Source organism: Leucoraja erinacea, chromosome 6, assembly GCF_028641065.1.
Source record: "Leucoraja erinacea ecotype New England chromosome 6, Leri_hhj_1, whole genome shotgun sequence".
NCBI classification, from domain to species: domain Eukaryota; kingdom Metazoa; phylum Chordata; class Chondrichthyes; order Rajiformes; family Rajidae; genus Leucoraja; species Leucoraja erinaceus.
In genome coordinates this window covers 63,678,898-63,967,255 of record NC_073382.1, presented here as the reverse complement: position 1 = coordinate 63,967,255, position 288,358 = coordinate 63,678,898, and the positions used below count along the sequence as shown (strand labels likewise).

The 288,358-nt window shown below is 42.1% G+C and overlaps 7 protein-coding genes across 30 annotated transcripts in view; 3 read left to right on the top strand and 4 right to left on the bottom strand.

The window, feature by feature from the left end:
- The window catches only part of LOC129698240 (serine protease 23-like), a 28,619-nt gene extending 24,460 nt beyond the window's left edge, over nt 1-4,159 (bottom strand). The window contains exon 1 of one of the 3 annotated variants that reach the window (XM_055637251.1): nt 3,660-4,159. The gene's annotated coding sequence lies outside the window, so the exon portion shown is untranslated. The remainder of the gene's footprint in view (nt 1-3,659) is intronic. The other 2 variants (XM_055637250.1, XM_055637249.1) reach the window with 2 other exon arrangements.
- A 70,645-nt stretch (nt 4,160-74,804) lies between these two features.
- LOC129698238 (NADP-dependent malic enzyme-like) lies at nt 74,805-152,099 on the top strand. Its single transcript, XM_055637247.1, has 14 exons — nt 74,805-75,347; nt 103,011-103,144; nt 111,702-111,851; nt 115,411-115,486; nt 121,582-121,743; nt 123,594-123,697; nt 125,474-125,583; nt 135,467-135,564; nt 136,934-137,047; nt 140,159-140,264; nt 140,511-140,653; nt 141,747-141,920; nt 146,175-146,273; nt 150,650-152,099. Exons 1-14 carry the CDS (start codon nt 75,156-75,158, stop codon nt 150,809-150,811), a joined length of 1,824 nt encoding a protein of 607 aa, XP_055493222.1. The 5' UTR covers nt 74,805-75,155; the 3' UTR covers nt 150,812-152,099.
- Nucleotides 79,359-80,693, top strand: LOC129698239 (mRNA decay activator protein ZFP36-like). The gene has a single exon (XM_055637248.1). It carries the CDS (start codon nt 79,498-79,500, stop codon nt 80,227-80,229), a length of 732 nt encoding a protein of 243 aa, XP_055493223.1. The 5' UTR covers nt 79,359-79,497; the 3' UTR covers nt 80,230-80,693.
- A 4,666-nt stretch (nt 152,100-156,765) lies between the features above and the next one.
- On the bottom strand, nt 156,766-227,877 carry LOC129698236 (coiled-coil domain-containing protein 81-like). Of its 6 annotated transcripts, none has more exons than XM_055637240.1 (17): nt 222,619-227,877; nt 222,383-222,531; nt 217,199-217,354; nt 216,610-216,671; nt 216,052-216,205; nt 212,710-212,966; nt 198,590-198,675; nt 191,434-191,603; nt 184,197-184,314; nt 179,327-179,447; nt 175,112-175,258; nt 172,876-172,983; nt 170,061-170,230; nt 168,982-169,060; nt 167,478-167,701; nt 163,656-163,781; nt 156,769-162,699 (listed from the first exon to the last, which is right to left on the bottom strand). In XM_055637240.1, the coding sequence occupies exons 4-17, from the start codon at nt 216,622-216,624 to the stop codon at nt 162,573-162,575; spliced, it is 1,902 nt and encodes a 633-aa protein (XP_055493215.1). In that variant the 5' UTR covers nt 216,625-216,671; nt 217,199-217,354; nt 222,383-222,531; nt 222,619-227,877; the 3' UTR covers nt 156,769-162,572. The 6 variants fall into 6 exon arrangements, with proteins under 6 accessions (XP_055493219.1, XP_055493215.1, XP_055493217.1 ...); XM_055637242.1 differs by having other exon boundaries at nt 222,465-222,531; XM_055637239.1 differs by having other exon boundaries at nt 222,383-227,877.
- A 133-nt stretch (nt 227,878-228,010) lies between these two features.
- hikeshi (heat shock protein nuclear import factor hikeshi) lies at nt 228,011-244,373 on the bottom strand. 2 transcript variants are annotated; one of them, XM_055637246.1, is made up of 5 exons: nt 244,208-244,373; nt 236,658-236,895; nt 235,093-235,241; nt 233,833-233,951; nt 228,011-228,408 (listed from the first exon to the last, which is right to left on the bottom strand). In XM_055637246.1, exons 1-5 carry the CDS (start codon nt 244,235-244,237, stop codon nt 228,354-228,356), a joined length of 591 nt encoding a protein of 196 aa, XP_055493221.1. In that variant the 5' UTR covers nt 244,238-244,373; the 3' UTR covers nt 228,011-228,353. The 2 variants fall into 2 exon arrangements, with proteins under 2 accessions (XP_055493221.1, XP_055493220.1); XM_055637245.1 differs by having other exon boundaries at nt 235,093-235,244; nt 244,208-244,370.
- Nucleotides 244,374-247,896: 3,523 nt separating this feature from the next.
- eed (embryonic ectoderm development) lies at nt 247,897-266,533 on the bottom strand. Of its 2 annotated transcripts, none has more exons than XM_055637237.1 (12): nt 266,380-266,532; nt 261,474-261,626; nt 259,417-259,509; nt 258,692-258,757; nt 257,992-258,117; nt 253,745-253,826; nt 252,061-252,152; nt 250,528-250,661; nt 249,707-249,812; nt 249,175-249,333; nt 248,669-248,742; nt 247,897-248,202 (listed from the first exon to the last, which is right to left on the bottom strand). In XM_055637237.1, the coding sequence occupies exons 1-12, from the start codon at nt 266,470-266,472 to the stop codon at nt 248,076-248,078; spliced, it is 1,305 nt and encodes a 434-aa protein (XP_055493212.1). In that variant the 5' UTR covers nt 266,473-266,532; the 3' UTR covers nt 247,897-248,075. The 2 variants fall into 2 exon arrangements, 1 of the variants encoding a protein (XP_055493212.1); XR_008723651.1 differs by having other exon boundaries at nt 248,169-248,202; nt 248,669-248,756; nt 266,380-266,533.
- A 17,903-nt stretch (nt 266,534-284,436) lies between these two features.
- picalma (phosphatidylinositol binding clathrin assembly protein a) overlaps nt 284,437-288,358 on the top strand; it is a 123,295-nt gene continuing 119,373 nt past the window's right edge. For all 15 annotated transcript variants that reach the window (XM_055637231.1, XM_055637229.1, XM_055637227.1 and 12 more), the window contains exon 1: nt 284,437-284,617. In XM_055637231.1, coding sequence (XP_055493206.1) covers nt 284,485-284,617 — 133 coding nt within the window. In that variant the 5' untranslated portion in view covers nt 284,437-284,484. The remainder of the gene's footprint in view (nt 284,618-288,358) is intronic.

The window sequence follows — 288,358 nt, the reverse complement described above, 5'->3', positions numbered from 1 at the left end:
GTAATATCAAATGGTTTAGTGTCAATGGAATTGAAAAGGACAGTCAAGATCTAGAAATTACTGTTTGAAGTAAAATAGTGATGATTATTGGCTTTTGTCTTGGGGGAAGGAGTGGCAGTAAGAAAGAATAAGAAATAAAATGAACTAGAGAGTATGCTCCACAGTACAGCTGGTTAAAATTTACCTGGTTCAACTGATGGGGAAAGAGGAATTTCAGTAAACTGGAAGAAATCTCAGACAACCAGAGAAATTGTTCAAGGTGAAGATAGTCACAAAATGTTGGTGTAATTCAGCGGGACAGGCATCAGTTACTCCAGCATTTTGTGTCTATCTTCAGTTAAAACCATCATCTGCAGTTCCTTCCGACACAAATTGTTCAAGGTGCTGTGTCATGGAACTTGGTGAGGAGTTGATACAAATGAGGATAAAAAGCACTTGAAGAATCAAAAAACAATAGTATAATTTAAATATTCAAAAAACCCATTCAGTTCATCACACTTGTGCTAACTCCCATTGGAGGAGGGGTGAATGCATAAGAAACATTCCATTCTTCTTCTCCTTACTTGAATTTTGCAATTATTTCTTTTTAAAGCACCCAGCCAATTTATTTGTGAAAGTTGCCAATGAATCAATTACCATCATTTTTGTACCCAATCAATTCCAGATCATGTCAAAAAGAATTATCTGCACATTTTTTCAATTATTTGACATCTGTGCCTCCCAGTCACTTGATCTTCCAGTTGGCTAAAACAGTTTTCCCAAAACTATTCACAAGTTTGAACATCACTATGAAAATCTAATATTACGAGAACAATACTTCTGGCCACTTGCGTTAATACAATGGGAATGATGGTGGCAGCTTATGGGACTTAACTCGCTCTTGGCTAAACTCAGATCCTGATCATGGTACAGTGCTCTCCATAATGTTTGGGACAAAGACCCATCATTTATTTATTTGCCTCTGTACTCCACAATTTGAGATTTGTAATAGAAATCACATGTGCTTAAAGTGCACATTGTCAGATTTTAATAAAGGCCATATTTATACATTTTTGGTTTCACCATGTAGAATTTACAGCAGTGTCTATACATAGTCCCCCCATTTCAGGGCACCATAATGTTTGGGTCACAGCAATGTCATATAAATGAAAGTAGTCATGTTTAGTATTTTGTTGCATATCCTTTGCACGCAATGACTACTTGAAGTCTGCGATTCATGTTGCAGGGTGCTTCTCTGGTGATGCTCTGCCAGATTTCAATTGCAGCCATCTTTAGTTTATGCTTGTTTTGGCGACTAGTCCCCGTCAGTTTTCTCTTCAGCACATAAAAGGCATACTCATTGGGTTCAGATCTGGTGATTGACTTGGCCATTCAAGAATTTACCATTTTTTAGCTTTGAAAAACTCCTTTGTTGCTTTAGCAGTATATTTCGGATCATTGTCTTGCTGTAGAATGGACCGCCGGCCAATGAGTTTTGAGGCATTTGTTTGAACTTGAGCAGATAGGATATGTATATACAATTCAAAATTGATTATGCTACTACCATGTGGTTGTATCATCAATGTATCATCAGTTGTATCATCAATGTAGATAAGTGAGCCAGTACCTTCAGCAGCCATACATGCCCAGGCCATAACAACTCCACCACCATGGTTCACAGATGAGGTGGTATGCTTTGGATCTTGGGCAGTTCCTTCTCTGCTCCAAACTTTGCTCTTGCCATCAACCTGGTATGTTAATCTTCATCTCATCTGTCCACAAGTCCTTTTTACAGAACTGTGGTTGGTCTTTTATGTACTTCCTGGCAAACTATAACCTGACCATCTTATTTTTCCAGCTAACCAGTGGTTTGCATCCTGCAGTGTAGCCTCTGTATTTCTGTTCATGAAGTCTTCTGCAGACAGTGGTCATTGGCAAATCCATCCCTGACTCCTGAAGAGTGTTTCTGATAGGTCGGACAGGTGTTTGGGGATTTTTCTTTAGTATAGAGAGAATTCTTCTGTCATCAGCTGTGGATATCTTCCTTGGCCTGCCAATTCCTTTGCGATTAGTAAGCTCACCAGTGCTCTCTTTCTTCTGAATGATATTCCAAACAGTTGATTTTTGTAAGCCTAAGATTTGACTGATGTCTCTAACAGTTTTATTCTTGTTTCTCAATCTCATAATGGCTTATTTGACTTTTGTTGGCACAACGTTGGTCTTCATGTTGTTAACAGCAATAAAAGTTTCCAATGGTGATGGAAAGACTGGAAGAAAGACTAGGTGCTGAGAGCTCTCTTATACCTGCATTCAGGAGGCAATTAAACACACCTGAACAATTACAAACACCTGTGAAGCCATGTGTCCCAAACATTATGGTGCCCTGAAATGGGGGGGGGGCATGTATAAACACAGCTGTAATTTCTACATGGTGAAACCAAAATCTGACAACGTGCATGTTAACCACATGTGATTTTTTTTTCTATTACAAATCTCAAATTGAGGATTACAGAGGCAAATAAATAAATGATGGGTCTTTGTCCCAAACATTATGGAGGACGCTGTATGTTTCAATCCTGGGAAAATAACGTAACCACAACAAACCCAAAACTCTGAATCATTGTTATCTCTCAGGATTTGAAAATGGACTAGCCAGGGGTCCGAGCGACAGCCGAACCCCTACTGCGTTTAATACTTTAAACCCTGAGGGGAATACAAAACAATACAAAGAAAACTATACAATATAAAGAAAGCCAATCTAAACTTGCAATAATCACTGTGGAATGTAAAATAAATGCGGGGGTATTTCCCAGTGACATTGCATTGAATGTGCGCCCTGCTCTTGCCCGGGGAGGGACGGCACCAGGCAAACCTCGCCGTCTCAATCCACCCCAACCTCCTCAGTGGGATAAGGGAGCGCCCAATGTCTTCAATGTGGAGAGGATAAGTGTGTTTGGGGGAGGACAGGGAGGTCATGGACCAACTATTTGATAGCAACTATTTACGAGCCTTTGTAGAAGGAATAAGTACGCGCCGTCCCTTTAGTTTAAGCCGCCACACAACCTGCACTCACTCACACTAACACAAAATATTGAGCGCCCACCATGCGGCGCCACACCCAGCGCACGGAGACGGCGAGGCCGCTTTCAGCACAACGCGAAGCGCGGCTCAGTGGAGCCCTTCTGGGGGCAATTGTGGGCAAGGCCCGTCGCCAGTGAGATTATGAAAGATTTACGATCAGTTACAGAACCCAGCTCAGAGCTCCTCCTCGGCCTTTCCTTCAATGCAGTAAGTAGAAATACATTGGTATTGGATCGCGTCAGTGAAAATAGTTATTTACAGATCTGTCACCTCAGATTCATAAATAAATGAAAAGCAACAACCTGCAGGTAGTGGAAATCAGAGGGGAAAACAGAAAAAAATGCTGTTAAGTCGGGCAGCATCTGTGGACAGGTGGAAGAAAGCAGAACATATTCACCAGAGTCTGCTGAAGGGAATAAATATCAATGACAACGAGAGCTGCTCAAAATCTAAAACTTATTTAGACTGATAGCTGAAATCCGTGCTTCACCAGGGTCCGCCGGTTCACTTCCAGTCACCTCACTGCGTGCACTGCCTGCCACTCGGAACTCAAAACACCCACATTATCAACGCCGACAAAGTCGGCGAAGATTTCTTACCACGCTATTTTAAAAGGCTTTTTCGCGCGTTGCTTTTGTTTCTCGGCGACGTCGCTTATACCCTTACAGGTGCACAGTCTTTCATTCTGCGCTCAGATCCCGTAGATATGAAGTTCTCTGGCAGGATGCTCAACACTTTATAGGCAGGGAGGTGATTCTTGTTGGATTATTTTCCTATGTACACGAGTTGAAATGTTTCCTGCTCGGTTGTTTATTTTCATGAAGCTGTGAGAACCGCCCCGGACAACTGCTGATGCCTGTCCCCACTAAACCTTCAACACAAGTTCCAGGGGAAGTTTATTCCCTGGACTTTCTCCTGGGTCTCGCTGTGTTGTGTGTGTTCGGCATCACGTGGGTCCAGGCAACGCCCGGCGCTTGAAGCGGACCCTCCCCCCTTGCTCACCACCGCCAGCAGCAGCAAAGAATGATCTATCAGCCCATTGTATAACATCCTGTACTGAACCTGAATTCCACCAGATTGACTGTGTGGTCATTAAATAATCTAATCTAATTTAATCTAATATTTGAGCAGCAGTGTGCAAAGATCTTAGAGCAGGGCTGCTCTAAGATCTTTGGCAGTGTGCAAGTATAACCTACAAAGAAACCGCTTTGATAAGATCGCCACGTGTAATTTCCATGGAAATGCAAGCTAGAAAGGTTCTCATGACACATTAATCAATAGCTTTTTGATCACCACTACTTAATTGAAGAATAAATAATACAGTGCATTTAAAATATTGCACTCGGGGCACCTGCCTGATGCACAAAAGCACGCACCGTGCACGAGTCCTCGTCTGAGATTATTTCCACTATTGTTTCGTACCTAAAATGTGCATAGCAACAAGTAGAGATTCAAAGTGATGCACGGTCAACCGTGGCAGTAGATGATCTCACATGGGGACAAAATAACCAAAGGTCACACATTGCTCCTGCAAGGCAGCCTTTAACTCACGGGCGACTGATCAAAACGGACGGTTCTGATTCTGGAGCAGGAACTGCCGAACTCAATGCTCGTCAAGTTAGAGGACAGTATTGTCTGCTTGACTGGTGTTATGCTCATTATTTTTTTAGAAAAGGATGTTAGAACGAACATCAATCAGCAGCTAAGGATGCAGAAATAACCAAGACTATTCGGTTCGTTCATTATCCAGACCAGGTTTCAGACTGCACTTGGTCAGGTTTCACCATATATTGGTAAGTAGAATCAGGGCAAGACAATTTAGCCCCTGACGCCAGTTGCACCATCTACGATCAATAGCTACAGGTGCCACTTCACCTTAACATGTAGGAAAGAACTGCAGATGCTGGTTTAAATCGAAGATGGACACAAAATGCTGGAGTAACTCAGCGGGGTTAACTCGGTGGAGTAACTTCACCTTATCTCTTCATACTTTCAAATTTAAAAAATGTATCGGTCTCAGAAGTGAAATTTGTGAGAGATTGTTGCAAATTCTATCACCTTCGACATTTAGAGATATTTTCATATTTCACTCCTGAAAATGTTCCTGATTTTTAAATCAAACTCACCCAAATTGCAAACTAATGGAAAAGGTTTCTATATGATCACTATTTCAGTTCCTTAAAATATATTCAATTAAATCACCCGTTAGCTTTGTAAAATCTGGGAATTAAACATTGGTTTCAGGGCTGCCAACATTGGGTGAGAGTTGGGAGCGAGAGACCAAGCCCGAGGGAGCGTAGCAACAGAAAGGGGGGGGGAGGGGGTGCTTTTGCATTTTTCAGCGAGAAATTGTGAAATCTGGTGCATACTGTAGCGAGTCTTTTAACTTACACTTGAATGCAATATTTATGCTTTAAATTGGATTAGCTATGAATAAGGTTAGGCTAAATTACATTCCTAATTACATTCCACAGTAGAGTCAGGCTCTGATCAACAGATGCAGCACATGAATGATCATAGTGTAATCATGTATGGAAATCAGATTATAATCAAGCACTTGGCCCATGTTGAGCAACCTGGGTCTCACTGCAAACCTGGTACTACTCCTGACCCTGACCCTGACTCCAGTTGCGTACCTTCTCTCATTCCTGACCCTGAGTCCAGCCTTACAACTGCCCCCCTATTCTACTCTGATCATAGCTGCTTACCTGCTTAGGTTCCCAGTGTTGAACACTCCCCTGGTCCCAGCTTTGACTGCACACCTAGTACTATTCCAGACCTTGACTCTGGATGCGCACTTGGCCTTGCTCCTAGCCCCTCTGCACTGACAATATGTCTGGCCCACAAATAAAAGCCCCATATCTGACCCCCTGGATTTAATCTATTACGTTCAAGTCCACTAGTGCTTATCTAATGCAGTAATCTTTTATGGGGTATTTCACGGACCATATTTTGTATAACAACATTTGCTACATCCATTGGCTTCCTTGTTATCTAACATGCTAGATATTTTGTCAAAGAAGTCATCAATTGGTTGAACACAATTTCTCATCCATAAAATTATACTCACGAAGCTGTATGTATTCTGTTACCATTTCCTTCATTTTGTTAACAAACTATCCTGAAGTCATTTTCACCCCCCAATATTTTCAGTATTTTGCTGTCTTCCTCTCAGCTGGGACTTTTCCGAAATGCAGAGTCCAATAACAATATATATTTAAGCAATAATAATCTATTTAATGTGATCTTGAGAGTACATAATATTTTCTGTGGTAATCATAACATAACAATGATAAAAAGATCTTTGTTTTGATTGCACCTACCAACATGCATACATTATTATATTAGTTAATATGTATTAAGGGCAAATTTTTGTTCCATTGCTCCACATTCCCAATTACTTTTACATTGAAGTGATTGAAATCCAAGTGAAGTTTAAATGGCATCAGAAAAGTAAAACCTCCAGAATGGATGATAGTCATTATGTGGTTGGTTGGAGTCAGTAGCAGCACAATTACTATATTAAACTTTGAATCTTCAGATGTCCTGGTTCAAGCTAAAACTAGAGACAAATAATAACCTCATCACACATTCCCCTGCAAGTATCTCTGTTACTCCTTTAAAATATGCCCCTTCTTTGAACAAGCTCTTAAACATCGCATCTGAATCAGTTCCCATCTGATTACACTCCTTGAGGATGTTCATCTACGTGTTCGATTAATAAAACAACGAGATTAGGGACATTTCTATTCAACCTGTCAAAGGAATTTGGGGGGAGGGGTTAGAAATAGTCAGTGAGGTAAACAAACATAATAGTTGAGTGGCAAATGACAATAGTGCTACCTTCTCAATATTTAACTGAAGGAAATAATGGGTTATCGGGGCTGTATGTTGTGACACACAGCCTGACACCTTGCATGTCATTTTAATATGACACTTATCCCATCCCCCTGGATATTCCGGATTAATAAATTAAGGTTTTGTCAACTAATTACAAATCAGGCTAATTACAAATCAATAACATTAGCCAACTCTGAAACATGAAGCGCTGAGCATTGGGATCCAGACATCATGGACAACTGGCCTCAGTTCCCCGCTCACATCTGGCAGTGGTCTCCATTTGAACAAGGGGCCACGGAGCATTTTTGAAAGTGGGGAAGCTGAGCGATCACTGACCACTGGCCTTGGGGGTACCCAGCGATGCAGTGGAGTGACCGAGTGGGGGGATAGTGTGGGACGGGGGTGCTTTTTGAAATTTGATGTATTGAAATCATGTTTTAGTGCATTGTAGAAGTATGATTTCAATGTTTTTCATTTAAAGTATTTTTAAGGGGTAACTTTTTCCACTCAAAGGACTGTGGGTGTATGGAACAAGCTGCCAAAGGAGGTAGTTGAGGCAGGGACTATCCCAATATTTAAGAAAATGTTAGACTGATACATGGATAGGGCAGGTTTGGAGGTATGGACCAAAAGCAGGTAGCGTAGCTGGGACATGTTGGCGGGAGTGGGCAAGTTGCGCTGAAGGGCCTGTTTTCACACTGTATCACGCTATGACTACATTATACCTCCGCCATGCATGAATGCTTCAAAATCAAGTGGTCGGGTTTTATTGCCATATACTCAAGCATAGAAACATAGAAAATAGGTGCAGGAATAGGCCATTCGGCCCTTCGAGCCAGCACTGCCATTCAATATGATAATGGCTGTTCATCTAAAATCAGTACCTCTTTCCTGTTTTTTTCCCCATATCCCTTGATTTAGCTAGCCTCAAGAGCAAAATGTAACTCTCTCTTGAAAATATCCAGCGAATTGGCCTCCACTGCCTTCTGTGGCAGAGAATTCCACAGATTCACAACGCTCTGGGTTAAGAAAGTTTGTCCTCATCTCAGTCCTAACTGCCTACCCTTTATTCTTAAACTGTCACCCCTGGTTCTGGACACCCCAATTTTTTTTCCTGCAGTTACAGTAAGTGAAAATCTAGCAGGCAAGCAGGATGCTTTCTCCAACCACCCCTATTTGAAGGCTACTATCTTCCATCGCTGCTACCCAGTGCTTGGTACCTTCTTCCAGCAGCCACTGGTTGTCCTCCAGGATGCACCGAGCTGCAGCCTGATCCATGCCAGTCACCAGAGTGAATTTGGCACAGAGACTCTCACAGCAGCGGCACAATGCTTCTGACACCCCCCGACGGCCCGAGACTCTTGCACTGAGGCTGCTCCATGGCCGGAGCTGCAGCAAGCAACTCGCCAGCCCGGCAAACACTCGCCAGCCCCAGCTCCCGGTCCCCATCCCTCCCTCCGACCCGGCTCTCCAACACCCATGACCAGGTTGCTCAGTGCACAGCTGCGCCTCGTCCACAGCATATTGGAACATGTGGAGCCAAAAAAGTGGGCCCCCCCGGTTTTGCGGCCCATGTACCTCTCCTGCCGCTCGCCCGCCTCGCTCATGTCAGCCGCTTCCCGCAAATCCTTAAATTCCAACTGCCACCGGGAGCAGGACATGGCCTTACTTACTGCACTGGGTGACACTCATTCACTGCCCGGTCCTCCAGGATACACCGGGCCGCAGCCTGATCCATGCCGATCACCTGGGCGAATCCGGCCGACATCTTAACGGCAGCGACGCAACGCTTCCGACGCCTCCGACGGCCCAGGACTCTTGCACTGTGGCTGCTCCAAAGATAATAGAGGAGCTCCTCTAGTATCTTTGGGCTGCTCTATGGCCAGAGCTGCAGCGAGCGACTCACCAGCCCGGCAAACACTCGCCAGCCCCAGCTCCCCATCCGCATCTGCCCCCGACGCTGCTTACATCCCTCCTTCTGCCCTGCTCGCGAGCACCCACGGTCCATGCAGTTGATATGAGTTTTGAACTCTCTTTGATCACAGAATTTCTCATGACAGTGAAAAATGTGTGATCAGCGTGAGAGCGTGAGAATTTGGCCAAATGCGTGATTCTCACGCTCAATGCATGAGAGGTGGCAGCCCTGTTGGTTTATGCAGTTTTCTTAAATGCTTGTCCTTGTCCGGAGGTATCCGGGGTGGCCCTGGGCTGGCGGGGTGGCCCCGGACTTGCAGCAAGCGCTGCAGCAGCTGGCTCCAGCTCGGCTCTGCCTGTCCTGCCGGGTTGGCTGGCAGCCCTGGACTGGTGGGGTCGGGCCCAGCTCTCCGTCGCTGCGGGCGCTGTTGAGTTGCTGCTGGGCCGTCCCCGTCCCCTCCCCGATGTCCCGTCCCTGTCCGGAGGTGTCCGGCAGTGCATGCGGCGCCGGGCCACGGGTTCGATCCTGGCTGTGGATGCGGCATGGATCTGTGCGCTGAGAACGTCTCTCCGCCGGTTTAGTCACTCTTCATCTCCCACTAGCATCTGCCCCTGCTCTCACGCTACCTTGCACCCCCGTTCCTCAGATTAAATATATTTTTACACATAAATCATGAATAAAGATAAGAATTAACATACAGTTTATGTAGCCAGCGCTTCGTTCACTTTTTCTTTATAGCGAGTGACCTTTGACAAATCCCATGATTCCTTGCGTTTTTCGGAATACTGAACTCGCTTATTGCTCACAGTGCTCCAGATCTGGTGCTTTGCAGGGGTTGCAAACCTTCCACCTCCTCATATCAAGTCATCCAGATTTAAACCTGTTAATCTTTTTGATTAATTTTAGTTCAAAAAAGGGTCCTGACCTGAAATGTCACCTATCTTTCTCCCTTCAATTACAATCAGTCTGAAGAAGGGTCTAAACCCGAAATTTCACCTATTCCTTCGCTTCATCGATGCTGCCTCACCCGCTGAGTTTCTCCAGCATTTTTGTCTACCTTTGATTTCTCCAGCATCTTTCTTAAACGTCCTGTCTCGAAATGTCACCTCCAGCAGACCTTTGCAGATGCTGCCTGACCTACTGATTTTCTCCAGTATTGTTGATTATTTTATATGCTCGTCTATGACATTGGTATAATTAGCAGATAAGAACTGTTAAATCTTTTAGAACCTCCAATTCATGATTTAGAGAGCATAATGTTCTATCTTTAATGGTTACAAATCTAACGATCCAAAATTTGGTTATATTTAAACTCATTTGTCTCAATCCTTCTTATTTAATTATTATTCTTTGTCATTTATTGGTGCCATCTACATTACCTAAAATGGCACCTATAATTAGATTTATGGATTTCCATTCCATTACCGAAATAATTTATAGATATGGTGAATGATTGTCATCTAAAGGTGATTCCTTGGGGAACACCAGGAGTCACATCATACTGATTTGCTCACTTGGCCACTATTTCAGCAATCTGTCTCGTATCATTCTGCTGATTTCAAACTTAAATCAAGAAATCATTTTCACTCCCACGAAACCAAAAATCTCATAGTTTCATTCAACTGCAGAGCAATGCTGCATTAAATGACAGGAATGCCACCAGTCACATAAGCTACATATAAACGTTCAAGGGTCAGCCCTTGTAAAGATGATCAACATCAATGTGAACATGAAAGATCCAAGAAGAACACCGTAAATACGGAGATTGATAAAAATCATTGTAGATCGGCAATTCAAAAATGATCAGGCATGACTTACCCTTTACAACTCTAGGCTACCCGCTTATCACCTGCCAAAAATATTTAATTATCGGTAGTTGAACCACAAGGTTTGGATTCATAGCGGATATTGTGTCAGTGCTGCCTGTGTTATTCTGTATCAAAAAGTGTCCACTGTGAGAAGCATGCTGTTTAGTTCTGCTACTGCTATTCAACACAGCAGTTAATGCCATCTTTAATCACACATAGCAGCGCACATGTTCAGCAGCAAAAAAAAACTCCATCACCAATGGCATTTCGTTCCCCAACCACTCTTGGGTTAGTTGCTGATTGATTTTTGCTGACTGTTACAGTGATTGAATGTTTGTGCTCTCTAATTATTGAAATCTGTCAACATCTCTTGGGGAGTCTGCGTAAGTAATTGAAAGTCTAGGTTAGGTCCTAATTTCATAGGTTCTGCAGTTGCTTTCTAACATAGGTCAGTTTCTTGGTGCTTCTGGTAGCAAAAGAGGATAAGCTATTAGAATGAACTGCAGGAGGGAGGAGATTTTTCAGAGAGCAATTCCCCTACCTGTATCTCAACAACAAACAGTATGTGAGATGTCTACAGCTGCAGCATTCCTCGTTGGAATCTGCTACCTGCTCTACCTTTGCAGAGCAGATATTGTATTGTCAGTGATTATGTACTTTTATTTGTCTGCCTGCTTTTATACTGGAGATGGAGATACTCATAGGTTAAACATAGAAACATAGAAATTAGGTGCAGGAGTAGGCCATTCGGCCCTTCGAGCCTGCACCGCCATTCAATATGATCATGGCTGATCATCCAACTCAGTATCCCGTACCTGCCTTCTCTCCATACCCCCTGATCCCCTTAGCCACAAGGGCCACATCTAACTCCCTCTTAAATATAGCCAATGAACTGGCCTCAACTACCCTCTGTGGCAGAGAGTTCCAGAGATTCACCACTCTCTGTGTGAAAAAAGTTCTTCTCATCTCGGTTTGAAAAGGATTTCCCCCTTATCCTTAAGCTGTGACCCCTTGTCCTGGACTTCCCTAACATCGGGAACAATTGTCCTGCATCTAGCCTGTCCAACCCCTTAAGAATTTTGTAAGTTTCTATAAGATCCCCTCTCAATCTCCTAAATTCTAGAGAGTATAAACCAAGTCTATCCAGTCTTTCTTCATAAGACAGTCCTGACATCCCAGGAATAAGTCTGGTGAACCGTCTCTGCACTCCCTCTATGGCAATAATGTCCTTCCTCAGATTTGGAGACCAAGAGGTTCTCCGCTCTTTTGTTAAAGAGTTCCGTCACTCTCCACTCAAAGCAGCTAACTGCACTGTATGGTCTCTCAACGGTGATCAGTCATTGAGGAAAGCTAGTTTTTCCATTATGCATAGGAAGGAACCGCAGATGCTAGTTTAAACCGAAAATAGACACAAAAAGCCGGAGTAACTCAGCAGATCAGACAGCATCTCTGGAGAAAAGGAATACTGTAGGTGATGTTTAGGATCAAAACCCTTCTTCCCCTGACTCTCAGTCTGAAGAAACGTCTCCAGAGATGCTGCCTAGAAAAATAGAGAATTTTAATGGTTCACTATCTGCTGAATGAAGGCATTTTTTCATCATCTCCATCTTAAACAGTTTACCCCTTGTTGTCAAATTGTGCCTTCTGGTCCTGGGCTTCTCAGTCAGCAGAAATATCCTCCCGGCATGCAGCAGCCAAGCTTTTTGTATCTATTTTTAGCTTTTCCATTAGTTCAGCTTGTGAATGCTGGGTGTTAACTCTCTTATATACTATAAACAAAAGGAATTCCAATCTCTCCACATCCAACTGGTGCCAGAAAATTATACACAAAAAAATGTCTAGGGTCACGGCTGCAGTTCGAAGACTGAATTCATGAACATTGGGAACAGGAGCAGGCGTAAGTCATTCAGCCTTTGTGCCTACTCTGTCATTATCATGATTGTAGCATGATCCACCTCAGTGCTATTTTCTGACATTATTCCAACATACCTTAATTCCCTTAATGCCAGAAATCTATTGATCTCTGTTTTGGATATAATGACTTTGCTTTCACTGCCTAGAAAAATAGAACATTTTAATGGTTCACCATCTGCTGAATGAAGGCATTTCTCATCATCTCCATCTTAAACAGTTTACCCCTTATTGTCAAATGGTGCCTTCTGGCCCTGGGCTCCTCAGTCAGCAGAAATATCCTCCCTGCATGCAGCAGCCAAGCCTTTAGGTATTGTGTAGGTTTCAATGAGATCTCTGCTCATCCTTCTAAATACTATAGAATATTGTCCTAGATTACTCAATCTCTCTTCATGTAGTAAATCCTTGGAATCATTCTAGTGAATCTGCACTAGAGTGGTAAATGTATTTCCTCGTGACAAATACATCCTTTCCACATCAAGAACAAATCTATACGCAAAACTCCAGGTTTGGTCTCGCTAGGATCCTGTACAATTTTGAAATGACTTGTTTATTCTTGCAATCAAACCCTGTCATATGAAGGTAAATGTATAATTTCCCCTTCCCAATCACCTGCTGCACCTGCATGTTAGCCATCGGTGAACTGTACCACCATTTGGCAAATGCTTGACTTTAGATGTTATGGGCATCTAAATGGATGGTCCCCCATGATAATCTATCTGCCATTTTCTTATCCATTCACCCAGCTAATCCATACCCCCTTAATGTCTTCTTCTGTATTCTGTATTCACTATCCCAACTAGTTTAGAAATGTCAGCAAGCTTGGAAATTTGACATTTTGTTTCCCTTGGCAAGTAAATGCTATGAGTAGTGAATACCTGACAGAGATCATTGTGACATCCCACATCATGCCCCCCCAGCCTGAGAATAATTTATTCCCACTCTTTGTTTCTGTCTAATAATCAACTATAGAACCATGTCAATGCTCTATTTCCAATTTCATGTACCCTAATCTTATTTACCAGCCACCTGTGTCACACCTTTTCAAAAGCCTTCCAGAAATCCAAATACATCATATGCACTGATCTCCCCCAGATTTATTTTGCTGGAATATCCTCAAATATTTCCAACAGATTAGTCATGCATTGTTTTCCCCACAGTCATCCACCGAGAGCTACATTTGAGCCAAAGGATGACGAGATGTTGGTTTAGTTTAGTTTAGAGATACAGCGCAGAGATGGCCCACCGAGCTCACACCTACCAGTGATCCCCACACAAGCCTACACACGCTAGGGACAATTTACACATATACCAAGTAAACAAACCCTAGCCAGTTAACCTGCAAACCTGTACATCTTTGGAATGTGGGAGGAAACCGAAGATCTCGGAAAAAACCCACGCGGACACGGGGAGAATGTGCAAACTCCATACAGACAGCACCCGCTGTCAGAATCGAACCCGGGTCTCCAATGCTGCAAGTGCTGTAAGGCTGCAACTCTACCACTGCGTAACTGCTATTGGATTGCACAACTCCAATGTGCAATCCAATAGATGTTGTTCTACCACACAGAACATAACAGAGTAGACTACTGGCATGTTCAAATAATACTTCGACTGCCTGAATTGCTCTGAAGATATCGTTCAGTACTCAGCTGAGCAGGTGGCAAGATTCAAAGTTGTCTGCTGTACAACCTCACTACCAGGAGGCCACACCTCTTGCTAATCAGGTGCACAGCAAGCGGCTGAAGAATAGGAAGAAGAGCAGTGAAGAAGGTGGACGACAAGCAAAAAGAGGATCTGGAAAGTAAGTGGTTGTCAAGCAATCACTATCAGGCCAGGCTATACATGGAGAAAACAGAAAACTCATATTTTAATAACAATGGTATATCATTTGGACATGTACATGGATAGGACAGGTTTAGAGGGTTATACGCAAACCACAGGCAGGTGGGGACTAGTATAGATGGGACATGATGGCTGGTCTGGTCAAAGGGCCTGTTTTCACACAGTGAAACACTATGACTCTAAATCCCCAGTCCTATAGCCAACAAAAATAAAGACCGAATACAAATTAATTATTCCAAACTAATAAAAAATATATTTTCTTACAATAATTTATGCACCTAGTTTTGCCATCTCGCTTAGAAACATCAGCTGCTCACCCTTGTTCAATCCCTGGTTGCCTCTGTTCCAGGTATCTTTGCATGTCCTACTGCTTAACTACCTTCTTATTAGATGCATTTTTGCTTCTCACTTTACTGATTCCCTATCATGACAAGTTCCACATTTCAACCACCTTCTGAATTAACTGGAATTATCTTGGCTTGTATTCACTGGAATTTAGAAGGATGAGTGGGGATCTTTTAGAAACATAAAATTCTTAATAGATTGGACAGGCTAGATGCAGGAAAAATGTTCCCAATGTTGGAGGAGTCCAGAACCAGGGGTCACAGTTTATGAATAAGGTATGGGCCATTTAGGACTGAGAAGAGGAAAAACTTCACCCAGAGAGTTCATCACAGAAGGCAGTGGAGGCCAATTCACTGGATGTTCTCAAGAGAGAGTTAGATTTTGCTCCTAGGGCTAAAGGAATCAAGGGATATAGGGAAAAAGCAGGAACAGGGTACTGATTTTAGATGATCAGCCATGTTTGTATTGAATGGCAGTGACGGTGACCGAATAGTACAATTGATAGAGCAAAGGGGATGATACAGGGTATAGAATTTAGCTCTCAGCACTGTAGCACCATAGTTCAGATCCTGTGCCAGGATGGGGCATATCTGGATGCCAATTTCCTCCATGCCTAAAATTCCCAGCAAGACTGGTAAATCCTGGATTTTGAAATAAATGTACAGAAAACTGGCAGTTGCGTTAGAGTGGGAGGCTGAATGGGTGCTTTTCTCAAAGGGGTCTCCAGCCACAGTCAAAATGTTTTGGCCCAGATTCTCTCAATGTCTCCAATATTTAAAAATGTTCAGAGACGTTGAAAAACTGTTAAATTATAATCAAAACATTGAAACAACTTTAATAAAACAGGCTAGACATTTTAAAACACAGTTAAAACAATAAAGCAAATTCAAATAAATAAATAAATAGATTTCGTAATTCCTCTCCATTGAAATTAGTGGTGAATGAAGCTGTGTCAGGTCCAACCTAGCAGTGGTTCAATGGGCAGCATCCATAGTAGGTGGGAAAGTTGTTTCATATATTATTCTGAACATTTGGACTGGTGCATGCATATCCTTCCTGGTGAGGGATGTGGATGCACCTCTAATTTGTATCAGCACTGCAAGCAAACTAAATCACCCATTCTTGGTCAATCCTGGACTAACCACATTTTGATAGCACAAAGCCAGGCCAGCACCCCATCAAGGAAGATGTCATGTTTAAGAAGGAACTGCAGATGCTGGAAAATGGAAGGTATACAAAAATGCTTGAGGAACTCAGAGGGCGAGGCGGCATCTATGGAGCGATGGAAATAGGCAACGTTTCGGGTCGAAACCCTTCTTCAGATGTCATGTTTACTATCTATTCCACAACCAATCTCAGCCAAGCTGATCAATAAGACCAACAATAGTCTTTTGTTCTTATCATCCTACTCCCCAATCTTCCCAAGGCCCCATGGGAGGGTCAATAGAGTTGCTCAATCATTCCCTAATCCCTGGCCCCAGTCCTCCACTGACCCACACTAATCACCTCCACCCCACTGCATCCACAATTTTTGACGGCCTGTCCCTCCAAATAAGCCTTGTTCCTCACTTGGCCAAGCACCATCCTTCCACCAATCCTTTGTGGATCGACCCAAGCCAGAAGCCGACAAAGGTTGAACACCTGTACGAGCTGGCAGGCATCGATGAACCATCTCGAAGACGTGATCGGGCAGCTGCAGTAGAACGCTTCAATGTGGACACAGACCCCTGCGCCACCCCTTGCACAATCACCAAAATGCCAAGAAACGCCGGAACAGCTTCATGGAACTAGAGCCAACCGTGCCAGGCACCAAAACCAAACAACAGATGGCACCAGGACACCACCTGCCTTATACCACCTGGATAGCCCTAAACCGCCTCCACACTGGAGTGGGACGTTGCCGACTCAACCTGAAGAATTGGGGCCTCTCGAACTCTGACAAGTGCAACTGTGGAGCAGTGCAGACAATGGCACACCTACTGACTTGCAGTGGAGAGGCATGCACTGTGGACGGTCTCCGCAGAGGCACCGATGTGGTTGTGGCAAAGCGATGGCAGAACGTTGTCTGACACACGAGCGAAGCGAATCCTACTCCCCAATCTTCACAAGGCCCGATGGGAGGGTCTGACCCACACTAATCACCTCCATCCCACTGCATCCACAATTTTTCAAGGCACGTCCCTCAAAATAAGCCTTGGCCAAGAGCCATCCTTCCACCAATCCTTTGTGAATCGACCCGCCATATACCACACCCCACATGTTTCCGCTACCCGCACTCCAGCCCCAGTGTTGTATCTGACCAATGTCACTTAGCTTTTTCACAATATCTCACCACCACCACGTGAACCAACTTTGGTCCCAGACAGCACACTTTCTTCTGAATTCTCTGCAGTGGGCAAAGGGAAACCTGCACTGCTGGCTTCTTATTGACTGAGATACTGCAATTTCTAGGCTGTTGATTGCAGTCATTAATTTCCTATTCTTTTTTTTAAATCAACGTCTTTTTTAATTTAGTTTTCAGGACATAACAAAGTGCAAAGTTGTCTATTTGTTACAGACAAAGTGTACGAAAAGAATAAATAAAAAACAACATGCTAACATATAACAAGACAACAACAATAAAAGAAAAATTAGATACCAAAAATAATCCCTCCCCAGTCACTGCCAGTGAGCATATGCAAATATCAGCCTGTCACAACAATAATCCACAACAAATGAATGGGTAATAATAATAATAATAATACATTTTATTTATGGGCGCCTTTCAAGAGTCTCAAGGACACCTTACAAAAATTTAGCAGGTAGAGGAAAAACATGTAAGGGGAATGAAATAAATAGTAGAGACATGACTAGTACACAAAGTAAAGACAGAATTCAATTCAAAACACAATATGAGGCAATTAATGCACAGATGAAAAGGGAGGGGGACGTGGGGCTAAGGATAGGCAGAGGTGAAGAGATGGGTCTTGAGGCGGGACTGGAAGATGGTGAGGGACACAGAATTGCGGATCAGTTGGGGGAGGGAGTGCCAGAGCCTGGGAGCTGCCCTGGAGAAGGCTCTGTCCCCAAAACTGCGGAGGTTGGACTTGTGGATGGAGAGGAGACCGGCTGATGTGGATCTGAGGGACCGTGAGGGTTGGTAGGGGGAGAGGAGGTCAGTGAGATATGGGGGGGGCAGATGGTGGAGGGCTTTGTAGGTGAGGATCAGGATTTTGTAGGTGATCCGGTGGGAGATGGGAAGCCAGTGATGTTGTTTGAGGACTGGAGTGATGTGATGGCAGGATTTGGTGTGGGTGATGAGTCGGGCGGCAGCGTTCTGGACCAGTTGGAGTCGGTTGATGTAGGTGGAGCTGATGCCAAGGAGAAATGAGTTGCAATAGTCCAGTCGGGAGGAGATGAAGGCATGGATGAGTCTTTCAGCAGCGGGAGGTGTGAGGTCTGAGTTTGGCGATTTTGCGTAGATGAAAGAAGGAGGTTTTAATGACATGGCGGATTTGAGGCTCAAGGGAGAGGGTGGAATCAAAGATCACGCCAAGGTTGCGGGCCTGGGGAGATGGGGAGACAGTGGTGCCGTCGATGGTGAGAGTGGGGTTATTGATTTTGCTGAGTGTGGCTTTGGAGCCTATGAGGAGGAATTCTGTCTTATCGCTGTTGAGTTTGAGGAAGTAATGTTGCATCCAGGTTGTTATAGCTGACAAACAGGAGTCGATATGGGGGGGGGGGGGGGGGGGGGGGGGGGTTGTGGGGGGATTTGGTGCCGAGGTGGATCTGGGTGTCATCGGTGTAACAGTGGAAGTCCAAGTTGAAGTGGCGGAGTATCTGACCAAGGGGGAGGATGTAGATGATGAAGAGGAGGGGGCCGAGTACGGAGCCTTGGGGAACGCCTTGAGTGACTGTGGCTGTAGCAGAGGTGTGGTTGTGGAGAGAGATGAAGTGGGATCTGTTGGAAAGGTAGGAACGGAGCCAGCTGAGTGCAAAGCCTTCAATGCCGAGGTATTTGAGTCTGGTGAGCAGGATGTTATGGTTCACTGTATCGAAGGCTGCGCTCAGGTCGAGGAGGATGAGGATGTTGAGGGAACCAGTGTCAGCAGAGGTGAGGAGGTCGTTGAGGACTTTGAGGAGAGCAGTTTCTGTGCTATGGAGGGGACGAAAGCCAGATTAGAGGGGTTCAAGTAGGTATCGAAGGCTGCCCTCAGGTCGAGGAGGATGAGGATGTTGAGGGAACCAGTGTCAGCAGAGGTGAGGAGGTCGTTGAGGACTTTGAGGAGAGCAGTTTCTGTGCTATGGAGGGGGCGAAAGCCAGATTGGAGGGGTTCAAGTAGGTTATACGCAAGGAGGTGGGAATGAAGTTGCGACGCAACGATATGCTCCAGGGTTTTTGAAAGAAAGGGGAGGTTTGAGATTGGGCGGTAGTTAATGATAGAGGAGGGATCAAGACCAGGTTTCTTTAAGATTGGTGTGACAGCAGCAGTTTTGAAAGCGGAGGGGACAATGAGGAGTTGAAGAGATTAGTGAGGTTGGGGCAGAGAACGGGGAGGCAGGACTTCAGCAGGGGAGTGGGGAGAGGGTCGAGGGAGCAGGTAGTGGGTTTGGAAGAGCTGATGAATTTGGAGATTTCAATAGGGGTGACCAGGTCAAACTGGGAGAGGAAGCAGTGTGGAGGAGGGGTAAGGAGGTCAGTGGAGATGTTGAAAGGAGGGGCCTTGGTAGGTGGTGGAGTAGATGCTGGGGAGTCGGGTACAGGGGATAAAGATTGATAGATGGTGCTGATTTTATCAGCGAAAAAGTGGAGGAATGAGTTGCAGAGATCCGGAGTAGAGGTAGGGAGAGTGTTGGCTCGAGGCTTGAGGAGGTTGCCCACTGTGGAGAAGAGGGTTCTGTGGTTTAGGCAGGGATCGGTGAATATGGAGGGGAGGTAGGCAGATTTTGCACCAATGAGGGCATCTTTGTAGTCAGTGAGGTGGAGTTTGTAAGCTTCAAGGTGGACTGTGAGAGATGATTTCTTTGTGAGTCGTTCAAGTCGGCGACCAGTCTGTTTCAGTTTACGAAGTGCAGGTGTGTACCAGGGTGAAGATGTGTTGAAAGTTACGGTTCTTGTTTTGGGGTAGACTCAGGGCTCGAAATTAACGGTTGTCCGGGTGCTATTGACCACTCAAAGCGCAGCTGGTCAACTAAACACCGAGTCATTGTACCGAAGATAGACACAAAAAACTGGAGTAACTCCGCGGGTCTGGCAGCATCTCTGGAGAAAAGGAATGTGATGTTTTGTGTCGGCGGTGACGGATGTATTGCGTGCGTAAGATACTAGGTGCGGGGTGACGAAGGGGCGCAGTGAATGACGGCTCCCGCACAGCGACAGCAGTGGCCGCGATAGCGGCTCCATCTCCTCCTCTTCCCCCCCCCACCCCGCCCGCCCTAATAAGAGTCGCTGCCTGCAAATCCACTACCCAGCGCTTAAAAACAAAAAACTCCCGCACGCCGAGGCCGGGGGGAGGGAGAGACCTCAGCGTGCGGGAGGTTTTGTTTTGAAAGCGGTTATCCCGTTAGCGGGTTTGCAAGCAGCGGCCGCTATCAGCGAGGAGTTGGTGATGGAGCCGCCGCCACTGCGCGGAACCCGTCATTCGCTCCGACACTTCTGAAGCAGCTGCACCAAAGATACTATAGCTATAGGATCTTTGAGTTGCACCGCTCGGCACCATTGGCTGGCGGAGGAGGGAGGCGGTGGGGAGGAATTCCCAACGTCCAAGGCAGCGGGGCGATGTTGTCCGAGGAGCACTGACCTCCTTCCTTCCTCCCCACCTCGCTCCCTCTCTCTCTCTCTCTCTCTTGTACTCTCCCCCTCTTGTCCACCCCCCCCCCCCCCCTTTATTCTGGGACACCTCCTCTACATCCCGCATTGATACCCAGTCCCACCTCTATTCAGTTCTCACTGACGTCCTCATATGCTTTCCCCTCCCCCCATCAATTCATCCTGCGCTGATCACCCTATCCACCTCGCATTAATTTTCCTGCCACCACCCCCCCCCCCCCCCCCCAACGTGACCCCACCACTCGCCACATCTTCCCATCTCCCCCCATGTCTGCCTTCCGCAAAGACCGCTCCCTCCGCAACTCCCTTGTCAATTCTTCCCTTCCCTCCCGTACCACCCCCTCCCGCAACCGCAAGAAATGCAACACCTGTCCCTATACCTCCCCCCTCAACTCCATTCAAGGACCCAAGCAGTCGTTCCAGGTGCGACAAAGGTTCACCTGTATCTCCTCCAACCTCATCTACTGCATCCGCTGCTCTAGATTTCAGCTGATTTACATCGGGGAGACTAAGCGGAGGTTGGGCGATCATTTCGTCGAACACCTCCGCTCAGTCCGCAATAACCTAGCTGAACTCCCGGTGGCTCAGCACTTCAACTCCCCCTCCCATTCCCAATCCGACCTCTCTGTCCTGGGTCTCCTCCATTGCCAGAGTGAGCAACACCGGAATTGGAGGAACAGCACCTCATATTCTGGGTAGCCTGCATCCGGCGGGCATGAACATTGAATTCTCCCAATTTTGTTAGCCCTTGCTGTCTCCTCCCCTCCTCCTCCTCCCTTTTTCCTTCCTTCCTCCCCCCCCCCACCCCCTGTCAGTCTGAAGAAGGGTTTCAGCCCGAAACGTCACCTATTTCCTTCGCTCCATAGATGCTGCTGCACCCGCTGAGTTTCTCCAGCATTTTGTGTACCTTCGATCTTCCAGCAACTGCAGTTCCTTCTTGAACACCCCATCCATCCTATACTAGTTCCCCAATCACCGTGTACTTACCCCTTTCCCATCCATCCTGCACCGCCTCTATCCATCCTGTACTGATTCCGTCTGAAGAAGGGTCTCGACTAGAAACTTTGCCTATTTCCTTCGCTCCATAGATGCTGCCTCACCCACTGAGTTTCTTCAGCACTTTTGTCTACCCCCATCCATCACGTACTTAACCTCCCCCCCCCCCATTCAACACCACTGACATCCCCCGTGCTCTCCCCGTGCTCTCCCCTCACAACCTACTCCAACCAACATGTACTAATTCACCTGCCTCAATCCATCCATTCTGCACCGATTGCCTTCTAACTGCCTTCTAACCACCCCCTCCCCGCCATCTATCCGCCCCGCACTGATTCACACACACCCCCTTCACTGACCCTATTGTCCTGGAAATGTCTTCAGAGCGAATATTGACTATGTTTGATAACAGAATACAATCAAATGTGTTTTAATTCCCAATGTTATGATTTGTTTTAATCCATAAAGATGGATTAATTAAATTGTGAACACATGGAACATTAATACTGCAGTTTTCGATTGTCACTGCTGCCGTTGACACGTTATTACAGAACTCATTTTAACGGCAAATCAATGCTCTTAATATGGAGTATCAGTACTGTAGTTATTTAATGAGCAACATTCACAACTATACGTACGCATATATGTTATCATGGTCCAGGATTTATTGACACAGGTTGATCATACGCTGAATAATCCAACCACATTTTTGTTTGGAAGTGGAAAGAACTACAGGTGCACAACCTTTTATCCGACAGCCTTGGGACCAGACTCTTTTCGTAATTCGGAATTTGTCGGCCTTCGGAATGGAAATTTTTTAGCGTAGATTTTAATGGCTGGCTCAGTGGTAGAGTGCTCGGCTCATATCCACAAGGTCGCAAGTTTGCGCCTTGATCCCGGCAGTTCCTCGGTCGCGAGTTTGAGTCTTCAATGTAGTTTTTTCTTGCAGAATAAATGTCTGTATGAAATGCAGTGTGTTGAATGAATTCCTGAATTTGTAAATGTGACCGCAGCATTGAATCACCTCTCGCACTCATGTCACCCTAGCGGGGCTACATGCCCTTAGGCGGCCTAAGGCGACATTTTCACACTCTTATATCCGTGTGCAGCAGAGGCGACGTGCGTTTGGCGCCAAACATGAGCTTTGGTGTGCAGACGACATCCTGGAAAAAATGTCCGGTTTCTTCCAGGTAGGCGATATACCCTCCCGGGCAATATACCCTCCACTTCTCTTTTATGAAGGGGATTTAGTTCCCCTTTCTTGCATGACTGACCGGAGGTTTCACTGTCACCTCTGCGGGCCACCCTCGGTGAACGCTCACTCAACTTTGTCTTGGGATTCGTACTCTCCCGCGCAATGTACCCTCACCTTCTCCTTTATGAATGGGGATTTAGTTCCCCTTTCGTCGAGGACTGACCGGAGGTTCCGCTGCCACCTCTGCGGGCCGCCCTCGGTGAACGTCCTGTCTCCCTGTCCCTGGGATAGCAGGGGGCGATCAAACAGCACAATACCCCCCTCCCCCTCCAACTCCAGAGGAATCCGCTCCCCGATGGGCCGCTATGGCGACAAGTGGCAGTTCGCCCACAGCCCGAGCTGCGCGACCCCAAGAACAAGACGTTACCTTGCACACCATCAGCTTCTGCCCCTACGGGGAGCGTGTTCCTCTGGAGTTGGAGCGGGGCTGGGCTGGAGTTGCTGATCTGGGATCTCCGTGCTTGCAGTGGGCCTGGGGGTCGGTGTCCCGATGAGGGGGCACAGCTCGGGCTGTGGGCGAACTGCCACTTGTCGCCGTAGCGGCCCATCGGGGAGCGGCTTCTGGTGGTCCTGATGTCTCCGGCCAGTTTGCAGTTTCCCTCTGGAGTTGGAACGGGGCTGGGCTGCTGCTGGCTATGGGTCTCTGGGATCTCCGTGCTTGCAGTCGGTGTCCCGTTGGTCCTGACGTCTCCGGTGACTGGCATTGTATGCTGGCATCGCCGACATGAAGACAGTGCAAAGCCCCCACGCCGGTGCAATGGGCGGGGAGCTGGAGAGGGGAGGGAAGGGGTCACACACATGGCCAGGAAACAGAGGGGTGTAGGTGGGGTGAAACTGAAGGGAGGGACAATCTGCTGCTCCCTGCCTGCTGAGTTAAAAAGTTCCCACGCAAGACTCACGATACACTGTGTATCATGAGTCTACCATGGGAACTTTTTAACTCAGCGGGCAGACAGCAGCATATTGTCAATTATTAACCCTCCCGCACAATATACCCTCACCTTCTCTTTTATGAATGGGGATTTAGTTCCCCTTTCTTCGAGGACCGACCGGAGGTTCCGCTGTCACCTCTGCGGGCCGCCCTCAGTGAACAATTTCAAGGAACTTTCTTCAAGGACTGAAAAAATGTCCGCTTTTCGGAGGTTTTCGTTATTTGGATCTTCGGATAAAAGGTTGTGCACCTGTAATAGAAATTGCATTAATTGCAATATGTAAAAAGAGTTGAGATACTGTCTTATAATTTTGCTGCATGTCATTGTGGGATATATCATGTCTTGATTGGTGAATGTGTAGTTTGTGACTTTATTTGAAGCAGAAATAATATCCCACTGGTAACTACGTGCTTCGTCCGAGCACATTATTGCACGCGTCATGCAAGCCATCTTAAATGACCGCCTAAACTGTCATTTGGCAACCTAAAAAGCTGCCAAGGTTGCCCGGCTGGCAACAGGGGGAAAAAGTTAAGCGAGAACCCTGGTAGACTGTTAAGCTGTTAAACTGCGCTTGATGATCAAGCATTTATAAAGTCTGGAATGCATTTAAAAAAGGTCCCCACGCTTTCTGAAACCTTCTATTTGAATGTTGTAGTGAGTACCTGATTTTCTCGAGCTCTAGGCAAGACATAATATCTGTCAGACATTGTGTATGAGTGGGCGGGGTAGGTTCGGTCCAACTGAGCAGGATTGTTCGCCGAGCCAGAAGAGAAGCAAAAGATATAGTGCGGCGTTTATCTGCAGTTAATCTACCCTCCTCACCAGTGACCCCAAAAAGAGCGATTAGAGGCTTTGGTTACAATTTAATGTTTAACACCCGGGATAATGTATGAAAGACCCCTAGCCAGAACTTGTTAAGGCTGGGGCATGACCAATGCATATGGATAAGAGAGGCTTCAGAAATTTTACATTTAACACAGAATGGACTAACCTCAGGGTAAAAAGTAGATAACTTGGCTTTTGAGATATGAGCCCTATGTACCACTTTGAATTGAATCAGGCAGTGACGAGCACATATAGAGGTGGAATTAACCAGTTTAAGAATGGAACTCCATGTATCTTCCGAGAGAGAGGAGCCCAAGTCTTCCTCCCATGCTGCCTTGAGCTTGTCCATGCCTTAGGTCCAACATCCTGCCATATAAAGCTGAGACAAGTCTATCTGAGATGGGTTTAAAGAAAGAACTGTATCAACAAGGGTTGTGTCTGTTAGTATAGAAGAGCTAGGCCGTTAATAGAACACATAATGTCTTGTTTGCAGGTATCGTAAAAACTCAGACTTTGGAAGATTGAATTGTTGCTTAATTGTTCAAATGATGCTACAGTGTTACCCATAAGCAGGTCCTTGAAGCACACAATATCCTTCCTAATCTCGATTAGTTGCATGAGAAAATGTTTGCGTCTGCTTGGTGTACGTTTTTGGAAGTTGTACATTTTTTAAAATCAATTTAATGTTCTATGAATGCCAAGGAATTATCAGTTTTGGCAGGTGTGCCAAATTGCGTCCTAACAAAGGGGACATCGTTGATGCATTAAGTGTGGAATAAAATTAGGTTCACGGGGAAGTATTGAATCATCTTCTGCATAAGAAATTGCTCTGGTTTTTTTTTCAGATATGACAAATCATTTATCGGAACATGACAAAAGGCAACCTACAGTCAAACAATCAACAGGTGCACTGAAGTCAACTTATTTATTCCAAGTACCCCCTCCCCAATGCTAGTTGTCCCAGTTCCACTGTTTGCATCATTGTATCCCTTCATTATCACCTCTTCCCCAGCCAAATAAAAGGCCATTATGTGCTCCACTCTTCCTTGGTCATCTGTTGTCAGCCCTGATTTGGTCTGGCCTTTTCTTACCTCCAGTTGCCCCCACCCCCCACCCCCCTACTTTCAGTCTGAAGAAGGGTTCCGACCCGAAACATCACCCATCCTTTCTCTCCATAGATGCTGCCTAACCGGTGGTGTTACTCCAGCACTGTGTCTATTATCAATTCACCGGTTGTTCTCACTAGCAACATTCTTATTTAGTTTGTTCTCAAATTTTATTAGATAACATTCCATGAAGTACATTTAAAGTACACTGCATACTTTGTTCTGTTGTTGCACAAGATTCAGTATGTCAGCAATCCTTAATTTCTCCGCAGAAATTGGTTTCAGTACCACCATTTATATAACCTCTTACCTCACTTATGTGAGACATAAATAGTATAGTTATTCAAAATCGTTTAGTTAGGGAAATAAATGGCTGCAATGCAGGCTCCTGAACAACATCCAGATGTTACATTTTCACGTGTGCTTTCTGTGGTCAACAGGGTGGCTGCTCATCTGTGAGGTTGTGGGGTTGTGAAACCTACAGCCAAAGACGATAACTGACTGAGCCAATTAGGGTGGTGAGAAAGATTGTTGACTTGGTTGGAGACAACCATGCATGGAGAAAGAGAAGCTGATAATGGTAGGTGAGGTATGAACATGCAGGTGGGGAGCCCGGATGGTGGTCAGGTTACAGTGAGGTGTTGGTTTCCTGTTCAGATCGTGGGTGGGCGAGTTGGTTAGTTTAGTTTAGAGATTCAGCGCGGAAACAGTTCCTTCGGCCCATGCCAACCAGTGATCACCCCCTACACTTGCACTATCCTACACACTAGGGACAATTTAAAATGTCACTGAAGCCAATTGACCTACAAACTTGTACATCTTTGGAGTTTGCAAGGATACTGGAGCACCCAGAGAAAATCCACGCGATCATAGGGAGAACATACAAACTCCGTAAGGACAGCATCCGTAGTCAGGATCCAACCCAGGTCTCTGTCGCTGTAAAGCAGCAACTCTACCGCTGCACCATTATGCCGCCCTTGCGTGTCCAATTACTGGTGGTGAACCAGCAGACAAATCACGTTGATTTATCTGGTTCCACCTATCACCCACATGCTCTTCTCAACCCTCCCTCTCACCTCTTTAGCCTGGCTATCTTCACATCCAGGATTGGATGCGCAGTTACAACCCAAAATGTTAACTAACTATTTGCCTCCACTGCCGCTGCTGCACCTGCTGTTTCTGTTCCTCCTGTTTTTTACTCCAGATCATGTTGGGGTTAGAGATTGGTGTTGCCTATGAGCTAACTGATAGGCAGGAAAACATTTCTGTTAGTCATTGTCCACTGGCCCACGAACAATACCGCACAGACGTTTACCACAAGAGAAATCTTTTATTGGCTCCAATCTCTTGCAGAGTTCCAAAGACCAGTTAACACTTTCCAACCATGAATAAAGAGAGAAAGGCACAACTTTGTTACAATGAAGCTGTCTGGGAATCGCTGAACACCTCCGCTCAGTCCGCCTAAACCTAACTGATCTCCCGGTTGCTCAACACTTTAACTCCCCGTCCCACTCCCACATTGACCTTTCTGTCCTGGGCCTCCTCCATTGTCAGAGTGAGGCCCAGCGCAAATTGGAGGAACAGTACCTCATATTTCGCTCAGGTAGCTTACACCCCAACGGTATGAATATAAACTTCTCTAACTTCAATTTGCCCTTGCTTTCCCTCTCCATCCCCTCCCCCTTCCCAGATCTCCAACCAGTCTTGCTGTCTCCAACTACATTAGTAAGTTTTACATTGTGTGTACAGTAGTGTTTCAATGTGACAATAAGAACAAACATACACTACAACCATAACCTGTGATACATTTAATTAATATGTGCCCATAAGTCAATCACAAGGGGAGAAGCAAATTCTCCAAACTATTTGGTGGCACAGTAGCTCAGCTGGAAGAGCTGTGCCTCACAGCGCCAGGTACCTGAGTATGATTCTGAGTTAGGGATGTATTTGTGTGGAGTTTGCACATTCTCCATGTGACTATGTGGGTTTCCTCCGGGTGCTCCAGTTTTGTAGATTAATTGGCCCCATGCACAGGGAGTGTATGAGAAAGTAAGATGACATAGCATTAGTGACCAATGGTCACTACTCAGTTGGCCAAAGGACCTGGTTTCCTGCTCTATCTTTCCATCAATTAATTAATTAATATATTTATGCTTTTTGAATTGTAACTTTGTGGCAAAATGGTGTCTCTTCAGAGGCACAAACAACAGATGTTACATATTACATTCTAGTGAAGTACAGCTGTCGATATATTTGGCTTAACTTCAAACAATTAGGATAATTCCAACATTTCGATAATGTTACTGCATTTGGGGCTGATAACATAGAAATAAAAATAAGCTTAGGCTCTCAATCTTTGAATACGTTGAGTATGTGTGGTTAGATTTCAGACATAATGTACAAAATTCTGAATGTATTCTCCAAATTAAAAGAAAGAATCTGGAACAAAGCAATGTCACTAAATGCTCAGCCCTAATTTCAGAAATGGAAAATTAAATTGAATTGTAATTATGTCCGAGAAGTTCAATGATTCTTTGTTACACCCTTCTTTGTTGTATGTGCCAGCTTTCTTACAATTCATCCATTTCCACAACATATGTATAATTTAGCTTTTCCTGCCATGACTTAGAAGAAAAACTCTTCCGGAGTAAAGTGATTATTTCCAAAACATAGAGAATGTTACATATGGGACATGCCACTTGGGAACTAGGAAAATGCATATCATGCCATGAATCTTTGTACAATCAAAATGCACTTCCTTTCATTTGGCTGTCCACCTTTTTGTTTAACACTGTAGGGTTGGTATCTGAGATCTCTTCCTTACCAGTTAAGAAATGTATTCACTCACTGTTACAGTTTCAAAAAACAAATCTCTCCCTGTTTTCAAAGACCATATGAATTCAGAATCTTGGAGATCACATCACATTTTTAAAGGAATTGGTCAGACTTTAATAGCTTTGGGTGTAATTTTTGGCACACCATACACCAGCCTCCACCCACCCTAGCTTTCTGCATTGCATAGTAGTTTTTGTTATTTCCATCAGTTTTTGTTCTTGCTACCTAGGTAAGACAAAGGACACTGCAACAAAGGAGACGATTTAGTTCATTAGTCCATGCCAGATTCCAGTAGAGCAATCTCCTTTTCTAATTTCAATCTATATTATCTCATAAGCTCATCAACTCCCCTTTACCCTTTTCGCCACTTTCCTGCACTAGAGGGTAATTTACAGTAGTCAGATGAGCCACCAGCAAGTCTTTGTGATGTGGGAGGAAACAGCACTCTGCAGTCACAGGACGAGCATGCAAACTTCACATAGCACCCAAGGTCAGGTTGAACGCAGGTTCCTGGGGCTGTGAGGTTGCAGCACTTACTATTATGGCACTCTTGCAGTGAACTGTAGTATGTTACAAAACAGGATATTACTGTTGAAACAGAGTAGAAACAAAGAACTGCAGATGCTGGTTAATACACAAAAGGACACAAAGTGCTGGAGTAACTCAGCAAGTGACGCAGCAACTCTGGAAAAGAAGGATAGGTGATGTTTCAGTTCGAGATCCTTAATGGCACTTATCCGTGTCCTCCAGAGATGCTGCTTGACCTGCTGAGTTACTCCAGTGCCTTGTGTTCTTTGGCTTATTATTATTTATTGTCACATGTATCGAGGTACAGTGAAACATTTTTGTTGCGTGCTAACCAGTCAGTAGAAAGTCAATGCATGATTACAATCCCATCCACAGTGTACAGATACATGACAAAGGGAATAATGTGAATAACATTCACTGCAAGATAAAGCCAGTGAAGTCCAATTAAAAATAGTGCAGGGGTCTTCAATGAGGTATATAGGACTGCTCTCTAGTTGTACCAAGGATGGATCAGTGTAGGATAGTTTAGGATATTACTGTGCACCAGGGGCACAAGTCGTTAAAATTTAAACATGTTAAAAATATAACAATGTATATGAACATCGTTTGCATATTGCAGAGTAAAATAAGTTTGTGATGGATTATTTGGAGCCTCAGAGATTAAACCAAATTGCATTGCCAATGAAGGGAGAAAATTGCAGTATTAAATATCATTCGAGAAATGTGAAACGTAATTTTCAGAACAGCAATGAATCCAAGATCAGATGACAACAGTTTCTAAACTGCATTGTATTATTCCTCATATTTAGTGCACTTTTCCTTAAAGTATAACATTTGAGGACATTTAGCAGTGAGAGCCTTGCTAGTCATTTCAATATATTTACCACAGTTTATCTGTGTATTCCCCTTTCCTCTTAACATTTATGTCTTGAAAGTATCAACAGCCCAAACACATTACATAACAGTATATTTTCTTCGAGGAGTTCCAAAAAATGTTTTTCTCACAATGTGCAGTTAATGATGAGCTTATTGCTTTGACAAAAAATGACCGCATAACTGAAACATCATTTTTAGGCGGAAAACTAATACACATATAAAGACAAAATGATCCTACTGTGTTTCAGCATTTTGATGGCCAAAGGCCTCAGATATTTAATTTGATCCACTGGAAAAAAATGCATTTACAATCTATTAAGCCGATTTACATTTTTTTTAATATCTTGTGCTATTCAGAACAGTGGATTGACATGTCCAGGTTTCTTGGCATGATCATGTAATGCAAGGCAGAGAGTAAAGACAGCGTTGTTTTCCATTGTACTTTATGCACTGACAATAAAGGGAAGGGATTGAAGAGTCCTATTGCTTCCGGCCATTGTCCTTGCTAATTGGATTACTTATTCTCAGTTAAAACAAGCAAAAGTACAAGCTCGAGGTGGAGAATAACTATTACACTGATCAATAAAACTAGTGTATGTAGACACAAAATGCTGAAGTAACTCAGCGGGGCAGGCAGCATCTCTGAAGAGAAGGAATGGCTAAAGTTTCGGGTTGAGACCTGAAACGTCACCCATTCCTTCTCCCAAGTGATGCTGATCTGAAGAAGGGTCTCAACCCAAAACTTTACTCATTCCTTCTCTTCAGAGATGCTGCCTGTCCCACTGAGTTACTCCGGAATTTTGTTTCTATTTTTGGTGTAAACCAGCATCTACAGCTCCTTCCTACACAGTACCAACTAGTGTATGTGGTTGGTCGCACATTTGCAAAGGCACACCACGACTAAGAAGCAACCCTGGCATTTAAAGCACACCAGTCCAAGCTGAAATCATTGAAAGATGAAATGTTGTTGTGTAATTTAGCAACATCAAAAAATATGTAAACAAATCAAATTAAATAAAAATAAATAAGGAGTGGATAGAGTTTTTGTTATTTTAACATGATAAAAATGTTCTATTTTATTTAATCTTTTCACAAAAACCAGCCCACCAATTTGATTCCACACCAGATGCCTGGTCTAAGCCTACATCTCTGTCATTGTGCAGAGCATACCATCATAGATGATAGAACAAATTGGTCTTGCTTTCTCCTCACAAAGCCCAGATGAAGCTGGCCCAGCATCAACTCACGGGTCCTGTTGTATTCCAAGTCTGACCATGGATCATTGTCCAACATGCTTACTGCAAATAAGATGTCTTCTCTTAATTTTGTTAGGAGAGATATTACATAAATCTGGTATGCATTGATATGATATATGATGGGTATTTTTTTTTATGAACCAATGTCCTTTAAGGTGGCTTTTCTTAATATCATTGAATTTGTATGCCTGTAGACTACTTTGTTACCTGCATTACACTGGTGGCTACAGTTCATTTAAGTGTAAAGCTTTGTCAGATATTTTTAGATTTTGACGGCTTAACATTATAGGAAGAATTTCTACATTCAGCTGCCTATCATAATCTTAAATATCGCCGCACCCCCTCATCCAATCTTACGATTAGCATAGAAAGACAAAGTAGTGGAGAAGCTCAGCGGGTCAGGCAGCATCTCTGGAGAACATGGATAGGTGATGTTTCGGGTCGGAACCCTTCCTCAAAAGTCACATCAGAACTTTGTGACTTTTTTTGTAAAGCAGCATCTACAGTTCCTTGTGTTTCACTTTTAGCATGTCAGGCTTAAAAAATAGTTTGACACTGAGATTGACACTATCTCTATTTATTGTAATTGATGGCCGAGCTACTGTGCTACCAAATAGTTTGAAGAATTTGATTCTCCCCTTGTGACTTATGGACACATACGGATATTACTTCTTACAGAAGTCCTTTGCCCATATATTTCTAATTTATCTTCCTTCTCCAAGCACATTTTAACAATTAGAATGCTTCCCTATCTCCTGGTGCAATTCATACTAAACGTCTGACCCGGAACAGCCCCCAAACTAATACCGCCTTTCCCTTTTTGATATTACCAATGATGATCTTCACCCCCTCTCTCCTTGAAACAAACACTCCTCCTTCAAATGTATTTCAATCTCATGCCCTTGAGAGTGTTGTCAGCAGCAAAGCCTATGTTCATCTCTCCCACTACACTCAGTCTGAATTTATGCTGTCCTGTTTACAGGCATCCCATGGTATTCTCACAGCATGAAACTGGCCTGACTGACTAAAGGCAAGAATGACATTTTCTATATTTGCAAATGTGAAGCCATTTCCTCCTTGATCTATTTCAACTTCCCTGAAGATAGACACAAAATGCTGGAGCAACTCAGCAGGACAGGCAGCATCTCTAGAGAGAAAGAATTGGTGACGTTTCGGGTTGAGACCCTTCGTCAGACTTCCCTGAAGTCTTTGGCAGGGCTATTCAGAACATCTCAGATACGTCTCTTCCATAGTATAGTTTAGTGAGCTTCTTTGTTTCATGCTTCCAATGAAATGTTATAATTGAGTTCAATTTCTGACAGCGTCATTACTCCAAATATCTCCTGTGCTTCTTTGGTCACTGATCTACACTTGGTGCCTTTGTCTATAGACAATATTATCTTGCACATGTCCGTTCCTGCCACTAGCTCTGATAAACTAACCATCATTGCTCTATTGACCCTGTGTTGTTATACTGTTTATTTATTGTCACGTACACAGAGATACAGTGAAATGCTTGTCCCCTCTCCCTCAGGCAAAAGGTATAGGTGTGAAAATGCATACCTCCAGGTTCAGGGACAGTTTCTTCCCAGCTGTTATCGGGCAAACAAAACATCCCACCACAACTAGAGAGCAGTCCTGAACTACTATTTACCTCGTTGGTGATCCTTGGACTATCTTGGATCGGACTTTACTGGCTTTACCTTGCACTAAATATTATTCCCTTATCATGTATCTATATACTGTAAATGGCACGATTGTAATCATGTATTGTCTTTCCGCAGATTGGATAGCACACAACAAAAAGCTTTTCACTGTACCTGTACACTTGACTGCATGCTATCCAGTCAAACCATACTAAGCACGAGTACATTAAATCCTCTTCTGGAGTCACTATCACGCCTCTAAAACGTCCAAGCATTACAGAGATATGCAATTTCTTATTTACTCACTTTAAAGCCCGGTGTCCGACAGCATTGGACTGATGAAATAGGAGTCTGGCTAACTCCAAACCATTATATTTAGAAGAAGAATCATTAACTTGAAATAGTAGCTGTTTTCCCCACAAATGATTTTTTGAGCATTTGCAGCATTTCAGATTTCTATTAGCTGTAGATATTTTGTTTCCATCATATTCATCAATTACAATAAATAGTATCCCCTTGCAGATGACTCAATTACTTCTACACGGTTCTGGTCAGCCACCAATCTGCTATCCTCAATAAACTTGAATCAATCCAAGGCTTTGTCACCCATTTAATAACACGCATCAGAAGTTTTGTTTAGCCACCTGTTCTCCCTGACCTCACGTTGACTAAGTAACACTTCAATTTTTGAAAAGAATTTTAATTTGTTTTCAAATCCCTCTGAGACCTTGCTCATCCTTATCTGTGAGATCTTCTCTAGGTGTACAATACGTGCAATATCTGCACTCTAATTCTGGCAGCTTAACCTATTTCCAAATGTAAGCACTTTATTATTGCTGACCAAGCTTTACCTACTACAGCCCTATTTCCTTAATAGTCTTTGCCTCTCTATTTTCCCTTTAAAGATTAAACCCCAGCTGCAAGGTCATTCTGTTCTGATATCCTCTTTGTTAAATATTTGTTTGATAGCGCCTCCGTGAAAGGCTTTGAGTGTTCTGCTACATTAAACACCCATTCTAATTGCCAGTTACTGTTTTATCAGATTGAAATCTGTAAAGATAAGCATAGAAGTTCTGTCATGTGGGGCTTATTTTTAAAGTAGCAATGTTACAAAATTTTGAGATTTTAAAAATCAAGTCTGTAATCCATCACATCAGATAAAGCATAAAAAGAAGTTTAATTTGACACCCAATTCACTTTCATATCTTCAGTATTAAAAAGGTTATGGCCATTTTCATACTCTGAAATTAGCATCTTGTTCGCTATTGCTTTTCCATTGACTTAACTCAAAAGCTGTGATCAAGGACAGTCAAAAGCCCATAACTTTCTTAAAAATTAAGAGAACTGAATGTAATTTTCAGGTATTACAGATTGAAGCATTCTGAAACAAATATGAAACAATCTTACTTGGATGACCTGAAATTAAAGCGTATAATTAGTTAGTTACCCAATTGTAGCTAATTACAAAATTCAATTACTAGATCTAAACATCTATCCATTTCTTAAGAAAAAGTTAACATTTTTAAATAGCCTAAGTGTCCAAATAACATTCACACAATAATTCACAATATAACATGATTTTTAAATCTCATGGTCATGAATTTATAGGCCAAATGGAAAGAATTTAGTGTTTAATTTCCGTAAATTAATGGCCATTTTAATCATCTTGCGAGTGGGTTTTTGTTAAACGCGCTGGTTTGGAACATTGCATTTGCGGTGAATTTAAACCCCATATCGGCAGGAAAAATACTGCCGGTTCATATATTTACATAATGACATTTTCGCAACGTGAAATTTTGATTAAAAGCATCTTAGAAGCAAGTTTATATATAAAATAAACGGCTTTCCTTTACCTGTCCCGTATATTAAAGTTAAAGAGTTTTATTATGTTCCCTCTTGATCTGCAGCACAACCAGCAGCAATAGAAGTGAGTTCATTGGGAAGCCAGAAAGGCACTCGAGAAAGGAGGTGCATGTTTGGGAAGTCTAACCTAAAAAGGAATATAGGAACAAGGCACTTGCCTCAAGCTCTCCAAACTTTTCTGAGGCTAACCCCATCATTTATTGCAACAAGTGATGGCTCCCACTGATGTCGCCGGAAGCTTGCAACCTTTTCTGGATGGACGATGACAGCGGTCAACCAAAGATCTTTAGCAGAGGATGTCTTTGATGTCAACATTTGAAACATGGAAGATGGACATCAAAGAAGAAGATCCAGCATAACGATGGCAGGACTCCAAACCTGACTAGCAACTAACAGCTTTTATGGCAGCAGTGCTTCAGTCTGTGCTTCAGTTCTGACCTGTGCCTGCGATTGATTTGTGTGTTCACACATATATAATAAGAAGAAGCTGAGAGACGGGAGCAATTGAGATCGTTGCAACATATCTCATCTACGGGCCAACACTGGGAGGAAAATCAAGAAAAAATTAAGCAAAGTAAGTTGCCAGTAAAAAAAACTTGTTTTATCCAGTTTGTAAATAATTTTTCTAAAGTAGGCCTATCATCATTAAAATGAGCATCAGAACTAGAAGGCCGGGCTGCAAAATATAAATAAAATATAGTTTTTTTTTAAAATGGCGGCTATATATTATGCCATAAAGGACCAATAAATTCAGCAGCTCCTAATAATTGGGACATGAACCCACTAATCTAAACTGGCAAATCCTGGACATGCTGGACATGGAAAATAAAACCAACATTTTGAAATAGGCAGCTCTCAGGCAGCATCCCTGGAGAGAGAAAAAGTTTCATCGGACTTTCAATTCAGATCAGACTTTCAAATCCTAACATTTCAATTCTTGGCTAAACAGAGCGTTAATTTTTTTCTGAATAATCGTGTGCAGGACATTCAAATATTTTGAGGAACTTCCAGTTGCTTTCAACGAAGGCTTCCATCTCTATCACTTTGCACTATTATTGTTTTGTTGCAACATTATTGTTTTTATATATGCACTGATGTTTTTTTGGTTATTATGGTGGTTACAGAGTTCTATGTATGCATATCTGTTGTGCTGCTGCAAGTAAGAATTTATTTTTCCCGTTTCAGGACATATGACAGTAAAATCCTCTTGAGTCTAAACTTTCTCGCGTCTGTATTGTATTTTAATGCTTCACTGAATTGGCAGAGGTGGAACAAGAGGATATCGTTCATCTGCTTGAGCTTGTTCTGTGTTCAGCAAGATGATGACAAATCTTCCTCTGCAACACCCATGCCTTATGCCCATACTCCCTTGAGTTCCCACATTTACAATATCTGTTTTGACTGCTATCAATGACTTGACCTTCACCGCTGTATTCCAAATATTCACCACCCTCCAAGTGAAGACATTTCTCCTCATTTCAGTCCTAATGGATCAACCCATTTGTTTTGAGACTCTCACTGTTAGTTCCAGAATCTTTAGCCAAGAGAAAGTGGTGGCTGAGAGATCTATTTGTGTGCTGTATATCTTTATGCTCCATGAGAAGCATCCTTCCTACATCTATACTTTAATGTGTTTCACTAAATGTGTTTCACATCCTCTAAATTCAAGAGAATTGAGACCTCAGTAACCCTAATCTAATCTCCTCAATCTCTTCTTGATAAACCTGCTGTTGCACAAATCCATAATTCTTTAAGTATATAAGGCAGAATTGTGCACAACGTTACAGTGGTAACGTTTTCACCAAGGCCCTGTATAATTTCAAATACGCAATATCTACATCAAAGGCCAACATGCCATTTAGCTTTCCTAATTGCCTAGTGTACTAGCATGTTAGATTTCAATGATTTATGTACAAGGATATCCAGGTCCCTTTTAATAGCCTCTAACCACTTTAAAATATTTGACATTTTTGTTTTTTCTACTGAAATAAATAAACTCATCTTTTCCCACATTGTAATCAATCTGCCATGTTGTTGTCCACTTTCTTAATGGTCTGCATGCCAATGAAATGTGTTTGCATTCTCAACACACATTCCATTACTTTTAAGGGCCTGTCCCGCTTACGTGTCCTTGGCACGCAAATTACGCAACCTCGTGGTCGCGATGAGGCGCACGGGCATCGTATGGCTGCGTGGGACCGGTCCCACTGAGAAGCGCGGAGGGGTATGTAGTTGTGCGCGACATCGCACAGGGTTCCGAAATTTTTGTAGCGAACAAAATCTTCACGCGCCAATGGCCTGTCAAGGAGCTGACTGCCACAGTGGGACAGGTCCAAGACCCTGGCGCGACGCAATGTCTCACCTCCAACAGCAGCAGAACCAGGCAAACGATCGCCGAACTTGGCCTGGGGCTCACGGCCGTTGCGGTCCGGATCCGCTCCCACTTCTACTCCCAGAACGGGGCCAAGAAAATTGAAGATGGACACAAAATGCAGGAGTATCTCAGCGGGACCGTCAGCATCTCTGGAGAGAAGCAATGGGTGATGTTTCGGGTCAAGACCATTCTTTTCAGACTGAAGAAGAGTCTCGACACGAAACATCACCCATTGCTTCTCTCCAGAGATGCTGCCGGTCCCTCTGAGTTACTCCAGCTTTGTGTCCATGTTCAAGTGACGTCACGCGCTCCAGACGGCTGTACTACACAATAAATCGTGCGCGACCTTCGTGGGACCGTCGTGGCTCAACGCGTCGCGGGACCATCGTGGTCGCGTAATTTGCGTGCCAAGGACACATAAGTGGGACAGGCCCTTAGATTCTCTGTAGTTATGGCCTGCCAATCCAAGAAAGATCTGTTAATTACTATTTTTGTTCGCTATTAGCCAACTCCCAATCCACGCAAGTTTATTCCCCTAAATTATACGTGCTCTAACGTTATTCAGTAACTGCCGGGGTGGAACTTTTCTAAAGCTTTCAGAAAATCCAAAAATACCACATTCACTGGTCTCCCTCATCTATTCTAGTCAATACATTCTCAAAGAACTCCAAAGAATTAGTCAAATATGATTTCCAATTCATAATGAATGCGACTACCCAATCATGTCATTATTTTCAGCATATTGTGACATTGTGTTTCATTAATAAAGATTTCAACAGTTTCCAATCTACTGATGTCAAGTTGAGCCATTAGTTGATAGTTCCTTGTTTGGTCTCTCCCTTCTTAGAGGAGACAAATTTACTCTTCTCCAAACTGCAGGAACTATTCATGAAATTGGGAGTGATCTGATCAGCTGTTTTAAACAAATTGGAGTTCACTGTAGATCTTTATTTTGTAATTACATGAGCAGATTTGGGTAAAACAGAATTGATATGCCTTCTGTAGTATTTTAAGAAGTATATATTTTGATTGGTTTAGTATCTGGAGGAACTTCAAAATCTCACTTTATTTCAAAAAGACTTGGAAGATTTTCATTTATTTGTTTTTCAGCTGGTAACCTTGGTGCTTTAATCTATTTCAAAGTTTCCTTTGTAAAGAGACAGATCTCATTTTGTTGTGTTGGTGAGTCACATGTTCTTCCTTTTAGCTTTTTAACCTGCGTCACTCTACTGCAGCTGTTTCCCACGCCTGGACCTAATGGCAATCATCGTAACTTCATCAGCAATTTCAGTGTCTAAACTGGTCAGTGCAATTTCTTATCTCCTTGCCGCATTGGAATTAATAAATCAGTTATCAACTCTATATCTTTAAATTAACTTTCTAACTAAAATCTTGAGGGGAAAAAAAAGATTCTGACTATCACCCCTACTTGCTTAACTTAGACAAAAATAGGCTGAGTACAATTGGAAACTAGTGGTATGAAAATAAATTTCAGCTTCATTTCTACAGTTTGCTTCAGTGTATGACATGCTGTAATATAAAACAGGGAACCTCCAGTTGGAACAATTTTTAAAAAGTGCAACAATTAATAGCAACTAATAGATATAAAGGGGTAAAATGCAAAACTTAAGGTCAGCACCTAGTGAGGAATCTATTGAAGGCTGTTATTATAGCTAATTACTCAATTTATCATTTGTAGGAACAAAAAATTATTATCATCATAGCATTGTAGCAAAAAAATTACCTATTTTCCTGCACTAACCCGTTTGGTTTAGCTTATTAATGCAAATATGAGATACACTTCTCCGTGGATTGTCATGACGCATGGTCAGGGGAGAACCTACAAACTCCGTACAGACAGCAACCATAGTCAGGATCAAACCTGTGTCCCTGGCACGGCAAGGCAACTCTACCACTGCACCTGTGTGCTGCCCTTTCACTGGATAACAATCTTTAAAATTCCTTGAAATTATTTCCATTGATGGTGAACAAACAAACTTTTCATACTGTATATGATCCACAACTGTACTGTAGAGGCTGTTCAAGACAGGTCCTTCACTGAGTTGGCATAGTCGCTGATGCTCTGGCATGATATCTTATTAGTGGTACCAAATTTGTTCTATTTGATGAGAATTGTATTAGAAACATAGAAAATATGTGCAGGAGTAGGCCATTCGGCCCTTCAAGCCAGCACCACCATTCAATATGATCATAGCTGATTATCCAAAATCAGTACCCCATTCCTGCTTTCTCCCCATATCCCTTGATTCTGGTAGCCCTAAGAGTGAAATCTAACTCTCTCTTGAGAGAGTGAATTGCAGAAAATGCCACGTTAAAACGATCCTGAGTTTGTTGTACTACTTTACAACACAGAACATGTTTGGTTTGTTGTGGCATTGCAGGATTTGCCAACATATTGTACGTTTCTGAACTTTTGGTCAGCACGACTAGTAGATCAGCTGCCTCACGGCTCCAGTGAGCATAATTCAGTCCTAATATATTGTAAATTGCTGGGGTCCCAGTACTGAGCCTTGCGGTACCCCACTAGTACCACAAGTGTACTAGTGGGGTACTTTGGCTTTCGACAAGGTCCCACATAAGAGATTAGTATACAAGCTTAAAGCACACGGCATTGGGGGTTCAGTATTGATGTGGATAGAGAACTGGCTGGCAAACAGGAAGCAAAGAGTAGGAGTAAACGGGTCCTTTTCACAATGGCAGGCAGTGACTAGTGGGGTACCGCAAGGCTCAGTACTGGGACCCCAGCTATTTACAATATATATTAATGATCTGGATGAGGGAATTGAAGGCAATATCTCCAAGTTTGCGGATGACACTAAGCTGGGGGGCAGTGTTAGCTGTGAGGAGGATGCTAAGAGACTGCAAGGTGACTTGGATAGGCTGGGTGAGTGGGCAAATGTTTGGCAGATGCAGTATAATGTGGATAAATGTGAGGTTATCCATTTTGGTGGCAAAAACGGGAAAGCAGACTATTATCTAAATGGTGGCCGATTGGGAAAGGGGGAGATGCAGCGAGACCTGGGTGTCATGGTACACCAGTCATTGAAGGTAGGCATGCAGGTGCAGCAGGCAGTAAAGAAAGCGAATGGTTTGTTGGCTTTCATAGCAAGAGGATTTGAGTATAGGAGCAGGGAGGTTCTACTGCAGTTGTACAGGGTCTTGGTGAGACCACACCTGGAGTATTGCGTGCAGTTTTGGTCTCCAAATCTGAGGAAGGACATTATTGCCATAGAGGGAGTGCAGAGAAGGTTCACCAGACTGATTCCTGGGATGTCAGGACTGTCTTATGAAGAAAGACTGGATAGACTTGGTTTATACTCTCTTGAATTTAGGAGATTGAGAGGGGATCTTATAGAAACTTACAAAATTCTTAAGGGGTTGGACAGGCTAGATGCAGGAAGATTGTTCCCGATGTTGGGGAAGTCCAGGACAAGGGGTCACAGCTTAAGGATAAGGGGGAAATCCTTTAAAACCGAGATGAGGAGAACTTTTTTCACACAGAGAGTGGTGAATCTCTGGAACTCTCTGCCACAGAGGGTAGTTGAGGCCAGTTCATTGGCTATATTTAAGAGGGAGTTAGATGTGGCCCTTGTGGCCAAGGGGATCAGAGGGTATGGAGGGAAGGCAGGTACGGGATACTGAGTTGGATGATCAGCCATGATCATATTGAATGGCGGTGCAGGCTCGAAGGGCCGAATGGCCTACTCCTGCACCTAATTTCTATGTTTCTATGTTTCTAATCCCTAATGCTGTTTGTGTGGAGTTTACATATTCTCCCTGTGATTGCATGGGTTTCCTCTGGGTGCTCCAGTTTCCTCACGCATCCCATGTGATTTGGTAGGTTAATTGGCCACTATAAATTGCCTCTAATGTGCAGGTAAGTGTTAATGTTATTTATGAGATTGTGGGGGGAAAAAAAAGGATTTGTGTAGGATTAGTGCAAATAGTTCAGCAAGGACTCAATGGACTAAAGCACCGGTTTCCATGATGTATGACCACAACTCTTTGTTTCAGAGAGAATGTTTTTGTATGTTCCTGCCAGCTTTGTTGTGTGCATGTGCCTTCTCACTATTGCCATCATTTTCCACTGTTATTCACTCTGACTTTTTTTTTTTTCAGGTGTTCTTTTTATGAACTAAAAGGTTCATATCCCTGATTATAATATCAAGAGGCCAATGTAATTTGGTTCCATCTATGTTTCCATTTCCCTCATTCCACCCTTGCCAAAATTATGTCAAACTGGAACACACAATGTTTCCTACGATTTCAGTTTCCATGTAGTTCATTTGCTACATCCTGTGACTTTTTAAAATAATCATGATGCCTTTCCCCAAATAATTCCTGCTCCCATTGTTCCTATTGGGAGATTTCTTATCCCAATGCACATATTTTTACCTGAGGTTACTCTGCCAGATGCACTGGACCAATGTCAATTTTCTCTTCCTGTGTAGGAAGGAACAGCAGATGCTGGTTTACACCGAAGATAGACACAAAATGCTGGAGTAACTCAGTGGGATAGGCAGCATCTCTGGAGAGAAGGAATGGGTGACATTTTGGGTCGAGACTCCTACACACTCAGAGTCACACGTACGGTGCTGTGGTTCTTCCTCACACAGTTTATCAAGTATTTGGTCCCATACCCACACTTATCGGTACTGTGATAGTTACCACTGCTATACTCAGCAACATTGCTGAAGCCACTATCCGTGACTGGAGTTACTAAATCTTCTTCTTTCGTGTGGCGTGCACAGCCTAAAGTTGTAGGACAACAGCAGGTTAGATGGGCCAGGTAATAGGAGAATGTCCAATCACTGCAAATAAAGTTACTTGGCCAAAAAAGTTTCATTCAGGGTGAAGATCATGGCAACTTCAATTATAATGACATCATGTGATTACAGATATCCCAGTGAATTTTGTGTAATTTTTGTCAGGGGTACTTTTTGCAGTTTCCTCTGCTGAACTGGTTGGTCAGTCGATCAATTTATTTATTGTCCCTTTGCTACCATTTTCACAATTTCTGCCTGTTCTGCCAATAGAGGATACTCTTGACAACTTGGACAAAATACTAATGGGATGTGCGTGTAACTTCCTTCTCTGACAAGCTCTCTCTTCTATATCGGCTGTTCCCTCAATCTACTATTCTAAACTCCGCAAGTGGCTATTAAAGGCACTGTAGGGAATATGCCTTTAAAGCTTTTATTTTTTTGCAGTCAATTTTTATTTCCAAGTTGTCTTGCTACACAAATACACCATTTAAACTCTACTCATCGATCGACTTAGACTGGTCTGATTTCTGAGAAATGTGTTGCCATGTATCATGTTGTGCATTGGCATGATATACTGCAATTCAAATACAAATCTGTTCCTTGATTTACTTGCTAATGTTACTGGTTTGTGTGATCTGGTCATGACCCAGTAATACATGTCAATGAAGTGCTTGAAACAACTGGAAATAAATTACACTTTAATTGTTCAAAAATATCAGTTGAATCCTGTTAATCTACTTAATCGTTGGGAAGAAGACATGCAATTATTTCACTAACTAAAAGGTAATTGGGGACACCAATATGTTGGAAAAGAATTCAAGAAGGTACAACAATATATTTTAAAGTGTTTGGCAACAATTAAATACAATGGAAATAAGAATCCTGTTTGAGTTATTAAGGGTACTTTACAAACCAGAATTCAAAATTGATGTTAGTACATAGAAACATAGACAGAAAATATTAAAAATAATTGTGTACTTTCGTGAGAATTAGCATGGGGACACCAATATGTTATAGAAGGTACAACAATATATTTTAAAGTGTTTGGCAACAATTAAATACAATGGAAATAAGAATCCTGTTTGAGTTATTAAGGGTACTTTACAAACCAGAATTCAAAATTGATGTTAGTCCGGGTTAATTGTGTAGTTTGTGAGAAAAGCATGCAATTGTAGATGCTTTTCAAAAGTTGAATAATTGATGGTTAACCTTTGACTGTTGCTATGAAGTAGTTATATTTGATTTGCTGCACTATCACCCATAGAGTGGCTAGATCAATAACAAGGGGCACCTCTAGTGCACAGTGTTAAAAGGTTATATGAATTCCTGCAATTGTGCAGGGAATGTCTGAAGATATTTACGAGCCTGTGTGCATTGTCAAACAAAATACAACAATGTTTATGAGGAAGCACTGCAATGAGCGATGCCATTTATGGGAATAGTTAGAGTGCGCTCCAAGCTGCTTTTAAGTATGCATTTAGACTAAATTCCTGTACAGTGGCGCATAGCCATTAAAATTCATCCATAATTCAGAGATGATTCCACCTCGGTTACTTGTTGCCATTCTCTTTTCATCAATTAATTAAACATGGAAATGTTAGAAATGGTTATATTTCTGGCCAATCTTAGCTGTAGTTACTATGTCAGTAAACAAACTCCAGGCAGATAAAGTTTTCTCAGGAGTTGTTGACAGACACTCACGGCCCTGCAAGTAAACAGCAATAACTTTGGGACTTAACTGCATATGCTTCTGAACGCAGACGTCTCAAATGTGCTGATGGATCTTTCCTAGTGGACATGTTACTGTTCTCTGCCGTAGCAGTAGCAGAACTACTCGGAGGAGGAGCACAAAGTTGCTGAAGTGACAGTGCCATCTCTCAGTAGCTTCTCAGCCATTTTATGGTCAGGGCTTTTTCTGTCTTGCTCACTTGACCACAATGACAGACATTTAAGCTACAAGAGAGTTAAGGAGTATGGGAGAAGTCTGCAAAGTGGTGATGACACCGTGATTAGTTTAACTTTTATCTCATTCAACGGCAGGGCTATCTCAAGGGGCCAGTTAGTCTACTCCAGCTCCTGTTTTTAACGTGGATTTTATTAAATTACTAGACCAAGTGGTACCCGTTGGCCCCCGTCCCCCAACGCATGGGAGGGGGGGGGGCAGTGTCACACGGGAGGGTGGTCCCTGAACGCGGCACCAGCGCTCACCCCGGAGCCAATCACCCCCATCACCCGTTCCCCCAACGTAACCCGTTCACCCAACGCAATATTCCAAGATACAAGATACAAGATACAATTTATTTGTCATTTGGACCCCTTGAGGTCCAAACGAAATACGTTTCTGCAGCCATACATTACAAACAAATAGACCCAAGACACAACATAATTTACATAAGCATCCATCACATCGCTGGGATGGAAGGCCAAAAAACCTTATCTCTCCACTGCACCCCCCCCCCCCCCGATGTCAGAGTCAAAGTCAAAGCCCCCGGCTGGCGATGGCGATTGTCCCGCAGCCATTAAAGCCACGCCGGGTGATGCAAGGTCGCACACCGGGTCTTGGCGTTAGAGCCCCGGCGTGCGCTCGCAGAGTCCCACGGCCATTCCAAGCCGCGCGGGGCGGTGCTGTGAGGCCCCGCTCCAGGAGCTCTTCAACCCCGCAACTCGGGCGGGAGAAGTCGCCGTTGCGGAAGCCCCAAAAAGCGGTCTCACTCCAGGGACCCGCGGGCTCCTGCTACCGCCATCCGCCAGACCCGCTGTTGCAGCCTCCGAATCTCCGGAGGTCGGGCCACAGCAGCGCTCCACCACCGCTCCACCCGCTCTGGACTCGGCCAGCTCCACGACGGTGAGGTGAGTAGTCGGCACCAGAGCCCCCGGTCTTCCTGTTGGAGGCCGCTCCTCGTTGCAGCCCCAACGACAATGGAGACCCGACAAAAAAAAGGTTGGGTCCCCCGTGCAGGGAGAGATTTAAAAGTTACCCACTCCCTCCCACCCCACCCCCACCCCCCCACACACATACCCCAACAAAAAATAACAAAAACTACATAAAAACATAGACAAAAAATAATAAAAACGCAGACGGGCTGCAGAGGCCGCTGCTGACGAAAGTCGCCGCCGCCACCACTCACCCATAAGCCCCAACTGCGCAGGCGTGGCCCATTTCCCCTCATCCCCCCACACACTACCCCTCCTCTTCCCCTCCTCTTCACCCTCCCTCTTCTCTCCTCTCACCTCCTCCCCTCCTCCACCTCTCCCTCCCTTTCCTTTCCCCTCCCCTTCAGTCACTCCCTAGCAATGCTCTGATGGGGAAAACTTTGTTGTTGGAGTATACAAGCATTATAACAACATCAAAACATGTACAAAAAGATGTTGAAGCAGGGAACTGCAGATGCTGGTTTACAAAAGGGAGCACAGTGCTGGAGTAGCTCAGTGGGTCAGTAAAAATCTCTGGAAAAAATGGTTAGGTGACGTCTCAGATCAGGATCTTTCTTCAGACATCCGAAAAGTTATCGACCTATCTACAGTCATGGAAAATTGTTATCTACAATTTTAAGACGAAATCTGGGAGTATCCTGCTGGTACATTGTGGAAAGTTAAAGTGTGGATAAAGAAATTGCAGATGGTGGTTTACATAAAAAGACACAAAGTGCTGGAGTAACTCAGCATGTCAGGCAGCATTTCTTGAAAACAGAGGCAATGTTTCGGGTCAGGACTTCTTCAGACGAAGGGTCATGACCCAAAACATTACCTATCCATGCTCTCCAGAGATGCTGCCAGGATGGCCTAGTTATTCCAGTGATTGGTGTATATTTTATGGGAAGTTAAAGGCCTGAATTATCTCAGACCATCATCACTCATCATTTCTGATCCCCTCCACTTTGTGCATTTCATTATTTTGACCTCACAGATCCAATTGTCTTGGAGACTCTGCTTGTCGTGGTTGTCCCAAGAAACTGTGCCAGTGGCAACAAGGCTATAGGTGGCACTTCCTAAAACCCCCATCCAAATTGTACTCACCATCTTCAGACAACACTGATTTTAAATTAATGATCAAAATTTTAATTTTAAAGTGTAACAATAGTTTTATTAAATGACATTTAAAACACCATCATCTGCTAAAAATGAATTCAAAATATTAAGATATGTAAACATAACAAGCTGGTGTGATAGAGGTGGGAGATTGGAGAGGAAGGGGAGTTGCTATGACAATAGTACTTTAACTTTTTGTCACGTGTACCGAGATACAGTGAGGCTTTTTTGTTGCATGCTATTCAGTCAGCGGAAAGACATGATTACAATCAAGCCATCTACAGTGTACAAATACAGGATAAATGGAATAACATTTAGTGCAAGGTAAAGTCTGATCAAAGCTAGTCCAAGGGTCTCCAATGAGGGCAAGATTACTTTAGATAGACACCAAAAGTTGGAGTAACTCAGTGGGACAGGCAGCATCTCTGGAGAGAAGGAATGGGTGACATTTTGGGTTGAGACCCTTCTTTAGACTTTAATTTAGTTTAATTTAAAAACATAGCATTGAAACAGGTCCTTCGGCCCTCCTAGTCCACACCAAACATTGATCATCCATTCACGCTAATTCAATGTTATTCTACTTTCTCATCCATTCCCTGTATATTTGGGGGGAATGATGAAACCCATGCAGTTACAGGAAGAACATGCAAGCATCCTTGGCAAACACCATCTCTGGAGGGAATGGGGGTCAGGCAACATTTTGGGTCGGGACCCTTCTTCAGACTGAATGTAGTAGGGGTGTCTGCGTGTTTGGATGAGTGTATGAAGGAGGGGAAAGGAACATGGAGTGGATTCACTAGTTTTCTTCTGATCGGACCCAGTCACATATTCCAACAGCCTTCCCTTTCCATATCTCTGTATTATACAGTGTTACCATGGCTGCTGTGCATTGCAGGACAACATAATGGAAAAGCTTGACTGGCATGCAAAAAAACTCTTGGCCGGAAAACCTCTCTCTGGGTTAGAAGGCCGCATTTGGGGAACTGGTCTTGATACAACAGTTCTTTCATTATAAACACGAGTATGAATAAGCTAATTGCAGTGTGTGGTTCTGCATAAAGAAAATAAATCTCTACAGCTCTCCTCACTCCGGACTCATTTCTGTGTAACCTTTTTCAAGGTCATTGATTCAGGAATTAAATTAATAACCATCATATACAGAGTGGACTAAATAATTTCCAAGCCCATTACCCTTTGAATAGGTCACATATTTCCAAAGTGGAGTGATGTAATGGAACGGCACTGCCTTGGCATTGATGCCAATACTTTGTGTGCCAACTCTGCCAAAGTGCAAATTGAATAGAAAGCAGACTACCAATGAAAGGAAAACAAAGGCTCACTTGTGGAATTTATTAACACTGGTGCCTGATGTACATTTATGGCAGAATTTCATTATGAGATGAGCGGGCAGAATCATGGAACATTTTGGAAAGGTGGTACAGGTGCACAACCTTTTATCCGAAATTCCAAATAACGAAAAGCTCCGAATAGCGGCCATTTTTTCGGTCCTTGAAGAAGTTCACCGAGGGCGGCCCGCAGAGGTGACAGCGGAACCTCCGGCCAGTCCTCGAAGAAAGGAGAACTAAATCCCCATTCATAAAAGAGATGGTGAGGGTATATTGCGCGGGAGGGTTAATAATTGACAATCTGCTGCTGCCTGCCCGCTGAGTTAAAAAGTTCCCACGATAGACTCACGATACACAGTGTATCGTGAGTCTTGCGTGGGAACTTTTTAACTCAGCGGGCAGGCAACAGCAGATTGTCGCTCCCTTCAGTTTCAACCCACCTACACCCCTCTGCTTCCTGGCCCCTTCCCTCCCCTCTCCAGCTCCCCGCCCATTGCACCGGCGCGGGGGCTTTGCACTGTCTTCACGTCGGCGATGCCAGCAGGTCAGTGCCAGTCACCGGAGACGTCAGGACCAACGGGACACCGGCCCCCAGGCCCACTGCAAGCACGGAGATCCCAGAGACCCACAGTCAGCAGCAGCCCAGCCCCGTTCCAACTCCAGAAGAACACGCTCTCCGTAGGGACAGAAGCTGATGGTGTGCTAGGTACGTCTTGTTCTTGGGGTTGCTGATGAGGGGGCGCAGCTCGGGCTATGACGTCTCCGGCCACCCCCCTGTACAGGAGCTGAGACTGGGAACTGTACCGCCCTTGCAGATGAGCAGGAGAATGGGGTTGTTTGCAGTTGCAGAGGGAGGGGGCAAGGGCGGTACAGTTCTCAGTCTCAGCTCCTGTCCAGGGGGGTGGCCGGAGATGTCAGGACCAACGGGACACCGACTGCAAGCACGGAGATCCCAGAGACTCACAGCCAGCAGCAACTCTAGCCCAGCCCCGCTCCAACTCCAGAGGAACCCGGGTTGCGGATGTGGGGGCGCAGCTCGGGCTGTGGGCGAACTGCCACTTGTCGCTGTAGCGGCCCATCGGGGAGTGGGTTCCTGTTGGTCCTGACGTCTCCGGCCACCCCCCTGGACAGGAGCTGGAAGACGTCAGGACCACCAGAAGCCGCTCCTCGATGGGCCGCTATGGCGACAAGTGGCAGTTCGCCCACAGCCCGAGCTGCGCCCCCTCATCGGGACACCGACCCCCAGGCCCACTGCAAGCACGGAGATCCCAGATCAGCAACTCCAGCCCAGCTCCGTAGGGGCAGAAGCTGATGGTGTGCAAGTAACGTCTTGTTCTTGGGGTGGCGCAGCTCGGGCTGTGGGCGAACTGCCACTTGCTACCATAGTGGCCCATCGGGGAGAGGATTCCTCTGGAGTTGGAGGGACAGGGAGACAGCGGCTTTTGAGAATGGTGGGCAATCATTTCCAAAGTTCTGCCCACACAGTCAGTACACCTCCTACACTTGTCTCCCGCACTAAGATTATCTCGCAGAGAATGATGCCAGCCTAACCCTCCCTATTCTCTCCTATTCTGCAAGAAAAAACTACATTGAACTCAAACTCGCGATTGAGTAACTGCCGGGATCGAGGCGCAAACTCGCGACCTTGCGGATATGAGCCGAGCACTCTACCACTGAGCCAGCCGTTAAAATCTACCCTAAAAATCTTTCATTCCGAAAGCCGAAAAATTCCGTATTACGAAAAGTGTCTGGTCCCAAGACTTTCGGATAAAAGGTTGTGCACCTGTACTTCAAGGAGGCACTGCCTTTGTTAAATACTAGATATCTGGCAAAGGTATCTAGAGATAAGAGAATTAGATAACCCTTCATCAATTTTATTATATAGACACCTTGTACAGGCAATGTTCTTTTAGGAAGGAGATGAGGAGACATTTCTTTAGTCAGATGGTGGTGAATCTGCGGAATACTTTGCCACAGAAGTCTGTGGAGGCCAAGTCTGTGGATATTTTTAAGTCAAAGATATATAGATTCTTGATTAGTACAGGTGTCAGTTATGGGGAGAAGGCAGGAGAATGAGGTTAAGTGGAAGAGATGGATCAGCCATGATTGAATGGCGGAGTAGACAATGGGCCGAATGGCCTAATTCTACTCTTATTCCTTGTGATGACCTTAATGCATTGAGATGATTCCAGATAATAATTTTCAAGCCCTTTTAAGTTCTATCCAACCTCTATAAATAAGCAATGATCTTTACTGCTAGATTGCTTTCTGCTCATGTTAACCATTCTACAAATTGCCCTTATTTGAAGATATTCAGTTCCCTACTTTTATCTGGATAGGTATGTCCTGTTTAAAAAAACATATATATGTTTCATTCAGATGCATGTCAATTACATTGGATTTTGTCTATCGAACAGGTGCATTACAATGCTGAGAACTATATTCTGCATTCTATCTTCCCTATTACTGTACCTATTATATTTGAGTTTGCCTAGATTGTATTTATGTATGGTGTATCTGATCTGTTTGCATCATATGCAACACAAAGCTTTTCACTGTACATGTGACAATAATGGTGGTGCCATCGAGTGTGGCAGCCTCGCTGGCAGCTGTCTGTCCTTTTCATCCTTTTTGTTATTTTTAGTCTGTCGAAAAGTTTTGTTTTGGTGATCTTTTAGTCTTTGTTTGTGGGGGGTCGGGGAGTCGGGGTCAACCGTCTTCTCAGTCACTACCTGGTTGAGGATGCGTCTTTTCTCTGAGCCGCATCCTCGCCCCCCCCCCTCCCCCCAGAAACATTCTCTCCAAGTCCACTCTAGTACTTTAATTATTTTGTAGGTTTCAATGAGGTCCTCCCTCATCCTCCTATACTCCATCGAGCACAGGCCCAGTGTCATTAAACACTCCTCATACATCAACACAATCATTCCTGGATCATTTTCCTAGACCTCCTCTGGACCCTCTCCAACGCTAACACACCCATCCTCAGATATGGGGCCCCAAAGAGCTGACAATATTTGAAATGTGGCCTGACCATTGCTTTATAAAGCCTCAGCATTACATTCTTGCTCTCAAAATAAATTCTAACATTGCATTTACAAATGTTCAGGGTTTTGCATGCCAGAGAGAGGAGTAAGATAAGTATTGTAAATGCTTTAATGTAAGATAAGTATTGTTGTCACAGACCATCACTACAAGTGTCCTTCAGAGAAGAATTCTTAGCTCAACTATTTTTGGGTGTATCAGTGATGACCTTCCTATTATAAGATGAGTTGCATTGGTCCTAGCAAATGATTCCATGGTGTATGCTCCATTAACAACTTATCCACTCTTTTTGACAATCAAGGTTTGAGTTAACAACATTTGTAACATTTAAGTAACAGGTAATGACCATTTCTAAGAATGGAAAGAAAAAACTAGCTCTGTTTGAGTTTAATAGCACCATTATCTAATACTCTACCATTAACATTCGGGGGAGAAATCAGTTCCCGTGGTTACATTGGAATAATCTTCTTCCAACATTGCCCTACACAAGAGATGTATTTATTTTATAACAAAATATATTGGTTTTATAGAAGGAAAATGCAAAGCAAATAATTACTATGTTCAATATTAGTATTTTAGGGATATATTCATTTCATTGGTTGATGAATATATTGTCTTTATTGATCCAATGAGTTGTTTATGTCAATCAGTAACTTCATGGTTGGGCTATCTCAACAATTCCATTATCTACTATATTCCAAACGTCTTGATAACCAAAAATCTATTAAAGGACAACCTCAATATACTATCAATTTTGTATTCAGTTTTGTTTGGAAGAGTGAATATTATAGATTCATAATTCTGTAACTGACTTATTATTCTGAAACCCTAGTTCATTACCTTATCATGACAGGAAGCAACTATCTATCCATCTCCATCTATCCTGTGAAATTATTCAGAAATATTTACACATTTCCATGACATCTCCTTTATTTCTAAGATTCAAAAGGTACTCTCCTGGTCTACTCACAGAATAGCTCACTCATATTTGCATTAATTGGAACAAAATGGTACCAGTACCTTATATGCAAACCAACCACAACTTATGCATGTTCGCTGGTAGTGATGGCATGGTTTAGAAAGTGGAACACACGCCCTACCTAGATGAAGACAGACTTGGTGGACAATTCAAGTTTAAACTCATAAATAAGCAGCACTTCAAGCCAGTGAGATTTTGTTTCAAGGAGCATGCATTCATCACTCTCCCAAAATGGCCTCAGCCTGATAGAGCATCTAATTTACTGGTGAGTTCAAAGGACCATTTCTGCTACTTTTTAGCAGATGAGTTGCCTTTCTCTCACGGACATATGCCCTGACTCCCAAATTGGAAATCTTCTTGTGCCTAATTACTTATTTGCCAGCTATAAGCCGCACTTGTCTGCTGCATCACTTCAACTTTTTACCTGGTATATGTTTCCCTAGGCTTCCTTTACTGACTGCCTGGTTGATAAAATCAACCACAAACATCAAAACATCACATCATATATTTCCTTTTCCAGATTATTTCCTGTTGAATGGTTGAATTTCCTTGTTCATGAAAAGTTTTTTTTTTCCCCCAATTGATCAACCTGAAATGCAAACTCTTTATCACTCTCTACAGTTGTCATCTAAGTATTTCCCGTGTTTTCTCTTTTTATTTCTGATATTTTACATGTCATATTAGGTAATCTTCTGACAGTTAGCCAGAATTTACTGGCTACTTCTCAAAAGACAAAATTCTGAGCGGTCAGTGTAATTCCCAGCTCAGATGTTCATGGGAACATAAAATTGGGTCATTATATTGGTAACAGGTGAATGTTGCTCTGCACTATTCATTAACTTGTTGATAACATTGAGGTGAATGTCCAATATATGAATCATAAAATGGAATTACCCTAACTTTCAAATTATTCCAATTATTTTAATGATGATTTTTGTCCGTTTAGCAATTTAATAGCAATTGCAGCCATTTTGTTATTTTCAGCATTATATATGTTCTCCTCAAATTATTTTAAAACATTGAAATATGTGTTCTGAAGCCTTAACTATTTTACATTGGTTTTGATTTCTATTTTGTCAGTCCAATCATTCCAGTTTAGCAAATTTGCCAGAAGACAACATAAGCTTTTATTAATCATTGATTTGGTCTTAATGCATCAAACTGGAAAAGTGTTCAACTTGCTTTAACATCTTCATTGATTGACCTGATTCCAATACCTTTATGGATTTCTTTTATCTTTCCTTTTACATATATCAGTTATATTTTGCATTAACTAGCCCAGGATAAAGTGTTGATTCTTTGTTCCGTTGTTTAACAGCAAAGACAGCCCTTTGGCCCATTGAGTCCTCACCAGCCATCAAACACATATTTTATACAAATCCTACATGAATCCCATTATTAATTCTTTCCACACCCCCTTCAACTTTCCCCAGATTCTACCATTCACTACGCACTAGCCAATGTACCTACCAACCTGTTATGGGAATAGCACCTTCGGTGGTGCAGTACCGACGATGCAATACCCATGAGGCAGTAGCCAAGATGGGTCCTGAATAAAAATGGCTGAACCCAAGTGTAAAGCCTCTGTTAATTAGTTTTGAAACTGTAATGGAGCAGTTTACAGTAAGGAAACACAATATTAAAACACAACCCATACCACTTTGTGACATGGGAAGGAACCAGTCACAGGAGGAAACCGGAGGATACCCACCTAGTCTCAGGGAGAGCATACAAACTGCACACACATAGCACCCAAGATCAAGGGTCCTCGGTCACTGATGCTGTGAGGTTGAGGCACTACTAGCTGTGCCATGAAGAAAGAGGGACAACTCAAAAAAGAGCAAAAGTAGATTGAATCTTACTGGAAATTAAAACTCTCCAACCCTGATGATTTAATCAATGAGGTGAAAAGAGAATCTGCCATTTACTGTTGGCATTGTCATCTCTTGCAATGCTCTCTGTGGCTACAAAGGTATGATTGTATTCAACTTGATGAATCATTTTATTCAGTCGGGCTGGAATGGGAACATAAACTGGTTTGGCAGAATTTCCTTGCTAATTATCACATTTAGGATGTGGAGCATACTCTTCCCTGCTCGAGCTATATTTCTTCACATTGATGTGAAGTAGGTATGTAACCCATCTAATTATTATTGGAATAGTAAGCCTGCAGTTATCTAAGCATCTTAAATTGAAGAATATGCAGTGAGTCCTTAATTTCATTTATGAATGCCATATCAAAGTCGCTGTTTATTGCTAAACACATCTTGGGTTATTAGAGGTAGATCACCTCTGCAATGTAGTTCCCGTCAAACCATTATGCTTTAATCACTGCAATGACTATTAAGATGTGCTTGACATAAACTGACTTCAAAATGAATAATTATATTACCAGGGTGAATTGATTACATTCCAAATGCCAAGGTCAAAGATAGACAGATACTGAAGTACATAAAGCAGTGGCATTTTTTTAAAATACATCCTTATTTACAAGGTTAACATCACTCTAAAGTTTATAAAAATGCATTGGGCAAATCATTACATACAAAAATATGTATGTACGCATTCCAGAATCTTAATATTAGCATATTTATACTGGCTTACTGTTAACAAAATTATGTTCAATGTCCAAGGTAACAACATAATTTAGCGTGGTATGCTTATGGTTTGGAATTAGTACTTTGCTGATAAGACAATCATGTTTGAACAATAAAATGAATCTCTTCGTGATATAACAACTAATATACAACTTTGTCCCTTTGATTGTTAATGAGTCAGATAATTCTGTCTCCCTTTGAAATGCTTCAATTCATGTCTGGGTATTCTTGTGGTCAGTAGTAGTTTAATCTTCCTGATGCAACTTAGTTAATTTTGTACATATATTGAGAATGATGGTGCTTTAGGCTTTAGCATTTGTAAGCAAATGAACAGTAAAATTCTTCCAGTTTCTTGTCAATCAACATAATTAAAAAATAATTGTCAAGTCAGTCTCACGTGCTCTGCACAAATTAGCTGCTCCAATTTTTATATAACATTATATTTCAAAAATTCTTAATTGGTTAAAAAAACAGTTTGACTTTTGAAGTCATGGAAATCCAAGCAAAAACGAAACTAAATATCAACTCAAATTCTAACCGTTTAAAATTTTTTTTTTAATTTTGCAAATACTTTTCAAAAAATAAAAATAAATACACAGAGTTTTAACACAATCAAAAGTTGCCTATGTTGACAGTTTGGGGGGGGTGTGTATGGGCGTGGGTGTGTGTGTGTGGGGGCGGGAGGGAGTTGTGGGGGCGGGGAGGGGGTGTGGGGGGGGTGTGGGCGGGGGTAGGGAGTGAGCTCGGAGAGAAAAGACAGGGAAAGCCATGGGGGAGAGAGGGGCATCAGGGGGGGAAGAGCCAATGAGGGGGATCAGAGGGGTAGTGGCTGGAATTGACGGTGTGACGGGGACATAGTTGGGCGGCTGCTTGGGGCTGGGCTGGGCGGCTGCTTGGGGCGGGGGCAGTTGCTTGGGGCTGGGCTGGGGGGCTGCTTGGGGCGGGACGGCTACCTGGGGTGGCGGGGCTGCTTGGGGCTGGGCTGGCTGCTTCGGGTTCCTCCGAAAATCCAGTTGGAAATCTCCGCCGGCCATCCTCAGCTCCAGTAAAGACGCGATGGTGCAAGAAGAGGCGGACCGTCCTGGGGAGTGACAGGGGAAGAGACTAATCCGCGCTGGCTGGCAGGAGAAGAGATCGATCTGCGCACACGTGGTTTTTATGATTTTTAAACCTTGCTAACTTTTACAACATTCAACCGATCGGAATGAAACTTGGTGGACTCGCAGCACAGGAGAACGGTGAGTGAACTGTCAAAAATCGGAGCGCTATCATGAACCATTTTTGCTCAAATAAAAAGACCGCGCAACCGGAAGTTAACAAGATCAGAGTTTTAGTTATGTATAGATAGATAATGTACATTTGTTGAAATGTTTTAGCTGAAATATTGCTAATTTATGTAGCGATGTTACAAAACCTACCTTCAGCGGGCGCTGCAGTTCTGCCACTGGCCGTGCGTGCGACTCTGGCGCCTTTGAGGGGGGTGGGCGGGATTAAAATCCAGGTTTGTACTGCTTGTCGGAGGCGGATTTCCTCGGACTGCTAGCTGATGAAGAAAAATCGATTGGACATACGTTCCCCGATTCTTTTAAAAAAAAATTTGCTGTACAATTTAATATTAGATTAAAATAAAAAGCGACTTCTAACGCTCTCAAAGCCTACAACATGACGGATCGCAAGAACGGGACAAAACAAAGGGTAAGTCATGTATTTTACATATAATCTTGCTTCTTGGGATGGCTTTAATCTAATTTTACTTCGGAGTCACGTGAGTGACTTCGTGAAGAAGCCCGCTCAGGGCGCAGGCGCGGCATTACGCCCAGCAGTGCAACAGCGGCGGCAGCTGGAGTCAGGCTCTCGAGCTGCACTTTAAAACGGACCGTCAGGTAAGTGGACGGTGCGTTGGGGCTAACCGGAGGAGAGTTGGCGTTAGTGTTTTGCAGTGCAAAAAATGTCTCAACGCAGGAAGCTCTCTCAAAAAACTGCCCGTGCTCTAACTCCACCAGAGGAGCCAATTCCAGCGGGGCAGCAACCGGCGGTAGCACCGCTCGTTGAGCGGTTTGCAATCCCAGAGACCGAGCTGGACCCAGTCACGCCAGAGCCTGCACGGCGGGCTGGGAAAGCAACCCGGAAAACTAATCGGCCGGTCGACTCCGACTCGTCGGAGGGGGAAATGTCCTCCCCAAAACGGAGGAGAGACAACCGCCTGAGTTGCATTCAGCAGCTCTTGGAGGGGATGGTCTACCGGGAACAGCAGCGCTCTCGGGCAGACAGGACAGGCGCCTCCTCCATAGTGTCGAGTCCGGCACTTCCCTTTGCTACCTCAGAGCAAGAACTGGAGGCTAGCATTGGTGACCAGGGCAGGGCTGGTCTGGAAAAGGGGCAGGCGGAAGGAATCGGGAGTGTGCTGGGTGTGCAGGAACAGGAACAGCTGCTGGGTATTGTTGATCGTTTTGTAGCTACCCCACGGGCTGGAGCACCTCTGGAGCCGAGGATGGCGGCTAGTATAAACCACCTGTCTAACAAGCCTCTACAGGAGAAGGTGCTCGCCCAAGTACTGGAAGAACACACAGCGCCAGACAACTGTGAGGCTCTTAAAGTCAAGAGCCTCAACAGTCAAATCTGGGGAAATGTGGGGGGCCTAATACGGGCACAAGAAATAAAGCTCCAGCGGATACTTCGGCTCCTGACGTCGGCCATCACAGCCTTTGCTCGTTGCGTGCAGACTACGGAGATGAGTACACACCAGCAGGATGTGCTGGCGTTGATGTGTACAACTCAGTTTGAGTTAAACAACCTCCGGAGGGAAAACATAAGACCTGCCCTCAACCCAAAATTTGCTGGCTTGTGCAAAGCTCCAGCTATGGAGGCAGATTCGTTATTATTTGGGAACGACCTCAACAAACAGCTGAAGGATATGGAAGAGGCATCCAAAACCTTCAGCCTCATGAGGGCAGGCCCAGCGACGAGCAAACCAAGATCAATTCTCATACCCAAGCGGCAGCACACCACGGCATCCACCAGCCGACGTCTGGAACATGGGACTGGTGAAAGCTTGGGGCCGCAATATCCCCAAAGACCTTTTTTAGGTCAGGGCCCGCCGCGGACCCCCTGGAAAATGCGCCTCCCCCCAACATCGCCAGCACGTCGACAAGGCAAAGCTCTAAGGAAAAAGAAATCACAAAGTCGTCAATAACCATGGAGGTAGGTGGATCTGGTTCCTACCAGCATACAGAGAATAAGGGTGCCTTACTAACAGGAGGAAGGTTACACTTGTTTAAAGAAGCATGGGGATTGATCACTAATGATAAATATATACTCAATAGCATTGGAGGATATAAAATTGAATTTATTTCAAAAACACCGCCAGTTCAACACCGGCCCGAAAGGGTATTTTTTCTCTCCAAAAAAGAACAACAGGAGGGACAAGCTGAACTGGTGAGACTTATAAACAAAGGGGTCATAGAAAAGACCAAACATGAGCCCTTGGAATTTGTTTCCAACATATTTACAAAAACTAAAAAAGATGGTGGATGTCGCATCATCATTGACTTAACATCCCTGAATAATTTTGTTAAGTATATACATTTCAAAATGGAAACATTTGTGACTGCTAGACAACTGATTTCCAAAGGATACTATATGGCAAGCATTGATCTCAAAGATGCTTACTATCTGGTACCTATACATAAGGATTATAGCAGATACCTTAAATTTATCTGGATGGGGGAGCTGTGGCAGTATAAAGCACTGCCTAATGGGCTTACTTCAGCCCCAAGATTATTCACTAAAATATTAAAACCAGCCATGGCAACATTAAGGAAACATAATCATATAGTCATGGCATATTTGGACGACATCCTCATAGTTGGGAAAACTATGGAATTGGCTGTAGCAGCAGTATCAGCTACTAAACAGCTCCTAGAAGCACTAGGGTTCGTCTTACATCCAGATAAATCCAAGTTAAATCCATCCACGATAATGGACTACCTGGGTTTCACAATTAACTCAGTCCAAATGACTATTACCCTGCCAAGGGAAAAGATGATTGCATTAGTACAATCATGCAATAACTTAAAGATTAACAAAAAAACAACTATTCGACAAGTGGCAGCAGTAATTGGGAAAATGGTAGCAGCATTTCCGGCTATCCAATTTGGACCTTTGCACTATCAAAATTTACAAAGAGCAAAGGTGAAGGCACTAAAACAACATAAAGGTCATTATGACCGAGTCATGATTTTACCCCCTGAAGCAATATCAGAGCTACAGTGGTGGATACAAAACATTTGGCATAGTTGTAGTCCTATTATTATTACTAATGCTACTTTAGTACTCCAAACAGATGCCAGTGCTAAAGGCTGGGGAGCAACTAACTCCATATCCAGCACAGGTGGTAGATGGACTAACTTAGAATCATCATTACTATCTACACTGGGCATTAATTATTTGGAAATGTTGGGCGCCTTTTATGGTTTAAAAGCATATGTATCCAATATGCATCACTTGCATGTTCGATTACAAATAGACAATACTACGGTGGTGGCTTACATTAACCATATGGGCGGCATAAAATCTTTATCATGCGACAAATTGGTAAATACGATTTGGCAATGGTGTGTCGAAAGACATATTTGGCTTTCAGCTACCTATCTACCAGGTAAGCTAAACACAGTGGCGGACACCAGGTCACGCAAATTCAATGACAACATCGAATGGATGTTAAATCCTAAAGCATTTGCTAAAATTGTAAAGCAATATGGAAAGCCAGATATCGATTTATTTGCATCAAGACTAAATCACCAATTAACTACGTATGTCGCGTGGGAACCAGATCCGGAGGCAGCAGCGGTAGATGCCTTCACGCTGGATTGGGGAAAGTTCTTTTTCTATGCCTTTCCTCCCTTCTGCCTCATCAGTCGGGTACTTCGCAAAATCCAGATGGATTCAGCATCTGGAATTTTGGTGGTGCCCGACTGGCCTACACAGCCATGGTTCCCAGTACTCCATGACATGGTGGTGGAATCACCAATGGTGTTTCCCAGTCATCCAGGTTTATTGACTCACCCAGTGTCAGGCATAAGCCATCCATGCCATCAAGACATGAAACTCCTGGGTTGCAGATTCTAAACCGACCCTATCTGGACCTGGGATTATCGCAACAAACCATCACCACCATGTCAGCATCCCTGAGAACATCTACAAAGAGGCAGTACCTAACCAACATCAAGAAATGGGAGAGGTACTGCCAAGAAACAGGGACTGCTTACGAAACAGCCACAGTAGCCAATGTTCTCGAGTTCCTGGCCTACTTACATCACCATGAGGATATGAGCTACAGTGCCATCAACACGGCACGTAGTGCCCTCTCCAATTACCTCAAACCTGCAGGACATCAGCCCATGGGGTCCCATCCGCTGGTGGTCAAACTGATGAGGGGCATATATAACATCAAGCCCCCCAAGCCTAGATATACTCAAATTTGGGACATCAGTGTTGTGCTCACATACCTCCGGGACAGACCACCAGCAAGATCCCTCAGCCTTGAGCAATTAACATTAAAAACGCTCATGCTTATGGCACTAGTATCTGCACAGAGGGTCCAGTCATTACATAAACTTCGACTGGACAGCATGGAAACAACGTCAGACCAGGTAACATTCACTCTACTAGGTCTGATAAAACAAAGCAGGCCAGGAACATCCAACATGCTAGTGGTATTCCGGGCCTACCCACCAGAGCCACGATTGTGTGTGGTGACCCACCTCAAACAGTACATTGACACAACCCATAATATCCGAGGAAGTGAAAGAGCCTTATGGGTCAGCCACAAAAAACCACATGGCCGGGTAACGAGCCTGACCATTTCAAGATGGTTAAAACAGGTATTGGAAGCTGCTGGAATAGACATTAATGTTTACAAATCTCATTCCACCAGGGCAGCATCCACATCAAAGGCAGCAAGGATGGATGTGCCTATTGACCTCATCCTGAACAAAGCAGGATTGTCGAGGGAATCCACATTCCGAACATTCTATGACAAGCCTTTGGTGAAGCCTGATTTATTTGCAGCAAGAATATTAGAAACTGCAAATATTTAATTTAAAGCCCGGGGGAGCTATTTGTTTTTTGTTATTGTTAACAAATACCGTTTTGTTTTGAAAACAGATTCATTGGTTGATTACAATAACACTTCCTTCCTCAAGAGCTTTCGGCAGTGAGTGAGTAAAACTGTTACACGGTTTGAAATCACAGAGCTTTGAAATCTTCACGAAGTCACTCACGTGACTCCGAAGTAAAATAGTAAGATTAAACGAGAACTTACCAGTTTGAAGTTTGATCTGTATTTTATGAGGAGTTACGATGAGGGATTACGTGCCCTTCCGCTCCCACCCTCATTACATGGATCAAACTGATAATTGATGTCTCTTTATTCTTTACTATGTTACTTCAAATACGTGTGTCTGTCTGTGATTCCACACCGCTGCTTGGAAGCATGCCGCGCCTGCGCCCTGAGCGGGCTTCTTCACGTAATCCCTCATCGTAACTCCTCATAAAATACAGATCAAACTTCAAACTGGTAAGTTCTCATTTAATCTTACTATTTTACGTTGCGAAAATGTTATTTGCGCCCCATACGACCCGACAGTGTCTTTCCTGCTGATATGGGGTTCAAATCCTGCTTTAACTGCACGGATTGGAATGTTTTCAAGGAAGCAACTACAAGCCTCGATGAGTATACGGACACTGTATCATCATACGTCAGCTTTTGCGAGGACAGTTGCATCCAAACTAAGACCCGAACATGTTTCAACAACAACAAGCCCTGGTTCACTGCAGAACTCAGACAGGTCCGACGGTCTAAAGAGAAGGTCTACAGGAGCGGGGATGCAGACCTCTACAGGCAGGCCAAGAACAAGCTGACATGAGGAATCAGAGCTGCCAAGGAAAGTTACTCTGAGAAGTTGAGGAGCAAGTTCTCAGCTAGTGACTCTTCTTCAGTTTGGAAGGGTTTGCAAGAAATTACCAGCTACAAACATAAACATAGAAACATAGAAATTAGGTGCAGGAGTAGGCCATTCGGCCCTTCGAGCCTGCACCGCCATTCAATATGATCATGGCTGATCATCCAACTCAGTATCCCATACCTGCCTTCTCTCCATACCCCCTGATCCCCTTAGCCACAAGGGCCACATCTAACTCCCTCTTAAATATAGCCAATGAACTGGCCTCAACTACCCTCTGTGGCAGAGAGTTCCAGAGATTCACCACTCTCGTGTGTGAAAAAAGTTCTTCTCATCTCGGTTTTAAAGGATTTCCCCCTTATCCTTAAGCTGTGACCCCTTGTCCTGGACTTCCCCAACATCGGGAACAATCTTCCTGCATCTAGCCTGTCCAATCCCTTAAGAATTTTGTAAGTTTCTATAAGATCCCCTCTCAATCTCCTAAATTCTAGAGAGTATAAACCAAGTCTATCCAGTCTTACAAGGGGAAAGCCCCCCGCTCTTTGGACAATCGTCAGCTGACCAACGACCTGAATTAATTTTACTGCAGGTTTGAAAATCAGAAACGTAACCCTGGTACCCCCTCCCCCACTCCCCAACCAACACAGCCAGACCCCAGTCTACAAAGAATGGACCCTGCACCCTCTCCTTCCCATTCACCACTTTACACCTACTTGAGTCCAGTATGAAAAGACTGGACCATTTGCCACCCCAACCAACAATTCGCACCCACTCACACCCTGACAGTCTGCAAAGACTGGGCCCTACACCCACCCCCCTCCAATTACCACTTAACACCCAATCACCCACACTTTCTGTGCTGCAAAACATCACTTATCCAATATCAACAATAAAAATAGAGGAGGTGGAGAGGCTTTTCAGAGGACAAAAAAGCTGGAAATCTCCAAGACCTGACAATGTTTCCCGCGCTACTCTTAAGCTCTGTGCCAAACACCTTGCACCGGTCAATACAGACATTTTTAACCAGTCCCTACAAACATGTACTGTCCCTGCCTGCTTCAAAGTCTCCACTATTGACCCTGTACCCAAAAAGGCAAGGATTACTTGTCTTAACGCCTATAGGCCTGTTGCACTCAGCTCTGTAGTCATGAAGACAGTCGAAAGGTTTGTGCTGGCCAAGCTGAAAAATATCACAAACCCCCTGCTGTTTGCATATCGGGCCAATAGATCTGTGGATGATGCAGTCAACCTGGGCCTGCACTTTATCCTACAGCACCTAGACCGCCAGGAGACATATGCGAGGATCCTGTTTGTTGATTTTAGTTCTGCATTCAACACCATTGTGCCAGAGCTACTACACTCCAAATTTTCCGAGTTGACTGTGCCTGAACTCCTCTGTTGGTGGATCACCAGCTTCCTGACAGACAGGAAGCAGCATGTGAGGCTGGGAAAGCACATTTCGAACCCACAAACACTCAGCATAGGAGCACCGCAAGGCTGCGTACTCTCTCCTCTACTCTCTCTAAACCAACGACTGCACCTCCACAGACACCTCTGTCAAGTTTCTCAATTTTGCAGATGACACAACCCTGATTGGACTAATCCAGGATGGGGAGGAATCTGTCTACAGACAAGAAGTGTCACAGCTGGCGTCCTGGTGCTGTCGCAACAACCTAGAGCTCAATGCTCGTAAGACAGTGGAATTGATTGTAGACTTCAGGAGAGCTCCCCCTCCCCTCACCCCACTCACCATCAACAACACCACAGTCTTTTAAGTTCCTTGGAACCATCATCTCCAAGGACCTTAAGTGGGGGGGCTACCGTCAACTCCACAGTCAAAAAGGCACAACAGAGGATGTACTTCCTGCGGCAGCTGAGGAAGCACAATCTGCCACAGGCAATGATGGTCCAATTCTGCACGGCCATCGTAGAGTCTGTTCTCACCTTCTCCATCATGGTCTGGTTTGGCTCAGCCACCAAGCACGGCACCTGGAGGCTGCAGCGAATCGTCCGATCAGCAGAGAAGGTTATTGGCTCCATTGATGAACTGTACACTGCAAGGGCCAGGAAGCGAGCGGGCAAGATCATCTCTGACCCCTCTCACCCTAGCCACAAACTCTTCAAATCGCTTCCCTCTGGATGGCGACTCCAGACTGTCAAAGCTGCCACAGCCAGAAATAAAAACAGTTTTTATCCACGAGTAGTTGCTCTGCTCAACAGCCAAAATTCTGTAGCGTCCCTTTGATCTGGTATTTTGTTGGTTCACATGCTTGATCAAAGGCGTTTTATCATTAATGTTTTATTATTATTAATGTTTAGTGTTTTCTGAGTCATTTGTAACTGTCACTGTGTGTCATGTTGTTACTTGTGGGCAGAGCACCAAGGCAAATTCCATGTCTGTGAATACTTGGCCAATAAACGTACTTACTTACTTACTTAAATTCACCGCATATGCATTGTTCCAACCGATCGCGTTCCAGAATCACCTACTCGCAAGATGATTAAAATGCTCTTTATTTTCAGACAATCATGTCATAAGCTGTCTAAATTGTCCACATTTTGTGTTATTCTCTCTCCATGATCATTATTTTTAAACTAAATATTCACAACAGTTTGAGTCACATGTATTGTGCAAAAAACAATAATTTTGATTATATGCTTTAATATCAGGTCATTTAAGCACGATTGTTTCATATTTGTTTCAGAATGCTTCAATCTATAATAACTGAAAATTTCATTCAGTTGTCTTAATTTTTAAGAATGTTATGGGTTTTTGGCTGTCCTCGATCACAGCTTTTGTGTTAAGTCAATGGAAAAGCAATAGGGAACAAGATGCTAATTTCCGAGTATGAAAATGGCCATAACATTTTTTATACTGAAGATATGAAAGTGAATTAGGTGTCAAATTAAACTTCTTTTTATGCTTTATCTGATGGGATAAATTGCAGACTTGATTTTTTAAATCTCAAAATTTTGTAACTTTGCTAATTTATGGTTAGGTAAACAAGAAAGGTACATTTAATTTTATTAGGCATGTACATTGCCATAAAATAAATAAAAACAAAGTTTAGTTTAGTTTAGAGATACAGGGCGGAAACAGGCCCTTTGGCCCACCGGGTCCGTCCCGACCAGCGATCCCCGCATTAATAGCACTGTCCTACACACACCAGGGACAATTTTTACATTTACCGGGCCAATTAACTGACAAACCTGTACTTCTTTGGAATGTGAGAGGAAACCGAAGGTCTCGGAGAAAACCAACGCAGGTCACGGGGAGAACATACAAACTCTGTACAGACAGCAGCTGTCGTCGGGATCAAACTGGGTGTCCGGCGTTGCATTCGCTGCAAGGCAGCAACTCTGCCGCTGTGCAACCGTGTGATAAATCATTTTCCTTTCCAAAAATAATGAAGTAAAAGGCACTGAATAAAAAGCATGTGTTTGTAAAGGGTAGGTCAAGTCTCCAAACAGATTGGCAGGGATTCTGAAAGGAATCATCCTCAGGGTGTTTCTGATAGGAAACATCCTGGGGGTTGGGGGACCACCAGAGTGGACCAGAGTTATGAAATATTTAAAGGCTGTAAGTCTTAGAAGTCAATTTTCCAACTCTTAAGACTTACAGCCTTGAAATATTTCATATTTCAGTTTTGGCAGTGTGCCTTGCTTATCTCAAACCACATACCAGAAATTTAGGCATTTACAATTTAGGATTTTCTAGTCATCAATTGAAAATGTTATATGCTCAAATTTCTAATGGCTAGCAAAATAATGTCACAGAGGCATAAAACTGGGAACACTTGATCAGAAAATGGTTTATTTAAATTCTGTCCACAAGAAACAATAATGGTTATTTGATAGGTATTGTGTTATCCAACAGTGAATCGAATTATCCCTTTGGAATAATCTCTGGCATTTGAGAGGTGAAAGCCGGAACTTGTAGCTGGGGGGTGGGGGGGCGATGGGGGTTGGGAAAGCAGGTCACAAATGTCGCAGTGGGGACAGAAAGAAGCCAAAATAAGCAGAGATAACGCTGAAGGCTTTGTTTAGTGATTGTGTGAAACATGACAGCCTCTATAAAATCACAAATAGCATTACGTGGTCAGCTTCTTTCTCCCTTTTACTCCGTAACCTCAAGATACTTCAATGTTAGTCATGCATGTGTTGTTGGAAGATTACCATAGTGTACAATTAAGATACAGTGACCAAATACCTTGAATATATTCAGTTGATCAGAGAGAGCCAGTGTAATTTGGAAAAGGGTAGGTCATGCCTAACAAGCCTGATTGGAGTTTTTTTAAGTGGCCAAAGAAGTAGATATGGAATTCTCTATGAATGATCATCAACAAAAAAGGTAAATAAACTGTTAGCTACAGTTCATGAAATTGACCTATCTAGGAGATTCGGCTGAGAATCAAGTCACCCAAATTTGGGATAATGGACAACTATGCAAACTGGCATAATGTGACTGGAGGAATATCAGAGAATCTACTTATGGACCACAACTGTGCATCCTATGTATAAGTAACGTACACTTGGTTTTCTTTTTCTTCATCTGAATTTGCTGTTGACAGAATGAGAGCCAGCATTGTAAGTATAGGTGACAACATTAAATTAGAAAAGTTAATACTTTAAGCCTATCTTTGCAAACCCCTGGCCAGTGTATTTCAATATTAACAAATATGAGCCCCAAATAAAGATAAGTACAACTGCCAAATAGATTTGGAGTCTATGTACACAGACCATTAAACGTCATGCACAATAGCAGAAAATAATCAAAAAGGTTAATGTGTGACAACATTTATATTTAGCGGGTTTGTGTACCACCGAATAATGTTAATTGAACGTACAGCATAGATTTAACAAATTAATACTCTGAGTCCAAGAGTAAGATCATGATTAAAAACTAAATGTGTAGGAAGGAACTTCAGATGCAGGTTTACACCAAAGATGGACACAAATTGCTGGGGTGGCTGAACAGGACAGGCAGCATCTCTGGATAGAAGGAATGGGTGCTATTTCGGGTTGAGACCCTCCTTCATCCATCACCCATTCCTTCTATCCAAAGATGCTGCCTGTCCCACTGAGTTACTCCAGCATTTTGTGCCTATCTTCTATGACTAAAGACTACATAGGTTTCTATCACTTGAAATTGAAATGGCTGAAGGGTAATTTATTTGAACCTCTCAAGACATGATTTATGTTGCTCTTCTCGCTAGAATTTAGAAGATTGAGGGGGGATCTTATAGAAACTTACAAAATTCTTAAGGGGTTGGACAGGTTAGATGCAGGAAGATTGTTCCCGATGTTGGGGGAAGTCCAGAACAAGGGGTCACAGTTTGAGGATAAGGGGGAAGTCTTTTAGGACCGAGATGAGAATTTTTTTTTTCACACAGAGAGTGGTGAATCTGTGGAATTCTCTGCCACAGAGAGTGGTTGAGGCCAGTTCATTGGCTATATTTAAGAGGGAATTAGATGTGGCTAAAGAGATCAGGGGGTATGGAGAGAAGGCAGGTACAGGATACTGAGTTGGATGATCAGCCATGCTCATATTGAATGGCGGTGCAGGCTCGAAGGGCCGAATGGCCTACTCCTGCACCTATTTTCTATGTTTCTATAAAATGAAAGAAATATTGATGCTAATGATTAAAGTCTAATACCACAATAAAACCTTTTTGACACTTCCTCATATGAAGGGTGAAAACAAAAATCGTAATTCACTTCCATGAACAGCAACTCGTACAATGTCAATTGTTCCTTTTAAATCTGAGGTTAATTGTTGTATTCAGCAGATAGAGAAAAGTGGTGGGTAAATGGCCCAGATCAACTATTTAATAATTGTACAGGTTTAGAGGGAAAATATCCTGCTTTTTTGGATACCTTCAAAAGTCAGAAAACTATTAAATTTAAAGCATGTTTACAGATATAATGGCATGTGCTTTAATGAAGTGGTGGGAACACTTCATTGCAGCATATTGAGCATGAATACAGTGCTCTCCATAATGCTTGGGACAAAGACCCATCATTTATTTATTTGCCTCGGAACTCCACATTTGGGATTTGTAATTGAAAAAAATCACATGTGGATAAAATGCACATTGTCAGATTTTTTTTAAGGCCATTTTTGTACATTTTGGTTTCACCATGTAGAAATGACAGCAGTGTTTATACATAGTCGTCGTCGTCCCCATTTCAGGGCTCCATAATGTTTGGGGCACAGCAATATCATGTAAATTAAAGTAGTCATGTTTAGTATTTTGTTGCATATCCTTTGCATGCAATTACTGCTTGAAGTCTGCGATACATGTGCGTCACCAGTAGCTGGGTGTCTTCTCCGGTGATGCTCTGCCAGGCCTGTATTGCAGCCATCTTTAGCTTATGCTTGTTTTGGGGGCTAGTCCCCTTCAGCTTTCTCTTCAACATATAAAAGACATGCTCAATTGGGTTCAGATCAGGTGTTTGACGTGGCCACTCAAGAATTAACCATTTTTTTAACTTGAAAAACTCCGTTGTTGCTTTAGCAGTATGTTTTGAATCATTGTCTTGCTGTAGAATGGACCGCCGACCAATGAGTTTTGAGGCATTTGTTTGAACTTGAGCAGATAGGATGTCTCTATACACTTCAGAATTTATTATGCTCCTACCATCAGCAGTTGCACAGGGCTCGAAATTAACGGTTTGACCGGGTACCAATTGCCACCTAAAGTCCCGCCGGGCAACCTAAAAGCTGTGACATTTTGCCCGGCTTGGCAAGCACCCGGGACACCTGCCGTTCAACTTGAAACTCTCTCTGTCACTCTCTCTCTCTGTCACTCTCCGTCTCCGCCCGCCATCCGTGTCCGGGCTGCCAGGCATCGCTCTCCAGCCGCTCCTCATCCGCCGGCACAGCTGGCCGCCATGCACATGCGCACAACCACGGCCAGCACATCATCAGCCACCCATGGGCACTGCTACGGCAACTGGTCGGCGCCGAGCACTTTCTCCCTCCTTTTGCATTGTGGGAGATCTTGCCGCAATTGCTGTCCAGTCGCTGCCTCCCCGCGACCACTGAAAACCAACGCAGAATCACTCCCTGGAGCTGGAGTAACGCCCTTTAGTAACTCTTGCTTTAGGGAGCAAGAGTTACTCCAAAAATATTCCAAATGGAATTTAAACTGGAGATGATGAAGGGTCCACCACCAAACTCCAAACTCGGAACAATAACAGCCCACTGCACTTTATCTGTTTATTTATTGTGTATATATATGGTCTACGGTATATAGACACACTGACATTTTATCTCCTGTTCTGTATTATGTTTACATATTCTGTTATGCTGCAGCAAGCAAGAATTTCATTGTCCTATCTGGGACACATGACAATAAAATTCTCTTGACTCTTGACTTGGACTTAAACAAAAAAGGGTTCTTGGGAAAAAAGAGCTACCTTAAATTTAGTTGCGTCCGGTTGGGTAACTATGGTAGGGTGAAGACTATTCCATGCTTTAATTGTGAGGGGGAACCCCATGGAGCAGCCAGCATCTCTGGATAGAAGAAATTGGGTGATGTTTTGGGTAGAGGTCCTTCTTTAGACTCCCTCTGGTTTTAGTGTTTTTAGTTTAATTTAAAGATACAGCGTGGAAATAGACCCTTCGGCCCACCGAGTCCACGCCGAGCACCCGTACACTAGTTTGATCCCACACATTAGCGACGTAAGTCAAGAGTGTTTTATTCTCTCATGTCCCAGTTAGAACAATGAAATTCTTACTTACAGCAGCACAACAGAATATGTAAACATAGTACTCTGTAAACAATGTTATAAATGAGAAAACAAAACAGGGTTCTATCGTATAATATTGTGTGTGTAGGAAGGAACTGCAGATGCTGGCTTAAACTGAGGATAGACACAAAAAAGCTGGAGTAACTGAACAGGTCAGAGAGAATCTCTGGACAAAAGGAAAATATTACGTTTTGGGTTGGGTCTGAAAAAGGTTCCTGCACACCTTTGGAATGTGGAAGGAAACAAGAGCACCCGGAGAAAACCCATGCGATCAAAGGGAAATGGAGTAAAATCCATGCAGACAGCACCCATATTCAGGATCAATTCCGGCACTTTTAGGCAGCAACTTTATGGCCAATATACTGCCCCATATTCTTGAACTGAATTAAAACATACAGTAGCTGTAAAGGGAGACATAGCGTTACTTAGAGATTTGAAGACTGAAAATGGATAGTTTTTTTTTAGTAACAAAGTTATCAACGTATAATTGTTTGAGTGTTGGCAAACAAAATATAGTGGCACAGCTGGTAGACTTGCTGCCTCACATACCAGAGATCTGTGGTCAATCCTGTCCTTGGGCACTGTCTGTGTTGAATTTGGACATTCTCCCTGCAAGCGTGTGGGCTTCCTCCCACATCCCAAAGACGTACTGGCTTTGTATGTTAACTTGTATCTGTAAAATTGTCTCGAATGTGTAGGGAGTGGGTGAGAAAAGTGGGATAACAGAACTTGTGTGAATGGGTAGATAAAAATGCTGGGGAAACTCAACGGGTGAGGCAACATCTATGGAGCAAAGGAAATAGGCAACGTTTCGCGTTGAGACCCTTCTTCAGACTGATATGAGGGGGGGAGGTGAGGGGGGGGCGGGAAGAAGAAAGGAAGAGGCAGTGGGCTGAGGGAGAGCTGGGAAGGGGAGGAGAAAGCAGGGACTACCTGAAATTGGAGAAGTCAATGTTCATACCGCTGGGGTGTAAACTGCCCAAGCAAAATATGAGGTGCTGCTCCTCCAATTTACATTGGGCCTCACCCTGGCCATGGAGGAGGCCCAGGACAGAAATGTCAGATTTGGAATGGGAGGAGGGTTCTTCTTCGTGGTTCTTGGGTCCTCCAAAATATTCCAACTGGAATTTAAACGGGAGGTGGTGAAGGGAGGGATTAAGCCAGAAAGGGTATAAAGAACACACACTATAGAATTTAACATAAAACATCCCCACACAGCAGAATCAAAGTTTCCCACTGTGTGGGAAGGCACCAAAGTCAGTCTCTTCCTCCACTGTTCCTCGTGGTCAGGGCCTCCCCAAGCCCTCCGCAGTTGCAGCTACGGGCGGCCCGATGTCCAGGACCGCTCGCCGGGGTGATACAAGTCCGACGTCGGGGCTGCGGGATGTTGAGGGGTTGAAGTGCTGAGCCACCGGGAGATCAGGTTGGTTATTGCAACCTGAGTGGTGGTGTAGTGCGAAGCGATCGCCAAGCCTGCACTTGGTCTCACGGAGGTTGATCATACGCTGAATAATCCAACCACAATTATGTTTGGAAGTAGAAAGAAATAATAGGAATTGCATTCATTGCAACGTATAAGAAGAGTTGAGATACTGTATTATAATTTTGCTGCTTGTCATTGTGGTGAATGTGTAGTTTGTGACTTTATTGGAAGCAGAAATAATATGTGAATGCTTCATTGAGCATAATTCCGATTGGTGACTACGCACTTCGTCCGAGCACATTATCGCACACGTCATGCAAGCCGTCTTAGATGACCCCCTAAACTGTCATTTGGCAACCTAAAAAGCTACCCAAATTGCCCGGCTAGCAACAGAGAAAAAAAGATTAAGTGAGAGCCCTGTTGCATCATCAATGAAGATCGCCTCATCTGTCCACAAGACCTTTTTCCAGAACTGTGATTGCTCTTTTAAGTACTTCTTGGCAAACTGTAACTCGGCCATCCTATTTTTGCAGCTAACCAGTGGTTTACATCTTGCAGTGTAGCCTCTGTATTTCTGTTCATGAAGCCTTCTGTGGACAGTGGTCATTGACAAATCCATCCATGACACCTGCAGAGTGTTTCTGATCTGTCAGACAGGTATTAGGGTATTTTTTCTTTATTATAGAGATAATTCTCCTGTCATCAGCTGTGGAGATCTTCCTTGGCCTGCCAGTCACCTTTGCTCTCTTTCTTCTTAATGATGTTCCAAACAGTTGATTTTGCAAAGTCTAAGGTTTGGCTAATGTCTTGAGTAGTTTTATTCTTGTTTCTCATAGTGGCTACTTTGACTTTCATTGGCATAACTTTGGTCCTCGTGTTGATAAACAGCAATAAAAGGTTCCAAAGATGATGGAAAGACTGGAGGAAAGACTAGGTGCTGAGAGCTCTCTTATACCTGCATTAAGGAGGCAATTAAACACACCTGAGCAATTATAAACACCTGCGAAGCCATGTCTCTCAAACATTATGGTGCCCTGAAATGAGGGTACTATGTATAAACACAGCTGTAATTTCTACATTGTGAAACCAAAATATATAAAAATACCCTTTCATAAAATCTGGCAATGTACACTTTAACCACATGTGATTTTTAAAATTACAAATCTCAAATTGTGGAGTATAGAAGCAAATAAATAAGGGATGGGTCTTTGTCCCAAACATTATGGAGGGCACTGTATGCCTTTGAGAACAATGATACATTGGTGATTCAGTCATTGTGTTATTTGTTTGCACTTTGCTTCAGTAAACGATGCTTGTTTAGATGGTCTATAATTGTTACTGTGCACCAGTGCCCCAAGTGTGTGTGTGATGCGAAAGTGGGATAAAATAGAACTAGTGTACAGGTGACTGATAGTCAGCATGGACTCAGTGAGCCAAAGGGCCTGTTTCCACACTGTATCTCTAAACCAAACGATAAAAGGGAGATTGCTACTAGAGTGATTGTCGTGACTGCTCGGTGGCGAATTAGAGGTACATAGCATGGCTAGCGAGGTCTGAGTGGGTAGTTACTGGGGTCTGCCAGTCTTTGTCTATTGAGCTTTTACCATGGAGAAATATTTGTGTTGGGGAGGGAGTTGTGCAGCCAAATAAATAAAGTGGGAAACAGCTGCAACACTTCTACAAGATGGTGGTGAAAGTGATTGAAGGGTCTAGATAGCCTGTCAACAAAACTATGGGAATGGTCAACATCTCAAGCTGAAAGACTGCACCACTCCCCCGATCTATCAATACCAGTTTTCATAGGTAGTCTATCTACACCAGTCCACACACAGGGTGATTCATTCATTATTGGGTTGGTGCCAGTACACAGCCGTGCTGTAAACTCATCTCTCTATTTATAATACTCTAATGGCCATTAGCAATGATTCCATTAGCTTTTTATGTCTGGGATAACAAGTGTACGTCCTATCCACTAGTTCTCCATCAACTTCCATGTTTAAGAAGGAACTGCAGATCCTGGAAAATCGAAGGTACACAAAAATGCTGGAGAAACTCAGCGGGTGCAGCAGCATCTATGGAGCGAAGGAAATAGGCAACGTTTTGGGCCGAAACCCTTCTTCAGACTGATGATGTTTGTTATTAGCTCAAAAAAAAGCTCTAACAGATTTTTCAAATTTAATTTCCTTTTCCCTTATCCATGTTGACTTTGTCAAATCCTATTATTATTTTCTAAGAGCACTTTACCAACTGCTTAATGGATTCCAGCATCTTCCTGACTACTGACGTCAGCCCAACTTGTCTTTGCTTACTTTCAAACTTCTTTCTTAAATGGTGGGATTATATTTGTAGTTTCAGGGCTTGGGGAAATTATTCTAAAAACTAAGGTATTTAAGAAAATGACAATGCAACCATTGTCTCCAAAAGGACTCTTTCACTGCCATGTAGAATTCTTATTAACTTTCAGCATCCTTCATCTATCAAATATTATTATTTCACTTATGCTCATTTCACTCAGCTCTTCATTCACGTAGATGTGCTGCTCTCCACCTGTGCTATTTCCTTTTTCAGCAATGTAACGTCTCCTGTCTCATACTGTAAGGAACCTACATTAACTTTGCTAATCTTTTCCTTTTTATATTTCTTTAGAAGCTTTTACAGCTTGCTTTGTATTTTGTTCTTGATGTCCCTCATATTGTATAAATATGGTCTTTGCGGAATTCTCAAGGTTCACAGGACATGTTTATGACTCTTTGTTGCAACACCAGATGCCTACTCCGTTGATTTAGTATTATCTTTTAACTCCTCTTGATAACCACATCTGGATTATTTTTCCTGTTGTCTTTTTTTGTGCCTAAAAAGCAGATGCATTGTTTGTAAATTATGCATTGGTAGTTTCAATATTAGCATATGCTTGTTTATTGTTATAGTTTGAAACCTCATAACTATTATCATTATATTATATCAATATTATATCTAAAACATAATGCCATAACAAAGATCTGCAGATGCTGGTTTATACCAAAGAAAAAGAAAAAGTGCTGGAGTAACTCAGCGGGTCAGGCAGCATCTCTGGAGAAAATGGATAAGGTGAAGATGTTTCAAGTTGGGACGTTCCTTCTGTTATCATTGAAACATAGAAATTAGCTGCAGGAGTAGGCCATTCAGCCCTTCGAGCCTGCACCGCCATTCAATATGATCATGGCTGATCATCCAACTCAGTATCCTGTACCTGCCTTCTCTCCATACCCCCTGATCCCTTTAGCCACAAGGGCCACATCTCTCTTAAATATAGCCAATGAACTGGCCTCAACTACCTTCTGTGGCAGAGAATTCCAGAGATTCACCACTCTCTGTGTGAAAAATGTATTTTTTCTCATCTCGGTCCTAAAAGATTTCCCCCTTATCCTTAAACTGTGACCCCTTGTTCTGGACTTCCCCAACATCGGGAACAATCTTCCTGCATCTAGCCTGTCCAACCCATTAAGAATTTTGGAAGTTTCTATAAGATCCCCCCTCAATCTTCTAAATTCTAGCGAGTACAAGCCAAGTCTATCCAGTCTTTCTTCATATGAAAGTCCTGACATCCCAGGAATCAGTCTGGTGAACCTTCTCTGCACATGGCAAGAATGTCTTTTCTCAGATTAGGAGACCAAAACTGTACGCAATACTCCAGGTGTGGTCTCACCAAGACCCTGTACAACTGCAGTAGAACCTCCCTGCTCCTATACTCAAATCCTTTTGCTATGACTGACGTATCAGGTCACCGAAAAATTCACGGCATGATGACGTATTGACGTGCTGTGTTTTTTCTAGTGTCGCAACATTTTTTTGTCGCCGCTAGATTTTGAAATGTTCCAAATCTTTTGGCGACCCTGATATGACGCCGGCAGTCGCCGAAAAAAATCGCCGTGGGACAGGCACTTAACATTGTCTGCACTTTGTGTGTGTGAGCCATGCCTGATCTTCTTGCCGTTCAATCAAGACCTTTCTAGGTCAAGATCATGACCTTTGTTACAAAATTTCTCGTAGCAACACAATCCATTTCACATTGAATGCAAGACATTGCAGACTGCCTCAGGCATATTGTCCAATTAACACTCTACTACAGGGTGTGAGATTTGTCTTATGTAAAATTATTTATTGGGTTATTAATAGTTTTTTAGGAATAGGTTGACATCTCTGCACACACATGTACCACAAACTCACCACAGAGAACATGGTGGCAAATGGACACAATGTGCACTTTTTATCCTGTTGCAAAATGTTTTTAATTTAGACTCTTGTTCATCTATCCTGGGAAGAAGGTAAATATAACAGTAATTAAACCAGTGAAATATAAAGATATGATATGATATATATATATAAGATATGCAGGTAGATGGGAATAGGGGAAAATAAGTGCTCGGCAAGGACTTGAAGGGCCGAGCTGGCCTGTTTTCCGTGCTGTAATTGTTATATGGTTATATGCTTACTGCGCTGTTTTAGTTCACCTTTGAACATTCCGTTACAGATTAAAACTTGCTCAATAAATCTATCAGTTAATCATATAATGATAGACAGACAGGATGATACACACTAAAAATTGATCAAAGTAATCAAATTTATAAAGTAACAAAGTATATAAGATATGCAACATTTTACATTATATATAACAATGATGCTATCGAATTATTGATGCCTAAGTAAGTGGATGCAATATTTAGCAAAGTTTTATGCAAATGTTTGATCATCAGACAAGAATGTAAATGAAAAGCTACACCTGAAGCTCTTCTGCACCCGTAGTGGGAAATTAATATCTGAATCAAAATGAAAGGGATAGTCAGTTTACAAAGTGAGGTACCCCGAGGCCTAGCCAGGCGGGGGAGGGGAAGGTACTGCCAGTGAGTGAGTGCGGGCCAAGCAGCGGGGAGCCCAGTGATGGGCAGGGGAACGTTGCACCGGCTGGAAACAAATGCAGAGCCAGGAGCAATTAATAACCAACCATTGAGCCACGGGTTGTTATCAGTACCTGAGCGCTGCCGAGTCTGGAGGCGGGCGTGGATCACAAAAGTGCAATAAAGTAGGGGAGCTGAGGCAGTGAGGAGTGGATGCTGGTGCGCAGGCTGTGCCGGAGACTCGAGTCGAGCTGAGCTACGCCACACCGCGCGTCCCGTCCCGCCTTCAGCGCCGTCTCTCCGGCGCTTGCACCGCAGAGGAACGCCGCCTAGACCATGAGTGCGCTGGCCTTCTCCCAGCGCCTTGCCCGCTTGCCGAGAGCGGTCACCGGCCCGCTCTTCCACCCCACGCCTGGAAACACCATCCCATGCTGGGCCAGAGCGAGCAGCGATGGCAGAGGCCTCGGACCCCAGCTTCACACCAAGAAACGGGGCTACGAGATTACTCGCAACCCCCACCTCAACAAGGTGAGTCTGGGGCGGCTCAGTCAGTCAGTCAGCAACCTTCCTCCGTCCGAGAGGCTGGCATCGGGTCAGCGCCGGTCACATTGTGTCTCTGGACCCGCATTCCGCTGAATGATTGATTAGTCATGCTGGCCTCAAAGGTTGCCTTTAATGCGGTAAAACAATGTTTTCAAACGGGTCATGTTGGCCCAAGGTGATATTTATTACGTGTAACAATGGGGAGGTGGCAGAGGGTGACTATTCCTGGAGCTTTTTATAGATGCAAAACTTGTGGCTGCACTCAACCCCTCATTTTGTTTTCTTAATTGGGTGTTTGGTCTTGAACCAGTGGAAAAAGTGTAATGAAGTCAAATGTTGGTCCAATTTTTTGACTGCAACAGTAGAAGCCTATCTTGGGTAGAGAAAAATGCTGGAGGAACTCAGCGGGTGCAGCAGCATCTATGGAGCGAAGGAAATGGGCAACATTTCGGGCCGAAACCCTTCTTCAGACTATCTTGGGGCCGTCCTTCAGAGCAAATGGCATGCATTTCTAGTGTCCCATCAACTCGAGTAGTAAAATGTATTCTGCCCTTTTATTTTTTATCTAAACTTCTAAATGAGGTTGTTATTATTATTTGTTACTGACACTACTTTCAAATAGAAAACTAAATATCCGAATGAAAATAACATTTGTCAAAACATGCAACAACAATAGGCAACACCAACGGAGCGAGTGCAGATAAAATTGTACTTCTAGCAGCTCCAGAATAATTCCTCTTTTGGTATCAAGAACTTTAAAACATTTTTGTTTGGCAAACTTTCTGCATTGCCAAACATTTTAAAATTAATTCCAAAAATCTAACCATGCTCTGCTTGAGGTTCAAATGATGTATTATTTCTGCAATAATAATAATTCTTGATTAATATGGGTGTCGGGGGTTATTGGGATAAGGCAGGAGAATGGGGTTAGGAGGGAGAGATAGATCAGCCATGATTGAATGGTGGAGTGGACTTGATCATGAGGTCATGTGATGGGAGAAGAATCGGGTCATTCCGCCCACAAGTCTACTCTGTCATTCTGATCTATCTCTCCCTCCTAACCCCATTCTCCTGCTTTCTCCACATACAAGTCAAGAGTGTTTTATTGTCATAGTACCGATGTGACAATGAAATTCTTATTTGTTGTGCTGCAGCACAACAGAATATGTGAATATGTAAACGAAGTACATAACGGGGGAAGAGAAGAAAAAGATCAATAAATAACAAATATAGTGCAATATGTCTTTTGCAGTTCAGAGCTTGGAGCTTATTCGTTGTTGTGTTTAATAGCCTGATGGCTGTAGGGAAGAAGCTGTTCCTGAACCTGGATGGTACAATTTTCAGGCGCCTGTACCTTCTTCCTGATGGCAATGGTGAAATTAGTATGTGGCTAGGACGATGTGGGTCTTTGATGATTTTGGCTGCCGTTTTGAGGCAGCGACTACGATAGATTCCTTTGAGTGTGGGGAGGTCAAAGCTGGTGATGGACTGGGCAGTGGTCACAACATTTTGTAGTCTTTTTTGCTCCTGGAGGTTCCAGTTGCTGAACCGGGCCACAATGCAACCAGTCAGAATGCTCTCTACCATGCACCTGTAGAAGTTTAGGAGAATCCTCTTCGACATGCCGAATCTCTGTAATCTTCTCAGGAAGTAGTCGCTGATGTGCCTTCTTTATAATTGCATCGGTGTGTTGGGTCCAGGAAAGATCTTTGGAAATATACAAGCCCAGGAATTTGAAGTTTTTGACCCTCTCCAGTATCGTCCCATTGATGTGAATAGGATTGTGGGTCCTCATCCTTCCCCAACCAAAGTCCACAATCAGTTCCTTGATCTTACTGATGTTGAGAGCCAGGTTGTTGTGCTGGCACCATTTGGTCACGCGGTCAATCTCACTTCTATACTCTGACTCATCCCCATCTGTGATGCGTCCATCAACAGTGGTGTTGTCGGCGAACTTGATGATGGAGTTCGCAATATGTCCGGCATAATAGTCATGGGTATAACCTCTTGACACTTGTACTAATTAAGAATTTATCTATCTCTACCTTAAAAATATCCACTGACTTGGCTTTCACTGACTTCTGTGGCAAAGAATTCCACAGATTCACCACCCTCTGACAACAGAAATTTATCCTCATCACCTTCCTAAAAAAAATGTCCTTTAAATCTGAGGCTATGATCGCTAGTTCTAGACTCCCACTAGTGGAAACATCCTCTACACATGGGCCAAATAGCTTAATTCTGCTCCTATCACTTATGACCTTACGATTTGACTGCTAAATCATGGGCAGCTATTGTAGTTTGAATAATACATTTACTGGAGTAGCTAAATAATATATTGTGGGCACCCCTGTGAAGCAGCGGTGGACCTACTGCCTTGCAGCAGAGACCTGGGTCTGATCCTGACCTCTGGTGCTGTCTGGATTAAGTTTGCATGTTCTCCCTGCAACCTTCTGGTTTCCTCCCAATCCCAAAGATGTGCAGGTTTTTAGGTTAATTGGCCTCTAAGGGAAAAAAATGCCCCTTTTATGCAGGGACTAGATGAGATAGTGATTAACATAGTGTTTGCAGACTCGGTGGGCTGAAGGGCCAGTTTCCAAGCTGTATCTTTAAACTAAACTAGTGCTTTAGAATATTTCTAAAGGCAAAATGAGTTCAGGTAGTTTTACAGGTTTAGATTGTCCCGGTGCATCCTTGCCATTCTGTGTTTACAATATGATTATTTTTATTTGCATTGCTTCTCCACCCTTGTGCTTCATCTCCCTGATTACCGCTATTCACAATCTTTACTAGAGCAAGAGCTCTCGCCTCTCGAGAGATATCATTGCCAATTGCTGGTCTCTGGTGCTATATTTACATTGGTCAGATCTGCATTATTATGTACAGTTTTGGTCCCCACATTGCAACAGGGATGTGGTAGCATTAGAAAAAGCGCAGAAAAGACTCACCAGGATGCAGCCTGAAATTGCGAGATTTGATAGTCTGGGTTTATTCTGAGTGGACTGTCTTAGTGGACTTGGTGCTTTTATCAAGATTAATAAAAATTGGTAAAGGCATAAAAATAGGGTAGACGGTAAGAGTAATTGTCTGGGAGTTAAAGATATAGATTGAAATTGAGAGTAAAGAAATTTAAAGTAGATCTGAGAGGCAAGCTCTTCTCTCAGATAGTGGTTTTTATATGATAAGAGCTGCAAGGAATTATCTGTGGCAGGTATAATTATAAATTTTTAAAGGTGCTTAGATAGGTACTTGAATAGGAAAACCATAGCAAGAATAAATGAATTTGAATATGAGCTCATTGCAGGTAAATGGATTAGCATAGATCGGCTACATGGTCATCATAGATGTTGAACTGAAGGGTCTGTTTCTGTGCTCTAGACTGTTTGACTCCAAACTCCATTCTGTTAAGGCCTCTGGTACAATATCTGCAGGGTCTTGTGGCAATCTGCTCAATCTGTGTCAAGATTTCTAGAACAATGTTTATATATAGATTTTACTTTTGTGAAATTAGGAGATCATTTATATTAGAATAGTACTTTTTTAAATTGCCTTATTTTCCAAAAAGCATTGAGCACTTGACAATAAGCGAGTTTGATATTCCAAAAAATGCAAGGAATTATGGGATTTGTCATAGGTCTACGCTATAAATAAAAATCGAACGAATGCTGTAGATTCAGTGAGCATAGTTTGGGTCTTTTTTTTGTCTTTTTTCAAGTTTGTATTTGTCAGGGGGCAGATACGAGTGGGAAGGGGGGGGGGGGGGGGGTGAGACTGGAGCGGCTCTCTGCAGCTGCACGCACACAGAGCCGCACCTCATCCGCAGCCAGGATCTAACCCAGGTCCCCAGCACCGCAAGCGCTGCTGAACTGCCACTGGACCATCCCCGTCCCCCCCACTCGAGTGCCCCAGCCCCACCTGGGGGGTGGCGAGAGACGTCCGGACTGACGGGACAATGGCGTCCAGGCTCACAGCCAGCGTGGAGAAGCAGCAACCCCAGCTCACCTCTGCCTCTCCCTCCGGGCCAACCGACAGCCCAGACTAATGACACCGGTGGCTCCAGGCCCACAGCCAGTGCGGAGAAGAAGTGCCAACTCCAGCCCAACCCCACTCCAACTCCAGAGGAAACTGCCCCCCGATGGGCCGCTACAGCGACAAGTGCCAGTTCGCCCACGGTCTAGCCGAGCTGCGCTCCCTCAGCCGCCACCCCAAGTACAAGTCGGAGCTGTGCCGCACCTTGTACACCACTGGCTTCTGCCCCTATGGTACCCGCTGCCACTTCATCCACAACCCTGAGGAGGGGAGAGTGCCCGGCCTTGCCTGCACCAGAGAGCCAGCCTGGGCTCGGCCTCCTCCAGACTGGTGCTCGACTGTGCCATGCTGCAGGCGGCCTTTAGCCCTGACCTGGAGTTGGAGCTGGCCTGGACTCTGGGCTTGGGGCTGGGCAAGAGAGGGGGAGGAGGTTGCTGCTGCCGCCGCAACAGCACCAGCAGCTCCAGCGGGCACCCGGCCTTCCATGGCCGGCAGGAGCCCGTCCGCAGACTCGCCAACCAGGTCGGCTCCAAGCAGGGCCGGCAGCTGCCCATCTTCAGTAGGGTGTCGGACTGAGGGGGCTGAAGGTGGAGGGCTGCTGGCCAACCATGCGGGACAGGCAGAGCTGAGCTGGAGCCAGTGGCTGCAGGTCTGCAGCCGCCCCGCCAGCCCAGGGCCACCCCAGATAGCTCCACACAGGGAAGGGACGGGGATGGCCCAGCAGCAACTCGACAGTGCCCGCAGTGCGGGAGACCCAGGCCCAACCCCGACCATGGACGAAACGCAAGACTGCACACATAACAGCATCACCGTTGCCGAGACTGTTTTTTGCTTATGACCTGGCCATGTGCAGTCGGAATACCGAACTCGCATATTGTGTAAATGTAACAAAATACATTATTTACTAAAGAGAAAATTCAAAATTACAACAATTAAAGTAATCTGTTATGACTTATCTTGGTCTAACTTAACTACACATCGGGCAATAAAGCCTGTTTTTAAGTTGCAAATTCACTTACTCTCTGTATCTTGTCTACAAATAATAACGATTAAAGCCACTTCTTTTCTCTAATTATTTACCACAGTATTGCTGGAACACTCTGCACTGTAAATAACATTGACCAAAAGCAAATATGGAATGATGCAATAATTGGCTTATTTAAGATAAAGCTTTGATGCATATCTGATGGTCAATTTGTAGTATGGGTTTTCACATTTAAAATAGTACTTGTATTAACAGCACATTGTGTGGAATCTATGTTCAATGAATAATCAGTTTAACAGGGATATAGATAACAGCACCTACAGTGCCCTCCACAATGTTTGGGACCTAGACCCTTCATTTATTCATTTGCCTCTGTACTCCACAATTCGAGATGTATAATAGAAAAAAAAAATCATGTGGTAAAAGTGCACATTTGCAGATTTTATTAAAGGCCATTTTTGTACATTTGGGTTTCACCATGTAGAAATTACAGCTGCTGATGGTGGTAGCATAATGAATTCTGAAGTGTATAGACGCACCCTATCTGCTCAAGTTCAAACAAATGCCTCAAAACTCATTGGCCGGTGGTTCCTTCTACAACAAGACAATGATTCCAAACATACTGTGGCAAAGCAACGAAGGAGTTTTTCAAAGCTAAAAAATGGTTGATTCTCGAATGGCCGAGTCAATCACCCAATCTGAACCCAATTGAGCATGCCTTTTATATGCTGTAGAGAAAACTGAAGGGGACGAGCCCCCAAAACAAGCATAAGCTAAAGATGGCTGCAATACAGGCTTGGCAGAGCATCACCAGAGAAGACACCCAGCAACTGGTGATGTCCATGAATTGTAGACATCAAGCACATTGAATGCAAATGATATGCAACAAAACACTGAACATGACTACTTCATTTACATGACATTGCGGTGTCCCAAACATTATGGTGCCCTGAAATAGGGGGACTATGTATAAACACTGCTGTAATGTCTACATGGCGAAACCAAAATGTTCAAAAATGGCCTTTATCAAAATCTGACAATGTGCACTTTAACCACATGTGATTTTGTTTTTTCTCTTTTTTCTTTTTTTTTTTCTGTTATAAATCTCAAATTGTACAGAGTACAGAGGCAAATAAATTAATAATGGGTCTTGGTCCCAAACATTATGGCGGGCACTGTAACTTAACTTTACCACCTGTTTTGACATTTGCAAATTGTTTGTCCAATCTCCAGTATTGAATGACCAGAAATGTTCTCCAATAAGTAGTAGAAAGACCGAACCCATTATATTTACTGCATCATATATTTCTGCTGCAAGATGGATTTATTCATCACATGTGCCAGATGGCACAGTGAAATGAAATTCCCATACAGCCATACAATAAAAAAAAAAGTGACACAACGCACTATAGGGTTTGACATAAAACATCCCCACACAACAGAATCAAAGTTTCCCACTGTGTGGGAAGGCGCCAAAGTCAGTCTCTTCCTCCATTGTTCCCCGTGGTCAGGGCCTCCCCGTGCCCTCCACAGTTGCCACTACGGGAGGCCCAATGTCCAGGACCGCTCGCCAGGGTGTTGTACGTCGGGGCTGTGGGACGTCCTCAGCGGCGTGGACACCAGAGTCGGCCCCCTCCTACCGTAGTCGGCGGCTTCCAAAGTCCGCAGGCCACGCCGGGTGGAGATGGCTGCTGTAGGCCCTCTGCAAGGCGCCCCAGGACTCCACGATGACGGCCAGCGCCGCCCGCGTTGGAAGCTCTCCGCACCAGAGCTCCTCGTTGTTGGAGCAGCGGCCCAACATTCCGGAGCTCCAAACGGCGACCCAGGTAGGCATCGCCCGCTCCGCGGTGACTCCAGCGCTGCGCCGCCGCTGTAGCAGCCCTGGTCCGGTCCCCGGCAGGAAAGGCCGCTCCGATCCAGCTGGTAGGCCGCGAGGTGGGGGGCGAGGACGTGACTTGGAGAAATAGTCGCGTCCCCGCCAGGAAGAGACTGGGAAATGGTTCCCCCTTACCCTGCCCCCCTCCCCCACATAGAAAAGTTAAAGTTTCCCCCAACACAAAACTTTAGACTAGACTAACTAAAAAAATTTAAATAAAGATAGAAATAACAGGTAGGTAGAGGCTGCTGCCAGTGCAGCACCCCTAAGAAGCTCCTTTTCCTTGAGGTATTGATTTATCCTCTTCCCTTACAACTATGAAACTGAACTAGACTCTTCACAACTTTGTCATATTGGACCCTGGGTTATGTTTTGGGCTTTACATTCCTGAAATCTCTCATCTTTAATTTCACCTCTATAAAATGTCACCTGACATCGACCTTGTCACAGTTTATCCCCATGCATTAAACGTGCACTGCATTTATTGCTTTTATACTTGATCAATGAAGTCTTGCTGAGCTTCCTTTGTTTTATTTTACATTCATTTTAGATTGTCCAAGTATTCCTTGATCTTGCTTAACCCTCATTATTTTGGTCATCTTCTGGCCTATAATCCTCCCACTGTTCTCTAGAATATCCTCAAATTTAATTCCTCAAAGTTATCGTTGGTGGCTATGTCTTCAACTACTCTAATATTTGGAATCCCCTTCCAAAATTAAAATAACTCCTTAAATACAATCCTTGGATACCTAACCTAATATACTTTTTTTATAATTCAATGTCAAATTACTTGTTTGATATTACTCTTATGAAGTTTCCTGAAACGTATATTGTATCTTTAATATTGCTTGTGCCATTAAATAATTTTTTACTAAATGGCACAAGCAAATTTGTAAATTATTGGTTGCTGAGATGAAGTTTTTTTTTCCAGGATTATTCTATGCCTCTAATCCTGATTAACTTCTTGGATGATTCAAACTACTATGGAAAGGATGATTGGCCCAAATCGGTTTGGCACAAAACTACTAGTATTTATCTCTGCAGCTTTAAGGAAGCCAGGTCATTGGACACAAATCAGGGAGCATGATTTGCCACCATTTATGCTGGGAAGTTTGTTCACTGAATCTGTGCTGGCTTTGAACTCGAGCATATTCATTCACTTGATTGATTGAACGATACAGGATGAAAACTGGTCCTTTGACCCACCAAGTGCACCCCAATCATCAATCACCTGTTCACACTAGCTCTATGTTATCCCACTTTCTAGGTGTGCAGGAAGGAACGGCAGATGATGGTTTACACTGAAGATAGACCTGGGACAGTCTTTGCAGGGGCTAATTAACCAGTAAATATGAATGTCTTTGGGATGTGTGAGGAAACCCACGGGGAAAACATCCAATCTCCACACAGGCAACACACAAAGTTGGGATCAAAGCCAGATCTCTTGCGCTGTGAGGCCGCAGCTGTACCAGTTGTGCTACCGTGTCACGAGGTACATGAAGTAAAGTATGGCTGCAAGGATATGAGAGAGTGGGTAAGGGTGGGATAGGTAATTACTGTTAGATGTGATACTGTTAGATACGATGGTCATTATTAGTTTGAAAGTTTTCTCGTATTTAATTGTTTTTATTTAATTAAATTTATTATGAATTAGTTTTGAATATTTGTGAATGCTAAAAGCCCCTTGCTTTCCTTGCTCATTCCTGAGCTCGGGATTAACAATTATTCTGGGCAATGCCAGTAACACTTTCTAAAGATAAGGCTTTTTTAAACTTGCCTATGCTACATATTATAATTATGATTGATATAAATTTATTTGCCTCACTTAAAATGAAAGTGTAATTCTGTCCAAATCGGATTATAATTGTAATTTTGGGGTGATGGCCAACTGTTCTTGAATGTATTCTGAACTTGTATGTCTTTTGACTATGCACACTCCAGTTTTCCCCAATTGTGTTGGGTGGTAATTTGTTTCAACAAAATGTGTCAAAACATGGCATTGTGGCAAATTGTTTCAATAATTGTTCTTTCGAAGGAGAAATATTTTAAAGTGAATGTCTCTTTCAAGTGGTGTTATTTTTAAAATATAAATACTTAACTGCTATATATAGTATTTTGATTTACTAGCTAGAAACCTGTTTTGAAAATGTGACAATTGCAACATAATAAGTAACAGATAGCAGAATCTGTCAAAGAAGGGCAAGAAATTCCTTAGCACGAGATAAAAGATCAGCCATGACCTTAAAGCCAAAGCAGGCACACGTGATCATATGGCCTAACCTTGTTTCTTTGTTTGATGACTTTAAAAAATAAAATGCTCAACAGTTTGGGCGGCATGGTGAAAAAGCAATAGAGTTGCTGCTGTACAGTGCCAGAGACCCAAGTTCGATCCTGACTATGGGTGCTGTCTGTACAGAGCTTGAACATTCTCCCCGTGACCACATGGGTTTTCTCCAAATAATTCATGTTCCTCCCCCATTCCAAAGATATACAGGACAGGAGCGACTGTTACCACACTCTATCTCTAAATTAAACTGAATTTGAAAATTGGCTTAACAATGGAAAAGGGGCGCCTGTTTATGGGTACATAAAACCCATCTGGAAATTGAACTCTATTTTAGTTTGCCTTCGCACTCATTGTTGTAAAATCTTATCATATAACTTTGATAGCATTGCAGTTTGTAAAATGAGCCTCCAGTGTATTTATCAACTTGACTTGTTTGGAATACAGAATCAGTTCACTGATAAACTGATTGTCATGATTCCTGGAGTTGTGCTATTTAAAGCGCCATCATTCAAACTGCATTCTTTCTCCTCTAAGACATGTGATCTAAAATACTGCCTCACATGTCACTTGTCTGGTTTGCCTGTGGAGGTCAAAGTCATGGACATTCTCTTAACTTCCTTGTCCCTGGGGGCTGCAGTTGATTTACGCAGCTTTTCAGTTTGGTGCTCACTGCCTCATGGAGTCCTCCAAACTTAAGGAGAGCAGAGTTAATTTGCTTTTCCTTCAGCCAATATGAGCAGGTGGGTGGGTTTGCTTACGTTGCAGATTTCACACAAATGACAGGCATTAAGATATTGCATGAGTGTGGTATTACCCTTTGCACAACAGAGGGAACTCCTACAGTACTCATCTGTGAAACTTGCAATGGAACATCGTGATCTTCACTAGACTCACAGCATTTTTAAAGGTGGAAAACCATATCTGGGTACAGTCATGCAAAGAATGTTACGTTCTGTACAAATTAGATTAATAGTAGGAATTCTTGGTGAGACCACCTGGAGTATTGCGTACAGTTTTGGTCTAATCTGAGGAAAGACATTCTTGCCATAAAGGGAGTACAGAGAAGACATTCTTGCCATAGAGGGAGTACAGAGAAGGTTTGGCAGACTGATTCCTGGGATGTCAGGACTTTCATATGAAGAAAGACCGGATAGATTTGGGTTGTACTCGCTAGAATTTAGAAGATTGAGGAAGGATCTTGTAGAAACTTACAAAATACTTAAGGGGTTGGACAGGCTAGATGCAGAAAGCTTGTTCCCGATGTTGGGGAAGTCCAGAACAAGGGGTCTCAGTTTAAAGATAAGGGGGAAATCTTTTAGGACTGAGATGAGGAAAACATTTTTCACACAGAGTGGTGAATCTCTGGAAATCTCTGCCACAGAAGGTAGTTGAGGCCAGTTCATTGGCTATATTTAAGAGGGATGTAGATGTGGCCCTTGTGGCTAAAGGGATCAGGGGGTATGGGGAGAAGGCAGGTACAGGATACTGAGTTGGATGATCAGCCATGATCATATTGAATGGCGGTGCAGGCTCGAAGGGCCGAATGGCCTACTCCTGCACCTATTTTCTATGTTTCTAATTACTGCTTTGGGAAAGATTGCAAATCCGAATGGCAAGGAAAATTGGGTTATATTAAAATCCCCAAGACACAGGGACCTGTAGAAAGTAGAATCATGCAAGTCTGAAGAAGGGCCCTGACCTGAAATGTTGCCTATCTATGTCCTCCAGATGTGCTGCCTGACCTGCTGGGTTACAGCTCTTTGTGTTGAATGCAAGAATCCAGCATCTGAAGTTTCTCGTGTCTACTTTCTATTGCTCTGCTGCAAAATCCCCTAAAGGTGTGCCCACTTTGAAGAGGTTTGCCTCCTCTCTCTGTGTCTGAAGAAGAGACCCAACCTGAAATGTTACCAGAGATGCTGCCTGACACACTGAGTTACTCTAGTTCTTTGTGTTGTATTTTTTTCTAAACTTGCTACAATGGATAGTAAATATTTAAAATTATAGATAATCCGTTGTGTGCAGTTGCAATCTTTCTAGAAATGTTGCTATTATCATTCTGATTTGTCTTCCTCTTCAGAAGTTGAGACTTGTGTATCTTGAAGCCTCTTTCCTTGGATCCGTTTTAAAGGATTGTATTAATTGATATGTATCAATTGGATAACCTGAATGTGGACATGTACTTGGTGCAAGGATTAGCAAATTCACTTCTGTTCCATTCACTTTTGCTTTAGTTTGCCCTCGGGTTGTTTTCCAGTATCTGCTCAGCCTAATTGTATTAAATTTCCACACTCTAACCAGTCATCCAACTGTGACATAATATAAACTGTTAACAATAACACTTTTTCATTTATCGTAAATTTAGCTGAAGTTTTTTGGATTGAAAAACTTCTGCAGAGTATGTGGGGAAAAATTGATTTATCTAGTGTGTATCTTGAGTATATGGTTCCAGAAATTGCTGCATAATGAACTTTGACCATCTTGCTTCATGACTTATTAGGATGGTTGATGTTTTGAGGAAGCCACCCCATGTCATCCCATTCAACAAAGCGCATAACATTTGGTCAAATTAATCCTAAAGGCAAATAGTCATAAACATGTCAACAATTTTGTTTAGTAATGCTTGTATAGTTTGGCTTCCTCATTGTTCATAGCAGGAAGGTAATTTGCCACATTACAGAAGCAGATCCTATTTCCATATGTGTCAAAGCTGCCAGTCAACAATCAATTGTATCGGGTGCTGCACTAAAAAAGGAAAGTGGGGGACCAGTGTCGAGGAGCTTAACGGGAATTCAGGAGAGAAGTTCGTAGTGTAAATGGAGCCATTAATCTTGGACCATTGTTTCTGCTGGATGAGGATGGTGGCCAAATTGGACATCATTAATGATCAATGGTGTTTGATCATTAATGATCAATGGTGTTTTATTATTAATGTCTTATTAACCATATAATCGTATAACAATTACAGCACGGAAACAGGCCATCTCGGCCCTTCTAGTTCATGCCAAACACTTATTCTCCCCTAGTCCCATCTACCTGCACTCAGACCATAATCCCCCCCCCCCTTCCTTTCCCGTCCATATACCTATCCAATATATTTTTAAATTATAAAATCAAACCTGCCTCTACCACTTCCACAGGAAGTTTATTCCACACAGATACCACTCTGAGTAAAGAAGCCCCCCCCCCCCTCATGTTACCCTGAAACTTCTGTCCCTTAATTCTCAAGTCATGTCCCCTTGTTTGAATCTTCCCTACTCTCAATGAAAAAAGCTTATCCATGTCAACTCTGTCTATCCCTCTCATCATTTTAAAGACCTCTATCAAGTCCCCCTTTAACCTTCTGCGCTCCAAAGAATAAAGCCCTAACTTGTTGAACCTTTCTCTGTAACTTAGTTGCTGAAACCCAGGCAACATTCTAGTAAATCTCGTCTGTACTCTCTCTATTTTGTTGACATCTTTCCTATAATTTGGTGACCAAAATTGTACACCATAATCCAGAATTGACCTCGCCAATGCCTTGTACAATTTTAACATTACATCCCAACTTCAATACTCAATGCTCTGATTTATAAAGGCCAGCACACCAAAAGCTTTCTTTACCACCCTATCTACATGAGATTCCACCTTCAGGGAACTATGCACAGTTATTCCTAGATCCCTCTGTTCAACTGCATTCCTCAATTCGTTACCATTTACCATGTATGTCCTATTTTGATTTGTCCTGCCAAGATATATCACCTCACATTTATCAGCATTAAACTCCATCTGCCATCTTTCAGCCCACTCTTCCAAATGGCCTAAATCTCTCTGTAGACTTTGAAAATCAACTTCATTATCCACAACACCACCTATCTTAGTATCATCTACATATTTACTAATCCAATTTTCCACACCATCATCCAGATCATTGATGTATTTTTATTTACTCTACAGTGAACTTGGAAGAATATATCATTATCCAGCAGGCTTGTCAGAAATGGATGTTGACAGGCTGTGAATTACAAACTTTAAAAAAATATATTTGGTTCAGCAGTAGGAATAGTTTGTACAAAAAGCTCTTAACTGTTTCTGACAATAGCTAATAGATAGAATGCATTTTCTGTGTAAGTGAAAAAGGTCTGCACATGTTCATTAAGTAATTTTATGGGGTGGGGGGGATTGGTTATAGAGTAAATTGTGGTTTCCATTTCTGGTCAAATCTCTAACAAGGGGGTATAATGATGAGAGAACCAACTGTGAATGTTTCTATAACTTGGTAAAAAATTGTATAACGGTCAACAAGATGTAAAACACATTGTCATGTGTCTTGACCAGATTAATTGCAGCTTTTAAAGAGAGGTTTGATGCTTGCAAAAAAGAACAGGAAGTAAAAGGCTATGATGGCCAAATGCAAGGAACGCATTCAGAAGTGGGAAGAGCCACAGTATAATATGAATACAGGGCTGCCAACTCTCACACTTTGAGCGTGACGCTCACGCATTTCAGCCAATTCTCACGCTGAAGACGGAATTCTCACGCTGACAGGCTGTCTTCAGTCCCTGCACAGCAAAGATCCTATAGCGGAGCTACAGCAGAGCTATAGAATCTTTGCTGCACAGTTTGTCTCTTTGCGCCACATGACATCGATCTGCACGGATTAGGGAAGCGCGTCGGTTCCGGGCAACGGGTGTCAGCGCTTTTGTGTGCTGTCTGTGAGCGCTGCGCTTCTGGCTGCCGTGGCAACCTCGCTCCTTCCCTCCCTCCCTCCTGCCCTTCAACTCACACGGCAGCGCCAACGCCGCCAATCCACGCTACACCGTGCCTGCCAGACGTGTGTGTGTGCCCCCCACCTCCCCCATTTTGATTCTTTTTAGTCTGCTTTAATTTGTTGGTTGAGTGCCATCATTTCTGAAATGGTCTTAGTTACTTAAGCAGTAATAAGTGATTTTTGTCCAAACAATTGGAACTTGCATAAAATGTTTGCGTTATTAGCAGGACTGCCAACTCTCACGCATTGAGCGTGAGACTCGTGCAGTTCACAAAATTCTCATGTTCTCACGCTGATCACAAAATTTCTCACACTCAAATATCTGCGGGTGCTGAAAGTTCAAAATAAAGCTAAAATTGTTTTAGAGGTGAGTAAAAACCACGAGGGGAATATCGGGTGAATGTATAGTATTTTCCCCAGGATATGTGATTAGAGCACTAGAGGGGATTGGTTTAAAGCAGGGCTATCAAACTACCGGCATGTGGGGTGATTTTGGGGGGGAAAAAGTAGTTTAGTTTCTCCCATGCAGATGGTGTGATAGGTGAGACACGGCGGCGGTGGTCCCAGCACCAATTTAGTAAATAAGTAGGTGAATTGAGACTTGTGACTTTTCCATTGACTAGATCTATTATCCTCCTCTCTTTCTCTGCACTAAGTACCTTTGCTCAGTAAAGTATGAATGATACTCTTCCTTCTAAGCAGCATAAAATACATTGTGACTCTCCACAATTGTATATTTTCAGTGAATAAATAGGCACAAAATACTAGAGTAACTCAGCAGGACAGGCAGCAGTATCTCTAGAGAGAAGGAATGGGTGATGTTTTGGGTTGAGACACTTCTTCAGACAGAGTGTGATTACAAACAATTGTGTCTTTCAGACCTTGGACAGAAGTGCTATGAATGCACATTAAGAAAATGGCATTGAAAACCACAGACAAAAAAACTAAAACTGGAGGGAAGAAGGTTTCTCTCATAACAAATGAAATTGTTAAATTGCTGGAATAATAAATCTGGATTGAAAGAATGTCATCAAAGAACTCTGGACAGTTCTATAAACTTGTTCTCCTGCATTCAAACAAGTTTGGCACATTTTCAGAAGACTACTGATTTATAAATGATTGAGTGCAATCTGATCTTGTGAACCTAAAACCTATTTAATATTCTTTGGCTGGTTTCCTAATTTGAATAAATACCTTTTTACTTTGTAAGTTTTCGAAGATGATACACTGCCACTGCCATTTTCCAGTGTATCATAACGGCATCTCTTAATTGCTGTAGAATCCTCATAGACAAAAGGAAATATAATGTTTTGCTTACACTGTAGTCTCAATGACATGAGTTTTTCAGGCGCTTTGTTTGGCTCATTGATCTTTTCAAGTAGTAAAAGTATTGGAGTATATTCATGTTTGACAAACATAAAATACTGGTCCTTCTAATGTTTTGGAGTTATTTTTCTGAGTTTACTTGGAGTCAAAAGAAGCTAATAATTTAATTGCAACCTATCGCAAATTTAAAAAAAGTTTATAATTTCTTGTTCAAAGATCTTTAAAGAATTCACTTAGTATATTAGTTCAAAGCAGTAATATCCATCTGCTTTAACAATGGACACCTATTTTGTAAGGTGTAACACTGGTGGGAATCGTGAGAACAATTGTTTTTCACAAGCAACCATAATATTCTGCACTATATCACAGTCCTTGTTTGCTTTTTTTTTTCCACTCCATGTTTCAGTAAATGTGTTTTTTTTTTTTTTTCTCCCTGTTTGTGTGTAGTATACCACAAAAGGCCCACAGAAATGTTCTTGAGAAATAATTAGCTTGCACGACACTAGGTCAGCCAGGCTTCCTTTTGCTCATTGAAACTTCTGGAGGAACTGAATAGTTTAATTTAATCAAGATGAAAGAGCTTCTCACCTCCCGATGTATAGATGTTACTTTGATGTACAATAGCAAATAGTGAACTGTACAGTATGTCAAATTCACATCAACCCATAACTGAAAATAAAATTTGTATCACTAAATGTGTTCCTTGTACTTCGGACAGTTTCTTTTGATAGGAAACGTGCTGGCAGTCATATTGCATCATCTGATATATGTATCATATTGTATATCATATTGTAAAAGGATATACAATATACAATTGCACACATTAATAAATGTTGTTAAAACTCTGAACATGTAACGATCTTTTTCCTTGCAAAAGTGATATTTGTGTGCAACAGTGACAATGGCTGTGCTCGGTAAATGCTTGGAGAAAATCAATCGGGGTGAAAGTTGACGTGTATGATGCTGAGCAGTAAATACCACAACTTTTTTTGTCTTGGTTAGATTGATCCATATGGTGCTTTTTCCCCCAATTTTCTACTTTCGCCTTGAATGGTACTTTGAAAGTTGGCACTGAGGCATTATTGGATTTGAAAACTCCTTTGGTATTGAGCAAACTTGCTTGATGGTATACTTTTCCTTAATTTACAGATCAGTACAATATACCCCCGAATTAATCCCAAGTGGCTAATAGCTAATATGTAGGGGGAAAAAACTGCAGATGCTGGTTTAAACCAAAGATGGACACAAAATGCTGGAGTAATTTAGCATGACAGGCAACCTCTCTGGAGAGAAGCATTTTGTGTCTATCTTTGTAGCTAATATGTTGGACCACTAAGCGAACTCATGAAATTGCATGTTGCTCCAGTTACTGGTGCTCTGTAGCATTGTTTAATCTCTTTTAAGGTAGTATCTCCAGAACCACGGGGTCTAGATTTGAACGCTCTGTTTTGCAATATTAGATTATCATTGTATTTCAATATTATTCCAGTGTTTTTATAACCATAAACAACTTTTTTAATTGAGTACCAGATGTGAATGCTATAAACTTGAGTACTTTGGTTCTTTTTCCTTATGAAGCAGCAATTGCAAGTACCCCTTCCCCATAAATTGTCTTTCATTGCTGAGAAATTCAACCCTTATTGATAGTGTTCTCTTGTCTGTGCATTCTGTTTACATTAATGGAATGATTTTTGTAGGAAGAGATGCAGCAATAAAGCACATTAATTCTATGGAATGAGGATGTACTTTTAGGCATGATTGTTTCAAAATCGCAGATGTCATTTGCTGGTTACAGTACCTGCCTGAAATGCAGTTACAGAATCTGCCTGAAATGTTCTGTGGTCACAACTGCTCCACTAACTGGTGGGAAACAAATATGCGACATTACAAAATATCAAACCAAGAGGCAAGTCTCTATTAGGCTTTGCTGCTGTAGCTGTAATTGAGAAATCCTTTTTTGGAACCGATCCTGGCATTTCTATGTTAAGGAATAAAGTGGAATCATACGAGGTGGAATGTTAATGGCAAATTTCCAGAACACACTTGGAATCTTTTTAGAAACATTTTGGAATGCATATTTGTTTCTTTGGAATGCTTCTCCTGTTCATTTTGAGTTTGTTTCCATTATACAAAGTTAGATTTCCACCACCCCCCCCTTATTGATAGTGTTCTCTTGTCTGTACATTTTGTTTACATCAATGGAACGATTTTTGTAGGAAGAGATGCAGCAATGGAGCTCATCTATTCTATGGAATGAGGATATACTTTTGGGCATGAATGTTTCAAAATCGTAGATCTCATTTGCTGGCTACAGTACCTGCCTGAAATGCAGTGTTAATCCTGTTTGCATCCTCAGCCTTCGCCCTGCTGACCCAGCACACAACAGCGAAGAAGATGGCACTGGCCACCACCGATTGGAAGAACATCTACAGCATCTTACTGCAAATGTTTGAAGGAGCGGAGCCTTCTCAAAAAGTACAGCTGGCTCTATTCCTTCTTGCACAGGGCCTCAGTGTACATGGACCAGTCCAGCTCCAATAACCAATTCTGATTTCTACCAACAAAACATGGTATTGTTTGAATAACTGATGCCTACGTTAACCTGTATCTTGCTCGACAGGATATTGGAATGAAAATGAGGATCTTGTCTACCCATCATTATTATAGAATCTATTTCTGAACTGCCATCATTGGAGATATACTTGCAATTAAGAGTGCAGCAAAGATTTACCAGATTCATTGCTCATTTGTTTTGTTGGATGAGAAGAGATCACGCAGACCACTATCCAGTAGAGCTATCCAGGAGGTGATCCAGTTAGAGAGTCCAGAATCTTTAAGAAGCTTAGCAGATTTGATGCAGAGGTGATGCTTACTCTGGCTGAGGTGCCTAGAATCGGGTGTCATGGTTTCAAAATAAGGGATTGGCCCACTTGGGAAGAATATTTTCAGCCACAAGGTAGTGAATCTTTTAAATTCCCTACCCATGAGGGTTCTGGAGGCTTTGTCACTGATTATATTCAAGACACAGATTGACAGGCTTTTAGATGTTAAGGAAATGAAGGCACATGTGGCTAGTGCAGGAGATCACTGTTGAAATAAAAGATTAGTGGCGATTGTATCATATGGTCAGCCACATGGGAGATAAATTGCCATCTACTGCCTCAACATTTTATGGCCATTGCAAGTATATCTCCAGTGATGGCAGCTCAAAAATTGATTTTATAATAATGATGGGTAAACTAGATCCTCATTTTTATTTATATTTCTCATGCCTTTCTCTAATGTGTCCCATGGGTAATATAACTAATTTTGATCTAAGTGCCTAAAGCATACTTTGACAATTGATTTTCCATCTTTATTCATTGACGTAATCATATTTTGCATTCCCATTGGTACAGATCCATCCTGCTCCCTGGTAGTTTTTCATGTCCCATAAAATGCAACCCTTCTTTCCAGTGCTTGCCTCCACCAATTTGTACGTAGCTCAGGTAAACATATGTAGATAATATCCACTGAAGTCTTTTTTATTTAGTTTCTAGCATGGGGCATTCTCTAAAAAGGATTTGTATCTATTTTTAGTGCCCTGTGTGTATTGCAGGGATTGGATCTACCCCTCGTGGCCAATCCTATTCTCAAAGGATTGTTGTATGTCCTTCTGGCTATCGAATCTTCAAACGACCTATTACTTTCCCTAGGTACACAAAATTGCTGGAGAAACTCAGCGGGTGCAGCAGCATCTATGGAGCAAAGAAAATAAGCGACGTTTCGGCCCGAAACGTCGCCTATTTTCTTCGCTCCATAGATGCTGCTTCACCCGCTGAGTTTCTCCAGCAATTTTGTGTACCTTCAATTGTCCAGCATCTGCAGTTCCTTCTTGAACACTATTACTTTCCCTTTTGCTTTTGGAGGGTAGTTGTACCTATGGGCGGAAATCGCTTTTAAAACATGGGGGGGACACAAATTTCCTGGCAGGCCCGTGACAAGTGTGCATGACAACGAACAATTTTATCTCCCACTTTTTTTTTTCTCCTTCCCCCGCGCCCCCCGACAACAAGAAGCACAGTTTTATTTATTGTTTAAACACAGTATTACCGTCTGGTTGCCTGTGTAACGCACACAACAAGCTCCCACCCACAAATCACCAGATAATCTGTATTTTTCCCGTTTATTTGCAGTTCATTTGGGTTTTTTTTTTTAACTCTGCGCATTTAACAGTGCCATTTTAGCGGCAGTGTCAAGGAAGTTGTACTTTTTTTTTTTCCCCCCCGCAGACGAAACATTACACTCAAATCACATACCTTACCTCTAATACCCCTCTACATAAAAACAGTGTCAATGCCTCTTCAAGGTCTACTAATCCATCCATAACTTCTGTTGCAGGGGCAGCTGAAGGGATTTGGCGCTCGGAACAATGACAGCATTAAAAGATCATCTGAGCACCTTGAAATCAATCTCATGAGCACGAGTCGAGTAGTGACAGATAGCCGGGCGATGTGGTATCGATCAGCCCACATCGCACAGAGTGGAAAAGAATGAAATGGAAATTTGCAAATTATTGAACTGCAACTTTCCCCCTTCCCCGACACAAAGCAATAACATATTTGCCACATGTTTAATCTTTTTCACAAATATGTATAGAAAAGGCAGTACACCTCCCCTTTCTTCTGGCCATGTATTACGCAATATTCAGCAAGCCAACCTGGACAATTAGTTTGGTGTAACAGTTGTGTAGGAAGGAACTACAGGTGCTGGTTTTAACCAAAGATGGGCACAAAAAGCTGGAGTAACTCAGCGGAACAGGCAGCATCTCTGGAGAGAAGGAATGGGAGACGTTTCGGGTCAAGACCATTCTTCAGACCTGAAGACTGAGTCTGACCGGGGGAGACGGGAGCGTGGGGGTCATTATCACACACAAGACCACCCAGGGCTAAAGGGTGACTGGAATGCTGCTTGTACACTGAATCACTCCAGCATTTTGTGTTTATCTTTGGTGTGACAGTTGTCTCATTTCATTGGCTTCATGTATTGTGCACATGGAAGAGACGCTAGACATTTACATGCTGCTTGCATCTATCCATCCAAGTGTGCTCTTAATGAAATCTCACATCTTTGCGAGGGTGGGATGGAATGGATGTAACCACTGGCTAAAGCAAAGGCATAGTTAGGACAGGGAAATAATCCCACCACTCAATTAACAAGTTCCCAAATGTAAGAACTATTTATACATGTAACATTTTTGTTTTTAAATCAATGTAACTCTTTTTTGAGTTTAAATGCCGAGCTAAAACCCCGTCCTGTGGGAAGGGCTTGCGGCAGCTGGTTTCATGGTGCCTTCGTTGTTGGTGGTGCTAATCTTTCACATGGACCACTGTCAGTGCCAGTTTTCCCATCTTCCATAGCCGCTCTGCTTTAGTGGCGTCAGATGTCAAAGTATCTCTTGACACTGTTGCTGGAAATTTTCAGCATGGAGGCAGCCGTGCTCATGAACATAGCAGGTCATAGAATGTTAGTGTGGAAACAGGCCCTTCGACCCAACTTGCCCACACCGGCCAACATGTCCCAGCTACACTAGACCCCCCCCTGCCAACATTTAAGGATGTTATATGAATTTTAAAAATCCAATACCCGTTTTAAATCTTTCAAAAGCTATAACCACAACGTGATAAATAACACTAAATAAAACTGAAGCAAATAAAGCCAAACAGAAGAACTAACCTTGAAGGAGAGAGAGAGAAACCAACACGCAAACTGCTCACAAACTAACAAGAACATACATAAAGAAACTTTTGATAAACTAACAAAAATAAACATACTTAATTTAAAAAAATTCATAAAACATCCCTAAATGATGGGTAAAAATTACTAAATGATGTGGGTAAATGAGGGACTGTACCTGCGCACCAGGTTGAAGCCTGTACTCGCGGTCCAGAGCCCTTAATGACCGTTTTAAGAAATCCCCCCCATTAATTTTATTCAAAGGAACGCGGCGTCAGTAATACTTGAAGGTCAAAACAATTATATTTACTGATGAATGCATATCGATGTATTGGTGACACATTGTATAATTACTTGTTAACTACTGGCAGTTAACAAGCGCCAACAGTGGTAGTTAACAAATCGTTTTCGTCTCGGAGGAATCAAGTGATAAACGACTCCAATCTTTCTGCAGTGCTCATTAAACCCGAGGTTTTTAAAAATATTAAATTCCAAGGCAATTTTGCTGCAACATGTATCACAAAACATGGGGGGATTGTCCCCCACCTCTCAAAACATCGGAGGGGACACGCTCCCCCCCCCCCCCCCCCCCCCCCCCCCCCCATGGGTAGTACTGTTGCAGGGTGGGTACTTCTGCCCATGGGTAGTACTGTTGCAGGGTGTCATAACCAGTATTTGTCCAACAGTTATTGTCACTGTTCCTCAGATATCCTGTTCAGAATGCACAGTTTGCATGTCCTCGTTCTATAGCAGTTGGGTTCCTCTTGCTTTGCTTACTAAAAGATACAGCATCCCTACAATGATCCAATATGTTGCAGCATCTACAACCCACTCTGAGCCAGAGACTTAATAGGCAGGCATCAACCAGGGATATGCTTGTTGTGGACTGTTCTGCAGGCTGTTCTGCTTTCTCTTAACCTACATCTACAAGTACAACAGATTAAAATGTTTAGGAAGGAGTTGCAGATGCTGGTTTACACCAAAGATAGACAATACTGGAGTAACTCAGTGGGACAGGCGGCATCTTGGGAGAGATGGAATGGGTGATGTTTCAGGTCAAGACCCTCGATCAAACTCATTCAGACCCATCTGAAGAAGGGTCTCGACCCAAAATGTCACCAATTCCTTCTCTCCAGAGATGCTGCCTATCCTGTTGAGTTACTCCAAAATGTTGTGTCTATCTTAGGTTAAAATGTTGATGTTTTTTCCTGTTAAACTAGTTTCCTCATTTCATCCTTGATTGTTCACACTTGTGAGGAGCATCGGGATCTTCACCACCTCCTGTACACATTACGGCACATCCCAATTGTCCTTTCTGTTTGCTTTCAGCTTCATCCATCCTACGCCTCAACAATTTCCTGCTGTGTCTTGGGCTGCACATCAAAGCTTTTTTTTTTTTGAGCTGCCTTTTGATGTGCAAGTTGGAATCTTGAAAAACTTCCTTAAGGCTCTTTTCACAAAACCGCTTGAATCTGGATTTGGACTTATAACTGCGGAATGGAGTTCCCTATAGACTAGGAAAAGTGTTTTGAACATTTAAAAATAACAGGATCTCCAAAGTGACCCTTGAGGGGATTCTGTTCCCATATTTAGGCAGTCCTTTAGGAAACCTTGCTCATGTTTCAAATCCATTGGTAGGAATTTAAGTGTTTTGAGTATCTCTTAAACTAAAAAATCTTTCATTACGTGTATTGCTTAGATTTGAATAAATTTGAACAAACTTGTGTATTATATAAATGTGCATGAGTAGATGTTTATTTTCATGTTTATTTTTTCCTGAAGCAGCTTGGACTGTTTACTATTATTCGTCATCTAATAGTCACCCACTTTGTTCGAGGAAATGAGTCATTTCCACTCATTGGGCTGCATTGTTTTATTTTATGTGGAATACAATGAGCAATTATCTAATACAGGGAATCACCACAAACAGGTTTTCCAGTGTAATGATAAATATGAGCAATTCTTGTACAGTTCATGCTGCAATGATGCTTTGTTCCAGGGATAATTGTCCAGCATAAATAAACTGGGAGACCCATTATTAAAGAGCCATTTCCACCCAATATACAAACAGTTTTTGCATATTTTGCAGCATTATTGTGCATAGATTTATAGAGATTCCTATACTGACCTTTCTGTCCACTGTCTGAGTGAAGCTATATACAAATTGAAGGAACAGCACCTTGTATTTTGTTTGGGCAGTATGAATATTGATCTCTCTAATTTCAAGTAACTCTCTCTGCCTGCCCCTCCTTCCCTAATTATCTTGCTGGTTTCATTGTCTGTCCCTTTATTATCACCTCCTCAGTCCACAGGCAACAATGGACCATTGTGGGCTCTTTGACCATTGTGCCAGCATTGATTTGTTCTGTACCTGTTCATGTCTATGTTTGGTGTAAACCAGCATCTGCAATTCCTTCCTACACATAGATTTGTAGATTATGATTTACATTGAAAATTATTGTTTTTGTCTACATGGTTTCATGTAATTCCAGAACAAAGCATATACTTTCTCTTTTTAAGGTAAAACATTTGCCACTTCCCGATGGTTACATTTACCTATTATTTACATTGTGTGCATTGACATTTTAATAGCTTGTGCCCCTTTCAGCTCGACCTCTCCTCCCTGCTCTTGCCATACCTTCACTTAGCGATCCACCCCAACTCTGCATTTTGATGTATGGTCTCTGGGAAATCGGAAGTGCCACAGAAAATGCATCTGCATGTGTCGCTAGATGTGTTGCAGAGATAAGTTGTACTTTAATGACAGTAGTCGAAGATCTGGATTTTATTAATAGTGCCTTAAATTAGGGCTTGATTGATTAGAAAGGCATGTATGGAGATATTAGGGTGGAGGAGTTTCTTGGAGTTTGACCGTGTTGCAATGTGCTAGTTGAAGATTGGCACCACTATGTGGAGGGAGCTCTCTGGCTGTGATAACTATGGAGAAAGAATAACCTAGTTTTAGCAGATAAGTAGATCGCATAGTTGAGCTTTGTCAAACAATATGATGTCTCTCTAGTCATAGGGTGGTGCATCTGTGGAATTCATTGACACAGAAGGCTGTGGAGGCCAGGTCAATGGATAATTTTAAGACGGAGATTGACAGATTCTTGATGGGTGCTGGGGGTTATGGGAAGAAGGCAGGAGAATAGGGTTGATAGATCAGCTATGATTGAATGGTGGAGTTGATGTGATGGGTCGATTGGCCTATTTGAACTATTTGCCGATTCCTGGTATTTATCAACAGTGAGATGAGGACAGGACACACAATATCCAGCTTCGTGAATCAACAAATTTCCCCTCTGCATTCTTGTCCCCAATGCTCTTTCCCTGATCAAATTGTTTGTGTATAGTCAATAATATTCCTCATAATTATTTGTACAGTATAATTTGCCCTTAACAAACCATTGTGCCCCTCTGTCATTTGTATGTATTTTTGGCCTGTCTGGCAGGTTTATTCCAGATATCAGTAACATTTTGTGTGAGGAAGTTCCTTCTGACCTCTGAAATGTATTCATAAAGCCTACAATACATCCTCTATTGCTCCTTAAATGCCAGACACTGCCTGATACAGATCAAAGTGGTGCACAGGCTATATTACTCAAAGACCAAATTGAGCAAGATTTTCCCCAATGTTTCCCCTCTTTGCGATAAAGGTCAGTCTCAAGAAGCCACAGTTTTGTACTGTGTACACAAATAGAACGTTTTTGGACGGAAGTATTCAGAGCCACCTCCAAAACACTGAAAACTGCATTAGAGCCAGACCCAAAATTGATAATACTGGGAATTTCAGAGGCATGTAGCAATCTAACGATCTCTCAGGACGCTTTCTCGATTACGGTCTAATATCAGCAAAAAAACTTATACTTAATTTCTGGAAAAAGACAACAGTCCCTTCAGTGAAGATGTGGATTACAGAAATGATGGATACACTACATCTTTTATTAGGTTTGTCTTGAATGATAAACCGGAACGATTTTTTAAAATATGGTCTCCTTTTATTGAATCTCTTGAGCAATACAATGGTTGAACACACATTCGAAACTGATCGTGGGGCTGGGTGAGCAGGCGCATGGGTGGGTCAACGGATATCTCTCTCTTTCTTCCTTCTTTCCTTTCTCTCCTCGTCTCTTTTTAATTTAATGTTCTGTTTGAAATATGTTAAAATTGAAGCTGTGCGAGAGTTGTAAATTTGTCAAGTTTTTTTTTTCTTTTTCTTTGCTTCCAGAAATAAAAAAACAACAACATTATTTGCCTTTCATAAATCATTGGTCTGTATTTTAGGCCTGTCTGGCAGGTTTATTCCAGATAACCATAACATTTTGTGTGAAGAAATTCCTTCTGACCTCTGAAATGTATTTTTCTTTTTTCACCATGTTTTTTCTTTGATTATATATCAATTTTTTTTTTTAACCTTATTAAAATGTTATTTACATAGAATTGCTCCATCCTGTAACTGATGTTGTCCTCTGCTGTGGTGATTTGTACTTCTATGTGGTTTTTAAATTTGATATTGGACTTATTGATAATAATTGTTATTCTCCCTTTTTAGTTTGTTGATAAACTGTACATCATAAATCCTGAAAAAGGGCCTCGACCTGAAAAGTCACCCATTCCTTCTATCCAGATATGCTGCCTGTCTCACTGAGTTACTCCAGAATTTTGTGTATCTTCATCATAATCCCAAAAGTATTTTTATTATTAAAAATTCATGTATGGTATAACTCTGACTGTTCGAGTTATTTATCCAAAGATTATTAATTATCTCGGCAGTGGATGAGAAATAACCGCTTTACATGCACTTCCTGTGTTAAGCCTCCATCAATGTTGCACTTTATTCAGTGTTACAGCTTGCTTGGCTAAAGATACCTATTGTTTCATCTCTGTGTCTTAAAGTTTCTAAACTTAGAAACAAAACATTAATGGTAAAATATTTCTGCAAACATCTCCTGTGGAACAAGCATCAAAGAAACTTTGAGGCAATCAACATTGTTCTCCAAAGATCTGTTTTGCAGTTTGCAAGTGCTGCTTTGATCATAAATTCCACCATCCAAAAAAAAAAGGAAATGCATTTAGTCAGAACTAATGTTGCCGAGAAAAGCATCTCGTCGGAGATTAGAATCGGAAGTCAAGAGGCGTACCTTGTATCCCAAGGCAATACTCTAAAAAGCAAGAGGAAGTTTTAGCTCAACTTTTTTGGCACCGATTCTGTGCAGTTTATTTTTTGAGCTTTTTTTGTTTCCAATTGGATTTATTTTTGAAAAAAATCCATCCATCTGTACACTTTGTTAATAATCAGAAGCATATTCCACATTTATTTCCATTGATTCCGTGGTTACAAATCGTGATGCTTTGTTAGTAATTTTAACATGCAGGATACTAGATCCCAGGTTGAGTATCAGTCATAATATCACCGAATGGCAGAGAATAGTATCCATTGAAAAAATTCCCATTCATTTCTTTCACCTACTGCATCACTCTGATTTTTGAGTGTCTCTTCCTTTAATCTACAGAAGTAAAAATTGAAGGAAAATAGTTTGAAGGAATATGCGTTTTGTATTCTATGCAAAATGCTCAAATAGCACAATTATGAGCTGACAGCTAAAATGTCTTTCTTTAATTGCGCCTTAAAGTGCATGCTGTCTCATAGTAGGCTTTAAACTGAACTGCTTACTTGGAGACCATATCCTAAATATATTTGGAGTTACTGATTGAAAATAAACTTTCATGATATTTTTGTTTGCTACTGTCAAAAATTTGTGTTTGTGCAGGATTGTACATTAGTTGGCAGGTACCAATGGTGCTGAAGAATTTACCCTCCATTTTATTTGCAACAGTTCTGTAATATAAAGCAATATTACGTTGCAATATCTCTCCTCATGAGAATTCTCTGCCTCTTTAGAAATTGCATAAGATCTTACAACTTTTCTGTTGTAAGCGTTTATCTTTAACTACGTTATACATTATTGATTATTTTTCATGGTTGTTTTATAGTCGTGGAAATTTTAACTAGATATTTTACTTTACAGATAGAATTTTAATATGCAGATTGCTTTTAACGCTGAATATGCCCACCACATTTGAATGGGAATTATGCAAATGTACAACTTGCTTTTCCTGAATTTTAAAGATACAGAAATCTCATTGTGGCTGAGCCATATGACTTGCAATGTTCCCTGCCATTTGGTAAGAAGACGACTGATCTGGGATCTTGTTTGCTGACCCCACTTTGCTTTTCTTCCCTTACTACTCAAAATACTGTCTCAGCCAATAATATGGGCTACATACACACCTTTCCAGTGCATGAAAGCATGCATTGAAGTACTTCTAGCCTCGTATGTTGAAATTGTTGGCTAAGAGAATTGCTATGCTCATAGATATAATTAATTTTCATCTATATTTTATGCCTAAATAAGCTATTTGTCTTGTGAGGTATATGGAAGGGGTTATTTTACAGCCACACTGGATACGATATTATTGAAAAGTTGATCAGTTCTCTGGCTCCTCTCAATTAGATGAAGTCTGCAAAACAGACAAGGATATCACAGTTTGCACAAAAATCAGTGGCTGCGAGGAGCTTAAAACTCAATCCAGGCCATTGTTTGATCTTAAGTATGTTTTGGCTACAGCATGGCTTTCAATCAGTGCTGTTTGATTGAGAATTATTTTTTCTGTTTTTGCAGGGTATGGCATTTAGTCTTGAGGAACGGCTACAGCTTGGAATACATGGCCTGCTCCCACCATGTTTTTTAACTCAGGATGTACAGGTTCTCCGTGTCCTTAAGAGCTATGAGACCAAAAGCAATGATCTTGACAAGTAAGTTAAAATAAATTTCCAATCATAGGCAAATGCACAAATGGGTGTGCGTTTTGTTTGCTTTTCATCTGCTTTTGTTGATGAGAACTGTTTTAAATAAGGAACTCTACCTCCATTGCAAATAGTCAAGTCCTTCGTCAAAGGCAGGGGTGGGATAAAACAGAGACATGGGATACTACAGAAACTAGAACTTTGCGCAAAGTGAATGTTAAGCTAATATATTTTCATTTTTCAGAATATATTCTCATCTGAAACGGTACTTAATTTAATGAAAGATAAACCTCCTGTAATTGAAGTTCAATAAAAAGGCATGTCATTGTTGTTGGAAATGCACCCTAAATCCTATATCTCTATCTATATCGAAGGAGCAATTATCTCTCTGAAAAAATATTCCCAGAGCTTCCTTCCTTTTGCAGGATTTATAGTGAAAGGATGCACCTTAATGCATTGAGTACAAATTTGTGTCATGCAATCATTACTTTGCTAACAAACAATTGGAAGTGTTGTAAATTAATGTTGAAGGGGCTAGATTCACACTGCTGGTCTTCGATGTGTCTGGAGTGGTAATTGCTGCACACATGAACTGGCTTTGCATTCTTACTGTTACAAACTTTTTTGCAAATTAGGCCGTGTAATATTTTACATGAACAGATGTACACAACATCAACACCATCAAAGGTTTAAAGGTTATCTGTAATTCCAATTCAGCAATTTTTTTAACGTTGTTTCATCCATACCCATTCAGATAAATTTTTGGTCCTCCCTAAAATCAGGTTTGTAGATTGTCATCAATATTCCTGATGTTTTGCATCACTTAACCTTCTGATTTGTTGTGATCTACAAATCAACTTTATTTGTCATGTACACGTACAAGATGTACAGTGAAATTAAAGTGGCAATGCCTGCGGGATTGTGCAAAACAACAGAACCAGTATTTACATTTAAAAAAAGACACAACAGTATTTACGCCCTGGTGAGATCAGAATTTACAGTCCTGATGGCCTGTGGGAAGAAAGTCAGTCTCGGCCTCTTTTTTTATTTTTTTTGTTTGGCTGCGTGACAGGGGAGACGCTTGCCTGACCGTAACAGCTGGAACAGTCCGGTGCTGGGGTGGTAGGGATGCTTCATGATCCTGCAGATTAAAGATCTGCACCTCCTGGTGTATAGGTCCTACAGGGGGGGGGACTGTAGTTCGCATGGTGCATTCGGCCGAACGCACTACTCTCTGCAGAGCCTTCCTGTCCTGGGCAGAGCTGTTGCCAAACCAGATAGAGATGTTTCCAGTCAAGATGCTTTCTACAACCCCAGAGTAGAAGGATTGAAGGATCCTCAGAGAGATCTGAATTTCCTCAGCTGCCTGAGGTGACAAAGGCACTGCCTTGCCTCTCTCACCAGAGTGGCAGTGTGTGTTGTCCATGTCAGATCCTCTGTGATGTGGACTCCCAGGCATTTAAAGCTGCTCACCCTATCCACAGTAGTCTCATTTACCCCCAGTGGCATGTACATCCTCGGTTGTTGTGCCCTTCTAAAGTCCACAATCAGCTCCTTAGTTTTAGCGACATTCAAGAGGAGGCTGTTATCCTGACACCAGAGTGCCAGGACAGCCACCTCCTCCAGGTAGGCCTTCTCATCATTATCAGAGATCAGGCCACCACCACAGTGTCATCAACAAACTTAATGATGGAGTTGGAGCTGAACCTGGCCACACAGTCATGTGTGTACCAGGAGTACAGTAGAGGGCTGAGGATGCAACCCTGGGGGGGGATGTTGTGTTTAGGGTGAGGGGGTTGGAGGTATGTCTCCCTATCTTGTCCACATGGGGCCTGGCAGTGAGAAAGTCCAGGACCCAGGCACACGGGGGTGTACAGTCCCAGTTCCAGCAGCTTCGCAGCAAGCCTGGTGGGGACTATGGTGTTGAAAGCTGAACTGAAATCAATGTTCTCTCCATTATAAAGCCAGTCAATCTAGAACTGGCCATTTTGTCTGATTTAAAACTTGCATCTCAGTTATTTTGTACAGATCTAGGACTTTAATACAGCTCAGATATTTGGCTACCAACGGTCTGAATGGTTTGCTTCCTCTTTGATCCTATAAAAATGGTCTGGGTGACTCCAGAATGCCATGTTTACTGACTTGCAGCTGAACTAATCTAAAATTTAGTGATTGAAACATGAAAGTCATTCAAGCTCCGTGTGATCCAAAGTCAGGAGATCTGAATATTTCAGCAGAGATATTATGGTGCTCATTATCGCACGGCATGTTGGCCAGCATAGCGAGAGGATTTGAGTATAGGAGCAAGGAGGTCCTACTGCAGTTGTTCAGGGCCCTGGTGAGACCGCACCTGGAGTATTGTGTGCAGTTTTAGTCTCTTGATTCTTGCTATTGAGGGAGTGTAGCGTAGGTTCACCGGGTTAATTCCTGGGATGGCGGGACTGACGTATGATGAAAGAATGGGGCGACTGGGCTTATATTCACTGGAATTTAGGATAAGAGGGGATCTTGTAGAAACATATAAAATTCTTAAGTTATTGGACAGGCTAGATGCAGGAAAAATGTTCCCGATGTTGTGGGAGTCCAGAAGCCGGGGTCACAGTTTAGGAATAAGGGGTAGGCTATTTAGGACTGAGATGAGGATAAACCTTTTCACCGAGAGAGTTGACAAGCTGTGGAATTCTCTGCCACAGAAGGCAGTGGAAGCCAATTGATTGGATGTATTAAATAGAGAATTGAATATAGCTCTTGGGGCTAACGGAATCAAGGGATATGGGGGGAAAGCAGGAACAGGATACTGATTCTGGATGATCAGCCATGATCATGTTGAATCGCGGTGCTGGCTCGAAGAACTGAATGCCTACTCCTGCACCTATTTCTGTTAACCCACCATTTCTACCATCCCACCTGCTGCTCCACAAACATTTGCTGTCGGGTTGTTCAAGAGCCAAATCTCTTGCAATTATGGTGCTTTCATCTTTGTAGAACATATTTGCACAAAAATGTTGTGAAAGGGAGAATGTTCCCACTCGAGCTGTGCTGCTCCAGAAACCTGAAAGATATTGTTGAAAAGCGATAGAAATAAATGTAGGTATGCTGCTTGGGTGCTGAAAGCTATTTGGAAGCCTCATTGCTGTGACCTGAGAGAATAGGTTAGGGAGGAAGGGTAGTCTGTTTATTGATATTATGATTTACTGTTACAGAATCTTAAAGTGACTTTTAGATTGTGTTCCTTAAGTTAATGGAAAATCTAGTAAAATGTCATATTTTGTGCACTGGTTCAATGCAAGTTATCAATGTTCCTTTTTAATATTGTCAAAACAAACATTTTATAATCAAACTCAAAGTAAAATTGGTGCGTAACCTCCTAACTTTCTTTTGTGTGCATTCCAGAGAAACAAGTACTTTGTGTCCTCCATTAATGGAGAGGGTCCAGAGATTGGGGGAAAAAAGATAATGTGGCAGTTAAGCCAAATTTAATGAAAATGGATTTTATTGTCCTCAAATATTTCAAAATGTAATGGATTTAAGGTTTTCTACAATTGGGTTTGTTCAAGATCCTTAGGCCTCAACCTCCCCCCCCCCCCCCCCCCCCCCCCCCCCCATTAACTTAACTCATCCCAATGACCCCCTTGCTTCCAATGTTTTGCTGTCAGGTTGTTCAACAACCAACCTTCATATTTTTATGAAATTTTATTATTTGAGGAAACACAGTTGAATTTCTTTCTTTGCTTCCCTTCCAACAGGTAGGCAGATTGGGAGTCAGGAAGGTTGTCATGTGCCTAGCCTTTGGTAGAAAGCCTCAGATTGAACCAGCAGGAAGGGAAGATAGACACAAAATGCTGGAGTAACTCAGCGGGTCAGGCAGCATTTCTGGAGAATGGGAATAGGTGACATTTCGGGTCAAGACCCTTGCAGTCTGAAGAAGAGTCTCGACCCAAAACTTCACCTATTTCTTTTTGGAGGGGGGGGGGGGGGGGGGGAGTGATTGATCAGTCTGGAAGGGTAGTGCCAATTGTGGGAGGATAGACAGTTAACAGGAACTGCTGTCCAAACTCTATGGCAGAAAATAGCATAAGACTGGCAGCAAGGAGATCATTGCAACAAATTAATAGAGAGGGTGGTAGACTGGGGTGACATCCAAAAAGTGTGTGCATTATTTTAATAAAATAAATAACTTTTAAACTTGCACTTTAAGCAATTTGTAAGTGAAGAGTATGCTAGAAATGTAAATATTGAACATAAGAAAAACTTGAATCCATTATATTTTGAAATATTTGAGGACAATAAAATCCATACACATGAAGGGATAGATTAGTACGGGTGTCGGAGGTAATGGCGAGAGGGCAGGAGAATGGGGTTAGGAGGGAGAGATAGATCAGGCATGATTGAATGGCGGAGTGGGCTTGATGGTCTGAATGGCCTAATTCTGCTCCTATTCCTTATGACATGCAACATTAGTTATTTCTAGGACTGGGGACGTCACCAAGTAAATAAAGCTTAGTACATCAAACATTTTACAGTGGTGTAATATTCGCAGGGTGTTTTAAAGAATTTGTGAGCTATTCGCACCCAAGTTCTCATGAGATCACTGATATCAGAGGTTTATGCTGAAGGTTGCTGCAGGTAATCAGCAAATGTCAAATTTTCACATTTAACTGCAGGAGTGTTAACTGCAGGAGTGTCCTCCAGCAGCTGCTGTCAATTTGCTGCTGTAATGGCATGGAATTCTATTTGCTTTTGGGACACATGGCATCGCAGGTGTTTGTAATTGCTCAGGTGTGTTTAATTGATTCCTTAATGCAGGTATAAGAGAGCTCTCAGCACCTAGTCTTTCCTCCAGTCTTTCCATCACCTTTGGAATTTTTTATTGCTGTTTTATCAACATGAGGACCACAGTTGTGCCAATGAAAGTCAAATAAGCCATTATGAGACTGAGAAACAAAAATAAAACTGTTAGAGACATCAGCCAAACCTTAGGCTTACCAAAATCAACTGTTTGGAATATCATTAAGAAGAAAGAGAGCTCTGGTGATCTTACTAATCACAAAGGACTGGCAGTTCAAGGAAGATATCCACAGCTGATGACAGAAGAATTCTCTCTATAATAAAGTAAAATGCACAAACAGCTGTCTGACATATCAGAAACACTCTTCAGGTGTGGATTTGTCAATGACCACTGTGCAAAAGACTTCATGAACAGAAATACAGATGCTACACTGCAAGATGCAGATCACTGGTTAGCTGCAAAAATGGGATGGCCAGGTTACAGTTTGTCAAGAACTACTTAAAAGAGCCACCACAGTTCTGGAAGAAGATCTTGTGGACAGATGAGATGAAGATTAATTTATATCCGAGTGATGGCAAGAGCAAAGTGTGGAGAAGAGAAGGAACTGCCCAGATCCAAAGCATACCACCTTATCTGTGAAACACGGTGGTGGGGGTGTTATGGCCTGGGCATGTATTGCTGCTGAAGGTATTGGCTCACTTATTTTCACTGATGTTACAACTGCTGATGGTAGTAGCATAATGAATTTGGAAGTGTATAGACGCATTCTATCCGCTCGTTCAAACGAATGCCTCAAAACTCTTTGGCCGGCGGTTCATTCTACCGCGACAATGATTCCAAACATACTGCTGCAGCAACAAAGGAGTTTTTCAAAGCTTAAAAAATGGTAAATTCTTGAGTGGCCAAGTCAATCACCCGATCTGAATCCAATTGAGCATGCCTTTTATATGCTGAAGAGAAAACTGAAGGGGACGAGCCCCCAAAACAATTATAAGGTAAAGATGGCTGCAATACAGGCCTGGCAAAGCATCACCAGAGAAGACACCCAGCAACTGGTGATGCCCATGTATCGCAGACTTCAAGCAGTCATTGCATGCAAAGGATATGCAACACAATACTAAACATGACTGCTTTCATTTACATTACATTGCTGTGTCCTAAACATTACGGTGCCCTGAAATGGGGGCATTATGTATAAACACTGCTGTAATGTCTACATGGTGAAACCAAGATGTATAAAAATGGCCTTTATTAAAATCTGACAATGTGCAATTTAACCACACGTGATTTTTTTTTTTTTTTTCTATTACAAATCTCAAATTGTGGAGTACAGAGGCAAATAAACAAATTATGGGTTTTTGTCCCAAACATTATGGAGGGCACTTTATTTGGGATTGTTGAATGGGCAACACGGGTGTTACAGACTTGGATTGAGAATACCATGAATGGAGACACAAGTGTACATTTCAGTAGGTCATTTTGCCATGTTGCTATTTTGCTGTAGCAAGGTGCAATATAACCCCTGTAACTAAGAATGACAAAATAAGTGATATTTGCATTATCCAACTTAATGTACTTGGTCTGCCAGGCCGCCACTAGTATCTGCCAGTCCAGGTGAAGGTCCGTGTTGGGTTTAACGTACCAGTATCTGGGTAGTTCTACACAGCCGTAGATCCATTTAATGCTCACACCATTGCTCAGATTATGATTCTCTGCACTCAAGGACGTAATTTAAAAAAAATAAAAAATTGCGGAAGCTCCTGTAACCCTGCATTTCTGTTCCTAGAGAAGTATTGTGGAGTTTCACACAAATGGGTTTGTCCATCTTTGTATGCTTATTTACAGATACTGCACAATAATAACTCGCGCGAAATGTGAGTTATTATTGCAGCTCTGCAACTGGACACTGGACTTCCTCACTAACAGACCACAGTCTGTTAGGGTCAATAACCTCACCTCCTCCACTATAACACTGAACACCGGAGTGCCACAGGGCTGTGTGCTCAGCCCTCTCTTCTACTCCCTCTTCACCCACGACTGCATCCCAAAGTACGGATCCAACGCCATTGTTAAGTTTGCTGACGATACCACGGTAGTAGGACTGATCAGCGACAACGATGAGTCAGCCTACAGGGATGAGATCCAGCACCTGACCACCTGGTGTGCCAACAATAACCTCGTCCTCAACTCCAAAAAGACGAAGGAGATTATTGTCGACTTCAGGCAGACCAGAGGAGGCAGTCATACCGCCATCCATATAAACGGGACTGAGGTGGAGCGCGTCTCCAGCTATAAATTCCTCGGAGTACATATCCCTCAACACCTCCAAGCTGATCAAAAAGGCACAGCAGCGCCTTTACTTCCTTAGGAGGCTCAAGAAAGCCCACCTGTCCCCCCAGATCCTGACCAACTTTTACCGCTGTACCATAGAGAGTATCCTGACCACCTGCTTCACGGTATGGTACAGCAGCTGCACTGCTGCGGACAGGAAGGCACTGCAACGGGTGGTGAAAACCGCGCAGCACATCATCGGTGCCCCGCTCCCTGCCATGGATGCCCTCCACCGAAAACGGTGTCTGAGACGGGCTGGGAAGATCATCAAGGACCCCTCACACCCCAACCATGGACTGTTTGCCCTCCTCCCATCAGGGAGGCGGTACATGAGCCTCGGGTCACATACTAGTAGGATGAGGAAAAGCTTCTACAACAACACAATCACACTGCTGAACTCGGAGTCCCGACGATAGATTTCTCTGGTCCCTCCGTCCCCTTTGTTTAATCATTCTGTATTTCCTGATTATTCTGTATCTTCCCTCTTTCTATTTTTTTTTTTTTTTTTTCTTTATGTACAACTACTACAGACTGACGCAAAACTGCATTTCGTTGTACTGATACTTGTATTTGTGCGATGACATTAAAGTTGAATTGAATTGAATGTGGATGCATGCTGAACTTTCCTAACATACAATTGAATTGCGTGCTTCAAGTGGCCTGTCTGAGTTGTTTCCTCCAAATGTATTAATAATGCTGTGCATCAGCTTTGACCTGTTCTGACTGCGGTTATAAAAGTCCTTCCAAAACCTGGCAGCAATTGTTCGCAATGAACCTTTTCTCACAATAGGCTGACTTGGAGCCATATTATGTAATGGTATTTGGAGGCAGCAGACTTGAAACATCTGATTTATGGAACAATAGCAGAAGAAAGGTAATTTCCAATAAAATGTGTCATTGCTTCTCTTTGAACATTTTTTTTTTCCAGAATTTAATGCCAGTCCATCCATAATGTGTTCATGCCTGCATTTTCACAGATTATTATCCCAAAAGTGAAATCAAATACTATGAACACCAAGCTCTTTACTAATAAATCAAAATATTCAGAACTATCTAGTGTGCCAAAAAACACAGTTGGAGTAAAGGTCAGACAGCATCTCTGGAAGACGTGGATAGGTGATATTTCGGGTTGGGACCCAAAATATCATCTATCAATGTCCCCCAGAGATGTTGCTCCAACACTTTATTTGCTTTTTGTAAATTAGCATCTACATTTTGTTGTATCTGTCAGGTATGCCAAATTTTTGCATTTATTTGTACATGAAAATGAATTACACATTTAGTTATGTTTTCCTTCATATTAAAATGTAAGAACTGTTTGGTGATGTCTTTTTTTTTTAATCCTGTGGGAGATGCAATGTGGATGAATTTGTGGAATGAATCTTTCAACAATTTTTCAGTGTTAACCAGTAATGAAAACTTAATTTAATTTGTTCTCATCCTCAGGTATATTATCCTAATGACTCTCCAGGATCGGAATGAAAAGCTTTTCTATAGAGTGCTGACCTCCAACATTGAAAGATTTATGCCGATTATTTATACCCCCACAGTGGGCCTGGCATGTCAACAGTACGGCCTCGCATTTAGAAGACCGAGGTGAGTTGACACTTTTGTGAAACACATTTTATGAAATGAAATGGAATGAAATACGTTTATTGTCATTGCACAACAACTGTACAACGAAATTCCATTGCATCTCCTTCGGTGTGTACATAGAAGACACAGGATAAAAGATTTAAAAAGAACAAAACACAACAGCCATTTACTCGCATATACACAAGATCAGTAAAGAAAATAATAAATAGGTATTAAAATATTTTAAAGAATATTGCACATTATCTTGCACCCCGAATTATATTGTGCTTCCCCCAGTGTTCTCTGTTAGAGTTAAGTTCTTTTATCGCACATGGGTAGAAACTATTTTTTAGTCTACTGGTGCGAGCTTTCAGAGACCTGTATTGCCTCCCAGAGGGTAGCAGAGTGAAAAGGTGGTTGGCAGGGTGGGATGTGTCCTGCTTGATGTTTGTGGCCCAGCGCAAGCATCAGGCCCTGTAAATGTCATCCAGGGAGGGCAGTTGAGCGTTTGTGATGCTCTGTGCTTTTAATAACTCTCTGCACCGCCCTCCTCTCAGCCACAGTGCAGCTAGCAAACCACACCAGGATGCCATAGGTGAGGATACTTTCCACGGCGCACCGGTAGAAGGACAGCAGCAGCGGCTGTGAAACGTTTGCTCTCCGCAGAGACCTCAGGAAATACAGCCGCTGCTGTGACTTCTTCACGAGAGTGACGGTGTTCATTGTCCATTTGAGGTCCTGGGAGATGTATGTTCCCAGGAACTTAAAGTCAGTGACTCTCTCCACCATGTCTCCTTTGATGTAGAGAGGAGCAGGTTCCTCTCTCCTCCTCCTCCTGAAGTCAATAACTAGTTCTTTTGTTTTGGTTGGGTTGAGTACCAGGTTATTTTTAAGTGCACCAGGCAGTCAGTTTTTGGACTCCATCTCTGTAGGCAGACTTGTCGTTGTTATTTATCAGCCCCACCACAGTCGTGCCATCTGCAAACTTGATGATCCGGTTTGTGCTGTGTATTGGTGTGCAGTCATGGGTGTATATTGTGTATAAGACAGGACTCGGCACACAACCTTGTGGCACTCCTGTGCTGAGCGTCAGGACTGGGGAGTGATTAGACTGTTAAGTCCTTGATCCATTTGCATGTGTTGGCATTAACACCCAGGTCAGACAGTTTGTCCACCATTCTGCTGGGGATGATGGTATTGAATGCAGAACTAAAATCTACAAACAACATCCTCACATATGAGCCAAGGCGCTCCAGCTGAGACAGTGCAGAATGTAGAGCTATGTTGATGGCATCCCCCAAATTTCTGTAATTTTCACAGTGCTTGGCGTATGCAGCAAATTTGTGACCAATTATATTCAATTTACGAAGTTTTTCATGTCTATCATAACTCAAAAACGATGTCAATATTAAAATGTTTGCACTTTATTTGTTATTCTTGTTGCCTAAAATTCCCCCATTACTTTTGTGCCTCAGTAGCCTGTGGGACGTGGGCTAAATATTATTCCTCGTGTTGAGCTTGAAAAGAGATTGTGGAACCAAAAACCTGTCTGACTGTGGAAGCCACTGCAATTTCACTGCTGGCCTTTCTCTGATCTGATGAGCTGTCCATTCTCAACCATAGTTTACACTATCTAAGCAACTGGTTTACTCCAACAGACTTCCATCCAAGATAAACATCCCAGTTCGCATTAGATTTGAACCTATTACACTGTATAACCCATTGAGTCATCAATTGGAAAATTTAATGTTCTAAAATTTCACTCAAACCCTCTGGTTTCAGATGAATTGTAAATACAATATCTTATTCTGATTGGCAGTAAATATTAAATTAAAAACTTTATTTCATACCTTTTTTTTCTTCCTCTCATTAAATTATTTTCCTCTTTTGCTTTTCTGTTATGTTCATGTTGAACTTGTGCATTATATTTTCAACCCTATTTTCTTTTCCTTCTCTTCCTTCAAATTTAATTGCCAAAGCTCATGCACCAATGTCCTAGAATGACCCATTTTAGCAAATCTTGGACCATTTTATCGACTGTTTCGTGTTTTTCTTTTATTCTTTAGAACAAGGACAGGCTTTTGTTTAGTTATTTACATTGGACAATTCCTCCCTCCACCCCCTACAATTGGCCTACTTAATTCTGGCAGGGTTTATTTGAAAATCTTGCGTGCGCACACACTGAAGCATGAATTTGACTGTTTCAGTGATGGATTGAAGTGCAACAATGAGCCTTTGGTGCCTGCAAATGGTGCAAAGCACGAGTCATACAAGCAATTAGAGTTGTGTGTGTGTGTGTGTGAAGAAGGGTTTCGCCCCGAAACGTTGCCTATTTCCTTCGCTCCATAGATGCTGCTGCACCCGCTGAGTTTCTCCAGCTTTTCTGTGTAACAAGCAATTAGAGTTGGTGGGTTTATGTATATTGAGTACTCAATGACTGCTGAAGTGCCTGACATCAATAGTCACATTGACCTTTCCTAATGTACACTCGATATAAGTACAAAGAATGTTATGACACATTTCCTCTTTTTAAAAGTGGGTTTCTGAACTATCATAATTTTTGGTTCTTGGTTCAATGAACTCTGAAAGTGCCCAACAAAGCTAATGGACCTCGAGCATCACAACCTCTAATTTTAGTTTTTGGTGCAAAATCTACCCATATCTGGCACAAGTTTAGGCTGGCATCCTCATACAGGACTGAAGAAGTGTTACACTATCAAAGGGATTCAGATGTGCTTTAACTGACAAAAAGCATTTGTTCCCTAGAATGGATGCAAGGGGTTGAAATCTCATTAATCTCACAGATTTGCTGCAATGCATGACAGTTAAGGGCCTGTCCCACTTGCGTGTCCTTGGCACGCAAATTACACGACCTCGTGGTCGCGTTGAGGCGCACGGGCATCGTATGGCCGTGCGGGGCCGGTCCCACTAAGAAGCGTGGAGGGGTATGTAGCTGTGCGCGACATCGCATGGGACTCCTAAATTTTTGTAGCGATCGAAATCTTCAGGCACCAACGGTCTGTCGCGGATCTGATGGCCAAAGTGGGACCTAAAGTGGGGCCAAAACATCTCACCTCCAACAGCAGCAGCAGCAGGCAAACGATAGCCGAACTCGGCCTGGGGTTCACGGCCGTTGCAGTCCAGATCCACCCCCACTTCTACTTCCAGAGTGGGGCCAAGAAAATTGAAGATGGACACAAAATGCAGGAGTAACTCAACGGGACCAGCAGCATCTCTGGAGAGAAGCAATGGGTGACGTTTCGGGTCAAGACCCTTTTCAGACAGAAAAAAAGAAGGGTCTCGACAGGAAACATCACCCATTGCAGTAGAAAGTTAGTTTTCCTTTCAAAATAAAATGTAATTTGTGACCAGGGGTAGCAGTGATCTGCTTTATAAGTGCTGCTTGTTTTAATATCAATTTTATTTTTTTATTTTTTTTAAAATATTAAATTAATTTAAGCTCCTTTTAGTTCTATTTTCATTGAAAACAAGTTGATAGTAGCCCACAGGGTTTAATCCAACATGCCCTTGACTTGTTTTATCTGGTTGCATACTGACAAAGTTTCTTATTTCCTTCCAGAGGACTATTCATTACTATTCATGACAAGGGCCACATTGCCACCATGTTGAACTCTTGGCCTGAAGAAGATATAAAGGTAGGCTTATTTTTAGAATCAGCAGATCTATTTTGCTTGTGATCATGTGTGCCGGTTGAAGCGTGACAGATGGAAGGTCGGGGTGTAGACTTTCACCGTGTGTAGAGCTCAATGTTTTCGTTGTGTATTCATTTTTTGGGCCACAGGTCTCATTGTCAAGGCCAGGAATTATTGTCCCTCAATTGCTCTTGTGAAGGTGAACCACCTGTGTAGGAAGGAACTGCAGACTGTGGTTTAAACGGAAGATAGACACAAAATGCTTGAGTAACTCAGCAGGATAGGCAGCATCTCTGGAGAGAAGGAATGGGTGGCGTTTCGGGTCGAGGCCCCTCTCCAGCCTGAAGAAGGGTCTTGACCCGAAACGTCACCCATTCCTTCTCTCCAGAGATGCTGCCTGAGTTACTCCAATATTTTGTGTCCAACTAAGGTGAACCACCTTTTTGACCTGCCACCGTCCTTTGGATATAGGTATTCCTACAATATTTTTTGGTTCAGGATTTAGAATCTCAAATAATGGAGGAACAGCAGACATTTCCAAGTCACTCGGTGTTACAGGTTGCAAAATTTCTTACCTGTTCTTTCCTGGAGTAATAGATATTTAAGTTTCTTCAGATGCTCTAAAGTTCAAAATGATGAGGCGATTTCCCTTGATTCAAGGCCCCAAGCAGTCGTTCCAGGTGCGGCAGAGGTTCACCTGCACCTCCTCCAACCTCATCTATTGCATCCGCTGCTCTAGATGTCAGCTGCTCTACATCGGTGAGACCAAGCGTAGGCTTGGCGATTGCTTTCCCGAACACCTCCACTCGGTTCGCTATAACCAACCTGATCTCCCGGTGGCTCAGCACTTCAACTCCCCATCCCATTCCAAATCTGCCCTTTCTGTCCTGGGCCTCCTCCATGGCCAGAATGAGGACCACTGTAAATGGAAGGAGCAACACCTCATATTTCGCTTCGGCTGTTTGCACCCCAGCGGTATGAACATTGACTTTTCTAATTTCAGGTAGTCCCTCCTTTCTCCTCCCCTTCTCAGCTCTCCCTCAGTCCACTGGCTCCACCTCTTCCTATCTTCTTCCCGCCCCCACCCCTCCCTCTCGCATCAGTCTGAAGAAGAATTTCGACCCGAAACGTTGCCTATTTCCTTTGTTCCATAGATGCTGCCTCCCCGCTGAGTTTCTCCAGCATTTTTGTCTACATGCGATTTCAACAATCCCTTTTTTTTAATATTGTAAATAAGTGGCTGAATTGTTCAACATGCCATTCACTAGGTTCTTGGGATTGTAGCCATAACATGTGGCACTTCTCAAATCTCAGCATCCTTGCCAAACTTCCAACTGTGCGTGTGGAAGATCCCGTAACTAACCCTTGTGCATGGATGCTTCAGCCTGAAGGCAAGCTCCTCCAAAGCTCATCCTCCTTCATAAAATACATTTTCTGCTTCATTATTCTCGTTATTCAAGCAAAAACCTCATCCTGCAAGGTCTGAGACAAGAAGAGTCTGAGACTTGACCTTATTCATTTAATATTTGAGATGCTATCCTGGTTTTTAAACTAGTCCATATATTCCTCTTGGCAAACATGATATAATTGCTTTTAACTTAGCCCTGAAACTAGAATAAAAAGGGCAAATTTTCTCCCATTGTTGATCAGGAATATATATTTTCTTTTCCCTTTGCAACATTTAGACAATAAATCTTGTTTATTTTGGCCAGAAATGTAAACCCATTTGGGTTGTATTGTATCGGTTTGTTCAGGAAAGGTGATTAATGGTCTTTGAATTTGTTTATTGCAGCCATCACTATTGGGTAGTTAGCATCATTTTCCTGTTTTGTATAATAAGCAGATTTGTTTACATTTTTGAAAGAAACTGAACATAACTTGGGTTTAAATATCAAAAAATTATTAGAAACTGTTTTGCTTGCTGTGTGCCACATTGAAGATAATAGATTTTTTTTCACAAGGGAAAGCATAAAGTTGTAACCCAGTTTTCTTAACAGTTGTGTGTTATTGCTCGGTACTTTTCGGGTTCCTGGCCTGTGCAGTAATCAGTTTTTTTTAAAGGGTAAAAAAAAATCCGATTTCTATGAGACCCAAGGCCTAAAGTTGTAATGACATATTTTTACTGCTCGGTTGTTTCAAATGAAAGTTAAATATTCTGTGGTAAAATGCTGTGAAGTCTTTCAGTAATATTGTGGACAATACGAAACAAATGAGGGAAAATATAGCAAGAAACTTGGAGAATGGGCAAATAGTTGGCAAATGAAGTGCAACACTGATAAATATAAATTAAAGCAGCACATTAATTATTTGCTTGTGCTCCAAAGGGTTTGAAAGAACAGGGATGTTACTTTTATTTAGAACTTTTGAGTGTAAGGGGTGTAGAGTAACAAAGGGCTCAAAATAAAGATATTACAGTAATTGAAGTTCTCTTGCAGGTTAGCAAGGATATTAAAAAAAAATCCAAATAAAGTATAAAGGTTTACTTGGATGGGTTAATTGATAATTTGGGAAGTCGTGCTTGACCTGTGGGTTGGTCACCAAGAAATCAAGTAGGGAATTCTGGATTTATATATTTTTTTAGAAGCACTTAAAGGGAGCCTGGACATCTGAAGAAGAGTCTGATTAGCAGTTGGATTTAGATGAAGATTTGGTAGAGGTGGGTGCTTGAATGGAGGAAAATGTCAGTGTAGGCTGGTTGAGTCTAATATCATGTTTGCGTGCCTTATCCTAAGTTATTCTTGGCTAATGTCTTCAGAACATTCATCCTTTTATTGGTTGTGGAATCTTGTTGTCTACGCATTGGCTATCACAGTTATTATTCTTCTAAAACTTTTTTCACACCGAGAGTGGTGAATCTCTGGAACTCTCTGCCACAGAGGGTAGTTGAGGCCAGTTCATTGGCTATATTTAAGAGGGAGTTAGATGTGGCCCTTGTGGCTAAGAGGATCAGTGGGTATGGAGAGAAGGCAGGTACGGGATACTGAGTTGGATGATCAGCCATGATCATATTGAATGGCGGTGCAGGCTCGAAGGGCCGAATGGCCTACTCCTGCACCTAATTTCTATGTTTCTAAAAGTCATTCTTTTGAGATTATTTTGATTGATTTTCTAATAGTGTCTGTATAAATAAAAAATGGTGCCGAAGAGACATTTCACAATAGCTAGGCAGGAAAATCTTGAATATACCCATTTTTAATTCCTAATGCTAAGAAAAATAGCACAAAATTGGTGCCGTAACTAATGGGTTTCTGGAATAAAACACATAGTGCAGCAGTAACCCAGTGGGTCAAGCAGCAGATTTTGGGTTGGGACCTTTCTTCAGACTGATTGTAGTGGGGGAAGAAAGCTGGAAAAGAGGTGGGGGCAGGACAAAGCCAGGCAAGTAATAGGTGGATACAGGTGAGGATATCGGTGCGAACTCGGTGGCGGGCGGGGGGGGGTAGAAGAGAGAGAGAGAGGGGAAGGGATGGGCACTGTAAAGAGCACAAACTCACACGAGTTGAAACGCAAGCGTCTTTATTGTTCAGGTCATCAACTACACAGCAGGTCATCACATGTTCACACTGCTACTCAGACTGGCAAGCAGTGGGCAGGATCTTACACTGAATGTTACAATTAGATGGGGTTTTAATTACTAAGCATTCTAATTGGCTAACATGCTATAGCCAATGCTACAGGCACCATCTAAAATTGGAGAAATCTACCCAAACAATATAAGGGACTATTCTTCCAGACTATTCCTCCAGTTTGCATGTGATCTCACTCTGGCAATGCAAGTGGCCCAAGGCAGAAAGGTCAGTATGGGAAAGGCAGTTAAAATAATTACCATTGGGAAATTCAGCAGGCCTTGGCAGACCTAACGCAAATGTTTGACAAAATGGTCGTCTAGTCTACACTTGGTCTCACCATTTAAATGTGTCGGCAATCGTTTGACGGGCACTGGGATCCTAACCCGGTCACATTCAGATACGGTACCTAGAAGTGCTTCAGAATGCCTCCATTATACCCAGAAATATACTCACCAGGGCAGCCTCCAAGTAAGGACAGAGAACCATTGCCTCCAGTTTCAAAAACAGCTTCTTCTCATCAACCATCAGGTTCTTGAACCACCCTGTTCAACTTTTAACCACAACCCTACCTCAAACTACCATAACCCTACCAAACCCCTCCAGATTATTGCACTATTATTTGTTGCCCTACTTTGAAATTTGCACCTTCACAGTCTAGTTTTTTTTTGAATGTGATAATGTATTGTATATTTATTGTTTTATTGTGTCTAATGTGCCTGTAAAGCGGCAGCAAATAAGAATTTAATTGTTCCGGGTCCCATCCAGTGCATGTGACAAACACTCTTTACACTTGGCTCTTGATTCCAATGTTTCTGTCTATATAAGATACCATGATCACTGGAAAAAAAAACTAAAGCATTAATCAGAATTATTGAATTTGTGAATATAAATGTATTGAAATTATATTGCCTTGCAAAACTTTTGACACTATGAATTAACAGAGCAGCTTTCACTTCACGTTATAATCACATGCTGTTATGAAATCCTTATAATTACAGAACATTAAAATATTGCGTGTCGTTAGTTAAAATAATGTCGTATTTATCTACAGGAGCACAACCTTTTATCCGAAAGCCTTGGGACCAGACACTTTTCGTAATTCAGAATTTTTCGGCTTTCGGAATGGAAGATTTTTAGCGTAGATTTTAAGGGCTGGCGCAGTGGTAGAGTGCTCGGCTCGTATCCGCAAGGTCGTGAGTTTGCGCCTAGATCCCGGCAGTTACTCGATCGCGAGTTTGAGTCTTCAATGTAGTTTTTTCTTGCAGAATAGGAGAGAATAGGGAGGGTCAGGCTGGGATCATTCTCTGCGAGATGATCTTAGTGCAGAAGACAAGTGTAGGAGAGGTGTACTGACTGTGTGGGCAGAACTTTGGAAGTGATTGCCCACCATTCTCAAAAGCCGCTGTGTCTCCCAGTCCCTCCAACTCCAGAGGAATCCGCTCCCCGATGGGCCGCTACGGCGACATGGCAGTTCGCTCACAGCCCGAGCTGCGCCACCCCAAGAACAAGACGTACCTTGCACACCATCAGCTTCTGCCCCTACATGGCTGGGCTGGAGTTGCTGATCTGGGATCTCCGTGCTTGCAGTGGGCCTGGGGGTCGGTGTCCCGATGAGGGGGCGCAGCTCGGGCTGCAACTACAAACAATCCCACTCTCCTGCTCACCTGCAAGGGCGGTACAGTTCCCAGTCTCGGCTCCTGTACGGGGGGGGGGGGGGGGGGGCGGAGACGTCATAGCCCGAGCTGCGCCCCCTCATCCCCAAACCCAAGAACAAGACGTACCTTGCACATCATCAGCTTCTGCCCCTAGGTGTTCCTCTGGAGTTGGAGCGGGGCTGGGCTGGAGTTGCTGCTGGCTGTGGGTCTCTGGGATCTCCGTGCTTGCAGTGGGCCTGGGGGTCGGTGTCCCGTTGGTCCAGACGTCTCCGGTGACTGGCACTGACCCGCTGGCATCGCCGAAGCGAAGACAGTGCAAAGCCCCCTTGCCGGTGCAATGGGCGGGGAGCTGGAGAGGGGAGGGAAGGGGTCACACACATGGCCGGGAAGCAGAGGGGTGTAGGTGGGGTGAAACTGAAGGGAGCGACAATCTGCTGCTCCCTGCCCGCTGACTTTAAAAAGTTCCCACGCAAGACTCACGATACACTGTATATCGTGAGTCTACCGTGGGAACTTTTTAACTCAGCAGGCAGGCAGCGGCAGATTGTCAATTATTAACCCTCCCGCGCAATATACCCTCACCTTCTCTTTTATGAATGGGGATTTAGTTTCCCTTTCTTCGAGGACCGACCGGAGGTTCCGCTGTCACCTCTGCGGGCCGCCCTCGGTGAACGTCTTCAAGGACCTTTCTTCAAGGACCAAAAAAATGTCCGCTATTTGGAGCTTTTCGTTATTTGGGACTTCGGATAAAAGGTTGTGCACCTGTACTAGCAAGTTAATGTTGCTCATGGAGATCAGCTATTTTTCAGCCTAGGTTTGGATTGTGAGTTTGCTTCACTTTTTTTTTGTTTGCCCCCCCCACAATTTTTCTAAGGCTATTGTTGTAACAGACGGCGAACGTATTCTTGGTCTTGGCGATCTTGGAAGCTATGGAATGGGAATTCCAGTGGGGAAACTGGCTCTCTACACAGCCTGTGGTGGTGTGAAGCCACAGCATTGCCTCCCTGTACTCCTGGATGTTGGTACAGACAATGAGGTATGATCTTTAGTTTCTTCCTCATTTAAATTGAACAACAAAGTTGGTCTCTCTTGTTTATTCGTGTAATTAAACATTGAAAAAAATATTTTTGAAATCTCATGTGTTCTTGGGACTTGAGACCCTCAAAGCAAGGAATTGGTTTTGCAATCTGGACATATCAGCAGATATACAGCTAAGCAAAATTCCAATGTGTACAAGATAACCAGGTTGAAAAGTTGGTTTAAATGGTGTGTTCTCCTGCTTTGAGAAGGTAATGAAGAGTTTTTGTGTGGTACCGATAAGGTGGGGGGGGGGGGGGGGGGGGTGAAATGTGTTGTAGTAGGGGCTTCTACACAATAAAGAAGAAAAGATGAAATGTACAAGATCAAATTCAGAGGTATAGATGTGAGGAATTGGTCACGGTATGGATGGGTGACCACATGGAATAATTTGTACAGGAAGGTCTATGTTTAATTGTGAGGATCTGAGACTTGGTGCAGCGATATAGATAGTGATTGGCGGGTGGAGCAGGATGCAACTATAGGTGACAAAAGCATGATTGAGCACACAAAAATATCATATGATATAGTGGGATTTCCAGATCAGCATTTTTCAGTCACAAAAAGTATCAGTATCAATACAAAGGAATTCATATCTTTAAACTTCTGCTTGCTCTGTTTTCCATTCTATTTGCTTCTTATTTTTTCACTATACTTGGCTTTCAACAAAATAATGTATTGTTGCCACGGGAAGGTAAATTCTAAGTTTCACAGGAACAACAAATGGACAATATCACTTCTTTAATTTTTGACTCGTAGTGGAAGATTTTTTTTGTTTTTAGTTAAGGTATGGATTTGGGAATAAAAGTTTGAATTGCCACATTTGCAATAAAAAAAATTCGGACTTGGTAGTTACAAATAAAGGGTGGTAAGCACGTGATACCTAAAGGATACTAATACTGTAAATGTGCAACTGTTTCCATGGTCATATGAAAGCTTGGGCGGGGTGATTAGCACATTGCAATGTTTTGATTAACATTCATCCTTGGAATGATATTGGTTTCTTGTACTGAGTCTAGTAGTTGGCTAATTTAGTCGTGCATTAATCCATTCAGTTCAATTTTTGTGCAAATGGAATAATGAAACTTATCCCATGAAGTTATTAGGAAATTAAAACTGGTCATTTTTGATCATTAACATGAGGATGTTAGATCTCATTTAATAAATGAACTTGCTCTCTCACACGTTTGTTCTGAAATGTTTTTGGATTGAATGCAGCTTGAATCATTACAACTCTCCAGGGCCGTTCTTTCCTTGACACATGGAGAGTTGATGGGTTCCAGCGGGTTGCAATTTAATTGTCTGGCAAGGATCATGAAAATAATAGATCATTTCAATCTGTTAACAAGTACAATGAAAAATGTCATACTACCACATTGATAATTTTACTGCCAGTTTCCTTCAACCTCAACATTAAGACAAATTTAAAAACAAAAGTCATTTGGATTTCTAGTTTTCAAAGTTCAGAACTATATTCCTTGCTTTATGGTATAGGTCTATGCCCCCTGTCCCACTTAGGAAACCTGAACGGAAACCTCTGGAGACTTTACGTCCCTCCCAAGGTTTCTGTGCATTTCCCGGAGGTTGCAGGTAGTGGAAGCAAGTAGGGAGACTGACAAAAACTTCCGGGAACCGCATGGAAACCTTGGATGGGGCGCAAAGTCTCCAGAGGTTTCCGTCCAGGTTTCCTAAGTGGGACAGGGGCATCATCAGAATACAAAAGGAAAGGTTGGAAGAAAAGTATGGTAAGAAGAACATTTGGTAAGTGTGGATAAAATGATTTAATGGTAAAATGATTTTTTTTTCCAGTCTCTCCTTAATGACCCCCTTTATATTGGATTAAAACACAAGCGTATTCGTGGGCAGGCCTATGACGAATTGGTTGATGAATTCATGCAAGCAGTTACAGACAGGTAGGAATTTGGAACCTCATTCCTTGGAGTAAATTGTTTGTGATGCATTGTATGATGTCCCTTTGTAAAACTGGATGGATCAGTCAACAGTGAGCTTATGCGCTGGATTTGGACACAGTAAAGGCGGATTCAGTCAAGTTTGGCAATTTGTTCCTGGATTGGGAAGACTCTTTTCAAGCCAGTTAAAAAATAGTAATATTGTTATATTCAGAGTATTATATGTTAAATGCCACACTCTTCCAGCATCTCCCCAGCTGGGTTTGGTTCCATTGGCAGGATAGACTCCATGGTGCTAATGCAGTGTTGTATGATTCTGAGAATTTGTAGTGTTGATTCTAGATTGTTTGAAATCTAATGGCATCTACATAGTACATAGCACATAAAACAGTACAGCAGTGCAATACATGATGCCAAATTAAAACTGATCTCATCTTCCTGTGCATGATGCATATCTATCTCTTCCCTGCACTTCTATGTGCCTATTTAAAAGCCTCTTAAATGTCACATCACATCTGCCCCCATCACCAACCCTGCCAGTGCATTCCAGGCCCCCACCACTCTATTTATTAAAAAATAAACTTTCCCCGCACATCTCCATTGAACATTCCCCCTCTCGCCGTATAACTATGCCCACTAGTGTTGCACAAAGGAAGCTCGTCACTTTTGGAAGCAAATCAACTGCCTAAGGACACCTTTGCAAAGGGTGCTCAGGACTACGTACAGGATTGCAACACCTTTTAGCTGCTTCATCATTAACTCTTTCTTATAATGACAAGAGGATATATCAATGTTTGGAAGTCTTTACATCAAAAGTGAAGCAGTTCTGTTTACATGATGCAATACTTGGGTAGGATGCAGGCTTGTGTATTGAAAGTAACATTCACATGCCAGACAGAGACCCTCTCCAATACATCCTCCAGATATAATATTTACCAAGTCACCCTTGATATTGTTATGGGTCAATATTGACCAGAAACCTAACTGAGTCGGACTTGAATATGTAGTAGGTACAAGAGCAAAAAGACAATGTATTCTCTGATTTATGTCCATCGTCAACTCCATAAAACATCTACAAGGTGCAGGTCAGCAGAGATAAAATGCTCTCCGCAAACCAGGCTCAACATAAAGCAAAGCAAAACCGCTGTTTAAAACCTGACCTGAAACTTCACCCATTCCTCCTCTCCAGAAATGCTGCCTGTCCCACTGAGTTACTGTAGCTTTTTGTGTATATCTTCGGTTTAAACCAGCATCTACAGTTCCTTCCTACACATTTCATCTGCTAAATATGTTTTCCTCATCCACTACTTCCCTCCCCTCCATCCCCATGCATCTTGAATTTAAAAATCCTACCTATGCAGGGTCCTCTAATTCCTTGCTGTGGAAGTGCTTTAAATAGCAGCAGTAAAATAAAACTCAATGCCCCACACGGGCATTTAGGGTTGGACATTAAATACCTCAACAGTAGATTTTTAAAAAAAATCTATATTGTGTCAAAAATATCAATAAAGTCGAAGAAGCACATGATCCTGGTCTGAACCTAAATGAAAACTTCAATTATGAGTTTGCCATCAATTCACGGGAGCTTCCTGGATGAAAAGCAAAACCTTTTCACTTGTGTCGGAGATCAAAGAATAACCCAATCACAGGGAAGCATTCGGAAAGTCTTTCAACCACTGTCTTGTTTTGGGTAAATGTGATGTACTCTTAGCAGTTGGTTTTGTTTAGTTGCTGTTGGATATTATGTGCAGACTATTGATTTATTTCACTGCATTTAAGGTACGGAATGAACTGTCTCATTCAGTTTGAAGATTTTGCAAACTCCAATGCTTTCCGCCTTCTCAACAAGTACCGTAACAAGTACCTTACTTTCAATGATGACATCCAAGGTACGTAGTACTGCGTGATCATTTTAAAATTTGCCATTTTATAAACTGAAAATTAAGTCTTCTCATAAAGACGCAAAGTTCTGGAGTAGCTCAACGGGCCAGGCAGCATCTCTGGAGGACATGGATAGCTGACGTTTTTAGTAGGGACTCTTCTTCAGACTGAAATGTCACCTATCCATGTTCACCAGGCTTTGTCATGCTATTTTGCAAATTCCACCTAATATGGTCAAAAAAGAACTACACTTAGAGCACAGAATTGCATGTGTCCATGTTTTGGGAAGAGTTTTAAAGTATGTTTAAGAATCTCTTCAGTTTGGATACTTCTGACATTTGACATGGAATGCTCTTCGACACACAAACATGTACCAATTCAGGTAACCAGCAAACCTTCCTATCTGAAATGCATCAATTGGTATCCAGAAGAGATGGATTCCTACCTCACATTGGCCTATTGGCTATAAAAGATCTTGCAAAGAAAATTACAAAATGGAACTATATCTGATATGAGAAAACTGTGGAGATCTTAGTAGCAGATTATATAATATTTTAGTAACGGGGAAGAGGATACTATGGATCTTTCTTTGCAAAAGTAGTTGAAGACCACAATTGAGAAATATCCAACTTATTTCTGAGAACAATAATGAAATAATTGTAAGTCTAATTTGTAAGTCTAGTCTAATAAATAAATATAAGAAGAACACTGATGGAAAGTTTAAAAACAAAGTACAGGAAGTACTGAAGATGGTGGACAGAGTTATTGTCTCAGGTAGATGACCCATCATCAGAACTTGACGCATAACACTTTCTCTGTCCTCTGTGTGATTGCTGATTATTTCACATTTCCAGCACCTGCATTATTTTGCCTTTGAATGACTGTAAATAATGAGAAAAAGGCAGAGAAATGGTTATCAATTGTTTTAGTGCAATCGTTTAGAAATGGTGATAATACCCACATAGCAACTTGGGTCATTAATGATACTAAAATAAAGTCAGCCAAAATCATCTGATTCCATGGTGGCATTCACTAAATTGGGTTTGAATCAAAAATGGATGCTGAACCATCTCTGTGTTGGTTGTAAATACTTTAGTTGAATATCTATTCCATCATCCTTTCCAAACGGTGTTACATTTTTAAAAATAATTTACCTCAAATATTTTCTTGCTTCTTCCAACAATTAAACAAAGATATAATTAACATGTATGTAGTTGGCCTGTCAAGGACAGTTTTAGGTTCTGGATGGTAAACGGTGAGGAAGTTGAAGGACAAGTGTTGCTTTTGCTGCAGTGTAATAATGTGCAGTAAGGAGAGGTGTGGATATTTGTAGCGATGGAAAGTGAATCGGAGAACCCTAGAGCTTGGAATGCTGACATTGGTGGAGAGTCGATGCTGCTTCTGATAATGACATCCTGTTTGAAATGTCGCTAATTGCAAAAGTTGGATTAATTGGACATGAAAGCAGCTGGGATCGAAAGTAAAGAAGAGAGGAATCCTATCCTGATCGTGGGTTTGAGAAGCAGAAAAGCAGGAAGTGGAAAGGATATTGTGAGGCCCATCAGCTATGGTGGAGGGGAATTCTGGGTAGAGCAAATACAAGCATGTCAAGCAGCACTATTAGATGGAGAATCATATAATGGAGAAATTGGATGAATGGTGTCTTTATAGGAAGCAGGGCTGGGTTGAAGTAGTTTAGGTCGGTAGTGGGCTTTTACTTGACTCTGGTTGCTGGCCTGACCCCGAATGGAGGCAGATTTTAGGGAAGGGAAGAAGAAGAGGTGAATCGCGTGAAGATGGAAATTGACAGCAAGAATGGGGAGATTTTCTAATTCAAGATAAGAACAGGTTATTACCATAAAATGTAAATACGATTAATGACTAATGTACTGGGTGTTTCCAACATTTTCTGTTCGTATTTCCATTGCAATATTATGTGTATGCTCATTTCTATTTGTCCTCTGCCAATGTATGTAAACATTTGGTTTAATTATTTCCTGTGAGCCTTGTTATCTATCCTCTGCTTTGTTAGTTCCTGTCTTTGTTCAGTGTTCCACTTGTTAAATAGCAGGACGTGCCTTTCCTTTGATTCAATGTGAGGAAAAGATCTACTAATACAAATTAAGATTTAGAAAAGTTTAGAATAGAATATTTTGCTCCAAAACCTCCAATGTTGGGGCTTCTCAACATAAACTGAGAGACAAAAAAGCAGGAATATTTGGAGAGGGTGCTGCCATGGGGCACTCTGACACAACACAGCCCTCTGTAACTGAAAATGGGGAGTAGAGAGGAAATGTGTGTTAGGCCAAAAAATCCAATATCTGTTTAAATCTTTCAAAAGCTACAACCACAATGAGGGATGCACTCCTTCGGCCACTTACACCTTGGTGCACGGGTTCAGAGTGCCCAGTCACCCTCTAGCCCCGCGCGGTCTTTAATGGGGAAAATGGCCGCCACCCTTCCGTCTCCCCTGGCCAGTGATTTGATGGAAGCGGGGGTCTGGACCAATCGCTGACAAGTCCCACCCCTCGGTGATGTCATGTCCGTTATTTGGCTTTTCGGCGTTGCGTTCGTTCGGTTAGTTGGCTTATCGGTGACGTGCCCTTTTGGTTAGTTGGCTTTTCGGCGTTGTGAGCGTTCGGTTAGTTGGCTTTTCAGCTTTGCACCCTTTCGGTTATTTGGCTTTCCGGCATCGTATGCTTTCGGTTATTTGGCTTTTTGGCGTAGTTTCCATTCGGTTATTTGGCTTCCACTTCTTTGCTTCGGCATCTCGTCCTTCGACGCCACGTCCAGATAATGAGGCAGCATGTGTCTGATTTTAATTCCCCCACATTTGACAACGAATAGCTGTAATTGTGAGGTCTCGGAAAATCTGTTGGCTGGCGAGGACTATTGTGGCTCACGTAACATGGGAAGTAGGAGTACTTCCCCTGTTGTCAACAAAGGTCTCCTACTGTATTAACCCTCCCAAGTGAACAATGCCCTGGCACAATCCAGAGTTCTGTTCCTTCTATTCTAAGAGTCTTTGCTGTAATTTATTTATCTCTATACCATTATCTTCGCCAATAAGATATTAGATTACTTCCTGTCCACCAGTATTTCTGCCAAGATTTTCCATTCATGTTGACATTGTGTAATGTGTGGGTGTCTGTATTTCAAGAGAGCTAGATAGGGCTCTTAAAGATTAAAGATACTGGAGTCGGGGGATATGGGGAGAAGGCAGGAACGGGGTACTGAGTAGGGATGATCAGCCATGATCACATTGAATGGCAGTGCTAGCTTGAAAGGCCGAATGGCCTACTCCTGCACCTATTGTCTGTATTGTAATAAATAAATCATCAGAATAAACATTGCACGAGAAGAACAGATGACAACAATTTTGTTATGCTTTTAAATTGAGTGCAAGGCAACAAGGTTTCATCCTGATTATTCACATTTCATTATACAAACATAGAAAAATAAGTGCAGGAGTAGGCCATTCGAGCCAATATGATCATGGCTGATCATCTAAAATCAGTACCAAGTTCCTGCTTTTTCCCCATATGCCTAGATTCCTATAGCCCCCATATCCCTAGATTCCTTTTGCCATAAGAGCTAGATCCAACTCTCTCTTGAAATCATCCAATGAATTGGCCTCCACTGCCTTCCGTGGCAGAGAATTACACAGATTCATAACTCTCTGGCTGAAGAGGTTTTTCCTCATCTCTCAGCCTACCCCTTATTCTTAAACTATGACCCCTGGTTTTGGATTTTCCCAACATGGGGAACATTCTTCATGCATCTAGCTTGTCCAATCCTTCAAGAACTGTACATATTTCTCTAAGGTTCCCTCTCATCCTCCTAAATTCCAGTGAACACAAGCCCAGTTGACCCATTCTTTCATCATATGTCATTCCCACCATCCTAGGAATTAACCTGGTGAACCTACGTTTCACTCCCTCAATAGCAATAATGTCCTTCCTCAAATTAGAGGACCAAAATTGCACACAATATTCCAGGTGTGGCCTCACCAGGGCCCTGTACAACTGCAGTGGGACCTCCTTGCTGCTAAACTCAAGTCCTCTCGCAATGAAGGCCAACATGTCATTAGCTTTCTTCACTGCCTGCTGTACCTACATGCTTACTTTCAGGGACTGATCTATAAGCACACCCAGGTCTCGTTGCACCTTCCCTTTTCCTAATCTGATACCATTCAGATAATAATCTGCCTTCCTGTTCTTGCCACCAAAGTGGATATCACATTTATCCACATTATACTGCATCTGCCCACTCACCCAACCTATCCAAGTCACTCTGCAGCCTCATTGCATCCTCCCCGTAGCTCACACTGCCACCCAGCTTTGTGTCATCCGCAAACTCGGAGATGTCACATTCAATTCCCTAGTCTAAATCGTTAATTATATATTGTAAAGAATCAGTACCAAGCCTTGCAGCACCCCACTAGTCATTGCCTGCCATTCTGAAAAGGACCTGTTAATTCCTACTCCTTGCTTCCTGTCTGCCAACCACTTCTCTATCCATATCAATATCCTACCCCCAATACTGTGCTCCAATTTTGCACATTAATCCCTTGTGTGGGTCCTTGTCAAAGGCTTTTTGAAAGACCAGATACACCACCTCCACTGGCTATCCATTATACTTGTTACTTCCTCAAAACATTACAGAAGATTAGGCAAGCATGATTTCCCCTTCATAAATCCATGCTGACATTGACCTATCTTGTCACTGCTTTCCAAATGCGCTCTACTAGGTGCAATCTACTCCAGCACTGTCCCCACTACCAATGTAAGGCTAACTGGTCTTTAATTCCCCATTTTTTTCTCTCCCTCCTTTCTTAAAAAGTGGAGTTGCATTAGCTACCCTCCAGTCCACAGGAACTGATCCAGAGTCAAGAGAACATTGGGAAAATGCATCCACAATTTCTAGGGCCACCTCCTTGAGTACTTTGGGATGCAGACCATCAGGTCCTGGGGATTTATCTTCCTTCAGCCCCAACAGTTTCCTGACTAACACCATGTCCTGACAAATGTGGATTCCCTTCAGTTCCTCCCACTAGATCATCTGTCCCCTAGTATTTCTTTTTGTGTCTTCCTTAGTGAAGACAGAACCAAAGTACTCATTTAACTGTTCTGCCATTTCTTTGTTTCCCATTATAAATTCACCTGTCTCTGATTGCAAGAAACCTGCATTTGTCTTCACTAATCTTTTCCTTTTTACATATCTAAAGATTTTAGTCATTTTTAATATTCCCCGCAACCTGTGCTCTTTTCCCCCTCTTAATTAACCCCTATTCATCCTTCATGAGGACCAAAGTTGTGCCAATGAAAGTCAAAGAAGCCATTATGAAACTGAGAAACAAGAATAAAACTGTTAGAGACAACAGCCAAACCTTAGGCTTACCTAAATCAACTGTGATGAACATCATTAAGAAGAAAGAGAGCACTGGTGAACTTACTAATCGCAAAGGGACTGGCAGACCCAGGAAGACCTCCACAGCTGATGACAGAAGAATTCTCTCTACAATAACGAAAAAATCCCAAACACCAGTCCGACAGATCAGAAACACTTCAGGTGTGGATTTGTCAACGACCACTGTCCGCAGAAGACTTCATGAACAGAAATAAAGAGGCATATAAAGCACACCACCTCATCTGTGGCTCACTGATCTTCATTGATGATACAACTACTGAAGGTAGTAGCATAATGAATTCTGAAGTGTATAGACACATCCTATCTGCTCAAGTTCAAACAAATGCCTCGAAACTCATTGGCCGGCGGTTCACTCTACAGCAAGACAATGATCCCAAACATGCTGCTAAAGCAACAAAGGACTTTCAAAGCTATAAAATGGCAAATTCTTGAGTGGCCAAGCCAATCGCCTGATCTGAACCCAATTGAGCATACCTTTTATATGCTGAAGAGAAAACTGAAGGGGACTAGCCCCCCAAAACAAGCAGAAGCTAAAGATAGCTGCAATACAGGCCTGGCAGAACATCACCAGAGAAGACACCCAGCAACTGCTGGTCTTCTTCTTGCGTATGGCGTGCACAGCCTAAAGTTGTAGGACAACTTGTTCTATTTGATCTTATTTGATTGTGAGCAACTGGTGATGTCCATGAATTGCAGACTTCAAGCAGTCGTTGCATGCAAAGGATATGCAACATAAGACTAAACATGACTACTTTAATTTGCATGACATTGCTGTGTCCCAAACATTATGTAACCCTGAAATGCATTTCGTTGTCTCTGTACTGTACACTGACAATGACAATTAAAATTGAATCTGAAATGGGGGGGACTATGTATAAACATAGTTGTAATTTCTACATGGTGAAACCAAAATGTATAAAAATACCCTTTAATAAATTGTGACAATGTGCACTTTAACCACATGTGGTTTTTGTTTTGTTTTTTTGTTCTATTGCAAATCTCAAATTGTGGAGTATAGAGGCAAATAAATAAATGATGGGTCTTTGTCCCAACAATTATGGAGGGCACTATATGTGAAACTGTATCTTGGCCCCTGCATAAAACACAAGCATTGTGAAAATACTGCACAAGGAAGGAGTGTTTTACCTGGATTAACACTGCATTCCTTGGTTGGAAAGTATTTTCCTATTAGTTGTAAACTAATGCAGTTTTAAACTGCTGTTTATATTACTGTGTACAATATGATTATATTAAAACAAATGTAGGTCCCTTGCAGCCAGAAACAGGTGTTGATCATGGGGAACAAGGATATGGCGGACCAATTGAATAACTACTTTGGTTCCGTCTTCACTAAGGAAGACATAAATAATCTGCCGGAAATAGCAGGGGACCGTGGGTCAAAGGAGTTGGAGGAATTGAGTGAAATCCAGGTTAGCTGGGAAGTGGTGTTGGGTAAATTGAATGGATTAAAGGCCGATAAATCCCCAGGGCCAGATAGGCTGCATCCCAGAGTACTTAAGGAAGTAGCTCCAGAAATAGTGGATGCGTTAGTAATAATCGTTCAAAACTCTTTAGATTCTGGAGTAGTTCCGGAGGATTGGCGGGTAGCAAACGTAACCCCACTTTTTAAGAAGGGAGGGAGAGAGAAAACGGGGAATTACAGACCAGTTAGTCTAACATCGATAGTGGGGAAACTGCTAGAGTCAGTTATTAAAGATGGGATAGCAGCACATTTGGAAAGTGGTGAAATCATTGGACAAAGTCAACATGGATTTACGAAAGGTAAATCATGTCTGACGAATCTTATAGAATTTTTCGAGGATGTAACTAGTAGCGTGGATAAGGGAGAACCAGTGGATGTGTTGTATCTGGACTTCCAGAAGGCTTTCGACAAGGTCCCACATAAGAGATTAGTATACAAACTTAAAGCACACGGCATTGGGGGTTCAGTATTGATGTGGATCGAGAACTGGCTGGCAAACAGGAAGCAAAGAGTAGGAGTAAACGGGTCCTTTTCACAATGGCAGGCAGTGACTAATGGGGTACCGCAAGGCTCGGTGCTGGGACCCCAGCTATTTACAATATATATTAATGATCTGGATGAGGGAATTGAAGGCAATATCTTCAAGTTTGCGGATGACACTAAGCTGGGGGGCAGTGTTAGCTGTGAGGAGGATGCTAGGAGACTGCAAGGTGACTTGGATAGGCTGGGTGAGTGGGCAAATGTTTGGCAGATGCAGTATAATGTGGATAAATGTGAGGTTATCTATTTTGGTGGCAAAAAACAGGAAAGCAGACTATTATCTAAATGGTGGCCGACTAGGAAAAGGGGAGATGCAACGAGACCTGGGTGTCATGGTACACCAGTCATTAAAAGTAGGCATGCAGGCGCAGCAGGCAGTAAAGAAAGCGAATGGTATGTTAGCTTTCATAGCAAAAGGATTTGAGTATAGGAGCAGGGAGGTTCTACTGCAGTTGTACAGGGTCTTGGTGAGACCACACCTGGAGTATTGCGTACAGTTTTGGTCTCCAAATCTGAGGAAGGACATTATTGCCATAGAGGGAGTGCAGAGAAGGTTCACCAGACTGATTCCTGGGATGTCAGGACTGTCTTATGAAGAAAAACTGGATAGACTTGATTTATACTCTCTAGAATTTAGGACATTGAGAGGGGATCTTATAGAAACTTACAAAATTCTTAAGGGGTTGGACAGGCTAGATGCAGGAAGATTGCTCTCGATGTTGGGGAAGTCCAGGACAAGGGGTCACAGCTTAAGGATAAGGGGGGAAATCCTTTAAAACCGAGATGAGAAGAACTTTTTTCACACAGAGAGTGATGAATCTCTGGAACTCTCTGCCACAGAGGGTAGTCAAGGCCAGTTCATTGGCTATATTTAAGAGGGAGTTAGATGTGGCCCTTGTGGCTAAGGGGATCGGAGGGTATGGAGAGAAGGCAGGTACGAGATACTGAGTTGGATGATCAGCCATGATCATATTGAATGGCAGTGCAGGCTCGAAGGGCCGAATGGCCTACTCCTGCACCTAATTTCTATGTTTCTATGATGTATTCTCTTGTGACAGCTTTTAGTCATCCGGTTCTCATGTTATGAACAAAACTTGCTTTTAATATCCATAACAAAACAAGTTAAACCAGATGGGAACATACATTATGGATGTGTTCTACAAATATTTGAGAATTTGGAATACTCCTCTGATCCATCCTCTCTGTACATGATAAAGGTTAATCTGCTTTTAAAGCAAATTTAATTACTAATTAAATAAGAACACAAAGAAATTCTACAAAGAACTACCCCGGAAACATTTTCATTGAGGCTTGGAAGTAATGTACGTTAATGCCAATCCAAAAAGATGTGCAATGTGTACAATGCGGATGGAGTGGCAGTAATTTTTTTCTGTAAACAATATTCACATAATTGCCAGGCACTTTAAATTGTATGACTTGGTTAACCTGCTAATCAACAATCTCATCATTTTTTTGAGAGTAGTCAAAGAACTATTATCCCTTGTGTATAAGAAGGAACTGCAGATGCTGGATAATCGAAGGTTACACAAAAAAGCTGGAGAAACTCAGCGGGTGCAGCAGCATCTATGGAGCGAAGGAAATAGGCAACGTTTCGGGTCTGAAGAAGGGTTTCGGCCCAAAACGTTGCCTATTTCCTTTGCTCCATAGATGCTGCTGCACCCGCTGAGTTTCTCCAGCGTTTTTGTGTAACCAACTATTATCCCTTTGTGGGTGTGACCAGGGTTAGATGATTTGGGTGTGAACATTCTCCCTTCCATTTCCAGACATCCCAACTAGCTTTCTAGAGATACTGATTACTCCAAATGGCATTATTTGGATTGTAGATCTTGGATTCACAGTCATGGAGAGTTACAGTACATAGGCAGGCCCATTGGCCCACCTAAGCTGTGTCAGCCATCAACCTTCATTCACATTAGCCTTGCATAAAACTCATTTTTATTTTCTTCACATTGTCATCAAATACCTTAGGACTCGCCTATACTCCAGGTGTAATCTGCAGTGGCCAATTGACCTAACAATCTGCTTGTCCCTGATGCAAGAGAAATTGGAGCACCTGGAGGATATCCACAGAGGGAACATGCAAACACCACACAGATAGCAAGTGAGGTCAGGATTGAACCTGGGTGGCCGGCAGTTTGATGAAGCAGATCTACCAGCTGTGCAACGGTGCCACCCCAAACCACCCTATTGTGAGGAGTAGGATTGGAAGCCATCCCTCCAGTGTAGATACTGGGACCTGAATCACCTCGGACATTCATCAATCCTGACTACCACCTTTCCTTCACCCTGTATAAAATGAAGTATTCCAATTTAAATCCACATTTAGAAAGAATTCTCTATACTGGCTGCATTGAGCTGAACATTTTTTGCAATAAGATGTTTATGATTTTTCAAAATTATATTTTGTTTTTCCACAGGAACTGCATCAGTGGCATTAGCTGGCGTACTGGCTGCACTGAGAATTACCAAAAACAGACTTTCTGATCATACATTTGTCTTTCAAGGAGCCGGAGAGGTTGTATTACTTATGTTTATTTTAAGCCCTTTGCTTTCCTAAATGCTAATTTGTTCATCTGCTGGTAATACCTTCTTGTGATGTGACACGGGAGCATTTGTACCTCTTTCTGGCTTTATAATGCCATTGATTAATATCTCAAAACAGGCCCCTTAGCCCACCCTGTTCATGTTGATGGTATCCACTGATACCAGTCCTGTTTACCAGCACTTGGTTGATGGACCTCATGCCTTGGTAATTCAAATGCTTTTTTAGATACTTCATTTTGTGAGAGTCTCTGCCTCCAACAACTTTTCTGACTATGTTCCAAACATCTCCTTAAATTCCTTTTAACCCTCTTGCTCCTTACTTTAAATCTATGTCTAATAGTTTTAGACACATCTGCCATGGAGAAATGTTTACTACTGTCGACCTTATCTTTAGCCTTTTGAGATACAATGCAGAAACAGGCCCATCGGCCCATCAATTCAACGGTGATCAGCGATCCCTGCACACCAGCACTGTCCTAGGGATAATTTACAATTTTACCAAAGCCAATTAAACTACAAACATGAAGGAAAGAACTGCAGATGCTGGTTTAAATTGAAGATAGACACAAAATGCTGGAGTAACTCAGCGGGACAGGCAGCATCTCTGGAGAGAAGGAATGGGTGACGTTTTGTAAGGAGACTGAAGAAAAGTCTCTGCCTGTAACGTCACCCATTCTTTCTCTCCAGAGATGCTGCCTGTCCTGCTGAGTTACTCCAGCATTTTGTGTCTATCTTCAACCTATAAACTTGTATGTCTTTGGAGTGTGGGAGGAAAGCGGAGCACCCAAAGAAAACTGTCGTGGAGAATGTACAAACTCCATTCAGACAGCACCCTTTGTCAGGATTGAACATGGGTCTCTGGCGCTGTAAGGTAGCAACTCTACCACTGCGCCACTGTATCTATCTATGTCTCTTAATTTCAGATACTTCTATTGGCCCTCATTCCTCCCACCCCTTAGCCTTCTCTTTTCAAGGAGAACACCCCAACAGCCCCTCTCGTCTCTCCTCAGAATTCCTGGTGAGTTGTCTCTGCACCCTCTTGAGAGTAATTGCACCCTTTCTACACAGAGCTGAAAGTAAAACTGCACATTATTCCAGATGCAGCCATGTTGATATTTGTATTCTGTGTCTTGATTGTATGTACAGGCTATACACAAGTTAGCATTCAAAACCTGGAGAGGACCCGTATACAAGACGTTGGTGGTTTTGTTAATTGATCTATTATGGGAAGAAATCCATTTACCCGGTTCTATCATTTGAAAGTAAAAGTTTAATGGTAAAATGGAATTTGCCTTCAATTTGATGTCTTTGTCAGTAATTATGACTTTGATGTATCACAGGCAGCCATGGGAATTGCACATCTCATCGTGATGGCAATGGAAAAAGATGGAACCCCAAGGCAAGAAGCTTTAAAAAAGATTTGGATGGTGGACTCAAAGGGTCTTATTGTTAAGGTTGTGATTTTTTTTTTTTACTGTTACATTATTGCTAAAATTTTAGTGGCATATTTATATTTAACGTTTAATATGGTTAATAACGATAAATACAACCAAATATCTAAATAGTCACTGTTTCAGCAATCACATATGACCTGTTCCCACAACGAAGTTGGTTTCAGCAATAATTTGCCATAGCATTTAGCTGTTAGAGTCATGGGTGTTCAGTCGCCCAAAGTAAGGAAGGGTTGCTGAGATTTGCTCCTGCTATTGCATGTTTATGGGATTATATGTTATGCATTTTGTTTTAATAAATTCATAGATGCCTTGTATTAGATGCAATGCTACTTAGCGAGCCCTGTTTTCTCAAAGTGGTGGTGAAGCACTCTAAACCCATCACTTTCCATTTGTGTTGAATGTACTCTCCCTATGCTATTAAGTTATAAGATCCAAAAATGAAGTCATGTATTCCCAAACCAGTATAGTGCTAGCTTTGAAGGCATTGCGTTCTGAAGGATGCAGATTTTTAAATGAAATTTCGGGTGTATTATGTCTCTCTGCCTAAGAAATAAAATATTCATATAACTTTCAAAATCTACCGCCACAAATATCCTTCAATGCACCTGGTAAATTTGCCATGCATTTTCTGCCCTTGAACCTCTCGGTATTAGAGATTGCAGGCCGGTCGGTATTGTCCAAGAAGCCTTGGAAAGTCTCCAACTTCAATGATGGAGTGAGTGCTTAGATGGTTGTGCTGCTCATTCTACATGGTGCCAAACTACATGAATGCTCTGGGAACTGCCCAGCCAGATCAGTAAACACTATTTAATCTCGAGCTTGATTAATAGATGGAAAGGATTTGGAGAGCAATGAAGAGAATCAATGATAACTTGCCCTCTGACTTGCTTTCAAGGCTGCTGTATCTATGTGACTTGTCCATTTGTTTCTGTTCAGTGAAGATACTCGAGTTGTTCATCTGTAGGAAGGAAGTGCAGATGCTGGTTTACACCAAAGATAGACACAAAATGCTGGAGTAACTCAGTGGGTCAGGCAGCATCTCTGGAGAAAAGGAATAGGTCAAAGCCCTTCTGAGTTAACAATTACAGCACGGAAACAGGCCATCTCGGCCCTACAAGTCCATGCCAAGCATCTTTTTTCCCTTAGTCCCACCTGCCTGCACTCATACCATAACCCTCCATTCTCTTCTCATCCATATGCCTATCCAATTTATTTTTAAATGATACCAACGAACCTGCCGCCACCACTTCCACTGGAAGCTCATTCCACACCGCTACCACTCTCTGAGTAAAGAAGTTCCCCCTCATGTTACCCCTAAACTTATGTCCCTTAATTCTGAAGTCATGTCCTCTTGTTTGAATCTTCCCTATTCTCAAAGGGAAAAGCTTGTCCACCTAGAAACATAGAAATTAGGTGCAGGAGTAGGCCATTCGGCCCTTCGAGCCTGCACCGCGATTCAATATGATCATGGCTGATCATCCAACTCAGTATCCCGTACCTGCCTTCTCTCCATACCCCCTGATCCCCTTAGCCACAAGGGCCACATCTAACTCCCTCTTAAATATAGCCAATGAACTGGCCTCGACTACCCTCTGCGGCAGAGAGTTCCAGAGATTCACCACTCTCTGTATGAAAAAAGTTCTTCTCATCTCGGTTTTAAAGGATTTTCCCCTTATCCTTAAGCTGTGACCCCTTTCCTGGACTTCCCCAACATCGGGAGCAATCTTCCTGCATCTAGCCTGTCCAACCCCTTAAGAATTTTGTAAGTTTCTATAAGATCCCAATCTCCTAAATTCTAGAGAGTATTAACCAAGTCTATCCAGTCTTTCTTCATAAGACAGTCCTGACATCTCAGGAATCAGTCTGTTGAACCTTCTCTGCACTCCCTCTATGGCAATAATGTCCTTCCTCAGATTTGGAGACCAAAACTGTACGCAATACTCCAGGTGTGGTCTCACCAAGACCCTGTACAACTGCAGTAGAACCTCCCTGCTCCTATACGCAAATCCTTTTGCTATGAAAGCTAACATACCATTCGCTTTCTTCACTTTCTGCTGCACCTGCATGCCTACTTTCAATGACTGGTGTACCATGACACCCAGGTCTCGCTGCATCTCCCCTTTTCCTAGCCGGCCACCATTTAGATAATAGTCTGCTTTCCTGTTTTTGCCACCAAAATGGATAACCTCACATTTATCCACATTATACTGCATCTGCCAAACATTTGCCCACTCACCCAGCCTATCCAAGTCACCTTGCAGTCTCCTAGCATCCTCCTCACAGCTAACACTGCCCCCCAGCTTAGTATCATCCGCAAACTTGGAGATATTGCCTTCAATTCCCTCATCCAGATCATTAATATATATTGTAAATAGCTGGGGTCCCAGCACTGAGCCTTGCGGTACCCCACTACTCACTGCCTGCCATTGTGAAAAGGACCCGTTTAGAGTTGATAGACATCAACTCTGTCTATCCCTCGCATCATTTTAAAGACCTCTATCAAGTCCCCCCTTAACCTTCTGCGCTCCAGAGAATAAAGACCTAACTTATTCAACCTATCTCTGTAACTTAGTTGTTGAAACCCAGGCAACATTCTAGTAAATCTCCTCTGTACTCTCTCTATTTTGTTGACATCCTTCCTATAATTGGGAGACCAAAATTGTACACCATACTCCAGATTTGGTCTCACCAATGCCTTGTACAATTTTAACATTACATTCCCATCTTCTATACTCAATGCTCTGATTTATAAAGGCTAGCATACCAAAAGCTTTCTTTACCACCCTATCTATATGAGATTCCACCTTCAAGGAACTATGCACGGTTATCCCCAGATCCCTCAGTTACTCCAGCATTTCCTGTTGATCAGGTTGTTCATGAAGTGAGAGATCCAGCAATTGCAGTACTGTCAGATGGAGTCATTTTAACTCCACACTGCTTTGCTCCACATGTTACTATCCCATTCCACCCCCTGGATAATCTGCTATCCCTATCACAACCTTTTTTTCTGTGAACAATGACCCAAACTTTTCATCCTACGTTTCCCTGTGGAATTTGTTGGATTACTTGTATAACATTAATATCAATCTGCTTCATTGTGTCCTCATGCAGGGAAGAAGCCAGCTGACTCACGAAAAGCAGTTGATCGCTCAGGATCATCCTCCAATTAAAAGTCTGGAAGAAGTTGTCCAGAAGGTTAAGCCAACAGCTTTAATAGGTACATTTAAAAGATTCAGACACGCTTTGTTCATTTCAAGCTTAAAAGTAAATTCACAAATTTTAGGAAATTTCATTAAATGTCTGTTTCTTTAATTAACTTTATATCTCTAATTTCTTTAAGTTCTTTAATAAACTTTAAATCTTTCAAGTTAATTAACATGAGAATAGGTGTGTGTGTGTCGTCGTCCCCCCACCAGAACAGTTGGGACTAAATAAGTACCATTCTTAAATTGTATTTTTCCAGGAGTAGCAGCCATTGGAGGAGCATTTACCAAGCAGATATTAAAGGACATGGCATCATTCAATAAACATCCAATTATATTTGCTTTAAGTAATCCTACTAGCAAATCAGAGTGCACAGCAGAACAGTGCTATCGCCTAACTGATGTAAGAATCTACGTTGCTCAAGATTTCAATAATTACGTTTTTTTTTTAAAAGCAATCGATGAGAAATATTATTTGTGGGGTACATTAAGTTTGGATTTATTCCAAGTGATGTGTTCCAGAGGAAAAATTACAGATCTTAGAATTACCTTAAACATTTTATAGTCTCTCCAGTCTCCATCTCCATTATTGTCAATTCTATTTGAAGAGTCATACAGAATGAAAACGGGCCCTTGGGCCCAACTCGTTCATGCTGACCAAGATGCCCCCTGTTGAAGCTGGTACCATTTGTCAGCATTGGCCCACTTTCCTGTAAAGATTTCCTGTTCATAACATATCGGAATGTATTTTAGACCACATTAATGTACCTGCCTCAACTACTTCCTCTGGTAGATCGTTCTACATACTCGCCACTCTGTGTGAGAAAGGTTGCCTCTGAGGTTCCTATTAAATATTTTCCTTATCACCATACACCCACGTTCTCTAGGTCTCAATTCCCTTATCCTGGGGGAAAAAGACACTCTGCATTTACCCAATCTCCTTCGTGATCCCCCCCCATCCCAACCTCCTATTGCTTTAAGGAGCAAGGTTGTGGTCTGCCCAATCTCTCTCTGCAGATCAAGTCCTGGCAACATCCTAGTAAATGTTCTCTGCACCCTTTCCAGCTTAATGGCAATGTGACCAAATCTTAATATAAAACTCCCCAAGTGCAGACGACCAATGTCTTGTACAACTATAACATTACATCCCAATTTATATTATTCAATTCCCTACCCGACGATAGTTTAATGTGCCAAAAGCCTTGGGTTTAATGTGATGAAATCGTTTCTTAAGCCCGACTCCCTCCAGCCACTTATACCTGGCCTTGCGATCTTGCCAAAACAGTAACAACAGGTAATAGATAATGTGGATATTTATATCAGATTCAAAGATAACATTGTTTGTTTGATGTTCTGTTGTCATAAATTCACAATTTTATAACTATTTTCTGTTTGTGTTATGTTAATTGACAAGATATTTGGCAATACCACATGGTTGCACACATTATTTGGTATGCTGATTATCGGTAATTAATGAGTTTGTTTGAACTTTGCAGGGCCATGGAATATTTGCTAGTGGCAGTCCCTTTGACCCTGTAACTTTTGCTGATGGCCGTACCTTTGTCCCAGGTCAGGGTAACAATGCCTATGTTTTCCCTGGAGTTGCGCTTGGAGCTATCGCATGTGGAGTACGGCATATAAACGATGACATCTTCCTAATTTCAGCTGAGGTATGTATCAGTAAGTTCTCGGTTAGTTCAATCATTGTATCGTGTTAATATTCATCTATAAGCATAAATATGTTTCTTTGTAAATACAGATAAGTAGCAAACCAAAAGGCTGTCAGCTTAAATTCAGTTGTGTAGTCTTTATCTACTAATAATAATAATAATATTTTAATGTCATTGCACATAAGTGCACTTATATTTGGTATGCAGCTTCCATCCGATGTCATAACATAAATAACTAATAAAATTTAGATACCCCGAGAAAATGGATTGTAAAAAGAACAGTAAAATAGTCAAAACAGTTCAAACAGACTAAAGTGCAGATGTGTCTGTGCGACGTGACCATCCGAGGGAGACAGTCCATGGGGGTGGGGGGCACTCAGCAGGGCCGGTTCAGAGCCGCTATACCTCTGGGAATGAAGCTGTTCCCAAGTCTGGAGGTTCGGGCGTAGAAGGCCTTGTAACGTCTGCCAGAGGGAAGTAGTTTGAACAGTCCATTACAAGGGTGTGAGGAGTCTTTATGGATGCTGACGGCCTTCCTGAGGCACCGTGTGTGGTAGATGCGCTCCAAGGCTGGTAGCTGTGTCCCAATAAGCAATAGCAGTGACATTGTCTGCCTAGCTACATGGTGTGCAGGATTTGCCCCAGTGTCAGGACAAAATAGCATTTAGACGTTCATCTAGAAAGGGAAAATTGGAAACATTATATAATCTCCATAGGCCATGTTTCATCTTGAAGAGTGAGCCTCAGCAACGTTCCTGTGGAATAAGCAATTGCCTGCATTCTCTTCAGCACATTCTAAACAGGAGCCGGAGCTTCAGTGTGCTTATACTCCAACCCCAGATACATCAGACAAGAGTAGAGAAATTCTACTCCAAACGTGATATTCCCTGACCATACCAAAGGAAGACAAATTGATCCTCCTTGACAACTGCAAGGCCTTAATCAGAAAGAGTGCACTCCTCTGGAAAGGCAATAAGGAAAGCTCATGCCTGCCTCCTGAAAAAATACGTGAATAAGGGTTTGTCAACCAAGTCCTGTTCTTTTGGAGCAATAACTACAAGGTCTCATGGCATTGCCTGTGATGCAAGAATTGGCCATTGTTAAATGCCATCATTCTCAAGCAAGGGACTACAGGGCTTTCTACATCATGACAATGGTGGAACCAGCCAACCACTGCCTAATCCAGTCTGTTATCTCCATCAAACAGGCTCCCAACAGACAATGGTGGAAAAAAAAACCTGCACTAAAAAGGTGCATGGACTCTATAGGCCCTATAAAGATGGCTCTATTCAAATGTAATCTCAGATAATTTAGACTACAAGACCAATGGAGTACCCACAGTGCTTGACCTATCGGAATACACTTGTATTATCAACCAGAAGATCTTGTTCACAGTTTAGCCCCAGGGATCACCTTGGAGAGATTCCTTTTGACTAATCCACCCCACCCCCACACTCTGCCTCTTACACTCACAGCATCCATTTCTTAGGCTAGGTCTTCTACCAGAAAGGGTGTCTCTATTTCTCTTCCCACATATGCTGTCTAACATGAGGTGTGTTTCCAGCATTTTATATTGATTTTAGATTTCCAGCATCTGACTTTTCACCACAGGAATTGATTACTGGTAAATACAAGGCATTCTTGGGCCTGAAACAGCATCTTGTCTTGCGGGGTAAAAAGAGATGCAAGATATGTAAAGGCTGAGGTCCAATCAAAAAAAAATCCTGATCTTAAGTATTGATGTTGGGTAGAAAGTGCTCTGAAGATCCAGAAATGCTGATAAACACAGCATGTGTGGATTCCTTAACACTTTGCACAATAATAGGTTTGTCCCATTAGAAACATAGAAAAATAGGTGCAGGAGGAGGCCCTTCGAGCCAGCACCGCCATTCATTGTGATCATGGCTGATCGGCCCCTATCAATAACCCATGCCTGCCTTCTCCCCACATCCCTCGACTCCACTAGCCCCTAGAGCTCTATCTAACTCTCTTAAATCCATCCAGTGACCTGGCCTCCACTGCCCTCTGTGGCAGGGAATTCCATAAATTCACAACTCTCTGGGTTAAAAAGTTTTTTCTCACCTCAGTCTTAAATGACCTCGCCTTTATTTTAAGATTGTGGCCCCTGGTTCTGGACTCGTCCAACATTGGGAGCATTTTTCCTGCATCTAGCGTGTGTCCAGTCCTTTTATAAGTTTCTATAAGATCCCCCTCATCCTTCTAAACTCCAGTGAATACAAGCCTAGTCTTTTCAATCTTTCCTCATATGACAGTCCCGCCATCCCAGGGATCAATCTAGTGAACCTACGCTGCACTGCCTCAATCACAAGGATGTCCATCCTCAAATTAGGAGACCAAAACTGTACACAATACTCCAGATGTGGTCTCACCAGAGTCCTATACAACTGCAGAAGAACATCTTTACTCCTATACTAAAATCCTCTTGTTATGAAGGCCAACATTCCATTAGCTTTCTTCACTGCCTGCTGTACCTGTAAGCCAACATTCAGTGACCGGTGTACAAGGATGCCCAGGTCTCGCTGCACCCCCCCCCTTATGTAACCTAACCCCATTGAGATAATAATCTGCCCCCTTGTTTTTGCCGCCAAATTGGATAACCTCACACTGCATCTGCCCACTCACTGAACCTGTCCAGGTCACCCTGCAACCTCCTAACATCCTCTTCACAGTTCACACTGCCACCCAGCTTTGTGTCATCCGCAAACTTGCTAGTGTTGCCTCTTCCAAATCATTAATATATATATGGTAAACAGTTGCAGCCCCAACACCGAGCCTTGCGACACTCCACTCGTCACTGTCTGCCATTCTGAAAAAGACCCATTCACTCCTACTCTTTGCTTCTGGTCTGCCAACCAATTTTTTATCCATGTTAACACCCTACCCCCAATACCATGTGCTCTAATTTTAGTCACCAGTCTCCCGTGCGGGACCTTATCAAAGGCTTTGTGAAAGTCTAGATACACTACATCCACTCGTACTACTTCATCCATTGAGAACCAAGAATGCTCATCAGGGATTATGCCGTGCACTGCAGTGCCAACTTTGATCCATATCAATAGTCATTGAGCACACAGAAACAGGCCCAAAGCTGATAGACTCCCCATTGCCCATCAACCACTGATTTACACGAGTTCCATTTTTTCCCTACATTTTAATCATCCCTCCCCCACTCCCCCTCTAGATATGTATCCACCTACATTCACCAGAGACAATTTGAAGCAGTCAGCTAACTTACCAACCATATATTTTGGAAGTGTTACAAATTCAGAACTCCCAGAGGAAACCCACTCAGTCACAGGGAAACCATGCGAACTCCACACAGCAGCAGCAAGTCAGGATCAAACCCACTGGAGCTATGAGGCATCAAATCTACCAGCTGTGCCAGGATGTGACCGTAACTCCACACCACACAATATTGGCTTCCATCCAACTACCCCAAACATAGTAAAAAGCTAGCAAGGCATTCAAAGCAGAGAAGATTCATGCAATAGTACTGAAGTACAGTAGAGTATCCCCACCACCCTCATGGGAAGACAAATCCATGCAGGGAAGCCTCACACATTAATCATGACCAACTTCAAGTAAAGATACCAGTTTAGTAACTAAACTAAAAAGATTGCAGTAATTAAATGCATCTTCATTTTAACTGCTACTGGAGTAGACATCATCTAAATTCTCCTCTACTACTCCCAGTTGAAGAACTGCTTCCATACTCACAATGTGGTTTTCATTAATCAAGAAATACAAAGTATTAGCTTTATTGTTTGACAAATCCAAGAAAAATTCCAAGGCTTCAAACCTAGCATTAAGTTCTTTATCACCAATACTGTCTGCAAAATCCTCCAAATTGATTACAGGATAGGTGAACCAATGTCACTCATTGACCACTCAAAAGCAGAGGAGCCGAGTGCATTGAATCTCTTCAATAGGAACCTACACAGGCTCTTAGTAAAGGAAAGAGTGCACAACTGCTCACCATCAGGCACCAATTGCAACATACTTCTATTAAAATCGAGTTAGTTAAAAACACAGGCGCGCTCCATAAATTCTTTGTATTAAAGTAAAATGAATCCTGAAATAAAGCTTTTGAAAAGGGTTGCAATTAATTATATTTTACAACAAAATGAATAAACAAATGGTGATAATACACCACCAGGATGACCGTGATGTGCAGGCACAATTCCTACACTGTGTGCATACAATTGTGCTGATTGAGGTTTATTTCTTTTTCAGGTCATAGCTGAAACAGTGACAGAAAAGCATCTAGCAGAAGGACGCATGTACCCACCACTTAGCACCATAAGAGATGTTTCATTCAAGATTGCTACAAAGGTATGGAAATATTTTTATCAGGTTATCAAAAATTAAATTCTGCACATGCAAAGAGCTGCATTGTATGAGAGAACAGAAGAACCAAAAACAGTTGGCTGAGCTTTGGGGACAAATAATCCTGGTTTGTCTATTTTCTGTATCGGTGGATAATTCTTCCCAGGTGTATCTTTCCATCTTCTGATTGACCAAGATATTTAACTTGGGATATCTTAGTGTAGTTAAGGAATGCTTGTACCCAATAATTAAACTCAAACTAATTAGATGGAAGGTTGGGGAGATGTGCTGTAGCTTCAACACCTGGTAACAGGTGCAACATTGTGGTTCATGGTGATCGCATCTGCAGCAATGTTGGCTGTTGGCGGAACTACAGCTCACCATTCAGCTAAAGTCTCAGCTTCAGGCACTGACACATCAGGGACAGGGAAAGTGTTACCTGAACACTGTTCTGAGAGACAGTTACACCTCTGATAAATTACCACAAATTTGATCAGGTCAAGGGCAGAAGAGTATAATTGCAAAAGGGGCAAATTAAAGAGTTTGAGAAGATATCTGTCACTATTCTTGTTGTATATTTTGCAGTTTTGGTCTCTCAATTTGAGGAAGGACATTCTTGCTATTGAGTGAGTGCAGCATAGGTTCACCAGGTTAATTCCTAGGACGGCGGGACTGTCGTATGTTGATAGAATGGAGCGGCTGGGCTTGGATATTCTGGAATTTAGAAGGATGAGAGGATATCTTATTGAAACACAAGATTATTAAGGGTTTGGACACACTAGGAGCAGGAAACATATTCCTGATATTGGGGAGTCCAGAACCAGGGGCCACAGTTTAAGAATAAGGGATACGCCATTTAGAACTGACACGAGTTCTGAATCTGTGGAATTCTCTGCTTCCGAGGGCAGTGGAGGCCAGTTCTCTGGGTGCTTTCAAGAGAGAGCTAGAAAGAGCTCTTAAAGATAGCTAACAAGACTGCTAACTAACCCTTCCTCATTACTCAATACCCAGTCTAGAATAGCCTGCTCTCTCGTTGGTTCCTCTACATGTTGGTTTACAAAACTACCCCGCATACATTCCAAGAAATCCTCTTCCTCAGCACGCCTGCCAATTTGATTCACCCAATCTATATGTAGATTGAAGTCACCCATTATAACTGTTTTACCTTTGTTGCACGCATTTCTAATTTCCTGTTTGATGCCGTCCCCAACTTCACTACTACTGTTAGGTGGCCTGTACACAACAGCCACTAGCGTTTTCTGCCCCTTAGTGTTTCGCAGTTCTACCCATACCGATTCCACATCCTCCAAGCTAATGTTCTTCCTTTCCATTGCGTTAATCTCCTCTAACCAGCAACGCTACCCCATCTCCTTTTCCTTTCTGTCTATCCCTCCTGAATATTGAATATCCCTGGATGTTCAGCTCCCAGCCTTGGTCACCCTGGAGCCATGTCCCCATGATCCCAACTATATCATAATCATTAATAGGTTTCTGCATGTTCAACTCATCCAATTTTTCAAAACTCTTTAGATTCTGGAGTAGTTCCTGAGGATTGGAGGGTAGCTAACGTAACCCCACTTTTTAAGAAGGGAGGGAGAGAGAAAACGGGTAATTACAGACCAGTTAGTCTAACATCGGTAGTGGGGAAACTGCTAGAGTCAGTTATTAAAGATGGGATAGCAGCACATTTGGAAAGTGGTGAAATCATTGGACAAGGTCAGCATGGATTTACGAAAGGTAAATCATGTCTGACGAATATTATAGAATTTTTCGAGGATGTAACTAGTAGCGTGGATAGGGGAGAACCAGTGGATGTGGTGTATCTGGACTTTCAGAAGGCTTTCGACAAGGTCCCATATAAGAGATTAGTATACAAACTTAAAGCACACGGTATTGGGGGGTTCAGTATTGATGTGTATAGAGAACTGTCTGGCAAACAGGAAGCAAAGAGTAGGAGTAAACGGGTCCTTTTCACAATGGCAGGCAGTGACTAGTGGGGTACCGCAAGGCTCAGTGCTGGGACCCCAGCTATTTACAATATATATTAATGATCTGGATGAGGGAATTTAAGGCAACATCTCCAAGTTTGTGGTGACACTAAGCTGGGGGGGCAGTGTTAGCTGTGAGGAGGATGCTAGGAGACTGCAAGGTGACTTGGATAGGCTGGGTGAGTGGGCAAATGTTTGGCAGATGCAGTATAATATGGATAAATGTGAGGTTATCCACTTTGGTGGCAAAAAACAGGAAAGCAGACTATTATCTAAATGGCCAATTAGGAAAAGGGGAGATGCAACGAGACCTGGGTGTCATGGTACACCAGTCATTGAAAGTAGGCATGCAGGTGCAGCAGGCAGTGAAGAAAGCAAATGGTATGTTAGCTTTCATAGCAAAAGGATTTGAGTATAGGAGCAGAGAGGTTCTACTGCAGTTGTACAGGGTCTTGGTGAGACCACACCTGGAGTATTGCGTACAGTTTTCGTCTCCAAATCTGAGGAAGGACATTATTGCCATAAAGGGAGTGCAGAGAAGGTTCACCAGACTGATTCCTGGGATGTCAGGACTTTCATATGAAGAAAGACTGGATAGACTCGGCTTATACTCGCTAGAATTTAGGAGATTGAGGGGGGGTCTTATAGAAACGTACAAAACTCTTAAGGGGTTGGACAGGCTAGATGTACGAAGATTGTTCCCGATTTTGGGGAAGTCCAGGACAAGGGGTCACAGCTTAAGGATAAGGGGGAAATCCTTTAAAACCGAGATGAGAAAAACATTTTTCACACACAGAGTGGTGAATCTCTGGAACTCTCTGCCACAGAGGGTAGGAGGCCAGTTCATTGGCTATATTTAAGAGGGAGTTAGATGTGGCCCTTGTGGCTAAAGGGATCAGGGGGTATGGAGAGAAGGCAGGTACGGGATACTGAGTTGGATGATCAGCCATGATCATATTGAATGGCGGTGCAGGCTCAAAGGGCCGAATGGCCTACTCCTGCACCTATTGTCTATTGAACCGGTAGGAACTCCTTGCTCCATATTTATCAATGGGTGGGGACTGGCAGGCTGCACTAACTGTCCATAGCATAATTACAAAGGGTGGCATTTGACTAGAGAGCGAGAGAAACAGCATAGTAGGGAAACACGCACTGTTCTCTACTGCAGAGTCTGGGTGTCAAAGACTGTTGCCTGCTTGATCAAGGTGAAGAATACTTTTCCTGGATTGGACAGGAATTTGGAACGAGGAGTGGAGATCCAGGAGTCATCGTTCACATAGGCACTAATGTCAGAGATCGGACTAGGAAAGGATATTTTGCTGTGATTTTATCAGCAGCTTGGAACAGAATTGAAAAACAACAACAAGTGATAATCTCCAGGCTATTACCCGAGCCACCTCAAATTATGGCAAAATCTCAGCTGGTATCAGCTGACCAAATCATCCAACCACAACCAGAGAGCAGTTCTGAACTACAATCTACCTCTTTGGTGACCCTCTGACTATCCTTGATCCCACTTTACTTGCACTAAACTTTATTCTCCAACACTGTAAATGCCTCGATTGTAATGATGTATTGTCTCTCTGCTGACTGGATAGCCACAACGAAAGCTTTTAACTGTATCTCAGTACACGTGATAATAAACTAAACAAACTATACTCTGGATAAAAAACACATTTTCAATGGTTTGTTCCTAAAAAGATAAAACAATTTCTAAATTATTGATTCTTTGGATTTTGCACACGAGCTGAATTGTGTGTTTAAAATATCTTATTGCATGCAATGATACTCCAAATGTGGTGTAACCAGGTTTTGTATAACTGCCATACACATTCCCAACGTTTATACTTAATGCCCCACTTATTGAAGGCACGAATGCTGTATGCCATTATTACCACTTGCAGGGAATATAAACTTGCATCCTGAAATCCCACTACAACAATGCTATCAAGGGTCCTGGCATTTACTATATACTTCCCTCTTGTGTTTTTTCCCCCCTCAGCCTTGCATGTTTCTCATTCTGCTTTTAAAAAGTGAGCACCAGTGGAGGGGAGTGATAAGTGGGAAGAGAAGGTTTCTCTGTCCTATTCAGGCACTTACCATTAGGCATGTCAACCAAAATGATCATCCCTTTCCCCAAGAGATTCTTCAGACACTGAGCTTGTAAGAGTAGAATGATTTACATCTTTTGGATAATTTATCAGTCATTGCAATAAAAAGCATCTTAGTGGTTTGAAAATCATGAAATAACATCACAACTTAATAACGTAGCAAATGATATTAACCCTGTGCAAAGTATTTATTTCAAAGGAAAACATTTGAAAACCGTTAGCATGAATGAAAAATCAAATTTTGGTATCGCAGTCTGAAAGATTCTCTCTTTTTTCTTTTCAGATTGTGGATTACGCCTATAAAAACAACCTTGCTGCCTGGTACCCTGAGCCCAAGGACAAAGAAGCATTTCTTCATGCTCAAATGTACAGCCCAGATTATGATTCCTTTGCATTTGATAGCTATGAATGGCCTAAAGATGCAATGGAAATCCAGAAGGTGTAATTACTTGTGCCATTCAAGTCCATCAAGATGTTGGAAGGCCATTAAGTTGTTTCTTCCTGGTAACTAAAACACATCCAAGTATGCTTCCTCTTGGTGCGACTATTGCAGCGCTTAAAAAAATAACTTTTCTTGTTCAAAGCAATCTCTCCTCCTTTATTAATTTCAAAGCAACAAATACTATTCTTCATGAACAGGTGCACAGCAATCTGTTATGTGTTTATTACTCCTTTCTTGCAAGAATTATATAGCCTTTCATTTTTTATCAGTTTGACTTTGCTTGCCATTTGAACAGATAAATACAATTATGAAGATCAAACAGACGTTGAACTGCCTCGAGGTTCAGGGTTCACTGAACAGTATGGTCTAACAAAGGCACATAGCTATGGTGTTAAAAGCATTTTTGCACAAAAACATCAAAACAAATCAACAATTCCCTTTCTGAACATGAGTATTATCCCTCGCATTTATGACACCACTATATTGGTTTGGGTTACAGGATTTTCTCAAGCCTGGATTCAGTCCATTTCAGCAGGATAGGTTTGTCCATGGATATCAGTCTCTCAAAATTCCAGTTAAAACTCTGCACTACTCCATTTTGTTTTTAAATATAAGCAGGGAACTGGATCAAGTAGCACAAGCTATTTTGGATGGCCAAAAGTCATCAAATCATGTTAGATTAAAAATTCCCCTGAAGTGTTTTAAGACCGATTCGACTAACTTTCTGTCAGTTTTAGCTTTCAAATTGATTGCCTTCATCATGCCATGAATATTTCTTTTGTGGAGAAATTCGAACCTACATGAATAGTGGGAATATTTTGTTTTAGAAATTGGGTCCAAAGGGTGGGACAAACTTAATTCAGTGTCAACTGAATTAAGTTTCCAACCCGTGCCAGATGCTGATATCTTAAAAATAAGATAGTTCCTTTTCCTGCACCCTGATGAAATAACTTTTTAAAAGGAATCTCAAAACGCAAGTATGTGTTTAGCCAACTGCTGTTGATGAATAGTTACCGCACCTTTCTGCTTGTTAGGTGTGGAGTACACATCCGATCCAATCCATGTACTAGTGAACAGTAGCTGAAGACAATATGTAATTTAATTATTTTTTGCATGGTAAATTTCTTTTTTGGAAGTCTTGCCTTGTCAATCAAGATACCCATACTGCCTTTAAGATGTTTCTGCTCTTGTGGAAGTCTCCATTGTACTGTTGTAAGTTAAATAAAAAGCTAGAAACTAGAGGATATACTTTGTAAGATTTTTAAAATACTTAATAAACAAGTGGTCTGTGGATCCAAAGCTCTTCTATTATTTTGACTAACACACAGGCATTGCATTGGAGGCACAATAATCTGAACAATCTCTACTGCTTGAGCCATGGCATTTTACAGCACAAAAGGCCCTTCAGCCTCTGTGTCCATACTGATCTGTTTCCCACCTACATTGATCCCAGTTGTCCACTGATTCTATGCCTTGCCTAATCAAGTATCTGCCCAAATATCTCTTGGGTGTAGTGATTGCATCTGATTCTGGTAGCAGTTTCCAACCATTGTTTTAAAACAAAATTCTCTTCTCGCCTTCAACCTATGCATATTTGTTTTTGATACCCCCAATTCAGCGAACAGGATTCTGACTACCTACCCTACTATGTTCCTTGTAGTTTTTTTGCTATATTGGGTCATCCCTTGACCTTCTTTGTTCGAGTGAACACAAGCTTGGTTTATCCAATGTCTCCCATAATGAAAGTCCCATAATCCTGGAACACCCTGGATAAAAGAATCTCTTATGTATTCTCTGCTACACAATCGTATCCTTCCTATAGTGTGGCATCAGAACTGCACACTCTACTCCAAGTATGCAAAACCAATGTTTGGTTAAGTTGCCATCTAATATTCCTAGTTTTATTTTCAATGTCATGACCTATGAACTTTCATAACCACCTTATCAGTGTTGCCACTTCCAAGGAACTGTCAACTTGAGCCCCAATATCTCCCTGTTCACCACCATTAGTATCCTACCATTTATTGTTTATGTCCTATCCTTATTTGACTTCCTGAAAATGAATCACGTTACACAAAGTAGGATTAAATTACAACTGCCCAACTCTGATTTATATCTTGCCAGATAGCATGAGACAATCTTCCTCACTGTCCAAAACACAACCAACACTTGGGTCATCTGCAAAATTACCAATTATACCTCTTACATTCAAGACCTATATCATGAACAACAAGGGTCCCATCACTGATATTTATGGTAAACCACTGGTCACATTACAGATAAAAAGTTCCCCTCTATAACCACTATAGTACAATCTCAGTGCAGTGGTTACATTAAATTCTTACTATTTAAAGAGGTATTCTGCTGACTGGGCAATTTCATAGCAGACTCCAATTTGTAGATGAGGAATACTCAGTGATGTCAGTACATTAAAAAAAATCAAGAGCACAGCACAGCGGTAGAGTTGCTGCCTTGCAGCGCCAGAAACCCAGGTTCATTTCTGACTATGGGCGCTGTCGGTACCAGAGCTACAGTTTGTTTGCTCTCTCTGTGATGGCTTGTGTTTTCTCCAGATTCCTCCCACATACATGTCGTGTAGATTAATTGGCTTCTGCAAAAATTGTCCCTAGTGTGTAGAATAGAACAGAACTGGTGATTGCTGGTTGGCGCAGAATTACTGGGCCGAAGTATCGGTTTCCACACCAAAATCTAAAAAAGAGGAAACCAGAAAAGGGAAATGTTCAAAGATCTTTTGACACAACAAACTTGTTTGGATCCCAAAAGTGCCTCCCCATCATTGGATCACTTCTGCAATTCTAGACTTCTTGTGAAAGCTATCTTCAAGGTAAGCACCTCTCATGAAGCCCCACAATTTCCAATGATGGGAAACAAATGACCACTGCCCATAAGTGTGGTTCGTTGCAAACTGAGAGTTTGCCAAATTGTGATATGTAATCTCCAGTTCCTCTTGATTTCTTTAACCACCATAGAACATTTTGGGTGAGAGTTGACAAGAGGTATTCTGCTGACTGGGCAATTTCATAGCAGACTCCAATTTGTAGATGAGGAATACTCAGTGATGTCAGTACATTAAAAAAAAATCAAGAGCGCAGCACAGCGGTAGAGTTGCTGTCTTGCAGCGCCAGAAACCCAGGTTCATTTCTGACTATAGGCGCTGTCAGTACCAGAGCTACAGTTTGTTTGCTCTCTCTGTGATGGCGTGTGTTTTCTCCAGATTCCTCCCACATACATGTCGTGTAGATTAATTGGCTTCTGTAAAAATTGTCCCTAGTGTGTAGAATAGAACAGAACTGGTGATCGCTGGTTGGCGTAGAATTACTGGGCCGAAGTATCGGTTTCCACACCAAAATCTAAAAAAGAGGAAACCAGAAAAGGGAAATGTTCAAAGATCTTTTGACACAACAAACTTGTTTGGATCCCAAAAGTGCCTCCCCATCATTGGATCACTTCTGCAATTCTAGACTTCTTGTGAAAGCTATCTTCAAGGTAAGCACCTCTCATGAAGCCCCACAATTTCCAATGATGGGAAACAAATGACCACTGCCCATAAGTGTGGTTCGTTGCAAACTGAGAGTTTGCCAAATTGTGTTATGTAATCTCCAGTTCCTCTTGATTTCTTTAACCACCATAGAACATTTTGGGTGAGAGTTGACTAGGCAGCAACAAATGCTCCTGTCAAATTATGTTTGGGACAGGACACAGATATGCAGCCTGTGAATATCTCAGTTTGACAAAAGTTAAGAGTTGTTCTGCAGAAACAGATGATATATGATTACTCTCCTGAATGAGGTTAGCATGCGAGCAGTTAACACACAAATACAGAGAACTTGGACATGTCAACCTCTCATCTGCACGAACAAAATACATCTCGTGCACACACTTTTATTCTGAGTAGAATCCTGAATGAGATTTTTTTTTGCTGGAGTAACTATTTGGGTTGGGCAGCATTGCTGGTGAATATGGACAAGTGGCATTAATGGTTGGGATACTTCATTGGGCTGATTGAGAGGGGAGGGACGGGAGAAGAGAAAACTGGAAGAGATGAGGAGCAGGGCAAGCAAATCAGAAGAGCATGGACAGCAGGGACAACATATCCAAAATTCAGGACAGACAACCCTGCTGCAGGGCTGGAGGTCAATACAACTAGTACAATCAAAGTCCCAGACAAACATTGCACCATTTGTACCAAGGAAAACTCTAAACTGAATTGATGTATCCAGCCACCTAATTGTTGTGTTATATTCAGGTTCAAGACTGATATTCTTTCTCACACTGTCATCAATTCATCTTCCACCATTTTCTCCCAGCCAGGGCACTCACCCATGTCCCAGAGTCAACTATCCTACACCGATACCTCATTTGGCTGTCTGCACTGGCCAATCTAGAGTAACAACTTCCCATAAACCATCAACGATATTAGTGCAGAGTCCAAGACGAACGGCAGCCTTCCAGCAGCCAGACTTCAGCCACTGCAAAACCTACAAGGTTTACAAATCTTGTTTGTCAAAAGTATTGATATTGCATTTTAATGTATTAGGTTTGCTGTTATCTGTTCAAGATTCCGACAACATTTATATACATTCTCATTTAGAATAAATAACATACTTCAGTATATGGACCATGGTTGCAATGGTAAAGGTGAAATCACTGGCACAATCTCCTTCCATCAACAAATAGTCCTTTCATTGCTTTTGACTATTTCCACTTATGATTATTTCAACACATCTTGTGAACGCACGTCTTGACAGCCTCAGTCATTTTCCAAACACATTCTCAGACAATTTTGTCACCTTCAATCTCGCCACCAGTCACATCTTCCCACATCCACCCCTTTCCATAGAGACGACTTCCTCTGCAATTGCTTGGTTCGCTCATGCCTTCTCGCACAATACCCTCTCCAGGCACTTAGATGGAACATCTGTCCCTATACATCTCTCACTTGCATATAAGGACCTCAGAAACCCTTCCAGGTGAGATTGTAGAGTCTCTCTACAACTCGTGATAGACCAGTATGAAAGCTGCAATCCTTGCTTGGAATTCATCAGGCATTAATTGCAACCCTGATAAGATTGCAAATGAGGTTTTCCAGTATTATTTATACACGACAATTGACTGGAGCAGCCATTTGTATCCCTCAAATTCAATTCAGAATCCTTCAGCTCCACCAAGTGGACAATTAGGAAGTGTTATAATTTTTAGAAATTTTAGTAAACAAATTGCCCCATAATTGGATAATCAGTACTATGCAAATTAATTTTAATTTGACCCCAAGTAAATGCATTTGTGATCATTTCCAGTCTTTTCAACATTGCAAGAAAACATGTGAAATCAGGCACTCAAAATGCAACAGTCTTAAAAATGCAGACAAAACCTCACACAAAATATTTACTTTCTTCCTGAGTAACCTCACCCCCCCCCCCCCCCCCCCCCACGCTTCCACCAAGTTCCAATTCCCTCCCAGATAAATTATTTCCCCTTTTTCCCCGTCATTCTTGCCCGTCACGTTGAATCAAATCATCAGCATTCAGATCTCTGTCTCTGTCAAAAGCTTCAGTGTTAGGACAAAGTACAGGAATATTCACAACCATTTCACTGCCTTCATTTTCTCTTTCATCCACTTTCATCCAGTGCATTTCCCTTCATGAGTACTTCATTCCCTTTCTCCTGACCATAAGCATTAAGCCCAACCTGCACAACCATCTCACAGACGCAGCGCTCACCTCTCATCTTCTCCATCCACACTTGACTCTTCTGTGTAGCTTCTATCACAGCTGATGCTTTTAGAATGCTAATCAGGTCTAATGAAGCAATTAGTCCCACTGGGCAGGTGGTGAATTTAGACTGCTCACCTCCAAAACCACGGACATATATTGCATTTATACACCCCAATTAATAGAGATTGCATTTTATTTTTGAAATTGGAAACTTTATTAACTTTTAATAAACAAGATTACAAATCAGAAACAGTCATTTAAAAAAACATGTTAATTAATGCATTCAAATATGTTTAATTTCATGCCATTTAAATAATACAATCATTATAATGCAGACAAATAATGCAACATGCTTTTGTGGTACTTTGTACTTCAGGCAATACACTTCTTTGCAAAGTAAAACAAAGTAACTTGTTTAGTTCAAATCATAATAGAAAACTCCCTGTATAATTCTTATGGTTAATCAAACCTGCAGTTTTTTATATTTAGTTTTGTGTTGTTTCCTGCCAATTAGTATTGTTCTTAGCATTTATAAATAATGCTATTTGTTAAAAAATGTTTTGACTATTAATAGATGTGCAGCAAGCAATACGTAATTTGAAAGTCACCTCATTACTTTCAAATTACTTATTATTTCTGCTTTATGAAAGTCCTGAAGTACTGTTTCATTGTCAATCTCTCAAAGCAAAGAGTCAACACTTAGTTCTTGTTCTTAATTTTTTTTTGATATCAAGTCGTCAGATACGTAAGGCCAGCATTTATTGTCATTCCTAATTGCCCTAAAGAAGGTAGTGCAAAGTCACCTTTGTGAACCTCTGCAGCATTTCCGATGAAGTGCTACCACAGCACTGAAGGATGGGCAGTTCCAGGATTTAGAACCAGCGACTATGAGGAAATGGCAATATGTTCAGCATCAGGATAGTATGCAACCCTGAGGGGAAGGTACGTGTTGCTGTGTTGCCGTGAGCCTGCTTACTGCCTTGTTGGTAGAAGTCAAATGATAAGGGAGGTGTTGTCCGAGTGGCCTGGATCTTGAAATCGCAGATAGTAGACAATGCAATCACTGAGCACCTTCAAAGGAGGGAATTAATGTTTATGGTGATTGAATGGGCTGTTTTGTCTTGGGTGGTTTTGAGCTTCATACAAGTTGTTTGTGCTGCTCACTTTCAATAGGGGAAGTGAAAAGTATTCCATCACACTCCCCATTTGTGGATGATTGAAAGGCCTTGGCGTGTCAGGAGGGGAGTCCCTTGCCACACTTTACTCAGCCTTTGCCTTGCTCTTATACCAACAATATGTATGTGGCAGATTCAGCTGACTTTCTGGTCAGAGATGGCTATCAGAATATTGATGGGGAGACTCAGCAATGGTAATACCAATGAATGTCAAGTATAGGTGGTTAGATTCTCCCGAGAGCTAGTCATTGGCGAACACATTTGTGGCACTAATGTGGCTTGTCCGTTTCATGTAGTACAGAATATCATGTTAGCAGCAAACATATTGTATCACATTTTCACATGGTAAACAAAATTACTTTCTCTACACGCTGCACACAAAAACAGTAGCCCTGAACATTTCTAGCCTCAAAATTATATATTGTGGTCTATCCACTGTGACCATTGGTAACTTTTCTACTGATATTTCAATAGGACATGTAATTTTATCAAAGAAAACTAATGACAGGGTTCCAATTTGTATACATTCTTAGTTCTCCTCCGTCTCTGAATGACATCAGGAATCAATGTCCTGCAGAATACATCAATACTTATTTTCAACAACCTATGACCTTACACACTCCACGGGAGTATTTCCAAACAAAATCTGACACCAGGACTCCAAGATGGTAAACAGAACAGATGGCCAAAGAAGAACTTAATCTGGAGGGGAATTGGGGACAACAGCATAATGGATAAGTGACTGGACTCATTTTTACAGATCCTAGAAGAAGGAGATATGGGTACCAATGTTACCACTCTAATCAAATAATTTGGATTAGTTAAATTATGTCATCTGATGTTTAAAAGCTCGTGTCAGTGAGATTACATATTGTTATTAAAAAACCATGATACTAATTCATATGCTTGGGAAACAAAAATCTGCCCGTTTTACCTAATTAATCTGCATAAAACCCAAAACATAATAAAACAGGACAGACCATTAGCAATGGCCAGGTAAAAACTTCAAGACACTCTCTAACCATCCTATCACTCCTGAAGTACCTATCAATAACTTACTAAAATTGGCTCTTTGGTCTGTCAGGAACAGCAGAATCATGTTCCCTCTCTATATCCTCATGACACACTGTAGCCATGAGTTTACCATTACCACTAGGTCAGGGGGGCGGTCCTGCTTCAATGAGGAGTGCAGAGAAAACATGCCAGGACCAATGCCAAGAGTTACTTATAATGATGTGCCGAAATGGAGAAGCTATCATGCAAGAATTCAAGCATGCTTAACACCAGGCATAACATAATCCCAACATAGTTAAGTGAGGCCAACATGTTCTACTTTATAACAACACGAGTCGTGTATAGGAGCAAAGAGGTCCTTCTGCAGTTGTACAGAGCCCTAGTGAGACAACACCTGGAGTATTGTGTGCAGTTTTGGTCCCCTAATTTGAGGAAGGACATTCTTGCTATTGAGGGAGTGCAGCGTAGGTTTACAAGGTTAATTCCCGGGATGGCGGGACTGTCATATGCTGAGAGAATGGAGCAGCTGGGCTTGTACACTCTGGAGTTTAGAAGGATGAGAGAGGATCCCATTGAAACATATAAGATTGTTAAGGGTTTGGACATGCTAGAGGCAGGAAACATGTTCCCGATGTTGGGGGAGTCCTGAACCAGGGACCACAGTTTAAGAATAAGGAGTAAGCCATTTAGAACGGAGACGAGGAAGCACTTTTTCCTCACAGAGAGTGGTGAGTCTGTGGAATTCTCTGCCTCAGAGGGCAGAGGAGGCAGGTTCTCTGGATGCTTTCAAGAGAGAGCTAGATAGGGATATTAAAAATAGCCGAGTTCGGGGATATGGGGAGAAGGCAGGAACGGGGTACTGATCGGGGATGACCAGCCATGATCACATTGAATGGTGGTGCTGGCTCGAAGGGCCAAATGGCCTACTCCTGCACCTATTGTCTATGAGCCACAAACAACATATCCGATCGAAGATCTGTAGTTCTCCCACATGTAGTCAAGAACTATGGACAACCAATCAGTTAAGAGGGTAGAAAAAAAGTATGTTAAAGTCTGAAGAAGGGTTTCGGCCCGAAACGTTCCTTCTTAAACAGTTAAATAGAGGAGGAGGTATCATGAATATCTCCTTAATTATGGCAAATTTGAAAAGTATCAAAAATAGTCTCTGAGATCTGTCAGGTGTCATCACAGAATCCAGTTTCCAATCAATTCAATTAATCCCTGCTAATTTCAAAACTCATCTTATCCTACCAGAAGTAGCTTTCAAAACATACTAACATTGACTCTTCAATCTATCAGGAGCAGCAAAAATGTGTTCCAATGCATTGTATATCCTCATAACACACCTTAGCCATGATTCTACCATTAACACCAGTTAGAGAGGCAGCTCCAGTTCAATGTGAAGTGCAGAACCTCCTCATCTCAAATAATTTCAAATGCTTGGAGATCTGACAATATTGCATCTGTGGTGCTGAACCATTCCAGAAACAGCAGCACCTACAGCCAAGGCATTCCAGGCCCTCATAAGACAAGCCAAATCTAATCTAGAAAACTACCATCCCAGCCATTTACGCTCAATCATTAACTTTACAGTGAAGTGACTTATTTCACTTAGTTATTTGCATGGGAATACCAGTACATCATTTCCCTTCCACAACTCTGATATTCAAGCAATGTTATTCCTTCATTGTCACTGTATCTATATAAAAGCAGTCTTGATCCAAAAGGACAACGAGAGTACATTAGCCAGAAGGATTGTGGCAGTTTATCAAAATAGTCAAGTAGAAATGTTCTGAGAAACAAGCCATTTTCACCATATTATCCCAACCCACATGTGAGGATTACAATATAATAACACAAGCAGCAACATGAAATCAATGTGGCATGAAAGAATCAAAACTGAAAACTGATTGCTTCTCGCTCTTAGTCAACACAGTCCAAAGACCTATCATAAAAGATTAACCATAACATATTTAACAAATATTGCTTTATAAACCTTGATTATATTTCATTCCTTTACTTCCTTCTTTTATATCCTAATTATGTTAAGGCAACCTAAAGTACACATTGATAAAAAGTATCGATCTAAGGAATATCGTGATAACATTTGATATTTTATAAACCCGACTGATGCAATTCTATGGTCCCGTTTTGTTTGGAATCCCAGGAAAAAAAAATCACTTCATGTCCCAAAATGTAATGAAGATGTTCTATTCCAATAACAACTTGTGTAGAAATTCATCAACAACCCTTCTCTAATTTGGTTGCGTTTAACTCCAGATTTTCAGAAGAACCTTATAGCTTTACAGAGAAGAAAAAGTGTTTTTTAATTCCCCAACTCCCTGAGATCCCCTTATAGTTGGCTTACATCCTGAAGAGTACTCTTAGGTTACTTACTATGTGAATTATGGGACATATAAACATGAACAAAAACAAGTATTGTGGAAAAACTGTTCAACTTAGCACAGACACAATCTGTCGGTCTATATCTATAAAGCATACAGCTTTGTTTTACAGCTCTTAAGTATGTCTTCCACATTGCTTATATATTACTTTGTTATTCTGTTCTTATTTCATTTTAGTTAATTAACATTAATTTTTTTTACCATGATTACAGCAGGAATAGCTAGAACAGAAGCTCGTTGCAGAATGTCAATCTTTAGAGTACAGAAAATAAATAAGGAACAAAGACACATGCCTGTTTAATAACTGAGCCACAAATTTAAGGTTTCTGCCCAAAGTTGCAGTTTATTATAGAAAAAAACAAAGTCTGTAAAACCTTTGGAACAAAGGAACAAATAGGGAACAAAGCCACATGCCTGTTTAATAACCAAGCCACAAATCTAAGGTTTCTGCCCAAAGTTATAGTTTATTATAGAAAAAAACAAAGTCTGTAAAACTGAAATTAGGCTTGTATTCACTGGAGTTTAGAAGGATGAGGGGGTGTCTTATAGAAACATATACAATTATAAAAGGACTGGACAAGCCAGATGCAGGAAAAATGTTCCCAATGTTGGGCAAGTCCAGAACCAGGGCCACAGTCTTAGAATAAAGGGGAGGTCATTTAAGACTGAGGTGAGAAAAATTTTTTTTCACCCAGAGAGTTGTAAATTTATGGAATTCCCTGCCACAGAGGGCAGTGGAGGTCAAGTCACTGGATGGATTTAAGAGAGAGTTAGATAGAGCTCTAGGGGCTAGTGGAGTCAAGGGATATGAGGAGAAGGCAGGCACGGGTTATTGATAGGGGACGATCAGCCATGATCGCAATGAATGGCGGTGCTGGCTTGAAGGGCTGAATGGCCTCCAGCTGCACCTATTTTCTATGTTTCTATGAAATAAAAATTATCTCCAAGTGGAGATCAGATTGGTCAAATTTAACATAAAAATTAATTTGAATGCTAAGTAGCCCAGATAACCACCATTTGATTTCAAATATATGCAGCTCTGGACATTTTTTAGCATAGAAGCTTACAAGAGATTTTAAATAAAAAATTAAATGATATCCAAATTCTTATCTCATAAATAAGAGTCTCAAAGCAGTATCTTTTTGTTTTTAGTTGCCTCGATGTGTTCAAGGGTTGAAATGATTTCAAAGGTACCCATGTTGCAATATGAATTTATTATAAGATGGTGAAAAAACTTCTTGATGAGACAAAAGTAATTAACAATGCATGACCATGATTACAGCAGGAGTCATGACACCCATGAAAACAAGAGCTTCACAGTAAACTAAAGAAATGTACTGAAACATTATTAATCGCTAAAATATTTTTAGAATTTTCTTTTTTCTTTTTTTTTATAGGAGTTGACTTTCCATACTTATTGGGAATAGAGTAATTCCTATACTCCAGTTGTAAAGAATGCATTATTCCAGATGTTTGTCTCCCCACAATTTGCTAAGCGTCGCTTGCACTGAAAACATCGCCGGTAATTCTTAACTTGATCAAGTAGAAAAATGCTTCCCATTCTGTGAAATAAATCAAAGATAGTTAGCAATGTCTGTAACTTAATTAATAAATGATCAGCTGCTTAACTATTGAAGATCTTCAACTCATTGATCTTCAACTTACTGTATGAAATATTAAATCACACCATGTTTAACTAGTTGCTTAGGTGAATAGGAAGCTGAATTAGGGGTTCTACCAAACACCGTCATCAAAACTTCAAATATTTTCACTACTGTTGGTGGATAACAGGTGATCACCTATTATTTTTCTGCCAAGGCCTGATGGATATAATGGTTGCTAACTATTTCAACTCCCCTTCCAATACCTATGCTGATCTTTCTGTCCTTAGCTTCCTCCATTTCTTGAGTGAGGCCACACACAAACTGGAGGAACAGCACCTCATATTTCACTTGGATGACTTACAACATTGAATTCTCCAATATCAAGTAATGTCCTCTCTTTCCTGTGGCCCAGACAGTTTTCTTCCTTGGGCATTTAAAAAAAGAAATTCACTGTAGTCACTGAGAAAGAGAACCAATCTATCAACAACTCTCCTGTTAAACTTGTCTAGAAGTTCACTGAAAAAAAAACATTGATGTTTCATTCCTGCTCATAATATCATGCCTTTTTTAACTGTAACTTCAGTTTAGAATAATCATCTTTTCTTGTTGCAAGTTCCTTCAATACACAAAACTGAAATGTGCCTGAAAATGAAGGTCAGGAATACGCTTTCAGTAAAAGATTAAAGCTGTTCGACCTCAAGCATTTCTACTGCAGCTGAACCCCCATGGTGTATATTAAACTTCAAAATCTTGAGGGTTATTCTTCTTACCATTGGGATGCACAAGCTTTAAAAGAACACTTAAATTATTCTCCACAATATTAATTTGACAGATAATGCAATTCCTGTGGGACTGAACTACTAAACTTGAATTTGAGCATAATTTTTATGATTTTGATAGTTTCGTAATCTTACTTTGAATGTTGTTTTTGTTCATACTCTTTCAATCGTTTCATAGTTACATTTTCATCCCAGGCTTCCTCTAAAGTTCTACGCATTTTCTGTAAATGCTCATATCGCTTTTTACGTTCTTCCAATAGACTGTGGAAAATATTTAAACTTGATTAGTAACAGAATGATAAAGTAGTGTCTTCTTTGTATTTGGGCATCACATTTACTAAACTGTGTGTCTCACACAAGATAATTAACATATATTTTCTATATTTCAATAGTGATCAAATAATCTGTTTTTAGTCATGTTGATGTATACAAACAAATTTAAAATACTTTAATGATTATAAATTACTTTGGAATTTCCTTAGATTGTGAAATTTATCTTCCTTCCATTCAGATAAATCCATTTTAAAGATAACACCTCTAGCAGTGTAGCACACTATTAGTTCTGACACTGGCATGTCAGCCTACTCAAATCATTGGACATCCATAGGGCCTACAGGTGAGAGCTGCCAACTGGGCCACAGATGCACTCAAATCTCTACAACTGAACAGAAAATGTACCTTCTCAAGATTCAAGATTCAATTTAATTGTCACATGTACCAATTAAGGTACAGTGAAATTTGAGTTACCAAACATCCATACTAAGTAGAAAGCAAAAAATACACACATCACATAAAACAAAGTTTAACATAAACATCCACCACAGTGGAATCAACATTCCCTCACTGTGATGGAAGGCAATAAAGGTCAGTCATCTTCTCCAAAGCTCTGTAGGATTTTGGTTAGGCCGCATTTGGAGTATTACGTGCAGTTCTCATTGCCTTATTGCAGCAAAGATGTGGAGGCTTTCGAGAGAGTGCAGGGAATGTTTCCCAGAATGCTGTATGGATTAGAGGGTTTCAGCTACAATGAGAGGGTTGGATAGACTTGGACTGTTTTCCCTGTAATGTCAGAGGTTGGGGGAAAACTTGATATGAATATATAAAATCCAATAGGATAAATACTGTAGTCAAAACCTTTTTCCCCCAGGGTGGAAATGTTCAATCTAGAGGGTATAATTATAAGCTGAGGGCATGAGGGCCTGGAAAGAATTGCCAGGGGTGTGGTGGAGGGAGATACTTTAGTGGCATTTACGAGGTTTTTAGATAGGCACATGGAAGTACAGGGAATAGAGGGATATGGATTGTGTACAGGCATATGCGATCAGTTTATTTAGGCATCATATTCGGCACAAATATTCTGGTCCGAAGTGCCTATTCCAGTCCTGTACTGTTCTATGTTCTATGTAAACGCAAATTTTAAATGATATACTGTCGTATTTACAGATAGTGTCCACGACACTTCAGTGGAAATATGTTTTAACAGTTTTATTGGTTGGCAATCAAACTAACCAGCTAAAAGTATTTTTGCCCAAAACTAACCACGTGAATGATAGCAAAACTGTACAAGATTCATTAATCCTCCAATTAGCTGTTAGTTCACCCACTCTTGCCAGAGATTTGATTATGGATTCAATCCTGAACATATAAGTCTTATACTGAGAAAATACTGTATCATCATCAGTGCCAAACCCCAGATGAAACATCTACTTGTGCCTGCTTCGCAGCACAAATTCAGAACAGATACTTTGTCGCTAAGTGATGTCAGATGTGCCCCTAAATGACCTGGTTGTCCTATTTCTGAGGTACTGAATCTAAGTTCTGCTCGAGGCTATTCTATATATCAGCGGTGTCAAACTCATTTCAGGTCACGGGCCGGATTGGGCAAAATGCGACTTCATGTGGGCCGGATCAGTTGTGCATGCGCAAACGTCAGTCAGCCAGCCCGAGGCCAAGAAGAGCTCAGTGTCATCATCTCGTCTGTTTGACAGTGGTTGCCGGGGGCAACCGTCCCCATGGCAACTGCGAGCCAATCACCGAGCGTTGGACGGGAGCACCCCTGCCGGCGCAGCAGGCGACAGAGACAGCGATGGGAGAGAGAGCGGTGAGAGAGAGCGGCTGCTGCACAGATACAAAATAAATGGACGTGAATATACTTTTGATTTCAGCAAATCATTCCACGGGCCGGATTGGACCCCTTATCAGGCCGGATGCGGCCCGGGGGCCGGTAGTTTGACACCCCTGCTATATATGCTTGTACAATAATACGAGTCAGTGAAGGAGCAAAAAACACATTTATCTTTAATATAAATAGGATATTTGTATCTTTTGCAGAAATAGTTATTTTGTCAATCTGAAGGCAGATGACCAAAAGAAAGGAAATTAGATTATAATGGACATGTTACATTCAGAATATACCAAGCCATGGTAATGCTCCAATTATCTTACTTCAACCAGTAGCATTTGAGTTTATAAGAATTATTACATGCTACCTACAGCAGTTTATCATTTTACATGATCTAAAGTAATTTTCTAACCCATTCTTTTCTCTCATACTTCTTGTAGAACTCAGCTACGAGATTGCCATAGATTTTGCAATTGCAAACAAAAATGTATTGCTTTGAGAGTGATTTAAACTTGAAGCAATCATATAACTTTAGTTCAACCATGTGAGGGAATCTTGACGTATCTCCTTTTTTTCCCCAATCCGATAACTGAATGGCACAGTGGCACAGCGGTGGAGTTGCTGCCTTACAGCGCCAATAGACCCGGGTTCGAGCTCGACTACGGATGCTGTCTGTATAAAGTTTGTACGTTTTCCCTGTGACTGCGTGGGGTTTCTCCGAGATCTTCGGTTTCTTCCCACATTCCAAAGACATACAGGTTTGTAGCTTAATTGGCTTGGTATAAGTGTGAATTGTCCCTAGTGTGTGTAGGATAATGTTAATGTACGGGGATCGCTAGTCAGTGTGGACTTGGTGGGCTGAAAGGCCTGCTTCCGTGCTGTATCTCTAAACTAATCTTATGATGCAGGACAAGTACTGCATCTCCCCTTTCCCAATCGGCCACCATTTAGATAATAGTCTGCTTTCCCGTTTTTTTTTGCCACGCCTAATTTGCCCACGCCAGCCTATTCACCTTGCAGAAGTGCCGATTTTCAGGAATCAGTCTGCCCTATAATCAAGAATAACGTGAGGATATTTGCTTATGAGCATTAACTTGGGCTTGTGGTTATTAGCAAAATGTGTATAAAAAATGTTAATATTATGATATGACTCTCTTTGAGTGATTTTAGTTGATCACATGCATGTATATATAAGTGCCAATTAATGCTACTCCTGATCATATTAATGAAAAACTTTCAATATACTTATCCATCTTTAAAAACATATGAGCATGATAAAATTCCAAAGTAGCTTGCCTCATTTTCTCTGCCAAACAATTAAAAATAGAATGATTTAATCCATTAGCTCACACGATGAAGCCACTGGATAAAATAGCCCACAATTCCAAATTCAGTATGTCCATGTTCCATAAAACACAGAACATAGAACAAAGAACAGTATAGCTAGGAAAATACCCTTTGGCCAACAATGTCTGTGCCAAACATGATGTCAGGTTAAACTAATCTTGTCTGCCTGCACATGATCCACCCCATATCCATGTGCCTATCTTAAGCCTCTTAAATACCACAATCGTATCTGCCTCCATCAACATCCTTGGAAGTACATTCAAGGCACCCACCATTCATTCTCTGTGTAACAAACTTGCCCTTTAAACTTTTCACCTTAAACCTATGCTCTCTAGACTTTTACATTTCCACCATGGAAAAAATGTTCTATCCTATCTATGCATCTCATAATTTTAAATACATTCATCCCCAAAATAAAAGCACATTTATGAATTAGAGGCAAGTGAAAAGTGAAGAAGATCAGATGTGGAAAGTAAACCTTGACTTACCTTTTCCTGTTTCTCTCCAGTATTTCTGATGCCGCTTTCTGTTCATAGAGTTGATTCAGAATGTCATATTTTTTACGATCAGCTGCAGCCTGCACCTGCTCCTTATAAAGATTACGTGCAGCTTGCTTCTGTTCTTCTGACTTTCCTTGCAAGTCAGAACTACCGAAAATTGGCCCAGAAGAATCAGGGACAAATGCTGGCAGCTGACGTGATTTCTCTTTTCTCTATATATGGAAGAACTAATAATTATATTTGTGAATAACCTATTTTTGTCATTTTATCTAATGTATTAACTAGTTGGCAGGTTTCAGACTAAACTATTTAATAATAAACAGAATGTGATTAACTAATGTGTTTTTACTTACTTTTCATTGTCTAAATGTGACTGTTATTTTCTTTTATTATCTTGTGATCTTGCTCAGAATGTAATTCTCATTAATAATCCACGTTGTTTCACAGTATTTATTTGTCTTATAGTTATTAAGATCGTAAATATCAATTTAAAATTTATTGCTAATCTATATAAATTGTAATCAATAATCTGCACATGGGGGGGTAATCTCTGATGCAGCGATTGCCACCCATCAACTATTGCGACTGCAGGAGATTTAACACCACCTTAAACCTCACTCACATCCAACCTGGGAATCCCAGCAGCTTTTCCAGCTGACAGTGGTTAACGTGCATCTCTTCCAGCCATGTCCATTACATTCAGTGTCTCTGATGTAGTCTCCTGAGTGAGACTGAGTATAGACTAGATATAGTATCGAACACTTACGCTCTTTCTGCGAAAGTCTGCTGGAGCTCTTAAACATTTTATCTCCTTTTCCCATTACCAATCGCATACCAACAGTTCAGTCGGCCTCCTCCACTACCTGAGTGATGTGGCAAACTGGAAGAACACCATCTCATATTCCACTTGGGTAGCACACAAGGCAACAGTATGAACATTGAATTCTCCAATTTATCCCCCTAACTCCGGCCCCTACTCTTTACCACCATCACCTCTCTCCCTCTAGTACGCACGCATTTCGCACATAGTCTCCCACCACCCAGGCACCCTGCCCCTTTGTAAGTTTTATCGATGTTTTACATTGATCAAGAGAAATTGTTATATTGGCTAAGGAATACTTCTGCTTGTGACAACCAATAATAGAATCAAATAGTCAAATCATGGCATCTCTTAGCCCAGATGCATGTTTGTAAGATACTCCATTTATCACACTGATAATTGCTTTAGGTAACACTGACTTCCAGAGAAAAATCGACATTTGTAAAATTTACACCTTGATCATAATGTGATTTTATGTTTGCATATTGTTTGTTAGGGAAAATAGAATTATCGTAACAGTTGAAGAAATCCTACAGTAACTGCACTCTAACCGGAGGATGTGTTTTTCAAATAATTGTCACTCAAAAGTTGCTGTATAGCTTTCTCTAATTGTAATTCTCTCATTTGTTTTTTGTATTTTATTGCCTTAACTCTAAATGAACAATCCGTTACCTGTATATCCAGTGCCATTTTATAGACTTCTTTTTGTTCCTGTTTCTCTTTCAGATACATTTCTCTCTGGACAGCAAGACTGAAAAACAAAAGATATTCCTTTAAAAATATGTGGGCATTGGTAAAAAAAAAAAAAATTGGCATTGATGAAAATGAAGATAATAATAGGTTTTGCGCATTCTCGAAATATTTCATACAAACAATATGACGCTGTCACACTAAGTGCCTTAATGCAACAAAATAATTCAAGCTATTTTGCAGGAACAGCCAAGTCCCATAGAACTTGAGAAAGTTTTTCAATAAATAATAGGTGATTAGGTTCAGGTAGAAAGTAAGAGTTGTGAAGTCTTTCAGAAGAAAATTCAGGAGTTCATGAATGTAATGATTGAAGCATCTGTTGCTGGGGTGGAGAAGAGATGGTTGTGCATTCAGGAGAGAGCAAGGCCAACATTTAATGGTCATCCCTAATTGTCCTGAAGAGAATTCTATTGGATGTATTTGGAAAACAGGGGCTGATTAGATATAGTCAGTATGGTTTTGTATGTGGGAGATCATGTTGCACTTTCTGTGCTGTCCATGTGGAGTTCTCCCCGTGACAGTATGGGTCTCCTCCAGTTGTTTGGGATTCCACCCACATCCCAAAGACATGGATTCTGAAGAAGGATTGCGACCTGAAACGCAGCCTATCCATGACCTCCGGGGATGCTGCCTGACCCACTGAGTTATTCCAGCACTTTGTGTTTTTTTTTTTCAGGTATGTAGATTAATTGGCCACTGTAAATTGCCCCTAGTGTGTAGTTTTTCTGATAGAAATATATTTCCAACATTTCATTGTCAAAACCATGGCATTCCTTATTTAACTGTGGGAGTCCCTTCAATAAAAAGGATTGGGGTGGTTCAAGTTGCACCAACATCTTTGAAGGGCAATTAAATATGGACGTCCAAATATGGCCTTGCTTTATTGCAAAATAAAGTTAAATATGGTCGTTTCTCAATGCCTTTGGGATTATTTTGGATGGGACATAAATACTTCCCTTACAATGTAACTAATATTCCAAGAATGAATTGAAAACACATACTCTTCAGCTAACTGTACTTGTTCTAAGCGATCCAGAAAATCTTCATCTTGTTTCTTTCTGTTCTCTCTTTGTCTTTTGTCTTCCATCTGGTTTTTCAAACACTGTGCATAATGCTGTTGTTTTAGAATGACTGGCGGTGTTAAGAGTCTCTTTTGGAATATGTATCCGTTCTAAGAGGAAATCATAAACGTTACTTCAAAAGGTACATCATGCATAAAATTCTTACTTAGTAATGTTCTCTTTGTGCAAGTACATAATATCTGCTCCAAAATAATTATTTTACAAAGAGAATTATATTGCAAATACAAAAAACAGTAATGCATACATCTATACTACTACTAAAACTCTCATCTTCTCCTCTTCCGGTTTGCATTGTTTTAAAATTTGCGCAAAAATGGAACCCTATACTGCTAGGAATTTGCGCCACCTTACTCACCGTTCTCCTCTGCTCCAAGCAGAGTGTTTTGTTCCGATCGGTGGAATATTACAAAAGTTATGAAGGTTTGAAAGATCACGAGATCAGCAGATTGGTCTTCTCGCCTGTCAGTCACCATGAAGGTAACACCCCTCCGGCACCCACTGTCATTCACCGGGGCGAGGAGAATAAAAAGCACTGGAGGCTGAGAGCTGAGTCTGAGCTGCGCTGAGTGAGTCCACAACCCATGCTGATTGTCCACAAACCGTGCTGATTGAGTCCCCAAGCCGTGCTGAGTGAGTGAGCGAGTGAGCCCACAAGCCTTGCTGAGTGAGTGAGCGAGTGAGCCCACAAGCCTTGCTGAGTGAGCGAGTGAGTGAGCCCACAAGCCGTGCTGAGTAAGTGTGAGTGAGCCTACAAGCCCACAAGCCTTGCTAAGCGAGTGAGCCCACAAGCGATGCAGAGTGAGTCCATAAGCCGTGGTGAGTCCACAAGCCGTGCTGAGTGAGTGCATCCACAAGCCGTGCTGAGTGAGTCCACAAGCAATGCTGAGTGAGTCTGCAGGGCGATCACATTCTAATTTTCAAAAACCTGGTTGTACAAAGATCCTACTCTCAACATCAAAAAATGGGATTAGTATTGGTATTGGTTTATAATTGTCACATGTATGTGAAATCATACAATGCAATTGACCCATACACAAGTACAACAGGTAGCGCAAGAGAGAAAGGAAACAGAACAGTGTTAGAGCTACATAGAAAGTGCATATAAAAAAAATTGCAAGGGCTGGAATGTGATAGGTTGGAAGATCGTGGCTACATTGACTAAATTATAAATAGTTCAAGTTCAGTTTATCAAGCAACGTTGACTTAAAGCAGAACAATGTAAGACCAACACACGTAGATTTATTTGTGAATTTCACAAGGGTATGTCACAAGTCTGAGAATACCTTAAGTATGCCGAATACAGGTGGAGGCAATGTCTCGCGTTCTCTTACTCAATATGCATTCATTAATTAACTTTGGAGGAACTCAGTGGGCCAGACATGATCTCTGGAGGACAAAGATAGGCAATGTTTCGGGTAGGGACATATCATCAGACAAAGAAGAATCCAAAGAAGGGTCCTGACCCAAAAAGTGGCCTATCAATGTCCTTCTGAGATGCTGTTTGACTCGCTGAGTTACTCCATCACTTTATGTTTTATGCAAGATTCCAGCATCTGTAGTTCTTTGTGTTTACTCTTGCCTGTAGTCTCTGTCTAAATACCAATTAAAAGTTGTTAATGCATCTGATTCCACCACGCACTGGATGAGTGGGAGAGCAAGCAGCGTAGGCGGGCGGGCAACATTTAGATTTGCACTATGGATCATGTAGAAGGATGCGATTGCACTGAAAAGAGTGCAGGATGTTGTCTGAATGTAGGAAATTAGTTATGGGGAGAGACTGTATAGGTTTGACATTTTTCAAGAAGAAAAGAGGCTGTGGAGTAACCTAATAGAAAGTAAATAAAATTATGAGAGGCATAGATAGGGCAGAGACAAAATCCCTCCAATGCAATCACATCCTTTTACATGCTTCATAGTAAAAATCTAGTTGTTGTCAGTCTACATTCCCTGCTCCTCCGCTTCTTCATTACAATCCTCTGTCTGAGGGTCATTGTTATTTAAGTGAATTTGAAACCTACAACCAACATTTTTTCATCCAATTGGCATCCAGAGCTCAAAGAAAAAAGCATTGATGAAGACAGAAGCATAATTTCACATCAAATGGAAGAGCTTCTAACATTTTTAACTGCCACTAAACAAATCCATTTCATGGCACTTACGAATCAGTTTATTATAAAACTGACCAAGAGCACTTCTGGTGGTGAAATTCATCATGGGCTATTTTTTGTATGGCATACCTCTAAACCTAAAGATCCAATCACATGGACTGGTCTAAATGAGTCCTGGAGTCTTTAACAATCAGAATGATCTACCTTCATCTCCTGAAACTTCAGACACTGTTGTCAGTTTCCCCAAGTAGTTGCAATGAACTGAGGTTATTGGCCTCATCTCCAGGAGACATTGGGTAAGTCAGGGAAGGTAGGGATGTGGAGTAGGGGCTGATAGGGGGGTTATGTCATTGTGAAAGGAGAAGCACTCCTGCTCTTCAATGCATAGTCTAGGCTGTGGCCTGCTGCAGTTAAAATTGAAGGCAACATTTCTACCCTATCCACTTACTACAAGACTACTGGACCATAACAAATTAGCATAATCTTAAATACCCAACATAGATTTTATAGTTTCTGCCAATAAATAATGTGTATTTTGATCACTAAATGATAGTTTTAAAAGTGAAAAATCAAGTTTGCAAATAAAACAATTCAAGAACATTTCTGATACGCTGCTCATGTCTTACAGAGGTATCTTTGCATTTTGAATTCTTCCGTCTCTTTTTGGCCTCAGCGACTCCTACGTTGAATGCTGAAATCTTTTGGTTATATTCTCTGCCAGCCAACATTTCACACTGATGAAAGATACACAATAAAAAGGTTGTTAAAACAAAATACCATGAGAATAATTGTAGAACACGTTACTATTCAAGTACTATTCAAGCCTAACATCGGTAGTGGGGAAACTGCTAGAGTCAGTTATTAAAGATGGGATAGCAGCACATTTGGAAAGTGGTGAAATCATTGGACAAAGTCAGCATGGATTTACGAAAGGTAAATCATGTCTGACGAATCTTATAGAATTTTTCGAGGATGTAACTAGTAACGTGGATAGGGGAGAACCAGTGGATGTGGTGTATCTGGACTTCCAGAAGGCTTTCGACAAGGTCCCACATAAGAGATTAGTATACAAACTTAAAGCACATGGCATTGGGGGTTCAGTATTGATGTGGATAGAGAACTGGCTGGCAAACAGGAAGCAAAGAGTTGGAGTAAACGGGTCTTTTTCACAATGGCAGGCAGTGACTAGTGGGGTACCGCAAGGCGCAGTACTGGGACCCCAGCTATTTACAATATATATTAATGATCTGGATGAGGGAATTGAAGGCAATATCTCCAAGTTTGCGGATGACACTAAGCTGGGGGGCAGTGTTAGGTGTGAGGAGGATGCTAGGAGACTGCAAGGTGACTTGGATAGGCTGGGTGAGTGGGCAAATGTTTGGCAGATGCAGTTTAATGTGGATAAATGTGAGGTTATCCATTTTGGTGGCAAAAACGGGAAAGCAGATTATTATCTAAACGGTGGCTGATTGGGAAAGGGGGAGATGCAGCGAGACCTGGGTGTCATGGTACACCAGTCATTGAAGGTAGGCATGCAGGTGCAGCAGGCAGTAAAGAAAGCGAATGGCATGTTGGCTTTCATAGCAAGAGGATTTGAGTATAGGAGCAGGGAGGTTCTACTGCAGTTGTATAGGGTCTTGGTGAGACCACACCTGGAGTATTGCGTGCAGTTTTGGTCTCCAAATCTGAGGAAGGACATTATTGCCATAGAGGGAGTGCAGAGAAGGTTCACCAGACTGATTCCTGGGATGTCAGGACTGTCTTATGAAGAAAGACTGGATAGACTTGGTTTATACTCTCTAGAATTTAGGAGATTGAGAGGGGATCTTATAGAAACTTACAAAATTCTTAAGGGGTTGGACAGGCTAGATGCAGGAAGATTGTTCCCGATGTTGGGGAAGTCCAGGACAAGGGGTCACAGCTTAAGGATAAGGGGGAAATCCTTTAAAACCGAGATGAGGAGAACTTTTTTCACACAGAGAGTGGTGAATCTCTGGAACTCTCTGCCACAGAGGGTAGTTGAGGCCAGTTCATTGGCTATATTTAAGAGGGAGTTAGATGTGGCCCTTGTGGCCAAGGGGATCAAAGGGTATGGAGAGAAGGCAGGTACGGGATACTGAGTTGGATGATCAGCCATGATCATATTAAATGGCGGTGCAGGCTCGAAGGGCCGAATGGCCTACTCCTGCACCTAATTTCTATGTTTCTATGTTTCTAAACAAAATAAAGAGAAACAATTAATTGTGCTTGTGTTATTTCAGAAATATTCAATGTCCTTGACAACTCTAACAAGCAATGAAGCCAGAGGACTTAATTAAGGAAAAATTTAATGAGTGGTATGTCATGGAATTAATGTTGAGGACTCAGTTATTTACCATTTATGTAAAATAATGCAGACAGGCACATGTTATGGTTGTTAAATTTGTAGATGATAAAAACATTATTAGGTAAGTAAGTTGTGAATATGATGGAAAGAGTCAACAGAAGAATATAAATATATTAAATGAATGGCCACAATTCATGGAAATGGGAGCATAATAGGGAAATAATTGAAGTTGTTCATTTTAGCTTGATGGTGGAAATAATTGAAGTTGTTTGTTTGATAATGGCCCTGCAAAGCACTTGGGATAACCTGCTACATTAAAGATGCTATGCATTTACAAGCTGTATGTGTTATGAAGAATATGTTCAAAAGAACTTGAAAACTAAATGCCAAATTCTTTTAAAATGTTATCATAATTATCCACTATTCAATTTCCATTTTCCATTGTATTTTTTGCCTGTGCAATAAAATTCTTTGTTTAACACTTTAACAAAGTATTGTAAAATAATGCAGTGTTGTAAAACACTTTGTTAACATACCTGCTCCTGAAAAAGGGCCTCCTGGTCCTTCATTTGTTGATATTGATGCAGTAATTGTTCCTCCTCCAGGCCTTTTCTTCTTCTATTTTCCGAAAGATCAATTGGGAAATTTTTCAGACCTCGTTGCATGCAAAGATAACATAGCTCCTGTGATATCACACAACAGAATATAAAGTTGGATCACCCTCCTGTTTAAGACACGTTTCAAAAGATTCTAATGACTAGATAGTAATTCCTTGGAAAAATTACTTCATGACAAAGGGTTTCTATATTTATTTTAATATTCTCATCCTTGCAATTACTTATACTTCCTAAAGGTTAATCTCGATTGGTGGTGAAAATTGACAGTGATGCCCTCTGCTCTCACTATAATACCAGAAGAGATATGACAGCAACTTCTGGAATATGCATGTGCATAGTTCAATGTAGAAATCCAGAGGACACTGTCAATGATACCCACTCCTTCACAGGAGCCCAGTTTTTCAGAATTCTCCAGCATAATCTGCTGATATGAATAACTGCTGAGAATTCTGGATATTAAGTATGTAAAAGAAAACCTTGAAAATTATCTATTTGAAATGACCTCTTAAATCCACGATTAATACCTAACAGCCTCCCCGACTATAAAATGACTAATTCTGTATTTCTGGAATATCATTCCCTCAGATAATTATTTCAAAGCAACATTTCTTAAAATATATTTTTTAAATACATCTTACTGTTTAAAACAAGTTTGCTGATATTTTAGCTTTTATTTGAAGTTCATGCATACCTCAATTCCTACTTTACTCTGCATGAAATAATTTTAAACAACAGTGATCAATTGTCTTCATTTCCATTGCTGTCTGTGTGAATTATGTCATTCCAAGATCCTACTGGCTTTTTATTGGTATTGTATTGAGGATTTGTACACATGGACTTTTAGTTTCGGAAGGAACTGCAGATGCTGGTTTATACCAAAGATAGATAGAAAATGCTGGAGTAACCCAGCGGGTCAGGCAGCATCTATGGAGAAAAAGAATAGGTGATAATTCGGGTCAGTACCCTTCTTCAGACTGACAGATAGAGAAGGTCAGAACAAAACAGGACCAGGAACAGAGGACCGCAGGAAGGGTGGAGTCCACAATGGCCTATTGTTGGCTGAGGAAGATGTGCGAACAATAGGGATACAAGGATGCAAACAGTAAAACTAGTGGGGCAATTTGGGTGGGGGAGAGGGGGGGGAGGGGGAAGGAATGCAGGAATTATTTGAATTTAGGGAAATCAATTTTCATACCTCTGGGTTGGTTGTAAGCTGCCCACACTGTTCCTCCAATTGCAAGTGGCCTCACTGACAGTGGAGGAGGCCCAGGCCATCTGGGAATGGGAAGGGGAGTTAAAATGTTTGACAGCCGGGAGATCACATAGGCCAAGGCAGACTGAAAGTTGTGTTCAGCAAAACAATTGCCAAGTCCCTGCTTGGTATACGTAGGAGCCCACACCAGGATCACCAGAAATAGTAGATGAGGCTGGAGGAGATGCAAGTAAACATCTACCTCACTTGATAGGACTGTCATGGTCCCTGGATGAAGTTGAAGGATAGGTGATAGCTGTTGCATCTCCTGTGGTTGTGGCGGAAGGTTCCTGAGGAGGTGGTTTGGGTGGGAAAGGTTGAGTGAAGCAGGGAGTTGCATAGGGAACGGTCTCTGCGGATAGGGATGGAGATGGGAAGATGTGACTAGTAGTGGGTTCCCGTTGGAGGTAACAAAAATGTCGGACTTTGATGTGTTGTATGTGATGGCTGATGGGGTGAAAGGTGAGGACTGTATCCCTGTTGCAACTGGGGTGAGGCAGAAGAAGCGGCAAGAGCGGAATGTCATCCCAGAGAGACTTCTTTTTCATAGGTTAATCATGAAGGTTAATCATTTGTGCTTTGCTTCACTGTCTGTAAACGCATGGTGGAAACACAATATGTTTCTTTCTATTTCATCTATCATTTGAAAGCATGCAAAACTACAAAAGATTTTGCATTTAGCCACACTTTGCATAGGGGCATATCATTGAGTAAATGTCACAGAACAGGTTGTGTATTGCAACAAATACTTGCTACCTTTTTTTAGTCTGATGCAATTAGTACATCTATGTCTGGAAAAAAAATCATGGTACCCTTACGGGTGTTTTAATGGTTTCGGGGAAAATATTGCTCATTTCTTTACTTCACTTTGTCCACCTAGTTCACTTTTCAAACTAGTTTGCAAAGCCAAAAAAAATATCAGTGTTGGTAAATCAAAGAGCAAGCAGTGGAAATAACTTGCGTAGCCTCATGAAATGTAACCCAACTTAATTAAGCACTTTTTAAGTCACATTGGAAAAATCAAGGCATGTCTGTGGATTGCCTTTGATCGTAGAGAGAGGGGAGAATGAGAATCACATGAAAATAAGGTGCAGAATTAAAATTGTGTAAACATTTTAAAACTTTGCTGCCTTCCTGATTTCTACTCCGGTTAAAACTGGTACTAAAGAGATGACGGTTATCACAGTGGAGATGCACAAAGTCTAAACAATTAAAAAACATTAGAATGAATAAGTGTTTGAGAAAGAACTGCAGATAATGGAAAAATCAAAGGTAGACATAAAATGCTGGAGAAACTCAGCGGGTGAGGCAATGGAGAGAAGGAATAGGCAAACTCAAAGGAGGGAAGGAATAGGCAACGTTTCGGGTCGAGACCCTTTTTCAGATGTCGGTGGGAGGGGAGGGGGGGGGTGGGAAAAATGAAAGGAAGAGGCGGAGACAGTAGGCTTTTTGTGGGAGGGGAAGGAGGGAGCAAGCAAGGGCTATCTAAAATTAGTGGTCAATGTTCTTACCGTTGCGGTGTAAACTACCTCAGCAAAATATGAGGTGCTGTTTCTCAAATTTGTGCTGGACCTCACTCTGGCAATGGAGGAGGCCCAGGCCAGAAAGGTCAGATTGGGAATGGGAGGGGTGTAGAAGTGCTGAGCAACCAGGAGATCAGGTTGGTTAATACGGACTGAGTGGAGGTGTTGACAAAGCGATCGCCAAGCCTGCATTTGGTCTCGCCGATATAGAGAAGTTGGCACCTGGAACAGCAGATGCAGTAGATGAGGTTGGATGAGGTGCAGGTGAAACTCTGCCTCACCTGGAAAGACTGATTGGATCCTCAGATGGAGTCGAGGGAGGAGGTAATGCAAGTGTAGCTTTCCTGCGGTTGCAGTTTGAAAGTACCTGGGGAGGGGGTAGTTTAGGTAGGAAGGGACGAATTGACCAGGGAGTTACGGAGGGAATGGTCTTTGCGGAAAGCAGAAATGGGAGGAGATGGGAAGATGTGGACAGTGGTAGGATCCCGTTGGAGGTGGCAAAAATGTCGGAGGATTATATGTTGCATCCGAAGGTGATGGGGTGGAAGGTGAGCACAATTACGAGTAGCAAGGACAGAGTCCCTCTTGTCCTCACCTTCCACACCATCAGCCATCGCATACAACATATAATCCTCTGACATTTTCGCCACCTCCAACGGGATCCTACCATTGGTCACATCTCCTCCTCAGTCTGAAGAAGGGTCTTGACCCGAAAAGTCACCTATTCCTTCTCTCCATAAATGCTGCCTCACTCGCTGAGTTTCTCCAACATTTTTTGTCTACCTTGGAATGAATAAAATGATTTCAGTTCATTGTAAATCTGTGCTAAACTAATAGGACAGGCAACCTATTCAATGAGTGTGTAGAAAGGAACTGCGGATGCTCGTTTATGCCGAAGATAGACACAAAGTGTTGGACTAACTCAGCGAGTTAGGCAGCATTTCTGGAGAAAAAGGATGGGTGATGTTTCGGATCGGGACGCCTCTTCAGTCCCTGGAAACTATTCAATTAACATATTCCCCAAGTGCATTTGCAATTACTCTCGTCATTTCAAGTGGCCGTTTTCTTGTCTGCCTGCTGATAGCCATTAGAATTGCTTTTATATATGGAGGCAGTTACATTTCTCTTCTTTCACCATGCCACGGCCCCACTTAAACAAATGACATAGACACTTATAAGACAATAAATTGCTCCAAACCCTTCAAGGATTTTGTTGTAAAATAAATTGCATCCCTCTAGATCAAATGTTGGTTCAGTCATTTTCATTTCAATGTGGTCTCACAAGATCAATAAAGAAATGACTTATGAAAAGTAATACAATTCCCAATGGGATTCCTCAGCACTTAAGGTGTTACATACCTGTCCTGCCCGGCAATGATCAGAGCAGGCAGTAGCTGGCGGTGCCTTGATCTTTGCTGCCTGCATGTTTGTACTGTGAATGGCAGACTGACAGGATAAAGAACGATATGGAGAAGACAACCTGAAGATGGATTGAGAAAAACAAATGATTAAGAAGGAAACAGTGAGCTCAAGAAAAGGTACATTGCTAGCCTGGTGCACATCAGTATTGGGAAGCTGGTGTTAAATGTCTTGCAAAGCATTGGTGTGAATTTGTCCACATGGCAAATGAGATCTATCCCAGGATGCAATGAGAATCAAAAGAGGAGAAGGTTGGACTCTGATGTTAAGTTTGTCATCTTCATTAGCTACAGGTGAGGTGCCAAAAGATTGAAGAATAGCAAAGGTTGTTCCTATGTTTAAGAGGGGCAGCACATAGAAGCTAAAGAACTACAGGACAGGGAGTCTCATGTCAGTGGTAGGGAAATTCTAACAAATAGGGCATGTGAATTTCAAGGAGCAGGGGCTGATCAAGGATAGTCCATGTGGTTTGGTGCAAGGGGAATTTGATCCATGTTCCCTGAATTGGAGGACTTTATGGGGAAAGATTCAATAGGCTTGACTTGTTTTCACTGGAGTGAAGGTGACTAATGGATGACCTGACAGAAGCATATACAATTATGAAGCAGAGCTAGCGTGTATAGTCAGAATATTTTTCTGATGGTACGGATGTCAAAAACAAGGGTGAATGGGTTTAAGGTGAGAGGAATCTGAGGGATAATCTTTTGTATCTGGAATGTGTTGCCAGAGGAGGTGCTGGAATCACTACGTGTAGATGGCATTTAAATCAATGCTTAAATGAGTAAGGAAACAAAGTTACAGTTCTGATAATGTTAAATGAGATTAGTATAGATGGGCATAATGGTCAGCATGGACATGGTGGTACAAAGGACCCATTTCTGTGCTGTATGACTCTATGAATCTATAAAAGATGACGAATAAAAGATGAACAGTTGTCAGGTTATTTGTGAGTTGTATGTAGAAATCCAGAACTTGCCAGCACAAATGGACCAACATGCAACTTCTGCAAAATGAAGGTCCTTTATTTGTGGCCTTCTCCCCAGACATTTAGAAATACCTCTGCCTACCCTATAAATAGGGCATGTGGTTCTATGTTCATCATAATAGACCAGGGCTGTGAACAATCCGTGCTCTCTACTTTCCTGTTAATTTCACTCAAGCACAATCCCTGATGTGAATTTCCTTAATGAAGTCAGCTCCATTCTGATCGGTAAGACATCACACCGCACAGGCCTTTCAAATTGAAAATCCTGCAGAAATGTTTTGAAAGTGGATCAGCTAAAGTCTTCAGCTGAACCAGCAGTCAAAATTGTCATACTGTCAACAGGCATTGAGAAATTTCCAAGAACAATTAAAAATTAAACCTTACTCACATTTTAAAAAGTCAATTTTAATTTGAAACCTTACAAATAATAGATGTAACTAAACCAACTTACCAACTCCATAAAATAAAACAAATATAAATTACCCTGAACATTCTCTTCCCCTCCCCTCTCATGTGAACAGAGCCACTGAACCTGCTAACCTGATGGAGACTGCAGCCAAATATCTCAACAGGACTGTGGGAATATGCAGTAAGTTCTTGCTGCACTGGTAGAAACATTGCTGAATTCAATGTCACACAGTCAAACTGGAGTCAGAGTTCAGCTGTGAGGACGTCAATGACTACAATAGGACAAAGGTGCACAGGACTCTCAAATTCCCAAACTATTATGAAGGTAAATGAGTTGTCATTACATCAACCCTATATGGGGGATGGAACATAGTGTATCTAAATGCACTACTATCATGTAAGAGTGTAGCCAAAACAGTGGAACTGGGTTTCAATTTACTCTGACTTGCCCGTGATCAAGCAGACCTTTACATTTGAAGTTTCGGCAAGCTTTACTTAATTAAACACATGTGTTCTTAGGGAACCTTCATATAAAATCTAGTCCATTTTAGTTATTGTGAATGGTCCTCTATCTAACTATAAAGCTGGAAAAGTGTAGCAAACAAATGTGACTTTTCCAAAGATTAATGCAATTTATTATCTTTATTGGGCATTCACTTTGACTTGCACTATCCATTACTAAATAACCTATTGTACCTTTAAAGAGTTTTGTTTCAGAACCTAATTGTGTTCCTTTTCAACACATTACTCAGACCATTGTTATTGTTAAGTAAATTCAAAGAGATAAATGAAACCTTTGATTATCATGTAGGCTAATGACTTTAAACGTATTAATAATTTATTAAACATATAAAACATTAACCTCAAAATGACATCATAAATAATGCAAATCCGTTACAAGGACGTTGAACAAAGTTTACAATCAAGATAAGTCCAACACTTGTCTAGTGAATTACAGACTGCTGTTTAATCCGTAAAATAGATATGCATAGGCTCGAATATTCAGGTTATGCTTTTTAATCAAGCCACTTCCCAATCAGTTCTTTCATGTTACTCGTTAATTTTAAACTCTGCTACCCTGCCTGAAAGATTCAAAACATTTAACATAATTTTGGGGCTTTTTTAAAATTCTGCCTTAAATCTCATCCATTCTTTGGCAATTTCAGGATTATAGAAATTCAGAAGTGTTTGAATTAATCGAGGATCATACTCTATGATAATCCTAAACACTGGTGCCCTGCACTGATGTGCTCTCAGCCCCCTACTACAATCCTTATAAACTCATGACTGTGCAGCCAAAAACAAACCCAACTCTATTTACAAGTTCACAGATGACACCATCACAGTGGGCCGGATGTAAAATAATGACAAGGAAGGAATTGAGAACCTCGTAACCTTGTGCCAAGTCAGTAACCTCTCCCTCAATGTCAGCAAGACAAGGGGGATTGTACTCAACATCTGGAAGCAAAGTAGTACATACAACCTGGTATACATTGATGACGATGAAGAGCAGATTGTTGAAAGCTTCAACTTCTTCGGAATAAATATCACCAGCTATTGCTGAATCAACCATATTGAAGCTATGGCCAATAAAGCACACCCACACCTCTACTTCCTTAGAAGGCTTAGGATGTTTGGCATGGAAAACAAGGGACAGGACCAGTAGAACCGACCCATCTCCCTCTTGTACACATCCTACAAGCTGTTTGAGCACCTCCTGCTTGACAAGATTTCTCCATTGGCAGAACCTGCTCTGCCCAGAGAGCAAGCTGGCTTTAGATCTGGTAGAAACTGCACATATCAAGTCCTTGTTCTCACTACCAATATAGAGGCTGGCTTCCAACATGCCCTGAAAACTGGTGTTGTTCTCATCGATATGTCATCGGCTTATGACACCATGTGGAGACATGGCTTTTGCTGAAAGCTTCCAGAATCTTGAAGTGGCAAACCACCATGCGTGCCCTCTCATCCATCCTCAGCAACCGCAGATTTAGGGTCTCGCTTGGGAACCAGACCAGCTCTGTCAGGACCCTGAATGATGGTCTCCCCCAGGGCTCCGTCCTAACTCTCCTACACTTCAACATTTATGTGAGTGATATGCCAATTACCTCGTCCAGGAAGTTTGCATGTGCAGATAACCTTGCCCTTGACTACCAGGGAGCTGCCCTTGAGGCTATCAGCAGAGTGCTAACCCAAGCCTTGAAGGGGATGGAGTACTTCACCTTCTGGCGACTTCGCCCTTACCCATCTAAGGCAACTGTCACTGTCTTTCACCTCAGCAATCGGCTCGTCAATGCAAAGCTCCGAGTGTCCTTTTGTGGTAAGCCGGTGAAGAATGAAGAATTCCCCAAGTACCTGGGAGTCACCCTGGATCACACACACCCTCACCTATCGTGAACAACTGAAGAGGGTGGCTGATACCAAGGGTCAACATCATCAGGAAACGTGCAGGCAACAGCTGGCGATCCAATGCACACAGCCTCCGTACCGCATCATATGGATGCTTAAGTCAACACCTTTGCAGTGGCTCCCTGTTCTCTCTCATATCACCCCTCCCAGCACACGCAGAACAAAGAGGATGTTGAAAGATTGGTGCACCATCGAGGCTAACCCTGACCTTCCCATCCATGGTGACTTGAACAATCTGCCCAACATGCACCTGAAGTCCCGCAAACCCTTCTGGTCTTCCGTTAAAAACCTGGAAGACTTTGATTCCAAGACTGAGTGGCGCAGAGCCTGGAAAGATGCCAACACCAACAACGGGAGGTCATCACATACCCCACAGTGAAACCACCGGGTTTTGACCTCCATCGCAAGCAATGGGTAACCCTGAACAGAATCCGCACCCTCCATTCAAGAACAGCCCATCACCTGCATATGTGGGGGATGACAGACAGCCCTGTTGTGACTGCGGACATCCAGACCAGAACATCCCACACATCGTGAATGATTGCTCACTGAGGCTTTTCCCTGGTGTCATCAAAACCACCCACCCAGTAACTGATGCTGTCCTGGCCTGGATGTCTACCCTTGATCTACAACTTTAGGCTGTGCACGCCATACGCAAGAAGAAGTGTTGAAAGAAAATGCCAATGCACTAATTCAATCTCCTTTTTGAAAATCAAACAGTATAGAACAAATAGAAATACCTTTGGACTTGATGAAAACCTCATTGGAGGCCTCTTCAGGGTGCACATTGATGAAAGCAGCAACTTTTGGATTCAAGTTAGCAGCAAAATTCAATTGTATTTACAGCACAATGGTTTTTCAATTAGATAGCTTCATTGCAAAAACAGTGGGTTACTTTTTCATGTCAAAATTGAAAATTCACCCAATTTAAACGTATGATTTGCAAATACACAAAATATTAATGAAAGAAACAAGATATAAATGTGGTGCCACAAAATTAGATATTACCTTTCCAATAAATCTTTTGGTTCAACAGTTCTTTGAAAATCGTCCATCAGACCTACAGAAGAGGCTTTAGCAGGAGTCAGAGGTTGTCTAACAGTAGGGTGCTTGACAAGAGGCATTTCTGTAAAAGAAAGGATTATTGGGATAGAAAGTCTGTAATGTGGTCCCCTCAGGCAGGAAGACATGCCCCAAAAAGGCACTTCAAATCCTATTAATATTAATTGAGAAGTGCTGGAAACAGGACACGTCCATAGAATGCTCACCTATTTGAGCATGATTAATATCAAGGAAGGAAATAGGCAACGTTTCGGGCCAAAACCCTTCTTCAGATCAATGCTTTATTTCTTTGGTAGTGGACTGAAGCCAAGACCGATGGTAATTAACAGATGGAGAGGGAAGGCTTAGAGTGGAGATTAGATGGAGTACAGTGTGAAAGGTGGAGTGACATTGAAGTGCTCAAATCACAGTAGATTCATGGAATGCTCCCATGAATACTATTTGCGGATCACAAGGTTTTTCATTGTTATAGGTTAAAGCACCTACATATTGGAGTAAGTGTTTCTGAAGTCAATGAGCACTTCACACACTAAAATAGAATATAGGAGCAAAGAGGTCCTTCTGCAGTTGTACAGAGCCCTAGTGAGACCACGCATGGAGTATTGTGTGCAGTTTTGGTCCCCTAATTTGAGGAAGGACATTCTTGCTATTGAGGGAGTGCAGCATAGGTTTACAAGGTTAATTCCCGGGATGGCGGGACTGTCATATGCTGAGAGAATGGAGTGGCTGGGCTTTTACACTCTGGAGTTTAGAAGGATGAGAGGGGATCTCATTGAAACATATAGGATTGTTAAGGGTTTGGACATGCTGGACGCTGGAAACATGTTCCCGATGTTGGGGGAGTCCAGAGCCAGGGGCCACAGTTTAAGAATAAGGAGTAAGCCATTTAGAACGGAGATGAGGAAACACTTTTTCTCACGGAGAGTTGTGAGTCTGTGGAATTCTTTGCCTCAGAGGGCGGTGGAGGCAGGTTCTCTGGATGCTTTCAAGAGAGAGCTAGATTGGACTCTTAAAAATAGCAGAGTCAGGGGATATGGGGAGAAGGCAGGAACGGGGTACTGATTGGGGATGATCAGCCATGATCACATTAAATGGCGGTGCTGGCTCGAAGGGCCAAATGGCCTACTCCAGCACCTATTGTCTATTGTCTAAAAAGTTGTATGTTTATTGACAGCCAGAGGAATTATAATCCTTCACTTGGCCCTACAAAAATAATTATAAACTTACCTGTTTATGGAGCAACAATGTCTTTAACTGCACATTATTGAGTTCAATAATGAATATCAATAAGATAACCATTGCCAAGTCATGCTCCACCCATTGCTATGTCACAATTGCACAGCAGTCTTACAATCAGAGTATAACCCTTATTTGCATATTAAAAGTAACTGCCTGGGTCGTTTTTCTTATTTTATTGAAGAAAATGGCAATGCAATTTCAAATTGGACTACTCGTATCCTACTCTCACTAGGCAACTTAAATTGGTCCCATAATTTTTAAACACACTGACCTCATTCATTTTTTGATATACAAGGTGGCTGAGGGTGAACTCAGCCAAGCACAAGAAGAGGCAAATGTTGCAAAGGTGAGATCATTATGGGGCAAATGGTGAACAAAAGACAACATTATTTTAAAGGATTTGGCTTTGTCAAAAAACTGAAGGGGGAATATTAAAGTGAAGTGGGAAGATTCATGAGGAAATTTGAGAAACCTGTGTTTTGATTACTAAAGACCCAACTATTAGTGGTGGGAAGAAGGGAAGGCCTGATACAGAAAATATCAGTTAGAAGAGTGAAGGTTTCAGCGCAAAGTTGTGGGTGTGAGATTGGAGAAGCTTAGGAGTTAGAGATTGGCAACATTGGCAAGGGCAGCGTGGTGGCGCAGCGATAGAGTTGCTGCCTTACAGCACTTGCAGCGCTCCGGGTTCGATGCCGACTACAGGTGCTGTCTGTACGGAGTTTCCATGTTCTCCCCGTAACCGCGTGGGTTATCTCCAAAATCTTCTGTTTCCTCCCATATTACAAAGATGTACAGGTTTGTAGGTTAATTGGCTTGACATAAGTGCAAATTGTCCCTAGTGTGTGTAGGATAGTGTTAATGTGCAGGAATTGCTAGTCGGTGCAGACTCGATAGGCCGAAGGGCCTGTTTCTGCACTGTATCTCTAAACTAAAATTAAGAAAAGATTTGAACACACGGATGAGAATTCTAAATTGAAAGTTTGGTGAAGTGGGAACTTTCTAGACAATAGGCAATAGGTGCAGGAGTAGGCACTTTGACCCTTCGAGTTAGCACCGCCATTCGCTGTGATCACGGCTGACCATCCACAATCAGTACCCCGTTCCTGACTTCTCCCCATATCCCTTGACTTTGCTATCTTTAAGAGCTCTATCTAACTTTCTCTTGAAAGCATCCAGAGAATTGGCCTCCACTGCCTTCTGAGTCAGAGGATGCCCGCTCATCCTTCTTGTCAGCAATGATTTGAATGAATGTGAATGTATACGATGAGTGGAAAAATGTGTAATGGAGGCAGAGAAATATGACTATTCTCTGTCTCCACAGATGCTGCCTTCCCTGCTGAGTTCTTACAGCAATTTGCTTTATTCTGAAAAATATATATGATCGTTTCAACCTGAGATAATTAAAATAGAATGGCATAAGGGAAGACACTTTGTGTAGGATTATACATTTCAAACTTTTCTGCTTAACCCCAGGTATGATACAAATCAAAGTTCCCAGCATGGAAAACAAGAACTGGGTAGCTCTTATGCAGAATGTAGAACATCTATAGCATTGAATGATGATGTTCTGCCAGGATGCTTTTGCTGACCATTCATTCTTCAATTCAAATATTTTGCTCTCTCCAAACACCTCAGACCTGAACATACTTGAAGAACACTGTCCTTATATTTTTGTGTAATTGGTCTAAAGGGACCCACCAGAGCTACAGTCAAGCTTTCCTTGCAAGAGAATGAAAATCAAAAAACTGCTGACATTGGAAATCTGAAATAAAAACAGCAAATGCTGGAAACATTCACCAGGCCAGACAGCATCTGTGGGGGGGGAAATGGTAATGTTTCGATCCAGGACTCCTCAAGATGTACTTTACAGTATTTTCCTACGCAACTTCAGGAGATGCAACATCTGTAGTCTCACCTTTTCCCTTCTCACCATTGAGGGATCCAAAAAGTTTTGAGTTGATTCACTTAATCCTTCTTCCAATCTAGTGCACTCGGTGTTCATCATACGGCTGCTCTATGACAGGGGATGGCCGATTGTGGGATTGACTATGATCTTGGTTTCCTCCCACAATAATTCACTAGTCCACTCCCATTCTGACCTTTCTGTTTATGGCTCTTGTGACGTTAAAACAAGTCCCAACATAAACTTGAGGAACAATATCTCATCTTTCATCTGAGTACACTGCAGCCTTCAGAAAGCATTACCAATTTTTAACTTTAGGCAACTCACACTATCTTTCCTTCGGTTTGTATCAGATATGACAATTTCTGACTGTCATCATTTCAACCCAGTCTTCAGTCTTTTTGTGTATAGTATGGCCAGCTGGCATGGAACATGACCCTACCATAAAGCATCTTTGTTTGTTAATGTGTTGCAAATCTGAATTTAATTCCTATATAACATTAAGAGAAAGAAAAAGAGTAAATACAGCTACATCCAGTGACTGGCTTTAGTTACTTGAAATCAAAAATAGAGCGATGGTTTTCCCCTATCAGATATATTTCCTTTGTGTTAACCCTCTCTCCTCAACTTCTCTGCTCCCCAAAGATAATTTGTTTTTACTATTTCTCAGTTTTAATGAAGTATCCAGGACCTAAAATATTAATTGTTCCTCTCTCCTTGCAAGAGATTACCAGGGAATATCTGAATGGATATAGATTAAGTTTATGATTGTCTGTACTTCGGAGATTGCCTACAATCTCAGCAAATGCTTTGCCCATCACTAGCTCCTGTGGACTAAAGAGAAAGTAGATGCAATCTTCTTTCTTTCAGAATGTGGTGTTTGGGATGATCTTTCCAAGACAATCTGAGCAGCAAACTAAGAGGCATGGCAGAGATCAACAGCAGTAGCTGAAATGATCCTAAGGTTTGGAAGCAGAGAATCACTATAATTCCTCAAGGCAATAAAGATATGGATGTTAAGTTGTATTTAAGGTTGCATGAGGTCACAGGTCTTAATAAAGACCAAGAGTGGTGTTTGCGTGTTGGCCCTTTAAAAGGCTTGGTTACTGGAAAATTATGGTCAATAAAATTTGGTTGTTCTGTGAAAAAATGAAAACAAATGCTTTCCAGATGAATGGGATTGAGATAAACTGGATGTTTTACATTGCACCACAATTGACTTCATCTATGTGAGTGAAAAATCTGCTAACACAAACAAAGGTCTGCCAAAAAGTCAGGTTGAATTTTCCTCACAAGATCCAAGGCACCACAGGAACCTTGTTCTACACTAAGTTAATTTTCCAATTACAATTTATTGTTCTCATGTGCAGTTGTGCAAAAGAATGTCTTGTCCTCTAGATATCAGTTTTGTCAAAGCTATTTATCATTAGTTATGGAGTACGATTCCTGGTTGTTTCCTTTGCTAATGATAATGCCGATACAGCTTTCAGTCGCAGTAGCATTTCTACAGATACATTGGTCCTCTACCTATATGTGTATCATGTACATAAAAAGATAGGACCCGTTTCGTTTAGACAGAATACAACCACAAATACTTATGGATATCTTAGTATAGAGAAAGAAAGAGAAAGAGTAATTCCAGCTACATACAAGTGACTAGGTTCAGTTACTTCAAATCAACAATGGAGCTGCCAGCAAGAACGTTCATAAAACATGAAAATTAGTTGAATTTGTTCCTGTCAAAGTGGGCAGGTTCATCCCTTCATCTACTCTACCCTCCTATTTCAATATCACCCTTTACAAATGCTCTTCGACCTGCCATCCCAGTACCATAAGAATTTGAGTCAAGATCTTGTGTCTCAGGCCACCCTGATGCAACATAAATGCCACTTGATATAATACTTACAAAATTTAGCAATTAAATTAGATATTAACTAGACACAAATAGTCTAAGGATGAGATAAGTAAATCAAAGCACATTTGAGAAGAGTGACTTAAAGTACTTTCAGAGAAACTGACTTCATCCACTCCAGCTCCCTGCCCCCCCCCCCCCCCCCCCCCCCATCCCCTAGCCTCCAACCTCATTGTTCCACAGCCCCGCACGGCCCAATTTTACCTTCTTCTCAAAATCCACAAACCTGACTGTCCTGGTAGAACCATTATCTCTGCTTGTTCGTGCCCTTCCACATAACTTTACTCCAATCTATCCCCCCTGGTTAAACCCTCCCTAGTTATATTCAAGACACCTCAGACACTCTCCATCGTCTCCGGGTATTCCATTCTATAGGCCCCCATCCCCTCATCTTCACCATGGACGTCCAGTCACTCTACACCTCCATCCCCCACCAGAATGGTCTCAAAGCTCTCCGGTTCTTCCTCGATCGTAGAGCCAACCAATACCCATCCACTGATACTCTCCTCCGCCTAGCGGAGTTGGTCCTTACCCTCAATAACTTCTTGTTTGACTCCTCCTATTTCCTCCAAATATTAGCTATGGGCACGCACATGTGCCCCAGCTATGCCTGCCTCTTTGTAGGGTACGTCGAGCAATCCTTGTTCGAGGCGTACCAGGGCCCCATCCCCGACCTCTATCTCCGCTAAATCGACGATTGCTTTGGTGCCACCTCCTGCACCCACACACAACTGACTGACTTCATCCGCTTCACCACTAACTTCCATCCGGCACTCAAATACACCTGGACCATTTCCGACACTTCCCTACCATTTCTTGACCTCACTATCTCCATCGCAGGTGATAGGCTTCTGACCGACATCCACTATAAACCCACTGACTCCCATGGCTATCTAGACTACACTTCTTCCACCCCTGCTTCCTGCAAGGACTCCATCCCCTACTCCCAATTCCTCCGTCTACGCTGCATCTGTGCCCAGGATGAGGTGTTCCACACCAGGGCATCAGAAATGTCCTCATTCTTCAGGGAACGGGGGTTCCCCTTCCTCACTATAGATGAGGCTCTCACCAGGGTCTCTTCAATACCCCGTCACACTGCTCGCTCCCCATCCCCCCCACTCGTAACAAGGGCAGAGTCCCCCTAGTCCTCACCTTTCACCCCACCAGCCGTCACATACAACAAACAGTCCTCCGTCATTTTCGCCACCTCCAACTTGACCCCACGACTCGCCACATCTTCCCATCTCCCCCCCCTATCTTCTTTCCGCAAAGATCGCTCCTTCCGTAACTCCCTGGTCAATTCTTCCCTTCCCTCCCGCACCATCCCCTCCCCGGGCACTTTCCCTTGCAACCTCAAGAGATGCAACACTTGTCGCTTTACCTCCCCCCTCGACTCCATTCAAGGACCCAAGCAGTCGTTCCAGGTGCGACAAAGGTTCACCTGCATCTCCTCCAACCTCATCTATTGCATCCACTGCTCTAGATGTCAGCTGATCTACATTGGTGAGACCAAGCGTAGGCTTGCCGAACGTTTCGCCGAGCACCTTCGCTCGGTCCGCATTTACCAACCTGATCTCCCGGTAGCTCAGCACTTCAATTCCCCCTCCCATTCCGAATCTGACCTTTCTGTCCTGGGCCTCCTCCATGGCCAGAGTGAGCACCACCGGAAATTGGAGGAGCAGCACCTCATATTCCGCTTGGACAGTTTGCACCCTAGCGGCATAAACATTGACTTCTCCAATTTCCGGTAGCCTTTGCTGTCTCCTCCCCTTCTCAGCTCTCCCTCAGCCCTTGGGCTCTTCCTTTCTCCTTTCTTCTCCCCGCCCCCCCCCCTCCCCCACCCTACATCAGTCTGAAGAAGGGTTTCGGCCCGAAATGTTGCCTATTTCCTTCGCTCCATAGATGCTGCTGCACCCGCTGAGTTTCTCCAGCACTTTTGTAAACTGAAGCTAATCCAGGGATATGGGATGTTTTGAACTTCCTTTTTGTAACATATACACACACACACACATGCACACACACCCCATCCGATATTTGGCAATAAATCAAACATAAAGGTGAGCCATACTTTCTTACATTTTTTTCTATAAAGAAAATACATTTGTCAAGAACATTTTCCTTTTGCATACCTGTTGTTTCTCTACCTTTCTCTTTTTCCTTCATTTTTTCAGTTTGTTCATTTTCTTTGCTTATTTCAGTTCTATGAGGTTCACAAGGGTTTTCCTCATTTTCCATTTCATCTTCTTCTTTGATTGTCTGAATCACTGATTTCCGATCATTGACATCAACTGTTTGAATCCTTTAGAGTTGTTAATTTATGAATAGTGGCAGGTATAAACATACATGTTTTAAGGATAACAACTAACCCTAACAATTACATCGTATTAATATTTTACATTAATACAGGGTAGGATGAAAATAATTATTTTGGGTTTCCTCAGTGGTTCCATCCACTCAGTGGGGGATTCAATGGGGTTTATTATAAAACTCAAGAGAGTCAAAATGGATTAGCCTTCTGCCATTTTCTGAATCTACTGGTTAACCGTGTGAATGCCAAAAAATGTGCTAATCACTCACAAGGAATATGAATGAAAAATCATATCAGACACTCCTTATATTATCATCTCCTGTTTTATCAGTACAGTTGTGATCCACTATAGGAGTGGATACCAATATTATGAAATGAGGGAAATATCCTTACAAGCTTCTTTTCCTTCAATTCTGAAAACTTTCAAAACTTTACTTAACGAGTGATTATCTTTCCATGAATGCATCATAAACATAGCTTTCCAACTATCCTTATATTTAGGAAAGAACTGCATATGCTGGTTAAATCAAAGGTAGACACAAAATTCTGGAGTAACTCAGCAGGACAGGCGGCATCTCTGGAGAGAAGGAATGGGTGACGTTTCGGGTCGAGACCCTTCTTCAGTCTAGAGGTGACAAATGAACAGACCCATTGCAGGAAACGCTACTGTATAAATTTATTGACAGACATGAAGGTATTGGTGCAGTAAAGGAGCTCTATCAGCTGCAACACTGCCGCCCTCTCAAGTAATGAAAAGAGGCGATAGAAAGATGACGCCATCAATAAACTTATGAAAACTGGCCGAGGTCTGTGGTAAACGTCATTGGGGATACATAAATATAAGGATACAAAATGCTGGAGTAACTCAGCGGGACAGGCAGCATCCCTGGAGGGAAGGAATGGGTAACGTTTCGGGTCAAGAGCCTTCTTCAGTCTGCCCTCGGCCACTTTTCACGTTTATCGATGGCGTCATCTTTCTATCCCCTCTTTTCATTATTCGAGAGGGCGGCAGGTTGTTGCAGCTGAAAGGGCTCTTTTACTGCACCTTCATGTCTGTTCATAAATTTATATAGTAGCATTTCCTGCAATTAATCTGTTCATTTGTCACCTCTATCCTACCACATTCACACCAGCTCTCTACCCCTTCAACTAAATATCATCATCCAAATCCTTTATTGTACTCCATGGTTTCAATTTTCTTTAGCTGTTTATGACTAACCTGGTCTGGTTCTCTGAATTAGATTCAATCTTCTCCCATCAACTCACAACATATTTCTTTAATTAGCATAGAAACATAGAAAATAGGTGCAGGAGTAGGCCATTCGGCCCTTCGAGCCTGCACCGCCATTCAATATGATCATGGCTGATCATCCAACTCAGTATCCTCCTGCACCTGCCTTCTCTCCATACCCCCTGATACCTTTAGCCACAAGGGCCACATCTAACTCCCTCTTAAATATAGCCAATGAACTGGCCTCAACTACCTTCTGTGGCAGAGAATTCCAGAGATTCACTACTCTCTGTGTGAAAAATGTTTTTCTCATCTCGGTCCTAAAAGATTTCCCCCTTATCCTTAAACTGTGACCCCTTGTTCTGGACTTCCCCAACATCGGGAACAATCTTTCTGCATCTAGCCTGTCCAACCCCTTAAGAATTTTGTACGTTTCTATAAGATCCCCCCTCAATGTTCTAAATTCTAGCGAGTACAAGCCGAGTCTATCCAGTCTTTCTTCATATGAAAGTCTTAACATCCCAGGAATCAGTCTGGTGAACCTTCTCTGTACTCCCTCTATGGCAAGAATGTCTTTCCTCAGATTAGGAGACCAAAACTGTACGCAAAACTCCAGGTGTGGTCTTACCAAGACCCTGTACAACTGCATTAGAACCCCCCTGCTCCTATACTCAAATCCTTTAGCTATGAATGCCAACATACCATTCGCTTTCTTCACTGCCTGCTGCACCTGCATGCCTACTTTCAATGACTGGTATACCATGACACCCAGGTCTCGTTGCATCTCCCCTTTTCCTAATCGGCCACCATTCATATAATAGTCTACTTTCCTGTTTTTCCCACCTAAGTGGATAACCTTACATTTATCCACATTATACTGCATCTGCCATGCATTTGCCCACTCACCCAGCCTATCCAAGTCACCTTGCAGCCTCCTAGCATCCTCCTCACAGCTAACACTACCCCCCAGTTTCGTGTAATCCGCAAACTTCAAGACGTTGCATTCAATTCCCTCGTCCAAATCATTAATATATATTGTAAATAGCTGGGGTCCCAGCACTGAGCCTTGCGGTACCCCACTAGTCACTGCCTGACATTGTGAAAAGGACCCGTTTACTCCATACCCTTTGCTTCCTGTCTGCCAGCCAGTTCTCAATCCACATCAATACTGAACCCTCAATACCGCGTGGTTTAAGTTTCCCATGTTTAAGCATGACACTAACTTCTGGAATTTAGGAACATGGAGGGGTGACTTTTTCGATTGGGATCCTTCTTCAGACCAATTGGGGAGAGTAGGAGAGAGAGCTTGAAGAGAACCAGGGCCAGGCCAAAGCTGGCATGTGTTAGGTTAATACAGGTGAGTTGGGGGGAGGATTATGATTGGTAGATGGTTGGACAAAAACCAGGCGTGAAAAGGCAAAAAGATAGGATAGAAAAGATGTGAAGCGAAAGCAACAAATATAGGTGGAAGGGGACAGCGAGAGGTGGAAGGGGAGAAATGGGTTTGAATTGATACATGTGACAATAAACTGACGTTTGAATCCAGGTGGGGCACAGGGAAAAGAGGGGGGGATAAAAATGTCAGAGGAGAGGAAGGATGGGGTGGCACCAGCAATGGGTGCCTTTCCCTTACTTCAGTCTGTCTGCCTGTCCCTTACTTCTTTGTTGTTTTAATATTATGTGTTAAATGTATGTTTTTAGTGTTGTTCAGCTTGTTTTGTGTGGGCTGGGGGGGAAACTTTTCTAAATCTCTTACCTCGACGGAGATACAATTTTTTTTCTGTATTGTTTCACTGTTGGCACTAACATCGAGTAGGTGGCGGCCTATTGCTGGAGATCGATTTGGGAGCTCCAACTGCGGGAGCCTGTGGACTTTAACATCGTGGAGCTCATGGTGGGAACTTTGACCACCCCGAAGCAGGAACTGCGATCACCCCGACGAGGGGGTTTCAACCGCCTTGATGCGGGTGCTTCCACCGCCGGCTGCGGGAGCTTCAATGGTTCGACTGCCCCGACCGCAGGAGAATAAAGAGGAAGAGGAATGTGGGGAATAACTTTCATGTAGTTGGGTGTCTTGTTGCTTTTTCTTTAGTATGACTCTATGGTAATTTGCATATCACTGTACCTTAATTGGTACACGTGACAATAAAAGACCTTTGAAACCTTTGATGTTGATTGTAGGTAAGTTACCTAAAATTGGAGAATTCAATGTTCATTCAATTAGGTTGTAAGCTATTCAAGCAGAACTTGAGATGTTGCTCCTCCAGTTTGTATGCGTCCTCATTCAGGCAAAGGTCAGCATGGGAATGGGAAGGAATGTTAAAATGGTTGCCCAGGACAGAAAGGACTGTTTTGTGAACACTTATACTCAGTCCACCAATGCCTGCTAGATCTCCCAGTTGGTAATGGTTCAAGAGTCCACACACCACTTCCTTCTTAATCTTGATTTCGCTTTGCATATTACCCTTCATGTAAAATGCCATGTGATTCTCGTTCATCCAACTTTCATAGCCTTTTCTGGCACTTTTAATTCCCAGCTTAAGTAATTTCCGTCTTTCTTTACATTCCCCAAAGGCCAAGTCTGGTTTTAATCATCCTAAATATTATGTGTGCTTTATTTGTCTTCCTTTTGACTAAACTTACAGCCTCTCAAATCTACAGTTCACTTCCCTTGCCATTCTTGTCCGTCCTCCTTACTGCAACATGCCATTTATCAACCTGGATCAGTCGGTCTTTAAACAACTCTCACCTATCAGGTGAGGACTTACCCAATAATAGCTGCTGCCAATTTACTCTCCCTAGCTCCTGTGTAATAATGATGGAGCTTGCCCTCCATCAATTGAAATACTCCCTCCAACTCCCCCCACCCCCTCCCCTCCCACAAAGTCCAGACGTATGCTGGAATCTTGTGTAGAATACTAAGTCCTGAAAACACAAAGTGCTGGCCCGCTGAGTTATATCAGAATTTCTGTTCAACCACAATGGAGAACATTGAAAGGATGGAGATACAGAATGTCCTGGATCAGCCAAGTCAACCAAGGCGACAACACCATATCAACACCCGGTGAACCTGTGCAATTCATTGCAGTAGACAGCGGTGAAGGCCAAGTTATTGGGTATTTGTAAAGCAGAGCATGATAACTTCTTACACAGTAAGGGCATTAAAGGTCACAGGGAGAAGGTAGGAGAATACGGTTCAGAGGGAAAATTAGATCGGCCGTGATCTAATGGCGGAGCAGACTCGATGGACCAAATGACCTCATTCTACTCCTATGTCTTTTGGTGTTGTGACAAGTAATTTACTACTTAAAAGGCATAAGACAGATCTGCAATATCTTCCATTTGTCTGGAGGTCAACTCAACGCTCAATATAATCTCAGATAAAATATTAGCGATCTGGTTAGGATGTTGACTAATAATAGGCAATAGATCCTCTATTGCCTGTGGTAATTTTTGTTATTCATATTAAAAGAGGTGAATGCTGGCTTTTCCCAAGGATCAGTGTTAGGGCCATTGCTTTTTGATCATAGTCTTGGGGACACAAGCCATATTTTTGGTATTTGTAGATGATGCAAAAGGTAATAGAAACATAGAAACATAGAAAATAGGTGCAGGAGGAGGCCATTCGGCCCTTCGAGCCAGCACCGCTATTCATTGTGATCATGGCTGATCGTCCCCTATCAATAACCCGTACCTGCCTTCTCCCCATATCCCTTGACTCCACTATCCCCTAGAGCTTTATCTAACTCTCTCTTAAATCCACCCAGTGACTTGGCCTCCACTGCCCTCTGTGGCAGGGAATTCCATAAATTCACAACTCTCTTGGTGAAAACGTTTTTTCTCACCTCAGTCTTAAGTGACCTCCCCTTTATTCTAAGACAGTGGCCCCTGGTTCTGGACTCGCCCAACATTGGGACCATTTTTTCTGCATCTAGCTTGTCCAGTCCTTTTATAATTTTATATGTGTCTATAAGATTCCCCCTCATCCTTCTAAACTCTAGTGAATACAAGCCTAGTCTTTTCAATCTTTCCTCATATGACAGTCCCGCAATCCCAGGGATCAATCTCGTGAATCTACGCTGCACTGCCTCAATCACAAGGATGTCCTTCCTCAAATTAGGAGACCAAAACTGTACACAATACGCCAGATGTGGTCTCACCAGAGCCCTATACAACTGCAGAAGAACCTCTTTACTCCTATACTGAAATTCTCTTGTTATGAAGGACAACATACCATTAGCTTTCTTCACTGCCTGCTGTACCTGTAAGCCAACTTTCAGTGACCGGTGTACAAGGACACCTAAGTCTCGCTGTACCTCCCCCTTACCTAACCTAACCCCATTGAGATAATAATCTGCCCTCTTGTGTTTGCCGCCAAAGTGGATAACCTCACATTTATCTATATTATACTGCATCTGCCACGCATCTGCCCACTCACTCAACCTGTTCGGGTCACCCTGCAACCGCCTAACATCCTCTTCACAGTTCACACTGCCACCCAGCTTTGTGTCATCCGCAAACTTACTAGTGTTGCTCCTAATTCCCTCTTCCAAATCATTAATATATATGGTAAACAGTTGCGGCCCCAACACCGAGCCTTGCGGCACTCCACTCGCCACTGCCTGCCATTCTGAAAACAATAACAATATTATCAACTCTGAAGAGGCTAGTGATAAATTGCAGGAAGATGCAAACAGGCTGGTAAAATAGGTAGTCATATACCTGATGAAGTTTGGTGTGGGAAAATACAAGGTGTATTTTGGTAGGACGAATAAGCAGAGGCAATAGAGTATAAAGGTTGCAAGAGCAGGCCAATCTGGGGATTTAAGTGCAATAAAAGGGGCAAAGTGGGTGGCGAAAGCAGTTAATAAGATACGTACAATTTGGCACAATCATTGGAGGTAGAGAGTATAAAAGCAGGGAAGTCATGCTACACTTTATAAAGCACTAGTCTGATGTCAGATGGAGCTGGTTGATAGATTATGGGAAAGATGTGGAAATAATGGAAAGTGTTCAGAGGAGATCTAAAAGTATGATTCCTGAGTTGAGGAATTTCAGTTACTGGGGTAGTTTGGAGAAACTGGGACTACTTTCTTTGGAGAAATAAGGATATCTGATTAGTATAAAAAATGATGAGGGATCTGGACATAATGGATAGTGGGAGGCTGTTCCCACTGGTGGAGAGATGGAGCTCTAGAGATGACAGGCCTCGTATCAATGGTGATATGAAAACAAGTTTGTTTTTAAATAGCATGCGTTTCAAAGCCATTTTTTTAAGGCTAAGAAGAAGGTGAAATTGGGTGGAGCTAGTAAATTTGTGTGATAAAAAGCTAGCATGGATACAATACACTGAAAGATCTTCTTCTGTGTTGTAAACATTCTATGATTCTATAACCAAGACACCAGGTTCACTCTCCCTATTGTGGAGAATTCTAAACCATTAAAACAGACAGATAACAACTTAGTTTAATATTTCATCTAAAAGATAATATCTTCTTTAATGAAAGAATTCCTCAGTACAGCACTCAATTTACCAGAACATATGTTCACCTCTGAAGTATAGTAATTAACTGCAAGAACAATCTTTAATGGTGATTCTGCCAATAAGAAATTATTATAATCTTGACAATACATTTTCTGTTAATATTGATATATATTGTCATTATATCTTTAAAGACATTGATAAAACACTAAATGTTCCTGTTCTTCTCAATAATTAATTTTGAATATGTACAAAGGTTCTCACCTGGGAAACAGAACGGAATTAGTTGTAGCAGGCCGGATTGAGCACGCATCTCTGATAGATTGTATCGAGTCTGCAGTTCCAGGTCGCTGTTAGAAGAGAGAATTGTAGTGAGCGATTAAAAAAAAGCCTTGGAAATTAAAAAATCATCTGTTACCAGTTTATTTGTCAGTTTTTTTTTCATCTTTTCTCTTTGAAATATGATGTTTGTTTTACATTTTTCTCATTTTTCTATTGGACACATTTATGTTCAATGTACCTCTGTATAATCAAAGTCTTTGTTATTATTTTTGGCACTGCAGTCACAATCTCCAGTATTTAAATACTTAATAGGAGTATACACTATTCTTTTTAAACTCACAAATAAAATGTTCAATAAATGAAACATGTTCTACTTCTCAAACAAAATATAGATTTCAGATTGAACACCAACAGAGCATTTCCGATATACAAGCTGTTTTTTCGGTATCAGTTTTGTGTCAACTTGCACTGGTTTGATGCTGATGAAAGAAACTATCTCAAAACAAATGATTACAATGTTGTGTGTCATCTGCTGCATGGAAAAAATGTTTACCATGAGTCTTACCATTTAATAACAAAATTGGCTGTTCATTTGTGCTGCATGAAAATTCAGGACTTTTTTCACATTCCTCTCTATTTAAAGGTAGCCTGTTATTCTCAAAAGCTGGGTGCATTTTGGCTGCAAACAACACAGACCAAACAAAAATATTGCAAAAGATTGAGATCAAAGATTCTTCTTCCTCGCTGAAATGGAGCTCCTGTACTTCAAGTTCTGATAAGCTTGTGCCTTCCATTCTACACATTAATACACATTTCACTTTCCCAAGCTGTTGATACTCATCACACATCCCATACAATCTGTCCAAACATTGAAATCTCTTTTACATGTTGTACTTGCTTTTGGCTTGATTGTATTTGTGTATAATGTTATCTGTTTTGATTTGATAGCACCCAAGCTAAAGTTTTTCATTGTACTGTTCCTTGTATGTGAATACTTGGCCAATAAACTTATTCATTCACTCATTCATGGGACAATAAGAAACCTAGGCCTATACTTGATGGCTATCAGTCCCAGCACAAGAAATTTCAGTGTGGTTGTAGAGCGAAGAGGATCAGAGACAGGAAAATAGCAGAGGTGCAACTTGATATATTACTGTCAGCTTCTGCCACATTCTGTCAGCCATAGAGCCAAAGAGCATGGAAACAGGCCCTTTGGCCCAGCAGTCTATGCTGACCAAGGTGCTCCATCGACACTCATCCCACCCTCCCCTGTTTAGCCCATATCCCTCTAAAGCTTTCCTATCCATGTACCTGTCCAAAAAAATGTTTTAATGTTGTTCTAGTGTTTGCCTCAACTAACTACTCTGGCAGCTCTTTACATATGCCCACATTCTTTTTTGTGAACAAGTTGTCCTTCAGTTTCCTATTAAAAGTTCTCCCTCTCACCTTAAACCCTGGGTCCTGAGTTCTTAATTTCCCTACTCTGGGTAAACGACTCTGTGCATCTACCCTATCTATTCCCCTCATGATCTCATACACCTCTCGAAGATAACATCTCATCCTCCTATGCTCCAAGGAATACAGCGCTAGTCTGCCCAACCTTTTCCTACAGCTCGGACCCTCAAGTCCTGACAACGGTCCTCGTATATCTTCTGTGCAACATCTTTCCTATAATTGGGTGACCAAAACTGAACAAAATACTCCAACTGTGACCTCAGCTGTAACATAACATCCCAACTCTAAACTCAATGCCTGACTGATGAAGGCCAATGTGCCGAAAACCTCGACCTGTGATACCAATTTTAAGGAACTTAGTACCTGCTTTCCTAGATCCCTATACTCTACAGCACTTCCCAGAGCCCTGCCATTAACCATGAAGGTCATGGTCTGGTTAGACTTACCAAAATGCAACACTTCACATATATTTGCATTAAACTCCACTAACCATTCGTCTGCCCACTTGCCCAACTAAGCAAGATCCTGTTGTAACCTTTGATAACAATCTTCACTATGTACAATACATAGAAACATAGAAAATAGGTGCAGGAGTAGGCTATTCGGCCCTTCAAGCCTGCACCGCCATTCAATATGATCATGGCTGATCATCCAACTCAGTATCCCGTACCTGCCTTCTCTCCATACCCCCTGATCCCTTTCGCCACAAGGGCCACATCTAACTCCCTCTTAAATATAGTCAATGAACTGGCCTCAACTACCTTCTGTGGCAGAGAGTTCCAGAGATTCACCACTCTCTGTGTGAAAAATGTTTTTCCTCATCTCGGTTCTAAAGGATTTCCCCTCTATCCTTAAGCTGTGACCCCTTGTCCTGGACTTCCCCAACATCGGGAACAATCTTCCTGCATCTAGCCTGTCCAATCCCTTAAGAATTTTGTACGTTTCTATAAGATCCCCCCTCAATCTCCTAAATTCTAGCGAGTACAATCCGAGTCTATCCAGTCTTTTTTTATAAGAAAGTCCTGACATCCCAGGAATCAGTCTGGTGAACCTTCTCTGCACTCCCTCTATGGCAATAATGTCCTTCCTCAGATTTGGAGACCAAAACTGTACACAATACTCCAGGTGTGGTCTCACCAAGACCCTGTACAACTGCAGCAGAACCTCCCTGCTCCTATACCCAAATCCTTTTGCTATGAATGCCAACATACCATTTGCTTTTTTTACTGCCTGCTGCACCTGTATGTCTACTTTCAATGACTGGTGTACCATAACACCCAGGTCTCGTTGCAACTCCCCTTTTCCTAATCGGCCACCTAATAGTCTGCTTTCCTGTTTTTGCCACCAAAGTGGACAACCTCACATTTATCCACATTACACTGCATCTGCCATGCATTTGCCCACTCACCCAGCCTATCCGTCACCTTGCAGCCTCCGAGCATCCTCCTCACAGCTAACACTGCCCCCCAGCTTCGTGTCATCAGCAAACTTGGAGATGTTGCATTCAATTCCCTCGTCCAAATCATTAATGTATATTGTAAATAGCTGGGGACCCAGCACTGAGCCTTGCAGTACCCCACTAGTCACTGCCTGCCATTCTGAAAAGGACTTGTTTACACCTACTCTTTGCTTCCTGTCTGCCAGCCAGTTCTCCATCCACATCAATACTGAACCCCCAATACCATGTGCTCTAAGTTTGTATACTAATCTCTTATGTGGGACCTTGTCGAAAGCCTTCTGTAAGTCCAGATATAACACATCCACTGGTTCTCCCCTATCCACTCTACTAGTTACATCCTCGAAAAATTCTATAAGATTCGTGCACTTTAGTGTCATCTGCAAACTTACGTTCTCATCCAAATTATCTATATACACCACAAACAACAATGGGCCCAGCAACAATCGTCAGGGCTGCCAACATTGGGTGAGAGTTGGGAGTGAGAAATTTCGAGACCTAGCCCAAGGGAGCGTAGCAACTGAGCCACCTCCCATTGGTACGGAGCTTTTGCATTTTAGCTCAAGCCACTACCCGGCTAACCTGGATTTCACTCAGTTCCTCCATCTCATTTGACCCGCGGTCCCCTGCTATTTCCGGCAGATTATTTATGTCTTCCTTAGTGAAGACAGAACCAAAGTAGTTATTCAATTGGTCTGCCATGTCCTTGTTCCCCATGATCAATTCACCTGTTTCTGACTGCAAGGAACCTACATTTGTTTTAACTAATCTCTTTCTCTTCACATATCTATAAACACTTTTGCAGTCAGTTTTTATGTTCCCTGCCAGTTTTTTTTCATAATCTATTTTCCCTTTCCCAATTAAGCCCTTTGCTGGACTCTGAATTTCTCCCAGTCCTCTGGTAGGCTGCTTTTTCTGGCTAATTTGTACGCTTCATCTTTTGTTTTGATACTATCCCTGATTTCCCTTGTTATCCACGGATGCACTACCTTCCCTGATTTATTCTTTTGCCAAACTGTGATGAACAATTGTTGTAGTTCATCCATGCAGCCTTTAAATTTATTAAACTTTGAATCTTCAGATGTCCTGGTTCAAGCTAAAACTAAAGATAAATAATAACCTCCTCACACATTCCCCTGCAAGTATCTCTGTCACTCGTTTAAAATATGCCCCTTATTTGAGCAAGCTCTTAAACATCGCATCTGAATCAGTTTCCATCTGGGGAAGTAAGCAGCTTGGGTGACTGAGAGCGGCCGCTGGGACCCGACAGAAGAACTGGCTGCCATTTCAGTGCCTTCTGCCGGCCCGCTTACCTCTGGCAGTGCTCTCCATCTGAACACCTCTCACCTGCTGCTCGCCGGCTTTGCTCATGTTAGCCACTTCCGGCAAATCCTTAAATTCCCACAGCCGAGTAACCTCAATTGGTCGCTTGATCGCGCTGTCGGAATTTAAGGATTTGCAGGAAGTGGCTGGCATGAGTAAGGCCGGCGATCGTCAGGAGAGAGGTTTTCAGATGGAGAGCACTGCCAGAGGTGAGCGGGGACCGGCAGAAGGGGCTGTCTGGTCCTGGTGGCCACTCGCAGCCACCCGAGCGAATTCACTCTTTGGCCACAATGCGGTGGCTCCGTGCCCGGAGCGTCGCAAGTGGGTTACTGGCCCCGATCCCCTCCTTCATAACGCTCCTGCCCTCCCCGCAACTTTACCCCGGGCCAGACTCCCCAAACACTGTGAAAGGAGCTCTCCCCCCCACCCCAGGAAATACGGTATTTACTGTAAAAACATAAAGCACCAAGAAATGTACTTACCACGTTATTGGTACTCGAACTCCATTCTTCACTCATTGTTTCCTAAGATACTCATTAAATAATGACAATCCATATTTGAAAAATCCACCAAGAAACTTGCGCTGCGCATGCACAGTAGGCTGCTGCACATGCACAGTACTGCAAAGGCAGAATTTCAGCTGCCTTCAGCCCCGCTTGTCATTGACGGCTTCAAGCAGCGCTGACGGCAGGTGGGCTGCACAGACCTCTGTGTGTTACAAGTGCTGCGGATGAAAGGCACGGAGAATTATGCCTACCTAAGAGATCGATCTCTTAGATAGGCATAATTCTCCCATGCCTTTACTATTTATATTTAATAATTGCCATTTCATAATTTTAGTTAGTGCCTACCTTGCCTACCCTGACCGCACATGCCTGCTGATACCTTGTATGTCATCTTAATATTACACTTATCCCATCCCCCTGGATATTCCGGATTAATAAATTAAGGTTTTGTCAACTAATTACAAATCAGGCTAATTACAAATCAATAACATTAGGCTACTCCGAAACACAAAGCGCTGAGCATTGGGATCCAGACATTATGGACAACTGGCCTCAGTTTCCCGCTCACATCTGGCAGTGTTCTCCGTCTGAACCAGGGGCTGTGGAGCGTTTTTGAAAATGTGGGGGCTGGGCGATCACTGATCACTGGCCTTGGGGATACCTGGCGAGGGAGTGGAGCAACTGAGTGGGGGGGAGGGTGTGGGAGAGGATTGTCCCCCCTCCCACGGTAGGGACTTTTTGAAATTTGATGTGTTCAAATCATGTTTTAGTGCATTGTAGAAGTATGATTTCATTGTTTTTTATTTGAAGTATTTTTAAGAGGTAACTTTTTAAGGGGTAACGTTTACCACACAAAGGGTGGTGGGTGTATGGAACAAGCTGCCAGAGGAGGTGGTTGAGGCAGGGACTATCCCCACATTTAAGAAACAATTCGATTGATACATGGATAGGACAGGTTTGTAGGGATATGGACCAAAAGCTGGTAGTGCAGCTGGCACATATTGGCGGGTGTGGGCATGTTGCGCTGAAGGGCCTGTTCTCACACTATCACTCTAGGACTACATTATACCTCCACCATGCATGAATGCTTCAAAATCAAGTGGTCGAGTTTTATTGCCATATACTCAAGCATAGAAAATAAGTGCAGGAATTCTCTGTGCAGGAAGTCTGTGGAATTCTCTGCCTCAGAACCTGCCTCAGGTGGAGGCAGGTTCTCTGGATGCTTTCAAGAGAGAGCTAGATAGGGCTCTTAAAAATAGTAGAGTCAGGGGATATGGGGAGAAGGCAGGAACGGGGTACTGATTGGGGATGATCAGCCATGATCACATTGAATGGCGGTGCTGGCTCAAAGGGCCAAATGGCCTACTCCTGCACCCATTGTTTATTGAATAGGCCATTTGGTTATTTGAGACAGCACTGCCATTCAATATGATCATGGCGGTTCACCTAAAATCAGTACCTCTTTCCTGTTTTTTCCCCATATCCCTTGATTTCGCTAGCCCCGAGCTAAATGTAACTATCTCTTGAAAACATCCAGTGAATTGGCCTCTACTGCCTTCCGTGGCAGAGAATTCCACATTCACAACTCCCTGCGTGAAGATAGTTTGTCCTCATCTCAGTCCTAACTAGCCAACACCGTTATTCTTAAACTGTGGCCCCTGGCTCTGAACTCCCCCAACATCGGGAACATTTTTCCTCCATTTACATTAAGTGAAAATCTAGCAGGCAAGCAGGATGCTTTCTCCAACCACCCCCATTTGAAGGCCACTTTCGTCCACCGTTTCTACCCAATACTTGGTACTTACTTTCAGCAGCCATTGGTTGTTCTCCAGGATGCACAGAGCCGCAGCCTGATCCATGCCAGTCACCTGGGCAAATTCGGCACAGACTCTCACGGCAGCGGCGCAATGTTTCCAACGGCCCAGGACTCTTGCATTGAGGCTGCACCATGCCCGGCAAACACTCACCAGCCACAGCTCTCCGTCCACATCTGCCCCTGCCACTGCTTATGCTTCCATCCCTCCCTCAGCCCCGGCTCTCCAACACCCGTGGCCTATGCAGTGGATATGAGTTTTGAAATTTTCGACAGAGAAATTTATGATCAGCGCGAGAGCGTGAGAATTTGACCAAATGCGTGATTCTCATGCTCAATGCGTGAGAGTCGGCAGCCCTGAATCATTGAGGCACACCACAGGTGTACCACAGTAGCTATCATCACACTGCTTCCTTCCATGAAGCCAATTTTCTATCCAATCTGCTAGCTCTCCCTGGATCCCACGTGATCTAACCTTCCAGGACAGACAACCATGCAGAACTTTGTTAAACGCCTTGTTGAAATTCATATAGACAACATTTACTCTCATCAACCTTTTTGGTTACATCTCCAAAAACAATCCATGTGGAGCAAAAATACTTTCTAATGATTTATCTCTTTGGAGATGGGGACACCATTAAACTTGTCAATTTTGATGTGAGAGAGCCAGAGAAGGTGCAGAGGAAAGTCACCTAGATGGAGGAGTTCAGTTATAAGGTGTTTTATCACTGAAGCAATTCAGATTTTAAAAAAGGGGACATAATTGAGATATATAACATTATGAGGAGTATAGATAGGGTAGACTGCAGGAAACATTTCCCCACATCAGAGATAGATAAAACCAGAGGCCATACGTTTAGGGTAGGAGCAAATAGATTTATAAGGGATATGTCGTGACCTTCTTTGCTCAGAGAATGGTAAGTAACTGAAATGAGCAGGTGGTCAAAGATGAATTGATGACAGCATTGAAGTGTTTAGACAAAGGGCTGAAGGGCAAAGGACATTTATTGTCACTTACACCAATTGGTGTAGTGAAATTTGAGTTGCCATTTGCAGCACAACAATTAAAAAAAAAACACATCAAAGAAGAATTTAACATTAAACATAAAAACATCCCCCCACAATGGTTCCCACTGTGAGGGAAGGCAACAAAGTCCAGTCCTCTTCCTCTTGTTCACCCGTGGTCGGGGCCATTATGAGGCCTCCGCGGTCTCAGCGACGGCGGTCTGATGTTTCAGGCCCACTCGCCGGATGATTGAGCTCCGGCGTCGGGAGAACACTATTCACCGGCTTGGAGTGTCTGGAACGGCCGCTTCCTACCGGAGACTGCGGCTCCCGAAGTCCACAGGCTTCACTGGTCGGAGCTCCAACACTGGTGATCTCAGCTAGAGATCCCAGGCTCAGTTTCAAGTCAGCGCCGCCCGCGGCTGGACGCTCCGCAACGACATCTCCGCGATGTTGTAGTCAGCGGTCACAGCACTCTGGAGCTTAGCACACGATGACCCGGGTAAGGCATCGCCCACTCCGCGCTGGTACTTCAATGCTGCGCCACTGCCGAAGCTGAATTTCCAACTGGTCCCGGCAGGAAACGCCGCTCCAGTCCAGTTGGTAGGCTGCGAAAGGAGGGCGAAGATGCAGCTCTGGGGAAAGAAACATCTCCGACCAGGTAGGGACTGAGAAAAAAGTTCCCCCCCCCCATCCCACATAAAAAGACTAGAGCTCCAAAACAAAACTTTGTAACATACTAAAAAAAATTTTAAAGGGTGAAAAGACAGACAGCTGCAGGCTGGGAAGCCATACTCAACGTCACCCCCATAGAGAGACTTGAACACTTGAATAGGTTTCAAGGTTTCAAGGTCAAACCCACGTTCCTCACTGTGAAAGAAGGCAAAGAAGTCCAATCTTTTTTCTCTTTTATTCTCCCGCAGTCGGGGCAGTCGAACCATCTGCAGTTGGGGCGATCGAAGCTCCCACAGCTGGCGGTCGAATCTCCCACGTCGTGGCGATTGAAGCTCCTGCGGCTTGGAGTTTTCGAAGTCGGTCTTGAACCAGAGACCGCGAGCTCCATGATGTTAAAGTCAGCAGGCCCCGCGGTTGGGGCCCCAAAGTCGACCCCCGACAGGGCTCGCAAGCTCCGTGATGTTAAGTCCACAGGCTGCTGTGGAGTTCTCAAGTTGGTCTCCAGCAAAGGCCGCCATGTTCTCGATGTTAGGCCGCAGTGCGGACGGAGATATGATTGGGGGGGAAATCGCATCTCCATCGAGGTGAGAGATTAGAAAAAATTTCCCCCAATCCCACCCCCAGCCCCCACATAAAACAAGCTAAAGAACACTAAAAACATACATTTAACGCATACAAGCAACAAAGAAGGAAGGGGCAGACAGACTGTTGGCAAGGCAGCCATTGCTGGTGCCACCTGGTGGATTTTAGCTTAAACAAAGAGGACAATAGACCAAATGCTGGCCAACGGGGTTAATGTGGAAGTGCACCCACCGGTTATCATAGACGGGTAGGGCCGAATATCCTGTCACCTTGCTATATTTTACTATGGTTGCAAAATTCCAACATACTGCAGACAATACTGTTCCTAAATTACCTAATTGAAATAAAATCCTGGCACAGCATAATGTTTCTACAATAGGTGAATGACAATAATGAAGATCGAATCTTTGCCACAGGCACATCATTAGTTCTTGCATCAGATCTCCTACACAATTCCTACCCATTCCAAGAAGTATTGCAGCATCAAAAGTTTAATACTCCACAGTTGAGTAGTTCACTTTCTCTGGTCAACAATGAAAAATAATTAGGACTAAATCATGTAAAGAGCGCATTTGATAATGATTGGTTGATGGAGGTTAAACAGTGCAATGTAAACCTGATAAGGGTCAATTAGTTAATGCAAACATAAATGCTGAAATCTCAGAGAATTGTAATATCTGGGTGGATAGGTTGACTTTAGGCTTGGTTGCAAACTGCCCCACTTTAGCATGAATAGTCCATATTACAATTGTCCAGATCTGCTGTCATCAGTCAGTGATATTTGCTCAGATTTCCTTAGTCAATATTTTTAGACTAAATAAAATTTTTAGTCCCATGTATTGTGCAAAAAAATAATAATTTTAATTATATTGAGTGGATGTTTCTAGATTAATTTATGGGAATTAAACATTACATTCCTTCCATCTGGGATATAAATTCATGACAGTGAGATTTAAAAATCATGTTATATTGTGAATTCTAGTATGAATGGGATTAGTTTGTTATTTGGAGCTATAGAACATTGGAAAATTGTCCACGATTTCTAGAGCCACTTCCTTAAGTACCCTGGGATGCAGACCATCAGGCCCTGGGGATTATCAGCCTTCAGTCTTATCAGTCTACCCAACACCATTCTTGCCTAATGTAGATTTCCTTCAGTTCCTCTGTCACCCCAGATCCTCTGGCCACTAGTACATCAGAAAGATTATTTGTGTCCTCCTTATTGAAGACTGATCCAAAGTATCTGTTCAACTCATCTGCCATTTCCTTGTTCCCCATAATAAATTCACCTTTTTCAGTCCTCAAGGGTCCAACTTTGGTCTTAACTAATTTTTTCCTCTTCACATACCTCCAGAAGCTTTTACTATCCTCATTTAAATTCTGGCCGAGCTTACCTTCGTACCTCATCTTTTCTCCCCGTATTGCCTTTTTAGTTATCTTCTGTTGCTCTTTAAACATTATCCAATCCTCTGGTTTCCCGCTCATCTTTGCTATGTTGTACTTCTTCTCTTTTATTTTTATACTGTCCCTGACTTCCCTTGTCAGCCACATCATCAGTATTTGTTGGAGGGGGCAGAAAAGAGTAGTATTGGTGGTTGGTTGAGCTGGCTTTTGGGGGAAAAAGGTCTCATGTTTGATGATCAGTGCTAGGTTGGTACAATTGCAACCTCAGAACCCACCAATATAGAATGGTTGCATGTCATTTGAGGAGTAGGAGTAGGAAGGAGAAACCAAACTGAAAACCAGTAGAGAAGCAACTTGGGTAAGTGGACACCCCCCCCCCCCCCCCCCCCCCCCCCCCCCTCCCCCCCCCCCCCCGCGCCAATTCAAGTTCCTAGCACAGGGCTTGGACTTACTCAGAGATTGGCCCTTTAAATTGTACTGTAATAAACTTGCTTGGATGTGAGCAAACAGTAACTGGCATGACTGAATCTCTGTGATCTAATTTCTCCTGGTAAAACAAATCTTGGGTTCTTTTAATGCATCTATCCTTTGGAGCAAGGAAAAATGACATGGAAAAAAACAATTCATTATCAGGCGAAGGAAACAAATGATGAAAGGCGACTGTGTGGTGAGTGGCCATACATTCCGAGCTTCAGTGCATACCTGAATGTCCCCTTAAACTGTTTGTGTTGGGCACCTCTTTCACATTTGTCTCTTCTGCACTAGATAAAAATCCATATAGGATCACATAATATCAACAGGTTTTTATTAACATAACTTCAATGCTTGTGCCATATCCCATTATCAGGTACACTTACTGCTGCATAAATATAAAATACTGCACAAGAAAATATATACTTTTATCTGATTGCATGTAATATCCAAAACGCAAATGACTATTGCTTTTATGTGGTTTTAGAAACTCAAGCTGATATTGGAGATACAACATGGAAACAGGCCTTTTGGCCCACCGAGTCCATGCCAAACCTGTTCGCACTAGTTCTCTGTAATCCCAGTTTCTCATCCACTCCCTGCACACAGGGCAATTTACAGAGGCTTATTAACCTACAAACCCGCACATCTTTGGCTTGTGAGAGGAACCGAAGTATCTGTAGGAAATCCATGTGGTCACAGGGAGAACATAAAAATTGTTCACAGACCTCACCCGGGGTCAGGATTGAACCCAGGTCTCTGCAGTTGTGAGGCAGTGGCTGCACCACTGTGCCACCCACACTTATGGAAGGCTTATACCTACTAAAGATGTTCTGTGGATCAGTTCTGCGTGAAATTTCTTCTTGCATCATTCCTATCCTCCGTCATGTCGTAATTTCTTTTCTCATCGTTTTCGATGCTCTGTTCCCTCAAATAAGAAATTCATTTGCAACAACTTCTGGTTCTGAAAAAGAACAGCTCAATCTACAAATTAGGAGCAGGAGTGTGACACACACCCATTAAGTTTGCTTCATTCATGGTTTATTTGATTGCTACCCACCACTGGTAACATTTCACCCTTTGCCTATCTCTCTGCCTTACAAATATTCAAAGCCTTATTTCCACCAGTTTTTGAGGAAGAGAGTTCTAAAGACTCGCCATACATGAGGAAAAAAATGTAGCTCATCTGTCTTAAATGGGCAATTCATTATTTTCAAACAGTGGTCCCATTGTTCTAGATTCTCCCACAAGATCAAACATTCTCTGCCGGGGTCAAGGAAAGAGCGTTCACTTTGTGGCCCTATTTTCACCAATTTTTCAACACCACGCACAAGAAGCACAAGACAGACATCATTGTATGCAGATGCCAAGAAGTGTGTTCAGCTGGCAGAACAATTTCTAATCTTTCTTATGGACTCGATAAGAAGAAGAAACATCCTCTGCCAGACCCCTCAGAATAATACGTTCAATCAAGTCCCCTCTCATTTTCTGAACTCCCATGCTTAGGCAAACCAACCTTTCCTCATACAATAACCTGGCCATTCCATTAATCTATATTACTAAAACTCTGATCTTGACCGCTTTTAGCCCACTGTGCTGCGATTTCCGACAGAACACCGCCACCTACGGTCGTCATTTTTGGCCACCTCGCTCAGAGCCCCCCTCTGCCTTCCGGGTGCAGAGGATTTTTCCCGTCGTTGAAAAATGAGATATTAATGTTTTTACAAAATTCCCCATTCTCTCTGCTGCCCCTGCTGGAGGGAGGGGGAGGGACTATAAAACCAGGAAGTGGGGTGCCTCACTCAGTCTCTGCAAGATGGAAGAAGACAAAGGGTCACGTCTCTCTGAGCTCTGAATGACGCTGACCAAATGTCTTCTCAACTGTAAGTCCCCTTAATGCGGTTTGAAAATGAAAATATAGTTTGTTTGAAGTAAAAAGGCACTGCCTGCAAATGATTGTTTGGATGCTTTGGCTTGAAGTTAAAAGGCACTACTTACTGCAAATGGTGGCGGGTGCTTTGGCTTGAAGTTGAAAGGCACTACTTACTGCAAATGTTGGCTTGGGTGCTTTGGCTTGAAGTTGAAAGGCACTACTTATTGCAAATGGTGGCGGGTGCTTTGGCTTGAAGTTGAAAGGCACTACTGCAAATGCACTTACTTCCTTTTTGTGCTGTATATTGATTTTAGATAAAACGCTACCACTTACGGCTGTGATTTTTGGCTATCTTACAGTCCCCCTCTGCTGAGCAGGTGCAGAGAATTCTTCCCATCAATGAAAAATAAAAGTGTTATTAGTGTTTTAAAAAATGGTGAGAATGTATCTCCTGTCAATCACGCCATGAAGGCCACACCTTTTCTGGTGGGAGGGGGAGGGATTATAAAACCCAGAAGTGTGGGTGTGGCTCAGTCTTGGCATGATGGGGAGGGAGAGGTCATGGCTCTTTCCGAGCTGTAAATCAACTGAACACACTGAATGTCTACTGAACTGTGAGTTTGGTGTTTTGTGTGGTTTTATGGTGGTTTCACCCTGCATGAAATGGTGTGAAGCTGCATTTGAATTTGGTGGACTTGCACCCTGCTTGAAATGGCATGAAACTGCACTTGAATTTGGTGGCCTTGCACCCTGCTTGGAATGAAACTACACTTGAATTTGGCTGCCTTGCACCCTGCTTGAAGTGGTATGAAACTGCACTGAATTTGGTGGCCTTGCACCCTGCTGAAAGTGGTATGAAACTGCACTTGAATTTGGTGGCTTGGATCCAGCTTGAAGTGGTATGAAACTGCACTTGAATCGGTGGCCTTGCACCCTGCTTGAAATGGATTTGAATTTGGTGGCCTTGCGCCCTGCTTGAAATGGAATTTCAAGGAATAGCCATGAGTCAACTGCCAGCCCACCAGCCGTGAGTGAGCTGCCAGCAGATCAGGCTTGAGGGACTGAGCTGCCACCCCAAGAACCCATACCAGCGCTCCAGAAAGCCCCCCCCCCCCCCCCCACTGGCCACCAATATTGGAATTGGTAGAGAGGTGGAATATTGCATCGGGGGATCAGCCCTCCCGTGTGAACATGGGACCCAATGGGTCCCACTTAGTCTAGTTAGTCCTATAAACCTCTCTGAACTGCTTCCAATGCATTTACATCTGAAATATCACCTTGATGTTGGTAGGGTCTTCAATGCACTGCCTGAAAGGACGATAAACAAAAGCCTTTATAGAATGTAAACAATAAGTGACGAACTGTGACCCTCAGTGCTATGGATATCAACTTGATCAACATGACATCTCGAAAATCCTCACAAAATCCTCACATTCAATTTATTTTTCATTCTTTACTACCAAGCAACTATAGTGCAACAAATACTCATCTCATTTTTATTTACTCTGTTTTGTTTTACAAAATATTTGTTATACTTACATTTGAAAGAGCTTTCACTAAATTTCCAGTACCATCCATGGCATTAAGAAATTCTCTATAAAACTTCATTTTGACCTTGTTATTTCGTATCGTTAGCACACCAATATCTTTGAATGGAAAATTCACATCACGGTTACAGGCGATATAACGATTCATGATCTGCAAAGTCTCTTTGACACATCCTTCAACTGTATCTCGATCATAAGGACTCTCCAAAGCAAGGAATGTAAAATTAAGTTTAACGATGGGTATGTCACCTATAGAAAAACAAATAATAAAACATATTTTTTGACTGCCTATTACCTCTATTCATAATTTTACCAGGACAAAAATGATCAACATGAATAACAAAGGTGAGCCTCGTACCATAAGAGTTATGAGAAGATTTGTTAATAGCATTTTCCACCATGTTGAATAAGAGTGATTTTCTACCATTTACTGCGATTTCTGCGTAATCTACCATTTACTCCGGAAGTGGCGGCGCTGTTGAACGGCTGCGGCTCGCCTGCAGTCCGTCTGTTTTTACTTTTTTTTTGTTGTTTTCTGAGACAGGGTTTTCTGTCTCTCCCTTCGGGGGAATGCAACTTTTTCTTGTTGTATCCCCCTTCTCTGCCTCCGTCTGCGCTGAGGCCTAATGGCGGAGCTGGCGGCCTCCAACCTGCGACCGACCTCGAGGCTCCGGAGGTAGAGCCAGCCAGGACTCACCAAGCTGGCCGTCTTCGAGCTGTGGCGGCGTTCGGGCGCTCCAGTGGCAGCGGCACGACTCGGAGCTCCGGTGAGGGCAGCCCGGCGCGGGGCTGAGATGGTGCTGGCTGAGACGCTCCGGTGGCAGCGGCACGACTCGGGGCTGGGACAGCGCTCCCATGAGGGCGGCCCGGCGCGGGGCTGAGACAGTACTCCAGTGGCTGAGGCAGCCCGGCGCAGGGCTGAGACGGTGCTCTGGTAGCTGAGGCGGCGTTCTGGCGGTGGCGACCTGAATCCGGGGCTCGCCGCGGGCCAGTGGACGACATCGTCGGAAGCTTGCGGGTCACAGGCTGGTGCCTGTTTTCCGGAGCTCCCACGGCAACAGCTGCGTCCGCTGGACTGGAGGGCGGCAGCTACGACCACCCCGGGCCACGGCAAACCGGACCGTTCGCGGAGCTCGGTGAGCCGCGGGACTGATTACCATCGCCCGGTGGGGTATCGCCTCAGCGCAGAGGGAGAAGAGGAGGGAAGAGACAGCAACCCTAAGATTTTTGCCTCCATCACAGTGAGGAGGTGCCTGTGAACTCACTGTGGTGGATGTTAATTTGTATTTATTGTGTGTTTTGTTGTTTATTATTGCATGTATGGCTGCAGGCAACGACATTTCGTTCAGACCGAAAGGTCTGAATGACAAATAAAGGATCTAAGATTTAGCAAAATTTTTAAACATTTTCATCTACGTACAGGCTGAATGACTTCGCTAATCTATACTTATAGTCTTAGAGTTATGCAGCATGCAAACAATCCGTTTGGCTCAACTTATTCATGTTGACCAAGATGCTAATCTAATCTAGTAACCCTTAAAAATCTAACCTAGAAAGTTGCCCCTCATGTCCCTATTAAATATTTCCTCTCTCACTTTGAAACTATGTTCTTGATTTCTCAACTGTGCAAAAAAGACTGCGTTCATCCTATCTATTCCCCTCACAATTGTATACACCATTATAAGATCACACCTCAGCCACCTATACTCCAAGGAATAAAGTCTTAGCCTACCCAACCTCTCCCTATAATTTAGCCCCTTGAGCCCTGGCAATATTCTCGTAAACCTTTTCTGCACTCTTTCTAGCTTAGTGACATCTTTCCAAAGTAGAGTAACATAAAATTGGACATAATACTCCTGATATGACCTCACCAATGGCTTGTTCAATTACAACATAACTTCCCATCTTCTTAGCTCAATGTCCTGATTGATGAAGGCCAGCATGCTAAAAGCTTTTTTCATGCACTGTTTGCCTGTGATGTCACTTTCTGGGAAAACCCCCATCATCTCCAGCATTCTTAGAGCTAAATGTAAAGGAATTACATGCTGTTCCACACTTAAAATGAAATTCTTCTGGTTTCAAGTTCTGAATACCAAAAGTTTAATCATTGGCCATTACTGCATAAAAACAGTGAATCGCTCTGCAGATGCTGTCAGCATGAAATGTGACGGGAAACAAAACTTTTATTGTACGTAATTCTCATAAATAATTTATATTGTCATTCTGATTAAATATATATTGCTACCAAAATAAAATTCCTCTTTCATTCTGAAATGAAAAAAAAAACCAAAGCAAATGTTTACACAGCCCAAATAAAGCATAGCTCAGAGTCAGGTAAACTGAGGTAATTAGTATATTCCAAAGTTCATGCATGAAACAAGTCTCTTCTCACTCCACTACGTACAGGCCAGAGCCATCAAATGCTCACCATCTGTGATCCTCTATTCCATATCCTTTCACTTCCTATGGGACATTGCCTCCATTGCTATTGATCGTTGGGAGTTCCAGATTCTCTGTATAGAAGATTCTCCTGAATTGTTTTCTAGGTTTTATAGATTTCAGCCGTACGACTCCTAATCTGAGCCTAATGTGTTTTTTTGTTATCTTTTCCCTATTCACCTCAGAATTTTGGACCATAAAGCACCTTTCAACTTTTAAAATATAGTCATGGATGCACAAAATTGATAAATAAATAAAATTAATTTCTTCAATTGTGAAGTTAATTTAACAGATTAGTTATTTTGAACCTTTCAGTATATCCTATAAAGGAACCTTAAGCAAAGGGTGGTTGGTTGAAAGATCTCATTTTGAATCATCATTACATCTTACTCATCGTAGTAACTTAAATTTTTCTGTCATCGTGAACTTGGGTGTACTATGTGAATTCAAGTACGTTAATCTTTTTTTTTGAATTAAGATAAATTTAATAATAAATGAACATTGCTATTAGGCCATGTTTAAGAAAGAACTGCAGATGCTGGAAAAATCGAAGGTAGACAAAAATGCTAGAGAAACTCAGCGGGTGAGGCAGCATCTATGGAGAGAAGGAATAGGCGGCGTTTCGAGCCGAGACCCTTCTTCAGACTCGAACCGAAACATCGACTATTCCTTCAGTCCATAGATGCTGCCTCACCCGCTGAGTTTCTCCAGCATTTTTGTCTACCTATTGTTATAAGGACAATTATTTAACTATTTTTTGGCTCAACTGATAAATGTCTTATAACTCTTTTTATATCTTCTCCATTATATACTACTGGCTACTAGCTCGTTTAAAATTCTATAGTACGTAACATTTGACATACATTTGATTATTGATGCATTAGGATGACATTACCGGATACGTGCTGTTTTGCGCGCGATAATCCATGGATCTGCAGGAATTTTTCAGACATCACAAATACTGGCCTTTGTAATAAAATCAATCGATGTCCAATATCCAACCTTTGCTGTGAGAATGTAAAAGTCCCCAATCCTGAGATATGTACTCCCTGAAATACAAAGTATACGATGCAAAATAAATATGTAATTTTATGAACAACCTTATCATTGATCATTAACACAATGTTTTGAAAAGCTAAGATGAAAAGATTTGTCATTTGCTTATATTTTTTGTATAATTCTGAGTGTAACTTAGCTTATCATATGTCAGCATTCTTGGTTAACATTCATACCCGCAAACTTTAACTAATAAATGTGCATTTGGTATCCAAGGAAAAATATAAGCTGGTGTTAAATATCAATCTTTCCCATATTCATTCAGGTTCTAACAAAAAGAAGAGCGACTTCCGAGTTCAGGCTTGCAATTGTGTAGCCGTGTTTATTTCCCATTTATTTCATGTGTTTACTTACCCACAGCACAGTGAGCAAATTCCAAGGCACAGATAAATCTTACCTTCTGGAGGGACATGTGGCGATCCACGAAAGCAGAAACATTTGCCCATATGTTCACAATATCTGACGAGGAAAAAAGTCGAGATGAAGGAATCAGCAAAACAAGTAAATGCAGCTCTAGCTCGTAAAAAAAAACTAAATATATATCACCCGCTGCGATTCATGGTGCGTCTCACGTCAATAATGAAAAAGATTAGAAATAAAGAACTGCAAATATTGGTTCGTACGCAAAAGAACACAAAGTGCTGGAGTAACTGAGTTATTGAGTAACCCAGTTACTCCAGCACTTTGTGTCCAATAATGAAAAATAGTTTATTTCAAACTTAACCTACGAGGATGAGATTAGTTAATTGTTCAATTAAATATCATTGAGCAAATCTTTACCATCAGCCGAAAGGTTGGAGAGAGTTAGGAAAAAGCTTCTGCCAATTTCCAAGATCGCGCACTGCATGGTGTCCAGCATTGCTGCTTTATTTGTGCAGTGTTGCCCGCTGCCGCGGAGCCGCTGGCTCGGCGACCCTTTGTCATCAACCCGCCCGCGGCGCCGTTGCTAGGACGCGACAGGCAACCTATCACCCCAACTCGGTTACCTAGTGTGACGTCGCTGACGACATGTGTTCTTCAGGGTGGCGGCGAGGGCGGCACCATCGAAGTGGACCCGCAACCTTTTCCCAGACTTGCCTGTGAAGTTGCTGGCAAAGATTGCTGGCCCGGTGTGGCTGCATGCGTCTATGCGTTAGAGCTCCCTGCCAGGAAATGAAGGATCGTCACTTAAAAACGCAATTGGTAATTGGTATTTGCATCATAAAAAGTCGTTTGTTTTCGCCAGTAAATGTGGTACACTGCATTGTTAAAGGTCCAGCAGTTTTATCCATCTCCTGCCCCATTCATTTCCCTTTTCCCCACAACTCCTCGAACCTAGTTAACAGTGATAATCAAGCTTTCAGCATCCTCTCTCCAATTACATCAACGCCATCTGTCTTCTGGGTTGTATATTGGCAGGCATTCCCTCTCAAGATTTCCCACTCTTTTCTCATCTTAAAAAAAGACACGAAGAGCTGGAGAAACTCAACAGGTCAGGCGGCATTTCTGGAGAACATGGGGAGGTGACGTTTCGGGTGGAGACCCTTCTTCAGACTTGACCCGAAACTTCACCTATGCATGTCCTCCAGATACGCCGCTTGACCTGTTGAATTGCTCACTTTGTGCCCTTTTGTGTATTAACTGCATCTGCAGTCCGTAACTACAAACCTGATCGGTAAATTCATTTCACTTGCACTTTATGTGCAATGTGACGAATAAAACCGTATTGTATTGTATTCTCACTTTTGGCAAAAGAGTTGTCAATCCGAAATGATCATTTCAAAGAAAACTGCTGGAAATCTAAACAAACGCATAAAAACGATGGAAACTGACGATTTTCCATTTTTGATATACTTTTGTTCTTGGTTTCCTCCAAACTATAATTAAATAGCGTTATCCATAACCCATCCCCAAGGCAGTCCTGGCTTCACCTATCAGAAAAGCTCAATTCATCTCATCACTCATTCTACGAGCTAACTATTTGTCCCCTCTGTTAAAGGCTCTTCCACCTGAAATATGTTTAGAAACATAGAAATTAGGTGCAGGAGCAGGCCTTTCGGCCCTTCGAGCCTGCACCGCCATTCAATATGATCATGGCTGATCATCCAACTCAGTATCCTGTACCTGCCTTCTCTCCATACCCCCTGATCCCCTTAGCCTCAAGGGCCACATCTAACTCTCTCTTATATATAGCCAATGAACTGGCCTCAACTACCCTCTGTGGCAGAGAGTTCCAGAGATTCACCACTCTCCGTGTGAAAAAAGTTCTTCTCATCTCGGTTTTAAAGGATTTCCCCCTTATCCTTAAGCTGTGACCCCTTGTCCTGGACTTCCTTAACATCGGGAACAATCTTCCTGCATCTAGCCTGTCCAACCCCTTAAGAATTTTGTAAGTTTCTATAAGATCCCCTCTCAATCTCCTAAATTCTAGAGAGTATAAACCAAGTTTCTCTCTCCACAGACAATAACCTGTTATGTATTTGTTTTTCTTTGGGGGAAGTAGGCACAGAGATACAATGGCAGTAATGTGGATACTGGGAATTGAAGAATACAATTGAACAGAGGGATCTGGGTATAACCGTGCATAGTTCCTTGAAGGTGGAATCTCATATAGATAGGGTGGTAAAGAAAGCTTTTGGTATGCTAGCCTTTATAAATCAGAGCATTGAGTATAGAAGCTGGGATGTAATGTTAAAATTGTACAAGGCATTGGTGAGACCAAATCTGGACTATGGTGTACTATTTTGGTCGCCCAATTATAGGAAGGATGTCAACAAAATAGAGAGAGTTCAGAGGAGATTTACTAGAATGTTGCCTGGGTTTCAACAACTAAGTTACAGAGATAGGTTGAATAAGTTAGGTCTTTATTCTCTGGAGCACAGAAGGTTAAGGGGGGACCTGATAGAGGTCTTTAAAATGATGAGAGGGATAGACAGAGTTGATGTGGACAAGCTTTTCCCTTTGAGTATAGGAAAGATTCAAACAAGAGGACATGACTTCAGAATTAAGGGACAGAAGTTTAGGGGTAATATGAGGGGGAACTTCTTTACTCAGAGAGTGGTAGCGGTGTGGAATGAGCTTCCAGTGGAAGTGGTGGAGGCAGGTTCATTGGTATCATTTACAAAAAAAATTGGATAGGCATATGGATGAGAAGGGAATGGAGGGTTATGGTATGAGTGCAGGCAGGTGGGACTAAGGGGAAAAAAAATTTGTTCGGCACGGACTTGTAGGGCCGAGATGGCCTGTTTCCATGCTGTAATTGTTATATGGTTATACGTGTGAGGTTATCTATTTTGGCAGTGATCGAAGATCATAGGTCTTTGGTAATGGTAACGGAAAGCCAACTTATCTGAATTGTGATTGATTGGAAAAAGGTATGACAGACCTGAATGTCTGCATTCCCCAATCAGTGAACGTGATTAGGAAAGCAAATGCAACGATAGCCTTCATAGAAGCATGAAGTTTTGTTGCAATTGTAAAGAACCACGGAAAAAAACATAACTTCAGTATTGCTGCAGTTTTGGTCTCCTTTTTGAAGATGTTCTTGCCATGGGTAGTTTTGTGAAGATTCCTAGGGCGGCCGAATGGCATAAGGATTTGATCAATTAGACATATTCATTCGATTATAAGAACAGGAGGGGAAATCGATAAAATTCTAACAGGATTGTACAGATTAGATGCACGAATGGGAGTAAGCAATTAAAAGATAAAGATGAGAAATTTATTCTCCCAGAATTGTGAATTTATTGGGTCCTCTTTCACTGAAAGCAGTTGAAGCCAAATCATGAAATATATAATTCAAGAGTAATTGTTTTTAGGGCTAGAGGTATCGAGGCATATGTGGAGACAGATGGAACAGAATAGTGAATTTGCGTGATCAACCGTGATCATATTAAATGACGGAGCAGACTTAAAGAGACAGATGGCCCTTAGTCCTGTCTTCTACTGTTCTCTGCTTTGCCAATTCTTCATTAACTCTGCTTGAAATGTCTCACAGGTTTCCTACATCAAATTAGTGTGTGGCAGCTCATTTTCCATTTACAGTGCCCTCCTTAATGTTTGGGACAGACCCATCATTTACTTGTTTGAGATTTGTAATTTAAAAAAATCATATGTGGTTAAAGTGCACATTGTCAGATTTTATTGAAGGGTATTTTTATACAATTTGGTTTCAGCATGTAGAAATTACGGCTGTGTTCATACATAGCCCCCCCCCCCCCCCACCCACCCATTCTCAGGGCACCATAATGTTTGGGACACGTGGCTTCACGGGTATTTGTAATTGCCCAGGTGTGTTTAAATGCCTCCTTAATGCAGGTATAGGAGGGCTCTCCGCACCTAGTCTTTCCTCCAGTATTTTCATCACCTCTGGAACTTTTAGTGCTGTTTATCAACATGAGGACCAAAGTTGTGCCAATGAAAGTCAAATAAGCCATTATGATACTGAAGAAACAAGAATAAAACTGTTAGAGACATCAGCTAAACCTTAGGCTTACCAAAATCAACTGTATGGAACATCATTAAGAAGAGAGCACGGGTGAGCTTACTAATCGCAAAGGGACTGGCAGGCCAAGGAAGACCTCCACAGCTGATGACAGAATTCTCTCCATAATAAAGGATAACCGTCAAACACCTGTCCGACAGATCAGAAACACTCTTCAGGTGTGGATTTGACAAAGATCGCTGTTGACAGAATACCTCATGAACAGAAATATAGAGGCTACACTGCAAGATGCAAACCACTAGTTAGCTGCAGAAATAGGGTGGCCAGGCTGATTGCCAAGAAGTACTTAAAAGAGCAACCACAGTTTTGGAAAAAGGTCTTGTGGACAGATGAGACGAAGATTAACATATCAGAGTGATGGCAAGAGCAAAGTATGAAGGAGAGAAGGAACTGCCCAAAATCTAAAGCATACCACCTCATCTGTGAAACACAGTGGTGGGGGTGTTATGGCTGCTGAAGGTACTGGCTCACTTATCTTCATTGATGATACAACTACTAATGGTAGTAGCATATTGAATTCTGAAGTGTATAGATACATCCTACCTGCTCAAGTTCAAACAAATGCTTCAAAACTCATTGGCCGGCGGTTCATTCTACAGCAAGACAATGATCCTAAACAAATCACTAAAGCAACAAAGGAATTTTTCAAGGCTAAAAAAATTGTACATTTTTTGAGTGGCCAAGTCAATCACTTGATCTGAACCCAATTGAGCATGCTTTTTATATGCTGAAGAGAAGACTGAATGGGACTAGCCCCCCAAAACAAGCATAAAAGCTAAAGATGGCTGCAATATAGGCCTGGCAGAGCATCACCAGAGAACACACCCAGCAACTGGAGTGATGTCCATGAATCGCAGACTTCAGTCATTGCATGCAAAGGATATGCAACAAAATACTAAACAAGACTACTTTCATTTACATGACATTGCTGTGCCCCACATGTATAAAAATGGTCTTTATTAAAATCTGACAATGTGCACTTTAATCACATGTGATTTTTTTCTATTACAAATATCAAATTGTGGAGTACAGAGCATAAATGATCGGTCTTTGTCCCAAACATTATGGAGGGCACTGTAAATCCTGAGTGTTAACAATCCTGGTTGTTAAAACAAAACATGATTGCAAATTGGAGGCTAAAGTACTGGGAATTTAAGCAGTTGACATTTTCCCAAGTGATCACTGATTATTGAAAATTTCAGCACAAGTTGGAGAATTGTTTAATATTAAGTCGGGAAATCCACAGAAGGCGGACATCCTTATGCATAGTTTCTAGCAGTGGGCATTTCCAAGAAATCCCAAGAACTAGGAAGCCACCGGCAATTGATGAACAAAAATCAAGGACAGATGACAGGAAAATCAAAGTGTTAAAAAAACGAAAATAAAAAAATTCGGCAACTTATAGAAACTCAAGTGATATTGCAGCAATAATTATTATTTAAGGACCTTCAGAACCAAAGACATGTAGAATAGGTTATTCTGAAAGAGAGAAGTCTCGACCTGAAACGTCACCCATTCCTTTTCTCCAGAGATGCTGCCTATCCTGCGGTTACTCCAGCTTTTTGTGTCTATCTTCAGTTTATACCACCATCTGCACTTCCTTCCTACACATTATTCTGAAAGATACTCATAGGACTAGAATGAAATCCAATGAATAAAGGTTTTTCCTTTTGATTTCTGTTGTTACCTGATATGTAACTTATCGATTTGTACTGTAAATAAAATGTCCTATTGTTCATTCTCAAATTGCTTCACAATTTGACCTTTACCAAAGAGCTTTGCCAGCACAAAATGTATTTTTTCAAAGGATGTGTAAACAATGGGCCGCCGTTCTGCCTGAAACAGACAAACAAGATTATGTTTAGCATAATGTATTAGTTAGGAAAATGGAAAGAAATAATTTAAAATTGAAAAGCAACTCACCATTGCAGAATCAGAAAGATTACAAGAATTAATGAGGGTAATTAACAGCATTACTACAGGTTAAGCTTTCCATCATCATCTGTAGGGAGGAGCAACATTGATGTCCATCCAAGTGATATTGTGCAACTCTGTGGGACTTTATGACAATAAATGTGTCAAACTCCATAAAATGGTACGTCTTGAAAAGCAAATCTGAGATTTTTAAATATTAAATACTAGACGTTTGTATGCATTTGGTAGTAACAGGTAATGTTATTAAATCATACAAATAGCAAGGAGCATTGTATATGTCAGGAAGTCATGATGCAGCTTTTAGGGACTTTGCTTAGGCGGTATTTGGAATATGTCATGTAATTCTGGTTGTCCCATTGCAAGGATATATTGGCATTGGAAAGGGCGCAGAAGTTTACTACAATGATGCCTGGATTAGGAGGTATTAGCTACAGTGAGAGGTTTGTCAGTCTTGGATTGTTTTTTCAGGAGGTTGCGGAAAGACCCGATGGAAATATAAGTTATGACATGTTTCCCAGGGTGGGGGAAATCAAATACCAGAGGACATAACTTTAAGATGAATGGGGCAAAGTTTAAAGATGTTCGGGGAACTTTTTTTACACAGAGGGTGGTGTGCTTGGAACATGCTGCTGGCGTTGGTGGTTGAGGCAGATACGATAATGGCATTTAAGAGTCTTTTGGATAGGCACAGGGGTCTTTGGTCTTGGCATCGTGATTGGCACACATACTGTGAGCCAAATGACCTATTCTTGTGCTGTACTGTTCTATGTTCTAGGTACAACCATTGATGATTCTGTAATCACAAAATAAACATGCAAAATCAAAGGAGTAAATAAGTACAGCCCTTAACCATTTAATTCAATCAAGGCCAAAACCATGCCTCAATCCTACTCTCTCATCTTCACATACTCCCACTTCCCTGCTGTCTAACAATCTATCATCTTTACATAATAGAATACTTCCCATTGTCCTCTGAGTTACTAAACATTGAATTAGCACCCATTTTTACATATATAAATTTCTTAATCTCTGTTAGAAGATTTTGCTCCCCCGTTTGTAAACCTCTTCCCATTCCTCCCCCTACCTCAATCTCCAGTTCTAGATTCTCCAGCTACAGGAAATAACTTTCCCACAGCTAACTATCTCACTCTCAGAATCTTGTTTATCTGAATGGAATCATCCCGTTATTCCTCTGAATTACAAGCCAAATCATACTGAATCGCTCCTCAACAGACTATCTTTTCATCCCATAATCAATATAGTGAATCAACTTGGCACAACTCCAAAAAATATATACATATACATACGGAGAACAAAGTTACCCAGCATACAAAATGAAGACTCACACTTTCAGTGAGAATACATACCTGTAACTTCTCACCACATGACATAGGCCAATGTGAAGTTTGGCTTCCTATTGCTAGCTTACCTGTATATTAATTTTCTGCATCTCGTGGATGAACACATCAAATACTCCTGCATATCAATACTTAAGTTTCTCACCATTTAATTGTTTTTTATACCATAATGCATAATTTCACATTTTCTCTTTTCACACCATCTGCTATCTTCTTGCTCGCTCATTAAACCTTCAATATGACTTTGCATCCTACTAGCTTATTTTGTACCTACCTTTGTAACGACAGCAAACTTAAATATATTTACATTATCTTTGCAACCACAACATACTAAATAGTGGATATCCAAGGGCCTAGTATTGGCAAGGGATTTGGCGTCCATTACATTGGCAAGACCAAGTATAGACCAGGTCTTGCCAATGTAATGGACAGTTGCATTCGGCGAAAAATACCTAGTCCATCAGCAACCAGCAAATTCACTAAGCCAGTCTCCCATATGGTTATTCATATGTAAGGGGTTGTTTCAAAGATTGGGCACTTGTAAGCTGGGCTTGTAGCTAGTTGTAGTGTTGCAATTTCCACCCAGTATACCTACACACCAGCCTAGATTGTGTATGAGATTGCGGTAGAGGCGTTTCTTCAGAAGATGTAAATATTTTCAAAAGAACCAAATAAATCTATTACAGTGCATCACGTCACAGGATGGGTTTACAAAACACCAACAATATTTTGGGTTTGATACTCGTTTTAAAAAAAAGTAAAAAATATAAATTTTAAACAATGTGTCATTCATAGCATCCTCCCAAAGGTAACAAAATACTCATGGCAATATTCAAGGATATATAAAATATGGTGTCTTATGTCATAACCAGAGCCATTTTTCCAAATTTATGATTCCAGCCCTGAATTTGGTTTGGTATTTAGTTTGAAAATCTTTCTATCAGTCTTCAATATGACTCAACCAAACTATTAAAACAGTAATGCATGGCATTACCAAAAATTATTTCCAGCTCACATTAGTAGCAATATAAACTAAAATCTCAGTTGTGCGATTAATTAATGGATGTGTCTATTCAAGATCTTAACCTAATCCTAATTATTTTGCATTAAAATAATTTGATTTGAACAACATAACTCTGCCAGCAAAATAACAATGATCAAATCATTTTAATTAAGTGACTAAAGGATATTTTGTATATAGGCAAGTAGAAGAAGGTGAAATGTTATATTAAGCTAGCTCAATATTAGAACAAACATGTATAGGTTGGTACATTGAAGTTTCATATTTTAGCGAAGAGAGAACCTTTGATTTATCTTTCTCAAGTGTTCTTCACAAGGAAAACTATGGTGTTAGGATTTTATTCTTCCTAATCAGGTCTCCCTCAAACATATACTTGAATTACATTTAGATTTAAATGGAATAAAACTTTATTAAGTGTTACATTCCACATTCTGTTTCACTGAACTGCCCACAGTTCATAACAAATTGGTTCGTTCAAATAAGAAATTTCACCAAATCTTGTGACAGAAGTAGATTTTCATCCTGGCAAATGATATAAAATCAGAGACTATCTATTCCCTTTTAAACAAAGTATGCCCCAAAACAATCTACAACTCTTTGAATTTCTACTGACACATGAAAGTATGATAATGTATTCTACCATGTACATTGGATCCGGGGGTAAAATCCTCATATTTTAAACACTCTATCTTTAGGGATTTCATTGGACTGTATGTTTGTAGTTCCAATAAAATATATATTTTAATGTATTTGTCTGGAGGGCAGGCGACAAAACTTCAGAAATATTTGTTTGGAGTGGATGAGATGACAGCTGAAACATTTTCCAGCAGATGGCAATCTCCCTGCAAACAAAAGGAGAGAAAAAGCAAGGTCTGCAATTGATTGGAAGTCAGCAGAGACTCATCCAAACTTGGCAAATAAACATGACAGCATGTCATTCAACTTTCTCCAATATTCAATAAGCCACTCAATTCCACACCTTCCCACACTTTTCCATATTCCTTGGCACATAAATTACATTGGCTTGTCCCAAATATACCGAACTGAGCAGAGTAGAGAATTTAAATGCAATCCCAATTCAATTAAGAACTTCCTCCATATCTCAGTCCTAAGCATCCATTCCTATTATACTTCAATAGGAAGCTCATTCAGAGAAAGTTGAGGGAGGAAGAAATATATGATTTGCCTCAGCATTACAGGAGGTTCTGACAGAGGAGATACACGGTTATACATTATGTCTAAAAAGCTTGTTTGTTGGCGAATACAAAAGGAATCTTATTACCATTCCAAATTGCGAGAAGAAAGGACAAGGCCACAGCTGCAGGAAATGGCGATGGCATGATTGTGACTAAAATGAGAAGAAATTAGTACTGGTCTAAAATGCAGCTTTATCTAAAAAGATTCAATTGAAAACTAAGTTCAGGAAGCAGGTGCAAGGCTCAGATAGCTTATACCAGGTATTGGTTGACAGCCTAACCTTGGGCGTGGATATAAAGATGTAAAAGAAAGGAATGTGATCATGTGAAGGCCACATTGGCTGAACTTGAGTAAATTTCTTCATTTTTCCTTTCATAATTTATTAGGCTTTCTCCATGAGGAAAATATTACTTGCTAGTATGATGCACACACACCTGAAAACTAGAAGTTAACGTACAAAGATTGCGTAAGCATTAAGTGGTAGTTCCCAAATATAAAGGTGGTTTCATTTTTGAATTGAGGTTCCAAAATATTAAAAGGGGAACTGATAAGTGGAGAAAATTATTGTCTTTAACTAGTCTTTTCAGCGCAACTTTTCATTCAGTAAACACTCAAATAGTTCTTGTACATCCCAGTACAATTTGGAATAATTTTAGATTCATGCAGCTCCAATTCTTCATTCAGTTGTCACTTGTACTTGAAGAATACACAAAAGCCAACAGTTTTGGAAGCCTTTCAACTTCTTAAGAATGACTACAGGCAACAATATTTCTATGTTTAGGGCAATAATACAATATTCAATGTACCATTTATCAATTTACAAACACTGTATTATTCACTTTCATTGTTGATCGATGTGGGCTGCATTGCACTACTGATGTGTTTCTTTTGCTGCATATCTTTACAATTTCTACAACGTTTATTCTTCAGTTAGCTTTCCCCTCACATTTCTGCCTTTACTCCTTCACTCCACCCCTTCACTATCCATAGGTTTCAACATGTTCTTCAGTATTTCCTGCACGGACTTTGCTTTGAAGAGGATCCATGTACAGGTACAGGGGCAGAAAGCAATACAAAGTTCAGGAGGAACCGAGTGCGTAGGCAGCATTTGTGGAGGGAATTAGCAGATGATGTTTACGCTCAGGACCTTTCCTAACCTCAAACGTCATCTGTCTCTTCGCTTCACAGATACTGGCTCTTCCCTTCACAGATGCTGCCTGACCCACTGAGTTCCTCCAGCACTTTGGGTTTTGCTCAAGGTTTCAACATCTGCATTGTATATCTATAGAGACAGATAGATTTGTATTGGTCTATCTATATAAAGTATAGCATAATACCTTGGTGATACTACAGGAATATGTTCAGTCAAGTTCAACACAAAACTTCGAAAGGCATGCATTATTATGCATTAATTTGCAACCAAAATTCCACACAAGGCAAAGGGGCTCCCACCAGCAATATTTCAAAACAATTGAGCTTCAATTGATTTGAAAATAGAGCAGAGTTTTGGCCATGATGCACTTCAAAATGTTGCAATCAAAATTTTCAGTCCCCTCACCCCCCCCCCCCCCCTCCCCATATTACCATATTAGATATTAGAAATACAGGGAAAGAAAAGTAAGGACTCATGTAAAGGTAACATATAACTGACTGGAACTGAGAAATAAGAATACTGCGCATAACATTTAAACTAATAAAGAATTGTTTCTTTAAAACACAGCCACCCTTAAGTTGTATAAGGGGGGGGGGGGGGGGGAGGGATTGAAAAATTGGGTTTTTAAGATATTACAAGAAATTAATTGCATATCTTCTTAAAGAATTGTATTTGTATCCATCGGACATTTTTTCTGGATGACTCACAACATACTCATGTTAAGAATATAATGAAAGTTTTACAATGTAATACAGCTTTTAAACAGTTTCAATGAATTCCAATTCATGAAATAAATGGCAGTTCAAACATGATTAAAATGTTTCTTACTATCCATTGAAACACAACCATGACAGGTCTTCCAAAATAATTTTCAAACCAGCTTGATTATTACGAAAGTTTGTATTCAGACTGACATCTTAAAAATAATTTGTAAAGATCAATTTAAACAGATGAACAGCGTTGGTTGTTACAATTAACTTCCACAGCATATGGATTATGATTTCCAAAAATATGGATTTTGGGACAGTCTTCTTTGAAAATTCTCATACCTGACAATTGGAAAAAAGAAAATACAGGAATTAGCAGCATAATTAACTTAACAAGAAAAAAAATACATTGGTTTTCTTGGCATTTTTGAGGAAATTAAGCTGGTAATTTCTGGCATTTTTAATCAATCCCTTTGGAATCCTTCAATTATATAAACAATGTCAAACATTGCAATTTTCCTCCTCCTACAAGATGAATTAACTGTAAAATTGCTTATTACACCATACATTCAGTTTGTTTTATCAACTATACAAATATGTCTGAACGACGCAGAGAGAAATATCATGTGATTCAGCAGCCTAACAAGTGTTCATGGACAAAAGTCTCTTGTACAGAAGACAGATTTGTTTATACATGGAGCAACACTCTAAACTATCCAAAGTTAATATCAGCCTTTGTTTCTCAAAGGCTTGGGAGAGGTGACTACAACCACTCATCATAGAGAGGCTGCAGTGCTGGGGCTAAGTCTGCATAAGGGGGTAGACTCCAGCTAAGAGATGATACCACTGTGACAACATGGAAGAAAACAATGATCTTTGTACAAATGCAGATGACAACCTCTGATCGCCATACAAGTGTCCCGTCCTAACTGAGGCTATAACAAATGTCGCCTGTGATTATCACAATCACAATGCCTTGGTGAGCAGACATTTTTCTCAAGTGGTCAAAATACTAACAAGCCAAATGTGTCTAGTGTCACCATGTGATTCTTCATGTAGATAAGGCTACCAACCACTCTTCAGCAAGTCCAGTTAACCAACGTTAAACTCTCCTCTCTCCCACCTAACAAATCACATGTATTGTCAATGAATGGTGGCATCACTCAGAACTTCAAACCTCACTACCAGAAGTACCTGTCACAGTATTTTGATAAATGTCTGGACAATAATCCCCCACATCGGGTTTAAGTTTTGTGCTTTATCTGTATGCTTGGTCAGATATTACAGCCACCATGATATCCATCTGCTGAAGATGTGCAGATATCCTACCAGAATCCACAGTTCTTGGTGATAACCCATAATTGATGAAAGTTATCTTCCTTTGTCCCAACTGCACAGCAACTTTCATATCCGACACCAGCCATAGACAATGACAGCAGAAGATTATGTTCAAGCTGACACTAACATTAATACATAGGTAAAATTCTTTCAGAGAAAGACATAATCAACGTTGCTACCCCATCTAGAGACTGGCCCCGATGTAGTTCCAACATGAGCCAAAAAACCCAGCAAACGTGGCATGTATAGGCTTAAATGATACAACAGATTTCCTTGAATGTGACTGAATTCACAAAATATTTTAATAGCTCCATGGTTATAATACGAGATCTTGAGAGAAAAATCTACATAAAAAGCATAATATTGTACAACCAATTTCTTTAATATGCAAGACCAAGAAACTGCAGAAACTGGTTAATACACAAATGGACACAAAGTGCTGGAATAACTCAGCAGGTCAGGCATCACCAAATGGATATATGAAGTTTTGGTTTGAAACCCTTCTTCAGATTGAGTGTATGGGATTGGTGGGGGGAGTGGGGGGGAGATTTAAAAAAGCTGCAGGAGAGAGCGTGGCAGGTATTAGATAAGACAGAAGTGAGGGAAGGGTTCTTATAGCAGGTGGTTGGAATAAAGGCCAGAGTCCTCTTTAATATGTAACCTTGTATACAAATTATTTTGTTAATAATATGTTCCATTGTATCTGACATTTACAAGTGTAACAGATTGATTCAGATTAAAGAGAGTACAATTTGATGGGTACATGGATGCCTATTTCTGATTTTATGTATTTAAAACATCAAAAGATACATAGATCATTCTGAAATAATCCAAGAAGTGAAATAAGAATTTCATCAAAAAATTAAACAGATTAATTTATTTCAAATTTAGTATAAGTTTATTATAAATGGATTATAAAGGTTGCAGGTAGAGAATGCTAGATTTAGGAAATTGTAAAATGGATACATAACAATACATTTTTGGAAACATATATATAATGCATTTGGAGATAATAATTATTCTTCTAAAAATATAGATATTCCAGAAATACGTTAGGTATTGCACAATTGGCATCAATAAGAAAATTGAGAATCTATTGCTAGCAATGTGATTTATCCTTTATTTAGCAACAACCAATTATGCAGTATTGTATTATAATGAACCAAACAAGATTAATACACAGCTGCCGATGAGATCCTCACACATATACAGTGCCCTCCATAATGTTTGGGACCCATTTATTTATTTGCCTCTGTACTCCACAATTTGAGATTTGTAATAGAAAAAAATCACATGTGGTTAAAGTGCACGTTGTCAGATTTTATTAAAGGGTATTTTTATACATTTTAGTTTCACCATGTAGAAATTACAGCTGTGCTTGTACATAGTCCCCCCCATTTCAGGGCACCATAATGTTTGGGACACATTCGGGTGGGCGGCGCGACTCACGTCGCAGCGGCCTCTGCAGTCTGTCTGTCATTTTTTTAATTTTTTGTCTGGTTTGTATGTAGTTTTTATTTTTTTTTAAACTGGGTATGTGTGGGGGGGGCAGGGGTGGGGAAACTTTTTAAAATCTTTCCCCTGCACGGAGAACCCGACCTTTTCTCTGTCGGGTCTCCGTTGTCGTTGGGGCCGAGCACCGTGGAGCGGCCGCCAACCGGAACAACCTGGGGCTCCAGTCGCGGAGCTGCGGATTTACCCACCATCGTGGAGCTGGCCGAGTTCAGAGCAGGAGGAGCGGTGGTAGCGCGCTGCTGCGGCCCGACCTAGGAGATTCGGAGGCTCCAGCTGTAGGTCTGGTAGACAGTAACACCGGGAGCCCGCGGGTCCCTGCTGGGAGACTGCTTTTCGGGGCTTCCGCAATGGCGACTTCTCCCGCCCGAGTTGCGGGGTTGAGGATGACCTGGAGCGCAGCCTTACATCGCCCGGTGCGGCTTTAAATGGTCGCGGGACTTGTTAGTGCACGCCGGGGTCTCCAACATCAAGACCCGGAGCAGGGCCTTGCATCACCCGGCGCGGCTTTATAATTGCCGCGGGACTTATTTACCATCGCCCGCCGGGGGCTTTGATTCAGATTCAGATTCAAGTTTAATTGTCATTGTCAGTGTACAGTACAGAGACAACGAAATGCATTTAGCATCTCCCTTGAAGAGCGACATAGCAAACGATTTTGACTCTGACATCGGGAGAACGAGGAGTGCAGGGGAGAGATAAGACTTTTCCTTCCATCACAGTGAGGAGGAGATTCACTGTGATAGATGTTCATGTAAATTGTGTTGTGTCTTGGTTCTTCTTCTTGTTTGTATGACTGCAGAAACCAAATTTTATTTGAACCTCTGGATTCAAATGACAACAAATAAATTGTATTGTATTGTCACAGGTGTTTGTAAATGCTCAGGTGTGTTTAAATGCCTCCTTAACGCAGGTACAAGAGAGCTCTCTCAGTGCCTTGTCTTCCCTCCAGTCTTTCCATCACCTTTGGAAACGTTTATTACTGTTTATCAACATGAGGACCAAAGTTGTGCCAATGAAAGTCAAAGAAGCCATTATGAGACTGAGAAACAAGAACAAAATTGTTAGAGACATCAGCCAAACCTTAAGGGGCCTGTCCCACGGGCATCATTTGCGCGTCATTTACGCCACATCCTAAAAATTGGTTGGCGCGTGGCGACGCGTGTTGGCACATGCAGTGAAGTGCGGTGCTTCCCTATCGCCCCAGGATTTTGGAATGATCAAAATCCTCGTGCGCCACTTGCATGAGTATCCCTTGTGCACGCTGACGTCCAGATGGTGTACATTGACGTACTGATGGCGTATGTGTAGCGCGTTGTGACGCACGAACATTGCCTATGCTAATTTATTATGCATCAGCGTGCATCAACGTCCGTAACCATGCGTCGCCACCCATACGCCGTCAGCACACTATTTGGCGTGCTGCATCACGTGAACACCCGGGTATAAAGTGTGCCGAGTTTTGAAAATTTTTCACAGGGAAAATCCTTGCCACGGTGACGGGCGCTACTTGGTGAACGTCCATCGAACTGCTAAACGATTTATGCGTGACAGTCGCGCGTCAGTCACTGCCGTCTTGTCGCGTAAATGACGCGCAAATGACGCCCAAGTGGGACAGGCCCTTTAGGCTTACCAAAATCAACAGTTTGGAACATCATTCAGAAGAGAGCACTGGGAGCTTCCTAATCGCAAAGGGACTGGCAGGCCAAGGAAGACCTCCACAGCTGATGACAAAAGAATTCTCTCTAAAATAAAGAAAAATCCCCAAACATCTTGTCCGACAGATCAGAAACACTCGTCAGGTGTGGATTTGTCAATTACCACTTTCCACAGAAGACCTCATGAACAGAAATACAGAGGCTACACTGCAAGATGCAAACCATTGGTTACCTGCAAAAATAAGATGGCCACGTTACAGTTTGCCAAGAAGTACTTAAAAGAGCAACTACAGTTCTGGAAAAAGGTCTTGTGGACAGATAAGACAAAGATTAACATATCAGAGTGATGGCAAGAGCAAGGTATGGAGGAGAGAAGGAACTGCCCAAGATCCAAAGCATACCACCTCAACTGTGAAACATGGTGGCGGGGGTGTAATGGCCTAGGCATGTATGGCTGCTGAAGTTACTGGCTCACTTACCTTAAATGATGATACAACTGCTAATGGTAGTAGCATAATGAATTCTGAAGTGTTTAGACACATCTATCTGTTCAAGTTCAAATAAAGGGGACTGGACCCCAAAACAAGCATAATCAAAAGATGGCTGGAATACAGGCCTGGCAGAGCATCACCAGATAAGACACCCAGCAACTGGTGATGTACATGAATTGCAGACTTCAAGCAGTCATTGCATGCAAAGGATATGCAACAAAATACTAAACATGCCTACTTTCATTTAAATGACATTGCCGTGTCCCTAACATTGCGGGATATAACACGTATAAACGCTGCTGTAATTTCTACATGGTGAAACCAAAATGTATTAAAATGGCCTTTATTAAAATCTGACTATGTGCAATTTAACCACATGTGATTTTTTTTCTATTCTAAATCTCAAATTATGGAGTACAGAAGCAAATAAATAAATGATGGGTCTTTGTCCCAAACATTATGGTAGGCACTGTACTTAAAACACTTCACATCCTACATAATCAACAAATTCCAACATGTTTTTTTTCAATCCCTTGCACTGAAAATACTCCTGACCCATGCATGGAGGCCTGTCTGTTTTCTATATAGAGATTTAAATTCAAACTGGCATTTTAGCTGATTTCCCCTTGAACCACATGTAACACAAATATTTCACTGTACCTAGATGCAAGAATTTTGTTTCAAAGCTAGTAATTTGATCAAGGTATGTATACAGGGAATAAAAGTACCAATACTTGTGGTTCAAAACATCAACAATGCATATTTACCATTTCAAGACAATATTTGCAGGAATAAACATCTCAGTAGGATTTGGAGTCATCCGATCCTGGGTCAATGCAAATGAGGTTGCAAAATTATAGAAATTGTCTAGCATCTTCTGCGTAAACTGAAAGTACAAGAAATTATTTAAAGGGCAATCAGACTGTAAAATTGAGTATTCCAAACACGTATAAAATATTTGAAATAAAACAATTGCCTGCTGCAGGACACTTCAAAACATATACTTGAACTTGGTTTCTAACTATTAAAGTGTGTGTCATTTTTGGGAGGGAACAGGTACTACTATACTCAAGCTAACAAATTCGCAGAGAAACATAGTTAGAAATGAAATGTACAAAATTTGTGCCCAGAACTGACAATTATTTCACAAATAAACTTGCACATAAAACAAATCTAGACACCCTTTTTAAAAAAAAGAAAACTTGTCCAAAAAGGATCTCAAATCCCCAAATTAGTTTATTCTGGAATGATAATTGCAAAAGTAATTGCAAAAGGAGACAAGAGTCTGAGTTATTCTTTTGACAAAATTAAAACAATGAATCATCAGTTGTGCTTGAATATTCATAATTTAATGATATTTTGCAGAATGTATTTATTTTGATTGTGAGACAGAGAGAAGTCACATACATCTTTCTCAATTCAAAGTTTGGTGGCAAAAGCATTTTACAGAACTCAAAATAGTTTATACTGACGAAATTCTACACAAACTGATTAGTATAATATCTATTGTTTGATCCAACACTAATGATACAAAGTGAAAAAATGAGCCAGACAAAAGCGAAAAGTGTTAAAAATAATTTGAAGCTACAATTCTTTTCGCTGGAAAATAATTTTAATGCAATTTACCGATCCATCTAAATCAGAAAAGCATGACTGAAGCATGCTATTATCAACATGCATATTTGTGAACAATTTAAATTAGGAGCTGTGGCATGATTTGTGTCACTGCTGTTAACTTCACACCAACTGTCCCACTTCTAAATGTTTAATGTGTTTACTACATTTACCTTTTACATTCACCACAAAAAAATAAGTTTAGCACTTAGTAGCACAGGTCCTGTTTTACTGTTTTATGAGTGTCAATCCCTCTTCCAGAATGAGAAATTAGAAGAGGTTTATTCCCGCACAGTGAATCAAATGTCAAATTTCAAATGTTTCAACATTGTTCTTAGTCCAATTTCCTTTTTAAAACAACTATTTTATTTACCTTTCTAAACTTGGCTGAACACCTTATTAACTGCACATACCTGTGTAAAAGAATCAACAGTTGAAACAGCTGCACTTGCTTCTGGAGTCTGCTGCGTCAATAGTTCCATGGGCTCCACAGATATTCCAATTTGGGCAACTGATTCAGTCTGTGCAATATTCATCATCCCAAAAGGATGCTGGCTACCTTCTTCTTCAAGGCGATACAAATTCACGCTTTTAATATGCACATATTCACAAATCTAGCATACAACATAAACTCCTGTCCAATCAAATGTAAAATCATAGAAACAAAACTGCATTACAATCAAAGGATCTTAAATCTAAAATGAAGTTGTACATCACCTTTATACCCCAATGCTAAAATTACACAATGATTAAATCTTATTTAAAAAGCACAGCAGTTATTTGTTATTTAAGCATTTTTGCCAAACAAAATATTTAGATTATGATTTAAATAAACTACGCAGCAAAGACTTTGTCGGAAATTTACAACAGTACAATGCTGTACTACAGTTCTACATGAAAGCTGAGTTATGCTGGAGAAAACAGCATAAAGATCCAATGCCAGATCAATCCTGGTGTAGGGTAATAAGCCCCAGTAATTTCAAAGGAGAATTTCAGCTTGCAGTTGAGGAGACAGTGGCGAAGCTTTGGTAATTTAAAAAAAGTCTGATTATTTATGTTAACACTTGAATGCTTTTAATTATTTCTTTTGATGTTAATGGATTTTAAATTGACTTAGAACAGAGATTTAAAAACTGATAATAGTCAATAACACCTTGTCAGAAAACGTCCAGCCTAGCTTTGCCTTCTGACAAGGGTGTTCTTAAGCAGCAGTTCTGTTCTTTACTGTCATGTTCCAGTCACCATACAGATCTCACATTTTGATTCAAAAATGAAGGTCAGCAAGAAAGACTAGTCCAGGTGAATGCAAGTACATTCCGACCATGGAGATTTCGGGCAGCAACCAATTGCAGTTTGTCTATTAAGTAGTGAATTTTAGATGATGTAATTAAAACATCAGTTTAGTGGCTACATTATCTCAGAATCAGTGTGTAGAAAGGCACTGCAGATGTTAATATAAACAAAAAATAAACTGGAGTAACTCAGTGGGCCAGACAACATTTCTAGAGAAAAAGGATGGGTGACGTTTCGGGTCAGGACCCTTCTTTAGATCTGACGACCCAAAATGTCACCCATCTTTTTCCTCCAGAAACAAATGGCGGTGTTAGCTCCATGTTGAGTTTTAAATTTGAGTTGCTGCATCATGGCTGAACAAATAAATCAATACCAGCTTTGCTATGGAAGATAGCTTTTGGATGAATTATTACTTTGATGCATTGTCTGAGTTTTCAGGTAGACACGAGAGATCTCAATCCCAAAACACTAAAATACTGTAACTGATAACCTTCAGCAACAAAGATCAAGTATTTGTTTAATTCACTTATGGAATCTTGCGTGTAAAGTCGTTCCTGATTTGCCTATATAACTGTTAAAATATTAAAAAAAGACAACTAAAGCATTTTTATGGTTAGGTTTAAAAAAAAATAATTCTTAACATCTATACTAAAAGACACTATTTTGAAAGGCAACTTCTACTTACCCGTCTTTAAACGTGATATTTTGAAGATTGCACTGGGTTTTTCATTCGTTATGAATCCCAATAATTGCCATACAGGCATTCCACACTTGTCTGGGTAAGAGAAATACACAGATCCTCCTGCTCCTATGGGAAATGGTGTTGTCCCCAGCATAAAGACCACCACGTGATTGACACTCTTATAATCAGGAAGATTAAATACAAATTTTCCATCTGCAACTTGTTGTGCATCTGTCTGTACCTAGTCATTGGAAAGAAACACCATAGTGAAATCAATATCAGAAACAGAAACAAACATATTTCAATAATGTTTCTACTAGGCAAAGTGAAATCTTATTTCATCAGCCCAATATGCATATACAGTGGCTTGCAAAAGTATTCATACCCCTTGAACTTTTCCACATTTTGTCACGTTACAACCACAAACATAAATGTATTTTATTGATATTTTATGTGATAGACCAACACAAAGTGGCGCATAATTGTGAAGTGGAAGGAAAATGATACGTGGTTTTCACATTTTTTTTACAAATAAAAAACTGAAAAGTGTGGCGTGCAAAAGTATTCAGCCCCCTTTACTCTGATACCCCTAAATAGAATCCAGTGCAACCAATTGCCTTCAGAAGTCACCTGATTAGTAAATAGAGTCCACTTGTGTGTAATCTAATCTCAGTATAAATACAGCTGTTCTGTGAAGGCCTCAGAGGTTTGTTAGAGAACATTAGTGAACAAACAGCATCATGAAGCCCAAGAAACACATCAGACAGGTCAGGGATAAAGTTGTGGAGAAGTTTAAAGCAGGGTTAGTTTATAAAAAAATATCCCAAGCTTTGAACATCTCACGGAGCACTATTCAATCCATCATCCGAAAATGGAAAGAGTATGGCACAACTGCAAACCTACCAAGACATGGCCGTCCACCTAAACTGACAGGCCGGGCAAGGAGAGCATTGATCAGAGAAGCAGCCAAGAGGCCCATGGTAACTCTGGAGGAGCTGCAGAGATCCGCAGCTCAGGTGGGAGAATCTGTCAACAGGACAACTATTAGTCGTGCACTCCACAAATCAGGCCTTTATGGAAGAGTGGCAAATAGAAAGCCATTGTTGAAAAAAAAGCCATAAGAAGTCCCGTTTGCAGTTTGCCACTAGCCATGTGGGGGACACAGCCAACATGTGGAGGAAGGTGCTCTGGTCAGATGAGACCAAAATTGAAGTTTCTGGCCTAAATGCAAAACGCTATGTGTGGCGGAAAACTAACACTGCACATCACCCTGAACACACCATCCCCATTGTGAAACATGGTGGTGTGGTGGCAGCATCATGCTGTGGGGATGCTTTTCTTCGGCAGAGACAGGGAAGCTGGTCAGAGTTGATGGGAAGATGGATGGAGCCAAATACAGGGCAATCTTGGAAGAAAACCTGTTAGAGTCTGCAAAAGACTTGAGGCTGGGGCGGAGGTTCACCTTCCAGCAGGACAACGACCCTAAACATCCAGCCAGAGCTACAATGGAATGGTTTCGATCAAAGCATATTCATGTGTTAGAATGGCCCAGTCAAAGTCCAGACCTAAATCCAATTGAGAATCTCTGGCAAGACTTGAAAATTGCTGTTCACAGACGCTCTCCATCCAATCTGACTGAGCTTGAGCTATTTTGCAAAGAAGAATGGGCAAAAATTTCAGTCTCTAGATGTGCAAAGCTGGTAGAGTCATACCCCAAAAGACTTACAGCTGTAATTGCAGCGAAAGGTGGTTCTACAAAGTATTCACTCAGGGGGGCTGAATACTTTTGCACGCCACATTTTTCAGTTTTTTATTTGTAAAAAAATTTGAAAACCATGTATCATTTTCCTTCCACTTCACAATTATGCACCACTTTGTGTTGGTCTATCACATAAAATCCCAATAAAATACATTCACGTTTGTGGTTGTAACGTGACAAAATGTGGAAATGTTCAAGGGGTATGACAACATTTGCAAGCCACTGTATGCCCAGCATGCTCTTCTTTCTATCAAAGTCTTTTTATCCTTATTCCTTCATATGCAATCCATCTTTCTCAGATATGTATCCTTGCTATTCGTGTTCCATTTCCCATCACCAGGTTAAAAATTTCTCCAGTGCCCTTGGATTAATTGGCATTAATGTAGACGGAGACCTCTTATTTACATCACATGGAAGCATTTTTTTTGTTGCCTTCATAATCATAAACCCAACCACACCCTCACTTTCTGAGAATCCAATCGAATATTCACATTGGAAATCCTAATTGCATCTGACCAATATCCTTTGAAACGTAGAGAAAGTGTGGTTTTATCATGATCCTACATAAATTTAATGCAACTTCCCTCCCTTATGTATTCTTCTGAAAATCAATCGCAATGTTGTGCTAACATTTTTAAGTTTGATTTACCATGGGTTCACTAAACGATTAACACATCTGAATAGGTAATTCCTTTATTATTCTATATTATTCATCATTCATTCTCCAAGGAGATGGACAGCTTATTGCACTTTATCAAATAAGACCATTCTTGTCTAGTTTGAGGAAACGGATAAGATCCTTTGCAACTACTTTGTGTCAGTGTAATTCAGATTGAAAGATTTTGCGGTTAATTAAATGAGTATGACTAATATAGACAATGGACAACAAACAATAGGTGCAGGAATAGGCCATTCGGAACTTCAAGCCAGCACCGCCATTCAATGTGATCATGGCTGATCATCCCCAATCAGTACCCCGTTCCTGCCTTCTCCCCATATCCCCTGACTCCACTATTTTTAAGAGCCCTATCTAGCTCTCTCTTGAAAGCATCCAGAGAACCTGCATCCACCGGCAGAATACCATAGGTGGACAAAAAAGCTGGAGAAATTCAGCAGGTGAGGCAGCATCTATGGAGCGAAGGAATAGGCAACACTTCGGGTCGAGACCCTTCTTCAGACTGATATCGGGGAAGGGGGGGGGGGAGAAAAATGCGGATACAATAGGCTGTGGGAGAGCTGGGAAGGGGAGGGGATGGAGGGAGAAAGCAAAGACTAGCTGAAGTTGGAGAAGTCAATGTTCATCCCGCTGGGGTGTAAACTACCCAAGCAAAATATGAGGTGCTATTCCTTCAATTTGCGGTGGACCTCACCCTGGCCATGGAGGAGGCCTAGGACAGAAAGGTCGGATTCGGAATGGGAGGGGGAGTTGAAGTGCTGAGCCACCGGGAGATCAGGTTGGTTATTGCGAACTGAGCGGAGATGTTGGGCGAAGCGATCGCCAAGCCTGCGGTTTGTAGAGCAGTTGACACCTGGAACAGTGGATGCAGTAGATGAGGTTGGAGGAGGTGCAGTTGAACCTCTGCTTCACTGGGAAAGGCTGCTTGGGTCCTTGGATGGAGTCGAGGGGGGAGATAAAGCCACAAATGTAGCATTTCCTGCGGTTACAAGGGGAGGGGGTGGTTTGGGTGGGAAGGGCGTTGTTCTAATTTCTAATTGTTCTAATTTCTAATTAGAAAATAGGCTGGACAGGCCACGATGCAAGCTGTCAGTATATTTTCCACCACATACCTGTGAAAGTTCAATGAAATGTTCAGCTCATGCTGAATTTCCTCAAACTTCTGATGAAGTAGAAGCACTGGAGAGCTTTCTTTGGATTTTAATAAATGGACCAGGACAGATCATCGGAGAATTTTACATCCGAGAGATACATGGTCCTCGACTTTCCCTTCTTGAAGTCAACAATCAGCTCCTTGATTTTGCCAGTTTGGACTGCAAGATTTTCTTTTTAGCACGATTAAACCAGTTTTTCCGTCAGTTCCTATATTCCGATTAATCATTACTCGTCATTTGTCCAAAGACTGTTATCCTCGGTGAATGTAAAGGTACCATTTTAGCTACATCTGGTTACATGGTCATGGTTATAGAGTAGAGCAAGGGCACGCAACCTTGAGGTTGGCAAAGAGGAGGTTTTGCTGCCAATCTGCATTGATTGAGGCTTGCCGGAAAGGAGCATAGATCCTGTTCCCCGAGTTTCACGACGACTTTGTAAGGAACGAAGGTGTTGAATAATGAGCTGTAGTCAACGAACAACAGCTTGACGTACATGTTCCAGGTGTTGCAGTGCAGAGTGGAATACCAACAAGATCACATCCTCTGTCAATCAGTTGTAGGGTTAGGTGAAATGAGTGGGTCCTGGCAATGGCAGACTGACCAGGGTGTCAGCTTGCCCGATGGCAAGTGGACCCCTGTTAAATGATAGCATTGTAGTTGTGGGTGGGCCCCCTTTGTTTCCTGGCAACCAATATTTTTAGTCCCAGTCCGCCACTGGGTCCTGGACATTACTGAGGCAGGAGTTGATCTGTGTTATTACCAACTTCTCAAAGAACTTCATCACAAAGATGAGCAGAACTTTGCTTTGAGTAAAATATGAGGACTCAAGCCCGTTAAACTTTTCACAACCTTTGTTTCCTATTTGTCCCAGAAGTGTGGTCCCAGCCACATATGCTTTGTGACCCCAAAATTCTTAAGGGGTTGGACAGGCTAGATGCAGGAAGATTGTTTCCGATGTTGGGGAAGTCCAGGACAAGGGGTCACAGCTTAAGGATAAGGGGGAAATCCTTTAAAACCGAGATGAGGAGAACTTTTTTTCACACAGAGAGTGGTGAATCTCTGGAACTCTCTGCCACAGAGGGTAGTTGAGGCCAGTTCATTGGCTATATTTAAGAGGGAGTTAGATGTGGCCCTTGTGGCCAAGGGGATCAGAGGGTATGGAGAAAAGGCAGGTACGGGATACTGAGTTGGATGATCAGCCATGATCATATTAAATGGCGGTGCAGGCTCGAAGGGCCGAATGGCCTACTCCTGCACCTAATTTCTATGTTTCTATGTTTCTATGTGACCAAGATAGTCACTGGGCATTACTTTTACCCAGTAATATCACACATTACAAAGCATATTTAGTTTCGTTTAGAGATACAGTGGGCGGCACAGCAGGAGAGTTGCTGCTGTACAGCGCTGGAGACCCGGGTTCGATTACAGGTGCCTAATTGAACGGAGTTTGTATGTTCTCTCCATGACCGTGTGGGTTTTCTCAGAGATCTTCAGTTTCCTTCCACACTCCAAAGATGTACAGCGTTATAGGTTAATTGGCTTGGTATAAATGTAAATTGTCCCTAATGTGTGTAGGATTGTGTTTGTGTGCGGGGATCGCTGATTGGTGCGGACTTGGTGGGCCTAAGTGCCTGTTTCCGCGCTGTATCTCTAAAGTAAATACAGTGCAGAAACAGGCCCTTTGGCCCACTGAGTCCGTGCCATCATGCGATCCCCATACACTAACACTACACACTAGACACAATTTACCGGTCAAATTAACTTATAAACCTATACATCTTTGAAGTATGGGAGGAAATCGGAGCACCAGAGGAAAACTTACGCGGTCACGGGGAGAACATACGAACTCCATACAAACAGCACCGATCAAGATCCAGATCAGGGTTAGGATCAAACCCACGTCTCTGGCGTTGTAAGTCACTAACTCTACCACTGCGCTATCTGCTCCTATCATCACAACCATCCATACCTTTGTTTTCTCTATATCTGACTATTCCAACACATACGCAAGGCAGAATGTCAGCACTGGTGTGCCGAGGGCATGCCCGACATCAGTCCCTGCTCATTCCGTAGGAGGTAGAGAATCGGAGGACCGGTGGGAAGACCAGTTGCAGGAGGCAATGCAATGCCTCAAATGTGCAGGAATAGGCTTGGAGGAAATGTGTTGGAAGAGGCTCTGCTGCAGTGTGGTACTCGACTGAAACAGGCGCCGCTCCAAGAAGCCTAGCATGTGCACCAGACACGGCCTGCTGCGGCACAGAGCGGTGGAGCAGCAGTGGAGGACACCAACAGCCACACCAACCATGCAACGCCGCCAGGAAAATGGGCCAATGGCCAGGTACACCTATAACAAATGGGACTTGGATATGGCACCAAATCTGACGAATCTGTACACTACTACTGTACTACTGCTACACTTGTACTGTATCTGAGGTGCTTATCTAAGATGGATCTAAGTGCTTATGTATTGTGATACTTGTACCGAACTGTATACACAAATGGATTTCACTGTACCTCAGTACATGTGACAAATAAAATACAATTGAACCATTGATTTGTAGTTAAACAGGACTACTGGGCATGTTCCAACTTACAGTGTTCCTTTCACTCATCACCCCTGTGCTTGCTAACTTGCACTGCCTGCTGGTTAAATATTCAATTCTAGAATTCTCACATTTTCAAAGTTTCAAATTCTTCCACTATCTTGACCATCTTCAGAAAAATGGTGCGCATGCTTTCAACTGCCACCTAAACACCAGAATATTGTTCCTAGACCTTTCGTCTTTCTCCAAGATATTGGAAAACCATTTTATTTGTACGTAGTCAAGTTTATTGTAATGTACAGGAGTATGGTGAGGCACCGCATAATGAAAATCTTGCTTGCAGCGTCTCTAGAAGTCATGAAGGGCAACGTGTTTAAGAAGGAACTGCAGATGCTGGAAAATCGAAGGTACACAAAAAAGCTGGAGAAACTCAGCGGGTGCAGCAGCATCTATGGAGCGAAGGAAAAAGGCAACGTTTCGGGCCGAAACCCTTCTTCAGACCAAAGATCCTATCTCTGCTATAGGATCTTTGCTTCAGACTGATCGGGGGTGGGCGGGGAGAAGAAAGGAAAAAGGAGGAGGAGCCCGAAGGCTGGTGGATGGGAGGAGACAGCAGGAGGGCTGAGGAAGGGGAGGAGACAGCAACGTTTCGGGTCGGGATCTTTCTTCAGACAGAAGCAAGACGCTGTTTCTTGCTTGCAGCAGCATCACAGGCATATAGACTCGGACAACACTCAAAAATAAAAATTACACATACATTGTGTAAGACGGTGGGAAAAAGTAATTTACGATAATAAAAACAAGACAATAAGTGCAAAAGACAACTGGAAAACAAATTGGAGTCTGAAGAAGGGTTTCGGCCCGAAACGTTGCCTATTTCCTTCGCTCCACATATGCTGCTGCACCCGCTGAGTTTCTCCAGCACTTTTGTCTACCTCCAATTGGAAAACAAATCCATGCCTTTGCGAGGCAGGGTTGGGATTACCTCCGAAATATCTACACGTGGCTCTGTGCAAAGATTTGTTTTGATAACAACTCTAGTGAAGTCATTTGAGAGGCTCGAGTACTATAAACACATGTGGTTGGTGTGGAGCAGTCAGGTGCGGGAATAGACTGCCACATGAGACCTGCCCTCTTTGCTTGGCACCTTAGAAAGCGAGCACTGCCCTCGCCATACAAGGCAATATCTTCCCAAACCTCGGCACAGCATTGAAACTGGATTGAAGTCAGTCTGTCCCGTCGTTTGTGTTTCTGAAACTCCTTCACTCCCCCACCCCACCCTCCACCGTTGTTACTTTTCACTCACCAGAACAATCGCGCTGTTCTCCAGACCCCGGTTTGTTTTGGTTTAAAAAGAAACACTTAAAGCCCAAAGGAGGGTGCGGGACTTGTGCACGGTGCGGACCCGGGGATCAACTCACCAATCGCCCCGCAACCAGGCATCCGAACATGTTGCCCCGCTAGGCGCCTCGTCCACAACTCCAGCCAGTTTCTGACATGTTAACCAAAGATTCTCTGCTCTTTGATGTTAACGCTCCTCGCCGCCGTCTCTCGCCGAGAAACGCAGAAGCTTCTCGAACCCGCAGCGCTGCCGCCGCCGCCGCCCTTCGACCTTTCACATCGGAAGCGCTCCCGAGCCCACGGTTACCATGGTGAACGCTCCCGCCATCCGCCACCCACCACCCGCCGTACAGGATAACTCTCCCTCTCCCTCTCCTCTCCACCGGGCAGACCCAACGCAGACTGGCTGGGCCGGGCCGGGCCATCGTTTCGCTGGACATCTCCGCTCAGTCCGCCTAAACCTACCTGATTTCCCGGTTACTGAACACTTTAACTCCCCCTCCCATTCACACACCAACCTCTCTGTCCTAGGCCTCCTCCACCAAACATCCTACAGGATCTTTATCCTCCACTGTCAGAGTGAGGCCCAAGTAAATTGGACGAACAGCATCGCATATTTCACTTGGGCAGCTTACAACTCATTTTCTAACTTCTTTAACTTCAAATAATCCTTGCTTTCCCTCTGTCTCCATCCCTCCTCCACCTAGTTGTCTGGCTGGTTTCACTATCCTGATTAATTTTGCTGATCGTATGACCATTGTCGCTTTCCCCGAGCTAGCAATGATCCATTCTACATTTCCTTTGATTAGTGTCTGCTTTGATCTGTCGTTTTCACTCCCTACATGCTCTTTGTACCCTTCCTGTACCTCTCCCCGACTCAGTCTGAAGGGTCTCATCCGGAAATGTCACCGATTCCTTCTCTCCAGAGATGCTGCTTGTCCCCCGCATTTCCAGCATTTCCTATCTATCTTCGGTGTCAACCAGCATCTGCAGTTCCTTCCTGCACTTTCCCACTTTCCATGCAAATTAATTTTATTAATTATTTGATTTACATCTGACATGCTGCATGTGGTTTTATTACCGACTTTCATCCTCCATCCATAGATGTCAGCAGAAAATGCTTGCTTTGCATTGTTCCCTGGAGTTTAGTGTTGGCATGAAGTTTGGCTCCAAAGGACGACAGGAATGATGGAGGCATTTCTAGAATCTCTCATTCCAAACAAGGCTGATTAAATTGTTTCCATTTACATTCTGGTGAAAGTTCTTGCTTGGATTAGAGAACCTTTGTCTAAAGTGCTGGCATACAACCATTTTGCCCACTTCCAAGACCCAATTGCTGAAACGTGGTTTGTTTAGTCATTTTTTTCCGTCAATTTTATTTTTCAGAAATAAAAGCAAGGTTGCGGTAGGGAAGAAGAATGTGGGAGAGGACAGGAAAGTGAAGTGGCAAGGTGAGGTGGGAGGGGGAAATTGAGGTGGGTGGGGGAGGTTGGAGATTAATTACTTAAAATTGGAGAATTCAACATTCACTTTTAAGCTACCCAAGCAGAATATCTGGTGCTGTTCCTCCAGCTTGGGCTGTGTTCACCATTCTGTAGGTTCAAGCAGTCAATAGCAGTGTAGTTCTCATACCATGCTGAGCTGCATCCCACCAGAATACTTTCAGAGTTTATGAGATGAAATTGATCTGAAACATAAATTCCATCAGGGCTTAACAGGCTGAATCCATGATTATGTTTACCCTAGCAAGAGGTGGAAGGGAAAGGGAAATGTTGAAACCAGGGTGTCATCGTCTGAGTAAACAATTGCAGTATTTAGGACTAAGATGAGAAACTTTCTTCCCTCAGGGTAGTGAACTTGTGGCCCTCTATTAACCATTAGGGATCAAGTTATCAAACATATTTCACCGGGTTTCCACCGGGTAGCACCAGCAATGGCTGCCTCGCCAACAGTCTGTTTTGTCCTTTTCCTTCTTTGTTGTTTTTAGTATGTGTTAAACTATGTTTTAATCTTCTTTATTTGGAGGGGGCGGGGGGGGATTGGGGGAAACTTTTTAATCTCTTACCTCGACGGAGATGCAATTTTTTTCCATATCGTATCTCCGTCTGCACTGCGGCCTAACATTGTGGAGCAGGCAGCCTCTGCTGGAGACAGACTTCGGGAGCTCCAATCGCAGAGGCCTGCGGACTTACCATCGCGGAGCTGGCAATCCCTTTGCCAGGGATCGATCTCACAGCTCCAACTGCGGGAGCCTGCGGACTTTAACATCGTGGAGCTCGCTCCCTGGTTAGGGACCGACTGCAGGAGCTCCAAGCCACAGGAGCTTCGACCGCCCCGACGTGGGAGCTTCGATCTCCCCGACCGCGGGAGAATAACTAGGGAAGATAGACTTTATTGCCTTCCATCAGTGAGGAATCCGCTGTGGTGGATGTTTATGTTAACTTTTATGCAGTTGTGCATCTTGTTGCTTTTTTTTTTAGTATAGCTGTAATACAATAAACTGACAACCTTGAAACCTATATTTGAGAGCATTGATTTTGAGATAAGAAACGTATGCAGATGGTGATAAATTAAATAGAAAACAAAATACAGATGCTTGAAATTTAATGCTCTGAATTTAAAATGCAAGGCTGATTTTCTGAAAATGTTTAATAAAGAGTTCAGACAAAAGATGAGGTCCCATTCCTTGTGGAACAGTCTGGGAAGACAAATCTAGAGAACATGAGTGGGATAAAGAATTAAAGTGATGGGCAACTGGGAGTTCAGGGTAATTGTTGTAGATTTAAAGGTATTTTACAAAGCAACCACCTAATCTGTTTGATCTTTTCCAGATTGGGCAAACCAACGTCAATTTTTCATTCACTGCAAATAATGAGAAGTTCAGTCCATTAGCACATATACATACCATTCTAAGATCTGTGGTTCAATGTATTAATTGTTTAGTATCATGTCATATGCCTGACTAAATGATACATGTGTATTCAGTGCACAGACTATGGTGCTCTAGTAAGTAATGCAGTAAAAGCCCAATAATAGCACATAATCCCCTTTCAGTTTAAAATGATTTTAAACTGAATTCCTGAAGTATTTGGTACAATGAAAACAAGGCGAGCTCATGTGGAGATATACAGTTCCAGGTCAATGGAGTCATCAAGCTTGAAATATTAACCCTTATTTATTTCTCTGGATTTTACTTTGCTGAATATTTTGAGCACTTTGTTTTATTGCAAATTTGCACTTGAATCATTTGGGCATTTCCATAACCAAGCAAAATAAAAGTGCTGGAGTAAATCAGCAGGTCAGGCAGCATCTCTGGGAGATACGAATAGGTGATTTTTTGGGTTAGGACCAGTTTCCCATCCATGTCTTTCAGAAATGCTACCTGGCCCGCTGAATAACATCAGCAGTTTTTGTTTTGTAAACCCACATCTATGGTTTCTTGTATCTCCTTAACCAAGCAGATTGAAGAATTATTAATGAGCAGCGGCATGTCCAAATTCAGGTGTATTTGTCAAAACCAAAGAACTCAATGGCATAAGAGATCGTCTATGCTACCTAAAAGTGTAAGGCAATCCAATCCCATTGCCCAACATCTGGTCAGTTTCAGATCTTCTAAAGTCCAGTGCAAAGGCATCACAGGCAAGAAAATGTTGCTGCGTAGTCAACTGTTCAAATGATTAATTGAATGTTATTACACCAGTTTTAATGTAATTATAAATGCAATTGTCCAAGATTTACCAGCCACATTACCATACAGGCAGCCAATATATAAAAAATATATTTATTGACAGAAAAAGGCAATAAGCCACATAAAGGAAAAAGTCAAACTGCAGATTGCATTAGCAGATCTATACAGACAACACAATTTATTTAACAAAAAGAAAATTAGCCTACGCAAGCTGAGAAAATATTCTTGTGTCATTGGTGCATGATTCCGAAGACATCTTTTTATCGAAGTCGGTCCCAGCGCCAAATCGTGGCATCATCACAAACAGCAATGAGAATACTGCTATCTCTGCTAAAACTGGTCTGGCGTATAGCTGCAGTGCATTTTGGATAAGCCAGTGTTGTGCATCTAAAAAACAAGACAGAATCAGAAAATATTTGAAAGTGTAGCTGCAGTATCAACTAATGGGCAGCAGTTCACAAATGGTAGAATTTACAAATTATTTTGCACAATGGACTAGCATTTTTTATTTTGCAAGTTCTGGAGTTAACCATAAAACTCACAGGTAAACTCTGATAATCTCACCTTTAGCCACACCGAGCAATTTGTTATTAAATAAGCCACTAGTTAAGTAAGAGACTTGAGTGTGTTGGTCAGCAAGTTGTGTCATTGATAAGGATACATTAGAAATCTATGCAAGATGGAAGTTTAAACCAGCTCTATTTTTATAAATAAAGTAAGTCACACCAGAGTGTTTTTGATAGCAGGCCCACAGAAAGCAACATGTTCATAATTTCAAAAAAAAAGTAGAGAACCTATACATTGATTTGAAATTAGAATAAAAAGAAAATAAGATAATGAAAAAAAATCTTACTTAGCCTTATGAGGATCTTCCACTTCAAGGTCCCATACATAAAGTTTTCCAACTTGATTACCCAAAGCCAGCATCTTTAAAAAGAAATCTAGATTTTAATAATTGAATAGTTAGCAGTTGAAAGGCACTGGCCAATTAACTCAACATACTTGATCTTACTTTATTACTTGCATGTTAGTCTTGAAATCAAAACCCCAATATTCAGCAATTGATAGCAGCAATAAACCCAAACAGGAATAAACACAGCCACTCAATTAAAAACATTACAAATTTAACAAAGGAACTATTACACATACAATTGTAATCTTCCCCAGTCACCTAATCCTGTTGTCTATAATTCTTTATTAACATTGAAATCCTTTCAACAAAGTAGAACATAACCCTTAGGAGGGTTACTGGCAGCCATCTAACCAATAAACTAAGAATAAGAGAGAAACCCACTACTAAATCAAATCCCCAACTACTAAATTATGTTGACTAAACATTCCTACATACTTTATTCTTACCTTCTGCCAGAAATCCATTGAAAACCTCATGTACCAGATGTCACATTGACTGTAATCAAATCTTCCCAGTATTGTCACATTTGATTCATTTGGTTTTATTCTATCAATGTCATCTTCCATTTTGCTGGGTTTCCAGCACACAATGGCATTTTCACAAGACTGAAACAAAAATAACAGAACTATCAATGTTTGTGGTCAGCATTCATAATGCAGAAACTATAAAACAAGTCTGCATGCCAAAATAAACCAGTGCCATCAAAACTTGATAAAATAATAAAATTCCATGCTTATCATACATTTCATTTTAAAACGCAATTCCTAAATAACAGAAAATATCATAAGATCATAATACATGGGAGCAGAATTAAGCCATTTGGTCCAATGAGTCTGCTCTGCAGTCCATTAGAAATATCCAAGAGGCTTTTCATTGCTATATATTGACATCTCACCTGGAGTAAAAGCAAGTTGTTCAACCTTAAAAATCTATTTGTACTCATGAAGTTGCTGATTGAATAAAAAACAAAATGTTCACCTTTGATAATATCAGATCACCAAGCCACCGCACACAGTCCACATAATTCCTATGTATATCTCTTGTAGAAAAATCAGGGAAATGGATTTTCTGCGATACAAATGGCCTACAATACAAAAAAAATCCCAGTAAAATCAAGAAAATTCAATTGAACGTAACTTTCTCATGCAGGTTAGTCAGCATACTCAAATGAATGGAGTCGAAGAATGGGATATCCAAGATGATGTAGTGCTAGATGCACTTACACCAGACTTTCAACACATCCCCTACTTCCATGCTACAATGCACAGGCACAGAGACCTATGTTGCACTAAATTGGTGGCCAATCCAATGCACAAAAATATTTTGTACAATGCCTGCCACATGGGTCAATAAGTTAAATTAATAATAGCTATTCTTCAAAATAAACAGAATTTGACAATTAATAGTAATTTTAAAACTTTGCAACACTTTACAAATCTTCCAAAATGTAGTAAGAATCCATAAGCAGTTAAAAGCAGAGTTCACATGAAAATCAAGAACTATCTAGTATTAATCAGATATTCATGCAAAAATGTACAACAATGTGGACACAGAGGCAGACATGATTACAACATCAACCCAATTTCAAAGCAAGGATGCCGGAAATTAAATATTTTGCAAAATTATAGGAATGATTGGGGGTTTTCTTATCTTGTACATACATGTGAAATAGCTATAATCTGTAGTTTACCTATCTGCTAAGGCAACAAATAAAAAAGCAGACCATTTATTATAAATAAACTTGTCATGGTAAATCCTAAAGGCAATGCAACGAACAAAGCAGTATTGAAATACGTCACCTGTTAGTTTTACTTGGATTATATTCATTTGATCCCTTAATAGCCTTTAACATTCTTTCCGAGTTGATTCGCCACAATTTAAGGGAATGATCCATGCCACAAGACATTATTTTCTCTCCGAGAAGATCAAAATCCTATTAATGAAGTTAAAGGTAAAACAACACACTGATCATGTGAATCAGTCACAAAATACCTTTGAATATTCTTACCAGGCTTGCCATGTACCTGCAATGCCCATTACATTTGATGGTAAATCTCCAATTTCTAGTTGGGAATAGCAAATTCCTATATATGTCGACCAAATGATAAGCCCTTTATACCAGATTCCTAAGTGCATTTAATTTGCTGAAAGCACCCAAATATAAAGAATGTAGAATCACATTGTGCTTTTCAATCCTCAGCAAATTACCTCAATTAACATATCAACCTACTTCACTAGCACATGTACAATATATCAGATAAGACATTAAACTCAAACCTCAAAACACTTTGATCATATAGCAAAAATAATTCATGATACAATTCATGGCAACGTGAGAGTTTTTCCAATGTTCTAATCAGTAGTTATCACAAATTGCAGCTGGTTACAGGGTGACCAAAACTGAACACAATACTTCAAAAACAGCCTCACCAACATCTTGCACGTCTATATACGCCTACATCCCAATCTCGATATTTAATACTCTTAATGATAAAGGTCAAAGTACCAAAAAAGTGTCCACTCTATCCACATGTGACATAATTTCCAGGGAACTATGTATCTGCACGTCTAGATTTGTCTGCTCTGTTACATTGTCAGGGCTCTGCAATTCACTATGAAAGTCCTGCTTTAATGACGCAAATAAACTCCCATCACCTCAACAAGCATAATTTCTGGTTGCCATGTTCCCACACTGCCAGCCCGGAAAGCAATCAATCATGGGATTTGGCATGGTGAGGGAAAACTTTTAAAAAGCTGAAACGTCATGCAATAAGTAACATTTAGAAATTAGACAAGACAATGCACTCTAGATCATCCAATTATTAACATGCAAATTCTAAGACTTAAAAAAAATTCAATACAGTCCCTGCATTTGGTTTGTTTTCTCTAGAACACCAGAGGTTGCAGGGAGACCCAAAAGAAGTATATAAACTTATGAGAAGGATAAATATGGTAATCAGAATCTCTTTCCCAGGTTCGAAAAATCAAAAACAAGTGGCCATAGCTTAAGGTGAGATGGGTAAAGTCTGAAGGAGATGTGCAGAGCAAGATTTTTTATACGAAGAGCGGCAGCAATGCACTGCCAGGACTGGTGGTGGAGGCAGATTATGATAGAGCCATTTAAAATACTTTAGTATAGGCATATGGATATGCAGAGAATGGAAGGATAAGATTATATGCAAGTAGATAAGTGATAGTCTTGGGATAATGTTCTGCACCGAAATTGTGGGCTGATTAGCCCGTTATTGTGCTATACCTTTCTATATTCTATTTCTTATTCAGTAACACATAGAAGCAGAATATAACAGAATAAAACAACATTGGTCACTTACTGCACTCAGAACTTCATCTCTGTGTCCTTCCACACCTCCAAATATCGCAACTAAAGTGTCAGTTTGGATGTTCCAAAACCTTAGAGCATGATCTAATGTGAAACATAGGTTCCATTTAGCCTCGTGTGGAATACTTCACACTGATTGCACTGTTTTTAAAATCATTTGGACAAGCTAAACTGCTAAAGGCTCTTGCGTCTACGAGGAATTTCATATCTTCACAGCACTTCTGCAAAATGTGTCCCGAATAGTGACAGCATAACCTTCAGCTGTTCCACAACTCACGTTTAACCTTGAATTGGAATACATGACTTGATTGTTTTGCAATATCCACATCCATGTCTATTAACTATTAAAACTCTGATCTTGGATGCGTGTGTGTGTGCGCGTGTAAATAATAACACATGTCGAAAAAACGACGAGCTAAAGGTAAAAGTTTCACGTTCCGATAGAGATTTATCGCCTGGAATCTGAAATCACCTTATCTGAAAATTTCGAGCGTTATTTCTCGAGTTATTTATGAAAATGTTCACAAATCTGAAATAACTTTGAAAATAAACCTGTTCTTTCGCAGATGACGTCACAATGGATCTGCTTGCTACCGTCTTTCTTGCACTGCGAGTGACGTCACCCCCCCCCGTGTGTGTGCGCGCACGCGCTGGTATGTGACGCCACAGGCCGCACCCTCGCCACCCCCTGCAACCAACAGCTCCGACTTGGTCTAGTAACTATTAAAAGTCTGATCTTGGATGTGGATTTGTGCGTTTATTTATTTGTGTGAGATTACATCTTCTCGAAAACACATTGCGCTAACAGTAAAACGTTTACATATTCCGGTAGAGATTTTTGCCGTGGCCAAAAATTGCCTTCTCAAAATTTCATGCTTTATTTCTCGAGTTAATAATGAAAATGTTCAAAAATCTCAAAAAACTTGGGTGAAAAACAACTGCCTTTCACTTATTCCCTGTGTTTACAGCTGTGACGTCACAATGGGATTGTAGCCCTGCTCGCAACATTGTTGTTATCCAAGTACACCGAGCCCTGCTAGCCCTAGCAAGTGCAAATGCTTTTTTTTTTAAATTGTCACAGTACACTGCGTTCTGCTGGGTAAATAAGGTGAACTGAGCAGCCCCTGCGCAGTTGTCAGCTATGGGTGAGTGGTGGAATATTGTGTTGGGGGAACAGGTTGCGTTGGGGGACCAGGCCTCCCGTGTGACAGGGACCCAATGGGTCCCACTTGGTCCAGTATTCTTATAAAAATCAGAGACAAACTTTTGAATTTAAAACTTCTAAAGTTTTTTAAATTAAGATGCAATTTAATTCTAAGCAGATATAAACAGTATAACATCCAATTCCTACCAAGAAGACAGAGATTTATCATCATGTGTCCCAGATGGGACAATGAAATTCTTACTTGCTGCATCTCAACAGATTATGTAAACATAATACAAAACAGAAGATAAAAGTTCAGTGTGTCTATAGACCATACATACACAATAAATAAACAGATATAGTGCAATGATAATACTAGACTGTTATTGTTCAGAGCTTAAGGTTACCATAAGGTTCAAGGCAACATTGCAGCAAACCATCAGAATAATTTTCAGATATGTTTTCAATCCCACCATAATACAGGACCCCAAACACCAAGCTAGTTTACAAGCTGGTTAATTGTTAAGCTCACCTTTGCTCACAGAAAGAAGAAGATTTGGCTCTCTGGGGTGGAATTTCAGTTCATTAATCGCGTTACCATGTCCAACATAGTGCTACAATTAATAAAGAGGGAAGGCCACGTTAATATCACTTGCAACTAATAAATATTATTTATTTAAAATGATGCCAATCTACTTTAAATCAGCAACTTAATAAACTGAAAATATACCTTGACTATAAAAGTACCAATATAATTTGTAAAATTTTGATTTCTAAAGGTTTTCTGCAAGTAGAATTGACTTCCCAAATGAAATAACAACCATCATAATTATCTCCACACCTAACATCAAAAATAGCATTATTGACTGTTGTGCTGTACCTTGATTATTAACTCCCTTCAAAATCAGAAATGTTCAGACAACCTGAAACTGGGAAAAAGTCCAGTGATTTAGCATCTTGTAACTTTTTGCATAAATTCTATTCATGTTTTATCATTTCAAATTAAAATTAATCTGTAAACTAATGAAAGAATAAATTGACATCTGATCAGGAAATGTCTTTAAACTAAATAAAACTTCTTGGTTTACATCTATATGCAATATAAACAGCGATTCTATTTCACCTGTCAATACAAAAAAAAGAAACTCAACATCTTCCAAGATTGTGAGCACTTGCATAACTCCTTCCTTTATTAAGCCTCTTAACTTTACACAGACTGACTTAACTTTACATAGAAAAAAAAATGACCTGAACAAATATGGGTAACTGATGTTCTCTAGCATAGACCAAGACACTAGAAGTTGTGCAGTTTTCCCAAGTAGAGACTGTCAAATACGGGCCAACATTTGACAGCCATGTTTACCGCTACACCAATGAAGCTCCAACTGAAAGAAGCATTATTACAAATGTGATTAGGAAGTCTCTCAAAAATAAAGAACAAGTTTATCTTTCTTCACCTGACAGCATATCACAGCTCTAAACAATACTGCCTGATTTAGAACCAGCTACAGTGCCCTCCATAATGTCTGGGACCAAAAAAACATCATTTATTTGCCTCTGTACTCCACAATTTGAGATTTGTAATAGAAAAAAAAAATCACATGTGGTTAAAGTGCACATTTGTCAAATTTTATTAAAGGGTATTTTTATACATTTTTGTTACACCATGTAGAAATTACAACTGTGTTTATACATAGTATAGCCGCAAAAATAGGTTGGCCCAGTTACAGTTTGCCAAGAAGTACTTAAAAGAGCAACCACAGTTCTGGAAAAAAGGTTTTCTGGACAGATGAGACAAAGATTAACATATCAGAGTGATGACATGAGCCAAGTATGGAGGTGAGAAGGAACTGCCCAATATCCAAAGCATATCACCTTAAACATGGTGGTGAGGGTGTTATGGCCTGGGCATGAATGGCTGTTGAAGGTACTTATCTTAATTGATGATACCACTGTTGATGGTAGTAGCATAATGAATTCTGAGGTGTATAGACGCATCCAATCTGTTCAATTCAAACAAATGCCTCAAAGCTCATTGGCCAGCGGTTCATTCTACAGCAAAACAATGATCCCAAGTATACTGCTAAAGCAACAAAGAAGTTTTTCAAAGCTAAAAAATTGTCAATTCTTGAGTGGCCAAGTTAATCACCCGATCTGAACCCAATTGAGCGTGGCTTTTATATGCTGAAGAGAAAACTGAAGGGGACTAGCCCCCAAAACAAGCATAACCTGGCTGCAATACAAGCCTGGCAGAGCATCACCAGAGATTACACCCAGCAACTGGTGATGTCCATGAATCGCAGACTTCAAGCAGTCATTGCATGCAAAGGATATTTAACAAAATACTAAACATGACTACTTTCATTTACATTACATTGCTCGGTCCCTAACATTATGGTGCCCTGAACAGGCATGACATAGGAAAAAAGAAAAAAGAGGAAGAGAGATGGGGGTCCAGGCCTGGTAGGATTCCATGGAGCAACACTCCCGGCGGGGGTAAAAGGGGGCAGCGCCCCCTTTATGTAGAATTATTTCGATAATTGTACCTTGAAATTACAGTTCACCAGGGCTCACACACACTCCCTCTTACTTACTTAAACTTAGGTTCCTCCCACACTGTTGAGTGCATTGGGCCGCCTTTCTGCTGGGTTATGAGCGATGTCTTCCCCCCTCGATAGGCTTGCGTCCCAGGCTTCCATAGAGGCTTGCGTACCTCTATGTCCTGGCTGAGAGGCTTTGTTGCAATTTTACGGTAGATCTCCTCGTTTGTGATGTGGTCTCTGTAGCTAGTCTTCAGGATCTTCCTCAAGCAGCGTTGTTGGAATGCATCCAATTTCTTTTTCATCTTCAAATTGATTTTTCCATTTCTCACTGGCATAGTGGGCTGTAGGGAGGACTGCGGACTGGAAAAGCTTGACTTTTAGCATCTTGGATATCCCGCCACTAGACCATATTGGCAGCATTCGTCTGAAGACTGATGCAGCTTTACCAATTCGGGACTTGACGTCGACCTTTACTTCTTGTGGCGTTTTCAACAGGTTCCCCAGTGATTATCAGCTGGTCTATTGGCTGCTGGTCTCCAGTATGCATGGTCCCATCTTCTGGCCGATGATCTTTAATCCAACCTTTGATGCATTCTCCTCCAGAGCAGTTGTCTTGAAGGATACATCTCGACTCTGCTAGTCGTGCAATGTCATCGGCAAAATCTAGATCTGTGAGGCGTCTTCCTGTTCTCAACTGTATTCCAAAGTCAGGTTTGTTAATTGTCTTCCGCATGAGATAGTCAATCGTGACAATAAACAGAAAGAGGGATAGAAGGCAATCTTGTCTTACCCCTGTCAAAGAACCACATCTGGTTATGGGCACCAAGCCAGTGCCAGTCCCAAGCCCGGACATCAAAGGAGGAGGGTTGGACGTAGGGCTAGCGCCCCTACCATGTAAAACCAAAAACCCGCTACGGAAACAGCAAGCATAAACTATACTGGAAATCAGCATGAGAGATGGAGCTCGCCCCCTACAAGTATGACAGGCTTGGGCTAAAGCCTCCAGGATGCTTGTGCCACGAAAAAATGCTGCTATGAGAACTGCTACCTGGAATGTCAGGACCTTGTACCAGAGTGGGAACTTATCCCAGCTACTGAGTTTGAGAAGTATGAGCTGAGCATCTTAGGGGTGAGTGAAGTCCGTTGGATAGGGAGTGAGGAAAAACACTGATGTACTCCAGGCATGAATAACACCACATACGAGAAGTAGGACTGGTGTTAGACAGAGACAGAGAAAGCAATGATAGGTTGGAAACCTGTGAATGACCGTATCATCGCAGCGAGGTTCCAATTCCAACACACAAAGACAACAGTAGTACAAGTTTATGCATCCACAGACGAGGCAGAAGATGAAGATAAAAAGCTTTTTATGAACAGCTACACTCCCTCTACTTGTTTCAAAACGCCTATTGACACCGACAAGGCTCCAGCCCTGCAGCCGTTCCCCAGCCTTTCCCATCCCAGTGCCTACTCTCCCGCTGCCCTCCCCCAGGACCGCGCTCCCGGCACCACGCCTTGCTCCACCAGGCCTCGCCTTGTCCCGCCCCCGGACACCTTCCTCCTCCAATCACCGCTCTCTATCCTCAATCCCACCCCCCCACTTCTGCCTCTGACCGATGCCTCCCTCCTCCAGCCATCGCGCGGAATCATCATGTCCCATCCCGCCCCTCACTGACCAACGTCCCTCTCATCCAATCAGCGCCCTCGATCTGTCTTGCGGAAAATCATTTATAGATTTTGAGATTTTTGAACAAATTTCAAAATCCGCAGAAATCCACAGGTCTGCGGAGAAATCTCATGCCTGCCTGAAATGGGGGGACTATGTATAAACACTGCTGTAATTTCTACATGGCGAGACTGAAAATGTATAAAAATGGCCTTTATTAAAATCTGGCAATGTGCACTTTAACCACGTGTGATATTTTTCTACTACAAATCTCAAATTGTGGAGTACAGCGGCAAATAAATAAATGATGGGTCTTTGTCCCAAGCATTATGGAGGGTACTGTATATTTGAAACTCAAAAATATTTAATTCAATCAATTTTTTAAAGAAAAATAAGCACAAATTTATTAAACTGTCATGGATTTGTGGGAGGATCAAAGATTATTAAAATTTATCCAAGAGGAATTATCCTTTTACATTATTTGCTTTCTTTATTTTTATAAACAAGAGCAAAATAGTAATTAGCAAAATGTAATATACAAATTATCTATTCACAATTGTTCATACTCACTTTAATACACTGCATAGAGATGGGATTAATAATTCGGATAATGCCCCTTGATCCAGCCACAGCCAAGAGGGGGTGGCTTGTATTACTGTCGTATGTCCACGCACATGTGTAGAAGTTCTCGTCTGTCTGATTAGCTCGAGTTATTGTCAATACGGAAATAAACTTTATTCACCATAAGTCTTTGCTTCTACATTTTTAAAATCGCAACTCTTCCTCCAATCTAAATGAGGAAACATCCCTACTCTGATTTATTCATCAAGTTTTCAATCTGGCAATATAATTTTGCTTAATTCTCTCGAGGTTTAAACCCCAATATCACATATATGTTATAATTTAACATATGTACATTCAAGTTTAATATTCATTTAAAATCCATTTTAGCTTTTACCCAATCCAGTTATCTGCTGGATAACATTTCAGCCCTTCAAATTATTTAAAGTAAATATCTATGCCAGCTTCCTATTTTAATATTTAATTTTTATGCAGTTATTGATATAATTTGTTGCTCAATGATACTGACCACCCTTGAACTTTACTCACTTCCGCAAAGTAAAAACGATCATCAAATTATAACCTGTTGAAAATGGTTTTATAAAATTCGAGGCATTAAGAAACGCAGTAGCACACACGAAGTAAGGTTAATCTCTCTGCAAGTACCAACTTCACATCACATCATTATATCATTGTATTCAAAGGATACATCAGCGTCCACATATGATTGCAATAATCGCATTTCCCCTTGAGAGTGACATTCATAAAGTGTGACCTAGTCCAAATAAAAAGAGAGAATTTGAATATATAGATCAAACAATGCAGGACCGAGCCAGTTACATGTAAATGCCACCTCTTCACCTAAATCCTCAATACCCGGGTCAGAAGTGAATAGGCTATCTCATTTGGCCTCTATGCACCAAGGATCGTGTGGAGGCCCTTCCCAAAGTATCCAGATAAAGCTGGTGTAGGTTTTGCCAAATGTAAAATCTCCGAATGATTTAAAAAATATTTTTAAATAAACATTTACACGCTATTAAAATTGAACTAAATAACCTTTTTTTTTAATATAAACTAAATTACCAATAACATCAACAGAATTTTAAAAGTAATTTACTTTCCCCAATGCCTCTGAATCTATTAATTACAGTCCCAGTTGAAATAAAACACGCCAGATTCTGTGCTAAAACAAAAAGTGTAATTCACAGCATAATTTGGGGGAAATCAGAATGATGGGCTCCACCACTACATTTTTATTAAGCTTTCAGAAGTAAATCAAAATTACAACTGTAGAAGGAATACAGGTCATTGAGTCGCGTGGCATGGAAACAGGTCATTCAGCACACTAGTCCAAATGTCAGTCTTCTGCTAAAGCAGTTTACAAGTAAATTTGTGGTTACATTTTTGTTAAATCACACAATTTGAAACACTGACCCGGTTGCTGCCAACGGTGGCAAATACCAAAGGATCTCCCTCCTTACTGTGCCAGTTGAACTGCACTCCAAACAGTGGTTGACCATGATCCTCCTACAAAATAAAAATAATTTCCTTGCTTAAAAATTAGTTTGGAGCATGGTAAAATATTGCAGCATCAACCAATGCTGTCAAGAGGCCATTATTAATATCCATATAACGGTCAATATTCTTGATAAGGACCCAATCATAGAAGACATTTTCCAATTTGAAAATTTCCTACGGTTGCATTGATTTTATATTTTTCTCTTGCAATCTCAGTTCATAGAAAATAAAATGTATGCTCTTCATTAGAAACTGTTCAATTTTGAATGATATATTTATAATAGTCTATAAAGTCAAAAATGTATGATGTATAATATATTTAAAATGTGCATTCTGATTAATTCCTGAAATAGGCTTTTGGCAAACTATTTAGACTTTTAAGCTCGAGATACCGTGTGGAAATAGGCCCATCTGTCCACCGAGTCCCAGCCGATCAGCGATCACCCTGTAGACTACACAATCCTACACACTAGCGACAATTTACAATTATTTTACCGCAGCTATTTAACCTACAAACCAGTGAGTCATTGAAATGTGGGAGAAAATCCACACGGTCACAGAGAGAATGTACAAATTCCATACAGACATCACCCAAAGTCAGGATCAAACTTGGGTCTCTGGCGTTGTAAGGCAACTCTACCACTGCGCCACTGTGCCTCCCCAGATTGATTTGCCCAGGTTATGAAAGGAAAACCATGGTATGTCAATAATTTTAGTTTATATCATCACATCAGCTTTCATCACTTGAATTTTTTGGCAATGTTCCTAGAAACACCTAAATAACTATTCTGCAAATGTAATGCAAAAACCGTAAGCAGTTCAGAAAAATGTTTAACCTGTATTATGATGGAAAGCTTATTGAAGTTACAAGACAAGTCATTCTTATCAAAAAAGTCAAGGTTAGGAATAGCATATTATTCTGCAGCAAATGGGGCAGTCACAAAAGCAATGCTGAATGGTTTAAAAAGTAAACATCCTCCTTTACAAAAATAAATGAGTGAAACTTGTTCTTCCTATGGAAATCAGCAGATAAAGGAAGATAGTGCCAGATTTCAGATGGATGCAAGAATTACAAAAAGTCTTTAATTTCCTCAAGGAGCACTACACTCCAATACTGATAACTACATGTAATCAAAAGGCAGAGCACTAACTTTTCACAATTCTGCCTGAAAAGATAGATTATAATTTACTGCCAGAGAGGGCAATTCCAATTATTTAGACAATTTCTATTTATGGTCCTTAGATTTATAATCCCAAGGAGAAAACATTTAATCTAATGCAGCAAGAGAAAGTACACAAATCACACAGAGAAATCTTGGAACCCAAAGACTTTAGGAGGCTCTAAAGTAGCACAATCCAGCATAGAGTGAACAAGCAAGCACTTTCCCGGCAATGAAAACGCACCCCCATTTTGAGTTGCTAAATTTTGAAAAAAGGCTGGCGGGACAGGATCAAGGGTTTGGTTTAGTCCAGAGGTCGGCAACCTTTTTTGCATAGGGCCCAAGATCCATGTTTGTGAGCGGATGGCAGGCCACATCTATCGCCATAGTTAATAAATGGAGGTAATAACACATAGATTAATAAATTAGTAATTAGTAATACATACTAATAATTCATAAATTAGTAATAATACATGCTAATAATATGTCGTTTTCACGTGTTTTTCCATTAGTTTTCTGCAGTTTCCAGATCGCTTTCATGCCCCAGGACTAGCTGCAGTTCCCAGATCCCTCGCGTCCCCAGGACTGGCTGTAGTTCCCAGGTCGCCTGCGAAGCCCGGGACTAGCTACAGTTCCCACAATATTCTAAGTACAGTTACATCCCTCAATGTTAACACACAGAGTATTGACCCGGTAGAACTGATTGGCCTGGAGGAAAATACTTACATTAAAATGAACACAAGAAAGGAATACAATTGTCACTATAAGAGTCCAGTTAGTATATCAGACATTGATATTTTCACTCAAACAAACCTTAAGACTGTTGACGCATTTAAATGAATATTTGCATTTCTTGGATTTCCATTTTCCTTTCCCCCAGCTTTTCCGTCCAGGTACATTTGGTGTGTTTGTAGGTGTATCTGGTCTCTCTGTATTTGTACCACTCTCTATGCTGGCAGCATCATCCTATAAACAAGTAGAACAATAAACAAACACAAAAATCTTACAAACAGATTATGGCTTTTGTGGGGCTTCGTATTTATATAACATCACAAATCAGCACACAACTAAAATCATAATCATTAAAATGTCATGCAAGATAAATGTGGTAACATTTATATTAATCTTTAATAAAAAATTTGCAGCAAAAGGCTCACATTTGTGCAGGAGCGTTGAAACAGTCACCTAGTCCATGTTTAGTATCGCCAATGTAGAAGAGTCCATACTAGGAGCACTGAATGCTGATGAGGTTAGAGAATATGCAGCGGGTGTGTTAGAGTATGTGAACCTCTATCTCACCTGCACATCATAAAGCTATACGAGGCAGGGTAGGTGATGTGTTCCTAGACTGCGCTGCCAGGAGTGGTGGTTGAGGCAGTTAGGGAATGACAGATATGGATCATGTGCAGCCAAATGAAATTAGTTTATCTTATAGTTTATTAGTTTATACGCAGCACGGACATTGAGCCGAAAAGCCTGTTGCTGTCATATTCGCCAACAACAGAATTCTTACGTGCAGCATAATAGACTTGTAAATATATAACAAACAAAAAAAATGCATTCAATGAAAAACCACTGTATTAGTGCAAAAAAAAACAAAACCTCATGCCAAATCCAAGGCATAGCTATGGGCATGCACCTGGACCCCAGCTATACCAGTCCCCCTTGTCCTCACCTTCCACCCTACCAGCCGTCACATACAACAAATAATCCTCCAACATTTTCGCCACCTCCAACAGGTTCCCACCACTGGCCACATCTTCCCATCTCCTCCCCTTTCGGCTTTCCGCAGAGACCACTCCTTCCGTAACTCCTTGGTCAATTCGTCCCTTCTCACCCAAACCACCCCCTCCCCTGGTACTTTCCCTTCCAACCGCAGGAAATGCTACACTTGCCGTTTAACCTCCCCCTCGACTCCATCCAAGGACCCAAACACTCTTTACAGATGAGGCAGAGATTCACCTGCACCCCTTCCAACCTCACCTATTGCATCTGCTGTTCTAGGTTTCAACTGCTCTACTTTGGTGAGACCAAGCGCAGGCTTGCCGATCGCTTCGCCCAACACCTCCGCTCAACTGGCATTAACCAACCTGATCTCCCGGTGGCTCACCACTTCAACACCCCTCCCATTCCGAATCCGACCTTTCTATCCTGGGCCTCCTCCATGGCCAGAGCGAGTCCCACCGCAAATTGGAGGAGCAGCACCTCATATTTCGCTTGGGTAGTTTACACCCCAGCGGTATGAACATTGAATTCTCCAAGGTAGTGCGGAGTGACGTAGTCCTTGCTTTCTCTCTCCTTCCCCTCCCCAGCTGCCCCAGGGCCTACTGTTCACTTCATTTCTTCTTCCTGCCCCCCCCCCCACTCCCATATCAGTCTGAAGAAGAGTCTCCACCCGAAATGTGACCTATTCCTTCCCTCCATAGATGTTGCCTCACCCGCAGAGTTCCTCCAGCATTTTTGTCTCCCTTAGTACAACCATTCAGTCGAAAGAAGCTCATAGCTGAGTTTAGTGCGGTGCAGTGTTCAAGAGCCCGATGTTGTTCAGAAAAAGCTAAATTTGTACCCAGTGGTCATAGCTTTCAAACTCGTACTTTTCTCCTGGCGTTAGGAGTAAAATAAGATCATGGCCAGCATGAAGTGGGTCTTTGATGTCATTGGTCATTTGATGTTATTGTTTCCTATTGATCTCTTCAGTGGTCAGTACCTGTGATGAACCAGGCAGTATCTGCCATTCAATTCTTTTTTTCCTGAATGATCATTGCCAAACCAAGCCATGATGCAACTAGTCCGTATGCTTTCTTCTGTACATCAGTAGAGGTTCCAGAGTATTTGTCAACACATCAAATCTCCGCAATCTTCCGGGGAAGTAGAGGTGTTGACAGGCTTATTTTATGATTGCATCAAGGTGGTAGACCAAGGACCAAGGACAGGTCTTCAGGTGCAGCGCAGAAAACGTTTAAGTAATTGATTCACTCCACTGCAACCCATTGATGAAGGCAGAGTTGTGGATCCTTGACCTCCCTCTTCCAAAGTCAACAATCTGCCCTTTGGTCTTGTTGATGTTGAGAGCAAAATTATTGCTCTGGCACCAATCAAATTTTCAATGTCCCTTCTGCACTCAGACTCATCATTGGCCATTATTCAGCTAATAATAAATGTATCTTTGGCGAAATTAAAGATGGCATTGGAACTGCATCTGGCTACAGTCGTGGGTATTGGGTGAACATAGCAGAGGACTGAGAACACAGCCTTGGGGTGCTCTTGTGCTGATGGTGAGAAGATTAAATAGTTTCTAATTCGTTCTGATTGTGGTCTGCCAATGACAAGGTTGAAGATCCACTTGCATAGGGACAAGCTTGATAACAAGCATGGAGGGGACGATAATGTTGAATGCTGAGCTACAGTCAACAAATAACAACCTGTCATATACATGTTCTCATTTCCAAGTGGTCCAATAAGTGGAGAGCCGGCAAGATCCCATCCCCTGTTGTACTATTGTGGCAGTAGGCAAATTGCAGTGTCCAGGTCCTTGCCAAGATAGGGGATAATATGCATCAGAAGCAACCTCTGAACACACTTCATCATCAGGAATGCTAGTGACATCGGTCAGTAGTCATTGAGGACTTAAGTCTCTGTACTGAACACTGCACAATGACAATAAAATTTGAATCTGAACCTGAATCTGAACATAGTCTTATTGGGCAGTGGTATTATTGATGCCCTTTTAAAACAAGTGGAAACTTTTGACCTTAGTAATGAGAGATTGAAGATGTCCTCAAAAATTTTAGCCTGTCTGTGCAGGTATAACAGAATCACAGGAACATACTCAGTCAACACACAGCATATAAATTATATAAAATTATGCAAGACATTGACAACACAAGAGCACCTCAAGGCTGTGTTCTCAGTCCTCTGCTCTGTTCACTGAATACCCATGACAGTGTAGCAAGATGCAGTTCCAACGCCCTCTTTAATTTCGCCAAAGATACATTCATTATTGGCTGAATAATGGACAATGACGAGTCTGAGTGCAGAAGGGAGTTTGAAAATTTGATCAGTGCCAGAGCTCTCAACATCCACTAGATCAAGGGGCAGATTGTTGACTTTAGAAGGGAGAAGTCAAGAATCCACAACCCTGCCTTCATCAACAGATCACTTTCTTGAGGCTGCACATCCAATAGATTTTTTTGCTGATGGGGATGATGCATCCATGATGGACTGGGCTGTATCCAGCTCTCTCTATAGTCTCTTGGGTTCCTGCAAGTTGGAATTTCTATACCAGGCCATGATGTAGCCAGTCTGGATATTTTCTACAGTATGAAAGACATAAAATGTTGGAGCAACTCAGCAGGTCAGGCAGCATCCCTGGAGAACATGAATTGATGAAGTTTTGGGTCAGGACATTTCTTCGGACACAAAACATCACCTATCGATGTTCTCCAGGGATGCTGCCTGGCCAGCTGTGTTACTCTAAAATTGTGTATCTTTCCTTGGTAAATCAGCATCTGCAGTTCTTTGTTTCTACTTTCTATGGTTCTGAAATAAAGGTTTGTATTCAGTGACATGCTAAATCTCTTTCAACTTCTAAGTAAAGACACTTGTACACCTTCTTCATGAATACCTTTTTTTGTCGACCCCAGAATAATATACCAGGTCCCTTAAATTCCTACCTACAAATTAAATCGTAAAACGTCCAACATAAGACCAATTCGAGACTTGTAGTCACAGTTTGTGCACAGTAGATGGAAGCAACGCCAGAATTTCAGCCAAAGACACCACCTATTCAAATGCAGTAAATGAAATAAAGCCCAGGACATGAACCAGAACAACGTTCTTCCTACGGATCATTTTATTCGCACTGTTAGGGTGATCCCGTTGCCCTTAAAGCTACAGATCCATATGACCCGCTGAGTTGCTCCGGTACTTTGTGTCCGTTTTGTTTTGTAAAGTAGTATCTGAGGATCCTTGTTTAAGAAGGAACTGCAGATGCTGGAACATCGAAGGTAGACAAAAATGCTGGAGAAACTCAGCGGGTGATGCAGCACCAATGGAGCGAAGGAAATAGGCGACGTTTCGGATCGAAGAAGGGTTTCGACCGGAAACGTTGCCTATTTCTTTCGCTCCATAGATGCTGTCTCACCCGCTGAGTTTCTCCAGCATTTTTGTCTGCCTGCACATCCTTGTTTCGTTGCGGCTGAAAACCGCTCTCAGTTTGCACCGGTATCTCCAGATCAGGGTCCCATTGACGAGCCGTAGGGGTAGGGAGCTGGTTAGCGGCAGGAGGGAAAGAGGGAGGGAGGGAGGGAGGAAAGGAAGGAGGGAGGAAAGGAAGGAGGGAGGGATGGAGAAAAGGAAGGAGGGAGGAAAGGAAGGAGGGAGGGAGGGAAGGAACGAGGAAAAGAGGGATGGATTGAGGGAGGGAAGGAGGGACGGAAGGAGGGAGGGAGGGAAGGAGGGAGGGAGGGAAGGAGGGACGGAAGGAGGGAGGGAGGAAAGGAGGGAGGGAGGGAGGAAAGGAGGGAGAGAAAGAGAGAGAGAGAGGCCATGCCGGAGGTTGCTCGCTCTTTGCCCGCCTGCATGCTTGTACCCCGCACCGCAGGCCTCCCCGCGCTCAATCCTAGCGACGGCATAGGTTTTACAACAGGGTTTGTTCCCTCCACCATCGCGGATGTCACGGCTTCCCACCCACATCCCCATCCCCGTGCGGTTCACCTACATTTTCGTCGCCAGACATGTCGGGATTGCTGTTCTCGTCGCTCAGTTTCTGCCTCTTGGCCGGCATGTCCGCCCGCGCCGCGCTCTCCGACATGGTGCGCACAAAGAAAGCACGTCACTCCGCACGCCCGCTACGTCACTCCGCAGGTCCCGCCACCCCCCGCGACACGTGATGATTGCACGCCCACGGTGGATGGGGGGGGGGGGGGGGGGGGGGGGGTGCGACCGGGCCACTGGTCCCCCCGCGGCACGTGGTGTTGCCCCTCCAGCTCAGCACTGTCTCTGCATCTCACCCTGAAACGTCGCCTGTCCATGGTTTCCTCAGATGCCCACTGAGTTATTCCAGCATTTTGTGTCATTCTTTAGCATTTCAGAATTGGTTAGTTCATTTTTTAATGCAACCCTTCATTGCACATTCCCAAATTGGTAGAGATACATACTTACAGACCCTTCAGCTTAGTTCTCTGTAAAAGTGTTTCCTCGTCTCCGTTCTAAATGGCTGTAGAGGCCAAGTCGTTGGGTTTTTAAAGATTGACATGTTCTTGATTAGTAAAGGTATCTAAGGTTACGGGGCGAAGGCAGAAGATTGGGGTTGAGAGGGAAAGATAGATCAGCCATGATTGAATGGCCGAATGGCCTAATTCTGTTCCTATGAGTTGTTTCAGTTTGTGTCCTATGTGTCAGTTTTTTTAATGCAGGCCTCACTGGTGAGGACAGTGTTGATTGTGGATCCCCAATTGCTCCTGAGGTGTTGTGAGTGAACTGTAATCCAGCTGTTGATATTTACATGTGTACCTACAAATTAAGAGTAAGAGTAGCTCATTGGATCCTTAACATCTTCAGGGACATATAATAAAACTAGACCAAGTGCTGCTCTCCCATCGCAACATTCCACCACTCACCCGTTCCCCCAACGCAACCCATTCCCCCAATGCAATATTGCACCACTCGCGCATAGCCCCCAACTGTGCAGGCGTGGCTCATTTATCCTTATCCGCAGCACTCCTTCCTCCTCCTCTTCATCCTCCCTCTTCAATCCCTCCAGAGGGAGGGGGTGTAGAGAGGAAGGGGTGGTAAAGAGGGAAGGGGGTAGAGAGGGAAGGGGAGGGGGTAGAGAGATAGGGAGGGGCTAGAGAGAGAGGGAGGGGGTAGAGAGAGGGGGAGGGCGTGGAGAGAGGGAGGGAGGGGGGGGGGGTGGAGAGGGAGGGGGGCAGAGAGGGAGGGGTAGAGTGGGCAGGAGGGTGGTGAGGGTGAGGGAGGGAAAGGGAGCCGGTAGAGAGGGTGGGAGTGAGTTTTAGATCGGGAGGGGGAGGGAGGTTAGAGAGGGTGGGGGCGAGAGAGGGAGTGTAGACGTGGCAACTACCCTCCCTACTCCCTCCTCTCCCTCAATCCCCCCACTCTCCTCACCTCCCCAGGATCTTTCCCCTCTTCTCCCCTCCCCTATCCCTCCTTCAACTCTCTCTTTGTTTGACCAGGCCTCCCATATGACAGGGACCCATGGGTCCCACTTGGTCTAGTATCTATCTATCTAGCTTCTATATTACTAAAACTCTGTTCTTGACCGGTTTTGGCTTTCTGTGCTGCGGTTTCTGAGAGTACGCCGCCACCTACGGCCGGCATTTTTGGCCACCTCGCTCAGAGCCCCCCTCCGCCGCATGTGTGCCGAGGATTTTTCCTGTCGATTAAAATTGACAGAGATATTAATGTTTTTACAACATTGCCCATTCTCTCTGCTGCCACTGCTGGAGGGAGGGAGAGGGATTATAAAACCAGGAAGTGGTGTGCCTCAATCAGTCTCTGCAAGTGGTATGCCTCAATCAGAGCTTTGAATGACACTGACAAATGTCTACAGCACTGTGAGTACCCTTAATTTGGTTTGAAAATGAAAATATGGTTAGAGGTAAAAAAGCACTGCCTGCAAATGGTTGTTTGGGTTTGGGTTGAAGTAAAAAGGCACTCTCTCTTTCCCCCCCCCCCTCCTCTCCCCCCCCCCTCCCCTCACCCCCCCTCCCCCCCCCCCCCCCCCCCCCCCCCCCCCCTCCCCCCCCCCCCCCCCCCCCCCCCCCCCCCCCCCCCCCCCCCCCCCCCCCTCTCCCCCCTCTCCCCCCCCTCTCCTCCCCACTCTCTCCCCCCCTCTCTCCCCCCCCCCCTCTCTCTCTCCCCCTCCTCCCCCTCTCCCCCCCCATCTCTCTCTCTCCTCCCCCCCCTCTCCCCCCCCCCCCTCTCTCTCCCCCCCCCTCTCCCCCCCCCCCCCTCTCCCCCCCCCCCTCTCTCTCCCTCCACTCTCTCCCCTCTCCCCCCCTCCCCCCCCTCCCCCCCCCTCTCCCCCCCCCCCTCACTCCCCTCCCCCCCCTCCCTCCCTCCCCCACCCCCCCCCCCCTCTCCCTCCCCCCCTCTCTCCCTCCCTCCCCTCTCTCCCTCCCCCTCTCCCTCTCCCCTCCCCCCCCTCTCCCTCCCTCTTCCCTTCTCCCTCCCTCCCTCTCTCCCCCTCTCTCCCTCCCCCTCTCTCTCTCTCTCTCCCTCTCTCCTCCTCTCTCTCTCCCCCCTCCTCCCCTCCATTTGCGGGAGGGGGGGGTAGTTAGTGTGTGATGCTGCATGCCGGCTCCCCCCCCCCACAACCACATGTTGGGGGAACAGACCCAAGGGGTGTGCACTTGGTCTAGTATTTTAATAAAACTCTCACTTGGTTGTTTGTTCGTATGCATGCATGCGTGGGCGTGAGATCCCAAAAACCCTGCCAAAATGGTACACAATAGAGGTACAATTTTTGACCCACCTTTCGCCCATTGTCCTGGGATGTGCAGTACCGAGTTTTGTTTGGATTGATTATTAGATTTTACAAGTTATTGACATTTTAAACTACAAAAATCACTTTTCAAACCACTTTTCCACTTGCCCTGCCCATCAGCCGCGTTCGACATCACAATGGGATCCCGAATATCTTTTTTTTAATCGCCATTTTCATTGACAATGATTTTATTCCAAAGTAAAACCCCTTTTAATCAAATTCTTCCATTTTCATTAGCAGCTAACATAAGTCAAAGTTATTTTAAAGAAAAAATGCGATTTGCATTGAGAATATAATTTAAATAAAAACATTGCGATTTTCATCGTGGAGGGGTGGAGCAGGGGGATAGAGGGAGAGGAGGGGGGTAGGGAGGGTGATGGAGGGGAAAGTGGGAGAGGAATGAGTGCGGGAGAAGGGATAGAGGGAGAGGATGGGGGAGTGGGGAAGGTAGGGAGTGGGGGATAGAGGGAGAGGAGGGCAGTGGGGGAGGTGGGAAGGGACTGTGGGGGGTGTGATAGGGGGAGGTGAGGAGTTGGGCGGAAGGGGATAGAGGGAGAGGAGGGTGTAGGGAGGGGAGAGGGTTTAAGGAGGGAGGGAAGGAGTGACTGAGGGTAGGGGAGCGGTGAGGGTGGGAGTGGGGGAAGGGAGGAGGAGAGGGGAAGAAGAGGGAGGGTGAAGAGGAGGGGAAGGGAGTACGGGGATGAGGATTTGATGGAGGATAGGGGTAGGAAGAGGGATGGCAAGATGGTGGAGGGGAGGAAGCAGAGGAGGGTTGGTGGAGGGTGGGGAGATGGAGGATAATGAAGGAGGGGAATAGGAGACTGAAGAAGGAGAGTGAGATGCATTCACATTGATCAAATTTTACAGGTTTATGCCATTTGGAATTTTTAAAATGTTGCAGTTCCGCTCCCACTTGCTGGCCGCGCATGCGCCGTTGGGGGATGGTTGCCGTGACTCTTGTCACAACGGGAACCCGTCAGCCGCCCCGGCGCAGTGGGGGCTATGGGTCAGTGGTGGAATATTGCCTTGGGGGACGGCCCCAACGGGTCCGCACCTGGTCTAGTTTGAATTAAATCTTGGTATATGCCTATAACAATAATATACTTCAATAATACATCAATGTGATTATCATCACAAAAACAATTGTCTCACCACCTGAGGCAAGGTTGGTGCTGTCAGTAATGTAATCATATCTGAATCACAATGTTTTTATACCAGCTTTGACTCCAGAGACTTGAGCACGGGGACTGACATTTCAGTTAATGGCGTTGTCTCTTTCAAAGATACATTACACTGAACCCATCCCATTATTTTGACAAATCCCCCTGGAATTATTTCCCTGTGTCATATTTATCCCACTCTCCCCCATGCACATCTGCTCCTCTGATTCCCCCTGATTATTGGAGAGCTTATAACACAGTTCCATGAAAATGATCACCATTCATTTTCGATTGCTATCTTCAATTATGGTAAGCTGTTGGCCCATCCCGAAAGTCTTCCTGTCCAAAATCCGTCAAGATGTTGTCATAATATATGCTACATCAAGATGTTGTAAATTCAAAAACTAATTTTTGCAGAAAACCATCTCATCAGATTTGCCCTGCCACAATTTTAAAACAACCATTACTGTCACTGGGCTATCCTCATCAACGTGTGCTGGCTTAAGGCGGCTCACGGAGATGAACTCCTCCTTGCCACCCATGTCCAATGTAAACGTCGAGACGCCAGTACTCATCACCCTGGAAGGACCCTCGTACACCCGCTGTAATGGCGAGCAGTGAGCATCTCTACGGAGAAAAACATACACACAATCCCGTAACATAGTAGGCCCATGCACCGCAGACGAACCATGCTGGGAAGTGGGAACCGGGACCAAAGTGCATGCCCGCTCGTGAAGGTCAGCTAACAACGCCAAAGCCGGGACCTCTTGATCCCGGGGGACGGGCAGGAAATCCTCAGGAACTCACAAAACCGAGCCGTAAACCAAGTAGGCATGGTTCTGATGCCTAGGAGAACCCAAGGCAACTGGTCGACCCAATCTGGGCCGGTGAGTCGAGCTTTCAATGCTGACTTGAGGTGCCTGTGGAAATGCTCAACCAAAGCTGGACTCTGGGTGATACGCTGGGTTGGACTCTGGGTGTGTTGGAATCTTGGGACTGGCTTCTGGACATTGATCAGCTGTTTTAATCTTCAGCTATTCCCTATTCTTAACCTCCGGCATCACCATCGGCACCGTGCCAATTTCACTCCATGTCAACATTCCTCTTATTGATCTCCATAGATCCTGCCTGACCTGTCTTATTGTTTTTATTTTTTCTCATCAGTAAAGCACACCAGAGACCATTGCCCAGAGGCACAGTTCATGATGAGGACACTGTCTGCTAATCTTGGTTCATTAGAATATTGACTTATTTTTAAACTGTGAAGTTTAAACGTTCATGTGACATCCCTCTGTTCATGTGACATCCCTCTGTATGAAGTGTTTAGAATATTTAACCCATTGCAAACGTGTGAAAAGTCAATTTTGGCAGGAACCATAAAATACTGGAAATACACTGCAGACCGACAGCATTTGTAAAGCATTACAAAGTTTCAGATCTGTACCCTTTATCTAATCTGCACTTGCTGGTTACTAACTCTACTAAATAGATACACTGTTACTAACTCTACTAAATAGATACACTGTTGGCCAAGTTTTATCTGAATCATTGTTGCCTTCGCCGACATCCACTTTGGGTGGTAGTATTTTTTTTTTAATCTGAAACATTAATTTTGTTGTGTTCTCTGCTGTGTTGAGTATTTCCCGTATTTTCTGTTTTATTTCATTTGAATTACTTGCTTTAATTTTTTCTGCCAACCTTCCTCTATAAGACCATAAGACATAGGAGCAGAATTAGGCCATTTGGCCTATCAAGTGCTCCATCATTTGATCATGGCAAATCTATTTTTCCCTCTCAACCACATTCTCCTCCCTTCTTCACGTAACTTTTGATGCTTTTATAGTAGGATCTGTAGGTTAAAATGGGTAGGTTAACATATGATAAGCTTTTGACGGCACTGGGCGTGTTCTTGCTGGAGTTTATAAGAATGAGGAGGGACAGGGACCTAATTGAAACACACAGAATAGCAAAAGGCTTGGATAGAGTGGATGTGGAGAGGATGATTCCACTAGTGGGAGGGTCAAGGACTAGAGGTCATAGCTGCAGAATTAAAGGACATTCTTTTTGAAAGGAGATGAGGAGGAATTTCTTTAGTCGGAGGGTGATGAATCTGCATAATTCTTTGTCACAGAAGGCTGTGGAAAATATATTCACTGTCCGTCAGTGGATATAATTGAGGCAGAGATAGATAGATTCTTTACTAGCACGGGTGTCAGAGATTATGAGGAGAAGGCAGGAGAATGGGGTTAGGAGAAAGAGATAGGTCGATTGAATGGTGGAGTAGACTTGATGGTCTGAACCTGTCACTTGCCCAAGCAGTTGTCCCCACTTGCCTTAAAGCCACCTCCATCGTGCCAGTGCCAAAACACTCCACTGCGGCAAGCCTCAACGACTTCCGCCCAGTTGCACTTACCCCCATCATCACCAAGTGCTTCGAGAGGCTGGTCCTGGCACACCTCAAAAGCTGCCTACCCCCCACACTGGATCCCTATCAGTTTGCCTACCGCAAGAACAGGAGTACGGAGGATGCCATCTCAACGGCACTTCACTCCGCCCTCTCCCACCTTGACAACAGAGACACTTATGTAAGAATGCTGTTCATCGATTACAGCTCAGCATTCAACACCATTATTCCATCAAAACTGATCACCAAACTCGGTAACCTGGGCATCGACCCCTCCCTCTTCAACTGGATACTGGACTTTCTAACCAACAGACCCCAGTCTGTGAGGTTAGACAAGCACACCTCTTCAACCCTCACCCTGAACACCGGCGTTCCTCAGGGCTGTGTGCTGAGCCCCCTCCTCTACTCCCTCTTCACCTATGACTGCACACCTGTACATGGTACTAACACCATCATCAAGTATGCAGATGATACAACGGTGATTGGCCTCATCAGCAACAACGATGAGCTGGCCTACAGGGAGGAGGTCCAGCACTTAGCAGCATGGTGCGCTGACAACAACCTGGCCCTTAACTCCAAGAAGACCAAGGAGCTCATTGTAGACTTCAGGAAGTCCAGAGGCGGCACGCACACCCCCATCCACATTAACGGGACGGAGGTGGAACGTGTTTCTAGCTTCAGGTTCCTGGGAGTCAACATCTCCGATGACCTCTCTTGGACCCACAATACCTCTACTCTGATCAAGAAGGCTCATCAGCGTCTCTTCTTCCTGAGGAGACTGAAGAAGGTCCATCTGTCTCCTCAGATCCTGGTGAACTTCTACCGCTGCACCATCGAGAGCATCCTTACCAACTGCATCACAGTATGGTATGGCAACTGCTCTGTCTCCGACCGGAAGGCATTGCAGAGGGTGGTGAAAATTGCCCAACGCATCACCGGTTCCACGCTCCCCTCCATTGAGTCTGTCCAAAGCAAGCGCTGTCTGCGGAGGGCGCTCAGCATCGCCAAGGACTGCTCTCACCCCAACCATGGACTGTTTACCCTCCTACCATCCGGGAGGCGCTACAGGTCTCTCCGTTGCCGAACCAGCAGGTCGAGGAACAGCTTCTTTCCGGCCGCTGTCACTCTACTAAACAACGTACCTCGGTGACTGCCAATCACCCCCCCCCCGGACACTTATTATTATTATTATTTTTTTTATTCAAATCGTTTGCTATGTCGCTCTTCAAGGGAGATGCTAAATGCATTTCGTTGTCTCTGTACTGTACACTGACAATGACAATTAAAATTGAATCTGAATCTGAATCTGAATCTGAACAGCCTAATTCTACTCCTATCACTTATGACCTTATGATCCCTAACCTTGGCAATAGGCAAGAGCATGGGTGGGTGATTGAATGTTAACATCAGCTAACATGTTCCTAAAGTGAATGTGACTGAAGAATTTTCAATGATGGCTGCTAATGGTTGCACTGAAAAACATACAATTTATTGGCAGGAAGTTTATCAGGATACTCTGATGCATTACAGATCCAAAATTAAATTTATCTATCCTGAAGTTGTTTGATATAAGCTGGATGTTTAAGAGTATAAGGGGACCTTCTTCTGAGGCCATCACTTAGGATCCCGGACAACTTATTCTGCTGTGGATCTTGTGGATCTTGAAGTGAATGATGAGGCTGATGTGGGAACTGTTGATTTTTCTGGTGTTGGACAAGGAGATGTTTGATGAGTTTCTGTCAGTTACACGGGTCCTTTGTGGGCTTACTGTACATGAATAAAGTCATCTAAAATGCTCCAACCTCACTTTGAGCAGATATGTGTCAATGATTTTCGGGACTCGAAAGAGATGTTCCACTTTTTCAGGGTGGCTTTGAGAACATTTTTGAATCTTCTGTAATGTCCTGGTTATCAACATGATGATCACTTCCTATGACCAGAAACTGAATAGTGTTTTGGGAGTCCGGTGATGGGTATGCAATCAACATGAGTTGCCCAACAAAGCAACCAAGTGTGATTCCATCCTCAGTATTGGGAAATGGAGCATCTACTGTGACCAAAATCAGGAACTGGCTATTGGAACATTGCAGGGTGCGTGAGCGGATATGATCAAACAAGAATAGTGTTGTAAGAACTTAAGGTCGGGATTTTGTGACTGTGGGTAGAAGTTAGAGAGTTGGGGTGATTCGTAAAAGGAAGAGATTCAGGGAGGTGAAAGATTGAATGTGCGAGTAGCCAAGAAGGATTATATATATATATTTCTCAATACTTCGTACTTGGGCCTCTTCCATCGTGCATTTTTTAATCTGTAAAAAAACAAAACTAGAAAAGGATTTCTTAGATGTTTGAAGTAATTCACTCTGCATGTTAGGATTATCTGTCTAATCATATTATTTTTTCTTCAATTTTCTGAGTGCCTATTACTTAGATGCTTAAAGACAAGGAAATAGTTGCATGAATTTGTGTCAGAGGCTGACAAGAGGAGAGAAGAAACTTTATAAATATTCTGCCCTTTATGAATTAAATATATTGTAAATCATAACATATGTGGTTCACCAGAGTGAACAAGGTTCTTTTGATATAATTACATTCAATTGTAGTTTCTATTGACGTCCAAGGCATATTAAGTGTTACAATCTAAATTATATACAATACGACAGTTTGACACTTTTTTGTCACCCTGGGTTATGCAGCATCAGAACAAACTCTCAACACTGGCACATGGTCCCCTTTTATTTATTTTTTAGATACTTCTCCACCAGTGTAAAGGTCATTTGCAGATGGTTAAAGCAGCATTACGGATGTGATATAATATATCAGTCTGCAAAATAGTTCCCAACCAGAATGTTGCCTGTTCATTTCCCTTCACCGATACTGCTTGACCTCCTGAGTTCCTCCAGCAGTCTGGTTTTGCTCAAGATTCTAGCATCTGCATCTCCTGTGTCGACAAAATAAATCAACCTTGAATTCTTTGCCACCCTATTTCCTGCCCAGATACAACAACTGGATTCTGGAAATTTTAGTCTGAGTTAGTATTGCATGCATTAAGTCAGGCAGGGTTTGGTTTATTGAACCCAAGAGTTTATTGAGAAATAGGAGTTCATCGTGGGCTATCATTTTCTGAATGAGATTAATGGGACGTACAGTGAAAGGTTGGCTGTAATAGGCTCAACTTTCAAAACGTAATTTTGTTATTCTCTTTTGCAAATAGAAGTCATTTCAAGATGAATGCTTTTCTTTTAACATGATAAATGAATTATAAAAATATGCAATGTTGGTATCCAAAGTTTCATATATTTAAAATATACGTTTTACCTAGACTCATTAATTTTATATTAATAAGCATCATAGCAAATAAATTATTCAGGAATTGAATTCAAAATTAGGATGCACATATAAGTCAATTTTAATGATAGTATGTGCAATAGATAAAATATTTGTATACATACAGACACCAATGCATGTAGCTTTAGTTTTAGGTATTTCAACAAAAAAAACATTGACATTAGAAACAGCTCATAAAAAACCCTGCAATGTTGAATGAACTAGCTGAATACTAGAAAGGCCATTTACCATATTTGTATGCATAGGAAGTCAAGAAGTACACTCAGTTCACACATCCAAAAGGTTCATATTAAGTTTCCTTATTCGTGGCCATCGTCCATTCAGTGCTGCATCATCTGCGAACAGATATGCCCATAATTTAGTTATTTTAGAGCAAAATCTGAAATGTACCCTTCCTCTTGGCAGAATGCTAGACACCGGGGACCTGCGCTGTCCAGGTAAACTAATCAGGGAGTGAACAGAGAAGGATTTTCACAGATTTCTCATTCTTAGGTGGAATCCATGTTAGCTTAAACTAGTGCAGGTACAGTGCACCCATTGAAATGAATGGAGAAAATTTTAAGTATACACTTTCAAATTGATATTGAAAAGGGGGTAGTGCATAATGATACCAAGCAGAAATAGTTATATTACAATTACGGGCTACATAGATTAAGCTACATAAATTAATAAGTGACACATTTGAGGAGTTTAAGATGATAAGACTTGATCGAAGACGTAAAAGAGTCCAGAACAAAGAGGAAAAAAAAATTAGACACTGATGTTAAAAAATCTGGATGTTGACTGAAATGATGACTGTCCATTTCCCTCCAACAGATGCCATTTGGCCCACGGTATTCCTATTGTTGCTTTCCTTTATTTCACCATAGATCACAGCATTTGCAGTTTCTTGTAATATAAAAAATACTTATTCGCACAATGAATTGCGAAAATCTGGTTCGCTCTCCCCAAAATGCTGCTGAAACTATGCCAATTGAAAACATTAAAACTTGAATGATCAATTTTAGTTAGATAATAGCACTGAAAGTTGCAGAATTAAATAAATAATCAGATAGCAGAACAAGCATGAAATACAGAATGGCCTGCCCGGGTTTCCAGTTTCCTTATCCCATTCTCCTATTTTATCTCCTATTTCTTCCTTTTGATATCTTCTCAAAATATAAAGAGAACTAAGTTAACATAGAACATGCATATTGTTCAGACAATTTGGTGGTTGGATGAAAGAGTGGTGAAATGAATTAATACAGCTTGGAAACAGACTCTTCAGCCCAACTTGCCCATGTCGACCAAGATGGCCCATCTACATTATTCCCACCTGCCCATATCCCTCTAAACCTTAGGTAGACAAAAGTGCTGGAGAAACTCCGCGGGTGCAGCAGCATCTATGGAGCGAAGGAAATAGGCAACGTTTCGGCTACCTTCGATTTTCCAGCATCTGCAGCTCCTTCTTAATCTCTCTAAACCTTTCCGACCAATCTACCTCACCAAATGTCTTTTAAATGTTACTTTAAAAAAATATTATTTTTTTTATTAGAAGCAGTGTACAGTAAACCGCTGCATATGACAAAAACATTTATGGTACATCTTCCATTTTAATTTTGACAAAAATCAAATAGAAAAAGAGAAGAAGAGCAAGAAAGAGAGAGAGTGAAAGGGCTAGTGAGTGTGTAAACCCCAAATCTACCAAAGAGTGTAGTCGCAGAATGAATAAGAAAAAACGTATTAAAAAATAAAAACACAAAAATGAAAAATAATAAAAAGAAAAGAGAAAAAAAAAGATCAAAATGTATTGATATACCTAGTTCGTTTATTTTAAATGTTACTATTGTACATGCCTCAACTACTTCCTCTGGCAGCTCATTCCATATACCCACAAAAATGAGGGACTATTGAGAAAAAGATAGAGGAAAACGAGAAAAAATGGAGACAGCGACATAGAGAGAAATAAAGAGAGAAAAAGGAAGAAAAAGAGAGAAAAAACAATTATTGTATAATTTAAGATGCTAAGCGGAATATCAGGGGAGTTGTTTCCACCAATGGGTTTATTAAACAAAGTTACAAGATAAGGGTTGGTCATTTAAAACTTAGGTGCATAAGAATTTCTTCCCATTGACGATGGTGAATCTCTGGAATTCTCCAGCCTGCAAGTGGGTTTTGTGATTAAACCACCTTGACCTTTGTAGTGATGACATTCCCTTTGCAGTTCAGCTGAATGACGTGATTGCCTGCCAATGTATATTCCATAGCAGAATTGTGTGTAATGTGGAGAATTTGAAGATTTCAATGAATCTGTGTTCCTTTTATGAGAGAGGGTGAAGGGAGGGATAGGTTGTTAAAGTATCCTGTGTCCTTTTAATCTAACATTTTGCACCCACACCTTGTCAGAGTTGGAGAAGTGACCAGTAGGTCTTGGGCATACTTTGCAAATGTACCTTTTCAAGTTCAAGTTCAAGTTCACATTTATTGTCACATGCACCAATTAGTACAGTGAAATTTGAGTTACCATACAGCCATACGAATAAAAAAAAGAACACAACACAAGATAGAATTTAACATAAACATCTCCACAGTGGAATCAATTTCTCCCACTGTGAGGGAAGGCCACAAAGTTCAGTCATTTTCCTCTTTGTTGTTCACCCGTGGCCGGGGCCTTTTGAGCCAATCCAGATGGTAGGTCATGAGGGGGGGGGGGGGGGGGGGGGGCAAAGACGCGACTCGGAGAATAGTCGCATCCTCAACCAGGAGGTGACTGAGAATCGGTTTCCCCCTTACCCTCTCCACCTCCCCCACATAAAAAGACTAAGAAACATCCAAAAACATACTTATTAAACAGACTAAAAATAATAAAATGACAAAAAAACACAGACTGTAGGCAGAGGCTGCCATCATAAGGCACACTTTTTGGGAATGTCATGAAGAAATATAGATGGTTAAAGAGGCAGAGAGGTTTAAACCAATTTCAGAGTTTAGATTTCAGACAGCTGAATGGCACAGCTATTAAAATTTTGAATCTAGAAGAGGCAGGATTGAATGAACGCAAATATCTTGGCGAATTGTACAGCTTGATGAAGTTATGGAGATGGGGGAGGACAAGGCCATGGAGAGAATTGAAAATTTCAGAATTCTGAAAGTCAGGGCAGGAGGGTGATGCCATATATTGGGATAATCTATATTACTAAAAGTCTGATCTTGACCACTTCCTGTTGTTCTGTATTTTGATTTTAGAAAAAACGCTGTCACTTACAGCTGTGATTTTTGGCCATCTTACTCAGTCCCCTCCCCCTCTGCTGCGCAGGACATGAGGATTTTTCCCATTGATTAAAAATAAAAATTATTAGTGTTTAAAAAATGTTGAGATTCTCTCTGCTGAAGGCCACGCTCCTTCCGGAAGGACTATAAAACCTGGAAGTGTTGAGTGCGTCAGTCAGTCTCTACAAGATGGAGGAGCGAGAGGGTCACATCTCTCAGTCAGAGCTGTGAATAACACTGAACACATGCCTACTAAACTGTGAGTGGTTTTACTGACCTGTCAGTGCCCTTAATGTGGTTTGAAAATATAGTTTGGAAATACTAAAGCTGTGTTGCCTTTGGTTTGGAAATGCTAAAGCTGTGCCGCCTTTGGTTTGGAAATGCCAAAGGTGTGTTGTCTTTGGTTTAGAAATGCCAAAGCTGTGTTGCCTTTGGTTTGGAAATGCCAAAGCTGTGTTGCCTTTGGTTTGCAAATGTCAAAGCTGTGTTGCCTTTGGTTTGCAAATGCCAAAGCTGTGTTGCCTTTGGTTTGGAAATGCCAAAGCTGTGTTGTCTTTGGTTTAGAAATGCCAAAGCTGTGTTGCCTTTGGTTTGGAAATGCCAAAGCTGTGTTGCCTTTGGTTTGCAAATGTCAAAGCTGTGTTGCCTTTGGTTTGCAAATGCCAAAGCTGTGTTGCCTTTGGTTTGCAAATGCTAAAGCTGTGTTGCCTTTGGTTTGCAAATGCTAAAGCTGTGTTGCCTAATTAAAGTTGCCTTGCCAAATTAAAGTTGCCTTGCCAAATTAAAGTTGCCTTGCCTAATTAAAGTTGCCTTGCCTAATTAAAGTTGCCTTGCCTAATTAAAGTTGCCTTGCCTAATTAAAGTTGCCTTGCCTTCTATATAAATAAAAGTCAATCTTGACCACTTCCTATTTGCATTTTATATTGATTTTAGAAAAAACGCTGCCACGTACGGCTGTGATTTTTAGCCATCTTACTCAGAGTCCCCCTCCGCTCATCAGGTACTGAGGATTTTTTCCATCGATGAAAAATAAAAGTGTTATTGGTGTTTAAAAAATGTTGAGATTCTCTCTCCTGTCAATCATGCCGTGAAGGCCACACCCCTTCTGGTGGGAAGGGGGTAGAGACTATAAAACCCAGAAGTGTGGGCGTGGCTCAGTCTCTGCAAGATGGAGGAGGGAGAGGTCACGACTCGCTGTCTTTAGTGGCCTTGCACCCTGCTTGAAATGGTATGAAACTGCACTTGAATTTGGTGGCCTTGCACCCTGCTTGAAGTGGTAAGAAACTGCACTTGAATTTGGTGGCCTTGCACCCTGCTTGAAATGGAATTTCAAGGAATAGCCGTGAGTCAACTGCCAGCCCACCAGCCCGCCAGTTATGAGTGAGTGAGCTGCCAGCACAACAGGCTTGAGTGACTGAGCCGCAAGCTCAAGAATCCATTTGACCCACAATGTCCATACTAGCTCTCTGGAAACCAGTCCCTTCAGCCCTCAACACCCATACCAGCACTCCCAGAAAGCCCCCCCCCCCCCACTCCACCCCCCAGCAGGTCCAGGAACAGCTTCTTCCGTGCGGCTGTCACACTACTCAACAATGTACCTCGGTGATTGCCAATCACCCCCGCCCCCCCAGACACTCCTCCCACCAGGAAAACACTATGACTGTATGCATGTAAATAGATGTACTTATTGCTCATATTCTATGTCGCTCTTCCAGGGAGATGCTAACTGCATTCCGTTGCCTTTGTACTGTACACTGACAATGACAATTAAAGTTGAATCTGAATGTTCCGATACACCCATCGTAAATTGAAAATATTGCAAGTCGAAAACAATGCGATCACGTGACCGGAAGTGACGTCTGCTCACTGCCACTGCCGAGCGTTTGCACCATAGTAAAGTCGAAATATCGTAATTCGAAGCATCGTAAATCGGGAAGCATTTGTAGCAGACACAAAGTGCTGTAGATGATGGAATCTTGAACAACAAAACACAGTGCTGGAGGAACTCAGTGGGTCAGGCAGCATCTCCGGGGAATATCGATAGGTAAGGTCCCTTCTTCAAATTGATTGTAATGGGGGCGAAAGCTGTAAGAGAGCTGGGGGGGCGGGAGAATACCTAGAAAGTGATAGGTGGACATAGGTGAGGAAGGTTGAACTAGCAGATTGGTGGACAAGGGCCAGAGATAAAAAGGAGACAAAAGGCTGGAAGAAAAGGATAAGGCGTGAATTGTGAGGTGAAAGGATGTAGGTTGAAGGGGTTGGGGGTGTGGAGGAGAGGTGGGGGTAGTAGGGGAGATTTGGTGCACATGTAGGTGGGGCACAGGGAACAAAGAACACAGGAAAATAGAGAGGAGGAGGTTATTAGTTAGATATACAATAAATATCTAATTGGATCAGATTTGATCTAATTTAGATATCTAAAACAGTGAATTCATTGCTCATACCATGGGTTTGTAAGCTAACCAAGCGGACGTGAATATGAGGTGCTGTTCATCCAGTTTGCATGTGGCCTCAATCTGGCAATGGAAGAGGCCTTGGACAGAAAGGTTGAGTATGGGAATGGGTTTTTTAAATCGTTAGCCACTGGAAGATCCAGTGGTGCTTGACAGACTGAGTGTAAGTGTTGAGCAAAACAATTTTCTAGTCTAGGCTTGGTCTTGCCGATATAAAGAAGGCCACAACAGGAGCACTGAATGCAGAAGATGAGGTTAGAGGAGGCGCATATGAACCTCTGTCTCATCTGGAAGAGCACGATTGGATTCCTGGATTGATGTGAGGAAGAAGGTGTAGGGAAATTATCAGAGTAGGGAATAATTCTTTGAAAAATCATGATCCCTTTATTGTTGTGAAATAAATCGAGCCAGGTTCAATCTAGAGCAAAAAATGAACCTACTGGAGAACATCTGCTTCTACATATTCCAGGTCAGTCAGCATCTATGGAAGCTAAGGGATACGTGACATCTCAGGCTGAGACCCTACATCAGAAAAACATATTTTGTTCCTCCTTGTTAAATAAAACAAGTGGATCAGACAGCATTTCTGAATGGAATGATCAGGGGACTGGCCATTTCCTCCAGAGAAGCTGCCTGATCCATTGAGTTACTCCAGCACTCTGTGCCTTACTCAAGATTCCAGCATCTGCAGTTCCCTGTGGCTCCTTCTTAGTAAGGATGTTGCATATTTTAAGGAGATCTTGAAAATGTCATTTTTTTTTCTCTCTTTCTGAAAATCCGTTTACATGACTGAGCTTGGAGGAATGTGCCTGCATAAATACAGACGATGTAGCCTCCCCAACAGAAGTGATTGAGGGTGATCGGGACCTCTATGTGGAGACTGCTCCCTCCGTAACTCCCTGGCCAATTTGTCCCTTCCCACCCAAACCACCCCCTCTCCTGGCACTTTCCCTTGCAACCACAGGAAATGCTACACCTGTTGCTTTACCTCCCCCCTTGACTCAATTCAAGGGCCCAAGCAGTCTTTCCAGGTCCAGCAGAGGTTAACCTGCACCTCCTCCAACCTCATCTATTGCATCCGCTGCTCTAGGTGTCAGATTTATGGTGCTTGGCAGATTTTGAGATTGATGTTAGGTTTGAAGTCTTGGTCTTTGAACATTAATTTCTTCAGTCCGATGAAGATTCTGTTGGCTAACTGGAAGTAGTGGTGAATTTTCCATTGTTATTTATCTTTATTGAGATGTAGAAACAGATCTTTTTTTTGCATCTTGCTATTTATATTGATTGGTAGGAGCCATTGGTTGACAAAATGTTCTGTGTGATCCAGATCTGTAGTGTTATGCCTATCATTTCATGCGAGGGAATTAGTGACGGCTTGGAGATTGGTCTCTCAATGTACACATACACAGGCAGGCTGTGCATGTAATTTGGGTAATTTTGATTTCAGAGCAGAGAAGTACTTCTGATGTGAATCAATGATTTCAACCCTTTCATGTAGGAAGACAAAACCTTGCCAGGTGATTTCTGAGATGCTGTAGTCATGGCCATCTTCAAGAAAGAAGCCATCTGACAAAATGACATACGATGAGTATTGAAGATGTTATCTCTTTTCTGTTACAAGGATATTGGCTGAATTTATCTTCCTCAACCACTTTCTCTTATGAGCCAAAGAGTTTCATCCATCCACCCAGACTTAGAATGGACATGATCTTCATTGGACAATAAAACAAGAATAGTACAGGAGGCAATACCAGCCACTGTAAAATGACCTTTTGTAACTTCACAAGAGTTTTTAATTTATTCAATCCCTAGAGATTATGGAGAATTGTTCTCCAATCTAGTTGTCCTCAGAAAGTCATTACCATTTGGCATCGGTGACAATGATGATGTACAAGCCCTGATCATAACCAATCCATCTACCAGTCTCCTAGCGCCGTGTAGACTCAGGTCACACTGTGCAAGCTGTGAAACTTCTCAACACTTCGCCTCACCTCTAACAAAATCTCCCCAGATTTACAGGATGAATGGGGCAACGTCATCCACAGTGACTACTTTTGACACAAAAGTGTAACATAGTTAATAATCTTATTTTAGCGCGTTGGAGTCGCACATTTTCAAAGCGGGTTTTTCACGCGGCGTGCCATATGTAAATACTGCACACGTGTAGACAAATCAGCAGTTGCATCAGCGGATAAAAGAAAAGAACCTGCTGCACCAGCTCGGAGAGGGAGAGGCTGTGTCAGTCTGGATTGCAGAAGGGGGAGTCTGGGGCTGGCTGATGGGCTCCAGCTGGTACTAGGGTTGGTGGATGATCACATGATAACGATCCAGTGGGCAGGAGCCTGGCTCAAACCCGCCATTTTCCTGCAACTCCTGCTCCCTTTCAGCGGAGGGAAAGAAAGGAAGAGCATTTGAACCCTGGGTGGCGACAGCTGCCCGGGTGCTTCCGTGCATGTTGTTGTAGAAAAGCCTGCTGCAGGCGTCTGTTCTCTCTTCCCCTCCGGGGTTTCCAGTTTACTTTTTGTTGTTGGGTGGGTGGGTGGGGGGGGAGGGTGGCGTGGTTGTTTTTTTTCCTCCTTCATCTCCCTCGCCGGGTGGATCAGTGAGAGGGATTTAAAGCCCTTCTTCCTGTGGGAGAGACAGACAGACAGACAGAGGGCTGTTGCTGTTGCTGCTGCTGTTGCTGCTGCTGCTGCTGCTGCTGGGGATGATGTCAGGCCAGAGTATCACGGACCGTATCGCCGCCGCTCAGCACAGTGTCACCGGCTCTGCCGTCTCCAAAACCGTCTGTAAAGCCACAACACACGAGATCATGGGCCCCAAGAAGAAACACCTGGACTGTAAGCGCTTCCTTTCACTTTGGCAGTGTCCTGAATGGAGCCGCGTCCCGTCCCGGTTGCTTTTTATTCGGTTTAATGTTAACTGCAGCCGTTTGTGGGGGTTGCCGGGGAAATGTTTCCGTGGATCTTTTGCGGTAACAGGCCCCAGATAACGCCCTTGGCCTTGATTTTGTTCAGCTTTTTGATGTAGAGTTTCATAAAAAATATTTTGTCTCTGTGGTCCTAGTTACTCTGGATTTCTATTTTGCAGTGCAGTAACATTCGCTGTGAACTTGTGTGGGGAGTTTGTGTGTGCTTGAAGGCTCGGGGCTTCAAGTCTCAGGACTTATACACATTTTTGTGGTTTTATGTGATGTGGTAGTTGTGGTTACATGTCTGAAAGGTACCATTGAAAAGGGAACTTGCAGCTCACCTCAAAAACACATTATAGTGAATCAGCATTTTGCCATTTATTAGTCTTGAAAGACAAAATTGATGGTTCTATTGTCACAAACAACAGATGTTCTGTAGTTAAAGGTTTGAGACCACGGATTAAATAGTTACCTAATTTCAGAAACATTTTCATTATTTGGAACTTACTAGTTTTTTGTGTGTTTTGGAACAGCGCACACATTTCCCAGATTAGTAATTCCTTCCGTTTAGCAAATCTGACATTCTTATTATTCTGATTCAGTGATCAGTCTTCCAGCTACTGTAGTAATTAATTGTCCTGGAATTTGTGATGGCTTCATTAATAGATCGTGATGTAATAAACATTTATTTCTAACTTGTGGTGAAAGGAGCAATGCATTTTAATATAGTTGAATTTGAACATCAAACTTTTTAATATGTGGTGATTTTAAATTGTTGCTACTATTCACTGTGTAATGAGTTTTAGGATAATTCCCACAGTCATGCAATTAATAAAGTGAATGTTTGACTACTACTTTCCATTTTGTTAGTTGAAGAAAATAAACCACTGACCCATAACTAAATAAAATCAGTTATGTGATGTTCTTGACCATGGGGAAACTGAATATGTCAAAGCTTAAGGTCTGGAGACGGGCCCTGACCTGAAATGTCACCTGTCCACATTCTCTAGAGATGCTGCCTGACCTGTTGAGTTACTCCAGAATGTCACTTAATCTGTCAATGGATATCTTTAATCTCTGTAGTCCCTCCGAGAACTGGGCGAATGGCTCCTTGTATTTTATGGAAAGATAACATGAAATATATTGTATTACATCAAGCTGCAATTCTATCAGAAGAGAATGTTGTGAAACATAATGTAAATTATTTTTGACATACACTAACAAATCTTCGTGAAATTATTTGCATGTGTGATTTTGGAGGTGGAGATTACAAATCTTTCTCCAGTCCTTCAGTATACAGTCCAGGGCTAAGGGCGCATCAATGTAATTCTCAATTTTCAGATAATGTGTTAAACTGACCTTTGCTGAATTCCTTTGAACCAGTCAACAAAATGTTATGAATTTTGAATGGGTAGCAAGCATTTCTTGATCCATCATAAACAAATTGAATTTTCTGATCATTAATTTAATTTGCTTCTTGCAATTTTACTGTATTTGTCTGCCCAACTTTTACCATTTTTAGGTGAATTGTGCAGAGCATTTTGACACTTTAAATAAGGTGAAAACAAGGTCACTTCCCTTCCATTCTCGTTGCATTTGGCTCAGGAAATTCTTTCAATGGTTGTTGTCAAATTCCTGCAGCAAAATTTTATTATCATAGGATCATTGTGTGTAGGGTCATTGTTTTTTAACTTTTGTAAATGCAGTCTCCCACCTTGTATTGTCATGTAAATCTGAGAATCACTCCGACTTTCTCCCAGTTCTTTGCTCCACATTTCCCCTTCATTCACTGATGGAGCACTGCAACTCAGCAGTTAATTATATTGAAGGTAGACACCAAATGCTGGAGTAACTCAGTGGGTGAGGCAGCATCTCTGGAGATAAGGAATGGGCGACGTTTCGGGTCGAGACACTTCTTCAGACTGAAGAAGGGTCACCCATTCCTTCAGCATTTTGTTTACATTCGATTTAAGCCACCGTCTGCAGTTCTTTCCAGTAATTTTGTTTTTGTCTTTCCTCCTGTTCTGCCACTGGCATTTAAGTGCTTCAATTGCTTCCTACTTTTTTTGGAGGGGAGTTTGTTTTGCCAGTTCTTGACACTGACATTTGAGTCAACTGGGTACATCAAGATATTGTGGTGTGCAATAATTCACATTGAGAACAACCGAATTGCAGGGTGACACTGTAGTGGAGTTTTCGAGTTCTCCCTGTGACTGCATGGGTTTCCTCTGGATGCTCTGATTCCCTCTCACATCCCAAAGACATGTGGGTTTGTAGGTTAATTGGCCCTCGAGTGTAGGGAGAGGCTTTGAAAGCGGGATAACATAGAACTGGTGTGATCGGGTGATTGACAGCAGGACTTGGTGGGTTGAAGAACCTGTTTCCATGCTGTATCTCCAAATAAAACTAAAAATAAACTATTGGCGCAAATAATAGTGGAGTAACACAACGGGCACATTTTTTGTAAGACAGCATCTGCAGTTCCTTGTGTCTGGAATTATTAGAGCATCATGTTAATAAACACTTTTGTGCATAAAAATAAAATCATTACTGGGTATCTTTTTGACAGCTGCGTCTGTGTAATTGTGAGTGCTCATAGCAAAAGTTTAATGGTTGCTATGCAGACCATTGATCAGACTGCATCTAGAACACTTCCATACTTTACGTAGAATGATGTCTATTTGGAGAAATTATTACTTGAAAAATTTGATGGCCCTCTGCAAGAGCTTTTTTCTAACTAGTTGTGTTGTGATGTCAATTCCAATCTGCACCCAGTCAGAATTTGTGCTGTAACTGGCTTTTACTCGCTTTTTTTTCCTTTACCTTGTCAGTGTAACGTGCAGGTATCAATTAGCAAGACCAGAAATATAAAGCCTTTGTCTCCCTTTTGATTCTCGTGTTTCTGAGTATTTAGTCCTGCCAGAAAAGAGCAATTAAACGTGAAAATGACAATACGTCTGACATCATTGATGCTTTCAAGATGAATTTTTCAGGTTGATCCAATTTTTTCACATACTAGACAGGCATTTTGTTAGAGGGAAATCAAGAAATTACAGGAAAACCATTTGAGCCTTTGCTATTTATAAACACTTGAGGTTACTGGATTTTTTAATTCTATTGGGCTGAGTAAAACCGGTGGGGGGGGGGGGGGTGGTATTCATAAGTTCTGATGTTTTTTCATTTGCGTGGTGTCACTATCCTTTTCATTAAACTCTTGTAATTCTGCTCTGTTCAAATTCATCATGGATTTAATGCATGTATTTTTGGAGATGTTTTCGTTTGGTTTGTTTCCTTTTACCTCTTACTAATGTTAGTTTCTGCTAGCCCATATGCACTCCGACGCACAGTGGGATTTTCCTTGGCTTTGATCTCACTTTTCCTGTTTTAAAACATTGTTTCTTGACATTGTGTGAATTTTGAGTGATAGAAAGCTTCCTTAGTTTAGTTTAGAGATACTGATTGGCGGCTTCATTAATACGCAAGAGCTTTGCTAGAGTAATATTCACAGCTGGGTCAGAAATGAATCTATTTCCTTTCAGTCCGTCAATGGTAGCTGTGAAATCTGTATCTTGCTGCTACTGTTTGTTCATCATTAAACATTCGCATCCTTCCTCCGTGAGGCAGCTTAATAGTTTCCCAAGATGAGATGTTCCATACTAGAACATCCGAG

Coding starts and splice junctions, on each gene's coding strand:
- eed (XM_055637237.1), bottom strand. CDS start 266,472: ATGTCGGAGAGCGCGGCGCGGGCGGACATGCCGGCCAAGAGGCAGAAA. Junction 249,813..250,527: donor AATCCAAGTAAAACTAACAG/GTGACGTATTTC, acceptor TTTGTATTGTAG/GCCATTTGTATCGCAGAAAA. Junction 248,203..248,668: donor GAAGATCCTCATAAGGCTAA/GTAAGATTTTTT, acceptor CTTGTTTTTTAG/ATGCACAACACTGGCTTATC.
- hikeshi (XM_055637245.1), bottom strand. CDS start 244,237: ATGTTCGGATGCCTGGTTGCGGGGCGATTG. Junction 235,245..236,657: donor AATATCACGTTTAAAGACGG/GTAAGTAGAAGT, acceptor ATCGCCTTGAAG/AAGAAGGTAGCCAGCATCCT. Junction 228,409..233,832: donor GCAAATATTGTCTTGAAATG/GTAAATATGCAT, acceptor TCCAATTGTCAG/GTATGAGAATTTTCAAAGAA.
- LOC129698239 (XM_055637248.1), top strand. CDS start 79,498: ATGGGCCGCTACAGCGACAAGTGCCAGTTCGCCCACGGTCTAGCCGAG.
- LOC129698238 (XM_055637247.1), top strand. CDS start 75,156: ATGAGTGCGCTGGCCTTCTCCCAGCGCCTTGCCCGCTTGCCGAGAGCG. Junction 111,852..115,410: donor CTCGCATTTAGAAGACCGAG/GTGAGTTGACAC, acceptor ATTTCCTTCCAG/AGGACTATTCATTACTATTC. Junction 141,921..146,174: donor TCTTCCTAATTTCAGCTGAG/GTATGTATCAGT, acceptor TTTCTTTTTCAG/GTCATAGCTGAAACAGTGAC.
- LOC129698236 (XM_055637238.1), bottom strand. CDS start 217,071: ATGCTGGACACCATGCAGTGCGCGATCTTGGAAATTGGCAGAAGCTTT. Junction 212,967..216,051: donor CGCAAAACAGCACGTATCCG/GTAATGTCATCC, acceptor GTTTTTCTATAG/GTGACATACCCATCGTTAAA. Junction 162,700..163,655: donor GAACAAAAACAACATTCAAA/GTAAGATTACGA, acceptor TTTATTTCACAG/AATGGGAAGCATTTTTCTAC.